We start from the raw sequence: 243,793 nt of genomic DNA, 5'->3' as shown, positions 1-243,793 counted from the left end.
AAGCTCCAGATTTCATTTAATTTCCACGAGATTTTTCTCATTGATGTAAACTTTTCGTATTGAAAAATAATTTTAATTTTAAAATTAGTTTGAATTTTAACAAACCCTTTAAGATTTCTTAGCTTTAACACGAAGAAAATTAAAAGGAAATGTTTCAGGGAAATTTGACGGAAAAACAGTTGAAAAGAGGCAAGAAAAACGCTACTTTTCTGCAATCCAGCGACGTTTCAAATAATTTATATTCATCTTCAGAGGAAAAAATTGGTCGTTACAGTTTGTAATAATTTTTTAATCCAAAAAAATCAATTAAAGAATTTCTTAATCGTTGATTTTCAGTACTTTCTTAAAGAAATTCTTAATTTCAAAAGAATTTCTTAATCGTTGATTTTCAGTACTTTCTTAAAGAAATTCTTAATTTCAAAAGAATTTCTTAATCGTTGATTTTCAGTACTTTCTTAAAGAAATTCTTAATTTCAAAAGAATTTTTTAAACGTTGATTTTCAGTACTTTCTTAAAGAAATTCTTTTCTTATTTTTTTTTCTTTTTATTCTAAAATAAAATCTTGATTAAATTCAATTTATTGCAAAGATGAACCAACAACAATCTCCCATCTAGGACATTTAAATCGCAGCTTTTTTCCCCAATTCATATCACTCTCTGGTTCCCCATTTTCTCTCACTCTCTCTCCCCAGCTGGGGATTGAGAATTTTGCTGTGTTTGGGATTCAGCGATGTGGTCCCGAGGCGTCCCGATGGGGCTCATTTCAACAATATACTCAACTAGAGTGGGGTCGGGTTTCTATGGAAGCGCAACATCCCACCATTTCTCCACCCACCACCCACCCAGAGCGCGATCGAGGGTAGACAACAAAAGCCACTTCAGTCTCGCAGCATCCAAAGTTCCGTGGAGTCGCTTTGAATTTCCAGCTGCGTCCTCAGCAAACGTGGAACACCTCTTACTCTCTCTGTGTGTGGTGAATCCTGTTCAGTGAACCATTCCGTGGAAATCTTATCCTCCTCCTTTTTTCCGAGCCTTCTCGTCCTGTGCTCATCCCTCAAACATACTTTACATCCTGCACGTAGGGAGAATATTGTTGTTTTGTTGTAAGCTGTGTGTGAGTGATGAAATGTAGAGAGGATGTAGATACGGAGGACATATGCAGAGGAGATTATCCTGAAGGCATTAGGCGAGGATAAATGGGAATTTTCCATCATTTATGGAGCTTCTCACGAAATTCACTTCTGTCACACAAACTCCGTACTGAGGAATCTCATAAATTTGTCAAGGCAACTGCGGAAGGCGCACCAACAGGACATTCTTCGGGGGATTTTTTTTATTCACCCCAACAGTGCGTGTATGTTGAAATTCCAAACCACCCCCTGTCCCAAAGACTCTCTCCTATTACTTATGCTATGATGGATAATGGTCTGTCGCCTATCTTGTTCATTGTCTTGCTGTGCTATGTGTAATATGTATAAAGTTTCCCACCACCCACAACAATGGCAGAGAATACGCATATCTGACTCAAATGTTTGTAAGAAGAGAGTGTGTGTGGAAAAGGCATCCCCGAAAAATGGGTGAAATGCGTAGGAAAATCATCAATTTTTCTTCATCCTCCCGCCCCTATTTTCTTTCTCAACTCACAATACTCTTCACCTCCATATATACATAGATACATATGTATGCTATAGAGGAATTTATATATAACCAATCTCATGTAAAAATATCCTCTTTTCATCCAATCTCTGAGTCGCAAAAATTGGATGATACAGAAAAATCACCCAGAGTTGGAGGACTTTTTTTTCCCATCACAAAAAGCTCAATTGTTAGAGGGGGAATATGTGGATGGATACAAAAAAAAAATACACACAAATAACAAATAGAAGAAAATAAATAGACGTATTCAGGTATGTATGTTCTCAAGCATAAAAGAGCTTTCTTTTATGTTGGAAAATACGATTATTTTTTACACGATTAATACGATAAAGGCGCAAAAATCCCTTGTAACCGGGAAAATTCTTTTTAAGTAAACATAAGCTTTTGGATTTAATCCTGAAATATTTTTGGATAAAAGTTCTGTGATGGAATATTTATACATGAAAATTAATGAGTAACAATTGCAAAGTTAAAATTTTTGTTAAATTATTAATTTGTCATGCTTAAGACTGAGAGATTGGAGGGAAATGAATAAAATACTACGAATATACGCATTATTTTGGTTTTATATTCTTTAAATTTTTGAGCCTTGAATTCTTTTAAAAAAGTCTCCCTTTTTTTATTAAAAGTCTCCCTAAAATGTAGAAATTCGTTTCATTTCAATTTATTATGATTTTATATGAAAGTAACTACTAAAAAAATTAAAGGAAATGACTTGAGAGCTTTCGCTTTTCTATTTATTTTTTAATCTTTGAGCAACGTTTAAAACTTAAATTAAAATTCTTATGAAGTTGCAAATCAAACAGAATTTTAATTATTTCCTACAAACTTGTGGTTAAGTTTATACTTAATTTAGAATTTAATTACTTTTTTTATTTCCATTATTTTAAAAACAAAAAAACCTTGATGGAAACTCCCCCAGAGGAGCTTTGAACTTTAAGCTTCATTTGAAAATATGTAGGTATATAAAAAAGCAAATATGTAAAAAAGTGTTGACATTACTGCACCATCATTCATCACAACATCTGTTTTATTCATTCCACCCACTTTTCAACCCTCTTATCCACCCATTTTTCCACCCACATCATTGGTCGCTTCATGGACATGTCTATATGATTTTTTTCCTATAACAAAGTACTTCTTCTCAATTTTTTTATGATTCTGTGTCATCTGTTAGTTATACATTTTTACGCTAGAAAAATTCATTCTTTAATGTTGTTTATATACTGCCAGAAGTTAGGAACGAACCGTTGCAAAAACTTGCGTGTAAAAAAAAAGTTTGGAATAGTGCTAAAGTGAAAGAAAACTAATTTAAAACTCATTAACTTTTCAGAGAGGTGGGAAACCCATGTAAGAGAGTATGTAGGTATATACAAAAGCTCGTAGCTTTGTGCTTTTATCCACCCACAGAAATGTCAATCAACACTCGGGATGAGTTCATTATATAAACTGTCCTTTTATGTGGTTTAATTTAAAAGATGAAAAAAAAAGTAGTGAGGGTGTAGTTCCAACAATGTAATCCCTGTGGATGTGAGCCTTTTACCAAAGGGAGGAGGAGGATCTTTAAATTAATTAATGCTCCATAATTAGTCAGGTAGGGGGTGTATGTAGTGAAAGGTAGTGCACACCTGAGATTAATTTTGAACGTTCTATCATTACATATGCTGTGAGTAGAAAATTAAATGAAGTGTGGGAGGCATTTGGGGAATTAATCCAACAATTACGGCAATTTAATAGTAAAGTGAGTAGAGTCATAAATCTACCCGCTCTCCCTCTCTCTCTCTGTGAGTCTTTCAAGAAGTGCTCAAAGAAAATCGTACTTGAGGAACTTTCAAGCTTTAACCATCATCGTTAAGTTAGTTATATTTTCCGAACATTTCCTCGCAGAGTCGGAAAATAACTCTACTGCTGACCTAACTATATACAGGAAGAGGATGGGTGGGAAGGGAAGTGTGTGAGTGGGTGGAGATGAGAAAATTTAATTATCCCTGAACAAGGAAAGTGTACACACATATATGTAAATTATGTATATGTCCTCTCTCTATGAAGATGCAAATGGGGAAAACTAAGTGGTGAGAAGAGTAAGAACGGTCACATACTAACTGAGTTAAAATGAAAACAAAAGAATAAGTAGCTAATCTATCTTAACTTCATCACTAATTCATACCCAAAAAGCATCTTGTAGCAAATTTTAAACAACAACACTGTTGAGATAACATTCATTGCATTAATATTCTACACAATTGTGAGACGTAATGGATACCTATACATATACCCATGTTGTGTGAAAGTTTTCCAGAGAATCCCCCAGAGGATTTAACAGAATATTTTAGTATAAATTTCAACAGAGCTTTTACTTCTTACGATATGGAAGAAATTCTATCCCAAATTCAGGCGATATTTTAAGGATAGTTTTGAGGAAATATTCTGGATTCTTTGGTGAATTCTTGGAAATTTTTTCCTTTGTAAAAACTCCTTTTTAGGACACTCTGAAACAGTAAAGCACTAAAAAGCTCGTGGTGCTCGTTACACTTTAATTGATTTATATCACAGACAGAGTGCTAAAAAAAGGGGGAACAATCCACCGCTACCCTCTAATTTAAAACCCAAAAGCTACAAAAAATTATGACGGATTACCCAAAATTAATTTATTTTTTGCCCAACTACGTCATGAGACGAATATGAGGAAATAATGCGTTAAATTGAATCTCATTCAGCGACGGGGTCCAGTCCCAAAGGACACTTCAACGCCCACACACACACCAAAGTTACTTTTTGTTTCACAACCCGGGCAATTTGTTATAAAACTTCCCTTTTTTGTTGCCAATATAACTGGTGAGGGAGTAAGAGAAAGTTTTCTTCCCTCAATTCTCATAAAATACTTATGGAGATAGGAGAAAAATGTTAAAGAAAGTTTTTTACCTGTGTGCACTGAGGACATTTGGATTTGTGAGTTGTTTCTTCTCTTTTTTATATTTATAAACGATTTCTCAAAAGTTTGTGGAACTTTCGAAGTTGTACGAAGAAGAAGTCTAAGCTTTCAAAAGGGTTAATAAAACTTCTTATTCTTAATGAAAGAAAATTGTGATGAATCATAAAATACAAAATTCAATCAAATTTTAATTATTATTTTGGAAATATTTGAAAGAAGTTCTACCACGAATCTCATGCTGTATTTTAAACAAGTGATTGTAATTTAATAATCTAATTTTGTGATTCATTTTATTATTAACCATTTTGTGATTTCAGTCACGTTTAAAACAAATTTTATTCATGCAAACACTATGTAGGTAGTAAAGCTAAATTACAGGGGCGAGGAATTGCATGTGAAATTGCATTGAACCATGACTAAATAAACTAAATATAGGTATGTAGGTACTACCCCAAGATGCTTCGACTTTTGCTTGAATTTGCAACATTTCTGCAAGATCATTTACCATTGAAAAGCTCCTTTATGATAAATGCTTGTCTTAATTTAATGATAAAAAAATTATTTTAGGAAAATTCTGTGAACAGAAAGCGTCATAATTATGCAGCTTCACTGCTATGTATAAAATATTCCTAAGAAATATCCGAAATATCAACATTTTTGCAGTATTATTTGCTTAGTTGAATAAACGAATAATTTCACTTTGCATTTTGGCTGCAGCAGCATAAACTTTTGATGCTAATATTATGTATAATAATTAAGAGATTCTCAATTAGCAATTCTGCATACATTGAAGCTTCAATCCTAGCTTAAAATGAATACAAAATTTTTCAGAATAATTATTCTAAATTGAGGTGAATTGAAATATTAATTTGCAATCAAAATTTCATCTTCTCCAGGACAAAGGAATTTTTTAAAAACTATTTTCCATCGTCTACTTTGAAGGTAAAGGTACGCAAAATACTGATAAATTTTCCATGTCCGACATTTCCCTAAATAAAACAACCATTTTTCATATTTACCCCGAGACCTCTGTGTACGACTCCTCTATCTCTTCGTAATTTCCTCAATTTTCCATATTCAACAGAGCTTTTTCCACACTATAGTACGTAGAAAAATCCTTTTTGCAATTCAAATTTCGTGGAATTCGTAAAATTTTTGTGGATGATGTTTTTTGTAAAGAAAAACATGTGATTTTTTCTATCCTAAAAATTTGCTTTAAGGTAAAAAAGGATGTTTTATTCATGGATGCTCCACTTTACGTTCGATTTGTAAGCCATACACATAACTCTTCACAGACAGCTTAGCACTCAACTTGACGGGGAACGACAAGAGATTTTTTTTTCGAGGAGGACTCTAAATTTGCTTTCAAGGATGAGAATTTTTTGGTCATTCGCTTTTGAAAGTTTCTAAAAATAGTCTGTGTGTGTGGAAAGCGATATGAATAAGACGGAGGGAAATCCTTGAGTATCACTTTACATTGCTCTCATATTTTTTCATCTTATCTTTTCCTATCTTGGCATGGAAATGGTTCTCATCTTCTCACAACTGGAGCCATTTTGCCATCATTCTCCCCTACTCCTCGTTTTTCGGTCTCTTTATAATGGGGGGAGATATTCTCATTTTCTTCGCTAATGAAAAACCCGAGAATCATTAGATTTTTTTTTTCATATTATAGAGTATAACTTAATTTAAAATTCTTGTCAAGAGCTTTGCTTGGGTGGAAAATTTTATCAAGAATTTCTGCAGTAGCGTCAAATGTCTGCACTGGTCATAATTTGTAATTGCCATTTCATTATAACGTACCTTACATATATATGTATATAATTATGAGAGGAATTACTTTGCAAAAGCTCTTTTATTTTAGTGAGTCTGATGACCTTTGAGGTTTTGCTCAAAGCTCAAAAGCTCTCTGCTTCTAAATTACAACTGCGTTGTTGGAAGAAATATCTGCGAGGAAACCATCTGGATAAATTCCTACTCACTAATTGGGAAAATCTTCTCTCGGTGAAGTTGGTGAAAAGGACACGATCCCTTAATTGAAGTTCTTAAGCGCAAAACTCACATGCACAGGAGACCACCCTTCATAGTGCGTATTAAGTGAATTTAATCTCTTCATAATCTGATACAATAACACTCAATAGCAAGATGATTTTGCTTGCTTCTCAACATTGAGGCAATTTACATCTCTTATGTACTTTTTTGTACATACATAGACATTTTACATAAAGTCTATGTTGAGCGAGAAAGAGAGTCGTCTGGGCAGAGAAGATTTAACAGAGTTATCAAGTCTTAACGATGTATGTTTTGTTTAACCATCTTTTGCAACAGAAGCATAACTTTCTGCAAAACATTTTGTCAAAAACACCGCACAATCTCAAATCAACTTAAGGGGGGTCTCTTTTGAGAGCTGGTGAAATTAAATATTTTAATTTTTCTTGGGGTTTTTCTTAAACTTGGTTTTCAAGTGTTGGTGATATTAAAGACTTATCATTAAAGAGTAAGAAAATCACTTTCCGCCATCTTAGATGCGACGCCATCTTGAGAATTTCCTCAAAACACAAAGGTAGGTTTTTCTCAGGATCTACTGGATGGATTTTGATGGGGTAAAAAGCAAATGAAAGAGGAAATACCCGTGCAAATTTTGATGTACCAGAATTTTGAATTTCCATTCTGGGGCTGAGAAAAGTGGAAAAATGTGACTTTTTTCAGAAATTTTTGACGTTTTTTCACTTTTTTCAGCCCCAGAACGGAAATTCAAAATTCCGCTACATCAAAATCTGCATTGGTATTTCCTCTTTCATTTGCTTTTTACCCCATCAAAATCCATCCAGTAGATCTTGAGAAAAACCTACCTTTGTGTTTTAGGGCAGTTCTGCGGAAAAGTCGGAAAACTACAAGATGGCGTCGCACCTAAAATGGCGAAAAGTGATTTTCTTACACTTCAATAACTAGGCTACAAATGTAACCATAATCGGATATTCAAGTTTAAGAAAAACCCCAAGAAAATGACAACATTAAAAATGTGTAAATTCTAACAGATTTCCCAAGAGACCCCCCTTAAAGACGCTTCAGTTGATTTTTTTCTTTCTCTCTCTGCAGAGTGCCCATTAATCAAAATCCCATCTTGTTGTTGGCAAAAGTTTCTTTTTTTTTAACAAACTTTTGCCAAATTATCTTCCACTTCATTAAATTGCGAAAAAATAAAATAATTATTCAAATGAAACTAATTAAAGAAAAAAATATCTTCTTTAATGATTTACATTATATTTATAAATCGCTGTGAGCGCTGAAAATATTTGTGTATACATCTCATTATATTGGATATAATGAAGAAAACATCAAAGAATATTATTTTCCTCCATAGCTGTATATTATATATAAATTTTCTCCCCTATTTGAAGCTTTGTAGAGTTCAAAATGAAAATGGAAAATCGATTATTTTCAGGATTATTTTTGACAAATTAAATACAAAGAAATAATTTTAATGAAAAGCAGCGAAAGACGTTATTTTGCTCAAAAACTTTTGAATAAGGGCTTCAAGGTTGATTCTTAAAATTTAGTAGATTCCTTTAACCCTTTTGTGTCCAGCATGAAATACAAAAAAATCATTGAAATATTTTTATCATTACGATTTTTTATTTAATGCATTTTAAGTAAATTTCTCTGTAAACATTTCAATTTACTAACCCTTAACTATTTAACAAAAAAAAAAGAATGGCTAACCCTTTGAATTATTTTACAATTCCACCCCGTAATTGCAAACAAATTGAAATTGAGCTTTTTGTGAGCTTTTAATGAATAAAAATTAAAATATGTGACCAACTAGAAATGAGCATTTAATTGAATACTAATTAAATGAATTAATTTGCATAAAATTCCAACATATCAAATGAATTTTATTACATTTCATTGATTCAAAATAAATAAGTTATTGTGCAACGTTTAACAACTTTTTAATCATTTTTTCCACGAAAAGTTAATTTGAAATATGTTGTCATATAAAAAATAAATATTAATTTAAAATTCATTTGAAATATGAGAAATTGTGGGAAATATTGTCAACTTTTTTATTAATTAAACTCTCACATTCCACAAGCTTACGTTCATCATGAAGAATTAAATGCAATGGAAGAGACTTAAATCAAAACTTCTCCTCTAAAATATTGTCAAACATTATTAAACTTTTATCACGTCTGTGCGATGCATTTCAATCCTTTTTCCTTCGGGTAAAAAAATAAATAAACCACAATTTATACGTCATGCTGTGAAAGCACAAGAAGTCTCCAGGAAATTTCTTTTAAGGAAAATGGATTCGTGGTAGTTGATTTTTTTTGCTCACTGTCAATTTCTTTCAGTGTGGTGAGAAAGATATGAAAGTACTTTCACACAAATGTTGAAACTAGGAAATTGCTGGGATGTATCTCATGTGAAAATTTTATATTATACAAGATAAATGCGAAAATTGCATTTTCAACAATTTCCCATTTGCCCTGGCTTTTTGCTATGTGCAATTTATTATTCATGGGAAATGTGAATCATCCTTTGAGGATTTTTCCCAATTATAGTTCGTGTTTATGTGAGATAAAATAAAGAAGAGCATTTCCAGCAAAGGTTAATTTATCCAATAAAATCTTCTTCTTTACCCCTAATGAAGAGGTCTCAGAGCGAAGTGAAAGTCAAGTGAAAAAACTATTTGTTTAAGAGGTAAAAAGCTTGAGGGAGTCTTCTTGTTTTTCTTTTCTTTTCTTGAAGATATTCAAACACAGAGGACACAAAGGGGAGCCTTTAAGTTGACTCTTAAGTTGTATTTGTCCACCTCCAGTACTTTAGACATCTCTTTGCTTGACAAGATTGTAATGTTTACTCAAAGGGTATAAAAATGCCCAGAAGAAAAGAATTTTAGAATTTCTCCGACGAAATTTCAAGAATAAATTAGTTAAAAATATTTTCTAGATTATTTTTTAACTGAATTGAAGACTAATCTCAATTTATGGGACGTAAAGGCAAAAGTCACGTGCCCTCTATATAATCACAGCATTGATATATAAATAATTTCCCGCTAAAAGAAAATTTGCAGAGATTTGTCGCCTCATCAGAAATTCCGTACGCTGTTTATGCGATAAAAATTGTCGATGAATGAAAAATTTTTTCTCATAGAAAGGTACTTTTGTACGTAAGGTCAAATGTGGTAGCTCAATAGGTCACAGCTTTCTATAGCATAAATAGATATGTGTAGACAAACATAAATTACCCTTACAACGTACGGTGAGCTCCGTGGAAATAAAGTGAACCATCAAATTTGCTGTAGCAGCAACCATGACGAAAGATGAAAGATGCGAGGACATATTTTAGAAGAGAGAGAGAACGGATTCACCCAGCAATGGTAAACCCAAATGATGTGCCAATTTGTCTTTCTCACCTGTGTGATAAAATGGCAAATGGTACACGCGGAATTATTGATTTTCCATCATCTTTTGTCTCGCATTTTTCATCTCACTTTATACATTAACCAAACGATACGTGCTGCTATGTACATAGGTATACCTCTATGTATGTAAGTATCTATGTATATATTACTTGAGGCTAGACAGATAAGAAACATTCACAATTTTAATGATTCAACACTCTGGCTGAGGGTGGAAACCGCATCTGCCACTTAGAAATTGTAACATGCGAGAATATTACATAAAGCTTTATACAACATAAAGCATATCATATACGAAAGCATGAGAATTAGTATTTCAAAGAGATGAAAATGTAATTAGATGAACCATTAGGAACTTTTCAGACTACGCCGTGATGATTCAATTATTATTATGGAGACCATAAATTGCTAACTGACATCAAAGGACGTTGTCATGTAAAATTCATTTAGGGGAACTCACTAAGAAATGTAAAATAAATGCGTAAGTTGTGTAAGTAGAAATTTTTATTTAAGCAATATTGGACTCTATAGTGTGATAGCTCTGTAAGATTTTCCTCTAAATGAACATCACTCAATTAATTTCTACACTCTTAAAAATACTCTGGTGGAATAAATAGCCCGCTGAAGTACTTCAGTCAAAATAGCCTCATTTGGCTGAAGTAATTAGCCAAAAGAGCTGGAGACTTCAGCGATATGGTTCAAAAGGCTGAAGTAATCAGCCAAAAGAGCTGGAGTACTCCAGCGACATGGTTCAAAAGGCTGAAGTAATCAGCCAAAAGAGCTGGAGTACTTCAGCGATATGCTTCAAAAGGCTGAAGTAATCAGCCAAAAGAGCTGGAGTACTCCAGCGACATGGTTCAAAAGGCTGAAGTAATCAGCCAAAGGAGCTGGAGTACTCCAGCGATATGGTTCAAAAGGCTGAAGTAATCAGCCAAAAGAGCTGGAGTACTTCAGCGATATGGTTCTAAAGGCTGAAGTAATCAGCTAAAGGAGCTGGAGTACTCCAGCGACATGGTTCAAAAGGCTGAAGTAATCAGCCAAAAGAGCTAGAGTACTCCAGCGGCATGGTTCAAAAGGCTGAAGTAATCAGCCAAAAGAGCTGGAGTACTTCAGCGATATGGTTCTAAAGGCTGAAGTAATCAGCTAAAGGAGCTGGAGTACTCCAGCGACATGGTTCAAAAGGCTGAAGTAATCAGCCAAAAGAGCTGGAGTACTTCAGCGACATGGTTCAAAAGGCTGAAGTAATCAGCCAAAAGAGCTGGAGTACTCCAGCGACATGGTTCAAAAGGCTGAAGTAATCAGCCAAAAGAGCTGGAGTACTCCAGCGACATGGTTCAAAAGGCTGAAGTAATCAGCCAAAAGAGCTGGAGTACTTCAGCGATATGCTTCAAAAGGCTGAAGTAATCAGCCAAAAGAGCTGGAGTACTCCAGCGGCATGGTTCAAAAGGCTGAAGTAATCAGCCAAAAGAGCTGGAGTACTTCAGCGATATGGTTCAAAAGGCTGAAATAATTAGCCGAAAGAGCTGAAGTACTTCAGCGATATGCTTCAAAAGGCTGAAGTAATCAGTCAAAAGAGCTAGAGTACTCCAGCGGAATGGTTCAAAAGGCAGAAGTAATCAGCCAAAAGAGCTAGAGTACTTCAGCGACGTACCTCAAAGAGCTGAAGTAATCAGCTAAAGGAGCTAGAGTACTTCAGCGACATACCTCAAAGAGCTGAAGTAATCAACTAAAAGAGCTGGAGTACTTCAGCGACATACCTCAAAAGGCTAAAGTAATCAGCCAAAAGAGCTAGAGTACTTCAGCGACATGGTTCAAAAGGCTGAAGTAATCAGTCAAAAGAGCTGGAGTACTTCAGCGACATGGTACGAAAAGCGGAAGTACTTCAGCGACTTGGTTCAAAAGGCTGAAGTAATCAGCCAAAAGAGCTGGAGTACATCAGCAAAAGTTCTTCAGAGTTCTACCAGAGCACTTCAGTGAAAGTTTCCTTTCACTAAAACCCTTCAGTGGAAGATTTCTTTTGCTAAAGTAATTCAGCGAGATTTTTTCAATCAAACTAAATACTTCGGTGGAACTTTTCTTCCACCACAAAACTTATGTACAAGGTTTATTCTATCAAAGTACTTCAGTGAAAAAGTTCTTCCACCAGATTACTTCAGTCGAAGAGTTCTTCCACCGGAGTACTTCAGTGAAAGTTTCCTTTCACCAAAACACTTCAGTGGAAGATTTCTTTCGCCAAAGTAATTCAGCGAGATTTTTTCAATCAAACTACATACTTCGGTGGAACTTTTCTTCCACCACAAAACTTATGTACAAGGTTTATTCTATCAAAGTACTTCAGTGAAAAAGTTCTTCCACCAGATTACTTCAGTCGAAGAGTTCTTCCACCAGAGTACTTCAGTGGAATATTTCTTCCACCAATTCACTTCAGTGGAAGATTTCTTTTGCTAAAGTAATTTAGCGAGATTTTTTCAATCAAACTAAATACTTCGGTGGAACTTTTCTTCCACCACAAAACTTATGTACAAGGTTTATTCTATCAAAGTACTTCAGTGAAAAAGTTCTTCCACCAGATTACTTCAGTCGAAGAGTTCTTCCACCGGAGTACTTCAGTGAAAGTTTCCTTTCACCAAAACACTTCAGTGGAAGATTTCTTTCGCCAAAGTAATTCAGCGAGATTTTTTCAATCAAACTACATACTTCGGTGGAACTTTTCTTCCACCACAAAACTTATGTACAAGGTTTATTCTATCAAAGTACTTCAGTGAAAAAGTTCTTCCACCAGATTACTTCAGTCGAAGAGTTCTTCCACCAGAGTACTTCAGTGAAAGTTTCCTTTCACCAAAACACTTCAGTGGAAGATTTCTTTCGCCAAAGTAATTCAGCGAGATTTTTTCAATCAAACTACATACTTCGGTGGAACTTTTCTTCCACCACAAAACTTATGTACAAGGTTTATTCTATCAAAGTACTTCAGTGAAAGAGTTCTTCCACCAGATTACTTCAGTCGAAGAGTTCTTCCACCAGAGTACTTCAGTGAAAGTTTCCTTTCACCAAAACACTTCAGTGGAAGATTTCTTTCGCCAAAGTAATTCAGCGAGATTTTTTCAATCAAACTAAATACTTCGGTGGAACTTTTCTTCCACCACAAAACTTATGTACAAGGTTTATTCTATCAAAGTACTTCAGTGAAAAAGTTCTTCCACCAGATTACTTCAGTCGAAGAGTTCTTCCACCGGAGTACTTCAGTGAAAGTTTCCTTTCACCAAAACACTTCAGTGGAAGATTTCTTTCGCCAAAGTAATTCAGCGAGATTTTTTCAATCAAACTACATACTTCGGTGGAACTTTTCTTCCACCACAAAACTTATGTACAAGGTTTATTCTATCAAAGTACTTCAGTGAAAGAGTTCTTCCACCAGATTACTTCAGTCGAAGAGTTCTTCCACCAGAGTACTTCAGTGAAAGTTTCCTTTCACCAAAACACTTCAGTGGAAGATTTCTTTCGCCAAAGTAATTCAGCGAGATTTTTTCAATCAAACTACATACTTCGGTGGAACTTTTCTTCCATTACAAAACTTAAGTACAAGATTTATTTCACCAAAGAACTTCAGTGAAAGAGTTCTTCCACCAGATTACTTCAGTCGAACAGTTCTTCCACCAGAGTAATTCAGTGAAAGTTTCCTTTCACCAAAACACTTCAGTGGAAGATTTCTTTCGCCAAAATAATTCAGCGAGATTTTTTCAATCAAACTACATACTTCGGTGGAACTTTTCTTCCATTACAAAACTTAAGTACAAGATTTATTTCACCAAAGAACTTCAGTGAAAGAGTTCTTCCACCAGATTACTTCAGTCGAACAGTTCTTCCACCAGAGTAATTCAGTGAAAGTTTCCTTTCACCAAAACACTTCAGTGGAAGATTTCTTTCGCCAAAATAATTCAGCGAGATTTTTTCAATCAAACTACATACTTCGGTGGAACTTTTCTTCCATTACAAAACTTAAGTACAAGATTTATTTCACCAAAGAACTTCAGTGAAAGAGTTCTTCCACCAGATTACTTCAGTCGATAATATACCCTTTCGCTGAAGTACTTCAGCTCTTTTGGCTGATTATTTAAGCCTTTTGAACCATCTCGCTGAAGTACTCCAGCTCCCTTGGTTGTTTAGCTCAGCCTTTTTTTAGCCATGTCGCTGAAGTATTACAGCTTTTTGTACCATGTCGCTAAAGTACTCCAGCTTTTTTGGCTGATTACTTCAACCTTTTGAACCATGTCGCTGAAGTACTCCAGCACTTTGTACCATGTCGCTGAAGTACTCCAGCTCTTTTGGCTGATTACTTCAACCTTTTGAACCATGTCGCTGAAGTACTCCAGCACTTTGTACCATGTCGCTGAAGTACTCCAGCTCTTTTGGCTGATTACTTCAACCTTTTGAACCATGTCGCTGAAGTACTCCAGCACTTTGTACCATGTCGCTGAAGTACTCCAACTCTTTTGGCTGATTACTCTTCGCTGAACTATTTTAGCTGTTACTACTACAAGTTTCTTTGACTGTTCTATTTAGCCGAAAATGTTCTGGAAATTTCCATTTTCAGCCGCAGTGTCAAAAATTTTCAAGAGCGCTCTGGTCGCCTTCAAGTTTTCTCTTGCTTTTTTCCATAATTTTGGAGTGAAAACTAGTGAAAATATAGTGTAAAAGTGAATTAAATTGTGTCTGTGTATTTACTTAATAGTTATTTACTAACATTTTAGTGAAATTTGTGCGTTTTAGTGTCAAATTGATAGAATTGACTCAGGTGAAAAATTGAAATATTTTTTCTTTGTTTGATCTAGCTGAAGTTGTTTAGTGATTTTATATAACAGCGAACCTGTCTCGACATGTCTAATCCTGTCTAAACAGGAGCCGCATGGGTAAGTGAAATAATTTTCATAATCTTCTTAGGACTTCAGCTATTTTGAATACTTAATTCGGCCTTTTGAACCATGACGCTGAAGTACTTCAGTTATTTTGGGTATTTACTTAAGCATATTTTATCATAACGCTGAAGTACTCCAACTCCCTTGACTGATTATTTCAGCCTTACTCAAAAATAAATAAATACAGTAAATTTATCTCAAATCGCCAAAGTACTCTAGCTCTTTTGGCGGATTACTTCAGCCTTTTGAACAATTTAGCAGAAGTGCTCTAGCTCTGCTTTAGCTCAAAAGAGCTAAAGTAATTCTGCTACATTGCTCAAGAGGCTGAAGTAATCAGCCAAAAGAGCTAGAGTACTTCTGCTACATTGCTGAAGAGGCTGAAGTAATCAGCCAAAAGAGCTAAAGTAATTCTGCTACATTGCTCAAAAGGCTGAAGAATTCAGCCAAAAGAGCTAAAGTAATTCTGCTACATTGCTCAAGAGGCTGAAGAATTCAGCCAAAGGACCTAGAATACTTTGGCGACATGGTTCACAAGGCTGAAGTAATCAGCCGAAAGAGCTAAAGTAATTCATCTACATTGCTCAAGAGGCTGAAGTAATCAGCCAAAAGATCTAGAGTTATTCTGTTACATTGCTCAAAAGGCTGAAGTAATCAGCCAAAAGAGCTAAAGTAATTCTGCTACATTGTTAACAAGGCTGAAGTAATCAGCCAAAAGAGCTAGAGTACTTCTGCTACATTGCTCAAGAGGCTGAAGAATTCAGCCAAAAGAGCTAGAATACTTTGGCGACATGATTCACAAGGCTGAAATAATCAGCCAGAAGAGCTAGAGTAGTTTAGCGACATTGCTCAAAAGGCTGAAGTAATCAGCCAAAAGAGCTGGGTGGAATTCACTACTCAGTCGGGCTTAAAATTTTAGTCGGTTTTTAAGTCGGTCTTAAGGTTTTAAGTCAGTTTTTTGTAAGTCTGACTTAAAATTTGTAAGTCGGTCTTAAAATTTGTAAGTCGGTCTTAAAATTTGTAAGTCGGTCTTAAAATTTTTGAGTCAGTTTTAAAATTTTTAAGGCAGATTAACAGATTGTATATTTTTCAATAAATTTTACAAATTTTGATGTTTAGAGATTGTCAGATGCACTTTTTGGAACTTAAAAAATTGGAAAGTGTACTTACTTGCTGATTTTAAAGTGCAGGGATATTTAAATTTTAGAAAAAATGTCATACATTTAACGTGATTTTTTTTTCATTTTCATCACTTTTCACCACGACCATTCAGTACAACACAACAAGTTTCACGAGTTTTCTTGTATGATTTTCCCAAATTCTAGGAATGTTACGGAAATTTTTTTCGAAGCAAATCCCAGAAAACTATTCAGTGTGAATAATCACTCTTTTAGCCTAACTTAAGCACGTCATCAGAGGGGCTTTATACCACGATTCCGCTTACGCATTAATGCAATTTTTCCAAAAAAAATTGTGAATTTTCCTACAAGAATTTTGCAGAATTAAAAAAAATTTGAGCAAAATCAATTTTCTGGTGGATTTTCTACGAGTCAAGCACAAAAAACCATCAAATTCTTTTAAGCCCTCTTTAAGCCACTCTTTCAGCAATCATCACGCAGGGGCTTAATCTGCGAGATTGGTCTTATTCTGGAAAAAGCCGTGATTTTTCTTAGCACTACTACCACAAAACGATTAATACCATCTCCTATGACGATTTTCCGGTGGGTTTTCCGCGAGAAATCCCCGTAAAACTATCAAAAAAAACAACAAAATACGCATTCAGCCGGTCGCACACACAATCAGCCCAGCAATCATCCCGCGGAAGACTTAAGATTGCTGTACGACGAATTTCACTAAAAACGTGGGTTTTCCACGAGAAAACACCGGAAAAGCCTCATAGGGGATGGCACTAGTCAGTTTGTGGTGATAGTGAAAAAAAATCGCAGTTTTTAGTGAAATTCGTCGTACAGCAATCTTAAGTCTTACGCGAGCTGATTGTGTGCGCGACCGAGAAAAGGTAAGTACAAAGCTTAAGTCAGTTATGTGGGACAGGGGCTGAATGTTGGCTGAGTTTTTGTTTCATCAGCTGAATTAGTTTTTTGTGTTTTTAATTGTTTTCTGGGGGTTTTCTCGTGGAAAACCCACCGGAAAAGCCTCATAGGGGATGGCACTAGTCAGTTTGTGGTGATAGTGAAAAAAAATCGCAGTTTTTAGTGAAATTCGTCGTACAGCAATCTTAAGTCTTACGCGGGCTGATTGCTGGGCTGATTGTGTGCGCGACCGAGAAAAGGTAAGTACAAAGCTTAAGTCAGTTATGTGGAACAGGGGCTGAATGTTGGCTGAGTTTTTGCTTCATCAGCTGAATTAGTTTTTTGTGTTCTTAATTGTTTTCTGGGGGTTTTCTCGTGGAAAACCCACCGGAAAAGCCTCATAGGGGATGGCACTAGTCAGTTTGTGGTGATAGTGAAAAAAAATCGCAGTTTTTAGTGAAATTCGTCGTACAGCAATCTTAAGTCTTACGCGGGCTGATTGCTGGGCTGATTGTGTGCGCGACCGAGAAAAGGTAAGTACAAAGCTTAAGTCAGTTATGTGGGACAGGGGCTGAATGTTGGCTGAGTTTTTGTTTCATCAGCTGAATTAGTTTTTTGTGTTTTTAATTGTTTTCTGGGGGTTTTCTCGTGGAAAACCCACCGGAAAAGCCTCATAGGGGATGGCACTAGTCAGTTTGTGGTGATAGTGAAAAAAAATCGCAGTTTTTAGTGAAATTCGTCGTACAGCAATCTTAAGTCTTACGCGGGCTGATTGCTGGGCTGATTGTGTGCGCGACCGAGAAAAGGTAAGTACAAAGCTTAAGTCAGTTATGTGGGACAGGGGCTGAATGTTGGCTGAGTTTTTGCTTCATCAGCTGAATTAGTTTTTTTGTGTTTTTAATTGTTTTCTGGGGGTTTTCTCGTGGAAAACCCACCGGAAAAGCCTCATAGGGGATGGTACTAGTCAGTTTGTGGTGATAGTGAAAAAAAATCGCAGTTTTTAGTGAAATTCGTCGTACAGCAATCTTAAGTCTTACGCGGGCTGATTGCTGGGCTGATTGTGTGCGCGACCGAGAAAAGGTAAGTACAAAGCTTAAGTCAGTTATGTGGGACAGGGGCTGAATGTTGGCTGAGTTTTTGCTTCATCAGCTGAATTAGTTTTTTGTGTTCTTAATTGTTTTCTGGGGGTTTTCTCGTGGAAAACCCACCGGAAAAGCCTCATAGGGGATGGCACTAGTCAGTTTGTGGTGATAGTGAAAAAAAATCGCAGTTTTTAGTGAAATTCGTCGTACAGCAATCTTAAGTCTTACGCGGGCTGATTGCTGGGCTGATTGTGTGCGCGACCGAGAAAAGGTAAGTACAAAGCTTAAGTCAGTTATGTGGGACAGGGGCTGAATGTTGGCTGAGTTTTTGCTTCATCACCTGAATTAGTTTTTTTGTGTTTTTAATTGTTTTCTGGGGGTTTTCTCGTGGAAAACCCACCGGAAAAGCCTCATAGGGGATGGCACTAGTCAGTTTGTGGTGATAGTGAAAAAAAATCGCAGTTTTTAGTGAAATTCGTCGTACAGCAATCTTAAGTCTTACGCGGGCTGATTGCTGGGCTGATTGTGTGCGCGACCGAGAAAAGGTAAGTACAAAGCTTAAGTCAGTTATGTGGGACAGGGGCTGAATGTTGGCTGAGATTTTGCTTCATCAGCTGAATTAGTTTTTTGTGTTTTTAATAGTTTTCTGGGGGTTTTCTCGTGGAAAACCCACCGGAAAAGCCTCATAGGGGATGGTACTAGTCAGTTTGTGGTGATAGTGAAAAAAAATCGCAGTTTTTAGTGAAATTCGTCGTACAGCAATCTTAAGTCTTACGCGGGCTGATTGCTGGGCTGATTGTGTGCGCGACCGGCTGAATGCGTATTTTGTTGTTTTTTGATAGTTTTACGGGGATTTCTCGCGGAAAACCCACCGGAAAATCGTCATAGGAGATGGTATTAATCGTTTTGTGGTGGTAGTGCTAAGAAAAATCACGGCTTTTTCCAGAATAAGACCAATCTCGCAGATTAAGCCCCGGCGTGATGATTGCTGAAAGAGTGGCTTAAAGAGGGCTTAAAAGAATTTGATGGTTTTTTGTGCTTGACTCGTAGAAAATCCACCAGAAAATTGATTTTGCTCAGTAGGAAAATTCACAATTTTTTTTGGAAAAATTGCATTAATGCGTAAGCGGAATCGTGGTATTAAGCCCCTCTGATGACGTGCTCAAGTTAGGCTAAAAGAGTGATTACTCACACTGAATAGTTTTCTGGGATTTGCTTCGAAAAAAATTTCCGTAACATTCCTAGAATTTGGGAAAATCATACAAGAAAACTCGTGAAACTTGTTGCGTTGTACTGAATGGTCGTGGTGAAAAGTGATGAAAATGAAAAAAAAATCACGTTAAATGTATGACATTTTTTCTAAAATTTAAATATCCCTGCACTTTAAAATCAGCAAGTACACTTTCCAATTTTTTAAGTTCCAAAAAGTGCATCTGACAATCTCCAAACATCAAAATTTGTAAAATTTATTGAAAAATATACAATCTGTTAATCTGCCTTAAAAATTTTAAAACTGACTTAAAAATTTTAAAACCGACTTACAAATTTTAAGACCGACTTACAAATTTTAAGACCGACTTACAAATTTTAAGTCAGACTTACAAAAAACTGACTTAAAACCTTAAGACCGACTTAAAAACCGACTAAAATTTTAAGCCCGACTGAGTAGTGAATTCCACCCAGCTCTTTTGGCTGATTACTTCAGCCTTTTGAGCAATGTCGCTAAACTACTCTAGCTCTTCTGGCTGATTATTTCAGCCTTGTGAATCATGTCGCCAAAGTATTCTAGCTCTTTTGGCTAAATTCTTCAGCCTCTTAAGCAATGTAGCAGAATTACTCTAGCTCTTTTGGCTGATTACTTCAGCCTTTTGAGCAATGTAGCATGAAGTACTTTAGCTCTTTTGGCTGATTACTTCAGCCTTTTGAACAATGTAGCAGAAGTACTCTAGCTCTTTTGGCTGATTACTTCAGCCTTTTGAGCAATGTAGCAGAAATACTCTAGCTCTTTTGGCTGATTACTTCAGCCTTTTGAACAATGTAGCAGAAGTACTCTAGCTCTTTTGGCTGATTACTTCAGCCTTTAATGTATGGTGGAAGAAATATTCCACTGAAGTACTCTGGTGGAAGAAATATTCCACTGAAGTACTCTGGTGGAAGAAATATTCCACTGAAGTACTCTGGTGGAAGAAATATTCCACTGAAGTACTCTGGTGGAAGAAATATTCCACTGAAGTACTCTGGTGGAAGAAATATTCCACTGAAGTGAATTGGTGGAAGAAATATTCCACTGAAGTACTCTGGTGGAAGAAATATTCCACTGAAGTACTCTGGTGGAAGAAATATTCCACTGAAGTACTCTGGTGGAAGAAATATTCCACTGAAATACTCTGGGCGAAGAAATATTCCACTGAAGTACTCTGGTGGAAGAAATATTCCACTGAAGTACTCTGGTGGAAGAAATATTCCACTGAAGTACTCTGGTGGAAGAAATATTCCACTGAAGTACTCTGGTGGAAGAAATATTCCACTGAAGTGAATTGGTGGAAGAGATATCCCACTGAAGTACTCTGGTGGAAGAAATATTCCACTGAAATACTCTGGGGGAAGAAATATTCCACTGAAGTACTCTGGTGGAAGAAATATTCCACTGAAGTACTCTGGTGGAAGAAATATTCCACTGAAGTGAATTGGTGGAAGAAATATTCCACTGAAGTGAATTGGTGGAAGAAATATTCCACTGAAGTACTCTGGTGGAAGAAATATTCCACTGAAGTGAATTGGTGGAAGAAATATTCTACTGAAGTACTCTGGTGGAAGACATCTTCCACTGAAGTACTCTGGTGGAGGAAATATTTCACTGAAGTGAATTGGTGGAAGAAATATTCCACTGAAGTACTCTGGTGGAAGAAATATTCCACTGAAGTACTCTGGTGGAAGAAATATTCCACTGAAGTACTCTGGTGGAAGAAATATTCCACTGAAGTACTCTGGTGGAAGAAATATTCCACTGAAGTACTCTGGTGGAAGAAATATTCCACTGAAGTGAATTGGTGGAAGAAATATTCCACTGAAGTACTCTGGTGGAAGAAATATTCCACTGAAGTACTCTGGTGGAAGAAATATTCCACTGAAGTACTCTGGTGGAAGAAATATTCCACTGAAATACTCTGGGCGAAGAAATATTCCACTGAAGTACTCTGGTGGAAGAAATATTCCACTGAAGTACTCTGGTGGAAGAAATATTCCACTGAAGTACTCTGGTGGAAGAAATATTCCACTGAAGTACTCTGGTGGAAGAAATATTCCACTGAAGTGAATTGGTGGAAGAGATATCCCACTGAAGTACTCTGGTGGAAGAAATATTCCACTGAAATACTCTGGGGGAAGAAATATTCCACTGAAGTACTCTGGTGGAAGAAATATTCCACTGAAGTACTCTGGTGGAAGAAATATTCCACTGAAGTACTCTGGTGGAAGAAATATTCCACTGAAGTACTCTGGTGGAAGAAATATTCCACTGAAATACTCTGGGGGAAGAAATATTCCACTGAAGTACTCTGGTGGAAGAAATATTCCACTGAAGTACTCTGGTGGAAGAAATATTCCACTGAAGTACTCTGGTGGAAGAAATATTCCACTGAAGTGAATTGGTGGAAGAAATATTCCACTGAAGTGAATTGGTGGAAGAAATATTCCACTGAAGTACTCTGGTGGAAGAAATATTCCACTGAAGTACTCTGGTGGAAGAAATATTCCACTGAAGTACTCTGGTGGAAGAAATATTCCACTGAAGTACTCTGGTGGAAGAAATATTCCACTGAAGTACTCTGGGGGAAGAAATATTCCACTGAAATACTCTGGGGGAAGAAATATTCCACTGAAGTACTCTGGTGGAAGAAATATTCCACTGAAGTACTCTGGTGGAAGAAATATTCCACTGAAGTGAATTGGTGGAAGAAATATTCCACTGAAGTGAATTGGTGGAAGAAATATTCCACTGAAGTACTCTGGTGGAAGAAATATTCCACTGAAGTGAATTGGTGGAAGAAATATTCTACTGAAGTACTCTGGTGGAAGACATCTTCCACTGAAGTACTCTGGTGGAGGAAATATTTCACTGAAGTGAATTGGTGGAAGAAATATTCCACTGAAGTACTCTGGTGGAAGAAATATTCCACTGAAGTACTCTGGTGGAAGAAATATTCCACTGAAGTACTCTGGTGGAAGAAATATTCCACTGAAGTACTCTGGTGGAAGAAATATTCCACTGAAGTGAATTGGTGGAAGAAATATTCCACTGAAGTACTCTGGTGGAAGAAATATTCCACTGAAGTACTCTGGTGGAAGAAATATTCCACTGAAATACTCTGGGGGAAGAAATATTCCACTGAAGTACTCTGGTGGAAGAAATATTCCACTGAAGTACTCTGGTGGAAGAAATATTCCACTGAAGTACTCTGGTGGAAGAAATATTCCACTGAAGTACTCTGGTGGAAGAAATATTCCACTGAAGTGAATTGGTGGAAGAGATATCCCACTGAAGTACTCTGGTGGAAGAAATGGTTTAAAGGGCTGAAGTAATCAACTAAAAGAGCTGGAGTACTTCAGTGATATGACTCAAAGGGCTAAAGTAATCAGCTAAAAGAGCTAGAGTACTTCAGCGACATACCTAAAAGGCTAAAGTAATCAGCTAAAAGAGCTAGAGTACTTCAGCGACATACCTCAAAAGGCTAAAGTAATCAGCTAAAGGAGCTGGAGTACTCCAGCGACATAGCTCAAAGGGCTAAAGTAATCAGCTAAAAGAGCTAGAGTACTCCTGCGACATAGCACATAGAGCTGAAGTAATCAGCTAAAAGAGCTGGAGTACTTTAGCGACGTTCCTCAAAGAGCTGAGTTAATCAGCTAAAAGAGCTAGAGGACTCCAGCGACATAGTTCAAAGGGCTAAAGTAATCAGCTAAAAGAGCTAGAGTACTTCAGCGACATAGCTCATAGAGCTATGTACTTTAGCGACGTACCTCAAAGAGCTGATTACTTTAGCCCTATGAGCTATGTCGCTGGAGTTCTCTAGCTCCTTTAGCTGATTACTTTAGCCCTTTGAGGTATGTCGCTTCAGCAAAAGGAGCTAGAGTACTCCGGCGACATAGCTCAAAGGGCTAAAGTAATCAGCTAAAAAAGCTGGAGTACTCCAGCTCTTTTAGCTGATTACTTTAGCCCTTTGAACTATGTCGCTGAAGTACTCCAGCTTTTTTAGCTGATTACTTTAGCCCTTTGAGCTATGTCGCTGGAGTACTCTAGTTCCTTTAGCTGATTACTTTAGCCCTCTGAGGTATGTCGCTGGAGTACTCCAGCTCATTTTGCTGATTACTTCAGCTCTTTGAGGTACGTCGCTAAAGTACTCCAGCTCTTTTAGCTGATTACTTTAGACTTTTTAGCTATGTCGCTGGAGTACTCTAGCTCATTTTGCTGATTACTTTAGCCCTTTGATGTATGTCGCTGAAGTGTTTTGGTGAAAGGAAACTTTCACTGAAGTACTCTGGTGGAAGAACTCTTTGACTGAAGTAATCTGGTTGAAGAACTCTTACACTGAAGTATCTTTGGTGAAATAAACCTTGTACATAAGTTTTGTGGTGGAAGAAAAGTTCCACCGAAGTATTTACTTTGATTGAAAAAATCTCGCTGAATTACTTTGGCGAAAAAAATCTTCCACTGAAGTAATTTGGTGGAAGAAATCTTACACTGGATTACTTTGGTGAAACAAATCCTTAACTGAAATACTCTGGTGAAAGAAATGGTCCGCTGAAGTACTTTGGTGAAAGAAATAGTCCGCTGAAGTACTTTGGTGAAAGAAATGGTCCGCTGAAGTACTTTGGTGAAAGAAATGGTCCGCTGAAGTACTTTGGTGAAAGAAATGGTCCACTGAAGTACTTTGGTGAAAGAAATAGTCCGCTGAAGTACTTTGGTCAAAGAAGTAGTTCACTGAAGCACTCCAGTCAATTAAATTTTGACTGAAGTACTTTGGTGGAAGCTTTTGGCTGAAGTACTTCAGCGTTTTTTCATATATTTTAGCTAGAGTATTTTTAACAGTGTAAATCATTTAATCCTCATTTTTTTTACTTAGAACTCTCAACCTTACGTCAATCTTACGCATTATCTTACATTTCCACGTGAATTCCCCCTATAATAAATGCTTATTAATAAGGAGTTCCATTAAATTTTCTTCCCCATTATAAAATGTTAAAATCATATAAGTTTATTCTAAAAATTAATTTCAATTTGCAGAATTAACCTTCTTGGACGACACATTGAGTTGGAAAATTGAGAAGGCATTAAAGCAAGAATCTCAAGAGGTGCACTGTTCAGCTTTATATGACACAGCGGCAATAAAACAACATAATGCGACGTTCAGCAATATTAGCAATTTGGATGCTTGTCAGCGGTATCCTCTGTGCACTCCTACAGCCCGTGAGTGCGAGAGTCGCTGGGAAAATTGGATACAACAATAATTACTACAGTGGTGAGTACATACATAGGTTTGGGCTGAACAAATGAAGAAAGGTTCCATTTAATGGAGGGAACACCAAAATTCAGGAAGCTTTCAATTCACCACCATGATGGCTAATAAGCCGGGCTTTTAACGCGATTTAGGTCATCGTGTTGTTGGGATTTTTATTTTTACACATGTGGGAATTTATTGTTTAGTTTGGCCAATCTTTTTTCATGAATTTTTCCTTTTTAGGACGTTTATTTTTTTGTGTTATTTTATTTTAAATTTTTAGTTTGTTTAGACGAAGAAAGAATAAAATTCGACAGAATAGTTTTAAGAAGAGAAAATGAGTTCATTTGGTCACATTTCAGGGACTTTTTGATTTAATTTAAATTGATTTCATAACTATGAAATAAAAATATTTTTCACAATTTATTTGCTACCTTTTCCAGTGAATTGTCCACCAATTTTCATCACTTTTCGAAGAGAGCGATGAAAAAAGCTTCCAAAAACTGAGCTTATTCTCTCTTCATATTTTTTTTTACAGAATACAAAAGAAAAATAAAAATAAAAAAAAAACGTTTTAAATTATCTTTCATAAAACTTTTAAGTGAATTTACATGCTTAATATATAAAATTGAAATGTTTCAAATACTTCACCTCTTTTGTGAGACAACATGAAAAGCACAAAAAGCTCTTTTAAAATTCATCAGACACATTTAATGTCAAATTAACTTAAAGTGCTTTCATTAAACAATGAGAAAACAGTTGGTGATGATGCTGAATTAATTGCAATTACCCGTTAATTGCATTAAGAAAGTCATCACAACATAATGTTGATGACTGCATAAATAGAAGCTTTGCAATTTCATTTAGTTCTGCATAAACTTTTTCTTAACGAGCAAAATGAGGCAATTTTAAATAAATTCAAAATAATTCATCGTAAACAATAAACCTACAAATATTTTGAAGAAAAAAAAATAACTTTCTGAATGAAAGCAATAATGCTACATCATTGGAGCTTTTCCAATGGGGCAATAAAAGCTTCACAGGAATAAACATAAAAATTTTGTGCAAATGTGAATTGTTTAGAAGGGAGAAAGAGAGATTGCGAAAGGAGACGTTTGAGGGATGGCAAGTCATAAAAAAGTTACCGCAAAAATGGGGTCAATTACTCATCTTGCTTTTCGTGTCTATTGTAAATGATTCAAAGCATCGCCATCGTGTCGGGCGGTGTCCAATCGATTCTCTCTGTGTGGTGGCATAGTGATGAAGTACTCTTGAAGTACATTATTAGATTTAAATCCACATCTCTCGAATCCATCGCGTAATAATTCATCTGTCATCGACAGCAAAACTTTAAGCCCCTTGAACATGCCGTTCAATATTCTAAATGGTTTGGATATAATTCTCCTATATAGCTTCACCTAATTGAACGCTTTGAAAGCTCTGTAAAATCCATAAACCTAATCAAATTTATTATTTTAAATTTAAATGAAAACTAGAAGGTATTGAGTCACAAATTTAATGTAAATTTTATTTGAAGAATGCAATTGTCGAAGCTGGAAACTCTTTTCCCTCTTTTTTTTTTTATAAAAAGCTCTCAACGGGACGATGTGAACTTTCCCAAATTCAGCAAATTGCAAATAATGAAAGAGGAAACGTACCATTCGGTGTATTCCTTATGTACTCAATCCCCATGGTAGATAGTCATTCTACCAGCACCACCACCCCCAACCCCTAGAGTCCACAATGGGAGAACTTTTGATGCCACTGTATGCTCAACATGGGTTTTAAAGTAATGCAACTTCCTTTGCACGTTCATGTTGTCTGACTTCTGTTTTTTTTTTATTTTACACAAAGAAACAACAAAAAAGCTCCCTCTATATAATCGTATAAAAGAGATCTTGTGTACATAGCCTCTCTCACTATACTGTTTAAATATACAAAAGGATAAAGTGTTGAAAAATATTTACAATGGTAGAATATTTTATTTATGCCACAATGTTATGTTTCACTAAAGCAAATTGTTCTATATGGAGCTTTTTTTCTACTATGATATGTACAACAAATTGGCAACCAACATTGTTTTCCCGAATTGAATTTAATATCAAGTTTCATTTGAAAACTATACCAATGCAACGTTCTCCTGTTTCTCTTTTTTTTTCAAAACAGGACGCTCGTACAGTGGGATCAATGAAGAAATTATCTACGTGTCCATTGGAATGGGAGTCACAATTGCTGTACTCATCAGGTAAGCTGAGAAGAAGTGATTTATCATGATAAAGCTCGCTCTATGTAACAAAGGGTGGTGCTATGTACAAACTGTGAACTATATATAAAGCTTTCTCAGACATTTGGGGTCATGCTCGAGACGTTTGAGAGACTTGAATCTCAAACAAGGATCTGTGAATGTGAAATTTGAGAATTTAATCATTTGAAAGACACCACCAAATAAATGAGCTTGAAAGAGCTTTGCTGGAACTTTAGCATTAAGTTTATCTCAAGCACCAAAAGCTCGTAAATCTCACTGCTTTAATCACTTTAATTATTCTCTGGGGAAGTTGTTAAGCTCTCTCACTAAAAAAATATCAACTAAACTGTCAAATTAACCCTGATATGTCCAGGAGTTTTGCGAAGCTTTTACGAGCTTTTATTTAGAAATCATTTAGAAAAGTCAGTTGTCAGTCAGTGTTCTTGAAACTTTGCTCAAGAAATTTTTAAAACATTAAATTTTCTTTTTTACAAAAAAGCTTCAAAGCTCATAAAATCATTTGTTTTTTTATGATTAATTAAAACGTTTCAAGAACAATGCAATTTACACCTTAAAACAAATAAAATATCCAGCAGTTTTCAATGCAAACATAAAGTTCATAAACTTTGCATAAATTCATAAAGCTTTGTGTTATATTTTTCACCTTCCCCACTGAATTGAAAAAAAATCACAATATTCAGAACTCAAAAACACACAAAACCACACATTTTATGTTTAAAAAAAAATAGCTCTTCTCAATTAAAATGGTTGCAATGATTTATGTTTATCCAGTCATTAAAAAATCATAAATTGCATTGTTATCTCCATTATGTCAGAAAATAAATTGGGTGGGAGGTTTAATATACATAAAAGTTAATAAAACGTAGCAAATTATTTCGTGGAAAATTTATGATGGCCCCCTCATAAAAACATAAATGCAAAATTGGGCTATAATAGCGTGTTTGTCAATTTAATTTGGGAGCAATTTTCTTTGGTGCTCATATTATTCATTAAAAGTTAATATGCTAAGAGAGGAACGAGCATAAACTATAAATTAATTAATTAAGAGGAAATTAGTTGATTTTCCAGCATTATGTCTATATAATAAAGAAAGGTCTCTCTAAAATATGGTGTCTGTTCATCTATGCATTTCTACACCGTTGGTCCGATCGCGATGAAATTTGGTACAGAGACTACTGATACCAGGCGGTTTTTACCAACGACATTCATTTTCCCCCCAGAGCCCCCCTTCACAAAGCCCCCATATAAAATTCATGCTTTTTTGGCTACTTTTTGAATCTGGCGCCATAAATGTTGTGTGAAATTCACTTCTTCCCTTTACATTTTTTTTTGATATTGATAAGTGCATGCTTCATCACAATTTTTCTCTTTCTAAAACTTGCGCGAAGCGCAACAAATCCCCGCGAAGCGGGGCGAGGTAAAATTGGAGCGAAGCGACAATTTACCTCGTCCTAATTATAGATAAAAGAATTTCTCATTATGAGTTAATACATACATATATTTATCTATATAATAAAGAAAGGCCTGTTTGTTGGTAATCGTCGTTCCTACTTTTCTATACAAATCCACACCGTTTGACCGATCGCGATGAAATTTAGTACAGAGGCTCCTTATAACAGGCGGTTTCAGATGGCCGTATTCATTTTCCCCCCAAAGCCCCCCTTCAGGTAGCCCCCATATAGATTTCATGCAGTTTTTGCAAATTCTTGAATTTGGCGCCGGAAATTTTGTATGAAAATGATTTCTTCTCTTTGCAAATTTTTTTCTTTTGGGATTGATAAGTGGCCCTAATCTACTTATAAACCATCACATTTTTTCTCTCTCTAAAATTTGCCCGAAGCGCAACAAATCCCCGCGAAGCGGGGCGAGGTAAATTGGAGCGAAGCGACAATTTACCTCGTTTCTTTTATAAAATAAAAGTTTTCAATTTTTGTCAAGCATAAAGGTCAAATTTGGATCACCTTCCCCGAATCCTTCAGCATAGGCATATATATTATTTAAAAATAACTATTTGGCCTTTTTGGCAAAGAAAAATTGGCCCTTATTTTCACCTTTTCCCCTGAACCTAACTGGATGTACATATAATGATTTCTTTCAGCTTGAATAAGCGAATTTGCCATTAAGAAAAAGGATTAAAATTTATCTTTTGCAGCTTAGCCCTGTGCTACATAATGCGGGAAAAATGCCAGAAAAGACGGGAGTACTACATAACAGCATAAATTTCTATTATGGCAAGGAATTTGCGCGCTGTCTTCATGCCATTTTCATCAGTCGCCCCACCACCCATCGAGAGTGATGCTGTAAAGTATCTCTCTCTCATTGGAAAATCCACATTTTCACCATTGACATCAAACCCAACACCAAACAACGTTCAAAATGGTAAGAGTTTATCGAGTTTGTCCAGCACAATCCATATTGAATTGTTTTACATCATCCATTCTCTCCGTGAGCTTGTGCAACACAACAGGGTTTTTATATGTAGGTACCTATTTCTATAGCAAAAGAATTCTATCGCAGAAGAGTTGTTTTGAGTGGTGCGAATAAATGCATTGAAAAAGAGCGAAAATGGCATAAAGAAAAGTTATGCTGAGTGCAATTTTCATTTTGTTTAAATTACGTTTTGATGTGTAAATATATTCTCTCAATTCTTTTTTTACGAAAGAACTTTGAAGTTTTAAATAGAATAAATTCAACCCCTTTTCCTACCCCTACCCCTCGCCTTTTTACGTGTTATTCAACATATTCAACATATCCCGTGTGAATATATCCTATTATTGTCAATTTATTGAAAATAATGTGCATGGATAAATTCAATACAATTGAGTAATGCACAAAAGAGTTTTCACTATGTATAGAAAGTTTTCCTTCCGCATCAAATGACATAGCTATGTATGTAAAATGTAATATTGTGTAGGATGAATGAATTGACTTTTCACATGAATATATAGAGAGCATCGTTATCTATTTCCCCGAAATAACAACAAATGCGAGCTTTTTCTCTTTGGAAACATCATAAACAATAATTAATTAAAATGTCACGTACAAATTTTTCATTTATATGGACCCAATTACAGGGAATGCCAATAAAACGTTGACATCCCCTAATTGTTTCCTTCTTTTTTTTTTAATTCAAAAAAATAAAATAATTCATTTAGATCGATAAATCTGATGTTACTTCATGTTTCTAAGCTGAATATTTTGAATTCTAAACTGCTGTGACAAATCCCGCTTCATCCCGAGCTTCAACACAAAAAGCGGAAGTTTAAAATATAAAATGGTCTGTTTTTGATTACAAAAAGCTCTCCTTGGGAATAGAAAAGCTCTAGGCTAAATGTCTCAGATCTCTACAAAATATTCCATTGGAAAATCTTAAGTTTAATTGAGAAATCTATTAAATTTAATACATTTAATACCGTAGCTTTGTTTCCCGACATTCAGCACCTTCGGAAAATACTTTATCTTGCCATGTTACTTTACCCTTTAAAACTATTATTAATGATTCGCTTGAATGGATTTAATTACTTTAATCAATCTCCTCTTATTCTCTCGTCTTGTCTTTGCAATCTACAAAAACAAATTTACTACAAAAAGCTAATTTTTAGTTTATGGAATCAATGGAATTTTCGCTGTAGAGCTTTGAGTACCTTTTTTTCAGGAAAAATTTAATCAAATTATCCGTAAATTTGGTGCACTAACACACGATTCTCTTGGCACAATATTCCATCTACAAACTCCATCCAATTTCAAAGTTCATTTCAATATATTTTCATCCCAAATTGTTCGAGATTTTTTTTCAATTTTATTTGAGAGAATTTCCAAAGGAAAAATTGGAAACTTTCATTAAATCTTTTCCCTTTGTCACAATGTCTGGGAAAAGCCAATGTATAGTCAAACTTTTCCTAATTGTTGTCAGCTAAAATTTAAAATAGAAACTAAATCAATTATTAAGTTTGAGGAAAATCGACAGTTCATGTTTAAAAGGACTTTCAATGTCATTAAACTTTCGAGCTAAAAGTTTCACCGAAAAGCTCCATAAAGTTTTATTATATAGAAATTACATTATGTATAAGTTTATTTCAGAGCGTAGTGATAACGTGGTAGATGTATGTAAATTGATAAGCTACTCATGAAATCAGTACATGCGTCATGAAGGAAGTTTCACGACCAACATTACAATTTCAAACCCCTTCAAGACTCTCCCATCGTGTACCAACCCCCATCCCGGAATTTCAGGAACACTCCAAATTTTACGGATGAATGAAACACGTCCGGGAGCGAGAGTTTGTCGGCATTCCAATGAAATATTATTATGCCGGTGACTTTGTCATTTATCACATTTTCGGATAGAACGCAGCAGAGACTAATCTTCTTTGGCGGAAATTCATTTAAAGCAAGAACCCCAAATGCAATTAATGACAATTTCCCACACATATCGCGGAGATTGATGATGATATTGTGCCCTAAAGGTGGTCTATTTATATATGGAGAGATTACCTATGTATTCCCTTCAGTGACGACATTGTGAAATATATATAAATTAAAGGGATTGGCACATAACTTGGAGAGATCAGTGATAAATTCCAGCCTGAAATTGGAGCAAATTGGTGCAAAATGCTTTCAATTATTTATTTTAAATCGTTCGGAATTCTATTCTTCTCATCAAATGGAACAGAAGGAAAACTTCAAGCAAGAAGCTTAATAACTTTTTGAGGTTCTACCTACATTGCAGAGTGAAGAATGAATATTAAAAGTTCTATAGAGAAAATCTGCTATTGAGAGGAAATTGAAAATGCACAAAGGAGTTGAAGGAAAATTCTACAAATTCCTCAGCGCGTTGAACATTAAATAAAATTCCTATCTCAACTTTCAAAATAAACTTCTTTATATATAATTTAATGAAGTTTCACGGCAAAAAAGGAAAATTATGTTGAACATGTTGAACAGATTCCTTGCCTTTTGAGGCAATTTGTCTATGTGATAGAAAGTTAAACGGAGAAATTGAATTTATGCAAAAAGGAATTCATAAAATTTATGAATTGAATTTAATTCGTTTTTATACAGAAAAAAAAATTCTTTCCATTGAATCCAATTTCAACGACATCCAATGTGAACGTTCCGAAGAAATTTTATGCATTTCTTCTCCTTCCCATAAGGAGAAGAAGGAGCATTGCAAACCGTACAATAATAAAATTGAATGAAATACATATATGAAAATATTTGAAAAGAACTGGAGCTTAGATATTTCGAAGTTTTTTTTGTAGATTTTTCACATTTTTTGTTTTCATTGTAGAAAGCTTTCAAGATACCCCTTTCATGAAGGAGTTTATGCAGATTTGAAGCTATATGCAGGATAAAATATTAACCACGTGTCAATCAAGAAAAGTCCTACTCAAACGTGGAGAGAGATTATGCAGAATTTTGAGACTAAAACCTTTACTTTTCATTCGTATATAAATCAGATAAAGATGGCGATTATTTTATGGCTTTTGTAGTTAAGCTTCTGCTACATAAGCTTCAATGCTGCCAAAGCTGCAAATGATTAGGTCTAGATACATTTTTGAGTAACAGTAAATCTGTAAATTATTAAATTAAAGAAAAAATATTGTTTTTTTTTTTTGATTTTACAGTAAATATTCTTTTCACCAAACATGACTTAGGATACCAAGCAAAATATACAAACTATCTTACCGTTTCAGTGCAATTCCGATTATTTTATTCCTCAGAATCAATTAATAGATCATATAAAAAGGTCTTTAAAAATTAAAAATGTAATTTCTAGTTATTTTTTGATTTACTGTGAATCAATTGCAGCACTAAAGCATATGCTTTATGAAAAAATACGTAAAATAAGATCAAAATAAATTGCAGTAATTTTTATTAATTTAAAAAATCTTTTAGTTTTTCTTTTTAAAATTTCCCCAAATGGAACAGTAAAAAAAATAATCTTCCAAGTATACCATAAACCAATAAGTACATAAAATGCATAAACTCCTTTAAATTCTTTCAACGAGACTCATCATAATCAATCAATAAATTTTATACAAAAAGACAATTTTCTCATGAAGATTTCTCAGAAAATTCTCATCAGTAATTTACATTTCTTATTGTACTTTCAGATTAACGAGAGAGAATCCCCAAAAAGAAGAAGATGCTGCATCGAAATTTTCACATAGATTTTGGACCAAAGACATGATTGATGAGATTTTATAATAATTAAACTACAAGTAATTTAATTTTTCCCATTAAATTGTATAGAATTAAAGCCACATTTTCTTTACAATGATGTGCATTAAATGCTCAAAGCATACCAAAAAAAATCTCTAAGAGAATATTTAATAAAAAAAATTATTTATCTTATTTTTTTTATGAGAAAAATAATCTTTTTGTGTAAATGAGAAATAATTTCATTCAATTTCATGTAACATAAAATATGAAAGAAAATCTACTTATTATGTTAAGGATGATAGTATATTATACCAATATATGTCCAATATAAACATACGTAGATGTCCTACTGTTTAACGTAGACCATGGAGCTTCTGAGAACATAAAATGGGATTTTATGTTCAAAGAGTAAATAAATGTGGGAGGAAAAGAAAAGCTTTTCCACGCAGAGGAATTATTTTTTTGAGTAGGAAAGTGCATGCAAAAAGAAATAAAATGTGTTAGAAGTATGTTGTTCTTGCAGATGAATCGGAAGGCGGAAAATGTACCATTAGGGAATGCAATGTAATTGTATAAAAAAGAATTTTATTGAAAATACAAAACATTGAAATTCAGAATCATACAACGAGGAGTTTCTTCTTCTCTCTCTTTTACTTCTTTTCTGCTTTTTTTGTTCTTCATAAAAATTGAGAACAAATATGCAAATTGAGTCATAAAATTCGTAATGAGATGAAGATTATTTTTACGACTAAAAAGCTCCCTCATTCACATTGTGAGCTGCGGTGTCGGTTTGAGGTTTATTTGAGAAATTCATTCTAACCCCTTGGGGCGATTTGAGAACTTTCCCATCTCTATTGTAGAGTTCAATTTGTTTTGAGGACTTTGTACTCAATTTTTTTGGACCTATTTTCATGTCAATATTTAACTTTTCTCCGCATCAAATTTAACCAATTTATCAATTCATTTTATTTGTAAAAGTTTTCCTGGAAAAGTTTTCCAAAAATTAAACAATTTGAGTGGAAAACTTGTCATTGAATGCACACAAATTTAAACAAAAGCAATAATTTTATAGCTTTTTTGGAGCTTTTCCAGGTAAAAGTTCAGTCAAAAAAAAAGTTTCAAAATAATTTTATGAAAGTATTTTGTAAATATTTTCCCATTTCCCCCAAAACGAAGTCAATTTGATTTTCTTTTCTTGGTTTCAAAACTCAACTCTTTCACGAATATTACTCCTCAAAAAAAGAAAAAGAAAAACAAATCTCAAGATTCTACAGAGACGAGAGAAATGTTTGATGAAGGCAAACAGAAATGTTCCTTTTTCCTCTAACATGGCTATTTACTTAAACGTGATTGCCTGTAAAAGACTTTTTCCCAACATTGTGCCTTTTCCTTTCCCCAACCTTCCCATTTAGACAGCAATAATAGCTACATACATATAGGTACCAAATCAATTTATTTTAACCTCCTGCTGCCGGCTAGACGCTGAAGGAGAGATAGAGATCCCAAACGGAAATTGGTTCAATCAAAATGTAAAGGATTCTAATTATTAAATTCCCAAAATGTTTATCTTTATATCATACCCTATTGACCACATGATTTAATTGATATCAGAGAGAAAAGCTTTATTTTTATCCAAATTAAATTATTTCCACAATGTACTGAACATTGTGAAGAAAAGGCAACAATAGTCGCATTAAATTGGATTTTTTTATTATCCTTTAGCAAATTATTTTTATATCCTCTGTACTACAAGAGCTCATGTTGAAAAGCACAATAGAATTATGTTAGAAAGCTCCCTTTTGGCGTCAACTTGTGTCAACAATTGCCCTAGTTTTCCTTCAAATTCATTTTTTTTTTCAATTCTTCACGGAGAAATCACAAAAAATCATATAATAAAGCCCTAAAAATTGATTTTTTTCTCATGTGAAATCAAATAAAGAATAACTTTATCAGCTTGTCTGCTTGGCACGAAATCAAATAAATTTAAACTTGCAGCTCTTCCTCTCTTCATACAGTTTATATTTCCCACAAGTGCAAAATGTACGTGCTCAAGTACATTAATGAATTGAATTGATTACTTTGGCTAAGAGATTGTTTTTGGAATTATTCATTAATTTAAGAACAAAAAAAGAGAAACAAATAAGAAATTGATCAAATAAATAATTCAATTTAAAGGATAAAGTTTGTTTAAAGTAATAAAATTAATAAAATAAAAATAAATAAACTAGTAATAAAATAAGTAAGCCCAATTCAATCTGACTTGAGAAAACTTAAATTTTGCTTAAGGAAATATCTTGAGTTTTTTCTTAATAAATTTAAAGTTTTCCTTCTGAACACTTTTTCCTTAAAGTTTAGACATATTTTTGGCTAAAATCAGTTTTTCGCATTTTCTGGCTCTCCTGTTGATTTTAGAGCAAATCTGAATAGATTTTTGGGTCATCCCGTACCCGCAGGTTCGTCGATGAGCCTGATTGATATGTACCAAAGGGAAGTTTCAAATACGAAAAATAAGAATTTTCAATTTTTTCCTTGAAGTTTAGACTTATTTTTGCCTAAAATCAGTTTTTTGCATTTTCTGACTCTCCTGTTGATTTTAGAGCAAATCTGAATGGATTTTTGGGTCATCCCGTACCCGCAGGTTCGTCGATGAGCCTGATCGATATGTACCAAAGGGAAGTTTCAACTCCAAAAAATAAGAATTTTCAATTTTTTCCTTGAAGTTTAGACATATTTTTGCCTAAAATCAGTTTTTTGCATTTTCTGACTCTCCTGTTGATTTTAGAGCAAATCTGAATGGATTTTTGGGTCATCCCATACCCGCAGGTTCGTCGATGAGCCTGATCGATATGTACCAAAGGGAAGTTTCAACTCCAAAAAATAAGAATTTTCAATTTTTTCCTTGAAGTTTAGACATATTTTTGGCTGAAACGCAATAGTTATTCGCCCCCTGTGCTACATAGTCAGAATTTGGTCAAATTAAGTTAAATGTTCAGCTAAAAAGTTAGCCGGTTAGTTGGATGAATAGTCTCTTCTTTCTAAAAGCGATATTTTATTAAATAAATAATTTTTTAATTTAGGGAAAAAGTAAAGCTAAAACGGAAAGTTAAGCTTAGTTAACAAGGGTTAGTTTTGATGAATTTTAAGTCAAATAAATTCATCTCTCTAGTCACAATTTAATTGTATTTTAGTCAAAGAAAGGAGAAAACCTTAAAAATTCATTGAATTTGAAAGGAAAGAATATAATTTTTTATTTATTATTCTGAAAGTTCTAGACTCTAGTGACAGAAACTTTTTGTTCCTTAACTTTCTGGCAGGTAAAGGAAGATAAATTATTGCTGCAAAAAATTAAAGAACTTTCAAAAAAAAAAGGAAAACTTTACAGTCTCCTTGAAACTTTTGTAAATTGAAAAGAATTTTGTAGTTTTTTTTTTAATTTTAATTCAGAATTTCTGTGGCATTTTCCGGCATTTCCCAGCTTTTCCATCGCCTTGACTGCTTCTTAGGTAGTACATTTTCTTTGTACGCCAGAACAGGAAAAATTGAATAAAACAAGATATAAGAAGGAGAACAAGACGTACCTTTATTGCGACAACGACTATTCTTTTCCGGATTTTCCCTCTTTACACAATTCCCACCCAAAAGGGCGTTTTGTACCCATTCATGCGCCCTTAGAGCAATCCCTGCATCTCCTTCATGAATTGCATGTAAGCATCGTCCTTTGTGGGTCCTTTCTTCTGTGCTGCTGCTGCGCCTCCTGTTGGGGCTGCCACCGTACCAGGGTGCTGCACCTGATCTGGCGGAATGCGATTCTGCACAAAGTGTGAGTACTGCGGCTGCTGCTGGTGCTGAGATCGGGATTTCTGCTTCTCTTCGCGCTTCCCACGCAGAGCTGCAGGAAGGAATCTCGTCACGTCGGCGCTGAGATTGCGAATTTGTGGCTTGGCTGTGATGGTGGCACTCTTGGGATCCTTGGAGACAAGCTGTGGTCCAGCTGAGAGGATATTCTGATGGTGATGCCCTTTGCCGTGACGCGGAGGCATTCCCGGCGGTGGCCCCGGTGGCATACGGATACCCAGCCGTGGGGGCATTCCCGGTGGAGGACCAGGAGGTAATCCGGGGCGTCCTGGTGGGGGACCCGGTGGCATTCTTATTCCACCCATTCCGGGCATTCCAGGTCGCAAGGGAGGTGGCCGGAAGAGCATATTCTGTGCAGGAGGGAGACCCATTGGTGGCGGAGGTGGTCCACCCGGAAGGGCAATCCCCGGAGGATGAAGCATTGGGGGATTTGCTGATGATGCCTTCGCAATATCCTTCTCACTCTCAGCTGCTGCCTTGCTCTCAGTTCCTTTCTCTTCTGGCAGTACATCCGCTTCTCCACTCTTCTCCTGTTCCTTTTTCTTCTGCACACTCTCCATTTCCTTCATGAATTCATCAATATTCTGCCCCGAAAGTGCAAGTATCCTTTGCTGAATTGACGTTGGTTTGTTGTGGGAATCATCCTCAGGAGCTCCACCTCCTCCTCTACCTGAATCCTCCACTGGTGGCTTCTCCTTCACTCGTGGTTCATCGGAAAATCGGATTGTTTTTATTTTCTTCGGTCGTGGTTCCTCATCGTAGTCCTCATCGAGTTCCCGCATGTCCAGCAAGTTCGGCGAAGGACCCGGAGGGCATCCTGGAGGATCTTTCTTCACTTTATGTCCGGATTTTTCATCTCCCTTCTCCGAGGGCTTTTTCAGGATACTCTGCTGGACATTGGGCACAAAGGGTGGTGCTTGGGCTGACACAGGTGGCAATGGAATACGCCCCTGGCCACCACCAAAGGCACCTCCTCCACTGCCCTGAGATGGGGTAGCTGGTGCGGCGGATTCAGCAGCCATTTGTGGCAGGGGAATGTCATCAATTTGCACTGATTGGGCATGTTTGACACTCTCATAGTACTGAACTTTCTTATTCCTCCTCTTCTCATAATCCACCTCCTTTCGCTTCAGCTCAGCCCACAGTTCCGGATCATCCGTGTGCTGAAAAAGAATTAATTCTTGTTGAATAAAATCAATTTCTTTGAAGAATCTTGAGGTTTATCCTTACATAGAGCCTCATAACTCTGTCAAAAGTCTCCTTTAGCTTCTTCCTCTTCTCCTTGAGAACCTTTTCATTGAGGGGTGATGGCTGGAATACGTTGTACTCTGCAAAAAACAAACATCCGGAATCATTCCTCAAACGTACAAGAAAAGCAGAATTCTTCCTCTTCTCACCCATTTCATCAATTTTCTCCATCTCCTCGATTATCTGCGATGGATCCTTCCCCTTGAGAACAGCAGCCCGGACCATTTGACGCTGCTTCTTGTTCTTCTTCAGCTCCTTCTTCCGGGCTTCCTTTCCTGGGCACGAGAAAATGCATCAAAAACCCTGGAAAAAAGGGATTTGGGAGCCGGGTACTCACGTGCTTGATCTGTGGGATTCATGTACTTCCCACTCTTGGTGGTATTTATTGATCTTCGTCCCATTTTTGCGGGTTTTTCACGGAAAAATCGAGGAAATTCTTTTTCTTTTCAGGAGCCGAGAAAAATCAAAACAAATCATGCGCCAGCGCCACACAGCGACAATTTTTTGAAACTTTGAGAAATTTTTTGAAATTAACGACCATTTTGCTCAACTCAAACTCTTTGCAATTTCAAAAATTTACAGATATTGCAATCAATCAAAATAAAAATTAATATAAAAAGAAAACAAATTATTTAATAAATTCGTTCTTTATTTGATTTACTTCACAGAAAACATTTCTTCTTATTTCTTTTATTTTTTTTAGCTAAATAAAGTCATAGTTATTATTTACATTAATAAAGGGGGGAGGGAGCCCCCATCAAAGATAAATCCAAAAGTCCATAATAATTTCAAAAAGAAAGAAAAAATAACAAAAAATGTGGCAGTTTTATGATTATAAATTATATAAGTTTGTTGTTAATTCCTATCAAATTTCGAGGGATGAATGAACGTCTGAGTGGTGGAGTTGATGATGGGAAACACCGGCATTGGGCGATCGTTCTTCTTGCTGCCATTGAGGATCTTCCCAATGCCGTTGCAGTTGAAATTTCTCTGCGGGAGTGGCTCCGAGAAGGCAAACGTCACTTCCGGATCCCCACAGACGGAACTTTCGCGTGAATTATTCTGCGTTCCAATGGTGTCGTGCACGGAACTCGGTCTCGACTCAAATCCCGACGAAAGGGACGATGAGCGCGTTTCCATTTGCTCAAAGTCCTCAAGCGGGGCGGCGGCAGTATTGAGGAAATGACTCCGTATGAGGGGCTTTTTAACCGGTGATCCACTCCAGAAGCCACCAGCAACCCAGGAATTCTGTCCACCACTCTTTGGGGAAACCTTCGCATGGGCTAAGATGAAATTTGACACTCTCGGCTGAGGGCTTGTCCGTTGCCACAAATTCTCACTAGCATTGGGCATCATGACACCACTCCCACCAGCCGTGTCATCAATTCGCAACTTCCCAATGGCCGAATTAAATTCCTCCGTTGGCAGCGCACGTACCGTCCGGAAATCACAGAGAGTCGAATTCATCTCACTGAATTGACTTCTATTGTCAAAGCTGTAAAACGTATCATTGAGCACAGAGAGATTCCCCTGTGAATGCGCTGGCTTTAGCGTACAATCCCCAAATCTGTGGGGACTTCGCTGTGAATAAACACTATTCCTACTCATGCGTCCATCAATTTCCCCAAAATTCCGCCCAAAACTCCCATTAACCGTGTGATAAGAAGTCTCATTGAGACTCTCTGGGCTACGCTGTTGCTGCTGCTTTGGCGATACGGAAGCTGAATGATAATTAGCCATAAACTTCCGCAGGGGATACTTTATCCCATTCTCACGACTCATCACAGTACTCCTTTCCAATTCCTCTGAATCACCAGTTGTCTCATCTTCTTCCGAATCACTACAGTCCGCATATAAGCGATGAAAAGTCTTTCCCATGTCAACAATATTGCGCGAACTACCCGCGCTGTCGTTTAGATTGCAAAAAGATGCAATGAATGTTACCGCTGAAAGGAACAACTGCGCGTGGGAGGAAAGAAAAATTAACGTTTTAAGAGCAAATTTTAGGGGAAATTCTGAGCAGTTTTTTACTTAAGAAACCTCTACTAAACTTTCTAACTGAGGAGAGAATGATGCTTTGTCCTTCCGGAAATGGATCCCTTTTGTAATTTAAAAAAAATCTACCTGAGTCTGCATGATCCTTCCGAAAGGATAAAACACTCTTATCACATCAGAAATATATTTTAAAACTTGAATCCTAGTCCAGTAAACAAATTATTGGGCCAACAATGTTCATTCATGATCGAATCAATCATATTGATCAATAATTGATAAGTCAATTGAGTCAGTCAATTTTGTTTTATCAAAAATTGACCAATTATGCAAATCTACATTGACTGAATATTGAGTTCTATAATTGATCAATTACTGGCACAATTTGTTTTCTAGGTAATTTTTTTTTAAACAAAAATTTTGAAAATGTCATGATTTTCTTGAAAAAATGAAATATTAAAGATAGCATTAAGGACTTTTTTTTTAATCCTTTAAAGTTTGAAGCTGATTCAGTGGATTGGATTTAAGAAAAAAAAATTTTTGGTTACTTTTAATTCAAATTGAAATTTTTAGAGAAGAAATTAAGCTTTGGAAGATATTTTTTCTAAAGTTTTTTAGCTGTGATTCTTTCGAAGTTTTTTCTATTATTTTAACAGTCTCCGAATCCTTATAATTATTTTTTTTTTATAGACGTAAAATGTACAAGAAAAACCCAAAAGAATTTTTTCCAATTCAGATTAAATTAACCACGAAAATCAAGGAATTTTTAATTTAAAAAAAAATGTTCAAAAAAGAAAGGAAAATGCCTATTTGAAAGCTTAAAGGCGTTAAATGATTAACTAAAAATCAAAAAAAATATCAATCAATCCCCTTTGAACATTTCTAATACCTAAATTTTCCCTATTTTTTAACTTTGAATTAATTTTAATTTAATCACATTGTGTAAAAAAAAGATTCATATAAGTGTTTAGCTTAACCATCCATTTGGCAAAATTTCAAATAAAAAATTTCTTCTAAAATCAAATTAGCCTTGAATTTAGCCGAGAGGTTCTAATTGCCATGCATTCCCTTGAAAAAAAAATCTTCACACATCCGCAAGTATCGCGAGTTCAAATCCCACCGCAAACCACACGAAAAATCTTTTTTTTAACTAGAAAATTTAAAGAAAAAATAAAACTTACAAAGATCCCATCGATGAGGATGGATTTTTCCTCAATGAACGTATCACACATACTTGCACTCCATGCCAGGAACATCACAATAGCCTTATTTTGATTCCCCGAATCACTCTGCCAGAGAATCCAGAGGGAAATTGCGACCCCCATGAGGTGGAGAGTGGAGATGTCAGCAAAGAAATCTTCGAGAGCTGCATCAGCATCGGGAGTATTTGTTGGATTGAAGATTGCAAAGAGGGGCGTGAGGAGGTGCCCGGAGAGGCCCAAAGTGCTGATGAAGTACTTCCCAATGGCCGTGAAGATGCTGAGAACTGCGGCAAAGTGGAGGAAGAGGCTCTCGGTGTACTCAATTGCCAATGCTGGGAGATTCAGTGCAGGAAGAATTTCGCTGAATTTCACATTTTGACACACTCGGATGAAATTTAATCCTCCCAGTGCAACGGCAGTGTGGGTGGCAATGCTGTACAGCGGAGACGAATTTTTATCTCCCGTGCTGACGATGGGGGTTTTCGATGCGAGAATGAGGGCAGCTTTGGTCAATTTTAGTCCCAGAACCTTCCTCTTGACGCGATTTAGCTGCCTCCGGAGGACTCCTTCGCAATCCCTGCACAGAGCGTAGGCTTCATCGAGGTGCTTCCGGTACACCTCAACTTCCTCGTTGAATGTTCGTTCATTCTGGGGCACAAAGGAGGCCAATTGCTGCACTTTGAGGCATTGATTGCGATTGCAGATATCGCAGAGGCCATTAGATGGGGAGCTCTGAACGGATGAGAGGGCGGATGACTTCACGGAGCCCCCTCTGCGCCCCCTAATTGGGCTCCAATTCAACTTTGTGCAGTACTGCGCTGGAACATCCCGATTGTAGCCCCCATCCTGCAATGAAAACACTCAATTTCTGCCCAAAAAGGAACTCCCGGACAATCCTTACCGGACTGAAGCCATTGTATTGGTCACATTTCTCACAAGTCCACGAATTTCTCAGCAAATACGGTACACTGGTGTTTGTATTGCAAAACCAGCAATTCACTCTCGCTGGAAATTTCTTCCTGCATGACGGGGGAAAAGGGAGAAAATTAGCAATTTCCAAATTTTGCCGGCATTTTGCCTGTAGAATTTCACCTGAGTTTGTAGGTTAGAACCACGAAAACTATCCCAATCTCAAATATTACAAATAAATTCCATCCACTTATGGCACCACTAAACATTGCTAAATCAAACACTTTTCTCTTGCCCACAAATTTTCAAGGAAATTCCTGATTTTCACACTTTTTTCGGGAAACTTTTTGAGAGAATTTTATTTTCTCCACACATTTTTATGGCGGAGGCGCCTTCGGGTGTTTTTCGGTACCACTTCGGGTGTTCTTCGGTACATTTTCTTCTTCGTCTTCCTTTTGAAATCTCGGGCAGTTTGCGGTGCCCGCTGATCTAGTTGGCGAAACGCACAAAACGGCTTTTTTTTGTTTACGCCAACCGAAAAAATCCGCAAAAGGGTGAAAAATCTCCATTTTCAAGGGTTTTTCCGGCTTAAATTGAGGGATTGTTGCACGAGAAAAGGTAATGGACGCGAAATACAAAATACTAACAAGTGTGGATCCATCAAAAGTACCAGTAACCGTGGGAAAAAGTAAATTTGTTGACAAACTTTTGGGGAAGAGAAAATAATTTTTGTTAATTTTCTCACAGAATTCAGCAAATTGGCGCTCCGGAAACCTGTGGAAGCTGTTCAGGAGATTGTGATGGCCAATCCTGTGCAGAGAGTTCTGTTCCCAAGGGAGAATGAGGAGGGATCTGGAGGGAGTTTCTTAACGGATGACGAGAGTGACAAAGATGTGAGTAGAGATGATACCCATTGCAGTGATTTGGACACACAAATGTCCAAGCTGGGGATTGTGTCACCGCCCAAGAGAGATTCCCGGGAGAATGTGATGAAATCCGTGGAGAAGGTGAAGCAGGGAATGCGGGAACTTGGGATTCCAACGCAGGAAGTGATTAATGATGATCTCAGGACTCAGGATATGCCATCCTTCCATCTCGATTTGGCTGCCCAAGATGACCCGGAAAGTTCGCTCAGCTTATCCAGGGAGATGATGAAGCAAATGAACATCAAGGAAGACCAGGAAGATGCATCAAATCCCTCAATTGTTTGCATCAGCAGTGAAGACAATGAGGAGGACGAGGAAGATGAAGAATCAGATGAAGTAGTGGATGCTACTCCAGAGGTAATCGTCCTGGATTCCAGCAATGAGCTGCCGTTGAAAGACTCCATCCCTGTTATTAGCCAACTCACCACGGAGAAGGGAAGCATCACAAGCACGGCTGAGAATAGACTGAATGAATTCTTTGATAAAATCCCATCTCTCAATGCCACCCTCTCACCACACTACTCCACAAATAGACTCCTTGTTCCGGAAAGCAGTGAAATCCGGGAAAGCCTCCTGCGGGTTGAAGAAGATGCCGTTGAACTCCCGGAAACGGATGATGAAGCCCAAAATGATCTCAAGAGTGATTCAGGGATTGAGAAAGGAGAACCCTCAGTGCGTGAAGGGAAGTCCGATAAATCCCAAACTGTAAATATTTCCGCAAAGATTCGGATTAACATTCAAATTGAGGAGGAAGAGGTGACATCAAGTAGCGATGATGACGGAGGGGCTGAAGCTCCTGCAAAGGAGGCAGAAGCAAAAGAAAGCTCTGAAGAGAAAGATCAGGAGGAGGATGGAATTGAACTTGATCAACATATGGAGAGTATCCTCACTGAAGCTTATGGAGATTCGTGGAAAACTAAGGAAGTCTTGGATTCCATTAAGAAGAAGAAGAAGAAGCCAGTGGATGAGAAACGTGCCACCAACTACAACAAATTCTTTAGAAATCTCCCAACGGATTTGGAATCAACGAGATTCAATGTGGACGTAGAGAGAAAAGCACCTCCAGCGCCAATTGCTTCATCTTCAAAGTATCCTGAGAAGGCAGGGAAGCAGAAAACTCCTGCAAAGAAGGAACCATCGAAGAATGAACCAAAGTACAGGAAATTCCTTAAAATCTGTGATTCAGACACTGAATCTGAGGACAATGCTCCGTCGGAATCATCAGATAATTCCTGGAAGATGAGTAGTGAAGATGTAGAAAGCTCCTCCGCCACCTCATGTGACTCCTCCCCTGTGCAGAAGCCAACAAAGAAGAAGCCCGGGAAGAGGAGAAGGAATTTACGGAAACGCGATGACTTGGAATTCACACAAAATGCCTCAAGTGACAGTGAAAATACCTTCTTTGAGAATAAACCACCGAAGGAGCCACAAAATGAGGAGGTAAATCCCTGCACGCCAAAGGACAAGATCCTTGATGATGGCGCACGAGCACTGCCAACGACAAAGAGGAAGCTCTTCTCGCGGAAACTCTACAATCTCGAAGATGATTTCCCCGTGAATGATGATGAGGGTGAAAGGAAGGCGGCGCTAAAGGAGAAGAGTCTCAATGAAATGATTTCTCCTCTCCCTGCATGGGCAATGCCCACAAAGACACCCAAACCTGTCAATAAGAAGCTCGATTCGGTGAAGAAGGTAACCCCAAAGCCCCGGAAGAAGGATTTGGCCCCGGAGGTGGTGTCGCCGTTTTTTGTGCAGCAGAAAAATGAGAAAAAATGCTACGGATTCCTGTATTCACTCAATCCAACGACTCCACGGCAACTATCCCATCCGGAAGCGCTCAATTTCCGGGAGAACTATCGCTCCCTCAAAGGGGAACTCGCTCTTGAGCTATACAGGCGCTTCAATGGCGAAATCTTTGAGAATAAATTAAATGTTCCAATTAAATGGAATAAGAAGCTTCTCACAACAGCAGGACGATGCACAAACATGCAAAGGTACACAGTAAATCGTTTTTCCCGCAACTTGCTACGGAATTTGACTTAAGTTATGAGTAATGAATTTTCCGATATGCTAACTGAAAATTCAAACAGAAAATATTCAATTGTTTACAGGAAATACCGTAACAATTAATTTTTCTGTCTTTGAAACAGAATTCTCCGTAACAAAAAACTAATGAAATAACAGGAAATTTAGTAACTACTTAACAAGAAATTCCGCTAAAGTTACTGCAAAGTAAGACAAGTTTACAGAATTTTTAGTGAAATTAGCGACTCGCTATCCAGCGAATATTAACCTGCTCATAGAGTGAGTACCCTTAGATTGGCGGTAACTGTAACGGCTGCCCACTCCTTGGCGACGGTCTTCTGCTCCCAGGTTACAAACCCTCAAATAGGCGAGAGAGAATATGAGAATCCACAAGAGAATGTAGAGAGTGATGATGAGAGTAGATTTAATCGGAGCTCAGCCTTCTGCGGGGATGGCTATGAGTGTGAAGTGCTCTGTAGTTTAGAGTGAGAACGAGGGTTGAGGTTACTGGGGGAGTTGACCAGAACCCCCTTGTGGCGCCCCCCTATGCAGGGCGCAACAGAATACAATTTATATTAAATATTAATTAGAAATTTAATTATTTTCATATTTTGGGGCTCCTTCAGCAAAAATCCGTTCAACGGATGTTGTAACGAAATTTTACTGTAGAAAATTAAATAGAAAATTGCATAGTATTAGATTCAGATTAATAAAAAGAAAAATTCTGTAAAGGTAACAGAAATATGTGAACCAAGACTTTACGGAATTTCCTGTTTAACAAATGTTACGAAATTGTCGATTGAAATCCTTTTCCGTAACTTTTACAGGAAAATAGAATTACGTTGTAAAAGCATTCTTCTTTCCACAGAAGAATTTTTTTTTTGATAAAATAAATTTTTATTCCAGAAATGGCACAAAGCTCTCGGAGATTGAGCTGAGTGAGAAGGTTCTCACGAGTGCTGATCGCCTCCGGTGCACACTTGTCCACGAACTCTGTCACGCAGCTGCGTGGACGTTGGATGGGGAAAAGAAGGGGCATGCGGTGAATTGGAAAAAGTGGGCTATGCAGGCAAATAAGATCTTCCCGGAACTGCCGAAGATCACCGTGTCCCATGACTATGACATTGAGTACAAGTACACGTATGAATGCGTGGGGTGTGGGGCAAAGACCAAAATGCACTCAAAGACGAAGAAAGTGGAGAATATTCAGTGCAAATACTGCAAAGGTGCCATTCAGGTGTTCCTCAATAAGAAGACAAAAGACGGGCAGGTGATTCAAACGCCCGTGCGTGAGCCAAATGGCTTTGCAAAGTTCGTGAAGGAGAAGTACAAAATTTTCAAGACGCCTCAGACAACACATGCAGAAACAATGAAAATTCTGAGTCAGGAATTTACAAAGATTAATCTCAAAAATTAGAAGGAATTATTTTTCTTTTTCGAAAATATTAAAAAGACTTTTCACATAAAAAAAATTATTAATGTAAGATTTTGTAAAAAAAAAAGATATTCTTTAATTATTTTTTTATTAAAGAATATTTTGCAATAAAAAGAATGTTTTAATTCTCGAAAGAATATTTTGTGTATCAAATGAGTATTAAAGATCTTTTTTATAAGAACATTAAAAAAGTTTTTTTTTCTTTATTCTCATCGAATTAATTTCGAATATTTTTTGAAGAAGGGTTACTCCCAAAATTCTCAGAAAAGTCTTAAAGGAAGTCTCTGCTCTCTTTAAAAAAATTTCCTTAAAAAACTCATTGTTAGATATTAGATAAAATGGTTATCTTTGATGATCGATTAAAAAATTAATAGAAAGGGGTTCGTTCTGGAAATTCCTGTAATTAATTAAAATTTCTACAATGACTGCAATTAGTTTTAATTGTGTCTTAATAAATAAAGGAAATTGAGGCTCTTAATTAAACTCCAGATTTTTCTTTTAGGAAAGTTGATTTAAAGCGATTCAAATTAAAATCTAAATTAAATATTTCGATTTTATTTCCATCCTCCAGTTCTACAGTTCCAAGATCAAGAAATTTTCTTCTTTTATTTTTTTGTGATTAAAAGAATTTATTAAGAGTGCAACAAGTATTAATTTATAGGTAAATTATCTTCATTTTTAGGTGGTTAGGCTGTAGAGAATGACACAGTAAGATGCAGATCCTTTCAAAACCTGCAAAAAATATCCTTTTTCATTCTTTTATAAATAAATTGTATAGAAAATATTTTCTTTACAAATAATTCTTACCTCAACAAAGGTTGAGAAATTAATGTCAACGAGTCCTGCAGCCTTAATCCCTCGTGGCTTCTGGGCAATTCGCATTATAAAGAGGAGATTTTGTTGCTCCTCAACGGACATTTCGTACCATTTTGTGAGATAAATCGACGTTCCGATTTGTTCTGTATTTGCCACAAGAGTTTCCCCAAAGAGGCAATAAACGAAAAGCTCTCCTACCGTGAGAACGATGAAGAAATAAAATGTCCCTTCGAAGTGATCCTGAACAAGAGTTCCGTAGAAGAGGAAACAGCAGCAAATGAAACTTGAAAGGATTTGATTGAATGAGAAAATCCGATAAATATCATCCAAAGTTTCGAGCATTTTGAGGACTTTAAGATGCTTTTTGTAAATCTCTCTTAGCAAATATTTCTCATTTGCCACAACAAGACTATTATCCAAATAAATCTGTGTTAATTCTGAGATCGTTCTGAGTTCACAACGAAAGTGGAGGCCGAAGAAAATCACAAAATTATCGCCAAATGTTAAAATGGAGATCACGAGAAAATAAATAATGAACTGAATGATCATGTTGAGGGTGTAGTGTACAAGAGGACGATCTGGGTACAAAGGTAAGTGGTAGAGTGCAGGAAAGTATACTCCTGGCAAGTTTATGTAGTAAGATAAAGCTACAAATTCTCCCCCAAATAATGAAGTAGCGTAAGCTCTGAAAGGGAAATAAAATTATAATTAATAAAAATTAAAATATTAATATTCGCAAATACTTTGATCATTTTAGTCGTTTTTGTGCAGAATAATCTTTTCAATCCTTTCTAATTCTTTCTAATATTCTGATGATTAATTTCATTGCTAATTTGGAAACTTTTTTTGGAAAAAATTCACAGAAAGTTATATTGCTTTTTACTCACACGAGACCAGCAATTGTAAGACGATAGGTTTTCTTTAAATTCTTCTGTTGAATCATCAATACAAGATTGCTGTACTTTGTCGCATAAAGCTCCCCAATTTCCTCAAGAAGCGCCAAATATTGCCTTTTATTGAAGACGAATGTATAAGTTTTCGCGAGTACCATGAAATGCACGATGAACCAACATAAATTGTACGTCCAAACCATTTTTATGGTGGCATTGTAGGTCTTCATAACGTTATCTATGTTGAAATAATAACTAATCACCATGACAATGATAAAGAATAAATTTCTTGGGCGAAATCTCTTGGAAACATTAAAATAATCCAAATTAAAAAATTTGAGACTATCCACAAAATAAATTTGGAGCTTTCGATACTTCTCAACAGCTTGAGCTTGATCCATCTTTGATAAGAGAAATTCTAAACTCACATCCTCGCTTGAGGCTTTACTTTCTTTTATATCATTCTTAAATGGAACGAGTTAAATGGGTTAATTAGGATCCAATTAATATTTAATTGGATTAAGTGGATAGGATTTAATTGGATTTAATTAGGCCCTTCTTAATGTTAAAAATTTATTTCTTGACAATTTAAATGGATTTAATTCTTAAAATAACGCTGTCTTTTTAAATAATTCTTTTCTTATTGATTCCTCAATTTATGCAATGATTCTTTAATATTTCTCAAAAAAATTCCAATAGAGCCTTTAATTGCAAAACAATAAAAGGTCAGAGGGTACAGAAAATAGGACAGAATGAATGGAATTATGAAATCACATTAAATAGGGTAGATTGGGGTGATTTGTTATATTTTTGGGAACATTAATTAAAACAATTAAAAGAAGAAATAAAAATCATTTTCATGTCTATTGGAAGAGAAGTTTTGTACTCTAGCTAGAGCTTTGTTTTAAATTAAGTAATTATCTCAACGGAAAAGAGATTTTTTATTTTATTTTTTAAACTCTTGCAATTGAATTATTTAGCCCCTTAACGAGGTAAAAAACTACTCCTCAAGATAAAGAAGTTTCACGTATTTTTTAACCAAAAAATATATTACTCAACGATCTATAAAAATCCTAATTTTTTCATAAAATAGATATCGGATATTTGAGCGAGACATTCGGGTATCCGTCCAACCATAGATTCGTTTGTTTGTTTGTTCGATCAAAAGGTCCGAGCTCTATAAAATATTTTTTTTATTTTAAAGGATTCTTTTCAACTCGGGAAGTCGATGTGACCCCAGATTCCCCTATCTAATTTTACTAAAATAGCTATATAAACTGAGAATTGAGAAGGGTTATCTTACATAGGAATATTAATAAATAATTGCTTAAATAATTGTAAAATCAATACAATCAAGATGGGAATTTAAAAGGTTTCCGTTCATTAAGCAATTTAATGTTTTAATATTTTAAATTCCCCTTTAATTGAATTCCTTTTTGGCTCTATTAAAAATTATAAAAGAAATTGAAACCCTAAATGAGGGAGCGAGTTTAAATTCTTCCTTCCGTGCGATGGATCAAAGACGAGCCGTGGAAAATTATCAGAAGCTTCACAATTTCTTCGTGAAAAGCCTAAAATTTTTCAATTTGGATTATTTCAACCAATCCAATGGATTTCGCATGAGGAATTTATTATTCATTACAATTATGATCATCAGTTATTATTTCAATGTAAAGAATGTAATTAAAACGTATGATGCAGTCATAAAAATTGTGTGGACGTACAATTTATGCTGGTTTATCATCCATTTCATGGTAATTGCCAAGACTTTTACATTCATTTACAACAAGAAGCAATATTTGGCACTTCTTGAGGAAATTGGGGAGCTCTATTCTAAGGACTACAGCGAATTAATCCTTCTGATTCATCACAAGAATTTAAGGGAGAATTTTAAATTAACAATAATTATTCTTGTGTGAGTATTTAATTATTATTTTATTGCAGGAGAAAGAATTTCTTTTTATCAAATTAATTTTCTTTTCAGATCTTATACTTCTGTATTTTTTCTCTTTGAATCCATAGCTCTGGCTTATTTGTTAAATATACCTGGAGTACAGTATCCTGTCATGTACGACTTGCCAATATTTTCTAATGCACCTGTCCTTCATTACTCCCTCAATATGATCATTCAATTTTTTATTTTTCTACTATTCTTGCTTGTTCTATGTTTTGGTGATCATTTTGTGATTTTATTCGGCCTCCATTTCCGTTGTGAATTGAAGACAATCTCAGAAATTTCCGAGATTTATCTGAATGATAGCAATACTATAAAGAATGAGAAAACAGTGCTAAGAGAGATTTACAAGAAGCATCTTAAAGTCCTCAAAATGCTCGAAACTTTGGATGATATTTATCGAATTTTCTCCTTCAATCAAATCCTTTCAAGTTTTATCTGTTGCTGCTTCCTCTTCTACGGAACTCTTGTTCAGGAAGAATTTGAAGGGACCTTCTATATGCTTATTGTACTGACTGTTGGGGAATTATTTATTTATTGCCTCTTCGGACAGACTCTCGTTGCGAATACAGAACAAATCGGAACGTCGATTTATCTTACAAAATGGTACGAAATGTCCGTTGATGAGCAACAGAATCTTCTCTTTATAATGCGAATAGCTCAGAAACCACGAGGAATTAAGGCTGCAGGACTCATTCATGTAAACTTCTCTACTTTTCTTGAGGTAAAAATTGAGAATTTTTTTTAAAAATGTTTGAAAGGATTTAATTGAAATAAATTATAATTTTCTTGCAGATTTTAAAAGGAGCTGCATCGTACTGTCTTATTCTTTATTCATTGACTACCTAATCCTAATCGAAAACAGATTAATATCCTTAATTAAATGCAAACGATGCAAAAGAAAATTATCTATATAATACAGAAAGATCTCTCTAAAATATCGTGTTTGTACAGCTATGCATTTCTACACCGTTGGTCCGATCGCGATGAAATTTGGTAAAGAGACTCCTGATATCAGGCGGTTTTCACCAACTACATTCATTTTCCCCCCAGAGCCCCCCTTCATAGCGCCCCCATATAAAATTCATGCTTTTTTGACTACTTTTTGAATTTGGCGCCCTTTTTGATACTATTTGCTCAAGAGAAAATGAGATGGATGCATTTTCCTGCTGTCCGTCTCCCTCACTTTTTCAGTTTTTCGCAATTTTCTCGCGTTTTCCGGCCGGAAGTAAGTTTTTGCAATCAGGAAGCGACGTCGCATCGAATGGCATCATTGGTTTGAAAAGTTCGCGAAAATGCATTTCCGGGAAAAAAAAGTGCGTGTAAAATCCCCAACCGTCAAAATTTTCAAATTTGTAACCTAACCGTCAAAATTTCCGCGGGCCCAAATTCCGCACGGAGGAGCTCCCCGGGGGTCCTGGAGCACCCGTAAGTATCACAGAAGCGCCAAAAACGTGTTTTGTGAGAAAAAATTGGCGGAAAAACAAGGAAATCACGAATTTTGTCGAAATGCAAAAAAAAAGTTCGTTTAGTTCAAATTTTATTATTAAAGTTTTGAATCGTCGACTAAATAATGAGCCACGATGTCGCATTTGTCAAAAAAATTTTGGAATAACTTCAGCGTGGTGCAAAATTGAGGTTAGAGAAAAAGTGGAAGTGTTTTGGAAGATTTGGAAGAGAAGGAATCCCGGAAATGATGAAGAATATCGCTTTTATTGTAATGTCCCATTCAATAATTACATTCAATTTGATTCTAACAATATTCTCTACTTGTAGAATACGCAAAAGAAGCCACTTGAGGAGCTGAAACTTACTTGGGATGGTTGCCAAATTCCTGCCATGGTGAGGATTTTCTTTTTCACACTGGAAGTTCAGCAGGATGACTTGCAATTGCATCAGGAAGTTTCTAAGGGATCTTATGAACTTCCTTTTCATCACCCGGCTGATCCTTAATATCATCTTTGGGCCAAAATCCTGATACAATTGGAAGTCATCCTGCTGAACTTCCAGGCACTTATGGTACTTTCCGGGAACACATCAAACCGTTCCGGGAAGGAAAAGTGTATTCAAAAAGTTTACAAACTTCAAGTTGCTAATAAGAATTTATTTTTAATGGGATTCTCTCAATTTATCTCACAGAGTGAACAATTTGCCGTAAAACGTCTTCGTGCAAAGTACACAGCCCTACCCATGGATGGGTTGGAAGTAACCCGAGATACTGATGTGCTGGAAGAGTGGCTACGGAATGCTCAACTGTTTGAGAGTGAGATTGAGAGTTTGCTGAAGCTGGATTTTCACAGGCAAGTGCTCTTCTATATTTTTGCTTTAAATCCTTTCAAAGAGGGTTAGTCATTCTAGTATGAATCAGTCCCCAAAGAGGTAACCAAATTTTGTTTTTAAATTATCGTAGGGCATTACTAAAGACTCAAGAAAATCGTGGCAATTTCCCGGAAAAGCGCTGGGAAATATACGAATTTTCACATTTTATGTCAAATCGGGTGCAAACTTCTTTGATTTTTTTTTCTTAATTTCTAGTTATTCTAGAAAATTCTTTTCTGTGCCATATGAAAGCTATTTAAAGGCCTAACAATATATATTTAAACCATTTTCCTACGGTGGAAAACTCGCGAGATTTTGCGGCATTGAACTTTTCTTTCGCTTCCCATTTCTCCAATATTGAACGTGACCAATTTTAAAATATCTCATTTTGTAGCATTTTTAATTATCTTTCATTTGGTATAGCACTTGCAGGGAAAATCCGCTGGGAAAACTCGCTACAGAATGATTTTCCAAAGTTAAGCACGTTTTCGCGTTGGAGAAAAAGAGATGGACAATTTTTTTCTAGGGGGATTCTTAGAACATTCTGGAAACATCAAAGAGAAAAAAATTGCCTATCTCTTTTTCTCCAACGCGAAAACGTGCTTAACTTTGGAAAATCATTCTGTAGTGAGTTTTCCCAGCGGATTTTCCCTGCAAGTGCTATACCAAATGAAAGATAATTAAAAATGCTACAAAATGAGATATTTTAAAATTGGTCACGTTCAATATTGGAGAAATGGGAAGCGAAAGAAAAGTTCAATGCCGGAAAATCTCGCGAGTTTTCCACCGTAGGAAAATGGTTTAAATATATATTGTTAGGCCTTTAAATAGCTTTCATATGACACAGAAAAGAATTTTCTAGAATAACTAGAAATTAAGAAAAAAATCAAAGAAGTTTGTACCCGATTTGACATAAAATGTGAAAATTCGTATATTTCCCAGCGCTTTTCCGGGAAATGACCACGCTTTTCTTGAGTCTTTGACAATGCCCTATGATAATTAAAAAATTAAATTTGGTTACCTCTTTGGGGACTGATTCATAGTTGAATGACTAACCCTCTTTGCTCCCGTGGGATGAAACGCAGCTTAATACCATCAACTGGCTGCAGAAGCACCTGATTAGCTTCCATTTTGAGTGTTTGTCCCATTGTGGGGCCCAATTCAAAGCGGAATGTCTGCAGGAGTACAGCTAGGCCAACTTTGGCATTGAGGCGCCCCATACGGGCTCCAATACAACTCCGGGGACCTTCCCCGAATGGGAGATAGGTGAATGGGACTCTCTTGTCGGAATTCACGGGGAGGAAGCGTTCAGGGTTGTATTTCTCGGGATTCTCAAAGTATTTTGGATCCTTTTGGAGACCCCAGATGGGGATGAAGATATTTGTTCCCTTTTCAATTGTTACATTCGTCTCGGGGATTTTGTAGTCCTTCGTACAGATTCGGATGATTGATGGGGCAGGTGGATAGATTCGCAGGATTTCTAGGATAATCAGAAAAATGGTTATTCAAAAATCAAAAATTCACTGCCTTAATATTGTGTGTGAGCTTACCATCCATACAGCATTCGAGATATTTCATCTGCTTCAATCCTTCGTAGGAATAATCCCAATTATTGTCTGCCAGGACTTGCTTTATCTCCCTGTAGGCACGTTCTTGCATTTCGGGATTCTTTGCAAGTTCATACAGGCAGAAGGAGATGACTGAGGATGAGGTTTCAAAGCCCGCAAGGAAGAAAACAGCTGCCTGGGCTGCAATCTCATTGAAGGTCATCGTTTGTTTTTGCTCTGATGAAAAAATAAATCGTGGAATTATTCCAGAATTTCTTATCGAAAAAAATTATGTAACGTACTATCAACAGTCTCTGCACTCCAATCACCATCATCCTTCACAGTTCCACTATTCCTCAGCTGAATGAGGAGCTGCATAAAGTCCTCCCGGACAACGTTGTTCTTCTCCCGGTGCTTAACAGTTTGTTCCACAATGGAAACCATAAACTTCTCCACATCATCATCAAATTGCTTAAGTTTAAGATAATCAAGAACTTTTGGGGCCATAAAAGACAGGAATACCACAATGCCATTCCTGAAGGTTGGCGCAAGGGCTTTTTGACCCATTTTCCGGAAATGCGCATTGGGATCCGCAATACTATTCACATTTATTCCAAATGCCACGGAAGCAATTAAATCCGTAAGGAATCTCGCCGTTAAATCCCTCACTTCATGTACATTGCCCTCACTGTGATTATTAAGATTCTTCAGCAGATGCTTCTGCATATTTTCCGCTGATGACATCACAGATGGGAACATTGCACGCAATTTTCCCGACGTGAAAGTCGGTGTGAGTTTAATGCGAAGTTTGTGCCACTTTTGCCCGGTGAGAGAGAATAAATTTCCCGAAATGGGATCCATTTCTTCATCAACGAAAATTCCACGATCAACAAAATGATCAAAATCCTTAATCATGATCGCCTTGATGAGTTCGGGATCACGAATGATTAAAGCTGGGCGATTTATCATGTAGATCCCAAAGAATTTCTCCCGGGATTGATTGTAGAGATCACGAATTATGCTACCGAGATCAGTTCTTCCCAGTAAAACATCCTTCATGTTCCCAAAAGGAACTGTGGGCTTAATGTACGTTACATTGCGCTTCTCCCAGTACCTGTAGGATCGCTTGAGGTACAGGTAAATCACTCCAATTGTGGCACACACAAAACTCACGAAAAATACTCCAAAAACCATTTTTTATTCACTCAAAATTATTTTCTGATTTATAATTCTTTTTTTTCTGTAACGAACTTCCGTTTTCCTTGAACTTTTGTGAACAAATGTAAAATTTACAGCAAGCACGCATCTATTTAAATCACCCGCCGTGATTAGATAAGTATAGGCGCTATGTTATCGGGCGAGAGGTGAAATGAGAAATACGCTGAATGTAATCAACTGATATGATGGGTATTTACGAACATTGTCTGCAAAATACTCAATGAGGTAGCTAAAATTTTTATAATATTATCAAAATAACTCGCGGCTCCGAAATGACAAGCAGATCTCACGGAATTTCGCAAAATGATCGTTTCTTCAAATTTTTATTTGGATCTTTTAGCTGTGTTTCTTTCAGACACAGCTTTTGTGTACCGAGCAAAATCGAAAGTCGTCAGATCGGGCTCAAACTTGGGATGAGCACGAATTAGGGTCCCCACATTCCAAAAAAAGTATGCGCCAAAAAAAAATTTTTCCGGCCGGCCGGCCGGCCGTCCTTCCGTAGTTCAACCATAAATTGCAAGAGAACGGTAATAGATAGAGACTTGCGGTAAACGGCAAAGTTTAAAAGTCGACTGGAAGACGTCCGATTATGACGTCAAATTTTACCCCCCACCGTCCGCCATTTTGAATAACCTCAAAATTTTGTTTTGCCAATATCTCAGTCCCTGTAATAGCTAAAAATCTGAAATTTTAGTATGTTGTAGGGGCCATCAAGACCTTTCCAACGATACCTCATTTTCGAAAATCGGTCAAGCCGTTTAGTCAATATGGCCGCCACAATTTTTCATCGAAAATCGACCATAACTCGAAAACGGCTTGACCGATTTTGATCAACCCGGGGTCAAATGAAAGATCTCAACAAACCCTACAACTCTCTAGAACATCCGAAGTTTCAAAAGTGACCGCTAGGGGGCCAAAAATCAAAAACAAAATTTTCGATTAGTTTTCGATGAATATCTCGAAAACGACGACATAAATTTTTTTCATTTTTTCATATGTTGTAGCTGACCATATTATCTAGCTTCATGCCAAAAATGAAGAAAATCTATGCATCCGTTCTCGAGATATAGCCTTCCAAAGTTGGCATGTCATATCTCGGGTTCTACAAGTCCGATCTGGATCAACTCAAGCGCAAATGAAAGGTTTCGAGAAACCCTACAAATGTCTAGAACATTGCAACTTCGAGAAATGACCGCAAGAGGCGCTAAAGTCAAAAACAAAGTTTTCGAAAATTTCGAACTCGAATTTTTCGAAAATGGCGACATAAATTTTTTTGTTATAGCTGACTTCAAGACCTTTCAAACAAAAAAAAAATTATGAAAATCTATGGATCCGTTCTCGAGATATGGCCTTCCAAACATTTCTTAGGGTATGACTTTTCAACTTTTCCCGACTTTGCGCGTATTTAAATTAATTCGTGTTTTAGTTTGCTCTCACAAAATTGGTACACTGAAAGAAACACAGCTCCCGTAAGCTTGGTCAGCTTACCAGTACATTTTTTTTAATTCCTCGAACAGGTTCTTAATCCCACGAAAATAACAACAATCACGTGAAGTCAGAATTATTATGCTTAAACTTCTTTCATTCTGCGTAGTTTTAAGGCTACAACTGGGTGCGAAGATCATACAAATTAGTGTTTTTGTGTCTGATCGCGTTGATTTTTTATTGTACATTCGCTCATTTTTTTACAGACTTGTCAGACTTTTTGTTGCTTCGAATTATAAATCATTCATTTTTTGTCTCTTTTGGACGCTTTATTGTTTATTTTGTATACAAGAGAACAATTTTGCACATTATGTACCTCTATGTACACACACACAATGTAGATAAAGTTTTTTTTACATCATTAATATTCTTTTTATTCAATGATCTTGAACTTGATGGCTTCAAAGACAAATTTTCCCAAATAAATGTGAAGAGTTGTTGACAAGGTGAAGATTTTTTTTCAAGTTCTTTAAATTTTGATAAATGTTTTCAGATTAAGGAAAAGAAAAAATTTCTTTTTTTGGGAAGAAAAATCTTTTTTTTTTCCTTTGAAGAATGATCATTGATCTTCACCATGTTCTTATCTTCGTGAATTGAAAAGTTTATTGAATAAAAATAAGGCCTTGACCTAAAAGAGCTATAAATAAAGAGATGAAAAACCGAAAACAAATTAAGAGAAGAATAATCCGAATATAGAATGAAAACGAAAATACGACTAAAAGGCATTTCACTAAATTACTTACTTTTTTAAAGCATTTTAAAAAAAATCATAAGGTCACAATACTGACCTCTTCAAGACGTGAGAGAGATCAATACAACCACAGATTTGTTTTTGCATATGAGAAGGTGAGAAGTCTTAATTTATTAAAGTAAAAAAAATCGATAAGTCAAAACTAGCTAAAACCAAATCTAGAGATCTCAAGGAAATTTCTTTGCTTCCTGTAGATCTTTGAGAACCGGTTCAAAATTATGTTGATTTTCGACAATAAAGTACATAATGTTCCAAAAGAATGTTTTACATTTTATGAGCAAAAATTACAGTTGGTGGTCAAAATAATATGAATCACAATTTTTTTAGGAAGAAAATTAAATATTACAACCAAAACGGTGAGCATTAAATTAAATAGGTACCTAACCTAATAATTAAGAAACCCTTAAAATTCGCTTAAAATTCTGAAATTTCAGTACAAAATTCAAAGATTTTCAATGGTTTCTTGGTCAGGAATGGAGGGAATGGAGAAACTCGTAACGTCGTAGATTTTCTTTTCAGTATAAACTTTACTTTTTTTAAAATTTCTAAGAATCCCTAACTTTGTAAATAAATATTCGGTTTTAGTTAAAACGGATTATCGATTAAGTTGAATAAAGAATTTGTAATTTACCTTTATAACTTACATATTCACAGAAGAGTTATGCTAATGTTCTAAATTGTATGACCAATGTCTGTACTTTACCTGTTGACATTTCACAATATTTGTTGGTTGACGCAGAACATCGCTCAAGGACAATTAACGCAGTTATATTAAAATTCTTAATTTGTTTTATTTGAATAGAAATCATGCAAAACCACGCTTTGAACATAAATAAAATTCATTAAAAAAGATTTATTTTTTTTTGTTTTATTTATACATGCGTGCAAGAGGTAGGAGACAGGTGAAATTTCGCAAAATTATCTTTGAAAAAATAAAGATAAAAGCACGAAGGCTTATTTTCTGATAAGAGGATTTTATCACAATGCAAACTTAATTGGAAAATAATCTATTTCTTTCCGTCTCAACATACATTTAATCACATTTATTTTCTGGGCAAAACTTTCAAATTCATCCCTCCCTCGAGAGCAGGAACGAAGCTTTTTACTTCATATTGAAGTTCCTTCAGATTCTGAAGTTTTTCACCAAGACGCAAATTGAATTTTGACATGATCAATACAATGCCAATTTTAGCTTGAAGTTTTCCCATTCGTAGCCCAATACAGGCCCTCGGGCCATCACCGAATGGCATGTATGTAACACCTTTCTGATTACCACCGTTTGAATTGTCCGAAGAAAATCTTTCGGGGCGGAATTCTTCAGGTTCTGGATAGTACTTTGGATCCATTTGAATTGCTTGAGCTGGAATGAAGATTCGTGTTCCTTTCTCAATGATAATATCACTTCCGGGTATTTTATAATCCTTTGCGCATTCACGATTGAGAACTGGAACTGGTGTATACATTCTAAGGGCCTCATCGATGCAACTTTCCAGATATTTCATTTCCATTAAGGAGTCATAGGTGATCTTCCCGTCGTACTTCTTGGTTACTTCGTCAATTTCTCTTTGAACTTTCTCCTGAACATTGAGATTCTTGGCTAGTTCGTAGAAGCAAAACGACATTGTAGTTGAGGAAGTTTCAAAACCAGCCAAGAAGAAGACATGAGCCTGAGCTGCTAGTTCATTGAATGATAGTCCTTTGTCACTGCCTGTTGGTTAAAGGATTAAAACGACACCTATTAATTGTCACTTAATTCAGCCAGAAAAGAAGTCAACTCACCATCTGATTGAATATTCCAGTCATCGCTATAATCAACTTTTCCTGTATTCTTCAGCTGAAGAAGAAGCTGCATAAAGTCCTTTCTGTGTACATTATTCTTTTCTCTGTAGTTCATTGTATCCTTCACCATTTTAAAGATGAAAGCTTCGTAATCATTATCCACTGATTTTATATTAAAAAACTTTCCAATATGTGGTAGAATGAACAGGCACGTTAATCGCAAAATATTCATAAACGTTGGATCAAAGAACTATAAAGAAAAAAAAAACCACAAACTTTTCACAAAAAAAATCTTAGGGGATACATCCAAATTCACTTTCGAACCTTCTTTCCCATCATCCTGAACGTGTCCTTAGGCTCAGCAATTGCATCACTTTCCAATCCAAAGGCAACTGATGCGATTATATTAGTCGTATAGCGAGCCATTAGATCGCGCATCTCTACTTCCTTGTTGGCATTCTTCATGAGATAAGCCTCCAAACTATTTCCACAGTCAAGAAAAGTCTGCATCATTCCCTTTAGTCGTCCAGATGTGAATGTCGGAGTGAGCTTTGCCCGTAAATTCTTCCACTTTTCACCACTTAGAGAGAAAAGATGTCCCGAAAGGGGGTCAATGTCCTCATTCATGTACACACCACGATCATGAAAATACTGAAAGTCTCTTATAAGGATGAGCCTTAAAAGTTCTGGATCGCAAACCATCAATGCGGGCTTTGTTGTTGCGTAGAGTCCAAGAATAGGTTCATCTGTTTGTTTGTAAAGATCCACAAAAAGCTCCGAAAACCGCTTCTTCAGCAAGAATCCATCCTTAAGGTTTCCAAATGGAAATACTGGCTTAAAGGATTTTATCTTCTTCCTATCCCAATACGAGTAGATGTGTTGAATGTAGAAATGCAGAGCAATAGCAATGCAACTGATTAAAAGCACAACGTCCAAAAATAAATTATCGAATAAAAGCCCCATGTTTGCGGTAGGAAGTCACAAGAACGACTGACTGAAGTCACTGCCTTGAGCTTTATTTATACTATGTATGTATATAGCGTAGAGAGATTGGAGTAGCATCAAATTTTGTGAGGAAGAAACGTGAAGAATAATGATGAATAGACATAAATTTTGTATCAAATACACGAAAAGACGAGCTCTTGATAGCTTTTTTTTTTGGGTGATTTTGTATTAGTATATAATTTGTGGTTTGTTTTATATAAAATTAACATGTAAATGCTTATCTTTAACCCCCTTATTTACCTACATTTTCTGATTCATTTAAACTAAATTTTTAATGAGTTCTCAGCATTACTGGGAGATTTTTATGTCTCTTCCTATTACTTATGGTCAAATGAATAAGGCTAAAAATAAGAGAAGTTTAGAATTTGCAAGAAAATTAAGGCAAATTGACAAGAGAGCTTAAAAATATGACAAAATTGATTTGACTCCGTAACATATTGTATGTACCTATACTAAAATAATTTCGAAATAATAATCTATTGAGGTACAAATACACGCACAAATATTTTGTTACGCCTACGGCTACATAATACATAATAATATAGAAGCTGTCTGCAAATCTGCTGCTGAGCGATTCGACTCTTTATTACGTGAGATATAGAGAGATAATTCATATCAGAATTTACAACATTTGCTACTTAATGTATTACCTTTCTTTATCACTGATAAGTTTGCTTTTCATTCACCCAGAAATCTGATTTCAATTAATCTTATCAAATATTTTTTTTTTTCGCGAACAAAATTAGAAAGAAGTTTTCAAAAGCTCAACACCTTGAAATGAAGGAGCTTTTCATGATTCTTTTCAAGATGGATACATTCAACTTTTTTTCAGTCAAGAAAATACTTGAAGTTCTTTAACTTGAAAGACATTATTTAATGGTTTTATTAATTAAAATAATTTTACATTGAATACATAATATTTATCATTAAAAAACTTAAATAAATCTTCCAATTTCTAATTTTTAAATAAAAATTGAATGAAGTTCTTTAAATTAATTATTCTTAATTCAAACTAATTTTTAATGTAAAAGATAATATTAAGTATTCTTTAATTCTAAATTAACATTATGGAAAGATAATTTTCTTGTATTTTTTATGTTAATTTAACAGCCAGAATATCGCTGAATCATGTTTGGAAAGATAGAAAAATTATATGGTTTTGTATACTCAATCAGAATTTCTATGATAAAACCTTATCAAAAATTCATTTTTATGCATTTTTATATGATTTTTTTTTATTAGTAAAGCTTCACAAATAGAGCAAAGCTAAATCAGCTCTTTTAGACTGATTTTCTTGGCAAAACTTTCAAATACATTCCCCCTTCAAGAGCAGGAAGCATACTTTTGACTTCGTACTTGAGTTTCTTCATATTCTGAAGTTTTTCACCAAGTCGCAAATTGAATTTTGACATGATCAATACAATGCCAATTTTTGCTTGAAGTTTTCCCATTCGTAGCCCAATACAGGCCCTTGGGCCATCACCAAATGGCATGTATGTAACACCTTTCTGATTACCACCGTTTGAAATATCCGAAGAAAATCTTTCGGGGCGGAATTCTTCAGGTTCTGGATAGTACTTTGGATCCATTTGAATTGCTTGAACTGGAATGAAGATTCGTGTTCCTTTCTCAATGATAATATCACTTCCGGGTATTTGATATTCTTTTGTACATTCGCGATTCAAGACAGGACCTGATGAATATTTTCTAAGAGTCTCATCGATGCAACTTTCCAGATATTTCATTTCCATTAGGGACTCGTACGTTATCTTTCCATCATGTTTCTTGGTTACTTCGTCAATTTCTCTTTGAACTTTCTCCTGAACATTGAGATTCTTGGCTAGTTCGTAGAAGCAAAAAGACATTGTAGTTGAGGAAGTTTCAAAACCAGCCAAGAAGAAGACATGAGCCTGAGCTGCTAATTCATTGAATGATAGTCCTTTGTCACTGCCTGTTGATTAGAGGATTAAAAGAATATTTTTTTAAGCAAATCGGTATGTTTTAAAGTCTTCAACTCACCATCTGATTGAATATTCCAATCATCGCTATAATCAACTTTTCCTGTATTCTTCAACTGAAGAAGAAGCTGCATAAAATCCTTCCTATGTACGTTATTCTTCTCTCGGTAGTTCATTGTATCCTTCACCATTTTAAAGATGAAAGCTTCGTAATCATTATCCACTGATTTGATATTGAAAAACTTTCCAATATGTGGTAGAATGAACAGGCACGTTAATCGCAAAATATTCATAAACGTTGGATCAAAGAACTAGAACAAAAGAAAGCACAAACTTCTCAACAAAGAATCTCAAAGGATATTTGTTTATAAGGAGTCCCACCTTCCTTCCCATTATCCTGAATGTGTCCTTAGGCTCAGCAATTGCATCAGAATCTAATCCAAAGGCAACTGATGCAATTATATTAGTCGTATAGCGAGCCATTAGATCGCGCATATCTACTTCCTTATTGGCATTCTTCATGAGATGAGCCTCCAAACTCTTTCCACAGTCAAGAAAAGTTTGAAACATTGCCTTTAGTCGTCCAGATGTGAATGTCGGAGTGAGCTTTGCTCGTAAATTTTTCCACTTTTCACCATTCAACGAAAAAAGATGCCCTGAAAGGGGATCACTGTCCTCATTCACATACACGCCACGATCATGAAAATACTGAAAGTCTCTTATAAGGATGAGCCTTAAAAGTTCTGGATCTCGAACCATCAGTGCTGGCTTTGTTGTTGCGTAGAGTCCAAGAATAGGTTCATCTGTTTGTTTGTAGAGATCCATAAAAAGCTCCGCAAAAGGCTTCTTTAGCAAGAAGCCATCCTTGAGATTTCCAAATGGAAAAACTGGCTTGATGGATTTTATCTTCTTCCTATCCCAATACGAGTAGATGTGTTGAATGTAGAAATGCAGAGCAATAGCACTGCAACTGATTAAAAGCACAACGTCCAAAAATAAATTATCGAATAAAAGCCCCATGTTTGCGGTAGTAAGTCACAAGAACGACTGACTGAAGCCACTGCCTTGAGCTTTATTTTTATATATAAACATACATAGACATAGCAGATTGAAGAGCATAAAATTTAAGAAGAAACGTGAAGAATAATGATGAACAGGCATTTTTTTTATTATATCAAAAAAGTATATATTTAAAATTACTCCTTTGTATGGAATATGTGTTTTTGCTGTGATTTTTTTTGTATTGTTAGGTGTGAAATTGACGTGTAGATGAGTAGTTGATGAGTTCAGTGTAACGACTTATTGGCTTAGAGATGCCTTCAAGTCCTTTTGCTGAACGATCAGAATCTTTAATGCAAAAAAAGTTTAGCTTTCAGCATTGAAAGATCCTATTTTTAAGATGAAAGTTCTTTAGGTAAACTACCTATCTATTTACTTAATTATCGAACTACATAACGTCTAGACTCAAACATATCCGAGATTAAGTTTAATTTCATTAAAAATCTTTCGTAAAATAATTAGCATAATTATTTAGTTTTGCAATTGAGTTTTTGAAATTCTCACACCTATTATTGCTGAATCACCCGTCATTCATTCTAAAAGATAAGTCTTCTGAAATAAGAATGAATAATTCAAATAATTTGCATTACTACTTTATTAAAATATCGTGCGTGTCATTTTCTATTAAGTTGTGTTTCTCCTTCTTGAAAAATAACCAATTTAGAATGTATACGTCATCAGAAGTATAAACAGAAATAGGGATAGAGGTTCTAAGATGGAGATCAATGGCATGAAATAGAATTGATCAAATTAATTTGCTTAAAAATAAAATGCTTTATTAATCTCCTTAAGAGTAATGTTCTGTAAACTATTAACTAATAACGATTAAAAGATTTGAAAAATTCAATTTTTTAAATCAGTTTTAATTAATTTTTGAAGTGAAAACAACAAAAGAACTGAAACAACAATGTTCTTTAATTTTATCGTGTATCCCATAATAGTACACTCTCCTCTACGTTAGGTAGTTATTTTTCTCAAGTAAAATATATTATCATAATATATTTTAACACTCTTTGCATTTTGCATTGCTTATTGCGTAATTATTATTATTTATTTATTATTTGTGATGAGGAGAATTTTTTCTTCACATTTTCCTTCGTGAAACTCGCATTTTAAGCCCCCCAATGGGGGCTGGAACGATGCTTTCTGGTGCATATTTTGGCATAGCTCCCTTTAGCTTCTCACCAAGGTGAACATTGAATTTTGACACAATTGTAGCTAAACCAATTCTTGCTTGTAGCTTCCCCAATCGTAGGCCAATGCAAATACGTGGTCCATCACCGAAGGGAAGGTAGCAAGAAGTATTGGTGGGTACTTGTCCATTGGTGAATCTTTCCGGTTGAAAATCCATGGGGTTGCTGTAGAATTTGGGATCGTAGTGAAGTCCAATGATTGGTATGAAAATTGCCGTGCCCTTCTTGATGATTGTACTCGTTCCGGGGATTTTGTAATCTTCTGTACATTCACGATTGAGAATTGGGACGGGTGGGTACATCCTCAATGTTTCATCTAGGCAACTATCCAAGTACTTCATCTCCATCACTGCATCGTACGTCCACTTTCCGTCATGCCTGCGTATTACTTGATCAATTTCCTCTTGAACCTTCTTCAAAATGTGCGGATTTTTTGCCAATTCGTACAAACAGAAGGACATGAGGGTTGAGGATGTCTCAAATCCCGCCAAGAAGAAGACATGAACTTGTGCAGCAAATTCACCAATAGTCAACTTCTTTGAATCCTCTAAAATTATTGCAAACACAAAAAAAAAGAATGTATTGCGTGTTAATTGAGTGAACTCGAGAAGATCAAATAAGACAACGCATAGATTGCATCTCTCAAACTAAATGAGCATTTACATGAAACTATAATTAATTACAAACATTGCATGCAGTCAATATGTTTATCATTTATCTTGCTGTTTGCTGAAAAAAATAGAAAACGTAAAATCTTTAATTACCTTTGCTTGAGACAAAATTCCAATCGTCACCATAATCAACTTTTCCTGTATTTCTCAATTGAAGAAGTAACTGGATGAAATCCTTCCTCTGAATACCACTCTTTTCACGATAATCAATTGATTGTTTCACCATTGAAAAGATAAAGTCCTCATAATCATTGTCAACTGTTTTCAAACTAATCATTTTTGCAACTTTTGGTGCCATGAGGAAGAGCATATTTCTCAAGCCATTCTTTAGTGTTGGAGCAAATACCTAAACAATTAATTTTTAGCTGTGTCATTAACATATAAAAAGGAGATTAATTCGTAAATATAATAAAATATTTCTTACCTTCCTTCCATTCATGCGGAAAGGAGCATTTGGTTGGACAATTGAATCTTCTTCAATGCCAAAACCCACAGAAGCAATCACCGTCGTTGTATACCTCGCCATAAGATCACGCATTTCAATTTCCGTCCCTTGATCTGCTTGAACATTAATAAATTCCTCAAGATTAACACCACAGTCAATGAGTGTCTGAAACATTGCCTTTAGACGTCCTGATGTGAAGGCTGGTGTCAATTTTGCACGCAATTGCTTCCACTTTTCACCACTTAGCGAGAAAAGATGCCCCGAAAGGGGATCCTTCTTCTCATTTACATACACACCACGATCGTGAAATGATTGAAAATCCTTTATGAGGATATTCCGGCATAAATCGGAATTTCGCACAAAGAGGATTGGACGAAAGATTGCATAGAGTCCAATAAAATCTTCACCACATGTTGATTCGTAGATATCACGCACAAAGTCCGTAATGGAGGTTTTGGCAAAGAAAACTGAAGAAAAATTCCCAAATGGAAATATAGGTTTGAGGCTTTTCACATTGTTGCGATCCCAAAAGGAATAAATGTATTTTATGTACAAATATCCAATGGTAATAAGAACTGTGATGACCACAGAGAGCTCAAGTGAGGTATTATCGAGGAAAATGCCCATTGTGGAGTAATGGGGGAAGTGCTTAGACTGAAATGAATCTGCACTTCTCTCTGCCCTCTACTTATATACTGTTTGGTTGCAAAATGAAAAATCTCTGTGTCATGCTCATGATAATCCTCTGTTAGACAGACTAATGCATAACTTTTTTGCGTTTTCCACGGGAGCACTTTACTTATGTATATGCCCAGCCTATGAGAGTCACTTTATATTCACGTGGAGAGATGCAATTCTCTCAATATTGCGGTAGGTTTAGAATAATTTTTAAATAAACAATTCTTTTATTATATTCATGATCATTACATTTGTTTATAAATTATCTTATAACTGAAACCAATAAATTCTGTATTAGAACACCATCCAGGAAGAATTACGAATTTTTCTTTCTTGGAATTACTTTAAAAAATAAAATTAGATAAAAATTTTTTAAAATGGTTTCCTAAAAAGAGGGCGTATGAAGTTCTTGTTCTAACGTCGCAAATAAACTTCACACTATAGATATTCATATCATCGTGATAAGGGAATCTTTCAAAGAGCAAGATCATTGTCGTTTCTACTATGTTTGTTATTTCTCTTTTAACAATTTTCATGGTATTTGTTTTCACTATAATTTGCACAATCATTTTAAAACAATTCTATTTACTTACTTATATAATATCTCAATCATGCACTCTAGAGACATTTTTTTTTAAAGAGATAAGACTCTGTACAACGATAAGAAATACTATAATTATTCTTGTTAGAACTGTAGTGATTTGAATTAAATGAAAGAAAGTGCTAAAAAGTGGCTTAGATTCTTTTCAAGGAGTGTTTATCTCAATGAAATTATTCGGATCTTCAGAAATATTCGCGATTATTCTATAAAATATTCGAATGATTTGATAAAAAAAATCAAAATATTCGTTTTTCGTCTCAAAATGGTTCAGATTGAGAAGCAGAAGGTTAAAAAAAAAATTTAATTCAATCCCCAAAAAGGACTAAATTCAAGCCAAATAGTAAATTTAACACAAAACATGCTTCCTGCCTGAAAAAGACTAAATTCAAGTATAAATTTTTTCAGTCCTATAATGGCAGAGATTTAAGGAACAGAAGCTTGAAAGTATTAATTCAAGTTTAGAAAGGGCTAAAAGTAGTAAATTCAAGCTTAAACGTGGTAAATACAGGCCTAAAAGTATTATTTAAATACAATAATTAATAATTTGTAAATAATGGTTTTTGAATCCAGAGAAGGCAAAGTTTTCAATCTCAAAAACTTTTAAGAAAAATGTTCAATTAAAGCATAAAAAAGTAGTTTTAGCCGAAAAGGGATAAGTTTTTTCCGATTTTATTCGGTTTCATATTTATCGGCTTTTACCAAGGGATTTTTATGGTCAATTAAAATATTGAGATCTTGGTAAACTAATATTCGAATGATTCGCCATAATAACCAAAATTTTCGTTAGATAAACAAACACCGCTTGATTTTTTTTTCTTAAAAGAAAAGTCTTTTAAATACAATAGAAGTTAATTGTTTAATTATTCGTGAATTTGTTGCCGAATTTTTGTATTCAATGGGGATTTATTTCGAGTAATATAACATAGGTAAAGACAAGATAATTTATGGGAAAGAAAATGTCTCGAAAAGAATATGTCTTTGTATGATAAGTTGAAAACAAATTAGATATTTTATTTTTGCTAAGCAATTTTATGAGATTTAAAATTATCTTTAAGTAGATTTTACCTAGTTTACATACCTATGTAAATAGTTAGAGAATGAATTTAAAAAAAATGCATCAGAATTTCAAAAAAGTTTCAAAAAATTGTGTCAAACAGGGATTCGAACTCATTTCATTTGACTAAAAGACCCATGTCTAGACACCCACGGCTATGAAGTGCAAGAAAGAAAATTAAAAACGATTAAAATTTTCAAAATAAAACAAACATTCATTAACTAATAAAATTAATTCCGCCCGAGATTTTTTAATTATTCCATTGCATAAATATGTATTTCACACCACTTAAATTATGTTAATTTATGCTGAAAAATCACAATACTGCAAATAACCCTTGTGAGGCATGTTAAGTGGTTATTAGTTGTGATACTTTTGGTTAGAAATGCAAAATATTTTAATCAGTTGTCAATCACAATTCATTGTAGATTGATTAACATTGATTGATTAATTGTTGTTGGATTAATTGTAGATTCTGGGCAACAATGTTCTTTGATGCTGAAGCTATTGGTGCAGTTGTGAGCTTCCTACAAGAAGCCACTCCATGCTACCTTCCCATCATGGCTTTAACTGATGATGCCAGTATTATTGGATTGCATGAGAGATTAATGCAGAGAATCCTTGCAATTGTTTGTCGTTTGATAACAAATAAGGAATCCGACGCGGAATGGATGACAAAGGATTATATGGCAAAATTAATTTATTCCAAATATTTAATTTCCATCCCAATGCTCTTTGACCTTTTGACCATCTATGGGCGTACAAATGCGGGTATTTTGGGTAAAATATTTGACACTGTGATGAAGATTGAGCCAAAGTATTTGATTGATCTGGAGAAAGCCATCAAGTTCACGGGGAAGACATTGGCATCGGTGCAGGAGCAAATGGATGTGGCGACAACGCGTGAGGATGTACAACTACTCAATGATCTCTGCCTCCATACGTTGGATTGTGCAGTGAGTATTGGTATTTTGTTGGATGTCTACCCAGAAGCGCGAGATATTTGCGTGGCCATTAACATGGAACAGACAATAACGAGTGTGTATGATAACTTCATACCATGTCTCTACAGAGGCATTTTCATGTATAACGAGAAATCGTCGTACTTGAACTTGATCAATAGAGCACGTGTGGAAATGCTCTCGACCTTCCGATCAATCGTAAATTCATTCATTGAGAAGATTTTGAATGAAAATCAACACACGAAGAAAACTTCCAGCAATTTGGAGCACGTTGAAGCTCTCTTGTCCATCTTTACGCTCACCCTGTCGGAAAATACCTTCGTGACGGACTACCAGCGACACTATCCCATTGAGAATGACATTGAAATTCTTCGACAAGCCTGCCCTAAAATGTGAGTTTATTCTTTCTTCTCTCTTTGGTTGAAACTAATGTTGACGCAAATTTACCTACTTGCGACTCAGAAAAAGACTAATTGTGACTCAAGTGTTTTTTCGCGACTCAATTTTTGTCTAATGTAGACTCAGTCTTTGCCTAAAAATGACTCAGTTTCCCCCATACCAAATTTCATCGAGATTGGCCCAGCCGTTTCGGAGGAATTAATGTACCACAAACAAATAAAAAGACTTTCTTTAATAGATCAAGATTCCATTAATAAGATTCTATTCGCTTAAAATATTCGTTGTCTTATTTTTTTAACGTTCCCTTAAGTTAAAACTCGCGGCTACATTAGGCATTTTATAGTACAGATTAGTTAAAAATTAAGTCAATATTAGGCAAAGACTGAGTCAACAATAGATAAAAACTGAGTCATCTTTAGGCAAAGACTGAGTCTACATTAGGCAAAAATTCAATCGTGAAAAGACACTTGAGTCACAATTAATCTTTTTCTGAGTCGCAATTAGATGGAGCCTTCTCTCTTTCCGGGTTTTGAGTTTTTTTTTTCGCGCCTCTCAGGGAAGATAATTTAAATATTTTTAATCAATTTTGGGTCAAGTGGCATCAAGTATTTATTTATTTTTCACACAAACAGGGATACGTTTAAAGCTGATTTCATTCTCCAAGCTTTTCTGTGTGCGGATGAGAATAATTTTGCAAAGGTCAATAAACCACCACAGCAGACAAATCACGTGAATGGTTTTGATAGTCTCGATGAGGAAGGTGCTTGTGCACTTCCAATTGAATCCGAAGCAGATAAATGCGTGGATATTGATGCACAAATTCAACTGGTGCAGGATATTCTTCCGGATTTGGGTGATGGATTTGTGAGGAAACTCCTTGAGCGCTATGATAATGCGGAGTCAGCCATTTCAGCAGTTCTCGAAGGGAATCTCCCACCGGATTTGGATGAATGTGACAAGGCTGAAATTTACATTCCTCCCGATCGGCAGGATCAGCTGTACCTGGAGACGGGTGTGCGTCGAATTAATGTTTTCGATGGTGATGATTACGATGTGAGAACGAGTGAAGCTCCAAGGGGGATAATTAAGACGGGAAAAGGCTTTCCGGGACAACCGAAGACTGTTGCAGCATTGCTCGATGATAAGAGTCACGTGAAGGAGTTGAAGAGTCGCTATGAGCAATATTCAATTGTTGAGGAGAACTGTGGGTATGATGATGAGTACGATGATAGCTATGATGCCCTCACGGAGAGTGAGTCGAAGAAGACAGCAAGGAAACCCCAATCAATGCGTGATGTCTTGGTGGATGAGATTGAGGAGGAAGATGAAGATGAGGATGATGAACAGGATGTTCAGAGTACTGAAAGACCTCCCAGGAAGAATCCGCTTGATTTCTGTGAAAATCCCGAAGATATCCGGGCGCGGTATGAGCAGAGGAGGCAGCAAAAGTTTGGTGGTACCAAGAAGAATGCCGACGTGGTGGGAAAAGCCAAAGGGCAGGGACAGACAAATGCTGTTCTTGCAAGTAGGCAAAAGAAGGAAGTTCATAAATCATCGAGGGCTAATCACAATCGCAAACAAGGAGCATCGTGGAAGAAGACCCGCGGAATGATCCCATCGTGAAAACAAAGAAATTTTTTATACAATTTTTTGGGAGAAAAATGAATGAATTAAAAGACGAAGGTGGTTTAATTTGAGATCCACACCACACAAAATGTAGCCGCCAGGTACAGGTAGATGTCGTATTTCTCACATATAAGACGAATCAAACTAGGTAAGACGTTTATATTTCTCTACACGTATCACGTGTAAATTACCCAAGCAGTTGCCTCGAGAAGGTAAGAAATGAAACGATAATAATTTTAAATTCACAGCACGAAACGGCTTGAAATACTTTAAAACTCAAGGGGTGTTTATCTCAATGTAATTATTCGGATCTTCAGAAATATTCGCAATTATTCCATAAATTATTTGAATGATTTGATAAAGAAATCAAAATATTTGTTTTTAGTCTCAAAATAGCTCAGATTGAGAAACAGAAGTCTAAAAAATATTTAATTCAATCCCCAAAAAAGACTCAATTCTAGCCGGAAAATTGTAAATTTAACCCGAAACATGATTAATTCAAGCCTAAATATGACTAAATCAAAAACAACAAATATTTTTTAGTCCTTAAAAGAAATTAGTAAATGAATACTTAATATTTATTTGTGATAAGTTAAAAAGAATAGTTAAATGGCAGATATTGAGGAACAAAAGCCTGAATCTCAGAGATTCAAGTCTAGAAAAGACAAAAAAAAGTAGTAAAGTTAAGCCGAAAAATTGTAAATTCAACCCAAAACGTGGTAAATTCAACCCAAAACGTAGGAAATTCAAATCTAAAAGCATTTTTTGGTTTTCAGCCCTAAAAAGACAAAATCTTCAATCTCAAAAAGCTTTAAAAAAAATTTAATTAGAGCCTAAAAAGTAAGATTTTTTTATTTTTATTCTGTTTCATATTAGTCGGCTTTTAACAAGGGATGTTTCTGGTGAATTAAAATACTTAGGTCTTCGTAAATATTCGAATTATTTGCCATAGTAATCAAAATATTAGACAGATGAATACCCCATGTTAAAATTCCATTTGCAATCAATTCAACTGAAATTCTTACTTGAAATGAGGTTGATCTATTTAAATTTGTTTTATTTTCAATGTCTTTTGGAGTTAGTTTGTGTAATTTCTGAGCTTTTCCTCTTTATTTTCTTTTCATAGACTTCTTTCCAAATTAATTCTATAGGACTAATATGCTAAATTAGAACGATAAAAATGCCGGATTTTTCAATTAAAATGAGAGACTGTCATAGCGCAAGTTATTTCTTTTATGTTAAAAATGTATAAAATTATGCTTTTCCAGCTTTACCTTATTCTTTCATTGAATTATCTAATGTAGTTTTGATCCTGATTAGATTTATTTTGCATTCATGGCCTTTTAGAATTCATTTAAATCTCTCGAGAGGTTTTACGGTCCCATCTTTAGGTCAGAAAATTATGCTTTTGGTCAGAAGAATATTCCGTTTTGGTCGGAAAAATGTTTCAATTCAAAGAGGAATGTTCCATTTAGTTAGGAAAATCTGCCATTTTGATCAGGAAAATATGACATTCGCTCAGGATAATTAGCAATTGATCAGTGAAACGGGTTCATGATAAGATGCCCGAAAACCACCTGGAAAAATCTATGAAAAATATGAATTTGAAGCAATCCAGCCTGACTAAAGAAATTCTATAGTTTTGATTGTGAAAACTTAAGAAATTTTATATTTTCCTTAAAAAAAAATTAAATTTTTCTTAAGAAAACTGTAGAAGTTCTTAAGAAGTTTTTTTTAAAGAAAATTTATGACATTCTTAAGAGATCTTAAGACAGATACTACAGCTACTGTAAGAACATTTTGTTCTTATACAAAATAAAATCAAAAACTTGGTTTGAAACCATTTTATGGACCTTAGTTCAAAAGCCGCACAATTAAAAAACGAGAAAGAAGAAGAATTTTTACCCCCTCCCCCCCCCCCCCCGTCGAACAAATTCAAAAGTAACCCCCCCCCCCTAAAATTTGGTTCTGGCTACGCCTTTGATCAGAATAATATTCCGTTTTGGTCAGTAAAATCGCCCAGGATAATAAGCAATAAATCAGGAAAAAAAAGACGTTGGTCATGAAAATATGACTAAAACGGAATATTCTTGTGATCAAAAGCAGAATTTTCTGATCAAAAGATTTGATCTGAGTTTTTAGGGGCTCTTGAAGACTCCTTATGCCTCATTTTAACATGGAAAATGTTGAGTTAATCATATTTATGCTTCAGTATGATGCTCATACACAGAGTATCTTCTATACTGCTGAGGAAGAGTCCGCTTTTATACCTGGGCAATGATGGTGGTGTGTGAGTGTTTTTGTGAATTCTCTCGCATCTCTTGTGCACTCACCTTTGGCGAAAATTTTACAAGAAGCCCACCTCGAGACAGAGCGCGCACAGAGGCTCCCACAGAGTTGTTTTAATGTCAGTTGGTCGCGAGTATTGACGGAGGTAACACGTGGCACATTGAATTGAGCGCAATCCCCTTGCAGCATCACATCTTCTCTCAATACATACTCTTTTGATGATCTTTGCGAAGTTTTAAATGTGGAAAATTTCTTCTGATTGTTGGAGTTTTTAATTTAGGTGCAAAAAAAAGTGTTTTTGCTACAAAAATTGAAAGGAAATAATGTGTAATTAGGCAATTTTTTTGTGTATCAGTGGTGTTGACTTTTTTTCACTCGCGCAGAATTTCATTTGTAAAGTGTTGTTGGTGTATGAATTGGGTCACATGTTTGGAACCCAAATATTTTGCTAAAAAAAAGCGAAGTTAAATATTCTGGCAAAGAGACAAAAATAATGAGAATTTCGGGGGAAAAAAGAATTAAATAAATTCTGGTGATAAATGGAAAATTTGCAAATTAAAAGAGAGGGAGAACAAATTGTGCGCAAAGGATGGTTTACTCAGAAAGTTAATTCATATGTGAGAGGTGTTTAAGTGAAATTAATAAAATTTGTGTGCAGGAGGTTGTTGGGTGTTCTTGGAGTGTTGTGTTCGTTTTCCAACCAAAGTACTTCTTCTTCTCTATAAAGGGGGTCAATCGTGCCTGTGCATTTTATATTTCTGCTGCCTTTTTTTGTCCCATATGTTGTGTTCTTTTCGGTGTTGAATGGTGAGTGCGAGAAGTATTCTTTTCGTTTTTTTTCATGCTTCACATATTTCTCCATTCTTTAATACCCAATTTATCCCTCTTTTGTGGACATACTATATGTGGACAAAGGGGGAAAAAATGGTGCCAAAAGTGCTCCCAAAAACGTATTTCTAAACTCATTGGGTTTCATTGAAAGAATAAAATTTCTTCGCGAGTTTGCTTTTGTGTGATCGCAAAGAGCCGTATGGTTAAAAGTTAATTCAGAGTAAATTCGCTGATCACGTTGGTTGTAATATACGGTTAATCTCACACCAAATGATCACGTAATTTTACCAAACAGACAAACCTCTCAATTCACAAACATCATGTACGTACACAGATGTGGATGGACAGTGGGATAAGTCACCAAAACATTTAGTAGAACAAATTGTTCCGCTTTCCAATAAATAAGAGAAGAAAAAAAAAGAGTTAAGTTGATATTTATCAAAGGGGAGTGAAAAGTTTCTACATGAATGGTGTACTCGACCAGCTGAGTATGAGCAGCAATCCTTAAGTGGTTTGTGTTGTGGATTTTTAAGTTTAAAGAGTGAAAAGAATAGTTTCGAGGTGGTTTAACCAGTTGACTCATTTTGCATTTTATGCATCTTATTTTCACTTTGATTCAACACTATAAGAGATTCTTCCATCCACTTCCAACGGGCAGGAAGTGAATGTTGTTTTTCTCTCTCTTTTCTTTTCTTTTGCCAACATAGGTATAGTGGAGAAATGGTACACATTGGCATTATGACTATAATTACTCACCAGCGTCACCATTGATCGGTTGACCTTAATTGAGTGTGAATTCAATTAGCATTTTCATATAAATGGAATTCTTCTTCTTGTACTATTTAATTTTTGTCTGTCTCTCTCTCAGAAGTTCTTTTGCAAAGCAAAACTTTGTGCACTTTACTTGGCTCTGTTGACTTCTCACTGGCTTTTTACGATCTCCATCCATTGACCTTTTCCTCAATATATATGTAGGTATGAACAAATCACACCAGAGAGAAAGAAATTGAGGTGCAACAGTTTTTTTTTACTTCTTTATATTGGTTTTCTTCAACCTGGTAATCCTTGAGTTTAGCATTTCATGTTTTCTTACACATATAGTATTTCTTCCTCCCTCTCTGTCTCTGGGAGTGATTCAAGTGAGGCACTCCTAGGGCTTTCAATGTTTATCATCCATTTTCAATGCGTACCACTTGAGATGCGGTGAATGTGGATTATATACGGTGGAAAATAATACGACATACAGGGTGGGACAGTGAGCTCAATTCAATTCAATTTTCGCAATCTTTGACATATAATTCTTTTAATTAAAAGTACTTCATCAGAAGCTCAGATATTCGGTCAAATTCACTAGTCAGACAGTCTTAAAGTTTTTTTTTTAAGTTTTCTGAAGATTCATTAGGTTTTCTAAAGAATATCTTAACTTTCTTTAAGAAAAAACTTAAAATTTCTCAGGAAAAATTAAAGATTATTAAGTTTTCTTACGGGAAACTTAATATTTCTTAAGACGAGCAAATTGCATATTTTTTATGATTTTTACAAATTTCTATGTCCGAAAGCGATCAGAAAAAAATTATCGAAAAATGAACATTTAGCCCGATTCAACCTATCTAAAGATGTCTTAAGTTTCGCTTAAGAAAACTTAAAAATCTTTAATGTTTCTTAGAAAATCTTAAGTTTTTTTTTTTTAAATAATCTTAAGAAATATTATGAAAACTTAAGGTATTCTTCAGAAAACTTGGAGAATATTAAGAAAACTAAAGTCTTTCTTAAGGAATCTTAAGTCTGTCTGATTAGTGAATTTCACCCATTGTGTAAAAAAATCTAAAAAAAAATTAAGCGGGTGTTAAGTGTGTGGGAGGATTAATTTACAAGAAGTTTTAACATAAAAATCGTTTCTACAGAGTGTCAGAATTTCAATGTTTAAGCTATTCTATCAGCAAAAAAATCTTTTGACGATTTTTATTTTATTTTGTTGGGAAATTCTTTGAATTCTTCTGAAAAATCTATATTTTTCTTAGCGAAACTTTCCATGTTCTTCTTCTTCTGCACTTTAAATTTGTACGGCTGTTGGATTCCTTCCGGATCCATATAGCCACTTTCCATGTTAATAGCAAGATTCTTCTCTTTTGGCAGCCAGTTAGAAAATTCTTGTTTTTTTAATCAGCCAAAATATCAGACAGATTTTATTTTAAAGAAAATTATTTCTTTTTATCAGTAACCATTTATTATTCTTACAGAATTTCTTTGACAAAGAATTTTTAAAGAAACATTGAGAGTTTTCTAACGGAATAAAATTATACAATGGAATCTTTATTTGTTGACAGAGTGGAAAATTTTTTGTCATCAAATAATGATTCCACTCTATCATCTTATTCCGATAGAGAATTCTGAATTATTCCCGAAAAATTCCTTTTCTTTTAGTGAAATTCGTTAAGAATAAAAAAAAAATTTTCAATACACACTCAAAAATTCTTTGAAGAACAAAATCCCAGCTAAAATGAACAAATTTAATGAGAAAACTAGAATATTGATAAATTGTAAAATTAACACAAAATGAATTAATTCAAAAATTTAGCTGATTCATCACCCTGTATAGAGCTTCTCGTGTATCTCCTAGAAGCAATGAAATCTTATATTTATATACAATGCAGAGTGATGTAGTTCATTGGCTCTTTAATTAATATACAATTGCAATGCATTTGCACACGATGGTGACACAAAAATTAAACTCAATCTTATGTAACTGTGAGCATTTTCGCAGAAAAAGACTCCATCATTGCTCCATGAGAGATTTTTTTTTATCTCACAGATAGGTGTCACAAGGTGGTGAAGTCTGCAACAATGAGCTGAAGGGAGAAGGGGGAGGGGAAAAGCCAAAAATAAAAGAAGATTTTTGCACACGTGAATTAGTTGAGAAAATGATTCTGTGTGTCCATCAAATTATCACACAATGCCCCCTTTAGCAGAAGAGTGGTCAGAATAAAAATAAAGAGAGAGAGAGAAAGAAAAGATGAAGATTTTATTAAAGGTAATATTTCTGGTGTTCTCACAGGCACACCACTTTCGGGAGAAATCATATTGCGAAATAGAACTTCTTCTTTGCCTTTCTTTGTGGTGTTGTTGTGGCCATTTTTATGGGAATAACAGCGCATCTCATAATAATGATATGCATTTTAATACATAAAAAAATGCGAGAATAGGATTTGTGAATTGAGATGGTTTTAATTCTTGAAAAAATATTCCTACTATTATTATTATTATACAAGAATAGCCATAATCATTAACATCGCGTATATCTTCTATTGTTTTGAGCAACTATAGTTTTGCGAGAAGCAATAAAATTATTTATTATTGCACTGGCTGAATAACGATAAGGAAACAAAAGAGCATCAAACTCAACCTATGCGGTGCTTATTAGAGGCTGAAAGAAACATTAAATCAAAAATAAGATTCTCAAAATTATGTTCTCTCTTCTAGGTCAGTTTTATCATTTAAAAGATTCATTAAATTTGGTAAAAGAAAAATATATTTTTTTATAATTCAATTCTTTTAGATCTTGCTGAAAATTCTTAATCTCACGATTAAGAAGTAAAACAACTTTTAATGTTTTTTTTTTCTAAAAATTCATTTTGCGGAACTCCGAATATTCGAATCATCCGAATATTTCTGAAGATCTTAATGTTTGAATTCACATGAATATCTTTTGTTAGAAAATGAACAACCCAAAACCGAAAAATAAAATCAAAAACGTATTTAGGATTTTTTGGTTTGAATTTAGTCTTTTTTGGGATTTTTAAATATATATTTTTTTAAACTTTTGTTCATCAATCTATGCAGTTTTTGGGCTGAAAACTAAAAAATTATCGGCATGAATTGTCTTTTTTTTTTGGTTACATTTACTACTTTTTGGCTCTCTTGTTAGCTTTTAAAAACAGAACAAATTGTTAAAAAAATTAAAATATGACATTTTCATTAGATGTATCGTTTAATTAAAACTCGCAGCTACATTAGGTATTTTGTAGTACAAATAAGTTAAAAATTGAGTCAACAAAGGCAAAAACTGAGTCATGATATGAAATTTGAGTCACAAAAAGTCTTTTTTGGCGTCACGATTGAATAGAGCCTTTAGCCATTTAATGAAAATTTAAGGTTATTTTTTTAAGTCTTCTCTAAATGAAAAATTCAAAAATCCCTCTAAAATGTTAATTTAAAATTTTAAAATTTAAAATTTAAGTGTTTTTATGCTTGAATTTAACATATTTTTTGGCTTAGACTTATATTTAATTTTCCTTGGCGAATCATCCGAATATTTGCGAAGATCCGAATAATTTCGTCCAGATAAACTCCCCTTGATAATTGCTCTTGGGGTAATCTTAAAAAATACATTTATTTTCTTTAACAAATAATTAACAAATAGATTTTGTGACTTGCGAAAAATTCTCCCTGAAAAATAAATTGCCAAATATGTTTTTTCCCTCAATGTTTTCGTACAGCCTTTCAATGCAAGCGGGTACCATTGAGAAATGGCAAATTATTTAATTTTAGAGAGAAAAAATATAATTTCTGGTTTCAATTCCATTTTCACGCAATAGAAACCCAGAATTATTGTATTTATGTGGTGGAGTGCATCTCACAGTCATTGAATTTAAATCATTCAATCGTGATGTCACCATAGAGTTTTCCCACCGCCCAATGTTTAATACAAGAAGAGACCCACAAATTACTCAATGTTGGTAATTGGTTAATTTTTCTTCTTTTGTTAATTTTACCCTAAAGTGCTTCAACCGTAATGACTACAACTGTGTCCCCTTTGGTGGTATGTACATAGGTACACATATAAATTAAATAAAAGTGCCATAAATTATCATTTAGAGTTCCTTTTTCATGTTTTAACCGCATAATGTAGAAATTTCTTTTTTTTTTTCGGGAAGAAGAAAAAGCAAACTCGCTTTGAAGCTTAATGTCTGTTTTTCTTCTTTTCTTTCCAATAACAAAAAAAAATAAACTTTCAGTTTTCTTCTCATGTTGCGGAGCGAAAAAAAAATTGTGCATGCGAAAACATGATATTGGCATTATGTTTGTGTCACTTATGTTGAATTAGGAGGCATGTCACATGAGAAAATATGTATTTTCTTCTTCCACAAGTTAAATATTGCAAACAATGAAGGTTTAAGAAGAAAAGACATTGCGCTGTGCGAAGGCGAAAAAAAAGTGGAATAATGAGGAGAGAAAAAAAAGAAAGAAAAGGTGACAATATGCACAGAAGATCCGCAAAAGCTCATGAAAAGTTGACTTGTAAACCGGCGCGCGATGGAAGGGCCTTGACATGGAGGCACGTTCGTTGTATATAATTTGTTGTAAAAGATAAAAGTTTTATCGAGGTGAAAGTTTTTATCCAACACACAACTTTGTATCTTCACGATTCATTTTTTTTCTTAATTTTTATTATTATTATTTGCTGTCGCCTCACAAATGGCCAATCTTGGTTGAATTTTGTATATTTTATTTTATTTTTATTATACTTCTTTTTTTGGCTAACAACAACAAGAGTCTGGCATTAAAAATTCATAAGAAATACCATCAGGTTTTAGAAAACTGTATGCGCAGAGAGTGTAGAAAAAAAAACCTCCAAAGTTTCGGGCAATCAATGAATAAAGAAAAAAAAACAGAATGAAAGCTTTTGCAGAGTTGGTTTGCTAAAAACCAAAGACTTGAACGCCAAATGTTGCCACAAGCAACGAACTCTCCACAAAGTGGTGGAGAAAAAAAAACATAATTTGAGACTTCTCATTACCTATACTGTTGTTCTTGACCGTGATTGTTGTTACATTTTGCTAAATACATTTTCAATTGCGATTCCTCAATTGTAACATAACATGAAGCGGACCAAATCATTGTTTCTTCACAGAGAAAAATTTTAAATTCCTTTTATTTCACTTTAAAGCCATTTTTTTTACCTTCTTTCATAACCCCCCACACGTCTAATACACTTAGAAAAGTAAAAGATAAAATTTGCAACCTTGAAGAACTCGTTAGTGTTTGAAAGCAAAAAAAAAAAACGTTTTACCTACATATTATTTACTATATAGCTTTAGAAATATATTACATGTAGGTACATTTATTATTTGCAATAAATTCAGAGTATTGAGTGAAGAAGTAGGTACATATTACATACATTGAATGTTGCTGGCTGACAAAACGTTCACTTTTTTGTCGATGTTATGGCACATCGCTCTTTTTAACGCGAATCATTCGTTAATCTTGCATTTTTACATAAAATGTGGGCAGGATAAAAATTAATTGCCTTCAAAGGTTTCTTTTCTTGAGTAAATAAAAGTTCTTACTTGTTATTCTGCCCACCAAAACATTAAGAAGTTAAGTGGAAAGGAATTTTATTCTTAACACAGATTTATTCAGCAATACAACAGGAATTATTTTTCTATAAAAATAAATATGTAAAGGATTCATTAAGGAGACCGAGGCTTCTTTAATGCATGAACTTCGCTTCAATAGGAATGAGTCCCAATTTTCCCACAAAACTTTCTTCTATTACCTAAATTAAATCAATAAAATTTTAATGTGTCTTGCTTACAAAAAAAATAGGCCTAAACTAACAAATTATGTGGCATTTTTCGCAGATTAACAAAGATGACTGTCGCAGCGGAGAAGCATAACAGAAACCACAATCATCATCACACCACTAATGGCAATAACCACAATCCAAAGAGAAAAGAGTCGTGGGATTCAAAGGTAGGAAGATTATATTGCAGCAATTCCAATTTTCAATGTAATTTTCTCAAGTAGTTCGGAATCATCAGCAATTGCCTTTTGTGCTTTTATTTTGGATTCAATTCAATGCAATAATTCATCGTTCTTTTTTTTACCTTCATCTCTTACCTTCAATATGCCAAAACGAGGTACATAATATAAGAATGAAAGAAGAATTTTGCTATTTATATAAAGAAGGTGTTGCTTGTAGTTAAATATGAAAAAAAGGGAGCTGGGAGAGAGAGGTGCTAGCTGGTAGTTTGTGGTTGTAGCAAAGAAGAACATAGAACTTGTGCTTGAGTACACAAAAGTTGCGTGCAAATGGAGAGGAAAATTGTGGCGGAACTTCCATCATATAGAAAAAGTGATGATAGTTCTTTCATTTCTTAAATTATAACTTTTGCTTCTGAATCATTACGTTGAAAACATCCTCAACTTCTCCCTCATTATTTTACGTATACTTGGTATGAAATTTAAATAGTTTGGGGGAAGGTAGGGCAAATTAGCATACAATGATGGATGAATTTATTAATTTTATTAACCATTCCATCGCTCGTAGAACAGTGATGAGCAATAAAATATGTAAAAAGCAATACATACTTCATTTTTTTCCGAATACTTTCTATATTACACACAACACAATTACCCACTTTTTAATGTGAGACGCCGAGACTTTTTTTTAAAGCTTCACTTCATTGCAATTGTATTACAGTCTCATTAAAAAGCGACTAAAACATGTGCGAAGAGAAGAGCGATGTTGAAGCACAGAAAAGAAAGAATTAATTGAATTTTGGGAGGAAGAAAAAAATGAAGCATAATACATACATACATATGTTGTGAACAACACTTTAAGGGCTTTTTGTGCATTTTTATGTGTGTATTTATACGCACATAGGAAACGGTAGTTTTATATGCAGTAAATTCTCTTTAATTCCCTCCGCGTACCAACAAAAAAAAAAAACAAATTCAAGTAAGATGCAATCCAAAAGACTTTTTTTTTGTTCTTTCACCGCGTGTGATGAAAGACATAAACTTTGCAAGAGCAGTGTGAGAAATTAAGACAATATTTGGGTATAAAAATTTTTGTAAAATAATGGAGTCTCCAGCTGCATTGGAATGTCTTGTGTGTGAGAGACAAGAAAGAAAACAACGCACAATGTCAACACTATAAGAAAAATTCCGGTGATTTGGCATCTTTATGAAGATATTCATCGTATTCCGTCTTAAAAGGCAACAACATCTCTTTACCTTAAACTCAAAAAGACGTATAAATATGTACACAACAAGAAGACACGAATGGCACAGTGACCCTTAATATAGTATACTCACATAGAAAAAAAAACTATATCGCGTGTTAGAAAATTAGCCATAGAAAATGCATGAGAACTACGGCAATGCCGCGGAAAATGTGATACATATCAAATTTTTGCTACATTTTAAAATTTTCAAGTATAAAGTTATACTTAAATTAATTACAAAAGTATCTGTTAAGTCTCTATTTGTGTCTCATTTTATTTTAAAATAATTTTTATGATCATTTGGCGGTGAAAGAATTTATTTTTCGGGGAAAAATCTCATTAAAGTTCTTGTAAATAAGAATAAAAGGTTTAGAAAAATGTGCTACACAGAATCTAAAATTATTATTGGCTCCTTTAAATTAGTCAGCGACGTTTTGGGTTTGCTATAAGTTAAAGTTAAAATGTCCCTGTTAAACATTCCTAAGCAAAAAAAGAAGAATTCACAATACTTTTATGAATGCAAAGAGTTATTTTGCATGGTAATAAATTAATTTATTGACACAGCATAAAATTTCTAGGATCAATTAGGTTTTTTAGCGTCATTCACAGCTTTCAAAATTTTCTAAAATTTGTCACGTTCAAGGTGCACGAAAGATGAAAGAAAAAGGGTCATAAAAGGGAAATTCATTCGTTTCGCATTTACTTTTAACCATTTTCAACTTTTCATTCATCAAACATTGTGATTGGAAAAGAAAACATTCTTGAGTATTGATTTCAATGTCTTATGTGGTCAATCTTGAGGACAATCTTTATATTTATTTATTTTAGGAGAATAAATTTTTAAAACTTGGTATGATCTTATCTATTTTTAAAGCACAATGAATAAAATCAAAGCCAAACGTCTTGCTGCAAAGTTACTCCAATTAAATTAATTAATACTATAGGATATTATCATCAAAATTATTATCTATTTTATTTTTACAAAATCCAAACAACTAACTTGTTTATTATTCTTCACACTTTCATTGTGATCCAGGGCGGTATATTTACTATTTAAAAAAAAATCTTGTATTAGAAAATCCAACTCTGGTACAGCCTCTAATTGATAACATATTCAAATCTTTTATGAAAAATTGTAAACATTACATATATTTCCAATTATTGCATCGCCTAATTTATTTTTAAGTGAGCTTTAATGAGAAGAAATCCACACAACAAGCATTGCTTTATACTAATGTTGTTTTAACTTTGCAAAATGATTCATAAATTAACAGAAGAACTTTGTTCTTTTTTTCTTTCAAATAATTCCATCATGAATATTTCTTAGGAGAAAAGTCAGTGAATTTCTACTTGCTTGATTAATTCTTTCTCAATTTCTTTTCCATAAATTCATTGAAAATTAATTTACAAAAGCAAATTAATTGACAACATTCGCTGAACCTTACTATGAAATATCGATTGTATAGTAAAAATGCATTATAAATTAATTATTAATCTCCCTGTGAGATTATCTCTCTATAATTTCTATTTTTCATGTTTAGAAAAAAAATATGCGCAAGAATAAATGTTTCATTTCACTGAACAGCATATAGAGATGGAAAATCTTCGTGGTGTTTTTAATTTAGGAAAATTAAATAGTGCAAAATTAATTTACATGCAGAGAATAATCATTTTTTCTTTGCTCTTCAATTTGATTCACTTACATACTAATTAATGGTTTAACCCAAAAAAAAATGAAAGAAAGAAAAATTATACTGAGAAGGATATAGCACGTGAATCACCGAATTTTTTTTTTTTTGGTGGTTGTTGTTGCTGAATAAAATGAACTTTCACAGAAGGTGAGGGACTTTCACGGTCGAATTGCCAGGTATGGGCACATAGTATTCTTATACCATTTTAGCCCATTAAGTACCGTTTAATGTGGTTTAATGTTTATATTTGATCTTTGTGAGGTGTTTTCTCTCGATTTTCTGCATTTCGCCCATTAAATGTGGAGTTAAAATCAAGACACAAAATTTTTGCTTTAAAACGAAGCAATTTTCAAAATTTACACACTCAATAAATTTTTATATTTTATCGGAAAAAAAATCTCTTGAGGTTAATTAGACTGATAAAATGTTTGGGGGGGCATAGGAAAGGGGGGAGGTCTAAGGCAGCTAAATGGTCCAATAGGTAAAGCATTTAACATTTGCATTCTTAGTTTTGTCGTGAAAAGAGGAAGAAAATTATGTATGTAGGTAACTCCTCGTGCACGAGTTTGTTGTCAGTCTTAGCATAATTTTTTTGTAAGAAAATTATGTTAATAGTATTATTTGTCGAGTCAATGGCCATATTAATTATTAGTGAGTGCACCAGAGAAGAAATAAGTATGTACGTTTGGGGGCACACAGAAGGAATGGAGTGTAAGGTAATAAAATTAACAACGTCAGACGTTGGAATTATATGGTGTTTGTGGAGTCATCCAAGTGCGGCGCGATACCTTGATGGGTCTAGGTCAGTTTCAATGTCGCGGTGAAATATACTTACTATTAGATATATTATTTTCATTGTACACACGAAATTAAAATAAAAAAATAAGTCGTTATTGTAAGTAAAAAAAATCATGCTTTTGTTTTTCTCCTCATCATCTCTTTGCCATAAAAAAAAAAAAAGAAATAATTCAATGAAAAAATTTCAAACAATTTTGTCCCAGAGAGATAACTCCCCGCATATATGGCTCATATGCAATTTCGTTGGAAAGATTTCTACAAAATTATATAAAATCTATTTTAATGAATTTAAGAAAAAAGAACAGGTTTCACATCATTAGCTATTGTGTACGCGACGATAAAAATATATAATAAGAAGTGAACGCGGTAATTTCTTGATTTCTCTGAAAATTATTTTTTTTTTCACCAAAGAGAAAGGATTCAAGCAATGCACAAAGTCTGATAAAAATTTCTCTTTCAAGATTCTTGTATTAATTCCAATGGCTAAATTGTGGATTTTTCTCTCTCTTTCTCTTGCTCTTCATTATCGTATCCCATTGCACACATTTTTCTCTCCGCGATACCGGTACTATCGCGCGAAGGAGAAATTAAATATATGCATTGAATTATGTACATACATAACATGCATATATATAGCAAAAGAAGGTAATTACAATTCAATTGAGTCTTTAAAACAAAATACACACAACCAATTGCGATTCATTAAGAAGAGAGAAGCCATGGTAAAAGAAATCACGCGGTTTCACTCCTTCCGGGGTTAATGGAAGAGGAGAGATGTGTGTTTGATGATGAGCAAAAGAGAGTGTGCCTGAATTATGCTAAAATAGGGCGTCTAATTTATTATCTTTGATGCACTCAGAATGAATTCTTCTTTTTTTGTGTGTTTATTCGAATGAGACGAACATTGCCATTGAGTTTGACACACCCCCGCACATTGAACATTTCCTCCTCTCTCTTTGGGCTGAACTTTTCTGTTTTTTTTATCGTTTTTAAACACATATTTGACAGACTTACCTAAATTTGAGGAATATAAGATGGATGGATTGACTACCACTCCCATTTTTGACGTGATTTTGTGCATACAGGAATTTGTAGTCTATATTTAAAATAAACTTTGCATCAAAGTCCTACCTTTGAAAATAGATAGAAATGACAAATAATTTTTTAAATGAAATATAAATGAAGAAGAAGAAGCATCAATGTGTCCAAGAAAGCTTGCGATTGGTTAATAAATTCAGAAAAAGCGTTTTCATTGGCTACCTCATGTTTATGGGAAAGAATCACGATGTAAGGTTAATTTTAACAGAATTTTGAAGAACTGATAATGGGCCTAATTCAGCGACCAAGAAACCCTTGAAATCTTTGAATTTTGTACTGAAATTTCAAGATTTCAAGCGAATTTCAAGGGTTTCTTGGTCGCTGAATAAGGCCCAATAATTAAAAAAAATCAATTGATCAATTTGATTACATCAAATGGCTAATCAAATCAAATAGGGGCAAAAAGTTAAAAGTGCAAGGGTTTGAAAAATGAACTAAAAATGCATATCCCCGTTAAGATAATAGAGAAATCATCTAAGACAAAGTTGTAGCTCGGAAAATTTCCTTTAAGATAGTTGTCATGGTAAAATTTAAATATTTTCACAGAACTGAGGAAAATATTTCCCTCAAAAAATAATTTTTTGTCCCATCTTACCTTATATTTCATGTGTAAATACCCCCATTTTTTTTTACCTTTAAATCATCTAAAACCTTTAATCATCTAAATATCTTCGGCTCTGGTTATCCGATTTTAGTAAATGCCACAAATTATGAAAGCTACATTTGTCATCTTTCAAATGCTGGTAAAATATTGAAAATCAGTTCATCTGCCTAATTTTAAAGATCGGTTGAACATTTAAGTTTGTGAACTGTCCACTTTAAGGACTTTCATGCTCCATTTTGTAATTTTATAGGGCTACAGGGAAAAAAAGTATGTAACCATTTGATATTTCTGTGTCCCCACAATATACCCATCATTATAATCAAAAATTTGGGCTTAAATGGTTAAAGTACAAAGTTTTCAATTAATTCGTGTAATCGCGTAAAAATCCTTTAATTTTTCTACTAATTCGCACCTCACGAAGCTTCAATAGGAAACACTTATCAGCCCCTTTTGGAATTTGCATAGACTTTAAATTTTATGCGCATGCATAGCATATGATGCCTGATAAAATCCACCACACATAATTCCGATAAAGCGCACATAGTGGTCAAAAAGTGCTACAAACAAGCCCCATTTCTTTCATCATCCGATTAAAATCTCTTCATTATATTTTAAGAGCCAGGTAGTATAAGTAGAAGAAAAAGATTACCTGCCAAGTGTTTTATGTAATAATGTAAAATGTTCAATCATGATGAATTTTTTATTTGGACACCGCTCATTGATTACAAAATACATGGGAAGGCGGGGGTTATTGACACCTTTTGGCGCAATTTTTGTGCCACCACCAAGAAAAATCACGTCTCTGATTTTTCAATTTGCATTCATTTTAAATGCTCTTGTTTTTTTTTTTGTAAATTGCTCTGCAAAATTAAATTGCTAATTGTTTTCTTTATTATATTCTTAGGCAAAAAAGAGAGAGAGAAAAACCAAAAGGTTGAATAAAAAAAAAAGTGTGGAAAAATAATTTAATGGGAAAAATTTCTTTTGGCGCGCCGCTCTGAATGATTTGACTTCCCGAACAAAGAGCGGAGTTTTTCATGGTGTTTGAGAGTTTCCGAATTGATTTTTCTCTCATTCACTATGTTGTGTATACTATATGTATTTAATTGGGAGGCATTGTGCATTTGGAGAGTTTGAAGGAAGTGAATTAGATGTTATGCAAGTGTGGTGGAAATGTTGGTAAAGAGAGAAAAGTTTGCAGAGTGGAAATTTGGTGTAAAAAAAATATGTGCTCCAGGTGAGGCTCGAACTCACAACCCCGGCATAGCTCTCACACACAAGAATACTGTCTATAAGTACCGTGCGCTAACCAATTGCGCCACTGGAGCCCGGCCACTAGTGAGTAAAATTTCATTAGAAGCTAGCGGTGATTTTTCGCGCCATTTTTCCCTCATTTCTCCACAAATTCGCCAATTTTTGCAAATCTCTCCCACCCATTGCCCTTTTTGCTCCCCAATTGACCCTTTCTCATGCAAATTTTGCATTTTTTGTGAGTTTTTAGGGAAAATTAAATATTTTCATAGTAGAGCTTGCCTCAATACAAACCCACCACACAAATACATTCACAACCAACTGACACCACTACAGGCACAAGCAAAATTAACCCAAGCGCGCCCAAGAGATGTTTTTTGCACACTAAATTTCATTCTCTTTGCGAATAAATTTTTTTCTTGAAAAAAAGAATAAGATCTTATAGGAAAGTGTTTTAATAGACAATAAAATGAGAGGAAAATTATATATTTTGTCTCTATTGTTGTGCCGCATGTACAAGAAGAGACAGAAAATTACAAAGTGCGGTAATAAGCGTAATAATAACAAACCATGCTTGAAAAATGAAAAGAGTTTTTATGGGCAAATACCCTCAATTCCCCACAATTCTCAATGGTCGTGTATCATTTATAATATGTGGCGAATTATCTCATTTTTCCCAGGGCCAAATATGAACTTTGTGGATGGAAAAACTATAATAATTCACAAATAGTGTAGTACGTTATTCGCTGGAAATTTTTCATTTATGTTTGCTTTATTAAATAGATCAATTGTCATGTTGGTTGGCCAATTGGAGAGAGAATATAATTAAGTAGGTACCCCTACAAGCATAATTTTTGCCATTTATGCTCACGAGAATTGTGGGAAATTTTTATTTAAATTGAATGATTTTAAATTCTTTTCTTTTGGCTTCTAAGAATGGCATTTATAAAATTTTTGTGATTATTTAATACAGATTAACTAGAAGAAAGAGATTTCTGTTAAGTCTAAACTAAAGATATTTTGTTGATATAATGATTAATAATTTATATCAGTGTTAGATTTTTTCAAAGCATCTTCAAGTTGTAAGAAATATATTTAACTCAAAAGATATGTTTAATTAGGCTTTAAAATTAATTAAAACATTGCAACATACAGAAAAATTATATTATTGAATAAAATTTTTTTCTTACAGTAAAGTTCTTGGATTGTATGCCCTCTATGGCTCCTTCCTACTTTTTCTCTGCTTAACAAAAAAATCTTATTTATTATTTTTCAATCCCCTGATTTTAAGAAATTCATAAAAAAATCAAAGTATAGAGTCATCAAAAATATTTAATTTTTTTGAGCAATTTTTGAACAATGTTCTACAACTTCTACACGAATAACCACTTCAGTATATACGAACTATTAAAGGTTCTACAGACAAAGAACAACGACCAAATTCACATTATATCGAAAGAAAATGTTTTCTTCCAACCAACTGTACCTAAAACTAAATTAAATCATCGATTTATTCGGTTCTTTTGAAGCTCTTTCGAGGTTTTTCTTCGAGGTCTTTTTGCGTGTAGTATAATATATAGATATCCAGTATAGTTTTATACGGTTATGCCAAATTAATCTGATCACCATCCAAATTAGGAAGCAATTTTGGAAAGTTGATAAATTGTATGTTTCTAATGGATATCTCTCTATAAACATCTCTCTCACATTGGGTTGGATTTCTTGTCTTTTTATCGTGCATTTAAATTGTGAAATTTAACATAGAGTTTGTTGTGAGAAAAAGGGGGAGCCCCTAAGGGCTACACGCCTTTGTAAAATTAAAAGGTACAAAAAAAAAGACAACTTAAGTGGATAATTGTGAAGGAAAAACTCCTAAAAAGTTGGCAAAAGTGGGAGAGAAAGAGAGATTATTAAATTTGGAAATACAACATAGAGGAGATCATTAGAAAGTAATCAATTTAACGCGCCATATGGAATGATTGGTTGATTAACAATTTGATTGTAAAGTCTTTCGCAACAGCAATGGGTGTACTGTACAATGTACACAGGTAGGTACAAGCTGTTCTAACTGCCTCTTTTAAATGTAGGTAGATAGGTATATTGTGGTCAGGCAAGGGGTGTTTATCTGTCGAATATTTCAATTATTTTGTCGAATCATCCGAATCTTAACAAGTAGAATAATCCGAAGCTTAATGAATAATCCAAATCTTGACCAATAATTATAATGTTGACGAATAATCCGAATTGTTAGAAACTTCTTGGAAAAATAATTCTAATCATCTTGACAAATAACCCGAATCTTGGCAGAATTCTAATCATGACAAATATTCCGAATCTTGATGAATAGTTGGAATCTTCTCAAGGATTAAACCGAATATTGGTGAATAGTCCGAATTTTCTGTGTGAATTATTCGATTTTTGACGAATAATTTACAGATTTTTATTCAGATAAACACCCCTTGTGTACAGGTGCGGTGATAGTTAATTTGTTAAACTTTAAACCTCACAGAGCATAGATTTTTATGCTATAAAATGAAATGAAGGTAAATGAAAGTCGCGTGCACATGGCAATTTAACAATTTAAATTTAAAAAAAAAAAAGTTCACCTGCCCTTTTGCTTTATCAATTACGTGACTTTATGATTGTTTTTTACACCTTTTTTTTAGAATGGAAAAATCAAAAGTGATCTACTGGGAAGCTATAGCAATGGAAAGTACTCATACAGGGGGCGACGCTCCGAGTCCGTCATGTCCACCGATTCAGACATTAGATTTACAAGGAGAAAACTTGGGGAGAATGAAAAATGTGGCTGTGCTCTCATTGCTGGCTTTCTGGCCACACTCCTCCTGGCTGGAGCTATTGTCTACATTGGATGTGAGTAAATTTTTATGCACTGAAATGAAATGGAATGAAAAAAACTATAAATTCAGACGAATTCTTGTTTTTCTTCTTCTTCATCCAACGTCTTCACCTTAATTCTACAATTCCCACAATCTTACGAATATCTTTTCACTTCTTTTGTTGACTCAAGAGATTTTATAATTTCCCATATTGCGAAGTGCGTTTAATTATATTTTATTTATTGTACCTTTTTTGTTGGTCTCTCTTGTGATTTTATTGTTTCTGCATGACTTTTCACTTTATTCACCCGCCCGCCCCCTTCTGCCTCGTATTAGACGATGAAGACAGAAAAATCTCTGCAAAATACTCTTTGCAAGATGAAAAAAAAACGTGATCACTTTTTTTTTCGCAGCAATTGCATTTTAAGCATTTTTATGTGTGTTGTGTTAAATAATGAGGTGTAAAATTGTTTGGAATTACACAAAGATATATCGAGAGTTTTTTTTTATTTTACTTAAATGAATTACCTATATATACTGTAAGAAACAAATTGAATTTAACGTCTTTCAGTTGCGTGTAATTCCAATAAAATAAATTTATAATCAATCCACATTCACATAATGTGGTAAAGAGACAAAAGACTTTGAATGAGCCATGCAAAATCGGGCTTTTATTAAATTCTTTTTCTCATTTCTTTTTTTTTATCTCAACTTCTCGGAAGTATTTGATCTTGCGCGTAAGACATGGCGCTCGCGTGCCCCACGAAGGAGGAAATATTCAGCAGAGATTGATTTAAACACTCTCAAAATGCTAACTAACTTTGTAATTTAAAGTGAAAGAGTTTTCACGTGAACGACGTGTGAATAATAGACATCACACCTCTTATGTTCTTGTGAGTTTTACCTCCAATCAAATGTTGCAATTGAATAAGATTTATTTCCGTTTTTGTGGAAACGTTTTTAGGTACACTGCCCTCAAAAAGTTTCCAGCTAAGTAAAAATTTCGTAATTTTTAGGGATAATTTCAAATTAGCACAGTAGAAATAGCTGAAAATGACCCCAAACCTAGAAATAATAGGGATCAAGCCAAATTTTGCATTATTCAATTGAAAAAATTATAAGAAACCTATTTTATATTTACGAAATTGCGATAAAACGCGAGCTCGTTTTAGAAAATACGTTTGAAAAATTTTCCTTTTCTTCCTTTGGCATAATCCAAAGTTTTTCGAGCTAATTTACTTCTCAATTCACCTAAAAGTTATTTTCTCCGACTGTGGCTAACCGATTTTAAAGGATCTATCTGTTTTAGATAGGTACATTTCCCACCTTTCTAAACCTGATAAATATTTGAAAATCGGTTAAAGCGTTATTTCTTGACAGCCATTTTGGTAAACTTATATGAAATAATATTGCAATGTTAACAAATAGACTATCGTTTGAAAGGTAATTTAATTCCCTTTCTAAATATGGTAAATTTATGAAAATCGGTCAAGCGGTTCAGTCGTGGCAGCTATTTTACTGAACTATAGTTAAAAATAGTTTTATCTCAGGCTGTGGCTGACCGATTTGAACAAAATCAGATTCAAATGATAGCTTATCATGTCTTCTAACTTTAAGAAAAAAAAATCAGTAAAATTGCCCTAAAAATTACGTAAATTTTTTCTTGTCCGACAACTTTTAAAGCGTAGTGTTTATTTTACTTATTTTCTTAAATAAATTTTTATTTAATTAAAATAAATCACTTCTTTTTAGAACAAAATCTAATAATTTATATATTTTTCCAGACACATACCTCCGTCCAGATCCGCTACCTGATAGAGTATTTAGGGCGAGATTTAGGGTTACCAAGGGGGATTCGTGGCAACCAGAGCTTGCGGATCAGAATTCCCTGCGGTTTCAGCATCACGCACGAGACTACCGGGAACGAATAAATTTAGTCTTGCGACGTTCAGACCTCCGGGAAACTTATGAGGGATGTGAAATTCTCGCCTTGGATGGGAATGATGATCGTGATGATTTGATGGTGCATTTTGTGTTGCACTTTGACCCATATCGGGGGCTAGTCTCAGCGGCGGATTTGCATGCAATCTTTACGGAGGAATTTGAAGCTGATCGTCCACGATACTTTAGCAATTTAACCATTGATCCGGGTTCGTTGGATTTTCAGGAGATGATGGGGAATTTTGACGACATCTCGGGAACATCATCTTCTCCACTTGGTGGAAAGGATGATGTGCAAAATAGTAGTACAATAGCTGTGAAGCTTCCACCACGACGATGTGAACCGGTACGGCTAAGGTATTGTCGCAATATTGGCTACAACATGACGACGTATCCCAACTTCCTGGGTAAGAGATTTTTCTATTCATCCATCTTGTGCCTTTTTATCAAAAAATAAAATTATTTTTGTTGCTTGCAGGGCACACATCTTTTGAGGAAGTTGAGCAGAATTTGATAGCTTTTAGAGAACTTGTGGATGCTGAATGCTTCCGGCAGGCATTTGACTTTGTTTGTCGCCTCCTGCAGCCTCCGTGTGAACTGAGGGAACCCCTTGAGGCACAAGCTGGAATGGTTTGTCGTAGCTACTGTCAGGATTTTCTCAATGGCTGTGGGAGTCGTCTCCCAAAGAAATTCCGGAAGTACTTCAATTGCGAACGATTCCCCGAATCCACGGGTAGTCAGACATGCCATCAACGTCCCGAATGTGCTGCTGATCTCCAATCTCAGGCTCTTTCATCGCGACTATGTGATGGCATTGCTGACTGTCCGGATCTCAGTGATGAGACAACGTGCTCATTCTGTCCGGAAAATTCCCTCTACTGCGGCAGAGGAAGGGCGTGCATTTCACGAAGATCTCGTTGCGATGGGAAGGCTGATTGTCCCGATGGGAGTGATGAAATGGACTGCTGTAAGGATCCTCTGTCCAGCATCTTGAAGTTCGTACACTTTTCTTCCCAGAACGGTTTGATGTGCTTCCCGGAAAGTGCCATAAGTGCCTGGAAGTTGTGCAGTGATTCTTCCCATTGTATCAGGAAGTTACTAAGGGATCTTAAGAGCCTTCCTTTCAACACCCTGCTGTTCCTTGATCACATCTTCAGGACAAAATCTGAGTCTATAAAAACGCTTCACGGAATTCCAAAGAGGACTTCCTAAATGGATAGATTTGGACCCAAAGATGAAATCAAGGATCAGCTTTGTGTTGAAAGGGATGTTCCTAAGATCCTTTAGAAACTTCCTGATGCATTGGACAGGATGAATGTACAACTTCCAGGTACTTATAGCACTTTCCGGGAAGCACATCAAACAGTTCCGGGAAGAAAAGTGTACAAACTTCAATTTGCTCCTCTGTTCCTAGCTCATTGGATGTAATCTGTATAATAAATCAAAAAAAAAATCCTTTCAGTATCAATTGCCCCATTGGTGTCCTATGTCTCCAAGCCACTGCCCTTGACTCCGCATAGGAATAAATTCTACAGCGAAGGTTTTGCCATTTTCTCCGAAAAGGGCATCACGGGGAAGCTCTGTGCTGAAGGATTGGACTCCGATAGGGATGCATCAGTGCGCAATACAGTGGCGGAATCTCTGTGCAAAGCTCTTGGGTACCAGAGGCTCCTTCATGCGGAAGTACGGACCGATAGGGAGCCCAATACAACGTATGTACGTGTTTTTAATCCACGTGCTCCGGAGATTTCTTTCGTGCGCACAAATTGCCGGAAACGATTAGCTTTGTACGTGCAGTGTGATAATCTCGAGTGTGGCGTTCAGTCACTCTTTAGTGGAAGTCGCACGATGACTCTGCCCAAGATGAGCGCTCCTGGTGATTGGCCATGGCATGTTGCCCTCTACAGGAGTGATATACACGTGTGCGATGGAACACTCGTCTCGGATGAATGGGTTCTCACGACTGAAGGATGCTTCCAGGGGCAGTCAAAAGCCACATGGATGGCTGTCCTGGGATCAGTTAGGCTCACTTCATCCCCACCATGGATGCAACGGAGGAGGATTGTACGGGCCTCTTTTCTTTTTCTCTCAAATTAGTTCCCTTTAAATTTTAATTGAGATTTTTTCTCCTCTTTTTTTTCGAAGATTGGAATGGTAAAATCCCCCGTGGAAGGCTCAACAGCGGCTCTTGTTCGCCTTGAAACTCCCGTGGAATATTCAGATTTCGTCCGTCCAATTTGTCTGCCCGATGAGGTGCACAAGAAACGCCCCGTGCCCACTGGAAGATCATCCCGAGATCGCCCACAGGCTGAGAAACTCGAAAATACGCGTTCACCTGACTTCAATACCCTTCTTTCGGCGTCACAGCATAAGATAAAAGTAAATCGTGACTACTTCAGTAGTCCAGCTAATGATGCCATTGGTGAGGAGAATACCTTCCCACGGGCACTTCATGAGGAATTCGATGGGGACGATATGCCCAAGGCGGAATCCCTCAATAGTCTATCGTTCAGCAAAAAGTACCCCCTACCCAATAATTCCCCACAGACGCAGGAATATGAGGAACGAAGTGCTGCCTTCAAGGGAACCCAGTACTCCTCCCTCACAAATCCATCCATCGCCATGGTTCACTACGCCAATGTTGCTGCTGCTGAAGTGCCCACAAACACCCGCATGCCACCGCATCAGTGGACAAATTGCAACACCCTCGGCTGGGCGAGACAGAGGGATCATCTGCAGCGTGTTCAGTTGAAAATTGGTGACATGGAGGCGTGTGAAAATGTCTCAATTGCCACCGTGAACAGCATGTGCACCGAAACGGCTTATCACAAGCAAGATTGCACGGTGAGTGGTGGTGTGGATGATGAAAGAATGATTTATGTGGGAATATTTTGGGCAATATTATATTCCTCCATCATTGTCCCAATGTGTGAAAATTAAATTTTAAGAGTTTATTGAGACAAGTTGACTTCAATTTCTTGGGGGGGGGGGGAGAAGGAAGTTCATTCATGAAAAAAATTATTTAGAAGGAAAAGAGAAAAAATTCTAATCAACGCTCTATTTTCTTTTTTTTTGCAAAGGAGGAAGAATTTGCCGGAAGTCCTGTTCTCTGCCTCCTTCCGGACAACAAACGATGGGCCCTAGTCGGTATGGCATCGTGGCGAATTGCATGTGCTGTGAGTGGAACAGAACGACCACGAATGTATGATAAAATATCCTCAAATGCCGCATGGATTCGAGACATAATCAGTGCAACGTGAAGCACCCACAAGCATTTCTACAATCAATTAGGACAAATGAAAAAAGCTCTATGAATTGATACTTTTATTTAATATTAAATATTAAGAAGTCCTTTTGTAAATACATAAATCCCAAAAAAAACTTATCAATTTGATCGTTTTTTTTATCAATCGCATTGTTTGGCAATTTTCCGCGATGAGATAATACCACGGTCGGGGGAGTTTGTTTCATCTTCTTTAGTTCTTTCCCAGCCAGTCCAGCAGGAGAAAGGTCGTCAGGTGTGGAGCGCGCACAGAGATTCCATGATGATGCTGAGAAATGCTGCAATCTGCATTATCGTACAATTGATCTTCAATGTAATTTTGGTGTAACATTACGCGGAGGAACCGTGTGAAGTGTGTAATAAATCTCTGTTATATGTTGCAGCTTCAATTGGTGCATGTGAAGTACATTGATGGATTTGCGAGGGAGGATTCCACACATTCTTCTTCTCCCACTGCTGATTGTGAGTCTTCGACAATTGTTTCAGCTACCTCTCATCTTGCAACAGATTCATTGGGAGAAGAAGAAATTAATTTATCGGAAGGTACAACAGAGAACTTCCTAATTAGCACAACAGAAGACGCCAATCATCCTGATGTTGAAGTGACAAAAGAACAAACTCAGACAACACCTGAATGTGATGAGGAAAGTCCGGAAAATGGAAAAACTAAACCACTTCCAGATGACTACCAATGGATGGTAGTATCTGTTATTTTCATCGTTCTAACCCTTGGATCAGCTTCAGCTGCGGTCTTTATTCTCCTCATTACCCCGTCCACCGTTGTTGCGTCATTTCAGAGTTTGTAAATTAAATTCTTTTAGAAAAAATAAATTTAAATGGAGAATTTTTCAGAAAATCACCTCCAGAATAAAGTTTGATCGTTTTTAGGACACTGTGTTAGTGATTGCAATTTATTGTTGGACTGTCTTTATTTTCTAATTAATCTATTGCTGGGGCATTCCTGGAACACTACTAAAAAACGGAAATTGATTCTCACGGATAGAAAAATTGTCTCACGGAGATTTATTAGTTGGTGTTCCACTTCGTAGCCAACACCAAGTATTGTAATCGTCGGATTTTCCGACCACCTTAGATCGGACTCAAACTTGGTATGAGCACGTTTTAGACATCCCACATTACGAAAATGGTGGTGGAAAATTTTTGATCCGGCCGGGTGGTCCAAACTTTGCCTTATAACTCGAGAACGGTAACAGATAGAGACTTCCGGTTTGAAGTTTTCTATAGAAATGTGGGTGTAAAATTTCATTTTTTCGCATTTTCAAAATCCAAGATGGCCGCCGTCCGCCATTTTGAAATACCATCAACCAGTCCCTTTATAGCTAGAAGTCTGAAATTTTAGTATGTTGTAGAGCTCAGTGAGACGTCTTCATCAATAATTCATACTTGACGATCGGTCAAGCCGTTTAGCAAATATGGCGACCTAAAGCAAAAAGTGTTTTTTCGATATAACTTGAGAACGGCTTGACCGATTTTGACCATCTTGGTATCAAATGAAAGGTTTCAGGAAGCCCTACAACTGTCTGGAACATTTCAAGTTCCAAAAATGTCCGCAAGAGGCGCTAAAAACAAAAACAAAAATTGCCTAACTTTAAGGGGCAATATCTCCGAATCCCCATTAGGCAAATCTTTTAATTTTTGATATGTTGTAGCCTGACTCAATATCTTTCACCAGTCCGAAAATGAAAAAAGTCTATGTCGCCATTTATAAGATATGACCATTTGAAAAATTCTTGAATTTGAAAAGTTCTAAGAGCCATATCTCTTGAACGGTCTCTCTGATTTTGCTCAATTTGGTATCAAATTAAAGGTTTTGCAAAACTCTACAACTTTCTAGAACATTAAAAACCCCTAGAACCATTCCTTGAGGACAAAAAGTGCAAAAAACTGTTTTGATCAAACAAATATCCGCCATTTTTGTTCTAGATATGACACTGAAAATTTTTGAAATTTATGTCAATTTATAGCCTTTTTTAATACCTTTCCAAAACTAGTCACGAAATATCTGTAGGTCTTATAGAACTTCAGATATGAGCATTTTTATTTTACATATTGATGAATTTCATAAAAAAAATCAACTTTGCCTACTAATTCTTCTCACAAATTAAATTACAACGCATAGACTGACCCATCCGCGTTGTGGGACATCAACTCTAATAACTTGACGCGTTATGATTAACTTAATCATTGAATTTAATATAAAACGAATTTATCTTCAAAAATATTTTTTTATTGAAAGATTTTTTGCTTTATTTTTTTTTACTCAATAATTAAATGAACGGTTTTTTTTTGCACAATTTATGCGATACAAAGTTATCGTAAAAGAAAAAAAATGATTCTTCATTTAAATGGAAGATGCCTCACTTGAATCATTTTTGGGCGGTACTGCCCCCGCATCCTTGTCCGTTGTTACCATCTTGCTCAGCACAGATGTTGGTGTAAATCCAAATGGGAACTGCATGTGCGGTGGGTGAGTGGCCTGTGATGGTCTCCCGCCAGTAGATGCTCCCTGCCCATCAATGGCACCTCCGTATGGGGTCTTTGCAAAGTTCTCCAGCTGTTCTTCCATCTTCTTCCTCATCAGTGCATTCTGCATAATACTCTGCGTATGTAGGTGCAATTCACGCGCCGATGGGAAACGCTGCTGCTGTGGCTTTGCAGGGGATCCACCACCTTGATTCTGCCCAAATGACGGAGGGAACATTGTGTGGGCACCGCTCATGGGATCAAAGGGATTTCGTGGGAAGGCAAGTGGGGGTTGTTGTGGCACAAAAGACGGAGGAGTCATGTGGAAAATTTGTGTTGCCTGATTGAAGGCAAAGAGCACAGCAATGATTAGCTCTTGTTCACGTCCCGGACGGAGATTTCGCATGGCATGCAGCAAATTGTACACAGACATCTCACCGCGCATCAGGGCTAATTGGGAAGGGAAGCAAAAAAGAAGATCTTCTCACTCAGGACGCTTCAAAGGGGGACAAGATGTGTGGTACTTACCTTGAAAATATCTCTGCCCATCGCGTGAATTGAGTAATTCATGACGATTCATCTGCGTGGCGCCGTAGTTGATGATCTTCTGCAGGAGCTCAACGTATGTGGCGAGTGTTGGTCGTCCCCAGCGCATTGAACCCATATTGAACAGCTTAGCTGTATTTCGGTCATCAACAAAGAATGGTGGCACAGCTGCTTTCGCCCCAAGCTGCTCATTTGGCATATTTGCCACAAACTTCCGGAATACATCCATCTCCACATTTGATGACCCCTCATTCACTTCCTGCTGCCCATCACCACCCTTTGGCTCCTTCCCGGACATTTTGTTATCTCGCAAAGATGCTTCAATGTCATTCACTGACATTAGTTTATCGCTTCGTTTCTCCCCTCCGGAAGCACCCAAATTGGCCATTTGGAGAAACTCCTTTACATTCTTTGAAACTTCATTGCCTTGGGTGGAAAAAATGGGAGCTGATTGTTTTCCTGTGGTGGTCCCATTGACTTCATCAGTTCCCTTTGAATCTACAAATGACCCCAAAAAAAAACATTTCTCTGTTATTCCTCAAGCTAAAGAGATTCTTAAACCCCATAGAATTTGGCCTTGTGGCTTGAAAAGGCTGGGGCCGTAAAGCTTTAAAATAAAAAAAAAACCCCCATAGAATTTATCGTAAAATAAGCAAATTCTTTCGGTCAAATGAGCATTAATAGACTCCTTGGTACTCCCTAAGAAGTCTTTTGTCCATTTTAGAACACAAAAATAATTTTTAAATGGGTTTTTTGATAACTTTTTGCAATGAAGTTTTTGAGGTTAGAATCGTCAAGAGTGAGAAAGGAATTTTGACCGTTTTACCAATTTTTGAATTACCTCTTCTCACATTTTTGTTAATAACTTTTTTTCTGGTGGTCGGATTGACCTCAAATTTTTACACAATCTTCTCAGATAACCAAGGAACTGATTTCCAGAAGCTTAGTTCTATACCTCTAAGAACTAAGGCGCAATTAATCGAAATATATCTCTGGGGTCGGTCACCAACCCCTCATAAGTATACGGAGGGTTAAATTACCATTCATGATGTGATCCAATTCATTCATAATGGAGAAGCTTCGATTCTCCGGATGATCACGTGGGTAGAAGGGAACGGCTTTGGGGAACCACTGACTGAAGCGAGATTTTGCCCCATCTGGCTCAACGGCAGGCAAGTCACCTTCGGCTCGGAAGAATTTATCAAAACTCAAATTATCCGCTTTAGTGCCGGCATTGCTCTCCCGACGACGATGGGGCGGATCCTTCACGGGGGTACTGCTTGACACGGATGGATCGTGATCTTTTGCCTCCTCCTCGTTGATTGTCTCATCGAAACCGTGTAGTTCAACACAATCGAATTTCGACGTGGGACCCGCATGTAGCCATTCTGGCTCACCTTCGTACTGCTGCTGCATTCTCCGGATGGCCCCACCGTTGTGTGATCGCATCTTGTCGAACATGCTGAAGCGAGAGGGAGATTTGTGTCAAGGATCGCCTCTTGAAAAAAAAACGATCAAAAAGTCACCTCGGAGGATTCCTTGCTCCCAATCCACGACGCTCCAGCCAATCAGTCGGATGGGGATCATCATAGCGCTTCCTGCGCCCATCAAAAGTCTGCAATGGGCCCCCATTGCGGTAGCCCAGAGGAGCACCTGAATCACCACCACCTTCACATGCCCACTGGACGTCCCTTTCGACAATCCTACCGCTCCCAATGCGTCTTTCCGGTCTCTCCTTGACACCTTCACGTGGTTCACGGAATTCACGATCGCGTGTCTCCCTCCCGCGGCCAGGTGGCTTCGTGTCATTCTTCCGGCTCAACTGACTCGGTGCTGACTTCCACGGGATGTAGAAACCTGCACGGATTTCTCGGATTTTCATCCAAAAACAAACGAAAAAAACAAACAAACATAACCTTACCACGATCAATGGAGGCGCATTGGGGCACTCGGCGAGATGCAGGCAAATCACCGATGGACTTCATTTGGTCAAGAGTGTAGCAGATGCGATTGACAGCCCTGCCACCGTCAACGCCATTCATGCTTCCATTCATTTTATGCTACAAAAACATACAAAATCCACATTTTCACCCCCCGGAAATTCACTAATGGGTCCTCCATGGCAGCAGCAGGTGCACCAGCCTACTTAAATCCCACATTTTCTTACCTTTTTTGCAGCTTTCACAGAAAGAAAAATTACTGCACGAGGAACAGCTAAGGTAGGGAAGTTTTCAATAAAAAAAGAGGAATTAAATGGAATTTTGGAAAAAAAAAGGATACGGGATAATGGAAATTTGTTAAACAAGGAAAAATCTGATAAAATACGGGAAATCTGGTAGAAAATATGTGAGCTGATAGAGATCACAAGAAAAGTGAAAAAATTCCAACTTCTTTGGCGTTTGTAGCGGAACTACCGTAACCGTTTGCTCAACGACGTAACGGATGCAACAATCTATATAATAAAGAAAGGATTTGGTCCGATCGTGATGAAATTTGGTACAGAGACTACTGATACCAGGCGGTTTTTACCAACGACATTCATTTTCCCCCCAGAGGCCCCCTTCATAGCGCCCCCATATAAAATTCATGCTTTTTTGACTACTTTTTGAAATTGGCGCGGTAAAAATTTAGTTCCAAAAGCCACCACTACTATTTTTTGGTACATTTTGTATAAGAGAAAACGAGACAGTGCACGTCACTGATACTGTCTCCCTCCCACATTCAGTTTTTCGCAATTTTCTCGCGTTTTCCGCCGAATTTCCCAGCGAAAGTGCGTTTTTTGTAATCAGGAAGCGACGCCGCGTCGTTTGGCACCCCTGGTTCAAAACTCTCAAAATCCGCGCCAGAAAAAGTCGTGCAAATTCCCCAAAAAAATCCGGGGAGTTGCGCCACCAAATTTTTACTGAACGTACTTTGGGCCCCCCTGAGCTACCCGCCAACTTTTGGAGGCCCAAAAATGAGTTTTTCCATGGAAAATTAATTTTTTAAAATTTTTCCGCACAACTACAAACAAACATTGCGCATGTAGTGGTAATTTTCACGCACACTACCATAAAGCGCATTGTTCATGTGTGTGTGCTACGATTGCATGGAAGAAGTATTTTGGCGGGAAACTTCTGGAAAAGATTTTTTAGGAAAAGAAATTAAATTAATATAAAAATAAATAACTAAAGTGTTTTATAAAAGTGAGGAGAAACTTAAGAAAAAACTTCCTTGATTAATGAGTCTTTTATTCCAACAAATTGGAACACTTTTTCACAGTAGTGTAGCAGCCACTTGTTGCTTTTGCGTTGTTATCAATATTGCCTGGAAAGTCACTGGAAAGTATGTGAAGCACGTGTTCTTGAGCTGTTTTGATCATCTTCTTGGCTCTCTTTTCGTTGTATTTACGTAAAAATAATCAACTAAGACTTTCTTTTTGCATTCCCAGCATTGCGCTTTTTGTGTAAACAAAGTGAATTTCTTAGTAAACAATCGCAGATTCCGAGAAATTGAGACAAATAGTCGCCGCCAGACATAACCTGACCAGAAATCGCGGAGTGCGTGGAAAACAAAGCTTTTTTCGGTGAAGTTAAGAATTTTGGAGGAAGCTAAAGAAATGCCCGTGTCTTGTGGAAATGAGTTGGAGGAGTCCGCAAAGGCTAGCTTAGTCCTTCAGGATGGTACTATCCTGCACGGGGAGAGCTTTGGCCATCGCGGCGATGTGGACGGAGAGGTGGTCTTCACGACTTCCATGGTGGGCTACACGGAACAGATGTCTGATCCTTCCTTTGAGGGACAGATCCTGGTCTTCACGTACCCCCTCATTGGGAACTACGGCATTCCGTGTGACAAGAAGACTGACCAGTGGGGCCTTCTGGAGTTCTTTGAGTCCACTTTCAACTGTGCTGCGATTGTGGTGGGTGAGTACTGCCGAGCCCCATCGCATTGGCTCAAATCCAAGACTCTGGATGAGTGGATGCAGGACAAGAAGATTCCCGGAATTAGTGGCGTTGATACGCGATTGCTGACCAAGAAGATCCGGGAATCCGGAGTGTTGCTTGGTGAGTACTTTTGTCATTCTTCCCGGAAGGACTCTTAATTAATATGAGTCTTCTTGTGAAATTCAGGGCGTATTGTGCAAGGAAAGGCCGATGAGAATTCCTCAAAGGCATCATTCTCTGACCCAAATGCAACAAATTTGGTGGATAAAGTCTCCCTGAAGGCTCCAAAGACATTCAATCCCGACGGGAAGATTCGCATTTGTGCCATTGATTGTGGATTGAAATTCAATCAGATCCGATGCTTGGCCAAACGAGGAGCAAGAGTTGATGTCGTCCCGTGGAATCATCCCATCGATGGGAAGAATTTTGACGGATTATTCCTCAGCAATGGGCCAGGAGATCCGTCAATGTGCAAGGAGACCATTGAGAACATTCGCAAGTTCCTCAACAATTCGGAGACAGTTAAGCCAATCTTTGGCATCTGCCTGGGGCATCAGCTACTCAGCTTGGCCATTGGGTGCAAAACGAAGAAGATGAAGTACGGGAATCGTGGCGTGAATCTTCCGTGTTTGCACCACGACACCGGCAAGTGCTTCATGACATCCCAGAATCATGGATATGCCGTCGATGCGGACACCCTTCCGGCGGATTGGGAAGTTCTCTTCACGAATGTCAATGATCAATCCAATGAGGGCATTGTGCACAAGACTCTGCCTTATTTCAGCACTCAATTCCATCCCGAACACTTCGGTGGCCCTGAAGATTTGGAAATTCTCTTTGATGTCTTCCTCCGGCTCGTTCAGGAGGGAATTCAGGGCAAAGTAGGATGCGCCAAGGATGAATTGATCGCATCATTGTCTTCCCCAATGCCAGATGCAATCGAAAGACCCACGAAGGTGCTCATTTTGGGATCAGGAGGACTCTCAATTGGACAGGCGGGAGAATTCGATTACTCCGGCTCACAGGCAATAAAAGCTCTTCGAGAGGAGAAAATTCAAACAATCCTGATCAACCCCAATATTGCAACGGTGCAGACGTCCAAGGGGATGGCGGATAAAGTTTACTTCCTGCCCATTACGCCGGAATACGTTGAGCAAGTTATCAAGGCGGAGAGACCTTCGGGAGTCCTCTTGAGCTTTGGGGGGCAAACTGGGCTCAATTGTGGCGTTGAATTGGATAAATTGGGCATCTTCCGGAAGTACAATGTGAAGATTCTCGGGACGCCCATTCAGTCGATTATAATGACTGAAGATCGAGAAATCTTTGCTCAGCACATGGAGATGATTGGGGAGAAAGTTGCCCCATCGGAGATTGCTCACAACGTCGACGAGTGCCTCCGGTCGGCCAAGAGATTGGGCTATCCTGTGATGATTCGTGCTGCATTTTCTCTCGGCGGTTTAGGTTCGGGTTTCGCCAACAATGAAGCAGAACTCCGGAATTTGGCTAATCAGGCATTGGCTCACTCCAGTCAGCTAATCATTGACAAGTCCCTGCGTGGGTGGAAGGAGGTGGAGTATGAGGTTGTTCGCGATGCCTTTGATAATTGCATAACGGTGTGCAATATGGAGAATGTGGATCCTCTGGGGATTCACACGGGCGAGAGTATTGTCGTCGCACCGTGTCAGACACTCAACAATCGCGAATGGAATATGCTGCGAACGTGCGCTCTGAAGGCCATCCGGCATCTGGGCGTTGTTGGTGAATGCAACATTCAGTACGCTCTGAATCCCAACAGCGAAGAGTATTTCATCATTGAGGTGAATGCACGTCTGTCCAGGAGTTCAGCTCTTGCCAGCAAAGCCACGGGGTACCCACTGGCCTATGTTGCAGCTAAATTAGCTCTCGGGAAGTCTCTGCATGAGCTGCGGAATTCCGTGACGGGCGTCACAACGGCCTGTTTTGAGCCGAGTCTGGATTATTTGGTCGTGAAGGCACCACGTTGGGATTTATCGAAATTCGCCCGGGTCACGCGGAAGATTGGCAGCAGCATGAAGAGCGTGGGTGAGGTGATGTCAATTGGGCGGAACTTCGAGGAGGCCTTCCAGAAAGCCCTGAGAATGGTGGATGATTCAGTGCCGGGCTTTGATCCGTATTTGAAGCCCGTAATTGATGCTGAACTAATGGAGCCCACGGATAAGAGGATGTTCCATTTGGCAGCGGCCATCAAGGCAGGTTACTCCGTGGACAAGCTGTACGAATTGACGAAGATTGATCGATTTTTCCTGGAGAAAATGAAGCGAATCATTGACTACACAACCTTCCTGGAGCGGCAGTCGAGCTCAAGTCTCAACGGGGAGATGTTGATGCATGCGAAGAAGATGGGATTCTCCGATAAGCAAATAGCCAAGGCGATCAAGAGTACGGAGCTGGCTGTCCGGAAGTTGCGGAGTGAGAAGAACATTGTGCCATTTTGCAAACAAATCGACACGGTGGCTGGAGAGTGGCCAGCAGCCACAAATTACCTGTACTTGACGTACCACGGCATGGAAGCTGATCTGGAATTCCCCGGAGGATTCACAATTGTCGTGGGATCGGGAGTTTATCGCATTGGGAGCTCTGTGGAGTTTGATTGGTGCGCTGTGAACTGCCTGATGGAGTTGCGGAAGATGGGTGTGAAGACAATCATGATAAACTATAATCCCGAAACTGTGAGCACGGACTACGACATGTGTGATCGTCTCTACTTTGAGGAGATCACCTTTGAAGTTGTCATGAATATCTATGAAATGGAGCATCCGGATGGAATTATTCTCTGCGTTGGAGGACAGCAATCCAACAATATCGCCATGGATTTGCATTTAGCACACGCCAATGTTCTCGGAACATCCCCCGAAGCTGTTGATCGTGCAGAGAATCGTTTTAAATTCTCTCGGGCGTTGGATACGAAGGGAATCCTTCAGCCACGTTGGAAGGAGTTGACAAATTTTGATGAAGCTTTGGAGTTTTGCAAAGAAGTTGGATATCCTTGCTTAGTGAGACCGTCTTATGTTCTTTCGGGAGCTGCAATGAATGTTGCTCATTCGGACAAAGATCTCGAGGCGTACCTCAGTGCTGCATCGGAGGTTAACAAAGATCATCCCGTTGTGATCTCCAAGTTCATCATGGAGGCCAAGGAGATTGATGTGGATGCGGTGGCGCGTGATGGGGAGATTCTCTGTTTAGCCATTTCGGAGCACGTTGAGAATGCGGGCGTTCATTCGGGGGATGCCACCCTCGTGACACCGCCGCAGGATATTAATGATGAAACTCTCGCAAAGATCCGGGAGATTGCGAATGATATTGCGAAACTTCTGGATGTGTCTGGGCCGATGAATATGCAGCTGATTGCAAAGAATAATGAACTGAAGGTGATTGAATGCAATGTTCGTGTTTCACGATCATTCCCATTTGTCTCAAAGACACTCGGGCATAATTTCATTGAAACGGCAACAAAGGTGATCATGAATGTTCCCGTTGAGCCTGTGGATGTGCTCAAGGGGTGCGGAAAAGTTGGTGTTAAAGTTCCGCAATTTAGTTTTTCTCGTCTTGCGGGGGCTGATGTGATGCTTGGCGTTGAGATGGCGTCAACCGGGGAGGTTGCATGCTTTGGGGATAATCGTTATGAAGCCTATCTGAAAGGAATGCTCTCGACTGGCTTTAAAATCCCCCAAAAGGCTATTCTTCTCAGCATTGGAAGTTATAAGGTAAATGAAAGAAAAAAAAAGAGAAGTTAGCTTAAAAGAATTTTTATTAATAAAGATTCCTTTTTTATTCATTATTTTACAGCATAAAATGGAGTTAATTCCTTCAGTTCGTACCCTTGTAAAGATGGGCTATAAATTGTATGGATCAATGGGAACAGCAGATTTCTATGCAGAACAGGGAATAAAGGTAAGTGTTTGTAATGTTACCTTTTGAGGGAGATGGTAAAAAGATTAATAACACTATGTTGATGGAGTATTCCCTAGCCTTAACCTCAATGTATGTACTGTACGCACATTTTGAAGATGGACACAGAAAAAATAGTAACTTCAAATAATATAAGCGCCTCCTTGCACTTACGGAGGAGAATCAGAGAGAGAGCATTAAGACACCTCCGGCGAGAATTGACCGTGTTAGCGAGTGTCCTTGAAAGTCTCTGATCTCCTTTCCGTGAACGATAAAAATCCTCCTTTTTCCGCGTTGGTGGTGCACAAATGGTAACAATTACACTGTATTTTTCTTTAGAACAGATTTAATTCTCTACTATTACTTGATTAAATACAAAAATAATGAATTTAAAGGATAAATATTGATAAATTCACTCATTATGGCGTGCTGCCACGTAAATTGCCAGGATAAGAAGAAGTGATAGACCAGTAGAATTAGCGGAAAATGACCCCAAACTTTTAAATAAATTCGGCCTAGCCAAATTTTGCACCATTTGATTCATAAAAATATAAGAATTTTTTTAATATTTACGTGCATGCTCTAAAACTTATGCTCATTTCAGAAAATGCGTTTGAAAAATTTTTCATACATTTTTCCATAGAAGCCATCGAAGCCATTGAACGAACATGCGACGTCGCTGAACTTCGTGTTCCGAAAAAGTATGATTTGACAGTTGAGAATTTTCGAGTAAATATTTTCATTTTTGTGGGGATTTTTTTTGTGAAATAATGTGTGTTTACTTATTATTTCTGCATTATCTCATGTAGGAAGTACTTTTTTTAATCCTCGTTATAATTTGTTGAGTGGAAATTGTAAAAACTATAATATTTTATGTGGTTTGTGTGAGCAATTTCTTGGAACCTCCCAGTGACGTCACTTGTTCGTTCAATGGCTTTGATGGCTTCTATGGGAAAATGTATGGGAATATTTAAACGCATTTTCTGAAACGAGCATAAGTTTTAGAGCACTCAAGTAAGTATAAAAAGGTTTCTTATAATTCTTTGAATCAAATGGTGCAAAATTTGGCTAGGCCGACTTTATTTAAAAGTTATTTTACTTCTCAGCTGGCCTATGAGGTTATGTTGATGTTTCCCCATAAAGAATTCGTCGCGTGCCCTCCAACAAATTACTGTGCGGAATTGTCCTGGGACAGGCGCACACAGTAACTAAAAGAATTTCTTTTTTTTTTCTTAAAATATTTATTTCTTTTAATTTAGTATCGTGTGAATTTAGGCAAAAAGAAATATTTTTACAACAAAGAATATTTTAATCACAGTAATTTCATAAATTTCCTAAAATTGCAGCTAAATTTGCGTTTGTTAAATTGTCTGTTTGTCCGTTTGTATCTATTTGTATTTCTTCACTTGTTAGAACGCTAATTTCATCATATCCATTTGTCTTTCTTTCCTTTCTCTTTGACGACAAATTCTTCAATTTGCCATTTGAAAGAGAATGTTGTTGAGAATATTGGGAAATGGTTGAACGTTTTTGTTGTTGCTGAGAATCAACATTACTTGGTCTGTGAACTTCTGCAACAGTAACAGCTACTTCCTCTTCTTCGGGAGTAGCTGAAGTGGGACTCTTGTAGCCATTTTTCCAGACAGATTTCGTTGTGGCAGCAGAAAATACAAACTGTCCTCCTTCTCTCCAATCACTCCTGTTTGATTCATCAAATGTTGCCGGAGAAATGGGAGAAGAAGTTACATTTTTGTAGCGATTTGCTTCGGAATTTTCTTCTGTGGCCATTTCAATGTGAATTGGGAGACGAATACGATTCTTTTTGCTTGAATTGAATGTATTTTCACGACATGGTAGAGCTGGACCGTTGTGATTTTCCAATGAACTCGCTTCAATGCTCGCCCGTTCAAGTTGCTTTTGAACAGCATCAATTTTCCGTGAATATTCATCACCGTCAAATTCATAGCCTTCCATGTAGAAGAGTTTCGAGAGTTGTTGAGCATGTTTGAGGTACAATTTGCCCAAGGTGAAGCTCCTAAAGTCCATTGATGCCCTTGCCATTTGGATGTAGTGACCAATGAAGAGTTTCAGCACTACATTGCGCCTTATGTTAATCATATTGCGCTGAATGATGAACTAGAATTTGGAGGAAAAGGTTCTGAATTTCTCCGGGTCACACGATTTTTATTTTTAAAGTTTTAATTTTTAGCAGAATCAGAAAACTAAAAAATCGTAAATTAAATAGACTCTGTAATTTAGGAAGTTTCGATTTTTTTAGCTAAAGGAAAATCGTCTTAAGTCAGATCTGAGTTTTTCTAAACCAGAACAAACCTCTTTAAGCTAGACTAAAGTTTTCTTCACATTAGGTTTAAGTTTTTAGAGTCAGTTTTAGGATTTTTAAGCAAGGCCTTTATTTTAGACTAGAATTAAGTTTTTTTAAGGTCAGATTTAAAGATTAGATTAGGCTCTTAAAAGTGTGACCTAAAGAAACTAAGATTTGACCTAAGAAAAATAGGCCTGGCCTTATAAATGGCTTAGCTTTGTTTCTTAAATCAGGCTTAAGATTATAAGTCAAACTTACATTTTTTGAGATCTTATACAATTTACCTTACAATTGTTTGAAATAAATGTTTTATAATTTTAATAGTTAAAAGCAGGCTAGGTCTAGAATGCACTTAACACTAGCTCAGCATGACCTCTATTAAAAACTTAAGATTAAAACTGAAGCCTGATTAAAAAAAAAATTCAAGCCGATCTAAAAAAAAAATTAGAAGTATGATTGATTTAAAAACTCTTTTTTCCCTCTTATTGGCTCTGTGAACGTTGAGTTTGTCTCTCATTCTAATAGCCCTGGTTCGAATAACGATCAATTCATCTTTTTTTTTTTTATCAATCTTTTGAATTAGAAAAATTACTGAATTTATATATAAATTTTTTTTTCTATCAAAGAGAACAGGAGCATAAATAATGTTGTGTAAAATAAGTTTTATAATAAAATATTGATTTAGAGAGATTAAAACTTACATCAATATCAATTGTTTCCGTTGATGGTTTCCTCTTGTTCCTCTCAATATTTTCAAGAGTTCTCTTGTGTTCAAATTTAACTAACTTTGTCCTTCGTCTCCTATCGGGATCATTATTTAATTTCTTGTAGTACTCCTCCATTGGACTTTGTCCCAATGTATTACTATCATCTGCTGAATTATCACCATCACTATCACCATCACCCATTGCGGATTTCTTTGCTGCCGCCTCCAAAAATTGTTGCTGAAATTCAAACTTTTTTGGGTTATTTCGTATTTCTTGGGGGCTTTCGGTCTTCATGAGAATCACAACTGGATCCTCAACAATGAGGCATTTATAGAGTTGTTTGTAGTTGAAGCGTGGATAGAAATTTTTGGAGAATCTCACATTACGCATGGCTCTTATTACATACATAACGGGATTTTCGGTTATGCGAAAAATTCTCTTATGTAGTTCAACGAGAATTTTTTGTGGAATATTTTCGAGAAGATTTCGTCGTGGTATAAAATAATCGGGCAATCGTTGGGTTTTAATGCGATTCAGGAGGGATTTGAGGAAATTCATTAGAGTCTCACCGAGACAATATTCCGACCAAATACCCGTATTTTCGCATTGCCAAAAGAGATGGGCACGCAAATGTTCAGTGGTGAACATGTTCAAATTTTTGTCAATGTGTGGCTCAACGTAGCATTTTATCAGTATTTTCGTCATCATGTAGATCTTCACTTGGGTGGTTGATAGCAAATTCTCCAAGTAGCGTTCAGCATTTGGGAACACAACTTTCCACTCCAATTCACGTTGGGGATTTTGTCCGACTTTCGGCATGTATCCAATGGGTATGACATGACAGTCCATACTTATTACTTTATTAATCATCTCCTCCGTTGGCCAGATGCTGCGATTGTGATTAAGTGGATTCTCCTGCATGCCACGGACACGATTGCGCCACTCAAGTGCCTCTGCGGGCCATGGGCATGGGATGGCGGGAATAATTTCCCAATTATACTCATCCATTTGACTGTATATCACTGCACCCTTCCACGTGGCGGCGCACAATTGTTCGTGCGTTATCATGAGATTCGTGGCCAATTGCTCCTGGAAGGTATGAAGGAAGTAGCACATGAAGGCTTTTGAATTGAGATATTGACGCACTTCATACAGATCCTCCTCCTCAATTTCCGTCGAAGCACTCGAACGTTTATCATCCATCATATACCGTCCACCTGATGATGATGATGGTTCAGTACTCTTGAGCACAACAGCAATGTCCGTAATGCAGGATGTTGGTAGTGCCACCGTACTAATTGGTATATCGGATAAACTACTACTACGCATTGTACATAGTGGTCGATGTGTATGCAAGGCCGTTATGTATGCATAGTCATACTCACTACTCGGTGGTGAGGTACTTGCAGATGGAGTATTGGAAGAATGCCCAGGAAGTGCCCCATTAGATTTGGTCATTGTCGGGGGTAAACACAAAAAGCTATCACGTGGAATTTTGCGATTCATCATCTGATACGTATCATGACGTATCTTGAGTGAACCATCCACGGAATTATCGCTAACTTCCATTTCGCTCTCACTACATGTACTTGAGAGGGATTTCCGGGGTGAAATACTTTCAGGCTTTACAATTGTGGGTTTTGTAATATTATTATTATTATTACTATTTGATGTCACCTTTTCAAATGGTTCGGAACATTTTATACGAACAAACCCGGCATGTCTCACAGGTTGTTCCAGTTCATTCCCCTTTGATTCATCTAATTCCATCTTGTAGATTGGGGTGTTTGTTATGTGACTATACGGTGAGGTCACACCTGGATTTGTTATTTCAATGTTGTCATGAACGATGTAAAGGGTTCGCGTATTGAGTCTGGTGTAGATTTTCTTTTGAGGGCCATGCCTTTAGAATTGAAAGAGAAAATAAATATTTTAAAATCATAGGTATTTTAATTTATGAAAATGTTCAAGCCAGTTTAAAAAAAAAAAACTTTAGTTAACAACGGCAAATACCTTCTACTAAAGTATTACTATATTTTAAAAAATTTAACCTAATAATTTGGTGTAAAATATTTGATAGTTTTATTCAATGAAAGAATATTTTGACAAATTCAATAGGTGGAAAAACTTTTGAGAATTATTATTTACCTACCTAATTTAACCAATTTAATCGAATCATTTTATCATTATATCTTCCATCAATGTACTTTTGGTCATTTTGGTTTTTTTTAAACGAATCATTCGAATATATTTCCGTAGACCTGATTATCTGCTAAAATCCCCAAAAACCGATAAACTCAAAATCGAAAAAAAAAATCCAAAAACGTATTTAGGACTTTTTGGTTTGAATTTAGTCTTTTTTTGGGTTCAATTTACTACTTTTTTTTAGTATAAATTTACTACTTTTTAGCTTGGATTTAGAACTCTTCTGCTTTAGTTTACTATTTTGTAGTTTGATTTAAATGCTATTTGACCATTTTAATCGTCTTTTGTAACTTTTAATTGAATATTTCTGTCAAAAACTAAAGTTCTTTTAATATTAGTGAGTTAATTTTGAAGAATTCTTAAAGATATTTTTCTTGTAATTTTTTTTTAAATCAACATTTACTTACTTTGGTACATAGATAATTCTCTGATCAACAGCATCACTCAAAACATTCGGCATTATAACGACTTTGCTGTGTTGACAAAGATCGGATGTTTTATTATTTTCCAATTGACTTATGCTCTCTTTAGCCTCTGTGAGTTCTCTGGGGAATAAAACAAACAAAAAAAAGAGAGAGATAATAAATTTTATTAAGGCAATTCTAGGTAGGTAAAAGGTAACCTATATACATACAATCTAATATTTCGGTAGATAAATGAAACAATAATGAGCTATATATAGGACTTTTATCAATTCTAATGTTCTTTTGAGAGTAATTAAATAATATACTAACAAATATTTTTTTTATTTAAAACAAACTTTAAGTATTAATAAAATTAATAAAAGAAATGGGAATTAATTCAAAACTATATAAAATTTAATTCAAAAACAAATTAAAGAATTAAGGAAATCAGAAGTTTAAAGCTTTTTTATTATCTACATTTACACAATAAATTTTAAATTGAATTCACGGAATTCTTCTTTGATAAAGTATGATTATTTTTCTTTTAATCCACGCGCTGATATAATTTTCTTTCATTGACACAATTTCCTACATATTTGCACGTAATCAATTAAATGTGAAATATACAATATAATCATAATTTGATAATAAAAAAAAATATAATACAATGGAATCCTCAAGCCAACAATCGAAGAAGAAGAAAAAAAAAGAAGAATGAGCAAAATAGCTATCTTATCCTTTACGTGGTCAACTGTTCGGTACGCGGACATAAGTAATTGAAAATAAATTTGCAATTAAGTGTTTATGAAACATTTATCATGCCAATCTTACTGATCCACGACAATATTTTTTTGTCTGAACACATTTTTTTTCTTCTTTTCAAATACGATTCCATAAAATACAGAGACACAAATTAGTGTTGTCTAATATAAGAGAAGGAGGAATTGATAACAAACCTATACTACTTATGTGTTAGGTAGGTATCAGTGCGAAATATTTGCGCTATTTGGGTACATTTTGGGAAAGTATAAAGTATATTTGTATGTTGACGACGTTGTACTTTTGTACTTGAAATTGTGTAAGGAGCTCGATGAAGGAACTCCTGGTAGAGGAGCGTAACGTGAAGATTGTCTAATGTAATTTAGGTCGTTACAAAAGTCTTGACAATGATCTATTTTATGAAGTTTAATTCGGTTTTTTGATGAATGGGAAATTTATCAAAGATTTAGACTTTTTCCTTTAATAGAATTTCTGGTACATAATAGTCGAGAGTTTCTAACAGCATGTCTAACATTTATACTGAAATGGGTTCGAATCCTGCCGGTTGACATTTTTTTATCCCCTATTTTATATTCTGTTATTTAATACTTTTTTTTTATTAATACGGATTGAATAATTTTTGTATAAAGATTCTTAAATTAATTAATTTAATAAAAATTACGTATTTTATTAAAACAAAAAATAAATCTGTTTTAAAAAATAATTTAGTCATTTCAGCCTCATTGTTAACTTCAATTAATGACTGCAATGACATACAATGACTAATACTAAATAACTAACAACAAAAAAACGTAATACTATTTGTTCAAAAAGATATAGAAAGACTTTATCAGAACTTTCGAGACAACTTACATGGTGTAAAAAAATTCTTTTAGCTTCTTTCGGCAAAAGGCGGCGCATTGACTGATCATTGTTGCTGATAATTTTTTTGCGCAAGAGGAAGTCAGTAATTGACAAAAAAAAAATAACTGAAGTGATTAACTTCATTAAAATCTACTTAATTTCTTGTCTTTCTTATTGAAATTTCCTATAAAATATTAGATTTATTTGATATTGGTATTATCGTTCTATATAAAATCCTAATCTTTCGACCTTCATTGATTTATTGAAGATTTATGACTTCTTTCTGTGATATTTTCATATATACTTACAAAGCTTAAAGCAATTGAAGTTATTAATCACAAATTGATAATGAATTTCCGAGAAATGGATTTTTAGTGGGAGGAAAAATTAGAAATTGTCGAAGCAAAAGAGAAAGAAAAAAAACTGACTAACCTTTCAAAATTTCCCAGAAATTGAATTGAAAAAAGAATTTGATTCAACACGAAGGTTTCACTGTGAAGGTTCAATTGTTTCTGCATCTCCTTGACATGATCCTTCTCTTGATTTTCTCCATTTGGGGGTGTTGCAATAAATTTCTTTCCTGGTAGAATGGCCGGAGGATGAGGTGTTTGTAGATCCTTTAATTTATCCGTGTGTTCTTTCTTTTTCTTTTTCTTCTTCTTTTCATTTTTCTTCAATTCTTTTCGTCTCTTCTTTTCTGCCTTCACTTTTTGCTTCTCTTCGTCACGTAGTCGCTTCCGGAGGCGATTTTGCTTGAAAATTTGCTGATCAACTGGATTATTTGGTAGTTGTGCTTTTGAACTGGCTTTTCCCATTTTCTTTTTAAAAGATTTTCTTTGCCCCCACACACACAAGAAAAAAGAACTTTTTTCTCCCCTTTTATCCAACTTTTGGGGGTTGGGAAATTCACGACAAAAAAGGAACTTTCTTCACATTTTTTTTAAACACATTTTCATTCACATCTTATCAAACTTATTTGTTGTTTAATTAATATAAGAACATTTTTTGATATTTTATTTTGTTGATTATTTCTTTGGGAAAGAAGAAAAAAATGAAGGAGCAGGAGATTTTCTTTATTAAAATATAAATGGAAAGAAATGGTTGTTGAGCCTTTGAAAATTCACACGATACTAGTTGAAGTGTTGAAGACAAACTGACACGTTTATCAACATTTTCCATGGGGTTCGATTACGATAAAAAAAGAAGAAAAAAAACTGCCAAGTTGTTATCTCTTTCATAAACTTTATTGACCAATTGTCTTATCGTGAGGACAATTACAGGTTAAAAAAAATTGACGGAATATTCAATAAAATTTCTTTTACACTCCCCCAACTGTTCTCACATACCAATATGTAGGTAAATACTTTCTTTCTTTCTCTTTTTTTTTTGTTTAATCGACAATCATCACAAGATTAAAATGTTGATAAAGATCTTATTGCTTCTTGATTGATTGATTAATTGGGGATTTATGAATTGTTCATCAATTTCCATTAACTTTATATTGAGAATAAAAAACAATTAATTTAGTAATTGAAAGCAAGATTTATCCAAGAGCCATTGAAAGACAAAAAGAACAAAATAAAGCAAGGATAAAGTTCTCTGTAAAATCGAAAATATATTTTAATTTTATCAGAGTTTAAAAGCTCTTGTTAAAATTGTAAAGATTCAAATTATTTTAAGGATTTTCATAAAAGAAAATAAAAGAAGAAAGGAAAGTTATGATTCTATCTATAAGTCAATTCTATATGAGTTCTTATTTGATAGAAAACCATTAGAGAAATTTAATCTAAAAATAGATAAGTGCTTGAAATTCTTATCATATACTCCATGCAACACTTGATGAGTGTTGATCTAAGTCTAGTATGATACGTACACGTACATACTTCTTGCTCTTAGCTACGTGTGAAAATCCATTCATAAAATGTTCATTCTTTTGAATATATAGTTTTCTTTATGTACAAAGATTACAGAATTATGCTTGAAATTGTCTAAAAAAAATATATGCAGATAATTTCATTTAAAGTATAATAATTTAAATTTATAGATTGAACCCGTTCAGTGGACTTTTGATTCGGTTGCATCTGAAGAGCAAAAATCCGATGTGGGTGAATTGAAGGAACTCTCAGCATTCTTATCAAGTGAGAATTTTGATTTGGTTATAAATATTCCAATGAGTGGTGGTGGAGCACGTCGTGTGTCCTCATTCATAACACACGGATACAGAACACGTCGTTTGGCTGTTGATCACTCAATTCCCCTCGTGACTGATGTTAAGTGCACAAAAATGCTCGTTGAAGCAATGCGTCAAGTTGGTGGAGCACCACGCTTGAAGACACACACAGATTGTATGATGTCACTGAATCTGGTGAAGTTACCTGGTTTCATTGATGTGCACACGCACGTGCGTGAGCCGGGTAATACAAATAAGGAGGACTACAAGACGTGCACAGCTGCTGCTCTTGCCGGAGGTATAACAATGATTCTCGCCATGCCAAATACAAATCCCTGTGTGACTGATAAGAAAACTTTTGAGATGGTAAAAGAATTGGCAAAAGCCAATGCAAGGTGCGACTATGCAATTTATGTTGGAGCATCTTCAGACAACTACAATTCAATCTATGAATGTGCTGCTGAGGTAAGTCTGCATTTTGTTATTCTTTTTTTTTCTCTTTAAACTTTTCTGAAAGTTCCTTCAAAAAATTAAGAAAAACAAAAAAAACATTTTCCTCATATTGATTAAAAAGTAAAACAATATGTGAAATTCACTAGTCAGACAGTTTTAAAATCCCTTAAGTTTTCTTAAGATTTCTTTGAAAGTTCCCTTAAGAACTTTTTTAATTTTTCTTAAGCAAAATTAAAGATTTCTTAAAATTTTTAAAATTTTCCTTTAGATTTCTTAAGTTTTCTTAAGCGAAAATTAATATTTCTTAGGTCTTTCTAAGATTTTTCCTGATTGACTTTGGGCTTCGAAATCTGTAAAAATCTTTCGAAAAATATACATTTAGTCTGACTTAAGAAACAAGTTTCTCTTAAGAAAATTGAAGAAAAATTAAGTTTTTCTAAAAGAAATTTAAAGAAATCTTTAAATTTTTTTAAATCTTAAGAACCCATAACTTTCGCTTAGAAAACTAATAAAGTAATCTTATGTACCTATCTTTTAAGAAAACTTAAGACATATTTCAGTTTTCTTATAATTAGTTAATCCTAAAGAATGTCTCAAATTTCTTTTAAAAAAAACGGATGATTTCTAAAGTTTTTTAAACAATTCTTAAGGTTTCTTAAGTCAGACTAAATCTGGCTAACTTAATCTTTTTTGAAGATAACCGTTTTCAGGAATCGAAAAATGTACATTTAGCCCGATTTAACCCAACTTAAGAAATCTTAAGATATTTCAATAGAACTTGAGTATTTTTTTAAGGAATCTTAAAACTGTCTGACAATGAATTTCACTCAATGTCTCGAAATTTCCTTAAAGTCTGTTGCGAGATTTAAGAGGAAATGAAAGTGTGTCATACCTTGAGTAAAAAGAAAAACCCCAATCCTTTATTATTTTACAACAGAGAGAGAGTGTCTTTTATATTGGAGCAACAAGCATGCTCTTAAGTGATATTTGCATAGACATAAAGAAAAAAAAAATGAATTTTTTAATTGTCAGGCGGCTGCTTTGAAGATGTATCTGAATCAGACATATTCCACATTAATGCTAAATGATATAACGGTATGGCATAAACATCTTTCAATGTGGCCAAAAGGTGTCCCATTGGCGATACATGCTGAAAAGGCAGCAGTTGGAACGATGATCTTTCTCTCAAGTATTGTTGATCGTCCCATACATATTTGTCACGTGGCGCGTAAGGAGGAGATTCACTTGATACGTGTGGCCAAGGAGAAGGGTTTAAAGGTCACGTGTGAGGTGTGTCCGCACCATTTATTCCTTTCACGCGAAGATATTCCGCGAATTGGTGAGAAATTATCCGAAGTACGTCCTGTGTTGTGTAGCAAGGAAGATCAGCGTGCTCTCTGGGATAATCTCGATGTGATTGATATCTTTGCCACGGATCATGCACCGCATACGTATGATGAAAAGACACGATCAGAGAATGGTCTTCCCGGGTTTCCCATTCTCGAGACAATCCTTCCCCTTTTGCTGAATGCCGTCTCCGAAGGGCGCCTCACATTGGAGGATATTGTGAAGCGTTTCCACCTCAATCCGAAGAAAATCTTCAACTTACCCGATCAGCCAAATACGTACGTTGAGGTGGACATGGATGAAACGTGGGAAATTCCCAAATTCACGAAATACTGCAAATCTCAATGGACACCGTTTCATGGGATGAAGATTCGCGGGAAGGTGCATCGTGTTGTGCTGCGCGGGGAGGTTGCGTATGTTGATGGTGAAGTTTTGGCACTTCCGGGATTCGGAGAGAATGTCCGTACGTGGCCACGTCGTCCAAATCTCGACGTACAACTACCCTATAGATGCCAGACGGATGTCTCGGACACAAGTGATGTTCAAATTAATGATATTTTCTCCAAATTATTGGCTGAACCACGACATGATCACCGTTCGGTGTCACCAATGCAGAGACATCGCTTGGATTCAACAAGTGGCCATGGGGGGCATGGACAGAGTTTTGCTGGAAAGCACATCTTGTCCGTTAGTATGTTCTCCAAGGAGCAACTCAATGATATCTTCAATCTTGCCCAAACTCTCAAGGCAAAAGTCAACAAGGAACGTCATACTGATGATGTTCTACGAGGAAAAATCATGGCGAGCATTTTCTATGAGGTAAAAAAAATAAAGAAATTCTTTGAAAAAAAAAAACGGGAAGAGTGAAACAACTTGAAGTTTATACATTTTTTTGAATAAACTTTTCTTCCCGGAGCGGTTTGATGAGCTTCCCGGAAAGTGCCATAAGTGTCTGGAAATTGTGTAGTCATCCTGCCCATTGATTCAGGTAGTTTCTAAGGAATGTTAGGAACGTCCTTTTCAACACCCGGTTGGTTCTTGATTTCATCTTTGAGTCAAAATTTGTGTTTATAAAAATGCTTCACGCAATTGCAAAAAGGACATCAAGGACCAGCCGGGTGTTGAAAACGACGTTCCTAAGATCCCTAAGAAACTTCCTGATGCAATGAGAAGGGTAACTGTTCAAGTTTCAGGCACTTATGGCACTTTCCGGGAAGCACAAAATTCAAATTGCTGAAGAGTAAAGATTTTATTTTCTCTTTGTAATCATTCAGGTGAGCACAAGAACTCAATCGAGCTTTGCAACAGCTATGCTACGTTTAGGTGGGCATGTGGTGTACATTGATGAGACATCGTCATCAGTGGCCAAGGGGGAGAGTCTCGAAGATAGTATCACCACTATGTCCGGGTATAGTGATGTGATTGTCTTGAGGCATCCTGAACCCGGAGCTGCGGCTAGAGCTGGTCGTGTGTGCCGTAAGCCAATTATAAATGCCGGTGATGGTGTTGGGGAGCATCCATCGCAGGCACTTCTCGATATCTTTACAATACGCGAAGAAATTGGCACTGTTAATGGGTTAACTATCACCATGGTGGGTGATTTGAAGAATGGTCGAACTGTTCATTCCCTGGCGCGCCTCTTGACACTCTACAACGTTCAATTGCGCTACGTGAGTCCACCGAGTCTCGCCATGCCGGAGAAGGTGACACAGTATGTGGCTTCAAAGGGAATTACCCAAAAGACCTACAATTCCCTCGAGGAGGTTCTCCCGGAAACGGATGTTTTGTACATGACGCGAATTCAGAAAGAGAGATTTTCATCTGAAGATGAATACAATAAGGTAAGATTTATTTTATTTTCTCTGTGAGTGGGAAAATATATTAAGATTCTTCCCCACTCTCTTTTTCTCTTCAGGCTTGTGGGCATTTTATTGTCACCCCACAAGTGATGACAGCGGCTAAAAGGAGAATGATTGTGATGCATCCACTGCCGAGGATTTTTGAGATTAGTCAGGAGTTTGACAATGATCCACGAGCTGCATACTTCCGTCAAGCAGAGAATGGGCTCTATGTACGCATGGCTCTCCTTCAGATGGTCCTTGGACGCTGAATGCTCCACTCTTACCCCCGAAGAAGAAAATTCCTCAAACAACTCTTACATTCCATATTCAAAAAATCAAAATTCTCTTTAAAAAATTCCCGTAATTTTTTTTACAAATTTTATATAAAAATTATAAAAATATATATATTTCCAATAACCTTTTAGAAAGAATTTACAGATTATTATTATTTTTTTTTTAATCAACTTGTGACCACTTCAAACGACTCTCTTGAGGAAAATGGTGAGTTTTGCATTAATTTTGTATGTTAAGTGATACTTGTTTTTATCGATTTATCTTTATGTGACTCATCGGGGATTCACAGATAATTATTGATCCTAATTTAATAAAGAGAGCTCTTTCATCTCTTTGAGTGGAGATTAAATGACTTTGCAGACATTAAGGGTTTAAATCTGGAATTTCTGAGCTTGAAATGTTAAAGAAAAATGATTTTTTTTTACTTAATTTAAAGCCTATTTTATAATTCTTCCTTTTAAAATTGAAGAAAAAACTCAAGAAAATATTCCTGGGAAAATCCTGTACAGGATCTGCCCACAGATCTCGGTATGCGATTTGAATTTGTGCGTGGAAACAATTTTTTTAGTGAAAAGTGGAAGCAGAAAAATCTTTTTCTTTGTGAATTATTTTACCTAAAATGTCTTGTGGAAAAGACTTTGAGGATACCATGGGTGTGTGTAATTTGGTGCTTAATGACGGGACTATCCTGCACGGGGAGAGCTTTGGCTTTCTCGGCGATGTGGACGGAGAGGTGGTCTTCACGACTTCCATGGTGGGCTATACGGAACAGATGTCTGATCCCTCCTTTGAGGGACAGATCCTCGTCTTCACGTACCCCCTCATTGGGAACTACGGCATTCCGTGTGACAATAAGACTGACCAGTGGGGCCTCCTGGAGTTCTTTGAGTCCATTTTCAACTGTGCTGCGATTGTGGTGGGTGAGTACTGTCGAGCCCCATCGCACTGGCTCAAATCAAAGACTCTGGATGAGTGGATGCAGGACAAGAAGATTCCCGGAATTAGTGGCGTTGATACGAGATTGCTGACCAAGAAGATTCGGGAATCCGGAGTGTTGCTTGGTGAGTACTTTTGTCATTCTTCCCGGAAGGACTCTTAATTAATATGAGTCTTCTTGTGAAATTCAGGGCGTATTGTACAAGGGAAGGCCGATGAAAGTTCCCCAAAGGCATCATTCTCTGACCCAAATGCAACAAATTTGGTGGATAAAGTTTCCCTGAAGGCGCCGAAGACATTCAATCCTGACGGGAAGATTCGCATTTGTGCCATTGATTGTGGATTGAAATTCAACCAGATCCGGTGCTTGGCTAAACGTGGAGCAAGAGTTGATGTCGTCCCGTGGAATCATCCCATCGATGGGAAGAATTTTGACGGATTATTCCTCAGCAATGGGCCAGGAGATCCGTCAATGTGCAAGGAGACCATTGAGAACATTCGCAAGTTCCTCAACAATTCGGAGAGAGTTAAGCCAATCTTTGGCATCTGCCTGGGGCATCAGCTACTCAGCTTGGCCATTGGGTGCAAAACGAAGAAGATGAAGTACGGGAATCGTGGCGTGAATCTTCCGTGTTTGCACCACGACACCGGCAAGTGCTTCATGACATCCCAGAATCATGGATATGCCGTCGATGTGGACACCCTTCCGGCGGATTGGGAAGTTCTCTTCACGAATGTCAATGATCAATCCAATGAGGGCATTGTGCACAAGACTCTGCCTTATTTCAGCACTCAATTCCATCCCGAACACTTCGGTGGCCCTGAAGATTTGGAAATTCTCTTTGATGTCTTCCTCCGGCTCGTTCAGGAGGGAATTCAGGGCAAAGTAGGATGCGCCAAGGATGAATTGATCGCATCATTGTCTTCCCCAATGCCAGATGCAATCGAAAGACCCACAAAGGTCCTCATTTTGGGATCAGGAGGACTCTCAATTGGCCAGGCGGGAGAATTTGATTACTCCGGCTCACAGGCAATAAAAGCTCTTCGAGAGGAGAAAATTCAAACAATCCTGATCAACCCCAATATTGCAACGGTGCAGACGTCCAAGGGGATGGCGGATAAAGTCTACTTCCTGCCCATTACGCCGGAATACGTTGAGCAAGTTATCAAGGCGGAGAGACCTTCGGGAGTCCTCTTGAGCTTCGGTGGCCAGACTGGGCTCAATTGTGGCGTTGAATTGGATAAATTGGGCATCTTCCGGAAGTACAATGTGAAGATTCTCGGGACGCCCATTCAGTCGATTATCATGACTGAAGATCGAGAAATCTTTGCTCAGCACATGGAGATGATTGGGGAGAAAGTTGCCCCATCGGAGATTGCTCACAACGTCGAGGAATGCCTCCGATCGGCCAAGAGATTGGGCTATCCTGTGATGATTCGTGCTGCATTTTCTCTCGGCGGTTTAGGTTCGGGTTTCGCCAACAATGAAGCAGAACTCCGGAATTTGGCTAATCAGGCATTGGCTCACTCCAGTCAGCTAATCATTGACAAGTCCCTGCGTGGGTGGAAGGAGGTGGAGTATGAGGTTGTTCGCGATGCCTTTGATAATTGCATAACGGTGTGCAATATGGAGAATGTGGATCCTCTGGGGATTCACACGGGCGAGAGTATTGTCGTCGCACCGTGTCAGACGCTCAACAATCGCGAATGGAATATGCTGCGAACTTGCGCTCTGAAGGCCATTCGGCATCTGGGCGTTGTTGGTGAATGCAACATTCAGTACGCTCTGAATCCCAACAGCGAAGAGTATTTCATCATTGAGGTGAATGCACGTCTGTCCAGGAGTTCAGCTCTTGCCAGCAAAGCCACGGGGTACCCACTGGCCTATGTTGCAGCTAAATTAGCTCTCGGGAAGTCTCTGCATGAGCTACGGAATTCCGTGACGGGCGTCACAACGGCCTGTTTTGAGCCGAGTCTCGATTATTTGGTCGTGAAGGCACCACGTTGGGATTTATCGAAATTCGCCCGGGTCACGCGGAAGATTGGCAGCAGCATGAAGAGCGTGGGTGAGGTGATGTCAATTGGGCGGAACTTCGAGGAGGCCTTCCAGAAAGCCCTGAGAATGGTGGATGATTCAGTGCCGGGCTTTGATCCGTATTTGAAGCCCGTAAATGATGCTGAACTAATGGAGCCCACGGATAAGAGGATGTTCCATTTGGCAGCGGCCATCAAGGCAGGTTACTCCGTGGACAAGCTGTACGAATTGACGAAGATTGATCGATTTTTCCTGGAGAAAATGAAGCGAATCATTGACTACACAACCTTCCTGGAGCGGCAGTCGAGCTCAAGTCTCAACGGGGAGATGTTGATGAAGGGAAAGAAGATGGGATTCTCCGATAAGCAAATAGCCAAGGCGATCAAGAGTACGGAGCTGGCTGTCCGGAAGTTGCGGAGTGAGAAGAACATTGTGCCATTTTGCAAACAAATCGACACGGTGGCTGGAGAGTGGCCAGCAGCCACCAATTATCTCTACTTGACGTACCACGGCATGGAAGCTGATCTGGAATTCCCTGGAGGATACACAATTGTCGTGGGATCGGGAGTTTATCGAATTGGGAGCTCTGTGGAGTTTGATTGGTGCGCTGTGAACTGCCTGATGGAGTTGCGAAAGATGAATGTGAAGACAATCATGATAAACTATAATCCCGAAACTGTGAGCACGGACTACGATATGTGTGATCGACTCTACTTTGAGGAGATCACCTTTGAAGTTGTCATGAATATCTATGAGATGGAACAACCTTATGGGATAATTCTTTGCATGGGTGGGCAACAGCCTAATAATATCGCCATGAATTTGTTTTTAGCTCATGCAAGAATCCTTGGAACTTGTCCAGAGAAAATTGATAAAGCAGAGAATCGTTTTAAATTCTCCCGGGCGTTGGATACGAAGGGAATCCTTCAGCCACGTTGGAAGGAGTTGACAAATTTCGATGAAGCTTTGGAGTTTTGCAAAGAAGTTGGATATCCTTGCTTGGTGAGACCGTCTTATGTCCTTTCGGGAGCTGCAATGAATGTTGCTCATTCGGACAAAGATCTCGAGGCGTACCTCAGTGCTGCATCGGAGGTTAACAAAGATCATCCCGTTGTGATCTCCAAGTTCATCATGGAGGCCAAGGAGATTGATGTGGATGCAGTGGCACGTGATGGGGGGATTCTCTGTTTAGCCATTTCGGAGCACGTTGAGAATGCGGGCGTTCATTCGGGGGATGCCACCCTCGTGACACCGCCGCAGGATATTAATGATGAAACTCTCGCAAAAATCCGGGAGATTGCGAATGACATTGCAAAACTTCTGGATGTGTCTGGGCCGATGAATATGCAGCTGATTGCAAAGAATAATGAACTGAAGGTGATTGAATGCAATGTTCGTGTTTCACGATCATTCCCATTTGTCTCAAAGACACTCGGGCATAATTTCATTGAAACGGCAACAAAGGTGATCATGAATAAACTTGTAAGTCCGGTTGACGTTGTTAGAGGATCCGTGAAAATCGGCGTGAAAGTTCCGCAATTTAGTTTTTCTCGTCTTGCGGGGGCTGATGTGATGCTTGGTGTTGAGATGGCGTCAACCGGGGAGGTGGCATGCTTTGGGGATAATCGTTATGAGGCCTACCTAAAAGGGATGCTCTCAACTGGCTTTAAAATCCCCAAGAAAGCCATTCTCTTGAGCATTGGAAGACACAGGGTTGGTAGAAATTTTCAATGTTAATGTCCCTTTTTAATTAAAAGAAAAATCTTTCTTTAGCACAAAATGGAGTTACTCCCATCGGTTAAGACGCTCCAAGAAATGGGCTATAAGTTGTATGCCTCAATGGATTCTGCAGATTTCTATTCACAGCAGGGTATTAAGGTAAGATCTTTCTAAAAGTAAGTGGTGGGATCTTTTGCAGAGCTTTAAAGAGATTTTTTTTTTGTTGAATTCAGATCAATCCCGTTCGATGGGAATTTGATTCAGTGGCTTCATGCAGTGAGCAAAAGTCTGATGTGGATGAAATTAAGGAATTATCAGACTTCTTATCAAGTGAGAATTTTGATTTGGTTATAAATATTCCAATGAGTGGTGGTGGAGCACGTCGTGTGTCCTCATTCATAACACACGGCTACAGAACACGTCGTTTAGCTGTTGATCATTCAGTTCCTCTAATAACGGATGTAAAATGTGCCAAAATGTTCATTGAGGCATTAAGACAGTGTGGTGGGCAGGCTCCACTACTCAGGCATCATACAGATTGTCTCAATAAGCTCCGTCAGCTGCCTGGTTTCATTGATGTGCACACGCACGTGCGTGAGCCGGGAAATACAAATAAGGAGGACTACAGGACGTGCACAGCTGCTGCTCTTGCCGGAGGTATAACAATGATCCTCGCCATGCCAAATACAAATCCCTGTGTGACTGATAAGAAAAGCTTTGAGATGGTAAAAGATTTGGCAAAAGCCAATGCAAGGTGCGACTATGCGATCTTCGTGGGAGCCTCACTAAATAATTTTGATACAATCAGTGAATTTAGTTCAGAAGTGAGTAAAGGGTTTAATTTTTTTTTTTGATCAAGAATCTTCATGAGCAACTTCAGATTTTCTTCCCGGAATGGTTTGATCTGCTTCCCGGAAAGTGCCATAAGTGTCTGGAAATTGTGTAGTCTATTGCTTTAGGCAGTTTCTAAGGAATGTTAGGAACGTCCTTTTCAACATCCGGCTGATCCTTGATTTCATCTTTAGGTCTAAATTTGAGTTTACACATGTTCTGAATCGAACAAGATTTATTTTAATATAATTCAAATACAGTGCCAATCGGGCTTTTTCAAAGGACGCTTCAAGCCTTATAATTTTGGACCTAAAAAGGACATTTGAAACATATTCAAACTAGGACATATAATTTATTCACTAGGGGAATTCTTTCCCTCCTAGATTAAACTTGAGCCCTCAATCCTTTCTTATCGCCTCTACTTCTGTAATAATCATAATTCCTCTATTTTAGTTTATAAAAACCATAGAAAAAATTATTATTCTGTCTTTCGCCAGCGTTTTAAAATTTGGTTATTTTTACCGCTTATTTGTCATGGAATATAAATTTTACTTATTTCTTTTCTAAATCTTCTTATTTCTGACTTCAATATTTACGTCCCAAACTAATAAAATGTTGAAATGAAAAATCTTCTCTACTTGCTGAAACGTGACTAATCTTCTTCTTCCTTCTTCTTTCTTTACCACTCTGAAGTTGCTACCTTTAACTTAAAATTTAAATTTTAACAACGCAATTGCAAAGAGGATTTCCTAAATGAACAGATTTTGACCCCTAAATGAAATCAATGATCAGCCGGGAGTTGAAAACGACGTTCCTAAGATCCCTAAGAAACTTCCTGATGCAATGAGAAAGGTGACTGCACAACTTCCAGTCACTTATGGCACTTTCCGGGAAGAAAAGTTTATTCAATGAGTTTACAAACTTGAAGTTTCTTTTTCATGATCTTAACTTTTTTTTTATCACATTTTAATTAATTTCCTCAAGGCGGCTGCTTTGAAGATGTACCTCAATGAAACGTCCACGAATTTAATGCTAAAGGACATGATTGAATGGCATGAATATGCAAAGAAGTGGCCTAAGAATGCTCCTTTGGTGATTCACGGAGGAATAATGGCCGTTGGAACGATGATCTTTCTCTCAAGTATTGTTGATCGTCCCATACATATATGTCACGTGGCGCGTAAGGAGGAGATTCACTTGATACGTGTTGCCAAGGAGAAGGGTTTAAAGGTCACGTGTGAGGTGTGTCCGCACCATTTATTCCTTTCGCGCGAAGATATTCCGCGAATTGGTGAGAAATTATCCGAAGTACGTCCTGTGTTGTGTAGCAAGGAAGATCAGCGGGCTCTCTGGGATAATCTCGATGTGATTGATATCTTTGCCACGGATCATGCACCGCATACGTATGAGGAGAAGACACGATCAGAGAATGGTCTTCCCGGATTTCCCATTCTCGAGACAATCCTCCCCCTTTTGCTGAATGCCGTCTCCGAAGGACGCCTCACATTGGAGGATATTGTGAAGCGTTTCCACCTCAACCCGAAGAAGATCTTCAACTTACCCGATCAGCCAAATACGTACGTTGAGGTGGACATGGATGAAACGTGGGAAATTCCCAAATTCACGAAATACTGCAAATCTCAATGGACACCATTCCATGGGATGAAGATTCGCGGGAAGGTGCATCGTGTTGTGCTGCGCGGGGAGGAAGTTTTTGTGGATGATGAGGTACTAGCAAAGCCGGGATTTGGTCAAAATGTTCGTGAAAATGCACCAAAAGGCTGTTTGGTGGATGTTGAGGCAGTTGAACCTTTGGGTGATTCAAAATTAATTGATGAGTCAACACCTATTCCGGCTAAGCGGAAGTCTCGCTTTGGATTTTCCTGCTGTATGGGAACAGATGTCTAAAGAATGCAAAAAATTAATTTGGTAAGAACTTTAAGCAAATTGAAATTTATACACTTTTTCGTTCCCGGAATGGTTTGATGTGCTTCCCGGAAAGTGCTATAAGTGGCTGGAAATTGTGTAGTCATCTTGCCCATTGCACCAGAATGTTTCTAAAGGATCTTAGGAACATCCTTTTCAACACCCGGCTGATCATTGATTTCATTTAGGGGTTAAAATCTATCCATTTAGGAAGTCTTCTTTGCAATTGCATGAAGTATTTTTATAAACTTAAATTTTGACCCAAAGATGACATCAAGGATCAGCCGGGTGTTGAAAAGGATGTTCCTAAGATCCTTTAGAAACATTCTGGTGCAATGGGCAGGATGACTACACAACTTCCAGCCACTTATAGCACTTTCCGGGAAGCACATCAAACCATTCCGGGAAGGAAAAGGGTACAAACTTCAATTTGCTAGAACTTTAACGATTTTTTTTTTATTAATTTATTTATTTTTTTCATTTTCGTTATTTCACTGCAGGCCTAAAAAATCAAGAGAGAAAAACTCGAAATTTAATAAATTTTTGTATTTTATTTTTCAACACAAAATAATTATAAAGAAAATAATTTTTGGCGCTAAAAATTGTAATAAGTAATATATTTTTAATGCTTTTGAATATTTTTTTTAAATAAATTAACGTGCCCTTTATTCCTTAAAAAAAAAAAAATAAAGGGATATGTAGTTAAAGTAGGAAAAAAAATGCCTTCAAAGGTGAAAAGAGCTGGAGGAACATTCTGTGGTGGATCAAACATTTTGCTGGCGATTGTAGAATTCCTGCTGAAGCTCCCGGAGATTCATCTCCAGCGTGGCAACTTCCTCAAAACGCAGAGCCTGCCGTGCTTGCTTGATGTACCCCTTGATGATGTTGATTTGTTCCACAAGAGGATCCGCCATGGGCCCACCACTTGTATCAGCACGATACCCACTCCAGTTGTCCAAGCTCGTCACGGCAGATCCCGTAGCTGAGCATTGTGTCTCTCGTGCCACATCATTGGTCATGGAATTGACTTGTTCATACCGCTCGAGAGCTTCAGCTGCTAGGCGTCGTTCACGCTCAATGCGCATTTCCGTCTCTTCACGCCGTTTCCGCTGCAAACGCTCAATTTCCTCCTCAAGCGGCAATTGTGGCAGTGACAGCATCTCCTCCTTGATGTATGTGACACATGCAAGGCGCAGGGCTTTCTTAAGTGCCTCAGCACGACTTCCTTGGGGTGTTGGAAGGGAGAGAATTGCCTTGCTGACATTATCTATTTGCTCAGCTACACGCCCAATTTTACTCCGAAGGGCACTTGCGTCGGCCAATGTGAAGATTGAATCTCCCTCGTAGAGACTTGTGACGATCTTCCGGTACATGGGAATGTCTGGAGTGATTTCGCGCTTAAGCTCCTGGGCACGATCGTAGAGACGCGTTACTGGTGGACGGAATGTGGTGCGATCTTGCATTTCTTTGCGATTTTCCAGCAAGTGCAAGCAGTGCTCGCAAATACGGAGTGTGTTGATGTCAAAATCTCGATTCCCCGTACGGGCTTCCATGTCAGTGGGTGTGGTGTCGCCAGAGGGATTGAGCAGGCACTCAGCAGCCCCAATGTCCAGGAAACGCGAACAGTCGTGACACATGATGGAGCCACAGAGGCGGCAGTGATGCTGGCGACGTGTGAGGTGGAAGCTCTTAGCGCAGCTGGGACACAACTTAACTGCCTTCCCGTCGAGCCATGGAACACGCTCCTGTTCATGCATTTTCCGCTGAATTGGATCCCGTGGACGATCTGTCAGCAATTTATGCAGACGTATGATGAGTTTGTTCGTCTCTGTGGCGTATCGCTCAAGGCGGGGATTCCGTACAGCCTTGAAGTACGCCATATGATCACAGTCTGCCCCAACTTCCTGAATAATCTCCTCCACGGGCTGCTGCACTCGTCCAATGGAGAAGATACTCGGTTTGATGTTCAAGCTATTCTCCAGGGTCTTTGGCAAATCAGGTGACTCATCGAGATTGAGAATTTTTTTCCGGGCAAAACCAAAAATCTCCTTGAGAGATTTGAGAATGTCCTGCTCCTCGGAATGTTTCGTCTCAACGTGATTTGTCAGCCTTTCCGGGGTTTTTAGGTCCTCCTTGCAAATGGGACAAAGGAATCCCTCCAGAATTTCCCCATCACCATCATCCAGGAGGCTGGCCATAACTTTTTATCACTGTTTTCTTTTCAGCAGGCAGAACTTCCGGGATTTCCGGAATAGACGAAATTTGAGGTTATGAACTGTCAAATTCGTGTGATAAACAACAACAATAAAAAACTTACAAATCATTCTGTGTGGAGAATTTTCTGCAAATATCTTGTGAATTAATTATTGTAAAAATGTCCAATCAATCAGTCACAGTTCTCACGCCCAATGGGCGAAGGCAGATTATTAAATTGACTCCCAACACGACACTTCTTGAGGTGAAATCGAGACTTTTTTCTTATGAGAAGCCCGTGTGAGTAATAAAAAGTTTCACAACTGTTGCAGGTTCTTGAACAAGTCTGCCGGAAATTCCAATTAGAACCCAACAAGCACATCCTGAGGCATCACAATAAAACTGTGGACTTGTCAGGGATGTTTCGTTTCTCAGGCCTACCCAATAATTGCCTCCTTGAGATGGAGGAGACACAGACAGCAAGGAAGGAAGCTGAAGTTCACATTGTCCTGCAAATGGAGTCTGGGGAGCGATTATCGGATGATTTTACACCTGCCACTACTATTGAGGGTATTCTGGGGAAGCTCTGTCCTGATGGGGTGGGGAATGAGAAGAATTTGGTGGTTATCTACATGCGAAAGGAGGTTTTTGGGGAAGAACTTGCAACGACAACGCTTAAAAGTCTGGGATTGACGAGTGGAAAGGCAATGTTGCGGCTCCTGCGGCGGAATCCCGAAGAGCTCAGGGTACAGGCTAATGTGTCAAGTGTACTTGCACCAAAACCCATCCCTGTGGCTCCTGTAGAAGTTGCTAAATCACAAAATCCTCGGGAAAATGTCCAGAAGGTTTTGGCGGTTCAAGAAGAAAGTACGGAGGTGGTGGAGCAACAGCCAATGGAAGTTGATGAGGAACAATGCGTGGCAAATGAGGAAGAATTACCCAAGGAGAGAATTTTGGGAAAAGATAGTCCGGAAATGAAGAAATCCAAATTCGAAGAAAAATCCACAAAATTAGCGGAAAAGCCTGAAAAATCCGAAGCTTTGAGTGCTGAAGAGATGAAGAGACTGGAGGAAGAGATAAGAATTGTAAGATTATTTGGAAATGAAAATTCTCTGAGAATTTTTAGCTTTTCTGGGAAATTTTATTTAATTTTTTTGTTCTAGATCGGAGAACACGATGCAGTGATCTTTTCCCTGGACTCCACACAGAGGATGCAGGAAAGAGATCTTCCGGATTCCTTTTTTGACCTCACAATTGATGATGTGCGTCTTTTGCTGCGAGATCTGAAGGATCAAGCTAAATCCCTCGATGATGCACCCCTGCTGACGGCTCAATTGCGTGAAATGGAGAACAATAGGAAGGTCCTGAAGTTGCTGCAGTACAAGAAGACCATCATAAGGATTCAATTCCCCGATCGGCATGTCCTCCAGGCAACATTTAATCCCATTGACACCATAGAGGGCGTGAGAAATGTTGTCAGGAAGCATTTGGAGAATCCCGTAATTGCCTTTTATCTCTGTAAGTTGATGATCTTTGTTGGGGGGGATTCTGGAATATCCTTTACTTCACTTTAAATGTCTTTCTCCCCCCTCACAGTCACAACACCTCCTAAGCAGATTTTACCCCCAAATTCTCGTCTTGTTGAGCTTCAATGCGTCCCTCAGGCTGTTATTCACTTTGGTGTGGAACAGGATGTTAAATCAGACACCGGGAGCTTTCTCCGTGGTGATCTTCTGCAGAATCTCACCTCACCGGATGCAGCAATTCTCCTGGCAATGAGATCACGTGGTCTTTCTCCATGCAGTGTTTTGGGGAAGAAGGATGGGCAGGAGGATGCCGAAATGGCAGGAGCTTCGGGAAGTTCATTGCAAAAGCCACGAATTCCGGATAATTTCCAAAAATCATCTTCTACTGCCTCATCATCCAGTTCAACAGCCAGCACGGTTCCCAAATGGTTTAAAATGTCAAAGTGAAAGATTTTGTGATAAATCTTCTAATAAAACAAAGCAACCTGTTTTTCATCTTAATAATTTTTGTTTTTGTATTTTCTTCCGGAAAGGGATTTCCGGGGATATTTAATGAAAAGAATAGATTTTTTTTACAGAAAAAACTTAATTTTAATTCTCTCTCCTTTAAATCTATAATGGCACAATGCGGCTCTCTAAAAAAAACAAAGTTAAAGTTTAAAAATTAATTAATTTGAAAGGGAATTTATCACTGAAGATCACTGAAGATCATCGAGATTTGAGAGTGTTAGACAGAGATCTAGGTGATCATTAATATCAGTTTCAGCTATGGGATTGCTGCACACTGGACAAGGGACTCTGGATCCGCCAGGAACGGGTGATGGTGGAGATGAAGAGATGGAAACAATCTCTTTTGATGAGGAATCTTTCCGAGGCCCTCGAGGCTTCCTGAGTGATTTGGAGGCAGCAGCTGGTGAGGAATTGCTGTGCTTCTTTTGTGGCATCTTCTTTGGATTGTACTCAATGTGCTCCATAATCCCCAAGCAGCCTTCCATGTGATCTGTAAGCATACCACGTGGTAGGTAGAGCTGACAAACGGGGCATGTGATGTTATCGCTGGCGGTGTCAGTCTTCCGTGTAAAATCCTCCATGAGGGTGTCCTTCCCGAAGAGATCATCGATCACAGATTGATCCAGAAGGATGTCAACCGTAGATTTATCATCATCATTGTATTCATCATCAATCAATTCAATGACATCATTCGGATCATTCTCATCGCCATTGGTGCGAATTGACTCGAGGATTTCTTCCTTAATCTGAGACTGACGCTCCGCTGGAGTTTGTAATTTCCTCGTAGGCTTCACCACCGGGGAATCATCGAGCGTTATAACGGGAATCTCGGGATCCTCAATGAAGATCTCATCATCAATTTGCTTCCACGAATCTTTGGGAAGCTCCTCTGATGTTTTTGCTTTCTTCGTTGCCGGAACACTCGTTTGGGGGCTTGTTGAGGCAAATCTCTTATTCCACACCTCCCGGACATTATTCTTTACCTCCTCTGGTGTCTCCTGCTGCTTTGGGGGGTTCTTCTTTGGCGATGGGGTGAAGTATGTTCGAATATCTCGACTTGTGCTGGGTAATGTGTTTATTGGCTTTTTCCCAGTAGCTCGTTGGGGCTTTTCTGGAGCACTCTTCTTCTCAAAAGTTCCCCCGCATGATTGCTGATGCGCAATCCACCAGTAATCCGAGGGGCCAGGAGCGCGATTCATTGTACGCTTTACGTACCCATAGAAGGGTCCTCGATGCTGACAAATACCATTGCATCGCCACACGTGTGTCCTGTACAGTTCCACCTCATCGTGGAAGCTGTGGTAGACGGTGATGTTGGTGCCAGCGCGTTGATTTATTGTCCTCATAATGCTGATGAATGTGGGCCCATGTCCACCATTTCCCTCTCGGATGCCCTGAACAAAGCAATAGGCGTGAATCATTTCATGCAGGAGCGTCTCAATGAGATCCTTCCGTGATCGTAGCTTCAGCAGTGGCTCACTCAGGCGAATTGTGCATGCTTTTCCCAATCTATTGGTGCGCAGGTAGCAGATCCCCGCACAATTGTACATCTTTTTGCTCCATTCCAGCTGGACGCACTGGAGGTTCTTCTTAAAGAAGCGCTCATCGAAGGCCCGGAAGAGTGCCTGAACATCCGGAGTGGGATCCAGCAATTCCCACTCACTGTCAACGATACACGCCGTTGAATTGAGATCAGCACGAGCGGAACTACGGACATTGTTGGCTGGTTCATAGCCAGGAATCCTCAAATGGTCAGGAGGAGACTGAAACAAAGAATTTCCAGAAATGAATTTTAAATGTCTTCAGAGGAAAAAATTGAAGAAAATATCTCACCTGATTCCCATTAATTGCTCTGTCCAGCTCTCGTGCCACCTCCTCATCCGAAAGGAGAGTCATTTTGTAATTATAAATTAAGTTTTGTATGAGAAGAAAATCCAGGAAGTCCAGGAAGAACACGGATGAAGAGACTTTTGCTGCGCGTTCAGTTACAAATAAAATTAACATAACCTCACTTAGATTTTGAAGTTCAAGAAAATGCGCGGGAAAATTAATTCAAAGAAAACTTTTATTCACAATCTTTTTATTTTTTACATAAATTCTATCAATGTAATTCTAAAAAGAAAATTTATTTTCTTTCCTTTAAAAACAAATTGCAAAATGGCCTGTAGATAGGTTGAGAAAGAAAATAATAAAAGAAAAATTGAGAAGGAAAACTTATTTGTCCTGTTCGTGATTTAGGGTAATTCTGGAGAACATGTAGTACGCTTTATCCTTGGCAGATTTAATCTTGGGAATAAACTCCTCAGGTACACCGAAGACAGCATTAAATCCTTTGGCTTCCTTGTCCTCAACAAATTCCCAAATCATCCATTTTGCAATGCCAAGTTGGGGATTTTGAGCCGCCAAAGCTGTCTGGCAGGTTTCCTGAGTGATGTCCTTTCCGGGAATGAATGCCGTTACCCGTGCATACGTGGGGAGGTCCTTTTCCATCATAGCAACCAGTGAGGCACCTTCCCAGAGCTTGGAAAGACTCAAAACGGCACTCTTAAGCCAATCGCACGTCTCCTGATTGGCGCAGGTGAACTTTAGGTACTTCCCATCGTAGGTATGAGCTTCAAATTGAACCCCAGTCCCATCTGTAATTGCCTTCATGAGCTTCCGGGTGAGTTTCTTCCGTACAATCTTCACATGTTCATTGCTGAGTTGCTTATTGGGGCTACTTTCATCCGTAACCACCATTACGAGTGTCGACTCGTCCGCAGAATTAGATACTTCCTCCTCCCTCCAAGGAGGTTCAATTTTAGGGTGATGCACCTGAGATGAGTCCACGAGTGCATCCCGAATGGGTGGTGCACTCAATTGAAATTCAGGAATTACCTTCAATGGCTTCAAATTGTGGTTAGATGGAAGATTGCCAAGGCCATCGTCGGGACATTTATCCCAATCATCTTCAGGGGGAATTTTGTCTCTCTCATAACCATTCCCACAGTCTCTGATGTCATCCTTACCCACTGATCTGCTCATACTTCTCCCTGATCTTCTCTCTTCTTTTTCCCGTCTTCTCCTCTCTAAACTCCTGCTTCGATCCCTCGAAGGGCGTCTCGATGTTTCGGGTAGATTCCAGGGATTCCTCACGTCATGCCTACTCCTTCCACGCCCTCGTGGAGTGTAATTCCATGCAGTCTCGTACTCTACGTAGTCATCTCGAGCTCTACTACTGCCCACAACTCCGAGCTCATCCACCGGATCGGGATTTGTGATGAACTAAAACCGGCAAACAGGAATTAATTTTTCTCCAATTTCAGTGAAGATGAAAAACGAGAACTAACCTTCTTGAATCTTGATCCGCCTCTTTTCCTATTTGTACTTCCGGGGGATTGCCCAGGGGGACCGGAGGACATTAAATTGGGGGATTTTCTTGCTCCTTCCATGAAGAAAATAACAAAAACAAAGCGCACGCGGTCTCTTTTTATCATCTATTCCTACAGCAAATATCGTATGTAACGGAAGTTACGATATTTGCTATTTGAACCAGCGAATTTGGAAAAAAAAAATCATTATTCCTAAAAAAAAAACTGCTATTTCAATTCCCAATTTCCCCAAAAAACTCTCACGTGTTCTCCGGAGCGCCCCTTGGGGCTCCAGAAACCTAAATAATTACGTTTTCGATAGAAAAGATTAAAATGTTAGTTTTTTCGCGTTCGCGCCAAAAAGACCATTGTTTCGCGTATCAACCGCTGAGTGACGCTAGTGTTGAGAAAGTGGACTTTAGAAATCAACACAAATAAATTTTTTCTGGTCAGAAAATCGTGAAAATTCTCAATTGAAATGTCCTTTTTTGGACTGGACAAAGTGTCCAAGATATTCAGGATCATCCAGCAGAATGGGGGCATCCGTGCGAGTATCTACAAGATGTACAGGTGAGTAAATTATTTGCTTATGTAACACCCTAACCTCAATCTATATTGTTTTGAATACGCAAAAGAAAATAAAGAAAAAATCTTCCTGACCCGGGGCTATTTTTTTTCTTGTAGAATGGATGATTTGAAGGAAGGTCGTCTGGTGGGTACAGACAAGTATGGCAATAAGTACTATGAGAACCCATATTTTTTCTACGGACGCAATCGATGGGTTGAGTATTCTCCATCATATGGATTGGATTACGATGGTTCTCAAATCCCAGCTGAATGGTATGGCTGGATGCACTACAAGGTACCTACACCAGCTGCTCCTTGACAAATATTACCCAATCTCATTGTATTTTTTTTGTTTTGTAGACGGATCTTCCACCGGATCGTGATGGATCCCGCCCAAAATACAAGTGGATGGTTGATCATTCGGAAAATATGTCCGGAACTCCTGGGCAGTACATGCCGTACTCCACTACACGACCTAAAATCGAAGCATGGGATCCCAGCAAGAAGCAGTAGTAGATGTTCAGCAGGATAAGCCCATTTCCGATTTTTCTTCTGTTTTTGCTAGAAATCAATAAATTCCCTGGAAAATTCTTTGTCCGAAGATTGAATAATTCAATCTCCTGTATGGGACCCGAACCGACTTAGCCGTTTTTACAATGTAGCCCTCGATATGCTGCTGCTGCTCTGTTAAAACCACATTGCAGGCAACAACATGATTCTCATACCAAGTTTGAGATGCAATAAACTGCCCATGGTCTGCCGGATATTTCAGCAAATCAATCAGGCATTTGTGGAATTTTCACATTTCGGCGTTGATGGAATTTGCAAATCTCCACACCGATGTGTTGTTAGAAAATCAATTGAGAAATTCCTTCCTACACATCCTCAATAAGTTTCTGCTTTTCCCATGCAGCCACAAAAAAACAAAAAGAGAAAAATGCGTGTTAAAAGGAGAGATTAGGAAAATATTTTGCATAAAGTTGCAGCCCACATTGAACTTTATCAGAGAGGAAAATGCATCCGGAATTCCAATCTTTGAGTAAAAAGAATATCGGCAGATTTATTTTGTAATATTCTTCACCTCTCATTGGCCCCAAAGCGCCCCAAGCAGGACTCCTACAAAAAAATGTAGAGGTAACTGGGGTAAAATGGTGAATTTGAAAAAAAAAATTAATATCTCAAGAAGCAGTGGAAGCTAATCTGTCTAATTTTGTCAGTAGTTGTACTTCCTACCCCTGCCTAAACCTAGAAAGTTTCATAATAATTGATCCAATATTTTGGCTTTTATTTAAAAAACAAATTTTTCTAACCTCAAAATTACTCTGACCACTCAACTACAAATTCAGTTTTGGCGAAATTCTCTGCAATATTTTTGATCCAAATGCATTTTTAGACAGAGTAACTATTGTTAAACACGAATCTAATCTGAATTTTCCGAAAAAAATTTCCGATTTTTCCCGTAAAACACTTATAGTAAAAAGTACCCCTTGGGGTAAAATAGTGAATTTGGTGTTTTTTTTAAATAACTTGAAATTAAAAAAAAAATTTACTTAATTAGTACAACTATTGTATACAATATAGGATATTTAATCACTCACTATTACCAATTTTTATAAACTAAAAAAATAAAAAAAGACAATTTCTTAAATTTAACATCATTTTTTTTATTTTTTGTATTTTTTTTATTAAAAAAAATATCTGTTTCATAAATCTCTCATTCTCAATCTTCTCAATAGATATTATACTGCCTTGCTAAAATAATTTCATTAAATTAAGATTAGCGAACAAAAAACGCAATTCACCGTTTTACCCCAGGATTTTGGGAACAAGCAAATATGGATGGGTTTGGAAAATGGCCTGAAAAAGCATTTTCCCGTTGAGATAGAGAAAAATCATCTGAGACAAAGTTGTAGCCCGGAAAATTTCCTATAAGATCCTTGTCATGGGAAATCTCAAATATTTCCACGGAACTCAGGAAAAATTATCTCCCAAAAACTCACCATTTTACCCCAGGTTCCCATATCCAAACTTTTTTCCATCCCCTTCTTACACTAAGAAATTCCGCTGGTTTACGTTGAGAATGCAATAAAAGGTGGTGAGATTCAATAATAAAAGGGAAGAAAAAAAAACGTGAGTCGGATTGAGGGAGTCCCCCTGAAGCTCTATGTGTGTCCTTCTCCTGAGAATTACGAGAAAATCTAATTCTCACGAGTGTTCTCGCACGGGGAGGTGTGAAAAAGGTTACCTCTCCCGACAAATGGGGTGCCGGTGGCATAGGGAAAAAAATCTGGAAGGGGGTTGAATCTGTGTTTGCGGGAACTATATAATAAAAGTTGTCGATTCGCCTGGAGGGTTCGTCGTATGGGGGTGGGTTGAAGAAGAATAAGAAAAAAAAACTTTGCGATAGTGTCCCCATTTCCACACCTTTCTCCCTTTCTCTCTCTCTAGCCCAAAATGGGAAAAATACACACATTCAGACGAAAGGGGGAGGAGTGTGGGTGGGAAATGTTATTACGTCACTTCCCTCTTCAGCTTCACCACAAGACAAGAAAAAGAAATAAGAAACATTGAAATTGACTTTTTACTTATTTATCTCGATATTGCCGGCACAATGATCGCCCCGAGACTCCACAACACTTCGTTTTCACCCCCAATTTCGTGCATAATCTCGATTGGGTGGGTGGCACAAAATTGGGCGCAGGGGAGTGTATGGCTGAGGGGATGAATGAGAGAGAAAAAAATCAAAATTCCCAACGAACAAAATAAGTTCTATAGTATTCTTATTGAATACTTCAAGTAAAATTTATAAAACCATGAATATCCTAGAGAACGCTTGTAGATAGCTCATATATGTCTCTCAGACCTTTATGAGCCAATCTGGCGCACTAATAAGGGCCTACAAGAGTTCTCTAGGATTATCCTATAACAGTGTTATAACTGTCTATGAAAAATATTATAAGAAATTTTGATTGCTTATTAGTGCGTCTTATAATATACTATGAGAAACTTATAGCACTGCTTATAAGAAGATTATAGAACTTACGAAAAAATTTGTAATATTAAAAAAAAATAATTTTAATAATTATTTTTTCAATTTTATATTATTTTGAATTTTTTTTTGGTATTTTGTATTTATATATCAAATTATTTTGTCATTATATTATATGATTAATTTATATGTATAATTGATGAACATATGTCTTGGATAACTTCCTCTGCATCCCGGGAACATATCTGAAAGAGTTAAGAATACACACATATCTTGCCAGGCAAATGTGTGAATTTCGTATTTAACAAAACTCATCAGAATTTATTTCTACCGAAGTATACGGCATATTTGGTACACTTTTATACTCGTAGAACATTATGAGAGCTCTTAAGAACCTTTGAGAATTGAATTCTTATAACGATCTAGTTAGCTCCTCAAAAATGCTCTAACAAAATTTCGCATCTCCCTTGAGAAAGTATTGTACGTACGTGATAAATTTACTTTTTCATGTGAAATATTGCCTTTCTGAGCTACCATACTTTTGCATGGTAGAGGCGATATGTCAATGCTAATTAGATACGAGAAAAAATACTTTCTTTTTTTTTCTTCAAAAAATCAACTATGTAATGAATTGTTGCGCATTTTAGATCTCAATAAATTTACTTATATTTAGTAATAAAAATAAAACTTTTATAATAATTTTTCATTAAGGGAGAAAGAGGTTTCATAATAATCTTATAAGCAGTTCTATAAAATTCTTATTGAGTGCTATAAGCTTTCTTTTGAGTATTTTTAACTTATAATACCCCATTATGAAACTTATTTTCTTGTAGATGATTGATCCTATATGGATGGGCTGTAGGCTTTTATAAGAAGAGACTATTGGAATTATTTTCCTGAGAACAAATGACTCATATCGAAGTCCTATAGAGAACTACAATCATGGCTTATAAGAGCAAAATTCTAGTAGAATATATAGCCTATTTAATCCCTTTATAAGACAAAAAGTTCTGTGTTACACCATTATAACACCTTTTTAGGACTTTTAGTCTTTTAAGCCAAATAAAATGTTTGTTGGGTTGATATCTGGAAATCCTTCCTCCCCCTGAGCCGTACACGAACATGCTGCGATGTACAATCTTGCGGGAAATACCTCATCAATCTTGAGGGGGGTGTTTCCTGGTAATCTAATTTGATTGATAACGGCCAGATTTTAAAAAAGTGATGCTCAGCAATTGAATTTATCTCTTGTCGAAGATTCTTCCCAATTTTTTTTAAATGAATTGAATTTTAAAAATTATTCTCTATGTAAAAAATTAGTTGAAATAAATCGTTAAAATGCCTTTAAATTCTTAATCTTTCATTTAATATTCTTTTTTATTAAAGCTTAAATTTTCAGGCTGTAATTAGCAATAAAAATAATCAATTTTATTTTTAAAAGATGTCGAAGATTTTCTTTCCATTGGCCTTCCCCAAAAGAGAATTCTCTCTGGTAATATTTGCAGGAAGTAAGTTCTTAAGTAAATTTAGTATCTTGCAATGAAGGCAACCATAGCATAACTTTATAAGCATTTCAATTGAAGAATAAACTCAATTTTCTCCTAATTATTGTAGTTTATTCACAATTTATTAAATGTTTAATTCATATTTTAAATAAAATTCTTTCATATCAAACTAATTTTTTTTCTTTGAAGAATTTCCAAATGAAACACAAAGAAATAAGAAAAAAAAAGTCTCGTCAGTTGATGCTTTCAGGAGTTTTTGGGGGATGCTTCTGAAGGCTTCTACTCTACTTGACAAGTTGAATACTCAAAGGGGATATAATTGGTGCATTTCTCACACACACAGAAAATTCTATGGGGGATATATTTTTCAAGTAACTTAAGTGTCTCCTTGAGAGTCATTTCCATTCCTCGTTGGGGTATATGCAGGCAGAGCAGGAGAAGGTTGTGCAAAGAAGTGTTGTGGAAGAAAAGTTGTGTGATGCATTTTGACGCATTTTGAGAGTAATTTTCATTGACTTGATGGTGTTATTTGGGCATGAGGAAGGATGGGGGTGGCAAGAACACCCCCCCTCCCCCACATAGATGAGAAAATTCTTACAGAAGAAAAGTACTTAAAGTTAATTCTTCTCAAGGAAAATGCCCCCACAAAAAGAAAAGTCTCTCACACCATTGTGAGCTTTTGGTAAAGTATTCTTGAGAGATTTGTTCGCAAAAGTTATATAGTAGTTACATAAGAAATTAAATACAACTTCACTTAAATGTCAACTAACAAAGTGCAATTTGAGAGAAAATTGAGAAGTAAATTTGAGTATTTTAATGCGCAAGAAGGCATCACCACTCGGAAATGCATTTTATTAATTAACCAAAACTTTTTGTATTCAGTTAGCAAAGTAAAAGGAATTTATTTTCAAGCCTAATATTGGATGGAATTGTTAAAAAGATTTCCTAACGTTAAAAAAGAAATGTCAGACTTTGGATAGAAAACGTCAAATTTTTGAAGGAACACGTCAAACATTTAAAAGGAAACGTCTAATCTTTCAAAATTATTATTTAAGTTGAAAAAGAAACGTCAAACGTTAGAATAAAGGAAAAATTGTCAAAAGCTGCTCATTTTAAACAACGCCTTTGAATAAATTTCAACATACGCTCCTTTAGTTTTTTTTATACCGAATGAGAGGAGAGATATTTTTTTCTGTATAAAGGGATGCATTTTAATTCACCACTAAATATATACATACATAGAGTTAGTTATGGACTAAGGGAAAATATTTAAAATTCTATCTAGGTTAAAATCTTTGCTCCTAACAGTCATTGGTTGGTTTGAATCACATTTCAAGGGTGGTTTTCAGTGTGGTATAGTGGAGAGAATGGAAAAAGCAAAAGAGAAAATGAAAAAAATAAAGAAGAAGCAGCAGATTGGAAGGAAAAACACTGAAAAATTACACATTCCACATACAAATTGAATGAATTAAAAAGTTAAACTCTTTTTGTTGGTAGTGGAAAACCTTTTTTTCTCCTCATCCTTGCACCCATCACTGCTGTGTATATTCTCTTTTTTTTTCGCCCAAACATTCGCCTTTTAATTTTGGACAGCCACACTGTGAAGCGGAATAATGTGGAACAATTTCAGTAAATTACAAGAGAGTGGAGGAGTCTCACGAGTGTGTGGCAGAGAGAAAAGGGATATTTGTCCATTGTGAGAAAATTGCAGATAAACACGAAGAAATTATTCCCTGTCTGGGATGCGTGGATGGACAACTCGTTGCTTTGCTCAAGAAGTTAAAATTATTTTAAGATATTCGGTGGAACTCCTGCTGGAGCATCAATCTGTAATTGTGGGAATTTACATTATGTTATGTAAAATCATTGATCAAACCCCTGGAAGCTCGTAAATATTTTCAGCGTTTCCTCATAGCGGAAAAAAAGAATAATTTGATTTATTTCTTCAAATGTTTCATTTTACAAAATTTTCTTCCCTAAAGAAAAAACTTCTTGTTTACAAGATTCTCCCTATATAAGAAATGTTCTGCAACAGGTCAATGAATTACTTCCTATCGTGCATTAGTACAACTACTAACTTCGTGCAATTTCCCATCGTTTTTTTACCCACACTGATGTCATGCATAACCACCCCCACAATACATTAAATTCAATCGGCGACAATGCAGCCAAATCTTTTCATTTAATGTGCGCGTGTCGAAATATTCTTGGATGGTTATAATGGCAAAGAAGCTTGGGTAAGTATATGTATATAGCGGCGGTGTGGTATTAAATTAGAAAATTGGGCACATATGAAATCGTAAAATCATATTTTACGACTGTTTATCGATTGTGAATTTCAATTCGAGCTCAATTTGCACGATATGCGCTCCCGAGATATATTGTATGGAGTGTGTGTGCGGGGGGAGGGAGTTTCGTGGTGTATTGTGGGGATGAAGTAGGTGGAGGATTTAACACGCGCACGCATTATATGGGGAGATGATTTTCAGGGGAATACGCGCACAGGGACGTTCTTTTTTTTCCGTTTGGGGGTACTTTTGTGGGTTTTCCGTGCTTCATGATTTTATTAACCTTTCACCACGTTGTCGTTGCTTCAACAAGCATTTCATGTTCATTGAAATTTTCACGGGAAATTGAAAAGCTCCGCATGAGCTTTAAGCTTTCTACCGGGAGCTACTGAAGCGTGTTTTTTTTCTTTTATTTTAAAAGTAATTTTTGGGTAAATTTTCACAGAAATTCTCTTCAATGGTCCCCTTGAGGAAAAATTAAGCTTTCTACATGGGGTTGGTGGAGGGCACAATGTACAGAATGAATATCATTGGTACATGGTGTGAAATACCCAATTACCAGCACTCTAGGCGTACACCATCGCGTAGCGTAGCACCCACCAGCGTGACCGATTGAATGTGAAATGAATAAACAAGTACTACGTTGCATTCACAAAAGCTAAATCATGCCCATTTTGTGGGTGCTGAAAATTCAAACTATTACGCAGGCAAAATTCACAATTCAATCCGCACAGTATATGATTCCAATAGAAGAAGAAAGGGTTGGTTTTTTTTTCAAAACAATTTAGCATAAAAAAGATCATAATGGTGAAAGATTGCGCACAAAAATTGATCAATCAAACTCATGCCAACAAAGTTCATTTTACTCTCTTCTATAGCGTCGTGTTGAGGTGACAACGGAAAACCCCCGAAATTCCCTTCAAATGGTGCTCATTCGTGTGAAATAGGAAAGGTGTGCTTTTACGGAGCAATTAAGTGGTGTTTTGAAGGGGGGAGCTCTGCGGTGTGGTAGGAAAAAGTTTACCAACTTGTCTCACCCAAAATCCACCCCCAACTGGAGCTTTTCCCACGTAAATTCATAGGATGAGGGGCGAACCATCATAGTTTGGTGGACTTTGCTATTCCGATGTTGTCTTGTAGCATACTCAATGACAATGAAGAGGATTTCCTCGAGGCTCCCCACGAAATGCTCGCCCCCATTCCACCACGATTGGATGTAACGCGAAAGTTGGATGCGGTTTGCCTTCGGGGTGGATTCCATTTAATCCCAAAATATAACACATTGGACAAGAGATGTGAGATTGTGCTCATCGCGGGGGTGGGGGTTGTGAAAAAGTTAGGGATCCTCTTGCAAAATTTCCACACCACCTTCTTGGGAAGATTTTTTTTCAAAATGCCATAAACAGTGGTTTCATTGCAAAACTACCAAATCTTGGGAAAATGTTTAAATAAATGATTTTTTTAAAACAATTTTTGATTGATTCAAAATGTTAAAAAAAAAAACGAAGAGAAAAAATCTTAAAGATTTCAATTTTATTTTTACAAGAATTTAAAAAAAAAAGAATTATTCAGATAAGGGAAATTTTGACTTAGAGACGGGTGCAATGGTTGGAAGTTATTGATGGGGAGTTCTGGGTTCTGGCGATGGCGCAAATGGCGGAAAGTCAGATTCTTCATCTGATGGAGGCGCAAAGGGCGGAAAATTATCATTCTTTGATGATGCTTTTGCAGATTGACTTTCTTCTACTCTTCTTTTCGGTCTTGCCACCATCTTCTCTAGTAGATTCCAAAATTGTTTTGTTTCATTGCCCGGACTATCTCTTAAACTTCTCTTTTTTATTGCCTGAAATTCGTGCTCTTTGCCTTTCTTTAGTGTAAGAAGCAGGAGTATCTTCTTCATCTCTCGAGCTTTCTTCTTTATTAGATGTTTAGAGCTTCCTGCAACCGTCACGTATTTTTTAGTTTTTTCTCCGCTCTCAGTGGAACTTTGACCCGGAATGGCTGCATTTTCGCCAATTCTATCCCTTGGTGAGCCGCCGATGATTGCACGAATTTCTTGTGATATTGTCCGGAACTCTTCTTCATCATTGTCGCTCATCTTCAAGTCCTTGAAAATAAATTAAGAAAAAAGTTTGAAGTAATTGACCTTTAATTTAATTTAAATTTTTGTAAAAAAAAAAGTATCTAATTAAATATCTACTAAATAATATTTACTTCAACTCTTACCTCCTCAATACCTGTATCCATTCTTCACGATCCTTAGAAATTACAGGCGTATCGGAAAAATATCTCTAAATTAATTTCTTTTTGCTTATTGTTTTTTTCAAAACTTATTCGCAAACTATGATGTATACAGGAAATGAGTTCCATGGAACTCATATTTCTCTTGGGATAATTTAGCTCTTCTTGACTTTAAGTTTAGTTTAAAAAAATGTCCTTTATGCAACAGAATCTCAAAATTTTTTAAGCTACGTCTGAGGAAATTAATTTCTTAAGTCAGGACGAGCCCGTTGTCTAAGATCCCCCATCATCGGATATTCGAACGCAAGAACATAGGTCTTTCATAAAATCATAAAAATATAATGTTGAGGAGGATTTTATAGAGGAAACAATAGTTGAAAAAGTAGCAGAAGATGTAACACCAAAGAGAATTCGTTATAAAAAAAAAGAAAAGACAAAATTACTTTTTGGACTTTTTTCAGGTCACGAATGTTAAAAAAGTTTTTTCTTTCTCAACTTATTTTATTAAAAATAAATCAAAAATTTGATTAAACTAAAAAAATTATTATATTAAATACAAATATTTTTTAACAAAAATTTAGTCGAGTGGATAGAAAAACTCATGGGCTGGGTAATTTCTCCTCCAATGCTTCAGAACCCGTAGCCTGACCGGTCAGGGTCTCTCCAAGCTGTTCTTGCGAATCTTTTGCCCCATTTGAAGGGCCATTTTCCTGTACACGCTCTCTCTGTTTACTCTCTCTCTTTACCCTCAAGTACTTAATGAGCAATACCTGTCCTCGGATATAGCATCTATAGCATAGTTCTCCACCCTAAAAGAAATATAATTTTTTAATAAAAGTTTTTCAATAAGATAAAAAAATGACAAACCTTGTATGATTTGATTAAATGGTTTATTAGACTCGTAACTCTAGCTCCTGGATTTTTAAGCACCGTCGTTACACTCCTTCTGCACAAATTGCACTTATTCATCGTTCAATTTTGAGGAAAACTTGTGAAAATTACAATAAAATATTTTCCGTTCTTCCTTTGCGAGATTTTTTCGACTATTTGTATTAAATGCTATCGGGGTACTATAAGTTAGAAACTAAAAAATCTGACGATTAAAGCTTTCAGTCAGAGTGAATCTGAAAGTAATTTGCTGCAAGAAGGAAAAGGGAAAAAGCATATCCCGAAGAAAAAAAACTGCAAAAAAATTATTTAAAAAAAATGCAACTTTGGGAGTTATTCAAAAAACCTATTCAATTTTCATGGTTATTCCTTCGCAATTCTCCGCTGAAGAAGTTCCCTCCGGAAGGGATGGAGGATGGTAAAAAAGTTGGTGGATTGATCTTGTAAAATACCTCTTCCACTGCCAAACTACGTGCAAAAGGGGGTGGAAGGGGGTGAAATTTCCAAGTAAATTTGTGGGTGGATTTTGTGTGAAAAATATTGAATAATATACTTTTGGGTGTGATTGTGTTGATTTTGTATTCAAAATGTGTTACCCCCCGTATGGATATATTGTTGTGGGGGAGGAGGATGATATTTTCATGTGCTTTTCCCCTTCACAACAGAGTAAAAGCGCATCGGACTTCTTTTTGCAAAAATGCAAAAAGCTCTTTTAGAGCAGATTACCCAAGCAGTGTGTCGTCTCTTTTTTATTTCTTTTTCTCCCTCAGGGAGAACGGGCATTTTTATCCACCCCCACAAGTGTGCATTCAAAACGAGAAAAAGCACTCTTCCATAGAGTCCATACTTCTGTGCATTTTGTGCCCATTCCCGTGGGGGTGGTGGGGCGAGTCGTGTGGGCATGATCAAAATGTCCAGCTGAAATTTTGCCAATTTACTTTTACATTGTTATGAGAAGACATGTTTATCTCTCCACTTTCACACCACACAACAATATGTATGTATATGTTGGGAAAAGGCAGAGAAAATGAGCTTTTCATCATTGCCGCATGGAGTTATGGACTAAAACTGAATGAGTTATTAGAAAATAATTTCTTCGGCATTGCATACATTGCATGAGGCAAAATTATATACATATAAGCATAATATTCTACATAGACATTGTTTACATGGCTCAAGGGTGGAAATTCACAATTTAAGCTTGCATTCTTGATTCTCTTTGCATGGGCTTTGAAAAGCACCCACAGTGCTCCTCTTGAGGGAATATGCGGTGTGGTAGGGTAGAGCGAGAGATACTCCGAAGTAGGGAGCATTGGAGAAACCCCGAAACGTGGGTGTACCTCCTTTGTTGTCTTCTATATAGCTCAAAATTGCTGGAGGGGGATGGTTCCCATCGTCGGCTAGAAAGCGGAAATTTGTCACATTGTAGCAGCATAATTTCATAAATATCGTCCTCGTCACAGAAAATAGTTGAAAGTTTAGAAATTCTGGGACGAAAAGCATGGACCAACCACCAAATCGACAAATACTTCACTATATACGGGTAGTTTTCAGTGGTTTGGAGCTTTTGTGCTTTGTGGCACTCCACTTAGTACATCGTCTTTTATCTCCATGGATTCCATATGGAAATTCCAAGTGTATACATACATATATTAATGCTATGTATTTTAAGCTTAAAGGCACGTAATACGTTGCTAAAGTGAAACACACGTTTTTTTTCTTCTTCTTGGTAAACTAAATATATAATATTCTGTGAAAAGTACAATCAAATTCACGGGAAATTTATCCTCTATTTTCTTAGCCTTTTTACAACGAATTTATATCATTTTAGTGTTAACATTGTCGTTATTTTCTCATTTTTTAAATTATTTTCAGGAATGCTTCAAAATGAATAAACTCCTTTATTCTTCTTCAGATATTTATCATTCTCAATGTATAGGTTTTATACCCTCCTCGAGAGTTATTCTACAACTACTATTAGATAGTATTATCCTCAATTTTCCGCATTGCAACAATATAAACTCAATTCACAAACACCCCGACAAAAATTTGCAAAAGAAAACTTTATTTTGGTGAAAAGTGCTGCAAATGGATTTTTATTCCCCCTTCAGCAAAAGTGCAAAAAGAGCGTGGGGTATAAAGCATATTTTTTTTTCGGAGGGGACTTCGCACTTTACGACATGGGGTATTTAATTGAAAATAAAATGTTATTTGCACAAGAAAAGGGCTGAAAATGCTCCTGTGGCAATGAACCAAAAAAAAAAAAGATCTGACGATGGGGGTTAATCACACAAACTTTCGGTGAAAATATTTCGACACCACGTTATGGAAAATATTGTGTGTATGTGTGTGTGTGCATCCAGCATAAATGAGCATATGTGATGCTTTTGGGGATATTTTTTATTTCAAGCTTTCAAGCTAAGCTAATCAAAAAAAAAAAAAATGAAGAAGCACAAAATTTAAGCTCTGCATGATGCTTTTGTAAAGCGTAGGCGGAGGATATATTTAGTGACTTGGCACACCAAATTATCTCCTCAATAATTTTCCCGCCATTGTGGGTGAGGCTTGAGGGGAGGATGAGGGAAAAAAAGAACCAACATACTGTATGTGTGGGAATAAATTTACCCACAATGTCCCACTCTGTATCATGTTGTGGGGTAGTTGTGTATGCGAGCAAAAGTAGATTGGAATAATCAACAACCAACGACCTGACAATCATCCCATTCTCCGACCTCGTATCCACCTTTGACCGTCTGCTGTCTGCCTCGCTCTTCTATGGATCTGAGGTGTGTGGGTGGGTGGCTTGCTGTGAGAGAGATTGTGAAAATCGTGGATTTATGCTTTGCCACATGGTGCGCTCTTCCAAAAGCAGCAATTCGGGACTTGCATACATACCGCTCGGGGCCCAAAACAAATGGAGCTCATAGAGCATGACACCGTGTTTATCACCATCATTTTTTCCGCACCTTTTTTCTCCTTCCATCCTCTTTCCATTCACATTCTCTTTTAACTTCCGGGCAATAGTAACAACAACAAAAAAACACGTATAATGTACACCTAATGATTATCCTAATGATTGTCCTGTAGATAAATACTCTAAGATCACTCTACAGTAGGTTAACATTCATTAAAAAAAAGCATTGTTAAAAATTATACGCATATCTGGAAGATTTTTGTCATTTAAATTACTAAATCTCAAGAGATTACATCCAAGAATACTTAACCAACAGTCCCTAAATCAATTCCTTGAAGGCATTTTGCCTCTAAGAAATCTCTTTTCAAGATAAGACTATCCACCATTCTTATAGTTGCCGAGATTCTCAGCCACCAACCACACACACTCAATTGCCCATTTAGAGAGATTAATGATTTACTCCTTCTATATGCGGGGACCATTTTTCCACGGAGAACTCCAGAGTCCTTCATCCACCCTGTTTAGTTCAAAAAAGCCCAAGGATTAATTGTGATAAATTCGAAATTAATTCATGGTGCCCAAGAGTACGCATCTGTGTGGTTTGTCGGCTTGCCTTTTGAGGAAAATCCCTCTGGACGGGGGCTTCTATCTCAAAGAAGAACCCTTAAAGTGTGATCACAGTGTTGTTCTATATTAATCTTTCTTACTCTTTAATCAGATTGACCCACTTGACGAAGAATTTAATTGGGTACTAAAGAGACTCATCTTGTTATATATTAGTTTTTCAAAGAAAAAAAGTCTTTAAAAAAATATATAAATAGAAAATTAATAAATCTTTTTGATTTTTTATGAGACATTCATTTAGATATTCCCTCAAACTCCCTACAAAGTTATTTTTTTCAGTCTAAAAGAACTTTTTTTATGCGATCCACTGATTAAGCAAAACCATCTCCATATACGTACGAAGGAAGGTTCCAAAATTTCCATTACCTATGCATACACACACCATATAAACTCTGGGGAAATACGTACATATATAAAGTGAGAAATCCCATGTGAGGTGCGGGTTGCTAATTAGAAAAAATATTTAATTTGTCACAACGGACCATCTGCAAACCGTGCTCAACTTTTTTTTTTATATTCTTTTGGAAAATCCTGCACTGCGAAAAATTGCACCAAAAGGGGTTTTCCCAGAGTGGACATAAAAAATTATACCACAATAGAGCGAGAAATTTATAATCCCTGCATACAATTGGAGAAAAATGTAGCAGCACTTTGCATTTGAATTATGTATTATAGTGGGGAGGGGGAGGCAAGAAAATAAAATGGAAAAGAAAAGAATTGGAACTGCGTGAAGAAATTATTTTTCTTTTTATTCAAAAACGCGTTTTCTTAAGCGAGTAAATCTGTGTGTATTTTTTTTTTGGTTAAAAGAATGTTTAACAATGGAATCTTCAGAATTCTCATCATTGAGTTGGTGAAATTAAAAAATTCCTTTTTTGAATTTTGATATGTACCTACTGTACATAAGGAGTAGAAATAACATATTTGGCAGACAAAATTATTTTAATCTTCTTCTACCATTGATTTGGAAGGGAAACCAAAAATTCTCACAAGGATACCAAGGATCTCCACACTCCCCCGCACCCCAAAATGAGTCCCATTTTAGCGGAATCATTCCAGTTTATACCGAAAAAAGTGGGAAGAAGAATGGGAAGAAATTGAGGGTATTGTTTCGAGAAAGGTAATTAATTTTCTCACAATGGATAAATATTTCAATTGAGTTTCCACCCACACGAGGAGGAATTTCCGGTACTTTTCGACTAAGAAAGTAATGGGGGAGAAGAGCTCTCTCACTCTCTCTTTTGCAAAACTTTTGCCACAAACACTGTGACTTTCACATACATACATAAACTCCTTGAGAAACATTTCAATTCGACATGTAAGGAGTTAAACTTTCACCCCAACTTCCGTTTCCTCATTTTTCTCCATGGGAATCCCATGTTCTTCTTCTGCCGTAGTGGGTTAATAAAAATCTTCGTGTGAGTATGTTCAAAACTTGAGATGAAAATGCGACTACCACATAAAATAAAGAATTATCTTGGGTTAAATACAAAATCAATTTAAATTTATTCATTTTTTATAATCTCCCTTCCAGAAATTATCTTGATGTGATCTGATGTTCAGGTCAATTAATTAACTAAATATTGCCAATTAATCAGTAACTATTAGTTCGAGATTAATTTATTATTCAGACAGAAGTAAACTCCTTTACTGAATTTCTTTTATGCAAATTCTCTCATTCAGAACATGATTCTTTTATATAATGTATGTTATTCTTCTCAATGACAAGTTATTTTTTTATATCACATTTCTTTTGCTGTCATTTGCAATAGTATTTAAGCATTTCTTCAGTTGAAAAAAATCTTTCATTTCATGAGATTTTTTTCTTTAGTAAAAATATTATATAGATAAGTATCTATATATAACTGAAAAGTTAAATATATACAGAAATGTATCGTGCTCAGCTCACGTTTGAATCCAATCTGATGGCTTATACTTTGAAAAAAAAAAAAAGAAACAGGCAAATCATTAGAATTTTAGCAACCATTTCCTTCTAAATTTTGTCACGCGCTCAGTGTTGAGTTGAATTTTCTGAGTTTTCTTTAAAAAATCGGTGAAAAAATGTCACAGTGCAGTGATAATGACAAGGAATGGTGGGAAGTGGCAAGAAAAAATGAGATAAGGAATAAATTGAAATGTTATACTGATGAGGAGAGTAGTGAGGAAGAAATAATGAAAGGCAAATCAATGGATTCTCCACCAAGTAAGAAAAAAAATGTTTTTTTTTCTCTATTAAAAATAGTTAGGGAAATATTTTTTTCAATAAATTTTAATAGTTGTGAAACCTCAATTAGAGAAGGGAGCTCTCCGGTATTGTGTAATATTGTCATCAGACACCGACACGGATGAGGAAAGTTGTAAGTTTATTTTTGTAATTTTTTTTTCAATAATAAATCTTCTGCCAGAAATAAATCAAAATCCCTTCCAGGACATCATACAGAAGAAAATAAAATTGCAATTATTATTTTTTTTAATTAATTTTAATAGATAAGAGAATTCCCAAGAGGCGCCAGGGAAAATTACCAGGAGCATCACTTGCAGGATGGCTACCAAAGGAGCTGGTAAAGGAAAGGGAGGCAGAAGATGGTAAGTTTTTTTTTCTAAATACATATGTACATATTTTACTTTGCTAAAAAAAATTACTTGAATAGATGATCCGGAAAGTTTGCTTGAATTCGAGTTAAAAGGCTGCGAGGGTGGTCATAAATTTTTCGAGAGGCACCTAGAGGGGGGAACTTCCAGGACACATTGTCCACCTGTTCAGCAGAATTGTGGGTTTATTTTTGCAAATCTTTTTAATAATACCTAATAATAATTTCCCAACTCTTTGCTTTTCTTTCAATTTTAATAGATGAAGAAACGCGCAAGAGGAAGTCCGCAGAACCGCTACCTTCAGGATCAAAGGAAAGGAAGGCAGAGGATGGTAAGTAATTTTTTTCATATTTTATACTTTTATCGCTTGATGTTCTTTTCTTCCGTTTCAGGTGAGACTGAAAAGCAACGAAGAGAGTAAATAATCAACATCAAGAAATGCTGCTGAGGAAGTTTTTGGGAGGAGAAGATGGTGCAATAATGAAGTTGATGAGTGTCTAGGACCTCATATGAATTACTCTATTATTCTTATGTTAATTTTGGAAGTTTAAGACTCTCTCAAAATTCTATATGTATGAAATATAATATTTGAAGAAAAAATCTCTTCTAAAAAGAGTATTGTTCATCCATTATGCTGGGCATGTCGTAAAAATTTGTGCTTTTGCACGAGTAGTGCGGAAGAAAGCTCACATACCCAACCACCCCCACCTCCCACACAAATTCAATCTTTTCTGCGGTGTTTCTGACATGGCGACATACGGAGAGGAAAATCTCAAAATGACTCTAATTCAATTATATTTATATGTGTGTATTTTTTTATAAATGCTACAGCCGGGAAAATTGACGATCCCTCAATTGGGGCATGAAGCTCCCTTTTCGTACAACTTGTGTGTATACGGTGACCACCATTGACTTACGAGGTCGTCAGCTAATCAAGTGGTTTGTTCTTGGAGGAAGGAAAAAAAAACTTATACTACCCACCTATACTTGATCCACATACACATACACTATTATTTATATATCCACAAGAACATTTTCTTTGCGGCGTATGGCCTTTCTCAAGCGATATTTCACCAAAAATGAGCGGGGGGGATTGTCACAAACAGAAATTGAGCGCGAATGCTGTGGACCGTGTAAACAATGTCCACAATTGTGCCACGAGCAAGCACAACACTTGGGCACATTTTGAACGGGCAATTTGAAATTGCACACCCCCATCCACCCTCACGTTCTACCACCCTAAAATTGTGTGCATGAAAGACCATTTTTGGTCTGAAATGTTCTTGAGCTAGACAAATTTCAACTCTATAAAAGTATCCTTATACATATGGGGGTGGGGGTGGGAACTTTTCACGCTAAACTACCTCCAACCCATACTCATCTATTTTTACGTGAAGAGTGATTTGGTAAATCAAGCTTGAAAGTGTGGGAAATTGATTAGCAAATCATCCAATGAGCTGAAAAGCCACCCCCACAATTTGGGGAATTACATTTCAAGAAAAGATTTCTGCAAAGTTTCTCCCCAACTGTTGACGAAAAGTATATAGAAAGCTCAAAAGTGAATAAATGTTAAAAAAAAAAGGAATTAGCAACTATAATTAATTTGGTGAAAAACATTTTATTTTTTATACAAAGGTGATGGCAAAGAAAATTAATTAATTTATATGAAAGAAAGAAAAATGGAAGGAAATTCAATTCTTCCAAAAATTCTCGAAATTTTGCATCCATCTGGCAATGTGACAAAACTTGTTGAATTTTCACCACAAGTGCCAATTTGCAGAAAATCTTGGGAAAATGCCCGAGATATTTCTTTGGGTTTCTTTCATACCCTTTCTTTAGCTGCACGATGGTTTATTTAAATATGTATGTATACTTCTTGGTGGGTAAACATTTTTGTCATATACTGTCTGGGTATGACCATCAATTAAGTTGTGCGTCTGCGAGTGAAGCTGGTAGACCATTTCCGGGTGGGGAGCTGGGTGTTAAATGGACCGAGATGAGGGGAGGGGGTGAAAAGTGGGATCTTCGGTCACTTGCATCCCGAGGAAATTCAATATTTGAAGTGGCTAATGGTGGACGTAAATATGTACGTAACAATTTCCAAACATTTCAGAAATTCCCAAAAGACGGGGGTGGTATGGATTGTCCACCAGTATGGTGGTGGACTCTCTCAAGGGATATTCCTCATACACCAATATAGAAAGTTGAACAGCACGGGGGGCGGAGGAAGCTTTTTGCTACATCAGAATCCTTAGGGGGAGTACTGGTGGAAAGTAATCTGGGTAGGACGATTTGTCATTTTGTCAGACCTAGCCCCGCACCATACTTTCACATATATATAGATTGATGCAATAAGTGTGTGCAAATATGAGATTCCCATCAGCCACAATCAATTTAGTGGCCGTACCATCCTCCTCTATATAGCAAAATTCTCTCAAACATCTCTCTTTTGGATTTTTAGCTGTGTTTCTTTCAGACACAGCTTTTGTGTACCGAGCAAAATCGAAAGTCGTCAGATCGGGCTCAAACTTGGGATGAGCACGAATTAGGGTCCCCACATTCCAAAAAACGTATGCGCCAAAAAATTTTTTTTCCGGCCGTCCGGCCGGAGTACAACGCTAAATTGCGAGAGAACGGTGATAGATAGAGACTTGCGGTAAACGGCAAAGTTTAAATATCGACTGGAAGACATCCGATTATGATGTCAAATTTTACCCCCCACCCCCCCGTCCGCCATTTTGAATAACCTCAAAATTTTGTTTTGCCTATATCTCAGCCCCTATTATAGCTAGAGGGCTGAAATTTTGATATGTTGTAGGGGCCATCAATACCTTTCCAACGATACCTCATTTTCGAAAATCGGTCAAGCCGTTTAGTCAATATGGCCGCCACAATTTTTTATCGAAAATCGATCATAACTCGAAAACGGCTTGACCGATTTCGATCAACCCAGGCTCAAATGAAAGCTCTCAACAAGCGCTACAACTCTCTAGAACATCCGAAGTTTCAAAAGTGACCGCTAGGGGGCCAAAAATCAAAAACAAAATTTTCGATGAGTTTTCGATGAATATCTCGAAAACGCCATTATCGATTTGCTTCATTTTTTGATATGTTATATCTGACTATATTATCTAGCTCCATGCCAAAAATGAAGAAAATCTATGTCTCCGTTCTCGAGATATAGCCTTCCAAAGTTGGCATGTCATATCTCGGGTTCTACAAGTCCGATTTTGATCAACTCAAGTGCAAATGAAAGGTTTTGTGAAGCCCTACAAATGTCTAGAACATTGCAACTTCGAAAAATGACCGCGAGAGGCGCTAAAGTCAAAATCAAAATTTTCGAAAATTTCCAACTCGAATATTTCGAAAATGCCATTATCGATTTACTTCATATTTTAATATATTATAGTTGAGGTTAAGACCTTTCCAACGATAGCTCAAACTCGAAAATCTATGGAGCCGTTCCCGAGATATGGCGTTTTAAAGATTTCTTGGGGGATGACTTTTCAACTTTTTCGGACTTTTTTCGCGTATTTAAACAAATTCGCGTTCTAGTTTGCTCTCACAAAATTGGTACACTGAAAGAAACACAGCTCTCGTAAGCTTGGTCAGCTTACCCGTACATTTTTTGTTGCCACCCTCATCACTTACACACCCTCCACAATGTTGTCCCAGCTAATTCCATTGGCAAATAACGAGGAGGGTGGTGGTGGATTTATCCAGCTGAGAACGCATTATATCATGAAATTTTCTCAATGTGTATTCATCCCCCAAATGGTTGGGAAAATTATTTTGCAAAAACATTTTACAAAGGAGGGAAAGAAACTTCTAAGATCAACTGAACTTTTAACCTTTTGCTTCAAATGAAAAGTTTTAATGCCAATAACACAAAATATTTACTCAAGCAAATAATTTCACCTTTCTCTTTAACCTTTGCACGCGGTAAACAAGAGTAGAGCTGCAGCATCATTAAATTTTATGATGACTGCTCATCGAAATATGTGTGATTGTGCAGAGTTGTTGAGATATAGGGCAAGCTTATGTATGGTTAGGTACTGTATGTATGTATATGATATTAGTTTGAATATTTTCAGGGCAATAAATATGATCCTGTATGTGCTCTCGCGCGCACACAAACCAACCATGTTGAACATGGTTACATTGTCGAATATCAATTATTAAACGATTGCCACTGTCAGTGGCAGATACCATTAAATAATGTCGGACCGAATCGTGTGCTGTTACCAAACACCAACAGTCATATAACGTATAAATGGAATAATCATAGCTTAATTACACAATTTATATACAATTGCATACGCTCATGAACACACTCCTATGGATTGGCAGAACATGAAATTCTCTCTCTCTGCTGCTGCTGCAATATTGGTAATAGAAAATGGGTGGGAAATTGTGGAAATTGATATTTCTGCTGTATGTGTGTGTGTGTCAGGGAAATCCTATGAAAATCGTACCATTTCCCGCTTGTAGCGGGACTTATATTGCCAGGGATTCTGTAAAGGTTTCTGAGAGTTAGATGGTGGAATAGATCGCATAAATATATCGATTTTTATGTGTGACCCACCCCCCATAGAAACCTCTCTTTCCATTTCTCGTGACATTCATTGAGAGGCACAGAGCAACAGCCAATTTTACCCCATTCCCCTTTTTGCTTCATTCAAAATCCTTTGGCAGTAACTGTTTTTGCTCATGGCATTTGTTGCTCCATTTACATACGCATTCCGATACTCTTAAATTCCCAATTCCCATCAAACTTTTCTTCGACATTACCTCCCCATTCTTCCTACGCAACATTCACCATCATCAGGAAAAATCCAAGTATCGCGGAATCCACCAAGACGACGCAGCCTGCATGGGTTAAAGGAGGTGGTTTTGAGGAAAATGGGGAAGTCAGAAGGGATTGAAAGTGATGTGAAAGAAATAAATTTAAACGCCAATCCTTCTTCCACTTGACTTTTCCATAACCCTCCCCCTTTCCCCGCATGTGCCTCAACATAATACCCAACGAGTGCTGAATGTGTTCAATTGTTAAATGTATCGAAGATCTATTTTAGATTTTTACCCAAAATCCCACTCTGATGGCATTCACATAAACCGTCTCTCCATTCTCATCGTATAGATGCATCTTCTGCTTCGTGGCTCACCCCATTCTTCTTTTTTTTTTTTTGAAAATTTCGTTACCCCCAAAATCCAGAGAATTTGAGAGAAAAGAATAGGGAGAGAGGGCTTTAACAAAAGGGGAAGAAAATATTTAAATATGGTGTACAAAAACATTGTTTTTATAACCACCAGGCGTCTCCATCGAAGAGTTGTATGCACGGCCCTTAGAGTAAGTCCTTTTTGCGGAAAAGCGCTGGGTAATAGGCGAATATTCTCATATGATTGCAGAAGACTTACCTCTAATATTTATGCAGAAAAAATTTAGAAAATTTTCTTTTCCTCTTACTGTGAAAATTGAATGAAAATCTTCATGGTGGTGTACACTTTATACATCAATCCATTCATCCTTGTTTGCACCGCACCGTGCAAGGCGAGTAATGCATTTTTCAGTTTGATTTTTAAGCCTCCAGGGTGACTTTTGCAAACTTTCCCAACCCAATTTAGCTAGGGGTTGGGAAAAAAGGGAAAATAAACATGCAACACCCATCCATACCATTCCTCTCGAGAGTCATCCCATGCAAACGGCGCTCTGTATAGCTCTTGCGTTTGGAGAATATCTCCAAGGATGCACTGTCGAGGAGTTAAATGGGAATCATGATACTTTTCCCCGAGACCAATTATGAGGTGAAACTCCCTGCATATACGACCGGGTGCATTGTTGGTGGCTGTTAGTTTGAAAATTAAAAGTGAAGAGATAGTTTACGGTCGTTTGCCTATGAAATAAGCGAGTATGTGGCTTGCAGCTATGCTGGAGAATGGGCTGTTGATGGGTGGGTGGGTTTACTATGTACACTGTGAGGGATGGATGCATGTGCGGTGCGCTAGAACTCATGATTATGCACATGGACGGGAAAAGTCGAACTCATCATAAAGTGTGGTGACGGTAGTTGATACCCCTGCAAAAGCGGGGGGTAGGTGAGAGTGAAAACCACTGAAAAGCCATTCACTGGCCTTTTAAGGGGTGCAAAGTTGAGTTTCTAAAACTTTTATGTCTCCATGTGGATGGGGCGAAAAAGGTATATAGCTTGGGTGGTGGTAATGCTCTTTCTCTCTGTTACAACATTATATTATTTGCACAACAACTTTTATATATATTTTATACTCATATATATATGTAATATACCACCCCCAGTGTGTATAGTTCTTCCCGATGACATCGTCATTAAAAACTTTTCATCACATCCCTCTCTCGTGTACCACAGTACCAATGAACGGTGCAAATGGTGCAAAATTATTATTGAGCAAATGAACGATTTAAATAGTTCTCTTCCATAAAGCTACCTTAGCGCTATTTAGTCACCCACAGACTCCCGGGGGTGTGTTGAAGTGGAATTATTTGTCCATTTGCTATACAGAGACACGAGTTTAAAGTTTATATATGTATATATAACACTCCCCACAGACGAGAGAGAGAGAGAGTGGGTTGTGGGGGTGGATGCCTCCATTGAAATGTGGGCTGCCTCTCTATCTTGCCAAATAAATTTTCAGTGTTGGAAATTATTGCCCCGAAACAGGTGATGATAATAAATTTCTCCACCCCCGCACTGCTCTCACTATCTTTCCACTGCCATTCACATTTGCCGCCCTCCAAAAAGATCCCAACTCTAATGCCACCCACCCACCACCATCATCCCCCCAATTCAGCTTACTTGGCACCCCCAAAATTAAATGTATTAGCATTTGAAAGTTATTTGGATGCAGTGCCAGGGAGGTTATCTCAGCGTACCACAGAAGTGTTCATGCTACACTCGAAATACTCATACCCCCCACCCTCACCCACTTTGAGAGTTTAGGTATCTTAATACATACAACTTTCACCACAAGAGAGCTCTCAGAAAGTTCCTCCCGAGCGGTAATGATGCGATTTCCTCCACTCAAAAATCACCACATTAAGTGTCGGAGGCAAATATTTTACAAATAACTTCGTCTTGTTACTGCTCAACTGTGCTTTCTTATACGTATTGCAAAATTAGTTAATATTCAGCTATAGTAATAAAAAAAAGAATTTTGATCAGATTTTTGTGTTTTTAATGGCTATAAAAAGGTTTATATGATTAATAATCTTAAGGGATAATTAAAGAGCTTTCTTGTGCCTTCGAGATATAGATCGTTGCTTGCATAATTGGTTTATCCCTGCAAATTATTGCATGCATTAAGGCATCGACGGCAAAGAGACAAATTGTATACTGCTTTGCCTTTCTCCCCAGCAATGTCCGATACTTTATCCAATTACTTCTAGTCCGAGGAAAACGTATGGCGGGGATGTTCTTCCACCGTTGATGCTGCACTTTGTCTCTATCCCGGTGCAAAAGGGGTTGGGAAGACGGGGTTGTGTGTGTGTGTGCTCGAAAAGTTCAACATAAATTCTCAAATGAAGAATGAAAAATCAACAAAAGCTCGGACGGTGGCGGAAGAAAGTTCCCATGCAGTTGGGTGAAGCTTTTGAAGCTGGCCCCCTCTCTTCACCCCTCAATATAAAGCTAGCTGGTGGTGTATGTATGTAGTTTGAGGCACTTTTCACCATGACGAAGAGATTCTCTCTCTCACACTATAACTTGCTGGGGTAATTTTCGATGAAAATCCCTTAATCTCATTAAGTGAGCTTCCACCCGCTGCGTCATACTCCTCCCCAATGGTAGAGAGTTAGTGTTGGGCCCCCATGCCACTTGGCCAAATCTGTGGGTCCTCCCTGCCCTCCTCAGGCGTTGGTGCTTCATGAATAATTCATGCCAACAGTGTGACTTGAGACAGTTTTCAAAGACTGTAGCCATTGAGTGTTTAGCATCTACTTTTAGTTGGAGATTGTTTGTCATATCTTATTTGCAGACTCCTTGAGTAAGTCCCTCCCACCGCATCCTTGCATAAACTTCGCCATACCCAACAATCTCATGCAACTTTCCTGCAGAATTATTCTTGTGCTGTTTCTTCCTTTTTTTCCTCCTCCTCCTCCCCCCGAAGAACTTTCCTCCTATAAAAGTTGTCCTCCGCGAAGGCATTGCTTTTGCTCATGTGGAAAGAATTGAATGCGAATTATTTGAAGAATTTCCACCACTATTTTATTTTTTCCTTATTAAGCAAAGCAGTTAAAATGATCCGCGGAGTAGTTCAACGAAGGCATATTACTGCCAGTAGATGCCTCAAATTCTCAGACACCTGTTGATTCACACGAGATTTATCCTTGTCGCACGGCATAAAAAAAATAGATAAACTACAAAAAGTCAACGACATTTTACTCGATTTTCATTCATTGTATATTCCATTGTGTTATTTAACAATTTAACAGGAAAAAATACGAAAGAAAAGATAAAGTTGAAAAAAAAACTATACCCTTATTTCTCTTTCACTTCAACTTTGCTTTTGAAATCCATTTGAAAATGCAGATTCAATAGAAAAGTAAAGTTTTGGTGCGGGTTTTGTATCTTCTCCATTATGCAAATTACTCTTTCGTGAATGAAAATAGTGAAAATACATGAAAATTTAATTAAATAGAAATTCACTTTTGCAAATATGCAAGGGGGATGTTCTCTGTATATTAGGTAAATATATGCTCATTTGAGGAGTATCTCGATTAAGCTTTTTTTGGGGGGGAGAGCAGGAGGTTGAAGAATGAAAATCTTGTGCTATGAAAATTTAAAACATTCTTTTCCACAGAGAATCCAAGAAAAAGGAGAAAATTTTATCTAAAATGACTTTTTATTCAACAAAACTCTCGTTCTGTTCTCATTTTAGTGCCACAATCCACGAATTCACTTTAGAAAATAAAGGAGAAAACATAATATAGTTCTGAATATTATATTGAAATGTTTTCTAGCTAGAAAAATCATTTATCTTTCTTGTGAATTTATGTCATGTACGACATATACCCGCAACCCCTTTTATTGAGAAGAAAATGCATTGATATCCATATTCATCGATGGATTAGAATTTCATGGGTGAAGAGGGTTTCAATGTGTCACAATAATTCTTTTTATATACTCTGCCTCTGATCCTTGTCACCCCCTTTTTCGCGATTCAATGCCCTAAACTATATATAAAAGTTCCATGGTGGATTTTAATGGTGTCTTCACGGAACAATTTAAAAGAAGTTCCTTTTGCGATAAAGTTGCTGCAAATAATTCTACTTTAACTATTAAATATTTGTTTTTTTTTTAATGTTAGAATGTGCTCTAAAAAGCTTTTTTTATCGTCTCTTAAAACTAATCAATTTTAGGAATCTCTCTTTTTAAATTTCCTCGTAATAATATATAAATTAATAACTCTTGGAGATTTAAAACGATTACATGCAACGAGTACCTATTGCCCATTGAGTTTCACCCACACGCAATTTAAATTTCCTGGTGTAAACAAATCAGCTGCTAGAGCAGCAATAACCATTCATTACATTAGGATATTAAGTACGAACACTTTCCACATTCATTGCATGTATAAATTCCATTGGATATATTTTCAATAAGGGAAAGAATTATTTTATCATTTTGTGGTGGAGGAAATATCCTAACAAATGGTAAGGAAATGCCTTCCCGGTTGAATTTTAATGATTCTCAAATTACACGAATTTGCAATTTTTCAAGGAAATAAATTCAATATTTTCTTTAATTGCTATTAAATTAAATTTTTTTTTATCGAATTCTCTAAAACTAATTAAATGTACTGGAGAATGAAACGAATTTTAATGATTTTTAGAATAATCAAATCAATACAGATAAAAATTTTATCTGAATGATTTTATAGCATATTTTACATTAAAAAAAAACAAAATATTTATTTAAAGCTCAATCGTGTGTAAATATTGCCTCTGTAATTTTAGGTAAAATAACATTATGGTTATAGAAATGAATAGGGATAATGAGGAAATCCTCCACCCTTGTGAAAGTTTTATCTTGTTTCAGAAATGAGAGAATTACTGCCATGGGATTCAAAATATATATTTAATAAAGTGGTTAAATTTATTAGATAAAGTTCTGTTGTGGATTAAAGGTGGATTTTTAGACTTTTTATAAAAACTTTTAAAATAGTTTTTATTCACTTTCTAGTTATTAGCAATCATATTTAATTAAACAAAATATTTGTCATTGCAAAGTAATTCATATTACTATCAAAGAATTTGATTACTTTTGAATTTTTCTTGTTGAAAATTCTATTCAGTCTCCTGCACAAGCATTTTCTTTATCACTATTTCATGCATAATTTATTTTGTATTGTCATGTCTCCCCTCACACCCTATTTCTCGTCATTCAACATTTTCTTCTTCCAACATTTTATTGCAATTGTCAGGGATATTTTCCATAATTTTCATTTTCTATGTTCACACATTTTATTCCCTTGGAAAAATCCCGACGAAGAAATGGTGTTGACACGAAAAGTGATAAGCTGACAAGACACATTTTGCACTCTTTCTCTCTCTCTCTCCTTTTTTATCACCACCCCCAATTTTATTTTTGTTAACAAGCGGGGGTTATGCTAACTTTTATTTCAATTTTTTAGCTGTGATTCTTTCTTGAAAGAAGCACAGCTTCTGTGTACACTCAAAAATGCAAAGTCGTCAGATCGGGCTCAAACTTAGGATGAGCACGAATTAGGGTCCCTACATTCCAAAAAACGTATGCGCCAAAAATCTTTCCGGCCGGCCGGCCGGCCGTCCGTCCGGCCGGAATATAACACTATATTGCAAGAGAACGGTAATAGATAGAGACTTGCGGTCAACGGCAAAGTTCATATATCGGGTGGAAGACATCCGATTATGAAGTCAAATCCAACCCCCCACCCCCGCGTCCGCCATTTTGAATAACTGTCAAATTTTGTTTTCGCTATATCTCAGCCCCTATTTTAGCTAGAGGTCTGAAATTTTTATATGTTGTAGGGGCCATGAAGACCTTTCCAACGATACCTCATTTTTGAAAATCGGTCAAGCCGTTTAGTCAATATGGCCGCCACAATTTTTCATCGAAAATCGACCATAACTCGAGAACGGCTTGACCGATTTTGATCAACTCGGGCTCAAATGAAAGATATTAACGAGCCCTACAACTGCTCGGAACATCGCAAGTTCAAAAAATGACCGCAAGTGGCGCTAAAATCGAAAACAAAATTTTCGATGAGTTTTCGATGAATATCTCGAGCACCGCTTTATAGAATTGCTTCATATTTTGATATGTTATAATTGGCTATAATATCTTTCATCATGCCAAAAATGAAGAAAATCTATGTAGCCGTTCCGGAGATATCGCGTTTTAAAGTTAGCATGTCATATCTTGAGTTACATAAGTCCAACGCCCCGCGCAGCGGGGCGTTTTTTATATACACATATAAAATTAAATAAAATATATATAAATGCATAGATATATACATTGTATATACATATAAAAATACAAAGATAAATATATATAAACTGCAAAGATAAATATTAAATATAGCATGGATGGAACAGTATAAAGCGAAAGAACGGTAAGTAAAACTTACGGGCTGTGATTCTTTCTTTGTCAGTGAAATGTGAAATTGACTGAAAATTGAGGATGGGCAAATTTTGAGGAAGGATTTCTCGCGTACCGAATCACAGCCAACGCCCATGATTAAGGCTTTTCACAAAATTTCTGAGCGTTGGCTGTGATTCGGTGCGCGAGAAATCCTTCCTCAAAATTTGCCCATCCTCAATTTTCAGTCAATTTCACATTTCACTGACAAAGAAAGAATCACAGCCCGTAAGTTTTACTTACCGTTCTTTCGCTTTATACTGTTCCATCCATTTAATATGTAAAGTGAAAAGCTTTGATTTTGGTAGCACACTTGCTTGTCCAAATCACACAGTATTGTGACACTTTAATGTTACATCATACACACACCACATGTTTTGTGATGATCACAAAGTCCTCCGGAGCCATTGACTGCTTTGCTGCATAGCCCTGTGGGCGGTTGGGATGTTGCTAAAAAAAAAGAGACGCTCTCTTCGACATTTTATACACCGAAAGAGCACATGTAGGTGTCAAAGTATATAGTAGCGAGACGTGTCTAAATGTGACACATGTTGCTATTTTTCACCTCAAACCGTCGCACATCATGTATTTGCCTATCATTGCTACCACCCCCCACACCTCCCAGGGCGTTTTGTATGACTTTGCTGAAAGTTTCGCATTTTAAATGGAGACATATCGTGCTATTGTCACCCTCCTCCCCTTTAAGGTTTGAGGAGTAACAAAGGAGTGGTCAAACTTGGGGATGTTCTATTCGAAGGGATAGCACTTTGGTTGACCACAAGGGATACGTCTTTCTGTCATACATTTTACATACATATAGTGGTCAAGGAAATGGAAATAACTTTTGGATTTTTCTTTTTTATATTTTTTGAAAATACGAACGATAAGATTTTTTTTCTAATCGTATTTTCTGGCTAATTTAACTCGCATAAATTCTTTCTTCATGAAATTTTATTTTTAACTGACATTTGAGTAAAAATGAATTTCTAGCATTACATTCTTTCTCACTCAAGCTATATACCTAATAATAATTTCCTCCCCATTTTTTCCTTCTTTTTTCCCCTTTTTTATGTACCCCAGAGGCAAGCCAAAAGACGTGGGGGGGGGGGAAATGGGAAGGAAAGAGAACCCTTCAAGACGAACAAATGTGTGGTAGTAGGAGCGAACTAAAGGATTACGTTAGCTAATGGAAATGCCAATCACTTTTCATATGATCGGGGTGTGACTTATCATTTTGCCATTGAATCCTCAAAGTCTAATTGAATTGTCGCTCTCTTGTATCATTTTTCATGCCATCTCGTCTTATGCCGCGAATATACAACTCAATATACACCCCCACCACAAACTTCTCTTCTAAAGTGTTAAAATGCATTCCTCAAATTCACCAAATCATTTGTCACACCAGGACAACCTTTTTTTTCGCATTATAAGCTGGGTATGGAGAGTTCATTTTCAAAATATTTCCACGCACTTTTCATCCCTGTTGGCATTGAATTAAATTCATCGTTCCAGAGTGGCTAAAAATTCAACACACAAAAAAAGCCATAAATTCATCATTTTTTTTATGCTGTGAATGGTTTTTTTGAAGGTTTTTGGGGATTCGGGGGGTGGTGAAGCGAATAGGGAATATGGTGAAGTGGCCACAATACCATCAATCTATGTTGTTAATCGACCGTCAGGAAAAATATATTCCTATTGGGAGCACTAACGGTCGAGTCAAAAGAAATTTTTTGCTCTCATCTATATATATAGAGATGGATTATATGCTTTTCAAAATATATGAAACTATCTCGCAATTTTATTTTAATACCTGATGAGCCACAAAGTTCTATTTGAAGTTCTAAAATAATGTAAAAAACTATACATAAAAGTTAAATTGAATTTTACAATAATAAAAAAAATGTTACATAACACAGCATATAAAGGGAAAAGTTTGCAAATATGCAATCGAGTGTTTTTTTTTGTTATTGTTAAAAAAAATTATATAAACATTTTTGATGAAATGATTCCACGCGGAAGCATCGCAGCATCGAGGTTTTTGGGGGATGCACATGACGGGGGCGGGGGAAGGGTTAACAATTTTCATGCAGAAATCCCACAAAATGCGTTCGCAATCCTCATCAATAAATCTCTTCACTATTTCCAGCTATTTTTTGTTATTGTTCAGTCTCGCTCTATGAACTCAATGTGGGGGAGAAGGAGAGGGGTGTGAATGGAAAATTGATGGTCATAAAAACATTTTCCCGCCACTGTCCAATCGCGCCTCCACTTTAAATTCCATCTGCGTTTTATGGAGCTGATCAATAGCCTCGTATTTTTGATCATATCAAATACATTTTTCATCCTCTGACTTTCACACAGATATACTGAATAATCCCAGTGTGAAGGGAAAATCGCATGGAAGTGCAGGGCACAAAAAAAATTAACTCCATCCCCAATCCCTCGAGGGTGAAAATTATGGGATTATTTTTTCCCATATAACATATATACCCAACATATAAAAACGATTGATGAAAAGCGGTTGATTTCATTGAATTTATTCCATTTCTAATTGTAAATAATTTTTTTTTAGAAATATCAAAAAAGGATTTATTAACAAAAAAAAATAGATAATATCCATTTTTTAAATTTAATTCATATAATTTTCAATGCGAAATCATTGTCTAAATCTCTTCTATTCTTTTCTTTATAGGTGTATACAACCCGCGAAAGCAATGGGGAACAATAGAGAGAGAATAAGGGCAAAAAGAAGCTGAAGAGATGAGCTCTTTGGCATATTGAACCACTCGGAATCTTGGAAGATTAAGCTTTCAGCAACAAATCACATCATTCAGTCGCTCATTTATCCATTCATTCTCTTTGCCAAGTCATCGAGGCGAGTAAACAAACGAATTCACTTCGGTGACTAGGAATATTTGAGCAGGAGGGCAACCCCAACCCCTTCCCAGTGGGGTAGGGTGGGTTATGCTGAATGGTTGGTGCGGAGAATGGGTGGGTGAGTATATGGATGGAGTTAAAACCACACAAGACCTCTCAACTGTTCTCACTTGATATGAGGCTTATATCATTGCTCTTTTATACAGCTCTATTTACAAATACATTTCTGGATGGGAGGCTTCTGGTGCTCGAGGGTGCTTTTGGGGTGGTTTTTATGGCGTGGGTATAGGTATAGAGGGCGAGGTGGTGAGGTTTAGATGATTACACCATCCTCCTCCTTCTTTTTCCCACATTTCAACAACAGCGCGGAAGTTTAGGATGAATGAATCGACATTTGTGTGCGCCTCCAAGAGTGTTTGGTGTGGGATTTTCAACAAAAGAATTTTTGCAGCAGCACAAGATGGCTTTTTGATCTACCTGTGTGGAAAAATTCACCTTAGCACCTCATTGAAAAGACCAAGTAATTCTTTTCAATATTTCTCACTCTCAATTCTTATTTTATTTTCCGCTCTTTTTTTATGTCATTTCACACAACGCACAATTTTATTGCTCGCAATTTGGAGGCTCTCTTGTCTGCGTGGTATTGTCGGTAAAAAAGGGGTGTGTGTGTGTGCTAAAAAAAAACTTCCTCCCCCTGGAACCACGATACGATCATTCAATAAAATTTACATAACTCCGTGATGGGGCTCAATTCATATCGCCCCCGGTGGTATTTCAAGTCATAAATTTAATCCTCTTCCGCCTGCGACAAAAAATCCATCATTCACCGAATCAATAATAAACAGCATCCTTCTTGCCCTGTAGGCCCAACACTACGGTGTGTGTGGGTGCTACCAAAAATCGCCGGCTGGAATACCTTTTAAATTATTAAAAAAAAAAACGAATCAAAATTCTTGATTTAACAATCTTAAAATTTATTGTTAATTTTTAATAAATTCTGCATGAAAATCACAATGTTTTATTCAATTTTTATTTTCTCTTTTTATTGCCATCTTTGCGCCGGCTAAAATTCTTCAATACAATCCCCCGAATTCTTTTGGAAGTTTGATGGCAAATTTCAAAACCATCGAGAAAAAATACTTCCCACAAATTTATAGTTTCCACCACGATTGATGGACTTTTAAACACTCTTCACTTCATTCTTAGAGTTATGATCATTTTCTATTTTGGGTTTTATATTAATTTCTCCTTTTTTTGCAATCCCGTAATAAAATTAAGCTTTATACGTCTGATTGCTACACCATAACTAATTCGATGGATGATGAACAAACAACATTATTTAACGAAAATTTTATATCAAAAAGATACCTTCATAAATCCTTCAAATTTGGAAATAATTAGTGAAATTCCAGTCATATTACAAAATTGTGTCTGTTCTAAATATTTCCCAAAATATATGAGAGTGTGGTGAAAGGCCTCGAGGCAGAGAGCTTACAAAAGTTGCGACATAGAGGATTGGAATTTTCGTTAAAAAGCTCCCTCAGACTCCTTCAGGGAGACACTTTACTACCACAACATATTTGCTTTTAATCGCAAACCCATCCTTGAAAATTTATAAACATTCTAGTACACCCCTCCCCCCTTATTTTGAGGTATTCCAACCCTCAATACTCAAAAGCTCCAGCAATGTCTTTTGACTTTACATTACTAAAGCTTTCAAGTGATATGAATAATTCTATATGGATTTATAATATCAATATTATCAAGACGTTTTAGTAGGTAAGTACTTACTTATTTAAATAATTTTGATAATTTAGAAAATTAATATTTTTTCCCAAAAAACAAATAAATAAAGGAAAATTCAAAGGATTTTAATTGTAGGAAAAACACAAACGGTTTGTTGGGGAATATTTGTGCAAATCCACCCTGTGTGGATATTGTGAAAATAAAGCATAATTATGTATGTCAGTTTTGGTATTTAGTTGGCTTCTGTTTTTGGGGTTTGTGTGGTTTAAAATACGACTCAATGTCCCTCGATGGTGTTCCCAAAAGTACACCGAGAACATATATAGAGCAGGAGGGAACGTTCACTCTATGAGTATATTTCAGGAGAACAAATCCCCGGTCGGCCCTGCTGGGATGACAGATAATTTACACCATACAGGGTCAAATCCTTGCATCTGTGCGCGCCCCTAAAGTACCCCGAAAGAGTGAGAGAGAGTGGGATGAAGCACACACATAGATATGAAATTCAATGGGACTCCCAAGGATATAATGAAGCTGTGGTCAGGCATGCAGAAACCTTCCAAGTATGTATGTATCTATGCAATATAATAATGTTTTGTATATAGAAAAAAGAAATGGGAGATAAATCCTTTCTCTTAAGTAATCACAACGTGAATTTGACTTCTTTTTTTTTCTGGCAAAAATTGCGGAAGAAAATGAAATGGGTACTGATTTATGGGGGCACCCAAAATGTGGGTGGTATATAGCATCGAGGGAATATGAGGGGAGGGCGGGGGTTAAAGGCTCTTAAGGGGAGAGAATCAACAACATTGCAATTTATCAATTATATCCTTATACAGTGAGTAGCGGTACTAAATCAAAATCTCCATCTTTCACTCCCGATCTCTCTTGCCATTTCTTTTCCAGCAACATATAGTACGCCCTACCACGCGGAGGGTTGGCAACTTCCTCACAAATGGGCTGTTTTTCTTTTTATTTGCCATTACGGGGATTTCAACCATATTGATTGCAATGGATATTGTGTTCGTAAGGTCCTAATTGGGATTAAGGGATCTCCTTCTATATGTTATAAGTTTCTATACACATGCTCTATTGCTTTCGTAGAATTAATGGAAAAAAATCATAAAATATAAATTATATTAAAAATTCTTTTACATAATTCAACTAAACTAACATATTTTAACCCCCAAAAAACAGCAAAGTAAAGACTGCAGATAGTATGAATTGAATTTCCAACTAAAAGAACTTGATATCCTTCTTCTAGTTTTCCCCTCATAATTCAAAAGTGACGGAATTGAAAGGTTGTACGTGCAATGAAGAAGTCTTGGAGCACATGATGCTTTCTATTTCGATTTTTTTGATCCCACATCAGTCGTCGTGAGGACAAAAATGGGGATGGAAGAATAATGTTGTCCAATAAGGGTAGAAAATCGAAATGAAATAATAGAACAAAACACAAGTGAAGAAGATTTAATTTAAGTTCCAACACATCGTTGGGTATTTTCCCTTTTTTGGGAGGAGGGTAGTGGTGGTGCTATATAGTTCCCATATTGCCATACATAGAGAGTCGCTAACAGTGGAGAAAGGATAAAAAAAAAGAAGTATAAGGGGGTGGATGAGATAAAATATATGGGTGTCGGAAATAGACAGTCAATGGGGGTGGAGATGTGCTCAAACTGCTCCCAATTGACAGAGTCTCATTTCTCCCAAAAACACTCACCATTTTTCAACTGTCCATCCATGTTAAATGCACATACACTCCACTTATTGAGAACTTCTCTTCTGTATAAATTCTTCATGAGTTTAGGGATGTTTGTTTTCTCGTTGTTCTGTTTTTTTTGTTGCTACAAATAGTTAGTATTTGGGTCCTTTGGTAGAATTCTCATCGAAAAAAAAACTAGAGCATATACATACGGCCCAGAGGGATTTACCACATACTATATATGGTTATATTGTACCTATTGCTGCTCCTGTTGTAATTAATTCCCTGCTGAAGATGTTGTTAATTTTATGACAGTAAAATTGCGTGCTGGGTGTAATTTATTTAATGTAGTTTATAACATTAATAGTTGAATAGTTGATCATTTCATATACAAACATAACACAGTATTATATATTTTTCCTTTCATTTCTTCTCAATTAATTTTTGATTTTTCTTGCTAAATTCCAGCTTTAATCAACTCTGACACATCACTGTAACACTTGAGCATCTGCAGAAAGGCAAAAAAAAAGGGAACGATTTGGATCTCCAGGTGGAGCTGAAGGGTGCCAACTTGCTGTGAGGAGGAGGGACAATCCAAAAAGGGTGAGTCAGTATTTTTTTTTTGTGCACATCCCTGAACTCTCACCTCATGTGAGCAGAGATTAAAAGTCCCACGTCACCACTTGGTGGTTCCGTAGCACCCATTTTTATGGGGTGAAACTTGTATAAAGCCCATAAACACCACCGCACTTGTCATAAAAATCCTTCCTCCACGCACATGTCAGATAGTATGAATTTTCAAATAAAATACGAGGTATATGTAGGTGCAGGGGATGATTTATATGTAGTGGGGAGCAGGGGATGTGCAAGTCTTGGCGCGAAATTTGCCTCATAAAATATTTTTTATACGTTAACCCAATTGTGGGGCTTTTCACCGTTCCCGTAACCCCTTTCACGTCAACAACAATTGTGGGTGGGAGCAGTATAGGTGCGCGCCTCTGATGCAGCCAGCTAAATGCTCTCCCCGCACAATCCCCAATCCCTAATAAAATCCCTTCGTGGTGCGATATGAATGGGGATTCCCTCGCATACGTCTCACAATAATCTGTGAGAGGCTCTTTCTCATCTCCATGAAGAAGATAGGAAAATACCGGTGTGGTGCTCTCAAAATTCCCAACATTGTGTTTGAGGACACACAGAGCAATATGCGGAAAAGCTCAACAACTTTCCCGGAGCTTTCACGGAGGAGCTTATGAAAAGAGAAGTTGGATGATATCTTCATATGTGTAAATTTTGTCATTTTATCGCCTCCCTCACAATTTTTCCCACCGGACTTACTTTTTTTTCTCACACTGTGAGCTTCATGTTATAGGAAATGCTCTCTCCAACGAAATGCGTTTTGTAGCACTTTATCTCCCGGACATATTTTTGCTACAAAATGCATCCTCAGAACATTTTCCGCAATGTGTGGAGAAAATTGCATATTGGACGGTGGAAAATCGAAAATATATACGACACCGGGGTGTGGGCGGACTGGGGTGGGGGTGATATCAATTTTGTGAAAGAAGCAATTTACTCGAGATGGGTGAAAAATCCACCTAAAGCTTTTCCCATCTGCTGAAGGCCTTGTGTGTCCACTCGGTGTTCTGACCGGGGGAAAAGTATCCGACAGTTCCAATGAAGGTGCCTTGAGGGACTCTGATGTGTTCGGTGTGTCTTGTGATATAGGTGTTCGATCTCCATCTACTCTGCTAAAATTGAAATTGCGAGAAATATTTAGATGCATACGGTGGGAACTTAATCAAAAGCTCTTTTAAAATTAAAAAAAAAAGCTTATAGTTTCATCAAAATACATAATTCCCGTAATAATTTTCCTTCTTGACTGTGAGATGTGAAAACCCATTGACAGTGCTGGGGATGAAATAGTGTGAGAGCTTTTCGATGAAACATGCTACAAAATACCCAACAATTTTGGGGAGCTTTGACACATAAAAAAAAGAAAGAGCTGCTGTACGTACAAATCCCCTGAAATGATGACATTTCTCGTTTTTGATTTCCATTACCGACCATGTCCAGACAAGGGTAAAGTAGAGGTATAGTAGAGGGAAAAAAAGCATATATGCCTAATACCAAACAGACGATGTCCTCGTGTGTTTTCATCTTCTCACAGTCAGAATTATGCTGTAATGCTACATAAGAAGATTCCACATACATAGCATATGTGGGGGTGGTGTCTTGCACTCGAAATAGTGTGGTGGGTAAAACTTGATTGGCCTGTCATCGCAAGATTGGGGTATATAGAGAAATGGATTTTCTCAAAATACCCACAAAATCTCCTTTCTGCAGAAAATCCATCAGAGCTTTGCAAATATACATACATATATCCCATTTTAGGTGCTTTTCGAAAGGCGTTTAGAGGGGTTGGGGGTTATTTGTTCCTTAAATTGCTAATTACTCAATAAAATGACTCCCAATGACTCTCGTGCTACCATTGGTTAAATTAACTTTGACCTTTTTACCATCCTAGAGAGCACACATATAGTGCGCTCTCTACCAAAATGCCAATTTATTGTACTGAAGTCACACAAGAGTTGAGAATTACATAGATAAATCATTTTTTAGAGGAAGAATGATTTTTTTCTAGTTTTGTTTTGTAGAATAAATTCACATTTAATTCAAAACAAATAAAATTTATAAAAAAAGATTAAAATACGAAGAATTATTGCGCTTTTTATGAATCTTCTGCGTTCTCGTAAGAAAGAACAACTCGATGGTGCGAGAAGGGGCATAAAAAATATTCAGAATTCCATTTCGTTTCCCGGAGACGTGAAAAGTTTTATTAAAAGAATTACACGCCAGCGATGGAATCTTTTTTTTTATTTCTCTGCCCAAGACGCCTTTTTTGCGCCCACCACAAACCGCTTAAAATGGTTTGGAATTTTCTGGACCCAATGGGAAGGGGGTAGCACGATTTTCCAACACTCATTCTTCTCTATAGGATACGTGGTATGGTATGTGTTTAAAAAAAAAAGAAAGAAGAAACCTTCAGGAAGACTTCTCTAGGTCACTTTGGTGTGTTCTTTTGCTAGGGGTTGAAAAGCTTTTCATCTACCCTGAAAGTACCCCCAGCCCTAACTCCTTGTCATTGTGGATGCTCCCGCACAAATAGAGCATCATCATTATTTTCTGTTGTTGTATCAATTTCATTTTATTGCCACTCTTGCCCACAGAAAGGGGAGAAAAAAAAGTGATACATATAAAAGTAGCACTTAATAGCACCCTCAGACAGGATGGGGGGTGGGAGGTGGGGTGAGATGAGAAAAGTTTGGGGGACTGCCCACAGTGTGTACCATCTGTTTTCCTGTATACGGTCAGGCATCCGTGGAGTTTTAGAGACAAACCAACCGCACACACAACACACTCAATCGTGACCAAGAGGGCTGTACCGTGTAACCCCTCCATCCACTTGAAAAGCTTCCCTGCCCTCCTTCCCCACCTCAGAAAATGGGGCAAGTGCTAAAAAGCGAAAGGGAAGAAATGAAAGCCAGTTAGACGAATTGTTGGGCGAAAAAGGTTACAAGCATCATAAAGAATCACTCTATTGTTGGGGTTTTTTGGGGGTCACACAAGGAAAGCTCTGCTATATATGGTGAAGAAAGGTCAAAGGGAAACTCACGAGAAAACCACACAATTTATAGCCAAAATCATTTCTTCAAGTCCATCAATTGCATTTCTCTATAAAGGAAAAATTTCACATAAAGAAAAAAATAAGTTGGATTTTATTTTGAAAGCAAATTAAATTAATCAAAATAAAAGTCATATAAAATTCTGCAAAAGTTAACGTATTTATACAAAGTACAAAACTAACCACATATACAGCTCAAAAAGCATTCCATTCCCATGTCATCATCCTCTCATTGCACATTGTAATGTCATTTAATGGAGAAGGAGAATGGTAATTGGGTTTGCCATTCGATATCGCCTTGATTAAGTTATTCTTGTCGACAATACTGAAACCATATAATGCAATTATAGGTCTCATGCACTCGGACTAGACGACAATGTTTCAAAGGAGAGAGGGAAAGGTCTTCCTCAATCCAAGAGAATTTCTAAAGATCTCCTTCGACACTCTGTCTAAAGTAGCGTCAATGTAAATTGAATACAAAGCAAGAAGAAAATTCTAATTGATAAATTTTAATAAAAAAAATTAATTATCTAATCATTTTCTAAGTAAATACACGAGGGGTAGAAAAATGTTCAAAAGAAAATCTTCATTAATTCAAAAATGATTTACCATTTCACAGTCAATTCGCATTATTGCCATTTCGTCACTCGCATTTGTGTGGGTGTAAAGTGTGAAAATTATCTATGACCTGTGGTCACGCACCTCTAAAAGTTCCTCGTGTTGACATAAATGAGCTTTATCGTGAAATATAGGTACCCTCACATTGTCCAGTCATTTTTTTTGGCAAATGATAGAGCTAACCTTTGTCCTTCTAACACGCGCACAGGAAGTCACTATGGCGATGTTCACAATCTGAATGTGCTTCACTCTAACCACCCACACCATCCATTGTTGATAGGGGTTATGCAGCAGAAATCAATATTAAAGATCATGGGGATGGGGTATGGAAATAATTCTTCCGCCACGGTCAGTTGCAATGACAAAAGAAAGCACCTCAAACTCAATTTCTTTCATTCTTTCTTTTGGTTTTCATGGTGGTGCCGTTTACCCATTTTTTCACATAAGTAAGAATGAACGAATGTGGAATTAAAAGGGAAGAATGAGGGTGATTCACCCACAAAGTCGATTCCGTTGTATTGAGTCACAATACTCAATTATATATTACTAGTAAACCCGAGCCCCCAAACACGTGTGAGCTTTATTCTTAAACTGAAAGGTGGGATGCTCTTCTATCTTCTCAGCTCCAATCATGGTTTTGCTTTCTTGGTGGCATGGTTAGCTCAAATGTTTTATTCTCAAGAAACAATAAAATAATCGAATAATTCAAAGAAAAATCAGAAATAAATAGTTAATTAATATCATCCATATCAACTCGTATTAGCCACCTCTACCTCCATTCCGAATTTCATTACGAACAGCCCAGTCGTTTCAGAAGAGTTCATGTGCCACAGACAAACTAACATACAAACAGACTTTTCTGCTTTATATAATTACAATTAGAGTTTCTTAACCCTTTACTCTCACACTTGAATTTTTTTTGTTAAATAAAACTCCCCAAGAGATACAGCATTAAAGAAATGGATCAGTGAATGAGGGGAGAGTAAATAAACTTTTGTGTAAGATAAAATGGTGAGATTGCTCTGCAAATAAATAACCACACACCACTATTGTTTTTCGAGGAAAATCCTCAAAGTACTAAATTCCACATAAAAGAGAAACTCAAAGCTTTAAAAAAAAGAAACAAAAATAAGTTTAGGGATGAAGAAATAGAATTTAATTTTCTATGTTAAATTCTTCTTTCAAAAAATTATTTTAGTAAAAAAACTTGTGTATGTTTGAACGTATAACTGAAAATTTGCTTATTCCCGAAATCGTGAACTTTATCGATCCAAAAATCTATTGCTCAGCTAAGCGGTTTGTAAGATAAACCTCCATGAAGAGCTTCAAGATATTTACTCCACTTGCGACGAAACCCTCTTATAAGTATTGCTTCCTCCTTATATGTGTACTTGTGGGGATAAGGGCAATCCCTTAGCAACTTCAGTCACCACTTTATTATGCCAATGACAAGGAAGCGCGGCAGCTACAGCGATGGTTTGAGGATGAAGTTAGTTATTGGGTACATACCCCCACCCCCGCACTCTTCCTGCTTCCCATCAATCCACCCCACCATCTGCTTAATCTGCGTTTAATTGGAAGGATTCACCCAGAAACGTTGCTAATTAATTGAGGATTGTCCTCGATTGATGGTAAATATATTCACAAAAGCAGAAGGAATGTGTTTTCTCGCAATCAACCCGCGTGTAATGTATCGAATATAATCTATTGCAAATCACAACTTCTAACTAAATCTATTTGATAACATTTTTGGAACATTTTGAGAAATTTTTGGATTCAATTCGGAGTAAAACGTTCAAATTAGGAATCAATTCCACTGTAAAACCATTTTCCGTGGAATGTTTGTCCTACTTTTTCTTTTTTTTTTTGTGCTATATTTGTATGTATTTCCTCCCCCCTTATACATATTATCATTTCCCAACCATTTATATACAATTAATCTGCTTCAAGAATACGACTTAATCCTGTAACAAATCCAGAATGCCGTCTTGGGAGATTTCTGAACACACGAAAGTGTGGCTGAAAATGCTCAAGGGCGGGCGTGAGCCGCAGCCAATGCTATTTATATTGTATATAGCGATACACCATATATATACAAAGTATAAGGAAGAAGATCTTATAATAATAAATGTTAGTGTCATTGGAGAATGCCAGGAAAGGGAGGGAGGTTGGAAGCTTGTATTACATAAACCCATGCAGCTGGGGGAAGGGGGGAATATCATTGGGCTTTTCTCATTTCTCCGTGGGCTCACAATTGAAATAAAATAGACATTGCGATGTTAGATTAGACAAGATAATGCCACAGTGTAAGTTTTCTTTTATGAGGAGACGTATAAAAGAGGAAGAAAAAAAATATACACGAAACATTGGACGGATATAATCCTTCTTTTTGCCACAGACAATACATCCTCCACTAAGAGAGTGTGGGGGGAAAGACGAGAAAAAAATATCTCAGGCTACTAAAAAATGAATAATCTCATTTTTCTCGCTTCTGCAGCATGAAATTGCAAATGTGATACATAAAAGATTTTCTTTATCTGCTTTTGTTTTGTTGGTTGAGAGAGGGAAAATTCAAGAGGACGCTTCTTGGGATGGATGAGTGAGTAATTTTATGTTTTTCTTTTTGTACCGAGGTTTGTTTGTTTTTTGGCAATGGATGGAGAATTGGCACCTTACGAAGGATTTTTGGATTTATTTAATCAGCTTACCTATAAAAGTACCTAAATACCGTTGTAAATCATTAATTTATAAGAAGAAATAAATATTTTATGAATACTTTTTTGCAGCATTGCTGAATGTAGAGAAAAAAAGAACTTCTTTTGCGACTCAAAAGACACACCAAATATCTTTCTATTAAAGTTTATTGTGAGAAGTTTGAAGAAAAAAAAATTCTTTTCCAAATAGATATTCAATGAAGTCCTTTCTTCTTTATTCACTCTGTCAGTCGACGACAGCATGAAGAATTCTATACGCAATGGTTGGCCAAGTTTTGCAAACAAAATTCCATATAGTTCGTTAGGCAGGCGGAAAAATGCTGAATTCTTCGGACTTTAAATATCACTCTCGCAGAAAAATTTTCTCATATATGGTCGGATTGAAAAAGAGAAGTATATACATATGTAGTTGAAGGGTGTGGGAGATGAGGACATATACGAGAAAAGAAACTCTATCTTATTGATTTGTTTGGGGGAGGATGGAGGACAAGGAGAAAAAAAAGCAAAGAAAAGGAATAAATTTCTCTCTTAACACACCCACCTCCACCCCCACCCATACCACTCTTAAAACCCGATCGTCGTGGTGTTGTATTGTATGTACAATCCAATAAAGGGGTATAGAGTTGGGGGTGAAAAGATGGAACGAGAGCGTATGTCCATTAAATCAGTCATTCATTCTTGGAGGAAGAAATTCCTCCACTAAAAGCTAATTTCCATAATAGTATGCCACACATATTCCCCCTTCTGTGTGAGATGTGTGAGGGTATGAATGGAAGCTCTCTAAGGAGAACAATCGGGGAGATGTGAAGACAAGGAATTCAAAAGGATAAAATACTTACCCTTTCTCGCATTTGGTATACCCCTTTTCCCAACATGCAGCATATTCTCTGTGTGCGTCTCAAGGGAAGCTCAGGGGGTGGGTGGGATATGGAAAATGTGTAAATAACATCCCGCTTTAAAGTGTGTGACACAATCGTGTGAAAAAGCTCTAAATGTACAATATTTATTTCTAAAAACTTTCATACAGTATTGAAGTTTGGAAAAGTGAATTTTTTAATTTCTCACGTTCATCATTTTGAGATGCTTGCATGAAGCATAAGATACATATGTTGGTTTATTAGAGAAGAAAACTTTACCTGAAAGCTCTTCAATGTAAATATAAAAAAAAGAGTTATTACGTGGAATTCTTTCAAAATCATAGCTCAGAAATTGATGGCACTCAATTGAGGAATCTTTGAAGGAATTCCCAATGAAAGGAGAAATATATTTGGATATTCATTAATTACACCATTAATAAGATAAGATATAAAAAGCTCTAAAATATATAGATGCTTCGCTATTCAGTTGAAAATTGTTACTCTTTAACATTAATATTCAATATAAAGTGCAGTGGGCAGCAACTTGGTTTAAAATAACTCAACTTGTGTGTTAATAATGGCTTACCGAGGCTTAAACCCGGCGCCGATGTATGCAAAAGCACGAAAAGTGAGCTCCACACCAAACAGTTCGTTTAGGATCCCCATTGACTCCACATACACACATACCAAACTGGGATGCTATATAGCATGGATTTTAGTTTAGAGTATATATATTTTAGCACACCCGATGGCGCACAGTTTATTTTCTCGCTCCAAAAGCACCCGCAATTGGGTTTTGGTGCGCGAGAGGGGTAGGAGGTGGGTATATTCATCGATTTCTAATTGGAAATCATTGGTACAATATTAATGAGCAATTTATGTCGAGGCACACACGCTTTGCACCCCGTGCGCCTCGAACCAACAGTTCGGGGCTGCTATTTATGACTTTATGTAGTGAAATTAATTTCCTCCGCCTGCGCCCAACAGAAAAGGCACCCTCTCCTCCCCCTTTTCTCCTCTCCACCCAAAAACGCGCAATCCCCCATTGAACATATTCAAATGATCCGTGAATTTGAAATTCATGTATTTTGGTTTTAGTGCGTGTGCACCACACTGCCGTGGTATTAAATTGATGAGAAGGCCACCCCCGCGTGGAAGGGTGGCATTCCGAAATGACCCCCCAACCCCTCATTTCATCGAGAACGTCATTAGGATTGATCACTGCCGCATAGCCGGCGCAAACAAACAAATTAATTATATTTAACAGGGTGGTTTGAGTTTTATTTTCTCCCAAAAAATATAAAGTGAATTTATTCAATGATTTATGCTCCTTTATGCATAATCTTGTGCATAAAAGTTTTTAATAAACTTAAGAAAACTCTTAATAATTTCTCTCTCTCTCTCTCTCTGAGACAATTTTTGTGTGCAACCCTATTGTAGTATATTTGCCATGAGTAAAAGTAATTCTTTTCGTGACTCATCAGTTAATCTCATTTGGGGATTTCGAAAGGAACATTCATTGCAAGAGGGGCTCATTGAATTCTATGTGTATATAACATTTGGAACTTGAAGTACCACCCACGCCACCCACACTGCTTGTGTTCTTCGCAAGAAATCCTTTAATTGGGATTTTCTCTAGGATTCACCATTTATACATACATATATACCCTTTCAGTGATCCCCCCTTAATCGTACCAGACGCGCGGGAATGGGTATGATTGTAATTAATTCGAGTGAATTCATTTGCAATTATTCCGTTTGAGGGGTGCCGAAATATTCACAAACTCCACATCATTTTCCATCATTGTCATCGAATTGTTGGCAATTATGGGGGATTTGATGAGGGAGCACGGAGGGAAAGAAAGTCATCCTCCATACTGGATGATGTCCATTGTTTCGTCCCTGTGATGACCTGTCTCGGTAAGCCCCGCGGATATGACAACTCAATTGGTGAGATGACAATAATAAAACTAATTTACTTTTCGATATAAATGGAAAGAGAATAAGATTGCAGGAATATTGGAAATGGACGGGAAAGGAACTTTTGCAATGTCTTCTTACTTTTCTTCAGAGCTTTCTCATGGCTATATATGAGGGTTTTATATGTATATAGGGTGTGAGAGTTTGCTCTGGGGTGTGCGCGGTACATGAGCTTATTTAATGGAGAAATGTGATCGGGATCTGTGTACCAGCAGCTATTCTTTGGTACTTCTTGGGGGTTGAAAGCGTAAATCCAATCCAATGGCGCCATGTCGTCTATAAATCTTCATTGAGTAGCACTCATTTTTGTCCTGAACCTTTGCTGATGTATCGAAATGGTTGCACAAAGTACGGATGCGGAGAGTATAACCCATCGTGCAATTCTCAATCAATTTTGCACCCTCTTACTCCATATCCTTCAATAGCTTACCTACATATGTATATAATGTTCATAGATAGATAGATTATATTTCTCTAAAGCTCACTTTACCTGTGGGGTGAATTGCGATGAAGATTCTCTCATCCCAAAAATAAAGAGGAAATAACATAATTCTCTCTGGCAAATTGGAGAGCTTTTTCGATAATTTGTTTCCACACAGAGCCATTCTCTCGAGGGGTGTACGACCCTCCTAAATAATATCACCATGGTGCAAAAGAACAACAGCCCGAGGGGGTGGTGGGGAGTCTCAACTTCCGCCACGCGGTGGAATTTTCCCACGAGAACCTAGCTAAATTTATGAGAAAAGTTCCTGAGAGCAGGTTTATTAAATAATAAAATTTAGCTCATTTCATTGCTATATCCCGGTCGCTATTTTTTTTGCATATGTCCCTGCTGTCCCTGTTTTTCTTCCCTTCCTTTCCCAACCTTGCCTCTCTCACAACACTATGAAGTTCATCTCTGTGTTCTCTTAAAGTATCCTCAAGCCATATACAGTGCGTATCACTAAAATGACGTTTTCAAAATAGATTAAAGAAAAGATTTTCTCTTTGTCTTAGATTTTAGCTCATAATTTCCAAAAAAAAAATGATTGTTGAATTTCACGCAAAACACTCAATGCTTTTTTTTAGTAACACTTTATACTACATATATGGTAAATTCCTCGCAGCAACAACGACATGCGGGGAGCAACAATAAATTCAGTATGTGTTTTCCAACCACTAAAATTCCCTCCTACAGTAATTTATAATTAGTTTCTTCCTGTCGCAGAAATTATTCACACAGAATTCGCACTTTCAGAAGCGCTGTAGGTGTTTTTAGTGCCACTCCACCGCAAAAACCCCACAACTTTGGGTTCCCTGCCGTGCTTCTCATATTGGGTTCGCCTTCCTTCTCCCCGGAAAGAGCCTCACAGTTTGAGCTTTAATCTCATTTTATGGGTGTGATTGTTTATGGCAAATTGTGTATTTTTCTCCCTGGGATAATCTTGTGTATTATACATAATTTTTTGGGAAAAACAGATACATGCTGTGAGTTTGTTTCAATGAAACCATGCGGGATGGGACATTAGCAACATAGGATAAAGAAGATTATTTTAACCCACAAATTTGTAGGACAATGCCCTCAGGGTAAAAAGAATATTTTTTCCAAGGAATATTTATTGTTAATTTAAACTTTGATTTGGGAAAATGGCGCTGATCCTTTTTTTTTAACATTATTTTGTAAAATAATAATTTTCCAAGCTAAAACAAACAAGAGGTGCAGCACCATAGCTGTTGTTGTTTATTTGATGGCTCCACAACGTTTGTAAATTGAAACACGTGAATGTGGGGGTGTATACACCGTGAATTAATAATGTAGGAGACAATGGGTAATAGGAGGAGCCTCGCGCATGGGGGTACTCTGCCCCAACAATTCCTCCGTAGACAATAAACTCAATTAACATGGAGAGACACATCTTAGTCTTAATTGAGGGCAATTTCTCACGGAGTTTTTCGAGACTACCCCGAGAAGTCTCTGCATGGTGGTTTTCCAAGACACAATCAAATTGATTAATTAGCCTCAATTACACTTTCAATTACTCCGACACACACTACGGGTCATGGTGATGGACCATCTCCGTATATAAGCAAATAGAAAGCTTTTGAGATGAGAGGAGGAGGGACTTCCATCCATATCGTGTGCGTTTCCCGCCAGAAGATAAGTCGATGGAGGGTTTCTCATCCGTAATCCTCTTCTCATGATGTGAGAGTTCTTTACTTTGGCTCTTTGTTCCTGCATTATTGGGAGTTCGGTGGTGGAAGTTCAAGTGAGAGAAGGATTTGGAAGTATTTCTCTTATTTCAGCATGGTGTGTGTGTGTGTGTGTGTGTGTGCACTTGAGTGCTTTAAAGCTCTTTCACCGCATTGAGGTTTGTTGCTAAACATCCAACTTAATTCCCATTATATCTGTTTTTGCTTCAATGGCATCTTTTTCCTTGATGTTCTCCACCCAAAACTACACCTAAACTCCCATCCACCCACCCACCCCACTACGACATACAATATACAGTGAGGTTTTCCTCCCAAACAGTTGCATTCTCTTGCAGCAATTTAATCCCCATCGCCCACTATCAGTGGGTAACGCGCACAAGTCTTCCGGAGCTTGATTTGAAATCTACTTTTCCACCCATCCCGTATGTGGTCTAACCCCAACCCCAAGGAATACTTGAGGATTTTTCCCGGAAAAACTTTCAGGGATCCAATGAGTTTGTTTCTCTGTGGCGGGGGCGTTTGGGGGGTGGGTGGTACAATGGAAAAAGTCAATTCCTAAATAAGAGTTCGTGTGGCTTTTTGCGCTCCCACAGAAACCTCCTTTTAGTGGTTTTTTCCTTCTCTTGTGGATGTGTGCAAGAGGAAGAAAAAGTAAGAGAGAAAATTTGATACAAAAAGAAGTATTTTCGCAGTTTCTTCTTCTATTTTTTTCATTAATCAATGATGCAATACACAGGATTTTCTGAAAAATTTAATTTTTGGTTAATTGATGGAATAAGGGTTTTTGTGATACCCCTTTCGCATTTCTTTTCTTCTAAATAATCAGAAAACAAATTTTGCCAACAATTCTGGCACAACAAGACTGGCTCAATTGATTTCTCAATTATTGCTCAATAATAGATCAATCTTATTGACTCAATAATAATTGAGCAATTGGCAGCTCAGTTGCAGGTACTTAAAAATCATTGCTTTGAGCAAACATACTACAAAATCCGTTAAATCAATAAACAATTAAATTATGCATTAGCTATTAATTAAAATTAAAATAGCTTTAAATGCAATAAATATTTTGATTGGGGGGTGAGTGCACACACATAAAATTTAAAGTCCAGCCACCACATTCTCGGGTAAAACAGAATAAATCCATTCTAAATCCCTTGTATAAGCTGTAGATTGTTTATTTCACACGACGAGATGTATTTTTGGATGGTATACCATTAAGCTTTTTAGTTTCATACACACCGCTTAAAATACTCATAAATTTATTAAACACAACACAACACACACACCTCTTTCCCGCCATTTATGGTGAAAATTTTAAATTGAATACAAAATAATCCAGGAATTATTTACTGCGGCATGTAATTTATCGGATGGAATGTATGAAAATGGAATAGCTCTTTGTCGCGTGCGGTGTTTTGATGAAGGCACAAAAAATGGGGTTGGAGTGATATGCTTTAATGTGCTTGAGGGATGGGGGAGAATGCTTTCATTTTCGCTGAGTATGTAATTAACTTAAATATTGCATTTATATATTTTTTTCGAGGCTTTCAATCGACCAGTGTGTTACCAAATTGGAAGGCAAATTGATAAATTAAATTACATTTATGGCCGCGCGGGGAAAATTATTGTGGCTGTGGTTGTAGGTATATTCTGTTTTTTGTGAGCCACAGAAATATTGAATTTGGTTAATGGTGAACACCACAAATGGGGTTTTTGCTTTGCAAATGACGATTGATTGCATTTTCATTGAATTTATTAGTATAAATCAGTTTAATCAACGAGTGAATTAATCATATTTTTCCAACTGTGTCAGACTGCAATGGAGACGCCTGGTGGAATTTAAAAAAAATTAAATATTCAAAAAGATTTTTCCTCGTTAAATAATAATATTTATTGTCATGCATTATATTACTTAATCATTAACTAATTTTTTAATATTTTTTCAATTTATAATTCTTGCTCAAAGACTTTATGCTACGTTTACACAATTTACTTAATTTTTATTAGTTTTCTTGTATTTTTTTCATTAGAATATTTCACCATTAAAGGTTATTTCGGTCAACGGAAAGGTTTCTCTTATTATTTTTTTTAAAATCCGCCTGCACATTTTATGATAGGAATTTTTTTTTATTTTCACTTTGTCTCTACTGTCTATTTCTGTTTCTTTTTTTTTTAAACTTCTCTTCAGAAGACAAATTGCTGATATATCGTGGTATTTACACTTTTGTTTTTCTCTTATTTGTTATGTATGTTCTTTAAGATTATATATATAAATTCGTGACTAACAGTAGAATATTGATAGCTTTAAAGATTTCACCAGTTTTGTTTTTAATTCTTTTTTCTTCAGTATTTAACACGATCAATTCATTTATTTACAACATTTTAAAAGATATCCTTTTTTTAAGTATTTATTCAACATGATTTTTTGTATATATATTTTTTTCAAAATTAAAAGTCGTTTGATTTTTTTTTGTCAGAATAAATAGAAATTTAAAAGATTTACTAAAAAGATCGAAAAGTAAGACCGTTTTCGTCCATCAGGAATGAAAATTATTTTCCTTTCACAAATTTGTATTAAAGACTTTCCTGTCAATCAATTCATTATACATATATAGGACTATATATTGTCACAAATATCCTTTGCGCGTTTTATTGAGGTTTTTGGTCTTGTGCGGTAAAGAGAATTATATGTCGCATTGAGGCTATTTGAAATGTAACAAAGCATGGAAGATTTAGCAAACTTAAAGTGGAAAATTTATGTCTCTTCTGTACACACAAATGGAGGGTAAAGCAATGCAATTTTTCTCTCTCTCTCTCGACATGTTCCACAACGTTTTTTTTTTTAATATTAAAAATACGGAAGACATCTATTTTTATAATCTCTCCTCTAAATTTATAAAATTTCATATCAAACATCTCCATTTTTTTGTCCGGAACATTCCACAAAGGGGCGGGGAAGTTCAAGAGAGCCCCCCCTCTGGTGGTTTACGCTATCATTTCAATAAATTTTACCTCAAACCCTTGAATACGCGGAGGTTTAGATATGCGGCATTATGAGGGTGGTACACCAAAAGTAAAGAATACATAAAAAGAGGATTTTTCTTGCTTTGAAATTGGCGGGAAAATGAAAGTATAGAAATTAGGGGGATGGTATTTGTAGGAATGTTTTGAGGGTGGTAAAACATATACAATAGGTTTCAAAAGATGACAAATTTATGCCTTTTGGAATTAAGAAGAGGATTAAGCTATGGCAAAAAGAAAAATAAGAAAACAAACATTGAGGTGAAGAAAAACGTGTGTTTTACGACGTAGAGAATCCAATGTGGCGCACAAGTGCTGGGAGAAGTACAAGAAGTAGACAGTAATTGCAGAGCTGAGTGACGGTACCACTTCCGTCGTACAAATTAATCCACGGAGTCCGTCGCGACGGAACGGCTGCTGGCATTTGTGTATTCCGTGTCTTCTCGATGCCCGATCTAACTGGCACTTGTGTGAAAACTGGAATTAATTCAATTGAATCCCAACTATATTACACATGCAGTGCAATTTCTACTTAAACTGAACTAACCCAAAAAAAAAATTCTTTTTTTTTCCTTTGCTGACATTAACATAAAAGCTTATGATCAACCCTGATGGGTGATTGTAATAAAAACTATCTTGTAGATTTTGAGTGTGAGAAAATGAATTTCAGTGATTATAATCTTTTAATAATAAATCAGCATGAAATTGTAATTAAATTTCTCACATTTTTTTTCATCATGAGTAAAAATTAAAAGAAAAAAAACTCCACACTTTATCAGGAAAAATCATCAATGATGAAATTCTTCTCCCATATATACAACGAAAATAATAATGGTGCAATTCGGTGAAGAAGATTGAGAGAATTAGGTGCAAAAATTCCCTGGCGTGTGTGTGTTAACGTAATGAATTAGAAAAGATGTGCCATAGAAAGTGAGATTAAAACCAGCTTGACTGTGCAGAATTTTCCAATTGCCATAGCCAAATGAATCTCATGTGCAAATATTTGAAAAGAGGTGCAATGGTGCTTGGGACAACATGAAAATTGTATGGTATGTTTACCTTCAAGAGCCGCACCGGCGATTTCATTCTCTTGCACGTGATTTGTAACGACGACAGTCTCCTTAATCTTGGGCACATCAAATGTGGCCGGCTTTACGTGACTCTGCGTGACCTTTCGCCTTGGTTTTGCCGTTGTGTACACATAGGGCGTTGGGGTTGTTGTTGACGTTGGTGGTAGGCGCAATTCTGTACATAACAACATAATTTAATTTTAATAAAATATAATTTAAATTTCTATAAATTATTCTTCTATAAAAGAAAGTTTAATTAACGAACCTTGTAGGCGAATCCTTGCATCGGACTTTCCTAATCCATTGATACTGGAACAGACATAAGTGTGAAAGTCATCAAATTGTAGGTTCTTCACAGTGAGATTCATCTGCCATGTGTAGGAATTTATCATGCCCTCTGTCATTTGATATTTTGGACCCTCGTAGATTTTCGTGCCTGCAAAATTGCAATGGAAGGGGGGGGGGGTGTGGGTATGAGTTAGGGGGTTGCTTGTGTCACTCACGATAGTCTAATCGTCCAAAACAGTGCACTGCACATATGGCACTTGCATTGAGGAGCAAGAGAGGGTGCTTCTGCAGTGCAAATGAGCTGAGAATGGGGTATTTATCACTGCATCCACACCGCCCCCCAATTGTCCAAACATACCATCGTGTCTATACCATCCATTTAGGGGTTTCGGATACGCTTCCACAACACATTGGAGCAGAACATGACGATCCACTGGAGCTGCGACTAATTGATTTACAACACGGACAACTGGGACAACTGTGAATGATTTTGGCGGGAAAAAGATTTATTTTTTTTTATACATATATATTCCATGTGGAGCTTTTTAACTGTGAGAACCACCATCACCACCACCCCCGCATAGAATTTCGTCCATGTCGCGAAATAAACAATACAAATTGTTTTTGCATGGGAGAGTGAAAAAAAACTTTCAGAAACACACCACCGTGTTGAAAATTGATGAACTCTGTGGCGAAAATAATTCTCCACAGGGTGGTCTTCCCTTAAGAGCCATGTGGAAAAGTGTGTGTGTGGGTGTGTATAGAGACTCTCGGCATAAGGAGAGAAAATTAAGTTTTAACTTGCAAAAGTCACTCATTAATCACGTGACTTATTAAGGGATCGCGCAAGAGCCCTCGCTCTCTGTGGGGGGTGAATGATGGTCTTGCAAAAAAATGTAAAAATTGCGAAAAAAAAGAAACTTACAGATCACTTTCACGTCAAATCTCTTGCTGACTGAGGGTGGAACCCCATTTGATGCTGAAGCGAAAGAAAACTTTGTTAATTATTGCTACTTCTTTTTTTTTTTGGCGTTGTGCTTTTCAGCACAATGCTCTCCTTCATTAAATTTCATATATACACCCACCTATACACAAATAAGCTCCCATGTCCGTCCGTTGTACACTGTGTAGTACAAGATGCTCCCCATCGACGTGTTTGACGACTGAAAGTGTCCAACATAAAATATTTATTTCATTTTCAACCCACTCCACATTTCGCCAATTTTCCTCCATCTCTTGCAGCAGATTCTTTTTTTTTCTTTCAATTTTACACCGAAGCTCTCTCTCTCCGCTGGCAATTTCATTTTAAAATAAGCATCTTTTTCCCATCTCATCCCCACACTTGGTACCCACTCGACCTCCTTTGCCCAACTATTTTGCATTCTATGAGGCCAATGTACAAAAAAATTGTATTCCACCACCTCGTGCAAATACAACCCCTAGTAAAAACTGATAGTAAAATGGTGTGCAAAAATGACACAAATGCTCCAGGTTCCATGAAGAGCCCTCTACCACTATATGTATACCCCTTGAGCTTTGTGCAAACTTTCCATGTTCAGTGAAAAGCGAGAGTTTGCAGAATTTCGTTAAAATATTTACGAAAGTTTTAAGTAAATTTCGTGAATCTCGTTAGATATTTTCTCTGTATTCTAGACCATTTCAACAAATTGTTTTTTGTAATTTTTAAAAAAAAGATTTTTAGGATTTTTTTTATCAAAGGAATTATATTTTTTTTTTGAAAATATTTTTCAATTATACCAAAATTAGTATTTTTAGTTTCAATTTTTTTTGCAGTGTTCTTAAAATATATTGTTCCCATTTTAATATTGCGGGAAAATGGATGGAAATGCAAACCTCGGGAGAAATTGCAAACAGGGATGGAAAAAAATTGACCCATAGACAAGCTAGGAGTTTAATATCCTTCGGGAATGCATCAAGAAGGGGAAAAAGAAGCAAAAAAAAGTGGTTTGGTATATACCTTGTTTATCTCGTCCTTCATTTCGTAGCACAATATCTTTTCCACCTTCGCGACGCCATTGCACCGAAGGTAGCGGGACTCCCGTTGCTGAGCAAACTAATTGCACTGTACCACCCTCGGGGGTTATCCCTTCCTCCTGAGTGGCACTATTCGTGTCGGGTTGATTCAAAATATCCGGCGGGACGACCACACTGAGATAGCCAGACTGTTTTTTTTTTGTGTATGTGTGTGGGTGGAAAAGAAGTCAAAGAGTATGACTAAATTTTCAGAACATCATACATAGCTTACGATGTTGTAAACATATATAATCGAGGTCGAGGAATATTTAGTTTTTTTTTTGCTCTATCAACAATCAGCGATTTTATGATAATACTAAAAAATAATCTCCAATTTTTAACAGAAAGATTCTTCTTAAAGTTGTCCGTTTTATGTTAATACGACAGACATCTTAGTACATACATATATAGCAATTTTAGCGTGTCAATACTATGATTTAAGGAATCATTGGGAAAAGGAAAGAAAACGAGTTAAGCCTCTTGGCATGACATTCCATTTGTCACAGTCCTCAGGATTTTTTTTTCTAATTTAGGGTGCAAAATGCTACTGAAATGCTGCTAAAAGAAGTAAAGCTAGGTGGCTCAATAAGTTTTCCTAAAACATTTATTCTTGCTACTCATAAAGATTGCAAATTCTTAGTATAACAAAAGAGTAAGAAAACAAATAGAGGTTCTGATGTTTAAATAAATGAGATGATTTTCCGGGTTATAATTTACCGGAATAAGGTCATTATCAATCACGTGAGGAAAACCCCTCTCAAATAATAGCAGAGCGCACCACATTACAAATCGATGTGCAGAGAACTGTGCAACAATTTAAACATTCTCGTGTGTTAATTGTGCAGAAATGGTGTCTGAATTCCGTTCCGAGATAAACCATTAAATGTCTCTCACGTTAAACTAAATGTACCATGTATGTGGGTTTCTAGCCCAGAGAAGGTTATGCCCCTTGTCCTGTATAAACAACACCGAGGTCGAATCAACGCCCCATCAATGAATGTCTGGCCTTTTCAGAGTTGACCCCCCAACCCTCATCTCTCATCTCCCAGCCCAAACCACCCAGCCGGTGTATTTCAAAAGAACAAATGGCATTCAAACAGCAACAGTTTATCTGACACTCTCATTCAGGAGGGTTGGGGTGCGCTCCACCTGCCACACTGTATTAGGATTGAGGGTGTGCTAAACAAATCAACAACAAAACATTCTCATCGTTTAGACAAACACTCCCTTAAATCCCAAATCTTTGGGCTAAAAGTAGCACCCATTATGTGCCATTTTACCCTTCTCTCACAACATAATGTTGTACATTTATTTGTATTTGAGAAGGGGGGGGGGTGATAAAAACAAATGGGGAATTTTCCTGGAAGTTTTCAATAAATTAAAGTAACGTTTAACATGTTTCTTTACCCAAGGATGTACCTAAATATTTCTATTTTTAACATGAGCGAGCATAACAATGTAATAACATAATTAAATGAAAATTCTATAATTTTGCGAAACAAGAAAGATATTTTGAGACCTCTTTAAGATTTAATATAAAAAGAATTTTTCTAACAATTTATTGAAGAAAATATCTCACCTGACTCCGCATAGGATCCGTGTTCACCTGACACATATAGCTGCCTGAATCGTTTAGTTGAACGTGTGATATGTGCAGTTTCCACGTATTGTGGCCATTGTGTGTCACACTTAATCGTGGATTTAGGGCCACCATATGAGTGTGAATTGCCTTTCAGAAAGAGGGAGAGCATTCACACATTGTTATCACGTCATAGGATTTCTCTTATGATGCTACTCAATGATTGATATTTTAACATCGACATTTGATGATGAATATGTAGGTATATTCTCTTACCAGAATAGCTTTAGAATCAGATTTTATCCATGCCACCCGGTATTCACCTAAATTGTTGGCGACACACGTGAATGAGACATCCCTGCCCTGGGTCACTGTTAGATTTTCTAGGGGTGCAAGGAACTCCGGTTCCAGCTCACCACTGGGTTTCTGGCTATGCCCTATAAATACAGGTGTATACGCACCCATCCCCATATGCTTTTTAGTCATTAATCAAAAGAGGGCTAACATAAAAGGTATATATGTTTTGCGGGGGAGGGGGGGGGAGGGGTGAACGTGAAAAGTTTGTGCTTTTACGTACCTGTAACCAGGGTTAGAAACACCGTGAATTGGAGCAGAATTTTGAGAAAGAACTTCTTGAAGAAATCAACTTTTGTCATTTTAGCTGAAGAGTCACTGAAAAGAAAGCAAAATTGCATCACTTTACGGAGGAACGTTCCCATTCCAATTCTCTTTATTCGTAAGATAAATTTCTTCTTTTTTCTACGTCTTTTCTTTGGTTCCCTAAATGAGGGAATTTGAGAAGTAGGGATACGCTCAATGCTCAAAAGGTATTTCAATTTTAAAAATTCCATAGAGGATATATGAGATATATTTATCATTTTATTTGATATATATTTCCCTTTCAAGCATTGATAATTTTTAAATAAATGTAAAAATTCATTCAATATTCCCTTTAAAATTTTCCAATTGGAAATAAATATATGTAAATGCAAAGTCTAATAGATAGCTGCAGAGTATGGATTAATCAGAAAAGGGAATGTACTGGTAAGTTTCACTTACGGGCTGTGATTCTTCCTTCAGAGGTCAGTCTAAGTGTGATATTTGATGAAGATTTGATGGTGCAAACTCTGGGGGAAGGCTAACTCGCGCAGTGGCTGTGATTCGTGGCGCGAGTTATCCTTCCCCAGAGTTTGCACCATCAAATCTTCATCAAATATCACACTTAGACTGACCTCTGAAGGAAGAATCACAGCCCGTAAGTGAAACTTACCAGTACATTCCCTTTTCTGATTAATCCATACTCTGCAGCTATCTATTAGACTTTGCATTTACATATATTTAACTTGGCCTCTGAAGGAAGAATCACAGCCCGTAAGTGAAACTTACCATGTACATTCCCTTTTCTGCTTAATCTATACTTTGCAGCTATATATATATTTTACCGTTATATTTTACTTTGCATTTATATTTATATACTTTATATACGTTATATATAAGGCGCCCCGCTTCGCGGGGCGCCAAAGGGTTATTGTCTTAATTTGCATTTATATATACATATTTATATACATTATATATAAGGCGCCCCGCTTCGCGGGGCGCCAATAGGCAATTGTGTTAATTTACATTTATATTTATATAATTATATATAAAGCGCCCCGCTTCGCGGGGTGATAATTGGTTGAAATTTTACTTAGCACTTTTATGTACAAAAATAATAAACAACTTAATTTCATTCGTATTTTATTTTATTCCTTGCTTTTATAATGTAATGCTCAATCGTACAATTTTTTGTAATCAAATATTCTTAATCTAATCTAATAATTCTAAACCGCTAACAATCTTCACAAAATTGATTGATTGATTCAAAGAAGGCTTTCGCATTAAATTACCTTGAAAGATACTCATTACTTCTCTACTAGAATATGAACAACAATTACATCATAGAGCAGATTTTTTTTAACAACAATATAACAATTAAACTTCGAGAGTAAGTATGGAGATAGCTTTATCCATGCACTTCGCATTCATCTCGTCTTCCGCCCACACGGCGCTGTTCGATTGCAATCATCCTGAGTTACCAGGGAACCTACGCGATATTTTTTTTTATCATCTGGCCACTGATCTTTTGGGCCGACCACTGTAGTGTTGGGAGCGAAGGAGACATTCCTGTCCGAGCGAGATCTTTTCTCATATCTGCGCTACAGACTACCGAATATCACCTGTCCCGCACACACCATTCACAGAGACATCCCTGACCGAGTGAGATCTTATCTCATATCTACACTACGGCCTACCGGACATCCCGAGCCACAACAAACCACCAGCGGAGACATTCCTGACCGAGTGAGATCTTATCTCATATCTACACTACAGCCTATCAAATGCCGCCGGTCCCAAACACGCACACGCAGGCATTCCTGACCGAGTGAGATCTTATCTCATATCTGCACTACAGCCGATCAAATACCTCCGGTTCCAAACACATCACACGCAGCATTCCTGACCGAGTGAGATCTTATCCCATATCTGCACTACGGCCTAACGAATACCGCCATCACACTGGGCTGAATACAACTCATAACAAGTGGTTCAAATTTTCAAATCCGTAGTCCCACAAGAAGATTAACAATCTTGCAACGAACAGGTGTTTGTTCAACGAGTACAACGTTCTTTACACTGAATAACGCCCATCTCAATTGTAACTCTCTACTGAATACAGTTCATGATAAAATATAAGTATTTAAATTGTGACGTCCTTTGACGGATGAGGATTAGACAAAATGCTGGCTAATTTTAAACAAAAAAGAATTGGAACTCCCAATGTCGATAAAAATTTTTCTTCATTGAACTTCAATGGCCGATGAGCGTTCCGGAAGTGACAGTGCTACTTGGTGGATGCGAAGTCATTCTAAATAAAAACAAGACAAATAAGATTTTTTTCACAATACTACATACCACGGTCACAAATAAGGCCGATTTATAAAGAAAGGTATGAGATCGTATTCTTACCTGTCATGTCATCCGGACCAGATCTAGCAGCTGCGGTGCTCCTCCTACTTGAGGAGGCGGCCGAGGAGATTTCAGAAACCGTGGGCCTCTTGACGAATGTTGCTCAATCCGGCTAGGTAATGGAATGCCGGATAATACAGCTGCGGTGCGCCTCCATTGAAGGAGGTGGCCGAGAAGACTTCCGGAAGTAGTGGTGAATGTGATTTTATTTCGGCTAAAAAATAGGACAAAATAAAGCAGAATAATTTATACTATAAATTACAACAATAATAATATTATGTTCTTACATGTTGTATCGTTAGAGCCAGATAAAGCAGCTGCGGTACGCCTCCTACTTGAGGAGGCGGCCGAGGAAACTTTGGAAGAAGTGGGCCTATTGATGCTGCCCAGTCCGGCTGAAGAATGCTTCATACAGTCCGGATACAGCTGCTGCGGTGCGCCTCCTATGAAAGGAGGCGGCCGAGGAGAGTTCCGGAACTAGTAGCGGATGTGATTTATTCCGGCTAGAAAACGGGACATAAAGTTTTAGATTTTTTTTTTACAATACTACAAAATTCCAATCAGACATTAATTATAAAATAATAATGAAAGCTAGAAATTTTATACATACCTATCGTGTCGTCCAAGCCGGGTCTAGCAGCTGCGGTGCGCCTCCTATGACAGGAGGCGGCCGAGGAAATACAGTTTTTTGGTGGGCCTGTTGTTGGCGATGGCCCAGTCCGGCTGATTTTGAGCCGGAGACAGCTGCTGCGGTTCGCCTCCGATGGCAGGAGGCGACCGAGGAGTGTTCCGGAACAAGTTGTGAGCCGGCTAGAAAATTTAACAAAAACTAATTTAGAAACTTTCTCATAAATACTACAAATAAAACATAAATTATAAATAGATAAATAATAAAATATTATGATAAAAGTTAGAAATTGTTTTCTTACCTCTTGTATCGTTGAGCCGGCGCATCAAACTGCTACGCACCGCCTCCCATGAAAGGAGGCGGCCGAGGAGTTAGTGTGGGGCAAAACTACTAACTAAAATAAACTAAGAAATATACTCATACGCCTATTTATTATTTATTTTAAACAAATTTTAATTTCAATTGCGCATTATCTACTCTGTGGGGAATGGCAAAATAACTCCACTTTCCAAAATATTTTTAAGGTGATCTCTCATTCTTGGTATTATATATTTCTGATCACATGGGTCTTTTCCTAACACATAACTAACTGCATTGGCCATGGCAAAAATTCCGCACATCACATTATCCGGTTGTGGCATAACTTTATTAAATCTAATATATTTCGTTAGTGGTTTCAAATGTGGATGCAATTTACTTAGAATATTTTTAGCTTGTTGATTAAGTACTCTACCATTTAAGGAATCGTAATAATCTATTATATCATTGCCGTTGTACACCGCAAGTGTATAATGTCCTATAAAATTCGGCACATTTTCATTTGTAGCAATAATTTGCAAGTGTCTTCTATTTGGTGGAATTACTGGACATTTACTTCCTTCGTCTACACTACTAAATCCAAATTCAGGGGTAACTTTTTTAAATTCGGGATATTTTTCATTAAGGATATCCATGAAACGGTATATGTGATCTGTCACTACATATTGTGTGGCTGATGTAATATCATAGTCTTTCCAGAAATCAATTACAAAATCAGGTGGCCAACAATTATCGCGTTCTGGTTCTGGAATATTAGTGCCTTTATTGGGTGGATTTATAGGTTTTTCCGGACTCTTATCTTTAACTACTTTCTTACTTGTTGTTGGAGAATCACTAGGTTTAGGGACTTTGACTACTTTAGGTGTTGGTAAATGTTCGGGTGTATAGGACCGTTTGGGTGACTTTTCAATATCTTTATCGGGTTTCTTTGCTTGTTCATTTTCTCCTACTATACAATAAACTGGGCGATGATCAGAGAAATAAGATTCGTATATTCCTGCTGAAAAATTATGTTCCGGTATATTACTCAAAACTACGTCTATTTGACTATCATACTTTGTAGTAGCTTGTTCGGGATTAAGCTTAGTTTCCAAATTATATTCTGCGACGTATTTTAAAAATCTCTTATCCGTATTATTTGCAGAAAGATTAAAATTGAAATCGCCAATAAGAATAATTTCTGAATATTTAGGGATTTTCGAGTAAATAGTTTCGAATGAATTTTTAAATACTTCAAATGGTACCTTCGGCGACTTGTACCCAGAAATAATATAAAATTGTTTTCCGTATTCCAAAGCAAACAAACTCAAGCTAAATTTCTTAGTATGATCGATTCTAGTATCTTCCGCTATTACGTTAATTTTCGATTTATCCTCATTTTTAATCAAACACAAAAGACCTCCAATATTTTCTATCTCATTGTCTTGTCTATATAAAACGTTGTAACCTTTGAAAGACGGAATAGAATAATTCTTATGTGTTTTCGTTTCCGAAAATATTACAATATTGAAGCATTTGTACCATGAATCCGTATCAATATCATTAAAGTGTTTATGCAATGAGACAATATTTTGATAACAAATTTTTACTTTTTTCGGGTCTACTCTACGAACATCTTCAAAAAAGTCTTTAAGACGTTTTTCCGTTCTCAATTTATGAATTTCGTTAATTATCCGTTGTCCACTATGTGAAAGGCGTTGTGGAATAAATGTTCCAATGATATACAATCCATTTAGTGATGTTACTCTACTAAGTGCTACATACGTCATGCACAATGTAATTCTTTCTAGTTTAGTAAAATCAAGACATATAGATTGGTACGTTTGTCCCTGACTCTTATGTATCGTTATAGCTTCTGCCGGCATGACTGGAAATTGCGTTCTTGATATTGTAGTCGTAGTTTTATTATTCAATCTAAAAACGAAATTGCATTTCTCAAGTGGTACAAGATTTTCTTTCAAATTATGCTTTTTAAGATAATTTTGATACCGCTGCTCTTTTGTAATTTTCTTACCGACACGATCTTCAAGAAATTCTAGCCATATTACACCTATATTATTTTTTGAATCAAAAGTTATATGGCGAAGTATACCTGCAGCTCCATTAACTAGACCGTCTGAAACATCGATATTTTTAATAATCATATATTTTATACCCAACTTCAAATGCAAGGTATGGACAGCTCCAGCGCTTTTACTTGGATCTCGATTTTCTATATCTTTAAGGATTTTATTTTGTTCATTTTCACTTTTAGGTTTAGACTTTTTGTCGCTCATTACTTTATCTATAGCTACAAACGTATGTAGTTCTCCTGGATAATTTGCAATTTTTCGTTCGTTAAACTCATCTACATTTCTACGAGTAGCAAACAATCGTATTGCTTCCGGTGGAACTTCATTTACATTTTTAACCGTTCTAGATCTAATAAGACTTATATCCTTTTCTGTCATTTTTCCAATGGCCAAGTTATTCAATGCATTCGTAAAGTTCAAATCATCTTTTTGACGCATTATTTCGGTTAGTTCAAAATATTTAAATTCCTCCCAAAGTGGATTTATATCTAGTATACCTGCATTACTTTTATCTGGGGCACGAAATATGGATTTATCTCCAACAGGTGCTATTTGGTTAAGATCTCCTACAAAAATAACTGATATTCCGCCAAAGCTTTGGTGAACTCCAACAATTTGTATTAGTCGCTGACTAACTTTCACTGAGGTATTTGAGCCTACCATTGAAACTTCATCAATTACAATTAGTTTCACGTCTTTAAATTCACAACGAATTGTATTTGCAATATCTTCTGAAAAGTGGTCAATATCTACGGGGTTTTGGGTATTAGGTAGAGCAAAAGCCAAATGTAGGGTCATTCCATTAATCAAAAATGCTGCCATGCCACTTGGTGCACAAAGCAATACCTTCATAGATTCAGGGTTACTATTGGGCAAATTATCGAAATGATGTGTGATTAGTTGATACAGGCAATTAATTACACGGGTTTTACCTACGCCAGCAGAGCCAGAAAGGAATATACGTATTGGCAAGGTATTTGATGTGAAACACTTGTATATGTGCATTACAATTTGCCTTTGTTTTTCATTGAGGGATTGCATATTTTGGCACAATTCTTCTTTAGTAATTCTAACTGGAGTAATGTACTTACGCGGTTTTTTATCACCGGGCTTCTCTTCAGGAGGTGTAAAATGAAATTCTTGGGACTTGGATACGGGTTTGTTCACAGGATCATCATCATCATCGTCACTGTTTACATCACGAACTTTTCCCATAGCTTCAATTACTTCTTCTTCAGATATAAAATTAAATTTATCTCGCACCTGTTTTATCGCTTCGAAATTTTTAAGATAAATTTGCTTACAATCAGCATCTTCAATTTCAGTCTTTTCATCTCTAAATGGAAAATACAACAAACATTGCATACGATAGTATTGGTGTTCATCCTGAAGCTTATCATATCTCTTAAATCTAACAATTTTTGACCTTTTCCTTACACTTATGTCTTTCTCATCATCACTATCATCCTCTTCTTTGCTTCTCTTAACCTCAGTATAATCTGCTGCATATTCAATCAAAGTTACATCATTTAGTTCTTGTTTTCTCTTTTGATACTTTTGAATAATATCTTGAGCAAATATATCTTTGGAATCTGGGGGTAGTTGTCTCAATTGTTTTATCTGTTTCAACATTCTTGTTCGCTCATTTATAGGTCTAGTATTTATGTAAACATTTGATCTACTACATTGAGTCATTGGAATTGACAAACAATAATAAGCAGCTTCTTGAGCACTTACTAGTTTACTATTAAGAAATGCACTTGCATATTTACGCATCCTTTCTTGCAATGTATAATTCTTGTTTACTTTGATCTCATCAGAAATGTCTTTCAAAATTTTTGCTAGAGCTGAGTCAACTTTTGTTACATAGTCAACAAGGTATTTTGCCAATGCATATACTTCACATACAGGTTGAATGTCCATATTTGATTCAGTATAATTTAGAATGTCTTCATTATATGCATTAATATTAACTTCCATAGTGCTTCGTTTAAGGAACACACGAGGTCGCTTAATACGAGATCTTATTGCTAATATATACTTTTCTCTGGTAATACCAAGTTTTAGCATAAAATCATCAAAAGACATATCAACAAATTTTAGTGAAAAGTTCTTAACTTCATTTTCAATCTTTACATATATTAGCTTTAGATTTTCTAGGTTTTGTAATTTACTCTCTTCTTCAGTAAAAGGCCACAAAATTTCAGTTTTATCCATAGGTGGAATAGGGATATTAAATCTACATCGTTTTCTCTTTCCTTTGTAACATGTTTCAGAATGCCTATGCATTTGTCTCTTGATTAGAGGAAACTTTTTAGGGTCTTTGTATTTGCATGTAGCAATTTTATCAATGAATTTAATAGTTTTTTCAACAGATTCAGGGTTGTTTTGGTCAAAATCAGGGATATCTTTACACCACAATAGTATGTGCATATGTGGACTTCCTCTCATTTGAAATTCAACTCTTTCAAAATAATCAATAACAAAATTATCTCCAAATGGACCACATTTTCCTGGTTTTTCGTTAGGATCAATAGTCAACATTTTCATCAAATTCTTAGACTTGTTTGAAAAATATCTTACACAAGATACGGGATCATTTTGAATCATTAAAGTTCTATCGGCTTTTTCAAGATTCATACTTTCAGTGGGTGACAATTTTTTTCCTGATTGTTTTGCTAGATTTTGCAATAGTTCTGGACAATGCATTTCAGAACAGGTAATAGTAAGAAACAAATGTGGTTTACCCAATTGTCTAACCATAGCAAGAATTAATTGTTGTTTTTCTGCATTGTATGCAGGAGTAAGAGCATTATTTTTAAGGAATCTAAAACCATCATCAACTTCAACTAGTTTATCCATTTTTTTATCACTAAGTGCATCACCAGCAGTTACATCTTGAACATTTTTCGATTTTCTCAGACATGTGTTTACTGTACTTGTAACAGAATTTCTCAATTTAACACTAGTCATGTACAATACTTTCTTTGGTATACGACATCGTGGATCTTTTCTACGCAATTCTGATTTAACACGTTGATGGTAGTAAATTTTTTCAATTCTATATTTTTCTCCACAATATATCTTTGGAAATGACAATTCTTCTAGGTTTTTATTAGAATCAAAATATATAGGTTTCTTGCCCTGTCCAGGTGCCATAATTTTAATTTTGCTTGCTGCTGCTTCATATGCATCTAGATCAAGAAGCATTACATCTTCATTTGGTATTGGTATATTATCATCATCTTCAAAAATATCTACAAGTTTTCCTTTATCTTCTTCCTTTTCAATTTTAATCTTCTTATTAAGTTGGCTAATTGGTTTTTCTTCTTTTTCTTTTTCTTTATTTACATCTTCAGTACTTTCTTCTTCATCACGTTTTCTCTTATTTAAAGGAGACACACAATCGTCTATAAGTTTTGCAATTTTCATTAACATATCATCTTCAGAGTCACTATTATTTTCGTTATTTTGTATTTCTTCACACATTTCAATAGAGATTGATGGGTCTATTGGAAACATTGATACATCTTCTGTTTTAAGTATATTATACAAATGATCTCTCATTTCTTCAATTTTATAACAAAGATTGCTTGGATCAATATTATTTAGCAAAGCTACACTATTTGCAATAGCATGTACGCCACAGGAATAGCTATCATTTTGTTGACAAGTTTTCATGTATTTAATTGAATTTTTATTTTTCATTGTTGTTGGATACATTTTCTTCAAAAATTTCAAACAAATTTCATTAAGACTTTTCCAATCTAGAGAGTCATATACATAAATGGTTTTATTTTTGTGAACAGTCGTAACCCAATGACCAATTTTATCATTTCCTTTTGGTTCCAAAAACAAAATTTGTACATTTCTCTTATTTCTTCCTTTTGCCTTTACATGTTTTAGGCCCATATCACATATAAAATCTGTAGGAAACATATAATTATTTGTGTAACATTTATTTATAATATCTATAAATCGAGTTATATGATGGTTAGTTACATAAACTTCGGTATTTCGAATATCTTGTATATTCCATTCAGGAATTGGTTCAAGGGAAGGTGGTTGAGATTTCGTTTTACCAGACAATGTAAATATTTCAGGGGGATCTTCTTTCTTTTTAGGACTTTTAGTTTTTCTTGGGTCATTTTCTTTTCCATCTTTTACTTTATCAGCTGGATCACTTATAAATTCAATTTCCTTATCTTCTATATCTTTCAAATAATTTGGATCTACTGTAATACCTTCAGATTTGTAAAGAGGTGTATTTATAAGATAATTTATAGCTTCCAAAACTTTCTTTATTCGTACCGTTTCAAACATATAGTGATTTTTATAATCTTCATGTCTCTTCAATTTGATCTGTACTGTACCCATGTTATCAAATCTTCGGGGCAAAACTTTAACCATGTCATTGATTTCAACTGGTATGTGAACAACACTACCTTTTAGACCTTTCTGTGGATTCAATGCATATTTCTTCAATTCTCTAATTTCCATAAAGTTAATAATAGGTGCTACCATTCTCTCTTCCAAATCACTCAAATCTTTAAGACAATCTGGGATTTCGGGAAACTCTAGACCATTTTTAATCGCAAGAGTGGGCAATTTATTTCTATTCAAATACAAGTGACATGTAGTACAACAGTATTGTGAAATTTTGAGAAAATCTTCAAGATCAGATTTATTTTTATATTTACATCTATCAATATTCAATTTCTTTACATTGTGTTTGAAAAATTTACCTTCACAACATCCACAAATAAATTCAGTTACTTGTTTTCTCTTTGAAAAATATTCCAAAAGAGTTCGATTTTTGTCTTTCATTTTCTTAATTTTCATTTTAAAATTTTTATTTCCCAAGTTTTTCTTATATTTGTAATTGATCTTAATTTTAAGGGATCGTTTAAGTCTATCTCTAAACATAAGAATTTGATTTTCAAATTTAGTTTGATCAACACCAGAATATTTAGATTTGATTTTCTTTTCAATTTTTTTATCAATTTTATTTGAAATTTTATTTTTCTTTAAATCATTCGAAATTTTATTATCACTAGCCTTTTTCATTCTCATTTTTCTCAAAAAATTTTCTTTTTCTCTGAAGCTTAAATCTTTACGTGATTTTAAATGTCTCTGTCTTCTTCCTTCATTATCAATTAATCTCTTTTTGTTGTCATTTCTTTCAAGTCTTCGTTCAATTTTCCTCTTTAAATTTTCATGGGTTCTCTTAACTGGGTCATTTCTCTCTAGTTTATGTCTTATTTTTCTACCTATATTTTCACGGAATCTATTTTCAGGGTTTTTTCTTTCTACTTCAAGTTTTTCTTTCCTCACTGTATTTTCAAGAAATCTCTTTTCATGGTCTTTCCTTTCTACTATATGTCTTTCTTTTCTTTCTAAATTTTCAAGGGATCTTATTCTTGGGTCTTTCCTTTCTACTATATGTCTTTCTTTTCTTTCTAAATTTTCAAGGGATCTTATTCTTGGGTCTTTCCTTTCTACAATATGTCTTTCTCTTCTTTCTACATTTTCAAGGGATTTTTTCTTTGGATCTTTCCTTTCTGTTCTATGTCTTTCTCTCCGATCTAGATTCTCCATTATTCTCTTTGGTGAAATAGATCTATTTTGTTTATGTGCTTGTCGTCGTCTTACATTCTCATTCATTTTAAATGCTTTACTTTGCGATCTCAAAAAACTTTTATAATTTCTATTGTACTCACTCTTTTTATCGATAAGTATTGCATCTTTGGAATCCAAATTTTTTTTTGCGTTATTTTCCTTCTTGGACTCAAAAGTTTTAGATTTTTGTACATCATTTTGCATTTGAACTTTCTTCTTTAAATTAAATTCAATTTTTTCACTTAAAACTTCATCTTCATCACACTCTTTAGCTGTTACAAGTTCACCTAATTTCGTTAATTTAACATTTACCGGCTGTATTGAAAAACGAATCATTCCACTGTATATCAAATTTCCATACAGAAAATTATACTTCAAAATATGAAACAAGGAAACAAGTTCAGAATAACCACATAATGTAGACGTACCATTTTTCTGAACAAATTGACCAAAGGCACCACGTGGATGACTATCAAAGTAATAATAAATATTATTAATCTTGAAAATTGCCACTGATATTGAATTAGTTGTAGTAATTACTCCAAATTCAAAATAAGTAAAAAAATGCTGCAGTGCATATTCAAGGCTATATTCTCCACCACGTCCAAGAATTTCACCTTGCAAACCAAAAAATAATGTATTAACTTCTTTACCATTTTCCAAGCTTTCAAGCTGAATGTTAATTTTGGTGTTTAAAATATTAAATTTATCACAAACTTCTTCTACATTTAGATAAGATTTTGCAATATTTTTTGTCTTACGAGAAATTACGTATATTTCATTACCTTTTAAGAGAATATCATCCATTGTACTCGTTAACCAACTTGATATAGGAACGACATGAGCATATGCAATTGCTGCAATTGAATTTGCTGTACATTGATTATTATTAGAATATGAACCAAAAAGTGCAATATTGTCTTGACTATAGGAACCATGAACAAAGTAGCATGGGGCAATAATGTTAAACTCTTTATAATAATTTTGATCTTTAAAAACATTTTTCTTATTTTTCTTCGTAAAGCCACCGCCAGATTGCAACGCATAAATGTTTTGGTCAGACTTTTTATGTAAATTTAATTGTGGTTCAATTGATAAGGAAATAGATGGTACTGTTCGAGCTCGAGTAGTATTGTCTGAGTTTTGAGGTATTTTGAAATTTTGGCTGGAAAAAAAGTTTTTGGTTAGATTCAATTGCAAGGCCGTAGCCGTTTCCCCGACGGAGTCGGGGACTTCACGCCCTACAGCTAGGTAGGGGGCGGAACCAATCGCATCAGATTTTAACCTGTAAAAAAATAATTTTGTACCAAATATCTATGTTTTTTTTAATATATATAATTGACGTATAAAAAAATAAGATTTTTAAGAAATAATTAAAAGTACAATTATTTATTCAAAAGAAAAAAATTATATAATTAAATATAAAATATATGTATTTACAGTCAGGTATTGGTTAGCGTGACGTAGGTGGCACTCTTCCCTCCCATTAAAAATAATCAGCATAAGGAGTATATCCGATGTGGCACTAACTAACCATTACCTGACTGTATACAAAAAATCTATCATTACGCGTCGAGTTATAATAGTTGGTGTTCCACAACGTGTAGAAATTGATTATGGGTTGAAATAGAGTTTTAACCAGAATTGGTTGGCATACTACAATCGTGGCATACCAAGTATTGTAATCGTCGGAAAAATCGACCCCTCAGATCCGCCTCGAAATTGATATGAGCAGGTTTCTGACATCCCAGATTACGAAAATGGAGGTGGAAAAATTTTGATCCAGCCGTCCGGCCTGCCGGACAGGACTCCAAACTTTGCCTTATATCTCAAATCTCAAAAACGATAAGAGATAGAGTCTTCCGTTTTTATTTTTTCGCATTTTCGAAATTCAAAATGATCGCCATTTTGTAATATTTTGAAATACAGCCAAACAATTTACTTATAGCAATAGGTTTGAGGTGTTTTCATCAATAATTTTTACTTAAATATCGGTCAAACGGTTTAGCAAATATGGCGGCCTACAGCAAAAGTGCTTTTTCGATAAAACTCGAGAACGGCTTAACCGATTTTGACCAACTTAAGCTCAAATGAAATATTTCAAGAAGCCGTAAGTTTTTTTTTTGAAAATCAACAATTTGATGGATAAAAATGGTCATATCTCTTGTTTTCTAAGATCTTCAGAAATTTCTTGACTAGTTTTGGGAAGGTCTTGAAATCTTCTATATAATAAAGAAAGGATTTCGTGTCTGTACAGCTATACAAATCTACACCGTTTGACCGATCGTGATGAAATTTGGTACAGAGACTCCTTATATCAGGCGCTTTCGAATGGCCGTATTCATTTCCCCCCAAAGCCCCCCTTCAGGTAGCCCCCATATAAAAGTCATGCATTTTTTGCAAATTTTTGAATTTCGCGCCCGAAATGTTGTATGAAAATGATTTCTTCTCTTTGCAAATTTTTTCTTTTGGGAACTATAAGTGGCCCAAATCTGCCTTTAAACCATCATAATTTATTTTCTCTCTGAAATTTGCGCGAAGCGCAACAAATCCCCGCGAAGCGGGGCGAGGTAAATTGGAGCGAAGCGACAATTTACCTCGTAAGCTATAATTTCGGATATATTATGATACTTTTCAAGGTCACCTCTAAAACAAAAAATTGCTGTTTTTTGTTTTATCTAAAAAAGAATTTGGCACTTTTTGCCCTCAAGGACTGGTTCTAGAGGTTTCTGATGTTCTAGAAAGTTATAGAGAATTGCAAAACCTTTAATTTGATACCAAATTGAGCAAAATCGGACAATCCGTTCAAGAGATATGGCTCTTAGAACTTTTCAAATTCAAGAATTTTTCAAATAGTCATATTTTCTAAACGGCGACATAGAATTTCTTCATTTTCGGACTGGTGTTAGATGTTGAGTCAGGCTACAACACATCAAAATTTAAAAGAAATCGATAATGGGGATTCGGAGATATTGCCCCTTAAAGTTAGGCAATTTTTGTTTTTGATTTTAGCGCTTCTTGCGGATGTTTTTGGAATTTGAAATGTTCTAGACAGTTGTAGGGCTTCTCAATACCTTTCATTTGATACCAAAATGGTCAAAATCGGTCAAGCCGTTCTCAAGTTATATCGAAAAAACACTTTTTACTTTAGACCGCCATATTTGCTAAACGGCTTGACCGATTGTCAAGTATGAATTGTTAATGAAAACGTCTCACTGAGCCCTACAACATACTAAAATTTCAGACCTTTAGCTCTAAGGAAACTGGTTAATGGAATTTTAAAATGGCGGACGGCGGCCATATTGGATTTTAAAAATGCGAAAAAATGAAATTTTACACCCACATTTCTATAGAAAACTTCAACCCGAAGCCTCTGTCTCTTGCAGTTCTTGAGATATAATCAATGCAAAATGTCGACCACCATTTTCCTGGAATGTCTGAAATGTGTTCATACCAAGTTTGAGCCCGATCTGAGGTGGTCGGTTTTTCCGACGATTACAATACTTAGTATGCCATGATTGTGGTATACCAACTAATATTCAAATACATTTTTCATTACTATACACAAGTGTACCTCCTTATAGTGAAGGCCCCTATTATTTATTGAATGTAATGAAAATGAGTCAAAATTTATGATTTTTTCGGTGGAATTTCCCAAGCACCATAATTCCACTGGGAAAGAACCATTCATTCGACTCCAAGGGGATGATACGTCCTTTAAAATACATATAACTTGATGAAGTAATTTGACAGCTTGACTTACAAAATGTATAGAAAAAAAATGTCGATAGTATCGATATTTTACCGAATCGCGAGATATTTTTTTACTTTTCGTTCATTAATAGGTCGATCCGGTGGTGAAATAGGGATTGATCGAAAGCTAATAATTAAATAAACTTTCGAATAGGGGTGGAATTTTGTAAATTAATCCCTTTTTTTCTGACCGGTATCGATCGTTTCTTCAAAAATATCGGAGTCAGGCAGTCCCTTATTCGACTCAATGGACTCAATTAACCTGACAATATTTTTTTTGCAAATTTTCGATAAAATAAAACGGAAAACTTACCTGATGCGAGCCCCTGGACTTCCTCCCTGGCCAGTCTTCTCCTTGACACCACCTTCCATCGCACAATTCACTTATTAAAACTCCTTTTTATTTAAAGAAAATTCCTGCTCGTAGAACGTGTTTTCTTTTCTTCACTTCTAATTTGACATTACAAAAATGTTTCAATGAACAATAAAACAAATAGTAGAAATACTCATGAAATGAGCATGAAATTTCAGTTGAACAAAAATAAAGTTTATTATACATAAAGTAATATACGTACATAAATAAATATGCATAAATAAATAAATATGCAGATTTAATGGAATATTTTTTTATTTATGTATTTATAAAGATGATTTATAGGAACATGGAGTTATATAATCAATCCCAAAAAAATTTTGCAGAGAAGAAATCATTTTTTTTTCGCTAAATCAAAGTTATGCTAAACAGCATGAATTTTATACAAGGGTTATCTGAAGGGGAATTCGGGGGGGGGGATTCAATGGCCATTTGAAATCGTCTGACACTTAGATTTAAAAGTTTTAGAAATAAAAAAAATTGATTTTAGCGATATCTCAACTTTAAAAGACAATATCTCGAGAACGGCTCCATAAATTTTTCTAATTTTTTTTTTTGTTTAAAAGGTATTACAGTTAGTTATACCATACTGAAATTATAACGAAATGCATAGTTCAGTTTTTGAGATATTTTGACTTAAAAATTTTGGAAATTCGAATAATTGATCTTAGTGCCTCTTGCGGTCATTTCTCGAAGTTGCAATGTTCTAGACATTTGTAGGGTTTCACGAAACCTTTCATTTGCGCTTGAGTTGATTAAAATCGGACTTGTAGAACCCGAGATATGACATGCCAACTTTGGAAGGCTATATCTCGAGAACGGCGACATAGATTTTCTTCATTTTTGGCATGGAGCTAGATAATATAGTCAGCTATAACATACTAAAATTTGAAGAAAATGCATAGTGCAGTTTCCGAGATATTCATCGAAAACTAATCGAAAATTTTGTTTTTGATTTTTGGCCCCCTAGCGGTCACTTTTGAAACTTCGGATGTTCTAGAGAGTTGTAGGGTTTGCTGAGATCTTTCATTTGACCCCAGGTTGATCAAAATCGGTCAAGCCGTTTTCGAGTTATGGTCGATATTCGATGAAAAATTGTGGCGGCCATATTGACTAAACGGCTTGACCGATTTTCGAAAATGAGGTATCGTTGGAAAGGTCTTGATGACCCCTACAACATATCAAAATTTCAGATTTCTAGCTATAACAGGGGCTGAGATATAGGCAAAACAAAATTTTGAGGTTATTCAAAATGGCGGATGGAGGGGTGGGGGGGTGAATTTGACTTCACCATTAGACGACATCAGGCCGATATACTAACTTTGCCGTTGACCGCAAGTCTCTATCTATTACCGTTCTCTTGTAATTAAGCGTCAAACTCCGGCCGGCCGGCCGGCCGGCCGGACGGCCGGACGGCCGGAAGAATTTTTTTTTGACATACGTTTTTTGGAATGTGGGGACCCTAATTCGTGCTTATCCCGAGTTTGAGCCCGATCTGACGACTTTGCATTTTAGGTGGTACACAGAAGCTGTGCTATTCTTTTCTTCGAAAGAATCACAGCTAAAAATGAGAGGATAATTAACACGGAGCACCTGTGGCCAATCAACATTTATGTAGGTAATTTATACATATTTGCTATACTTGCTGTGCTAATTTTTTTGTTCATTAATTGAAGAATAAACTTTAAAGACAGGGTTAATAATTAATCGTATTAAACATTAACAATTTTTGGGCTAAAAATGTCTCAAAAATAGAAGTTAACTTTCCTTCAAAGGCTGTGGACAACTTTTGAGAGAATGCCAAATAAATCTTTTGCACTTTTAGCATACAAAAGGTATGGTAGCCTTTATGTGCTACCAGCACATAAAGGCTTAAAAAAAAAACAGAATAAAAAAAACAGCGAAATATTTTATCCAATTCATCAGAGAATTCTTGAACACCTTTATCATTTCATAATCAACACCATTTTATAACGTTCCCTACTTAAAAATTCAAAAACGTGGAAAAGGGGTTGAATTGAAATGATTCGGATGAAAAGCGTGAGCGTCGGTGAGGGTATTAAATGACACTCAATTAAGCGGCAGGGAGCTTAAATTTTAATTATGTAATTAAGCATACGATATAAAAGTCAATCACACGCGACATTCCTCATTAATACGTTTCACATAATTCAGAGGCAAATTTTCATTTAACTTAAATAATAATTCTTTCAAGGCGACCATTTTCGGGGTGGTGCGTTCGCTCTGTCAAAAGTGTTTTGCAAAATAATTAAATTGTTTAATATGTATCTCTGGGAGTATTGTTTCACATAAAATGTGCTTTAATTGACGCTTAAAGTGGTTGAATGGAATGTACGATGGATTTATTATGGTGAAATTTTAATGTCCTGCATTTTATAATAAAATTTAGAGAGCTTTTGTGGAGCTTTCGGGCAAAGGAAATGAATTTTTCAGGCAAAGAAAAAATCTTTTTTTTTATATATAGAGACATTTGTGACATTTCTTCACACAGACCATGCACTTTTATAGAAAGTTTTATTAGGTTTTTTGTCCTACAATGTTGGTATACATATTTGTAGCATAACAGGTATATATAATACAATACTTTGATTATAACAAAAGTTCAGCTGCCAACGGGGAAAAATGTTGTTAAGTTCCCATCTTGAATATTTTCTTATGGCAAAGGAGAAATTTTCGCTGTACAACTTTCACTATGAGATGCATTGCAACCGTGACAACCTATCTCATTTCATGGCAGACAACTCCAATAGACCGGATATTTTGGGAAGAAACAGAGGAAATTATGAGTGGAAGAAGAGGAAAAATCAATTTTCTACCCTCACATTGTTATTTCCTTATTCAACATTATTTTATAGGTATACAACATATACCCCATATATGTACGTACAGTCCCCTCCATTGGATTGTGACACATTGTGGAGATTCAGGGTAATTTTCATTGTGCAATTTGTTCCTCGGGATTTAACTTTCGGTATGGTGGAAGCAGAAGGAAGCAAAAACATTGTTTAATTATCGTAAAACTTAATGAAAGTCGTCTGGAAGAAGTTGTCGCCTTTTCCCCGCAAGAAGAATAAAAAAAATTCTCTGAATTCTTCATACATATAAGAAAACAACCTCAGAAAATGACACCAAAAAACTTTCATTCACACAGGGAAAGCCCAATGAAAATTTCATGGGTTTTTCGACTCCGGAAACTCTCTTCTCATTAAAAATCATATTTTCTCGTTTGCAAATGCACTCTGACACCCCGAAATTCTGCCCTAAATACCATGTCGTCCTTTAAATGGAAAAGGAGAGGGTGTGGTGGAGTCGAATGAAAGCACCATCCTGACAATTACAGCACCAAGTTACCCTATTTGTGTGTGAAAGAAAAAGCTCTCGCCTTGTCTTTGAATAAATCTCCATTAAAATAGCAAAGGAAGAGAAGAAAAAAAAACATTGATTACTTTCTGATGAAAGATTATGTTCATGGATGGGAAAGAGTTCTACTGGCCTCTTCTTCTCCTCAATTAAAGTGGAAATTGTTTAAAATTCCACCACTATACTTGACGTGTGCGCACGACTTGAAAGTAAATCATTTCCTAAATTAACTATCTTACTATCTAAAACTATTCGTAACTCTCAGTTTTTTTGTTACTTCATGCACTGTAGAGTAGGTAGAAGAAAAAATATCTAGTAAAACACATTTTTGTGTATGATGAAAAATTCAATAAATTACCGAGAGAAATTAAAAGTTGTACGTTTTGTTCCGCGATGGTTTTTTTTTGTTGCCTTTCGGTGGATTTCCAATTAAGTGGAAGCCTCTAAAGTGGCACGGGGGGGGGAGCACGGGGGGTTTTCCAAACAAAGTTATGTAAATGAAAATATCCCGTAAAATACGAAGGACTTGGGCTATCTCTCGCCAAAGATTTTTGTTGTTGGCCATTAATTGGATTTCGGGAAAAATTGGATTTTACTTCCAAAATGTCCAAAATCGTTGTATCACATACACTGCACTCTAAATTTATTGAAACATACACAAAAAAAACTTTCTTATCATTTGTATGCTTTAAAGACTTTTTTTAATTTTTGTACCTCATAAATAATTGTGATTTTTTAGCTTTCATTTCTACTTTTGGCAAACAAATGTTCTCTATGCGGAAAACTATGAGAGAGAAAAGGAATTCCAATGAAAATTTATTTTCTGCATTCCATTAGCTAAAGAGAATGCCAAGCCTCATCTCTAAGTACGTGGATTTTCACGGTTTGCAAGTTCAAAGGGGTTGTGTCACGCTGCAAAAAAGAGCAGAGTGGAAAATTTTCAAGTATTTCTCATCTGTTTTCCACCTTTTCACCCCTTTTCTATGGTGTACACACACACACCATATGTTGTTCCCTGTGAATTGTTTAATGTGGAGGTGGGCATAGGGTATGCACAGCACATCCGCTTGCCTTTCAGGTGGATAGTAGTAGAGCTTTCAAGTGGTGGCTAAATTGAAATCCACGTGAAGTGGATTCCTGAAGGTGAGGTGTGCGCCCTGCTAATTTGTACATGGCGCAATAATTTGTTACATACATATAAAGCTAATGTACATAATTTTACTAAATAGGTATAAAAAAAAATTAGGAAAAGAAGTCATAAGTAGCTAAGCAATAAGGAGTCAAAGTAAATATGTGCATTTTTCTACGGCACATACCTCTATTTGTTGGAATTTCCATTAAAAATGGAGTGTATTCATTGTGAGATATACACGAAACGATGGTCAGACACAGAGGAATTAGACAGGATTCCAATGGAACATAGAAAGTATCGTTGTACAATGTTATTTTTGGGGATAGTCAGAGGATCTCTGAAAAAGGGTGCTAAATGTTGCAATGAGGCTACTAATGGGAATTGAGGTCAACAAAATGACGTCAAACAGTATAATTTGGCAGCAGATGGACTCCAGGAAATGGTCCTGCTGGAGCAACAAATGATATGCTTCTAAATTGAAACACTCAAGACGGCAAAATGGGGATAATTAAAATTTCCCCTGCTTATTTTTTTTTCGTAAAGATAAACCGGATAAACACTGAGAATGAATTTTGGGGGTATTTTCATCTCTCTCATCTTTTTCTTGTACAGGAAAATACGCAGAGTCATGCCGTGGAATTGTCCTTGGTGGTTTGTGGGATATTTTTATATTCAGAGAAGCTCCTCAGTGCTGCTGTTGGTGGAAAAAAATGTGATCAGAGTTTTACTCCCACACATCTGGGGGCAAAAGATTCCTATTTTTATTTTCCTTTTTTGCACTAAAAAGAAGTGGATGAACAGCTGGGTGGGTGTTTTTTGTCTATTAAATTTGCAAGTCTCATCGAAAATGCATTAAGCACGTGCAAGAGGTTGAGAATAATATAGAATTCTAAAATGGCAAAAGTGCAAGACCAATTCATGTTGAGGGTGGGCGGTACGACACAGCCAAAAAGTCAAGCATTCTACCAATGTTCTAGACTCACAAAAGTCACTTTTGCATTGTTTCAGCAAGGATTGCACTATACAGACAGGATAGTTGGATGCAATAGAATTTTGTTGGAGCTTTTGCATTCATATTACCTGCAGTTTCAATTAAATAAATGTTTTAGAAACAAATAATTAATTTTATAAAAAAACACAAGAAACATAATAATTAATCAATTTATTTGGATATTTTAGCTCCAGAGGAAATTTTCATGGAAATACTCTCCTGCACAAATGGTGGGTTCATGCAAAAAGCTGCGGGAGTGATGTGAATTTGGTCATGCAAGTAAATGTGAAATCTTGCGGGATTCACAATATTTTGGGTGTGTAGTGAGATGTCGTTTGAACGCTTGTGGGAAATTGAATTTAAATTTATCCCTTCTGTTTTCCATCCTCCCGCGCGCCATCGAATCTCTCTTGGGGGGTGGTTTTTTCTGTGCACCCTCAAAGCCAGAGGGATTTGGAAAATGGGGTTGAAATGTCGAACAGTGATTTTTCTCTCGCACCACACCAAAGCTTACCCCATGATGTTTTTTTCTTCTCTTCTTCTTCTCGCCATCCCTCGTAAGATTCAAAAAGCTCTCTCACAGCCACACTGTAGGGGGGAGGGAGAAAATCGAATTGAGTAGGAAAGTGTGCATCATCCACTTGAATCCATTTTATTTCACTTCATCCCAGGCGATATTCGATCTTTTTTTTTCTTTGAGTTTGAAATTTCTCCCAGAAAGTCACCCAGGGAGGTGATATGTATGTGTAAATTTTCTGTGAAAGTCACACATTGTTTATTGACATCTTATGGATTTTCTTCTGCTGTGAAGTTGATTAGAGAGCGAAAGCCATGGAGATAAATTGCTTGAGAATTTATTTTCATTTTCAACTCTATGCGCGCATCCCCAAATTGATCCTATCGCATTTGAAACACTATCTTAAATCTCGATATATATAGAGGAAGTTTAGTGGAGCGCTTTCGTGCTTTTTTTTCCAATTCAATGGGAATCAATGAAGCGTAAAAGGGATGCGCCGGGTGTTTATGGAATTTACTTTAGAGGAGGGGGGGGGCTAAACTTTAAAGAATCCGGAAATGCCTTAATCAATTTCTTAACTTGTTTTTTAATCAATTCCATTGCTTTATTTTCTTTTCATATGAAAGAAAGAAATAATCACTAATATATAGAAAATGATTTTTCTTCAATTTCTTTTTACGTACGTCCATCCATTTCTCTCTTAAAAGCAAAATCTTTCCCCCATCTACTTCTAAACTTTTCACAAATGTAGGTGGGGGAAAAAACTTTCAGAGTAGGTGGGTGGTTTGTAAGGCAGTTGAAAGTTTCTAAAATAGATTTGATGATAAATGATGAAAAATGGCTTCAACGGAGGAAATAAAATAATAAATAGATTTTTCTTCATGTTGTCGTTTTCGGCACTCTTCATTTTCCATAATATACATTTCCCACCTCAAACACCCCCGCAATGAGACCACACGCAAAAAATATGAGCAAAGGTTGAGAAACTTCATCACTTCCCACACCAATTGTCAGATTGCAAGAAAAATATGTGCGAATTTTCTTCGGGGAAATCATTAGCCATCCTCCGTAAAAGTGTAAGTTTGGAGAAACGTGACCATATACCCATTAAGTTAGTCCCTTTTTCATATCCACCCACCACACTCTTCTACGCCTCAAAAGGATCAAAAATTCTCGAGACTATGGCCTCTTCGCAAGGGGTCTCTTTGCCATGAATTTTGTATTATCCAAGAGCGTCGCCCCCAAACATTTTCACACGCATTTATTGCCCTGCCTTTTGGTTCGTTTTTATCTCACTGGCAGACGTGGAAGCCGTCGCATAAATAATCATCCCCCTTTTTCGCCTTCACTTCACCGCACACCCATTGCCGCATATAACCATTGAGTCCTTTTACACCAAGAGTAGATACGGCCTCAGACGTGCGGCTTCGACCTGCTCCAGATGCTCCAGAAGGCAGCACATCTGTCCAGTGGCTCTTTAAGAGGTGATTTGTGCGTGTTTGCCTCATTCGCACACCCCCACACACAAGTAATCCCAAGTGGGACCAAGTGGTGAAGATTCAACATTCAACCCTCGAACCCACCCACCAGATGAACTTATAAGGTTACCAAATTACCACATTATTGATCTTTGTCCATCAATAGAAGACTCCCCGTCCCCATCTGCTCTCTATATCAAGAATAATTAACTGAGCCATTCCTGATAGATACTGAGAGAGCCGGATTTCTGGCGTTGGGATGAGAAAGGGAGGGGAGGAGGAGATAGAAATAGAGAATACAAAAGCTAAAATCCTTAAAGTGCTTACTATCTATTTATGGAATGAGGAATATGTTGGAATAAATTTGCATTTTATTTGCAAAATTAATTCAAACGTTGAAATAGTAATTTAAATATTTTCTCACAGATATTTTATTCCGTTACTTTTCAAAAAATAAACCTCAATAGTCTGCAATTTTTTCTTAAAGAAAAATTATGTAATTGTTATTTAAAGAAATGTTTAAAAAAGATTTCCATCAAAATCTGGCCTCAATTTTTCATGTTAAACAATTTGAAAAGATTGTCGGTACATAAGGTAAAGAATCCACTTTTCACCGCATGTGTGGGTTGTGAGATTTTTCATCAAAGATCTTTTCATGTTCCTTACCTCGTAATACATTGACGACGTTCAAGAGAAAAGCCTCTGGGCTTTGGAATTCCTTCCTACCAAGTTCCCCGTTCTCTCAGTTTGTTGCAGATGCCCCCAAAGTAATACCATTTGAAAGTTTGACACAAATTGCTGGCATTTCTTGTGCCATCTCAAATCAGTGCAAGAAGTACTTTTATATGTATGTGTACATAGAGAGAAGTCTTGGGAAAAGAATCTGATTTAATTAGTTTGTTCTTCTCCCTTTTTTTTCGGAGTATTTTGTGCGTGATTTGGGAGGTCTATTTTTCCATGAGCAGCCCTCGAGAGAAAATTCACTATTTTTTCCTTCCACGTAAACCGGGAGTAATGGAGAAAGTTTGCTTTTGGTCCCACTTGTTTGCCAAACTGCACAACTTTCTAATGAAGCACATTTGCAGGGATATTTGGAAAAGCTGACGGATTGAACGCGAAAAGTACGCACGAGAACGATTGAAACCTATATGAAGAAATCCATCCTTGGCATTTCCACGTTGGGATAGCACTGAGGCAATGTTTTTGTCTCACAGAATCTCTTTACTTGGAAAATCCCCTCATTTTGGAAATTTGCCGGAAAAGCGGCCGTGTGAGCAGGAAGAGGCGCCTTCCCCAGCATTGAAAGCTTAAAGCTCTTTCTCTCGCTCTCATATTGTATGTGAGTAGTACAGAGAGACAGAGACAAAGCGAAAAGGTGAGAGAGTGAATGAGAAATATACTTCCGGATGGGACAGCTTTACCACTCATGTCCGTAAATGTGAATGAACATCCGAGGGTGGTTCTTCTCAACCCCTTCCCCAATTTTTGGCATATATGTATATAGCAAGTTCAGTGTGGTATTTATTGCGGGGATTATGCGTCCTCCAAGAGGACAATCCATCGGTTCACAGTCACAATGGATTACAGAATAATGGGGATTGTTTTGCGGGGGGTGAAAGCCCCTGTGGGATAGGCTGTCAAGTATGGCCATATGGCATGGAAGACTTATGGAGTGTTGCACTTTCGTGATTAATTTTGGCGGGAAATTACCTCATTGTCCGCCCCAATTGCTCTCTTGGCGTACAATAATTCGCATTAATGAGCTTGAATGGGAATTCCAAGTACATACACACACTCCAAGAGCATACTAGAAATATTCCAAAGAGCCTTCAGTTTAATCTGGATGATTTCCATAGCGAGGAATGTTTGGAATTAATTGGTTTGTAAGTGGTTTAATATCAATGCTATAAGTGAGATCAAAAGAGCATTTATGATCTCAATAATAAATTCACAGAATAACCCGGCGTCTCCACTGCAATTTTTTTAGTAAAATATATAGGTAGTTTAACAAAAGCATTAGTCAAATGTTCCTCCTTCTTCTTTGCTTATTCATTCTATACATCAATTTTATTTCATAGAATAATACCTATTCGTGCATGTATGTAAATAATACTCACAAACTCTACAAATAATTTCCTATTTTAGTTACTTCCTCCTCCAATGAAATAATTTCCAATGAAAAGTAGTACTTAAGGAGCAATTGTGCTTTACCCTCCTCACTAATATTTTCCTATTTTGTTCAAAAGTTTTCCTCGTGCAAGTATCAATTACTCTTTATGGATATTGCTTCTTAGCCGTTGTGGATAATTAAATTCATGACTCTCTCTCTCTCAGTATAACTGCAGCCAATAAATTTACTCTCATTGAGTTGAAGTTGTTCTTCTTTTTTCTCTTTGTTTTGTTCAAAGAAATTAAAAGAACAAGAACAAATTGCACTTGCTAAAGAATCTGAATGTACATGGGAATGTTGGAGAACAAAAAAAGTTAAAGATTATTAATTAAAATGTGAAACACTAGAAGGATTTACAAATTGATTTTCTTCTCTCCTCTCTTTCCATGTGGAGTTTTGGATGTTTATGACCCAAATGTTTGTGACCCATACCTCTCACTTATTTACCCATAAAACATAAAAGCTTTTGGGTGCTGATGATGCAAAAGCTCTTTATGTTATATAATCTTAAGCTCTCATATGTTTATGTGTATGTAAATATAGACAAGTCTTATAAATTGGCCTCTTTCACTCCCGGAGAGTGCCATTTATTTAGTGGCAAATTAAATCATGCAGACGATTGGATGCCTTTTGGGGTGCAATGTGAAAAGGGGTCCGTGTGTGAATAGCACAATCATTCATATCACATTAAGTTGTACGACCAACTGAAGGCCACCACTCTGTGTAGTAGAGAAGAGTTAGGTACCCTCGTCCCATCTGATGCATTTCCAAGAACATTCAGGAGTAGCAATGTCAAATGGAATAGCTTTTAGTAATTCCTTTCTACATGGAAATGCACTCGAAGAAATATTTCAGAGATTTCATTTACATTTTGAAAAAAAAACTCTCTCAAAGAACTTTAACAAAAAAAAAAGTAAAATGATTTTTTAACCAACTAAATTATTTTTGTTTAAATACATTTAGAACAGTTTTAAAGAACATTTTCTTTCAATAATTTCTCTACCCCTAAGTGGTAAATTTGCCATACAATAGCTGTAAGGATTTTCTCCTGATCCACAACAGCTTATTGTATTGTATATAGCAGATGTAGTTCCAATGAAAATTGAACAATGCTCAAATTTGAGGTAAAGTGCAATGCATATACGGAGAGGTATATTACTCTTGTGGTATTTAGCAATTTCAATTGAGTATTCTCTATTCAGAAATCATGGCTAAATGGAAAATCTGCTCAACTATTCCCTTGGATGCCCCCAAAATTGCAATAGAGAAGTATTTGACAAATTTTCTGCAATTTCATATACACAACGTTCTAATACCTTCCAACCTCAGCAATGTTTATTAATTAATGCAGACAAAATCCCAAATATGAATTGCAGAACAATTTAGAAAATTGGGAAGGAAACAGAGCTAAAATCTACCTGATCAATCCTCAATACTGCATTATATAATTTTGAAAAAAAAAATGACAAAAAATCTTTTTTAACAGTTTAATTATTTATTTCAATTCATTGGTTAATTTCAAGATTTTTTTTTTGCTAAAATAGTTCTAATATTTAAGATTTAAATAATATTTTTAAAGAAAAATCATTGGGTGAGCTATCCTCCGTTACTTCTTCGGAGAATTCTCAGCTCGATTTTGGTGCTTCATTGCTTCTTCAGGTGTCGCCTCAACTATATTTTGCCTCTCACGGTGCTTTTCCTGTGCCACTCTGTAGCATCCCAAGCACACAGATCCCCCCTAATTAAGAAAAAAATTCAATAAATTCTGCAATTTGAAAAATTAACAGCAAAACTTACATCATACTCCTCAAAAATTATGAACAGCGCTCTTCGAAGATTTGAATTTGACTTTTCCAACACTTTTTCCAGCGTATTGCAGATTGAGCATGCAATTGGAGTTAGTGATATTTCCGACATCCTGATTTTTCTTCTTTATTTCTTTCTTTCTTTCTCCAAATTCCACTAACTTTTTCTGTTGTTTTTTTTTTTTTCAACGAAGCGCTCACTTTGTAATTCGTCGCGATTATATATGCAACAACAACCGATCGAATTAGTTTCCGGTATTGTTTCGGTTTTCTTCTTTAATTTTTTCTTATTATTTCAATGAGATTCTAGGATTCACAGCATATCTTCAAAATACCTGGCAAATCAGCCAAAATATAGTAAGTTTATCCTTCGCTACCCGACAGACGTTTCATTGAGCTTTCATAAAGCTTCCCAAAATATATATAACTTACATAATGTCTTAGCTATGATCATTTTCTTGCCACCAAAATCAATCACTGCCCTTATCAATTGAATATTACGATGCTTCTATATATGGAGCACACATAAGAAAATTGTGTCATTGATATTAGAAATCGAAGCGATAACGTTGCTTCTTCTTTTCTATTAACCAAAAGCCACCATACCATAATTTTCCGATGAGTGACATTCTCTATGGCTTTCACCACGCAATATTTACAGCATTCTTACTTTTTTTTTTACCCTCCCTCGGGGAGATATTGAATGAATTACGCGTCAACACGGCGTATTGGGCGTTGATACAGTGGCGGAAATTACAACTGACACGCGAAAAAATTCTCAATTTAGCTAAATTTATGTTTTTACTGCAAAAAAGAATCACAACTTCTTGTCCATCTTCCTAAGCGCAAGTGAGCCTAAGAAATTATTTCGGAGAATATGAATTTACAGAAAAAATCATGGATCTTACATTTTTTCCCTTCACTGTTTTTCTCTTTCCTAAAATGACACATTAAAAGCTCACACCATCGAATTATTAAGGTTTAATATGAAATTTTATGACAAAATCACTCAAGTACCCGTTTATTGTTTAATTTGATTTATTGGTTATTTGCAAAATTAGATATTTCTTTCTCAAAGAGTAATTTCTGTGGGTTGGGTAATTCTATACTAAAATGTATGTTATATAGGAGAAAAAGCTCCCCTCTATATGTGGGGGATATGTGTTATTAAATTACGAGCTTTTTACTATGAATATTTTATACCACAAAGCTATATGGAAAAGAGCCTTTGTAGGCCATAAAATTTTTTCCCTTCATGCACTGAAAGTAATGGACTTACTACATACATTTCGCCCCTAACTTATTCATCTTGCCCTTTTTCTGGATTTACCACATATACATATATACAGATGTAATCCAATGGTCCTCTATAAGCTATAAATATTATTATCCCTAATCTTTTTTTGTATTATTGAGTCTGGAATATTGGGATACTATTCCCTTTTTTCTGCTGACTAAAGAGAGCTTCTTCAAGGAAGAAAGCTCTCTGGAGCAACATTTCATTTGGCGTGGATAGTCGTGTTTGTGTGATGGCTCGTGCCAGGAAGCTATTGAAGCGAACTAAAAAGGGGTGGTTATTGATGAATTGAAGAGTGCACGCGAATACCCATCCCCATTGAGATGAGAAAGATGAATTCACGTGCTGGGATTTTGCAATATTTGATGCTTTTCCGAAAATATTTATAAGACGTTTAAATTCATTTTACAGCATTCTCCGGGCTGCATCGATAACAATTTTTCCTGTCTCATGGGTGGAAAAATGAGCACATAAGATGATTTTCCTTTTGCTTCGGGCAGACTAGAAAGTATAGTAGAGATGTACACACACACACATACACATGGCTGTACACAAAAGTGCAAGAGAAGACCCCTTGGGGGAGCTTTCTCATTCTCCTGAGTGTGTTCATGCAAGCATTTTCTCTGAAATTTACTTCCACATCTTCCCGCCCTTCAACCAGAACCATCGCCATGTCGTATATTTTAGACGAAAAAGCCTGGGTCGAGTATCCTGGAAAAATGTGCAACCAGAGAGAGAGAGGGAGAGCCCCATGATAAAAACACACCATCTCTATATAAAGGTTCAATTTCCAAGATGGGAAGAAAGAAAAAGACATGTCACGTTTCAAATAGTCGAATGGGTAGTAAAATGAGGAAAATATGTGTCCATTTGGCGGCTCGGGGGGGGGGGGGAGGAAGGAGTCAAATGGGGGTTGCATCGTGTAATCGAAGAAAATCCATTTGATATAGAGTTGGAATTTAATTTACATTTTCTCACCTTCTTTGTCCAATAGCGCTCTAGCAAGAGAGAGCTTCTTTTCAATCTCATGCGACACCCTTCTTTTTTCCTTCTTTTCTTTGCCCACGCCGCGTTCTTCCTCAATCCCAAACAATGTGAAACTATTTGACTGAAATGTATTGCAAATTTAATTTCAATTGCTCAGCGAAACCATCCACACCTTCTCTCCCCACCTTTTCTTGCTGACACCTGGTGAATGATTTTATCAGAAAAGTTCCAATTAAATTCCCACTTCAGGTAATATGTTTTTTGTTCTTCTATATCCCCCAAATTGAAGAGAAAATCACCATTATTTGATGCTATTACCAAAAGCTCTCGTTGAGGAGACTTTCCAATTGGAAGAGTGTTTTTGTGCCAAGAAAAGGTATCAAGAGGATTCGATTTTTTTTGGAAGGGGGTTGGTCTGGAGAGAAAATACATAATAGAAAAACAATATAATCTTCCCCAATTGATAAAGTTTTGTGTATATCCTTTTAGAAAATTATCATTTACTTAAGAATAATAATTTGCAGTAAAATAAAATTAAGCCAAGATTTTTTTCTTTGTAGTACAGGGGTTGAGTAATAATTTTCGAGGTAAATCTTTTGGTCGTTTTAAAGTAAAACTAATTTTCTGGAAATGTAAAAAAATCCAAAATAATTTATCTTCCCATAAAAAGAATTCTTTTGGTAGAGAAAAAAAATCTTTGTGTGTGTACACCACAGCAAAGTATTCCAACAACATACACCCCCTATATTGTGGCAAAATGATACGAATCCCTGGCAGTATTCCCACCGCCGCAGATTCTCTTGTGTGGACTGGTAATTAGATTTTGGCAGTGTTGATGAAGAGGAGGCACACAACTGCCAAACTGTTGCTATGGTTTTGAGGAGTTTCGAAATTTTCAACGGAGGGAGTTTGGTTTGGCCACCCATCCTCCACCCGGCGCCCCCATTGACGCGCAACAATAATTTTGTCTGGAAGGCCGTGTGGATGGGAGTATGATGATAATTTGTAATAATCAAGACGTATTATTGTGCTCACTTTCCCAGCCTTTCACCCAGAAGAGACTACGCCGGGGCCACAAGTGCTGAAGCGAGTGAATTTGATGGAATCAAAAGTTTTAAGGGAACCCCACTTTCAAATAACTCTGCTGCGACATAACATGCAGGAGGCATTGTCAAAATAGATTGGCGGAAATTAATCAGTGTGAGGGTAAGGATAGGGGGCGGGGGTGGCAATACATCCTTCATCCTCACTGTGTCTCTCCCCATCCATGCTGTTGTTAACATTTTGCTGATGAAAAGACAATGTAAATGAATGTCTATTTTATGTATATAATTAACCCCGTGGTGGGCAAAAAAAATCCCAAACTTTTCAATTTTTCGCGTCTACAGGGATTTATTTGTTTATACATTTTCTCCCTTCGGGTGGGCAGGTGAGAAACCCTCGCCCAATGTGAGGAATAAATTTTCGAGGTGAAAGTTTGCAATGACACACTAAAGTGCCACGGAGTCTCCCCATGGTGTCCAAAACTTTAAGTTTGTGGATTGTTTTCGGTGTCTTTTGCGAGTACAACATTAATTTATTTTGCGGCACGGAGTTCACCCCCAAGAAGGGTGTTTTGTTAACACTTCTCACCTGAGTTTATACGTAAAGGAGGTGGGTTTTCCTCTTTGGGGAAATGTCTGAACATACACACACACACACACACACAAGAAAATCATTTGGGGACCTTCATTCCCTCTAGGGAGGTCTTCCCTCTGGTACCTTTTCTCGGTAATTAAAATAATAATTTTGGTGCTTTTTCCATGTAAGGTACACAAAGTGGCTGGCACAGTACAACACACCACCTATTGTGCCGAGAAAACAATGTGGATTTCGCTATATGCTTGAATATTTTACAATGTCTCATGAGGATTTTCTTTTAAATAATTTTTTCTTTACTATTTTTTTTTAATTAAAACTCTTTAGCTTTAAGCTCTGAAAAATAAATTGAAAGCTTCACAATATAACTTTGAATTTTTCCCAATTAAATTATTTTTTGTCATCTTAAAAGTGGCAGAAAATCATCCCTATTTCACTTAACAAAAATACTTTTATTTATTTTTTTTTTCAAAGAATGAAATGAAAACATTTAATACTTCATTACTAAAGTACGTATCATCCATTGATATGCCATGGAGTTCAAGCTAAATTTCTCATGGGGCATACAAGAGTTGTTAGGGAATATTTTGCTGTGACTTCCTTGCGAAATTTGTGTATCAATTTTGTTGTGAGAAAATTCATGAGGGGTCTCTGGGGAACTATTTAGCGTAATTGTACAAAATTGCCCTGTCCCAAGGATATCCCCCCGGCACTCTCAATTTATTGATAAACACCAGAGTTGTATGTGAGCAAATGTTGGGCGAGTAAGACACCAAACTCCACCCATCTAATTTTCTATCTTTAGCAGCATATAAACTCAATTAATTTTCAAATAATCTAAGGACATTTAGTGTCTATACCCTCTCTCGGCGATGTCTTTGCGAGATTATTTATCAGTGAGACCAGGAGAAGTGGTTGTGTGTGTACCCCTGGAGGCACACTGATGAATGACTTGGGGCACGAGGGCGGAAGTTGACTGCTAGCTGGGGTATGTCATCTACCAGACTGTGTCTATCTCATCATGTTTAGTGTAGTGTTAAACAACCAACTATTAATTATTAAATCCCTTTGTCAGCCCGATGCACTCAGATTATCCATCATTGACCATAAGAGCTTCATCATTTATTTTCTTGTGGTTGAGCTTTTGGCTCTTTCTATACGTATACCCAAAGGAATATCCCACCACCATCGTCCGAACTATGTGAAATATGTTCCAAAAAAAAATCTCTTGAAGGAAATTGCCCGTAATCTCTCTTCCATAGCATTTCCCTGGGATTTTGTGTGATGCATACACTGTGCAAGGAAATTACCTCGCATCCAGGTGATTCCCCGTGTGCAAGATGACCAAGCTGTGCAGAGAAATATTCCCGCACTCTACAATCTTTCTGGAACATTTCACAAACCACTTCGGGAATATCTTCGGGCACAAGACATTCCTCCCCCTTTTGGAGGTTGTGTAATCTTCTGTCTGCTCCCTCTGTCATCTTTATTCCAATCGCTGTGGTAAGTATTTTATGTGTATATACATTTATACAAAATGCCACTCTCCAAAAGCATTAAATGAATGTAAAACAACTAATCTCCTTTTGCGATTTTGTTGCCCTGAATGGATGGGACAGGAAATAAAGGAGAGACAGTGTGTTTCACACAGAATTTCTTCAATTTAATGTACTTCTCTATACACTATACAGACATTCTTGGTTGTTGAAATGTATTACCCAAGTAGCACCATTCTGGCTATTTATGTAGGTAATTTAGTTACTGATAATATGACTTTTCTTCCAAATGATTTAATTGGATGTACTATTTATTTCTTTTATTTTAAACACTAGAAAATAAAAAATAATTTCATTATTTTTATCTCAATAATTAAAAAAAAAGAAATCAATATTCTGTAATGAAGTTTTTAGTTAATAAAAGTTTATAAAAGCTTAAAACTTTTAAAATTTAAACTTAATCTTAATTCTTTTTTCAAAATCATCTAGATCATTCAAAACCCAAATTTATCTGTAAAAATGCTCCCCTTGGGTACACCACATTCTCTTGAGAGACTTAGGGCACACAAAAAAGGCAAAGAACGGAAGAATGGTTAATTAAAACACAAGAGATCTTTGTCACTGCTTTTCTTCTCGTATGCCCACGACAGAGATAAATTATTCTGCTGTGAGTTGAGAGAATTTTGTCGACATTCTCGCAAGAAAATCTCTGCTACGCTTACCCACCAACACCCCCACCCACATTTATCTATATATACATATAAACAAAAGGGAAAAAAAGTCCGTAATTCAGCTATTTGTTGAATTTTCTTTGATGCCTTAATAGACTCCTATACCTACTATACGAAAAGCTTATGGGAATTTCTTCTTCATTTGGCGGTGAGTGTTGATTTTTTCAAGGGTAGGGGGAGGAGGTAAAAGAAACCACCCCCCATGCAAAGAGAGAATAAGAGAGAGTGGGAAATTGACAAATATTTCCCGCTAAGCTTTCCCCGCTACCCTGTGGGACTATGAAGAGCTATTACATGATGAATTTTCTCAACCCCAAAAGAGACAATTCACTTCAACAAGTTGCCAGTTTTGCTTCTTCGCTATCATGTGCTAAAGAAGTATCTGTGCTGAGACGCCCCATCCTCTAAATGGGAAACCCCACAGTGGTTGAGAGACAAAAATCTTCTGCACGTCTTCCGTGGTATGATGGTGTAATTATTTTTGAGTGCGCATGAAGAACAATTTTGGACAATCTCATTAGTATTTTTTATTTTTGCAAATTGTCCGTGCGTGCTGGCTGGTGTACTTCTTGCCAATGGCACTTATCTTACTTCTTACAAATATCTACAATAATTCCAAAAAGGGGTTCATCACGAAATTGGTGTGGATTTTCAGCTGTGAAATCTTTTTTTGAGATTCGACTTTCTTCGGAAAAAAATCTTTTTCTTAAAACTTCTTTTAGTATATTTATATGTATTTCTTAAGAGGGTATGAAAGATGTTTAAGACGAAAGGGAAAAAAGCTCTTCTTATCTATTCCTACTATTACACAATACGTAAATTGAAGACGCTATTTGAAAGCTCATAAAAATTCATGCTTGACATGTGATTTCCACCATTGTGTTACATAAATGACAACAAAGAACAACAATGATAAAAACAATTATTTAAAATAAAACCTTGTCCTATTTTCCACTATGAAAAATTGATAAAATATTTTCAGTAAAATGAATATTTGCTTAAAAAATAAATGTACTATATGTGGGCGAGAGAGAAAAAAACTATCCAACACAATGGCTTTTAATGACCAAACCGGGCAACAGAGAGGAAATCCAAATTATATTCCAACTGCACAAAATCGCACTCTTGAAATTAATAAATTGTTCAAAAAAAAACACACACACACCCTGTGGCTTACCCCACATTTTCAACCATCCCCCAACATTCATTCCGAGTCAACACCATCTGCAGTGTTTTTGAATGAGCGACAACCAAAAGGGGTGCAGCAGCAGACCCAACAAATTTGGGGTTTGATTTCACGATGTGTGTTTATGGTGGCACTTTTTTTTTAGCTCCAATCAATTCGCCACACAGCCCCCGTTCTGGCGCTAAATGGTTTATCAATTAGTTATGGTTTTTTCGGTTATACGGAGACCATGGGGAAGGGGTGAATGTACATAAAAAAAACACCCCCCGTGTTAATTTATTCGATTTCATCAGTGAATTTAACGAAATATTATTCTAAATTGAAGCAAAAATTCGATTTATTCGAAATCTAATTTGTGACAACTATTTTGTACAGAAAACTTTATAAAAAAATATATTTTTTGTAGGTACTTTAGTTTTCATTTAGCAAATTTACACAGTTTGAACTATTCCTTTGCATATATTGTAGTTCTTTTGAGGGAAGCATTCCAAGAATTTCTTTGGCAGTAAACTATAAACTATTTTTAGAGACATTCCTCCTTTAATTCAGGCGCATATTTTGCCCGGAAGTTCATGGAAATTCCACGGAAAATTTATCCCTCCACCCTTTTTTGAAATAAATTCCATCCCCAATGATGCTGCTCATGGCCATCTCGGGGAAATTTCTCACATCACGAATGAAGTATTTTGTGTGAGAAAATTATCAAGCACAGCGCTATGAATACCGTAGTTGTGCGAAAACTAAAAGGTTCGGGAGGGTGGGGGTGTGGGGAGGAGAATATTGTGATGCAAATAAATATGCAACAACTCATTTCATCATTGTCTCGAGGAATGCTTGTGAGGGTGATATGGTGTGAGGCTATAGCTGCCATAGTCAACCCTAAAAGTCACCCCAAGTTTTCTCTCGAGGTGTGTGTGTGACGGATGGTTGGATTGGGTGTGGGATGATCCTCCACGAGAGTGACACAAAACATACGTCAACATCTCGGGAGCAACTTTCTCCAGCATCACACGGTGGTGAATGGCAGTGAGGGGGGGTGGTATTCGTGGTGCTACGAGAGAATCATGAATTGAAATTAATATTCTGTACAAATTCAGAATGGAACAATATCCCTCCCCCAACTCTCCAAGAGAGACTCTTACGGAACGTGGGGGTGGATTTACTGTTGAGAAACACACTTCCTGATTCCGAGAGACACAACAGTATGAATGTTGCCAATGTAGCTGAGGAATGGAGTGCGGGGAGACAAAGTGCCAAAGAGTCTGCTAGAGTTGCGATTGGGAACGCAGATGATGAGTTTTGAGGGTGCATTAATAACTTTCTTGTCGTCCCAATCCCACTGCGCGCTTCTCTTTTGTCCCACTGAGGATTTGTTTCGGAAATAATTAAAATACATTCAAATGAAAAATACTTTCTCTTCTGGGAGTAGGTAGGATACATACATATGTACATAATTTTGCAACAATTGAAAAACGAAAATGCAAAATTGTAACATATTTTCTCTTTAAAAAGATCTCGAATTTTTAAAAGAATAAATTGTAAATTATGGGGTAGATTCTGAGAAAAATCTTTTCATTTCTTAAAATTCGTCGGTTGTAAGATTTTTGGTATTCTGGGAAAAATTTTGTAAGATTTTGACATTTTATTTCTTTCTTTAATCGGAATTTTAAAGGAAAAATACTCTTCCAGGCTTCTTCAGAGATCTTTCAGACTATTTTCCTGAACAAGAAATTCTTTATTTTTTAATAGAACGACAATAGAACGATTTAAGAACATCCTCTGTCAAAATCTTACAACAACTTGTTCGAAAAGAAAAGATTTTTATTAGAATCTATCCGTTTATAACAGATTTTTTTTTGTAAATATGATTACAAAATATAAATGTTGAAAAGAAATCCCTCCTAAATAGATATCAACACCCATTTGATGATGACACATCATTTATTTAATATGTCACAGCACCCGAACCATCTGGTGTGGGGGAGGGAAATTCATTTGCCGGGCCCATTTAATAAATAATGCATTGGATTAGAGTTTAGCACGATATGAGCGAGGTGGAGGCGGTGTATAAACACATCAATTAATAGAACTGATATGATACATACATACATACATATGCTTAATATTAAACACGGCATTTTAACGAATAGAACGCGTATGGAAATGACAAAGTTGAATTTCGGCCGCATTTCCTTCATTTGGACAAACGATGGGAGTACAATTTTAATAAACATATCGCATCGAAAGGGCGGAGGGGGATGAAAATTTAATTAATCCCCCTCGTATGAATTATTAAACACACACTGTACATCCACCATTCTTCGGATGCATTGAAAATCCATATAAACTTCCAATATAATATTGATTTGAAAACTATTAGATGGAGTTATTTGGGGAATGTCCATTCAACCCCCATCCCTCCCCCTTTCTATTTGTCTCACATCCATTGAGGGGTGGTATAGAAGGGAAATTGAAAAACTTTCCCCAAATAGTCTAAACTATTCATTCATTTCCATGCGAGAATATTGTGTGTGTAAATGCTGTAAATTGGTGTTGGACTTTATGGACACAATTAAAAGAACTATTCATGGAGTATGCCAAAAATTTCAAACTAAAATAAATTTTTAAGTTTACTTGCCCAACCCTTCCTCACTATTTGTTACATTTATTTCAATTTCACACAAAAATTGCACGCTCTTCCCTTCACATTGAGTTTCATATTGAATTTTTGACACGTAATAATGTACAAAGAAAACTTTCTCCATTAAAATGATTTTAATGGAGTTTCTATCAATCTGTTTGAGTGATCTTCTTCTTGGTTATAAATGGAAATAAAAGAAAAACTTCATTGTGCAAAGATTGTCTTGCATGCCCGCGTGAAAAGCCTCATGGGTGAGAAAAACTAATAAAACTGATGCTAAAAAGAAGGCAAAAGAGCGACGAAGAATTGTATTTGAAATTGAGAAGCTGCTCGGGGCGTTTTTTTTGAGAAATTCCGCTTTGAAGTTTTGTCTCTCAAAGTTTTCTGATGGGAAGAATTTAAGAAGAGGCTTCCAAGTGTTGCATTGGTGGTGCATTAAATAAATTCAAGATTTAATAGGGATTATTTACTTTACTTAAAGTTCGTTTATTAACTTTTTACATGCAAATCCTTCAAGCTATTTAGTGTATGTGTGTATGTGAGTGAATATCATGAGTGCCAAGAACTGATAAAATTGCATGAGAGAAGAGCACCATGATTGGGGGGTAATTGCACAAGGAAAGCCCCCTCAATGGGATGACCAAATAGTGCATGTATGCCAAGCAGCTGAAAGCTTTTGCAAAACTATGCAAATATCCAATAAAATTTCATTAAATTTTGCTGAGAGGAAGAAAAATGTCTGACGGTGGGAAATGGGGTGAAGAGACTGCCAATATTTGATAAATAGGAATTTATTCTGGGCGAAGGAAGAGGTACAAAAAAAAACGACGAGTAGAGCTTTAAAGTTTCCAAGCGCCTCCGAAAAAAGTTTTCCTCCCTATGGAGTTCAACGGTGGGTGGTGGCTCTTTTTTTTCATTCACTCCCACCGCATGAGCATTAAATGAGAAGATAATACAGAAAGAACGCTCGCCTTCCTTCCTGTCGATTTTATACACTTTGCGACAATTTTTTTTTAATTTTTGCTAAAAAGTTATCACGAAAATTTATTATTTGCTTTTTTTTTTCAAGTAGAATTCTTTTGATGAAATTATAATAAATATAAGATTTTTATGAGATTTCGTTCAATTTGATTCTTCTTCTTAGTCAAATTCTTTTAGACCTGATGATGGGTATAAACCAAAATGGAAATATTTTAATTTTTTTTTGAGTTGTGTGAGTATTTAATACATTTTATCTTGTATATTCACGCGATAATTCTTATAAGTTTTATGACAATTTTAATTAATTTATCTCAATATAATCTCACGATAAAAAAATATGTTGACCAGTGTTATCAACTACATACTCTATGTAGAATGGGATGGAGGAAAAAAGAGGAGCCACCGGAAAGATTCGATAAACTTTTCACACTGTCGAAGAGCATTTCGCATCAGTGAGCCTTTTTAGGCGGGTGGTGCGATAACAGCACACTGCTGTACGATTAAACAAAAAAAAGCTGCGAGATTGGCAGAAAAGTATAAAATAATTACATGCAATTTAGAACATCTCTCCCTGTGGTTTTTGGCGATGAACGCTTCTTTCGGAACTCTCTGGTGTTTGTGTGGTGTGGTATGCTGTTCAATCACTCTACTATTATCACTTGAAATTTATCACTGAACCAGAAAGCATCCAGAGTGGCCGTAAAAAAGCACATTTCACGAAGGGAGGGAGGGAGGCAAAAATTCAATCACCCCACCCGCACTTAATCGCGCGATTTATCGCAACTCCGCCGAGAACAATTCAACCAGTTGAGCTCTTTCACACTGCACTTCCGCGCGCCCAACCCCTCGCCTAGCGTGGGAAAGGATACGGAGGTTACTTTACGACACCAATTGTCAGGGTGTAGTGGCTCTCCCGATTCACCCTCCAATGAGAATTTAATGCCTTTTTCCTCGCACACAAAAAGTTCCTCTTTAGAACCGAAATACCATTTCACAGAGCGATTTTCTTCATACAATGAATGCTATCGAGCAGAGATTTTCCGTCCATTCACATTGGAGTCACATTGAGTACTGACATGACGAGACTTTGGGGTGAAAGCAAGGCATTTCCCGCCGAGGGGTGTCTCTTTGTGCGAAAGAGAACACTCGAGGGTGACTTTACACAACCCCTCACAATTGGGTGGGAAAGCATGGTCATGTGCTTGCATCCACGAGAGAGCTTTTCCATATGGTGGGGAGCTTTCTGTGAGTGAACCAGATAGCTTTCAGCCAGCTCATTTCTGAACTTTAATTGATATTGATTGCAGGCAAATTAGGTAATTTACTGATCATAAGTCACTTGTTTATAATGCTCGGTCAAAATTTATTATACTACAACCATCTGTGCGGTTTTTTGCTCTGTTTAGTACAGATTATTTGTAGATTTATTTATTTGTATCCAAATAAATATTAATTAAATATTTTTTTTTTAATTATCTTTACATTCAATCATTAATTTATTAAAGAGAAATTGAATTTTCATTTTTTTTAGAATTCTTAAGTTCTAATCCTAAAAGTTCTTCTTAACAAAAGAGTTAATGAACACAACATTTATCCCTTCGTTTATTGAAAAGTTCTAAATGATTTCTTTTGACTTCCTTTATATCCTGTCAATATTTCGATTTAGCTTTCACCCACACACAAAAAAATCAATAGAAAATAAACAGCTCAATGTGTAAATATTACATAAATATATGTATATTATGTGGAATCCACAACGGCATAAAAGAGCAACATGTGAACGAAAAAAACTTCGTCACATCAAATAAAATTCAAACGAATTCCTCAAGTTGACTCCCTCACCATGTCAAATGTCAGATTAAAATTTATTCATTTCCGTTTCCCAAAAAAGATTCACCCCCATTTCAATGCTCTGTGTGTGTAAGAGCCTGAGGGGGATGGGGATGATATTTAAGGAACCCCAAAAACAGGAGATTTTCCACAAAGTCACTCCGAGCACTTTGTGTGAGAGAGAGTGAAGGAAGAAAATAAATTGGAGGTTGAGGAATAAATCCAAAAAATAGCTTTAACCTTTCTTGCAGTCATTTTGACTACGTAAGCTTATTTTAAACCTCTGTGAGTTCATGTTTAAATACTTTTTTGTACAGATTCTACTAAAAGAGATCTAATGCAATATTTTTCAATTAATAAATCCTAATGATTAAAATATCATTGAATTATTATGCTTTTGACTTAGATTCTCCTTCCTTGTTGTGGAAAATATGTAGGTATGTATATGTAAATCAACGTTTTACATTTCAACCACAAAAATTCAACCACAAGCAATGGCATCTTTGAGAAATTCACTGTGTGGGCTTTAAATTCCATCTTACAGAGATTCTTTTTAATTAAAAATTTAACGAAAAGAGCATCTCGTGGCATACAGAAAAGCAGGGCAAAAAGAAGAGCTTTACCAAGGATAGAAGAAAGTTGCAAAGTTTCCGCGAGTTTACCAAATAGAATTGTATGTGTGGTATCTCTTTTTTTTTTGTAAGCTCATGGTGCTTCATTGAAGCACTGGAATGTTGATGGGCACTCCAGAGAAGTTTCTGAAGGAGAGAGCTGCCCGCGTTCTCATTTTTTTTGTTCTTTTCACTGTTACTGAGCAATGCACATTACATAGGGCGTATTCTCGCAGTAGCGCCTTGGGCAAAAATGGCAAAGGACTCCCAATTCTACCACAAAGTTGTGTATGCAGCAATTCAACTTTTACTTTGTAATGTGTGGCGAAAAGGGATTTTCTTTTGGGTGGGTGAAAATGCGGAAATGCGCGTCCACAAGTGAGCTCTCGCAGCGTGGGAGAGAATGGAAGTCTCGTTAAAAAATGCCATTGGGCATTTACATTTTCAACTCTATATGCGCGCCATTTACAATAACGCAAAAGCTTTTTGGGGAAAATTTTCTCGTGCGCGCTTTTTTCCAGGAAATGGAATTTTTTTTTGTCTTTCAAGAATTTAATCCTGTAAATGATTATATTCCCATTTCTTGTGCAAGACAAAAAAAAACTGATGAAGAGTGCTGGGATAATTTTCATAGAGACTCAATTTAATGGAAGAAGAAAGACAAATAGGCGTTAGTTTTTTTTAAATCATCATACGCTGGTGAAAAGTCTCTTAATTTCTTTTAAAAAAAAGCATTTTTTATTCAAAATATTTCTCAAACATTCAGAGAATTTTTGTTGCATCAAATTAAGTATTTGTTAAGTAAACTTTAACTCGCTTCCAAACCCTTAAGAAAAAAAATCCAATCTGCTAGAAAAAAAAACTCTTAAGTTCTTTTCTATGTCACCAACCACAGAAAACTTTTCAAATCTTTTTTTTTGTCTTTTTTTTGGCAAAACGAAAGACATTTAAAAGGTGAGAAAGTAAAATGTGTCGGTGTGGGTGGGAAAATAAGTTTCCAATTTCTAAAATATATGTCTTCTTCTTCCGTCCTTCGACATCTCACTTTATTCCTTTTTTCTTGCACTAGTTTGTGTTGTCTCTCAGGTGAGAGAAACTCCTGCATTGTGATCTTTGGTGACTTTTTGCCCTATGCCCTCAAAGCAATTTTGAAGGTGGATAAGTGAACAAATGTTTATTAGGGAAAATGACATTTTCCATCTCCCACAGTGGCTACCAATCGATTGAGGAAGGTAAAGAACTCAAAGAAATGAATATAGGATTGAATTAAAATATGCAAACGCATTTTATTTGGCATTAAAATAAATCAAAGATATTTAGAAATTTAGCTGTGAAAATGGAATTTTCATAATTTCCTCGTGGGAAAGTCACAAAAGATACTCAGGTGTGTTTAATGCGCGCACTCCGTATAAAGGTGTCCACGCGGGATATTTCTGATGTATATTATCATTGCCTCCTAAATGAGTTGACACGCATATCCAAGGTGATGCTTGGGGCGATCAAATTGTGGATTCTCTAGCAGTGTATGAGGCAATGGAGACTGACGAAATCAATCAGATTCCGGAGATGGTAATTGAATTTGATGAAGAGGAAAAGGCACGAATAAATTCAATTGACACCCTCCTATATACATTGCATGCTCCATATATATCCCCTATGAAGAGGGAGAGGGTGTCATGATGTGTATGTGAGGGTGGGAAATCAAATAAAAGCTCGGAGACTCTTTGCGGCACAATACCCACAAATCAAGGATGGTGTGTGCGGTAATCAATTGACATCGTCATGTGAGTTTTGTGGGAAAGCCACTGCTGAGGAAATAAATGTTTCACTGTATGATTTTTCCGTGACTTTTCCCAGCCAAACTTACCCTCCATCCCTCCAATCCCCATTCCGTTTGGTCAGCTGACTTGGCCAGTATGAGATCATAATTCACTTTTCCAACTTCCATCGTGAGTGAGAGAGCGCGCAAACGTTCGTCTCATATATAGCCAAACTCTCGGGATAAAGAGAAACTGAAACTCTGCCAGAAAGGAGCTCTTCTTGAGTGGAAAAACTGTGTGTGGGTGGGAAATTTTTCCAGGTGAAATGTCCCCATCCAAGTTGAGCAATCATACAACCACGAAATTTTTCCACGAGAGATTTCCACTTTCTCACGCTTCAGTTGGGGGCTATTGGTAGCAACAATACACCACCATCCACCACAAACATTTGTGATTCAATTGAATTATATGGTTGTCAAGTAAATGCACCCATTGATGCGAAGACATGAGAAATCAGGTGAGTTGGAGCAACTCCACCCCCACCCCTCCAATATAAGATACCTCCCTCTCTTTCTCAATACATACCACGTGATAAAATTCAAGTCACTCGTCAATCTTTCATTCTGTCCGTGAAGAAATACAAATATTATCGTGCGAATTTTTCTCACGATCACTTTCTTACAAAACTTTCCTCAATGTAATGGGATACGGAAATAAAATTACCCTCGAGTTGAATCACAAAAAAAGAGCACTGATATGATGTATTTTATTGTAAACTTGAGAAGGAGAAGAAAGCTCCTTTTTTTTCTTGGTAAGACAAGGCGATGAACTTAACTTTTTTTTACATCAACGATTTAAAAAAAACTTTATTAATCAATTAGATAGCTCTTTTAAGCTTATAATTTTCGCAGAGTTATTTGAATAAGCTCTTGTTTTTTTTTCAGGAAAATTAGCGACTTGGAGAAGATGGTTAAAGTACACCATAGCCCTCAAGTGTATTGACTTTGCTGTAGACAACCATTTGTGATTTTTATAAGAGAAGGCTCTCATCAGAATGCAGAATTCAATTGAAGTGAATTGAGCGTGAAAAGTGAGATTCATTTTGATACATCAACGAAGGAGAAACATTTTGATTAAATACAGAATATTGAGAACATTAAATGAACATCAATCCTTCATAATTAAAGCTTTGTGTTTCCCATTGAGAATTCTCTGTGATTTCTTTTTTTTTCTGCAGAGATTCCTTCAAGAAGCTATTAAGCAAATAATAGTCAAATGTATGTGTATGCAAAAGAATTCTCTTTTAAATGATTGTGGAATAATATTGGAGCCATTTCATCCACCAGGCGCCTCCATGGCATTTCGCATGTCTTTACTTTTGCAAAAGGGTTCAACGAAGAAAAAACATTGGGTAAAGCGGGGGCTGTGCAAAAGCACATCCACACAGCATTATAGTCGTGGTATGGAATCACATTAGAATTGCACATACATTTTCGAAATTCCATTGAGAACATTTCGCCGATCCTCCGCCCACCCCCATCAGAAGCATCCCTCGGCGTGACACCAAGCAGCAACAAATATTCAACGAAATTAGATTTTGTGATGGTGAAATTTTTACCATCATCGCCCCCCTCCTTACACTGTAAAGCGAGGGAAAATACGGGGGATGGGAGCATCTCAAGATTCTTCGCATATGTGGGTGAAAATAAATAAAAGTGCGGGAAAATGACAAATTCTCGAGTATTTAAGTGGCAATATGGCCTTTTGATGTCGTTCTTTCCTCACCTCTTCGCTGAGCGGATCACGGTGGGGATGGGAAGGAAGCAACATGATGTGGCGAGGTGTTGAAGAGGTTGTGAAAATATGGTGAAAAATAAATAAGGTGCACAGAGAAATATGATGGTATCCCTCCACTAAATGTTTTCCCATCGGAAAGTGCCTTTCGTCATCGAAGGCATACAACTCATCCCTCCTTTTTGGATTATGGAATGGAGGAAAACCACGCCGGAAGGTGCGGAGGAGAATTATTTGAGACTCTAGTCACGAAATTTGACGGAAATCGCATTATTTCCTCCAAAGAATATTACTATTATGTATATACATTGTCAATGACACCACCCACATGTACACAATAGAAATATTACAAACAACACTGCAATTATGCGAATTTATTAAAAATTTGTTAAAGTTCTGCATTTTTATACTCTAAATTTAAAATATTGTCTATACAAAATGGTTTAATGTTAAAAGAGTATACGAGAGCTTTCACACACCCATTGAGTTAAAAAAAAAAGAAAAAAAAAAACATGAAAAGTGCTGAAAAGAATATAAAGCCATTAGTGGAGATTTTTTCTCAACAATCCCTGTGTGTGTGTGGAAGAATTTGCAATTTCATTAATTCCAAAATGCAAAAATGAGATTTTCATTTTAATTGCAATGCGATAATAATGCCAAAACATGACTGTGGTTGATGAGAGAGGCATTTATTGTAGATTAAAATGAATAAAATTGTACATTTTATGCCGTATGTATGTACAGAATTATTTGCAGCATATCAATATAGAGCACTTCAGGCACAATTTACCTGCATTTTATTTTTTAATTTAAAGTGGAATATATACAGATCAAATAAATCCACTGTGCGAATAATTATTATACAGTAGCACCCCCTCTCTCATTTGGCTTTCACGCGCGCACATGGGGATGAAGAAAGTGATGCAATTTATTTAATTGCAATGTTTGAAATTGGCGCTCGAGGGTGCAATTTTGTATGCAACATATCCCCGCAAATGGGGTTTATTTGTAAGGGTAACTATACCAAAAGCAAGTAGAATTGACAAAAGAACCGCATTTTGTATTTGTTTTTGACCCATAAGACAAATCCAAACTTTCACACAGAAGAGAAGAGATTTTTTTCTCTTTTCATTTTGGTTGCTTCTGGGCTTTTTGTGTGCGCATTGACATGTCTCAATGGGGAAATGTGGGATTGTGGAGAACCAGGAAAAGAAGAGCAACACCACAATTCAATAAAATTCCCCATATAAAATTTATATTAACATGAATTCCTCGGACGAGATGATGTGGGAAATGTTGCAAATTCTGCATGCGGAAGCTCCCACCACCAAGGAGTTGTTTGACATTCGAAGAGCTTTCAAGATGGAATTTTGTAATATGTACGTACAATATGAAATTACATTGGTTGCGATGGAAAAAATTCCAACACATTGGTTCAACAGGAATTTAATGGTCAACTCAATCACAATTCAATATTAGAATATTTTCCCACATATCTCGCAAGGAAGGAAGACGCATGTTCTGTGAGAATTTGGAAAAAAATCTCAAAACTTCAAGCATATATGAAGCATCCTCCATATGTTGAGAATGTTTCTTATGCAAGAATTGTCTTCCACCCTCTGGAGCTATGGAATTATTTAATTTGCACATTGTCCATCCTCTACCTCTGCATTTTGAGAATTGTACACTACAACTTGAAATTCACTCGCGCAAAGCAGATGACTTCTTCTTCTGCGAAATACAAGGATGATAGAATGAGAATATCGCCTTTTCATGGCAAAATGCATATAGCAATGAGGGGGTGGTGATGCTAAAATTTGTATTCAAGGCACATCGCTTAACATTATCATTTTCATACAAGTGTGTGCGCCAAGCAACGATGGGTTCAAATGATGGAGGAGATAGAGCGCACGATGAGTAGTCAATTGCAGATTGAATTGTCATCCTCACGAGTGATGGGGAATGAGACCTAAATGGACATGGCTGTGTGCCACCAAAAATCCCCATTGGGCGGCTGGGGCGTGCTGGAGGTTTGCAGAAGACGATGGAATTGATTGTTTCTCCATTTTCCCCCCTAAAACATTATAGCAATTTCATTTCATTTTGGTTTGAGGGTCTCTGTGCAAGAGCAAATTTACAAGATTGATGACCAGAGATTGCTCATGGTTTGAGAAATGGGCCACCCCTTTTTGCAAAATGGAACTTTTGCTATATATATTTATATATACATATGTATGGTGCTTATAGAAGAAAACTTTTCTCATACATATAAATAGTATAGGGGGAGTGTCACTCGAAGCTGCTTTTCCTCTCGCTGTCACATCTCGCAAAATTGCATCCAAAAGCTTCCCCTCACCCTCTACGACTGGTATTGTGTGTTGGCATTAAATTGACGAAGGGGAAGGAGAGTATGTACTTGAGGAAAGTGTCTAAATGTATTTCAAGTGGGCACATTTTACTCTCAACACTTCTTTTTTTTTCAAACACTTGTGTTCTCTTTTATGCATATAATTGTCTCTTAAAAAGACATCCTTCTACTTTTTTTTCGAAACGGTAAAACATCCTGACAATATATTATTTTTAATATTTATTATTTGGCATTACAAGTAGGTTATTTAATGTATAATAATAATTCATTTGTGTGCTTATTTTATTTTTTTAATCGACCCTAAATTTAATCACGTACCATGTATGTGAAAAAATCCCCAAAATGTTGGGAAAGAAATGCTGTCGAAGCATCCCCCCACATACATAGCAAATGGGTTGCCTTTTTTGCGTACCACGAAGAAATATATATTTTTTACGCACTACCAACAATCTCATATATGACCTCAATTTTCCCATTGGCTGTGAAGAGAAATGATCACATATTGATTCCACTACACAGTTGGAATCATAAAAAAAACAATATGGGGGTGCGGGAAGAAAATAATGCATGTCTATGCATAATAAGGACGCACTAAAATAGGAAATTGTGTGACACATTTTCTTATTTTATACATATCATGGAGAATGATATACATATTACACATACATTGTGTGGAGGATTTTCCAGCACTTTTCCATATCAAAAGAAAATCACAAGAGAAACTTTTAGATATCAGATCCAACGCAGATCGTCAGGGAATTATGAGTTTTTTTTTCTCTGCAAGCACTCTCGAGGATGTCCTCTAAAAGTGTTGGGGATGCAAGATAGAGTGCAAGCATTATTATGGAAGCACTTCACGTTCTCTCACATGTTGAGATCTCTATCCCCATTTTGTGCTAATGGATTCCCACATGGGGCCGCGCACATGGGGGGCGGCTTTAGCGCGTCGGAAACACACGCAACAAATATTACACACTTTGTGAATTATAGCCATCAAGTTGTGGTGGCTAAGCTATATTGCAATGTGGGAGATGCCCAGGGGGCTCATTGAGCTATAAATGGGTGCGACTGACCACCCACTGACCATGAATATACTCTACGTACTGTACTACATACAACCTTGGGTTACTTTACTTTTAAAATACCACAGAGTAGGGGAACGTGGCCCAATTCGGACCTCTTAAGACTTTTTTCAACCCGTTATTACTTAAAACTGATAAAACTTAGTAAGTTATAGGAGTTAAAAAAGCATTAAATGGGCTTTAAAATGGTACAAAATTTAAAGAATATTGCTTGTTATTTTACACCATTTTTTCTCATTCTGTGTAGACCTTTGCAGGTCCAAATTGGGCCACTTTCCTCTACCTAACATGCCATTATTTAGAAGATATTTGGAAGATATAATTTTCAGCTCGAATCTCAAAGCTTAAAATGAATAAACTCCTTTTAACCGTCCGTATTCTGGGTATACTGTGACCAAAACACTTACACGCATTACTATTGGGGTAGGTGAACGACCCCATAGAAATTTTCCTAAAAAAGCAAATTCTTTCGTTCAAATGAGCTTTAATAGACTCTTTGGTACACCCTAAGAAGTCTTTTGTTCATTTTACAACACAAAACTAAATTTTTCAATTGATTTTTTGATGATTTTTTCAATAATTTTTTTGATGTTAGAATCGTCAAGAAAGAGACAAAGAGTGACAATGGAAGAAAACTGGAATAAATTTGACCGTTACACCAATTTTTGAATTCCCTCTTCTTACATTTTTGTTAATAACTTTTTTTCTGGTGGTCGGATTGACCTCAAATTTTTACACAATCTGAAAAATTGAAGCTTGGTTCTATATCTCTAAGAATTAAAGCGCAATAAATCGAAATAGGGCTCTGGGGTCGGTCACCTACCCCTCACCAGTATACGGAGGGTTAAAAAATATTTTTTTAGCGTCTCAAAGCATTCAAAATGTTAATTGCATTTTTGGTGGTCAATTTATCAAAATTTCGAGAGAAAAAAAGAATTTAGAGCAAAAAAAATGGGTGCGGAATAGAAAGTGAGATTGATGTGACCACATCCCTTGACTTTTAACCCCACAGCACTGACCATTTCTAATAACCGTTAGGAGAGGCGGGAAACATGTGGGTGGTCTGCGAGTGATATTGAAGCACCCCTCACATGGGGTGCTCACATCCCCCCCGTAAAAACAATGTGTCGATTTGTGTGAATGCCTCGGGGAGAAGCATAAAGACTTCCAGCGGGACATCCCCCATTTGACTCATGTCTGCAAAATGTTTTTACACATTTGCGGGGGAGGATGGAGAAAAATGTGGTGTGCTCATTTTGACGCCGGCACCCTCGCATCCTTCTCCCCCCTCACCGGAGTGTGTTGACCAAAATTGGGAATTTTTCAAGTCAGCACATCATTGCATGGAGTAAGCAAATAAAGGGCATTGGAGGGTTGTTGAATCATCTAATGGGAAGGGCACTTTTTGTGTACCACCCCTTCCCCCCCCCCCTAGGATAACCATTCCTTCCCTTCCCTCCCCCACTAAATGTGTGATTTTATTGAATTTATTGTGTGTGTGGCAGAAGATGGTGAAATTTGCAAATAACACCCTTATACTTTTATTGGGTACTCTCACCCCGGCAATTTGCCAGGGGATGCTTCACATTTCCTGGCAATAAAATGTGAATTTATTAATATTCCTTTTGGTTTGGTGTGATACTTCCCGAGTGTCCTATCATATTCGTCTCACGCGATAAAGTGGATTGGATTGTGGGGTTGGGGGCTGGGGGTCGGGGTGGCAAAACACAGAATTTCGATTAAGTAAATCACGGATATAAAAAGGAATTTGGATATGGAATGATATCGTTACACGACCACATTTTGTGGCGAGTATATTAGAAGAAAAAAGAAAAGGAAATAATATGGTGGAGTATTATTTATAATTTTTCTAATTTTCCATTCATTTTCATCACATTTGTGATTATTACGATATATTTGAGTGAGTCTTCTGATAATTCTCTTATAAATTAAATATCTTTCTTTAGAGGAGGGAAAGAATTTTATTTCTTATTGAAAAAGAAATTGCAAGAAAAGGCAGAAAAGTCTTTTCTTAACAAAAATAAAGAAAGAAAATTCTACTCACTTGCTTTCCGTGCCACACGAGTGAATTAAAAAGGCATTCCTCGGATGTACTTTATAATACAGAGAAGAGTAATTCTTCTGTGTGGTGTACTTAAGATACGTCCCATCTGGTTGCTCTTGATTTAAATCGCTTCAATTACATTAATGAGCAGGACACTCCTCTCTCCTATATGCTTTAAAGTAGATAATTCCCCTCACGTCTTCCTTTTGGTCACCACTACTTGAAATAAAAGTATCTTCCTAAAAATAAAATAGAGATGAGAAATTTAGTGATTTTAGTAGCTTTTAATTGCAAGAAATAATATTATTATTCATTGATTATATTTCTGCATTTTTTGGCGTTGAAGGATAATTTTTTTTAAAGAATTTTCGTTAATAATTTTTTTTTGTAGTTCCCCAAAAATAAAAAGCATTTTGCACCAAAATTAAAGTTTCAAAAGTCACTCGCAGGGAAGGTTTTCCCGCTGAATTTCCCAGCGATATTGGATTTTTCTTGTTTAGACGGCGACGCTGCGTCGATTAAAATAAAAAATTACAAAAGTTCGCGAAAATCCCCAACGCAACGGTCAAAATTTCGAATTTTTAATCCCAACAGTCAAAATTTCCGCGAAACACAATTTACGCACAAAGTAGTTTCCCGAGGACCCCCGAAGCACAACGAGGGGCTCCAGGTATCCCAAAAATATGTAATATGCCGAAAAAAATGCGAGAAAATCCGGAAAATCACATTTTTTTGGTACAGAATTTCCTTTTCATCCGCTAAAAATTCAAATGAAAATACAATGTTTCATGTTTGTTGCAACATACCAACCCAAATAGTCACGAAAGTGTTAAAACAGTGCAGGTTGCGTTGGGACATCTCAATACAGGAGAAAAATGTTTCTTCTTCTGAGTTTCTTTGCCGTGTGTGAAAATGGATTAAAGTCGACTGAAAAAGTAAAAATTTTCCCATTTATACCAATTTTATCACAAAAAAACTTCTTCCAAATTGCAAATAGACATCCCAATTGCAATTTTGCAATTTAGGGTGGGTGAAATTTGAGGTAAAAGTGCACACAAAACGCGTGGAAAAGTTTGCTTGACAATTTTCCCCACTACAATGAGATTTTTCTCTCGAGATTTATTAATTATTTTACGCTTCTACCCCACATATTAATCTCCCTTTACCATCAATGATGTCCACATTGCCCATTGTGCGGGGGGAAAACCGGAAATTGGCAGAAAAACACGCAGAAAATGTATTTGCGTCCTTTAAAATTTGGAAAATAGGTTATATCGAATTCTTCTTCTTCTTCACTACATTATATATATGTACATATAAAACAAAATTCGCGTGAAAAATCCAAAAAGCTAATTTTTCCTGCAAAAAGAAATTTTAATTTGTTTTTTAGACTTAATAGTATATTTAGAAGATTTTAGGGGAGATTTTGAAGGAAAATTCGTGCGTGAAAATTAGTGATGAATGCATAATTCAATGAAATCAAAGTGCGTCATGAAAATCGTGTGACGCAAAATAGGTCCAAATGGAAGAAAAAAATGTGAAAGATTGGATTTTTTTTGACAAAAATTTTCATTTCTAAATTAATAATTCAAATTCTTTCTCTCTTTTCTGTTCTTTTGCAGATTTTTATGAATGCCTGAGTGAATTTGCTGGTTTATGAATGTTTTGAATGCAAGAGAGAGAGAGAGAGAGAGAGTTGAAAAATATCCAGGAAGAGAGAATATTGTGGCTACTAAAAGAGGAGGCATCCCAACAGCTTTTGTTTCTTCAATCTTCTTATGGGTTAGAAGAACTTTGGTGTGCATAGAAGAAGAACTTGCAGGCATTAAACACACACTTTAAGGGCAGTATAGCGGGGAAGTGGAAGAGCTAAGGAGGCGCAGGAAGAGAAAGAAGGAAGGAAGAGGGATTTGATTGGGAAGAAAGAACAAAAAAATGGCAAATATGAGCTTCGAGGAGGCACGGAAGTTGTTGAATTTCAACGAGAAGCTGGACATTGGTTTGCTGGATAATATTGTTGAGAGCCTATATACCAGCCAAGGGGAGCAATTGCGTATGGCACAGGAAGTGTTGACAACGCTCAAGGAGCACCCGGATGCATGGACACGTGTCGATACGATACTGGAGTACTCACAGAATCAACAAACCAAATACTATGCACTCCAAATTCTCGAGGAAGTCATCAAGACACGCTGGAAGATCCTACCGCGCAATCAGTGCGAAGGTATTAAAAAATACGTCGTGGGGCTGATTATAAAGACATCGTCGGACCCCGCTGTGATGGAGGCGAATAAGGTGTACTTGAATAAGCTCAATATAATCCTCGTGCAGATCCTCAAGCGAGAATGGCCTAAGAATTGGGAATCATTCATTGGTGACATTGTGGGGGCATCCAAGACAAATGAGAGTCTGTGTCAGAATAACATGCAAATCCTCAAATTACTCAGTGAGGAGGTCTTTGACTTCAGCTCGGGGCAAATTACGCAGACAAAGGCGAAGCACCTCAAGGATACCATGTGCTCAGAATTCTCCCAAATATTCCAGCTGTGCTCCTTTGTGCTCGAGGGCTCCCTCAATGCACCCCTAATTGCGGCAACGCTGGAAACACTGCTGCGCTTCCTCAATTGGATTCCCTATGGGTATATCTTTGAGACAAAATTGGTATCGACACTCATCAATAAATTCCTGTCTGTGCCAATGTTCCGGAATGTCACGCTGAAATGCCTGTCGGAAATTGCGGGGATCACCGTGGACAACTACCGGCACATCTACATTGAAATGTTCGAGCAAACAGTGGAGCAATTTAGCGCCATCATCAATCCCATCACAAATATGAATCACATTTACTACAACGGCTCAGATGCTGAGCAGAATTTCATCCAAAATCTCGCCATGTTCCTGTGCACCTTCCTCAAGGGGCATGGGCCACTTGTTGAGAACAATACAGCATCATTCAATAAAGCCCTCCACTACCTCCTTCTCATCTCCGAGGTGGAAGATGTGGAGATTTTCAAAATTTGCCTTGAGTACTGGAATAGCTTGGCGTCTGCGCTGTACAAGGAAATGCCATATCAGGGACCCTTTCGCATTGGCACCCCGTCGCGACGCAGCATCTACGCCGATACACTGTCAAAGGTGCGCTGCATCATGATCTACCGCATGGCAAAGCCCGAGGAGGTGCTCGTGGTTGAAAATGAAAATGGGGAAGTTGTGCGTGAATTCATGAAGGATACAAATGCAATTAATTTGTACAAGAGTATGCGTGAGACCCTTGTCTACCTTACCCACTTGGATTACGTGGATACCGAAACGATTATGATCTCACGATTAATGGAGCAAGTCAACGGGACGGAGTTTTCATGGAAAAATCTCAATACACTGTGTTGGGCCATTGGATCAATCTCGGGTGCTTTCCACGAAGAGGATGAGAAGCGTTTCCTCGTCACCGTAATCAAGGAATTGCTGGGGTTGTGTGAGCAAAAAAAGGGTAAAGATAACAAGGCCATAATTGCATCGAATATCATGTACGTCGTTGGGCAGTACCCGAGATTCCTCAGGGCACACTGGAAATTCCTCAAGACAGTCGTGAATAAATTATTTGAATTTATGCACGAGACTCACGACGGCGTGCAAGATATGGCGTGTGATACCTTCATTAAAATTGCCCTCAAATGTCGCCGGCACTTTGTTACAATGCAAGCCAATGAAGCTTGTACGTTCATTGATGAAATTCTCGGATCGATGAGTACCATTATGTGCGATCTTCAGCCGCATCAGGTAAGTTACAAATTTCCTTTTTTTTTTTAATTATTCTTTAATAAAAAAAAAACTTTAAAAAGAAAGTAAAAAAAATATTAAGAATTTCGTAATATTGTGAAAATTTTACACACTAAAAAGAAATCCCATAAAATTTACGGAATTGGCATTTTACGGTATTTCTGTAGTAAATGTCTTAAGTTTTTTTTTTTTTACTAAAGTTTATAATAAAACTAAGGGCTATATTCAGCGTAAAAAATCTTTTACTTTTATCGTAGAAGTCGTCAAAAGAATTTTTTAAGATAAAAATTATTTTACGCAGTAATACCGATTTTTTTAAAAATTTTTAGAAAATTGTGAAGAATTTATCAAATGTATGCAGAATTGATTTGTCCAATATTTATACGGATTTCTAACCTAACATTTTTACCATTACATTCAATGGGAGTGAATGAGACAAAATCAAAATTGTACTATTTATGTGAATATCTTAGGTTAGAAATCCGTGTAAATAACTCAATACTTTTTTTTTGAAGTTGAATTAACCTACTAATTTTCAGAGTTAAATTTACTATTTTCTAGGCTTTTCATTCTCAAACTGAGCCTCTTTTTTTATGACTAAAAACCCGATATTTTAATTTCCTTTTTTCGCAAATTATCATAATATTTCCGAAGATTTGAATATTTTTATTCAGATAAAACACCCTTTAGATAGAAAATTGAATTTATCAAGATAAGTTAGAGTTGGATTGATTGTAATGTATGTCGGTTTAGAAAAAAAGTCAAATTGGCCGCTATTACCGGTTTTGTCCTCCATGTGTTAAACGC

The 243,793-nt window shown here is 36.5% G+C and overlaps 21 protein-coding genes and 1 non-coding gene across 28 annotated transcripts in view; 8 read left to right on the top strand and 14 right to left on the bottom strand.

Moving 5' to 3' along the window:
- Window positions 1–880: 880 nt before the first annotated feature.
- On the top strand, window positions 881–33,585 carry LOC129788570 (uncharacterized). The gene is made up of 5 exons (XM_055824754.1): window positions 881–1,354; window positions 24,319–24,553; window positions 26,699–26,777; window positions 28,951–29,177; window positions 32,915–33,585. Exons 2-4 carry the CDS (start codon window positions 24,433–24,435, stop codon window positions 29,015–29,017), a joined length of 267 nt encoding a protein of 88 aa, XP_055680729.1. The 5' UTR covers window positions 881–1,354; window positions 24,319–24,432; the 3' UTR covers window positions 29,018–29,177; window positions 32,915–33,585.
- Window positions 33,586–36,521: 2,936 nt separating this feature from the next.
- LOC129788561 (WW domain-binding protein 11) lies at window positions 36,522–38,564 on the bottom strand. Its single transcript, XM_055824744.1, has 4 exons — window positions 38,404–38,564; window positions 38,216–38,341; window positions 38,049–38,146; window positions 36,522–37,981 (listed from the first exon to the last, which is right to left on the bottom strand). Exons 1-4 carry the CDS (start codon window positions 38,465–38,467, stop codon window positions 36,632–36,634), a joined length of 1,638 nt encoding a protein of 545 aa, XP_055680719.1. The 5' UTR covers window positions 38,468–38,564; the 3' UTR covers window positions 36,522–36,631.
- A 133-nt stretch (window positions 38,565–38,697) lies between these two features.
- Window positions 38,698–42,658, bottom strand: LOC129788559 (transmembrane protein 201 homolog). The gene is made up of 4 exons (XM_055824742.1): window positions 42,353–42,658; window positions 42,162–42,279; window positions 41,240–42,106; window positions 38,698–40,025 (listed from the first exon to the last, which is right to left on the bottom strand). Exons 1-4 carry the CDS (start codon window positions 42,436–42,438, stop codon window positions 38,922–38,924), a joined length of 2,175 nt encoding a protein of 724 aa, XP_055680717.1. The 5' UTR covers window positions 42,439–42,658; the 3' UTR covers window positions 38,698–38,921.
- LOC129788556 (germ cell nuclear acidic protein-like) lies at window positions 42,656–46,669 on the top strand. Of its 2 annotated transcripts, none has more exons than XM_055824737.1 (3): window positions 42,656–42,857; window positions 42,917–45,089; window positions 46,027–46,669. In XM_055824737.1, exons 1-3 carry the CDS (start codon window positions 42,791–42,793, stop codon window positions 46,535–46,537), a joined length of 2,751 nt encoding a protein of 916 aa, XP_055680712.1. In that variant the 5' UTR covers window positions 42,656–42,790; the 3' UTR covers window positions 46,538–46,669. The 2 variants fall into 2 exon arrangements, with proteins under 2 accessions (XP_055680712.1, XP_055680713.1); XM_055824738.1 differs by having other exon boundaries at window positions 42,658–42,787.
- A 5,179-nt stretch (window positions 46,670–51,848) lies between these two features.
- On the top strand, window positions 51,849–96,382 carry LOC129788554 (uncharacterized). Of its 2 annotated transcripts, XM_055824734.1 has the most exons (10): window positions 51,849–51,932; window positions 51,992–52,057; window positions 52,355–52,515; window positions 80,727–80,838; window positions 90,203–90,410; window positions 92,161–92,724; window positions 92,796–93,284; window positions 93,780–94,381; window positions 94,463–95,161; window positions 95,398–96,382. In XM_055824734.1, exons 1-10 carry the CDS (start codon window positions 51,909–51,911, stop codon window positions 95,575–95,577), a joined length of 3,105 nt encoding a protein of 1,034 aa, XP_055680709.1. In that variant the 5' UTR covers window positions 51,849–51,908; the 3' UTR covers window positions 95,578–96,382. The 2 variants fall into 2 exon arrangements, with proteins under 2 accessions (XP_055680709.1, XP_055680710.1); XM_055824735.1 differs by lacking the exons at window positions 51,849–51,932; window positions 51,992–52,057; window positions 52,355–52,515; window positions 80,727–80,838 and adding an exon at window positions 89,381–89,584.
- Window positions 52,305–55,374, bottom strand: LOC129788562 (probable cytochrome P450 6d5). Its single transcript, XM_055824745.1, has 4 exons — window positions 54,384–55,374; window positions 54,085–54,318; window positions 53,556–54,014; window positions 52,305–52,547 (listed from the first exon to the last, which is right to left on the bottom strand). The coding sequence occupies exons 1-3, from the start codon at window positions 55,273–55,275 to the stop codon at window positions 53,572–53,574; spliced, it is 1,569 nt and encodes a 522-aa protein (XP_055680720.1). The 5' UTR covers window positions 55,276–55,374; the 3' UTR covers window positions 52,305–52,547; window positions 53,556–53,571.
- Window positions 58,383–60,497, bottom strand: LOC129788566 (probable cytochrome P450 6d5). The gene is made up of 3 exons (XM_055824748.1): window positions 59,639–60,497; window positions 59,315–59,564; window positions 58,383–59,243 (listed from the first exon to the last, which is right to left on the bottom strand). Exons 1-3 carry the CDS (start codon window positions 60,275–60,277, stop codon window positions 58,579–58,581), a joined length of 1,554 nt encoding a protein of 517 aa, XP_055680723.1. The 5' UTR covers window positions 60,278–60,497; the 3' UTR covers window positions 58,383–58,578.
- LOC129788563 (probable cytochrome P450 6d5) lies at window positions 61,173–63,305 on the bottom strand. Its single transcript, XM_055824746.1, has 3 exons — window positions 62,659–63,305; window positions 62,339–62,588; window positions 61,173–62,270 (listed from the first exon to the last, which is right to left on the bottom strand). Exons 1-3 carry the CDS (start codon window positions 63,295–63,297, stop codon window positions 61,600–61,602), a joined length of 1,560 nt encoding a protein of 519 aa, XP_055680721.1. The 5' UTR covers window positions 63,298–63,305; the 3' UTR covers window positions 61,173–61,599.
- On the bottom strand, window positions 63,914–66,838 carry LOC129788564 (probable cytochrome P450 6d5). Its single transcript, XM_055824747.1, has 3 exons — window positions 65,625–66,838; window positions 65,294–65,546; window positions 63,914–65,076 (listed from the first exon to the last, which is right to left on the bottom strand). Exons 1-3 carry the CDS (start codon window positions 66,270–66,272, stop codon window positions 64,421–64,423), a joined length of 1,557 nt encoding a protein of 518 aa, XP_055680722.1. The 5' UTR covers window positions 66,273–66,838; the 3' UTR covers window positions 63,914–64,420.
- On the bottom strand, window positions 87,515–87,613 carry Trnai-uau (transfer RNA isoleucine (anticodon UAU)). The gene is made up of 2 exons: window positions 87,576–87,613; window positions 87,515–87,550 (listed from the first exon to the last, which is right to left on the bottom strand). It is a non-coding gene; the product is annotated as a tRNA-Ile (tRNA).
- A 1,444-nt stretch (window positions 96,383–97,826) lies between the features above and the next one.
- On the bottom strand, window positions 97,827–101,079 carry LOC129788560 (eukaryotic translation initiation factor 4E transporter-like). Its single transcript, XM_055824743.1, has 6 exons — window positions 100,798–101,079; window positions 100,552–100,690; window positions 100,157–100,487; window positions 99,671–100,092; window positions 98,613–99,128; window positions 97,827–98,534 (listed from the first exon to the last, which is right to left on the bottom strand). Exons 2-6 carry the CDS (start codon window positions 100,682–100,684, stop codon window positions 97,963–97,965), a joined length of 1,974 nt encoding a protein of 657 aa, XP_055680718.1. The 5' UTR covers window positions 100,685–100,690; window positions 100,798–101,079; the 3' UTR covers window positions 97,827–97,962.
- Window positions 101,080–101,940: 861 nt separating this feature from the next.
- LOC129788551 (CAD protein) lies at window positions 101,941–119,984 on the top strand. The gene is made up of 7 exons (XM_055824730.1): window positions 101,941–102,673; window positions 102,740–106,296; window positions 106,379–106,483; window positions 115,787–116,377; window positions 117,398–118,531; window positions 118,987–119,553; window positions 119,628–119,984. The coding sequence occupies exons 1-7, from the start codon at window positions 102,229–102,231 to the stop codon at window positions 119,820–119,822; spliced, it is 6,594 nt and encodes a 2,197-aa protein (XP_055680705.1). The 5' UTR covers window positions 101,941–102,228; the 3' UTR covers window positions 119,823–119,984.
- Window positions 107,698–115,446, bottom strand: LOC129788553 (uncharacterized). Its single transcript, XM_055824733.1, has 4 exons — window positions 114,175–115,446; window positions 112,123–112,260; window positions 109,505–111,413; window positions 107,698–108,616 (listed from the first exon to the last, which is right to left on the bottom strand). Exons 1-4 carry the CDS (start codon window positions 114,555–114,557, stop codon window positions 107,804–107,806), a joined length of 3,243 nt encoding a protein of 1,080 aa, XP_055680708.1. The 5' UTR covers window positions 114,558–115,446; the 3' UTR covers window positions 107,698–107,803.
- A 365-nt stretch (window positions 119,985–120,349) lies between the features above and the next one.
- Window positions 120,350–127,985, top strand: LOC129788546 (CAD protein-like). The gene is made up of 6 exons (XM_055824724.1): window positions 120,350–120,908; window positions 120,975–124,531; window positions 124,592–124,696; window positions 124,771–125,361; window positions 126,353–127,297; window positions 127,795–127,985. Exons 1-5 carry the CDS (start codon window positions 120,467–120,469, stop codon window positions 127,274–127,276), a joined length of 5,619 nt encoding a protein of 1,872 aa, XP_055680699.1. The 5' UTR covers window positions 120,350–120,466; the 3' UTR covers window positions 127,277–127,297; window positions 127,795–127,985.
- Window positions 127,826–129,569, bottom strand: LOC129788549 (rabenosyn-5). Its single transcript, XM_055824727.1, has one exon. It carries the CDS (start codon window positions 129,490–129,492, stop codon window positions 128,059–128,061), a length of 1,434 nt encoding a protein of 477 aa, XP_055680702.1. The 5' UTR covers window positions 129,493–129,569; the 3' UTR covers window positions 127,826–128,058.
- Window positions 129,530–131,514, top strand: LOC129788548 (tether containing UBX domain for GLUT4). The gene is made up of 4 exons (XM_055824726.1): window positions 129,530–129,752; window positions 129,820–130,572; window positions 130,651–131,005; window positions 131,084–131,514. The coding sequence occupies exons 1-4, from the start codon at window positions 129,669–129,671 to the stop codon at window positions 131,458–131,460; spliced, it is 1,569 nt and encodes a 522-aa protein (XP_055680701.1). The 5' UTR covers window positions 129,530–129,668; the 3' UTR covers window positions 131,461–131,514.
- A 65-nt stretch (window positions 131,515–131,579) lies between these two features.
- Window positions 131,580–133,530, bottom strand: LOC129788547 (DNA-dependent metalloprotease dvc-1). The gene is made up of 2 exons (XM_055824725.1): window positions 133,357–133,530; window positions 131,580–133,286 (listed from the first exon to the last, which is right to left on the bottom strand). Exons 1-2 carry the CDS (start codon window positions 133,525–133,527, stop codon window positions 131,712–131,714), a joined length of 1,746 nt encoding a protein of 581 aa, XP_055680700.1. The 5' UTR covers window positions 133,528–133,530; the 3' UTR covers window positions 131,580–131,711.
- Window positions 133,531–133,570: 40 nt separating this feature from the next.
- LOC129788545 (uncharacterized) lies at window positions 133,571–135,020 on the bottom strand. The gene is made up of 2 exons (XM_055824722.1): window positions 134,853–135,020; window positions 133,571–134,787 (listed from the first exon to the last, which is right to left on the bottom strand). The coding sequence occupies exons 1-2, from the start codon at window positions 134,997–134,999 to the stop codon at window positions 133,738–133,740; spliced, it is 1,197 nt and encodes a 398-aa protein (XP_055680697.1). The 5' UTR covers window positions 135,000–135,020; the 3' UTR covers window positions 133,571–133,737.
- Window positions 135,021–135,255: 235 nt separating this feature from the next.
- LOC129788544 (probable NADH dehydrogenase [ubiquinone] 1 alpha subcomplex subunit 12) lies at window positions 135,256–136,031 on the top strand. The gene is made up of 3 exons (XM_055824721.1): window positions 135,256–135,443; window positions 135,558–135,735; window positions 135,801–136,031. The coding sequence occupies exons 1-3, from the start codon at window positions 135,352–135,354 to the stop codon at window positions 135,951–135,953; spliced, it is 423 nt and encodes a 140-aa protein (XP_055680696.1). The 5' UTR covers window positions 135,256–135,351; the 3' UTR covers window positions 135,954–136,031.
- A 47,426-nt stretch (window positions 136,032–183,457) lies between these two features.
- Window positions 183,458–228,772, bottom strand: LOC129788538 (lachesin-like). 3 transcript variants are annotated; one of them, XM_055824704.1, is made up of 11 exons: window positions 228,249–228,772; window positions 190,074–190,168; window positions 189,773–189,933; window positions 189,497–189,646; window positions 187,862–188,066; window positions 186,969–187,046; window positions 186,809–186,862; window positions 186,242–186,361; window positions 185,861–186,031; window positions 185,585–185,770; window positions 183,458–185,002 (listed from the first exon to the last, which is right to left on the bottom strand). In XM_055824704.1, exons 2-11 carry the CDS (start codon window positions 190,150–190,152, stop codon window positions 184,806–184,808), a joined length of 1,401 nt encoding a protein of 466 aa, XP_055680679.1. In that variant the 5' UTR covers window positions 190,153–190,168; window positions 228,249–228,772; the 3' UTR covers window positions 183,458–184,805. The 3 variants fall into 3 exon arrangements, with proteins under 3 accessions (XP_055680679.1, XP_055680682.1, XP_055680681.1); XM_055824707.1 differs by having other exon boundaries at window positions 183,458–184,990; XM_055824706.1 differs by lacking the exon at window positions 228,249–228,772 and adding an exon at window positions 213,434–213,958.
- LOC129788528 (uncharacterized) lies at window positions 191,220–202,823 on the bottom strand. 2 transcript variants are annotated; one of them, XM_055824665.1, is made up of 5 exons: window positions 193,435–202,823; window positions 193,116–193,315; window positions 192,793–193,008; window positions 192,506–192,719; window positions 191,220–192,404 (listed from the first exon to the last, which is right to left on the bottom strand). In XM_055824665.1, the coding sequence occupies exon 1, from the start codon at window positions 201,947–201,949 to the stop codon at window positions 193,607–193,609; it is 8,343 nt and encodes a 2,780-aa protein (XP_055680640.1). In that variant the 5' UTR covers window positions 201,950–202,823; the 3' UTR covers window positions 191,220–192,404; window positions 192,506–192,719; window positions 192,793–193,008; window positions 193,116–193,315; window positions 193,435–193,606. The 2 variants fall into 2 exon arrangements, with proteins under 2 accessions (XP_055680640.1, XP_055680639.1); XM_055824664.1 differs by having other exon boundaries at window positions 193,116–202,823.
- Window positions 228,773–240,057: 11,285 nt separating the features above from the next.
- Window positions 240,058–243,793, top strand: part of LOC129788529 (exportin-1) — an 8,218-nt gene continuing 4,482 nt past the window's right edge. The window contains exons 1-2 of one of the 2 annotated variants that reach the window (XM_055824666.1): window positions 240,058–240,144; window positions 240,832–242,986. In XM_055824666.1, coding sequence (XP_055680641.1) covers window positions 241,145–242,986 — 1,842 coding nt within the window. In that variant the 5' untranslated portion in view covers window positions 240,058–240,144; window positions 240,832–241,144. Of the gene's footprint in view, window positions 240,252–240,831; window positions 242,987–243,793 lie in introns of both variants that reach the window. The other variant, XM_055824667.1, reaches the window with a different exon arrangement.

This window comes from Lutzomyia longipalpis, chromosome 2, assembly GCF_024334085.1.
Source record: "Lutzomyia longipalpis isolate SR_M1_2022 chromosome 2, ASM2433408v1".
In the NCBI taxonomy this organism is placed as follows: domain Eukaryota; kingdom Metazoa; phylum Arthropoda; class Insecta; order Diptera; family Psychodidae; genus Lutzomyia; species Lutzomyia longipalpis.
This window is presented reverse-complemented; position numbering and strand designations above follow the sequence as displayed.

Excerpts from the sequence above, each read along its gene's own strand:
- LOC129788570 (XM_055824754.1), top strand. The coding sequence starts at position 24,433 with ATGCGACGTTCAGCAATATTAGCAATTTGGATGCTTGTCAGCGGTATC. Across the intron at positions 24,554-26,698 it reads CAACAATAATTACTACAGTG|GACGCTCGTACAGTGGGATC; the intron begins GTGAGTACATAC and ends TTTTCAAAACAG. Across the intron at positions 26,778-28,950 it reads ACAATTGCTGTACTCATCAG|CTTAGCCCTGTGCTACATAA; the intron begins GTAAGCTGAGAA and ends TATCTTTTGCAG.
- LOC129788561 (XM_055824744.1), bottom strand. The coding sequence starts at position 38,467 with ATGGGACGAAGATCAATAAATACCACCAAGAGTGGGAAGTACATGAAT. Across the intron at positions 38,342-38,403 it reads GAATCCCACAGATCAAGCAC|GAAAGGAAGCCCGGAAGAAG; the intron begins GTGAGTACCCGG and ends TCTCGTGCCCAG. Across the intron at positions 38,147-38,215 it reads GGAGAAAATTGATGAAATGG|AGTACAACGTATTCCAGCCA; the intron begins GTGAGAAGAGGA and ends TGTTTTTTGCAG.
- LOC129788559 (XM_055824742.1), bottom strand. The coding sequence starts at position 42,438 with ATGTTTAGTGGTGCCATAAGTGGATGGAATTTATTTGTAATATTTGAG. Across the intron at positions 42,280-42,352 it reads GTTCTAACCTACAAACTCAG|GAAGAAATTTCCAGCGAGAG; the intron begins GTGAAATTCTAC and ends CCCGTCATGCAG. Across the intron at positions 42,107-42,161 it reads AATACAATGGCTTCAGTCCG|GATGGGGGCTACAATCGGGA; the intron begins GTAAGGATTGTC and ends TTTTCATTGCAG.
- LOC129788556 (XM_055824737.1), top strand. The coding sequence starts at position 42,791 with ATGGACGCGAAATACAAAATACTAACAAGTGTGGATCCATCAAAAGTA. Across the intron at positions 42,858-42,916 it reads ACCAGTAACCGTGGGAAAAA|AATTCAGCAAATTGGCGCTC; the intron begins GTAAATTTGTTG and ends ATTTTCTCACAG. Across the intron at positions 45,090-46,026 it reads CGATGCACAAACATGCAAAG|AAATGGCACAAAGCTCTCGG; the intron begins GTACACAGTAAA and ends TTTTTATTCCAG.
- LOC129788554 (XM_055824734.1), top strand. The coding sequence starts at position 51,909 with ATGATGAAGAATATCGCTTTTATT. Across the intron at positions 90,411-92,160 it reads AGCTATTGTCTACATTGGAT|ACACATACCTCCGTCCAGAT; the intron begins GTGAGTAAATTT and ends ATATTTTTCCAG. Across the intron at positions 93,285-93,779 it reads GAGTGATGAAATGGACTGCT|TATCAATTGCCCCATTGGTG; the intron begins GTAAGGATCCTC and ends AAATCCTTTCAG.
- LOC129788562 (XM_055824745.1), bottom strand. The coding sequence starts at position 55,275 with ATGGTTTTTGGAGTATTTTTCGTGAGTTTTGTGTGTGCCACAATTGGA. Across the intron at positions 54,319-54,383 it reads GAGTGCAGAGACTGTTGATA|AGCAAAAACAAACGATGACC; the intron begins GTACGTTACATA and ends TTTTTTCATCAG. Across the intron at positions 54,015-54,084 it reads TCTCGAATGCTGTATGGATG|AAATCCTGCGAATCTATCCA; the intron begins GTAAGCTCACAC and ends TGATTATCCTAG.
- LOC129788566 (XM_055824748.1), bottom strand. The coding sequence starts at position 60,277 with ATGGGGCTTTTATTCGATAATTTATTTTTGGACGTTGTGCTTTTAATC. Across the intron at positions 59,565-59,638 it reads TCAGGATGATGGGAAAGAAG|TTCTTTGATCCAACGTTTAT; the intron begins GTTCGAAAGTGA and ends TTTTCTTTATAG. Across the intron at positions 59,244-59,314 it reads CTGGAATATTCAATCAGATG|GCAGTGACAAAGGACTATCA; the intron begins GTGAGTTGACTT and ends TTTAACCAACAG.
- LOC129788563 (XM_055824746.1), bottom strand. The coding sequence starts at position 63,297 with ATGGGGCTTTTATTCGATAATTTATTTTTGGACGTTGTGCTTTTAATC. Across the intron at positions 62,589-62,658 it reads TCAGGATAATGGGAAGGAAG|TTCTTTGATCCAACGTTTAT; the intron begins GTGGGACTCCTT and ends CTTTTGTTCTAG. Across the intron at positions 62,271-62,338 it reads TTGGAATATTCAATCAGATG|GCAGTGACAAAGGACTATCA; the intron begins GTGAGTTGAAGA and ends TCTAATCAACAG.
- LOC129788564 (XM_055824747.1), bottom strand. The coding sequence starts at position 66,272 with ATGGGCATTTTCCTCGATAATACCTCACTTGAGCTCTCTGTGGTCATC. Across the intron at positions 65,547-65,624 it reads TCCGCATGAATGGAAGGAAG|GTATTTGCTCCAACACTAAA; the intron begins GTAAGAAATATT and ends TTAATTGTTTAG. Across the intron at positions 65,077-65,293 it reads GAATTTTGTCTCAAGCAAAG|AGGATTCAAAGAAGTTGACT; the intron begins GTAATTAAAGAT and ends CAATAATTTTAG.
- LOC129788560 (XM_055824743.1), bottom strand. The coding sequence starts at position 100,684 with ATGAATGGAAGCATGAATGGCGTTGACGGTGGCAGGGCTGTCAATCGC. Across the intron at positions 100,488-100,551 it reads ATGCGCCTCCATTGATCGTG|GTTTCTACATCCCGTGGAAG; the intron begins GTAAGGTTATGT and ends AAATCCGTGCAG. Across the intron at positions 100,093-100,156 it reads GGAGCAAGGAATCCTCCGAG|CATGTTCGACAAGATGCGAT; the intron begins GTGACTTTTTGA and ends CTCTCGCTTCAG.
- LOC129788551 (XM_055824730.1), top strand. The coding sequence starts at position 102,229 with ATGCCCGTGTCTTGTGGAAATGAGTTGGAGGAGTCCGCAAAGGCTAGC. Across the intron at positions 102,674-102,739 it reads GGAATCCGGAGTGTTGCTTG|GGCGTATTGTGCAAGGAAAG; the intron begins GTGAGTACTTTT and ends TGTGAAATTCAG. Across the intron at positions 119,554-119,627 it reads CTGAAGATGAATACAATAAG|GCTTGTGGGCATTTTATTGT; the intron begins GTAAGATTTATT and ends TTTTCTCTTCAG.
- LOC129788553 (XM_055824733.1), bottom strand. The coding sequence starts at position 114,557 with ATGGGAAAAGCCAGTTCAAAAGCACAACTACCAAATAATCCAGTTGAT. Across the intron at positions 112,261-114,174 it reads TTTCTGGGAAATTTTGAAAG|AGAACTCACAGAGGCTAAAG; the intron begins GTTAGTCAGTTT and ends TTTATTCCCCAG. Across the intron at positions 108,617-109,504 it reads CGGAAACAATTGATATTGAT|TTCATCATTCAGCGCAATAT; the intron begins GTAAGTTTTAAT and ends TCCAAATTCTAG.
- LOC129788546 (XM_055824724.1), top strand. The coding sequence starts at position 120,467 with ATGTCTTGTGGAAAAGACTTTGAGGATACCATGGGTGTGTGTAATTTG. Across the intron at positions 120,909-120,974 it reads GGAATCCGGAGTGTTGCTTG|GGCGTATTGTACAAGGGAAG; the intron begins GTGAGTACTTTT and ends TGTGAAATTCAG. Across the intron at positions 125,362-126,352 it reads TCAGTGAATTTAGTTCAGAA|GCGGCTGCTTTGAAGATGTA; the intron begins GTGAGTAAAGGG and ends AATTTCCTCAAG.
- LOC129788549 (XM_055824727.1), bottom strand. The coding sequence starts at position 129,492 with ATGGCCAGCCTCCTGGATGATGGTGATGGGGAAATTCTGGAGGGATTC.
- LOC129788548 (XM_055824726.1), top strand. The coding sequence starts at position 129,669 with ATGTCCAATCAATCAGTCACAGTTCTCACGCCCAATGGGCGAAGGCAG. Across the intron at positions 129,753-129,819 it reads CCAACACGACACTTCTTGAG|GTTCTTGAACAAGTCTGCCG; the intron begins GTGAAATCGAGA and ends CAACTGTTGCAG. Across the intron at positions 131,006-131,083 it reads CGTAATTGCCTTTTATCTCT|TCACAACACCTCCTAAGCAG; the intron begins GTAAGTTGATGA and ends CCCCCCTCACAG.
- LOC129788547 (XM_055824725.1), bottom strand. The coding sequence starts at position 133,527 with ATGTTAATTTTATTTGTAACTGAACGCGCAGCAAAAGTCTCTTCATCC. Across the intron at positions 133,287-133,356 it reads GAGCAATTAATGGGAATCAG|TCTCCTCCTGACCATTTGAG; the intron begins GTGAGATATTTT and ends TCTTTGTTTCAG.
- LOC129788545 (XM_055824722.1), bottom strand. The coding sequence starts at position 134,999 with ATGATAAAAAGAGACCGCGTGCGCTTTGTTTTTGTTATTTTCTTCATG. Across the intron at positions 134,788-134,852 it reads GCGGATCAAGATTCAAGAAG|TTCATCACAAATCCCGATCC; the intron begins GTTAGTTCTCGT and ends TGCCGGTTTTAG.
- LOC129788544 (XM_055824721.1), top strand. The coding sequence starts at position 135,352 with ATGTCCTTTTTTGGACTGGACAAAGTGTCCAAGATATTCAGGATCATC. Across the intron at positions 135,444-135,557 it reads AGTATCTACAAGATGTACAG|AATGGATGATTTGAAGGAAG; the intron begins GTGAGTAAATTA and ends TTTTTCTTGTAG. Across the intron at positions 135,736-135,800 it reads ATGGCTGGATGCACTACAAG|ACGGATCTTCCACCGGATCG; the intron begins GTACCTACACCA and ends TTTGTTTTGTAG.
- LOC129788538 (XM_055824704.1), bottom strand. The coding sequence starts at position 190,152 with ATGACAAAAGTTGATTTCTTCAAGAAGTTCTTTCTCAAAATTCTGCTC. Across the intron at positions 189,934-190,073 it reads GTTTCTAACCCTGGTTACAG|GGCATAGCCAGAAACCCAGT; the intron begins GTACGTAAAAGC and ends CTGTATTTATAG. Across the intron at positions 186,362-186,808 it reads ATTTGACGTGAAAGTGATCT|TTGTCCCAGTTGTCCGTGTT; the intron begins GTAAGTTTCTTT and ends AATCATTCACAG.
- LOC129788528 (XM_055824664.1), bottom strand. The coding sequence starts at position 201,949 with ATGGATGATATTCTCTTAAAAGGTAATGAAATATACGTAATTTCTCGT.